Source organism: Pelodiscus sinensis, chromosome 1 (genome assembly GCF_052426305.1).
Source record: "Pelodiscus sinensis isolate ZL-2025 chromosome 1, ASM5242630v1, whole genome shotgun sequence".
Classification (NCBI taxonomy): Eukaryota; Metazoa; Chordata; order Testudines; family Trionychidae; genus Pelodiscus; species Pelodiscus sinensis.
The window spans coordinates 176,306,934-176,595,291 of record NC_143052.1 but is presented as its reverse complement, the minus strand read 5'-3'; the positions used below and the strand labels follow the sequence as shown (position 1 = coordinate 176,595,291).

Genomic DNA, 288,358 nt, shown 5'->3' with positions numbered 1-288,358 from the left:
AGTGAGTAGGTGGTAGGTAAATCTCTCCCAAAATGATGAAACTATTTCTGTGACAAAAGCAAATATAATTTGTCCCAGTCTGATTTGTGAGATGGGAAGCAATTCTTGGGTTAAAAATACATTTTTGAAAAAGAAAAAGAATTTCCTTTAATTTCCTTTCCTCTGTTGCTGATAACATCTTTGATTATTAAAAGATGATTTTAAAAAATCCTCTCTCCTTACTAGTTATGCTGCGTTTAATTTGTGCACTTTGCTCAACTTGCACAATGAAAACATGCTTGTCAGTTTCACTGACTATCAGCTCTCTGTTGATTAGGACACTCAGGCAAAAAAACTACCAGTTGCAAAAAGCGGTCCAGATCACCTCCATCATCTTTCTCCTTCTCCCCTCACATCACTAACAAGATCCGTACAGTGAGGGAAACTTCTGTATAAGACTCTCACTCAGACCCCCTTCCATCTGGTGAAGCTTCTGTGACACTATTTTCACAGACACATACACCAGACCTCACAAAGGCCTCTTCAAAGGTCCAGGGTCCTCATTGCATAAGCAAGTGGAAACAGTATGCTGGAGAACACAAATAGCTTCTCTTGTAATTAGGCCTAAAGAACACACCTTACTATTTTGTTGGTACTTCAGTCAGTTTTAACCTAAAACTAGGAATCCTAACTATTGCCCCAAATCTGGAAACTGTGAGTTCAATAGGATGACTCGTGTAAAGTTAAGCATATAACACCTCTACATAGACAACATCTCTTCACTTTATTGTTGTTTTCAAAGTTTAGTGATCCTAATATTGTTAGATTAGGCACCAAAAGAAAGCATTCCTTACTTCAGTTAAGCTTCCCCTCCACCAAAAGAAAGATGTGACTTAAGTTACTTTATGCTTACAGTACATTTGTGCTTAAAAATCAGCTCTTCTCTACAGCACCACATTTTTTTGCAGCATTTCCATTTAGACTTCTTACCCTCAGCTGTTTTACTTTTGCAGCAACAAAAGCATTTATAGGTATAACCAAAATGAGCACTGCAACACCTGCTAGCACTGATGGGCCCAGTTCTTGCCAGAGAAAGACAATTGCCATCAGGATCTGAAATGGTGCTGACCATAGAAGATTGAGGTTGACAGTCAGTTCCATAAGTTGTTGGGCATCTGCTGACATCAAGTTAACAATTTCACCTGTTGTATATTTTCTTCGTGAAGAATTAGCTAAGCTTAAAGCCTGCAACAACAGCAAACCAAAGTGTATGGTTACTAAGTGAAATATCTTTCTTGAATACGTGTTTATTTTGAAGGTTTTTCAAAGACCTGTTTTAGGCATAATAAAATAACAGCTAAACTGTACTCGGTGGATGAGATTCCCAGTACCATTCTGGTCCTTGAATATCAGCTAAAGGGGCCAGCGTGAGGTAAAGAGGTATTGCAAGCTCTACATGGGGCTAAAAGAGAATGCTCCCAGTGCAGGAATCCAGGAAGACAGATACAGGTTGCCTTGGGATGCAGCACCTAATCTTATGTAATGTTTGCCACTTCTCTGAGTCACCTGAAGGAGGAGATTGTCTTTTGGACAAATAAAATAAATACAATGAATTGTTTCAGCCCTTCCATCCTTCAGAGTGTGCACAGTAAGGCTATTTCTACACAGCTTCCCTCTTCCGTAAAAGCCTATGCAAATGAAATGCAGATTAGCATATTGCTGCGCTTCATTTGCATAATTAGGAGCCATTTTTGCGCAAGAGGTTTTTGCACAGAGGGCACCATGTCCACAGCGCCTTTTTGTGCAAACCCCCCCTCTTGTCCAAGAGCCATTCTTCCTCATTTTTTAAGGAAAACAGCTCTTGCACAAGAGGGGTTTTTTGCGTAAAAAGGCGCTGTATAGATGGCGCCTTTTGGCACAAAAACCTCTTGCACAAAGCAGCTCCTACTTAATTATGAAAATGAAGTGCAGCAAATCCATGCTTCATTTGCATAGGCTTTTGCAGAAGAGGGAAGCTGTGTAAACGTAGCCTAAATGTAAACTGAGCTGTATTACTCCTGGGGGAATGCTGAACCCTATGCCGGGTGCAGAATCCATACCTTCAGTGGCGGATATAGGGCAGGGTGAGCAGGGCGGCCGCCCCGGGCCCCGTGCTTCAAGAAGCCCCGCGCATGCATGAGCAGCCCCGCCCCCAGGCGCCCGGCAACCCCAAAAGGTTGGGAACTACTGCAGTACAGTATAGCAAATATCTTGTAGACCAGCATAGTTCTTGAGCATTGTTGTATCTAAGCTCCGTTGAGCTGAATGAGATAGGGCCCATTGCACATTTTATTAAATCTGGTATTAGCTGTGCACATACCTGCAGAATGTTTCACCTAAAACACCTGGTGAAAGTTATTAAAAAAAAAAACAACAACAAAAACACCACCACACAAAAGTTCCTAAACTTGTACATACTGCAATGCCCTGGCAGACCTTGTATCTCCATGAATTTTCTGCACTGATGCAGAACTTCCCCCATTAAGATGTACTTATAGGATGAAACCAATGAAATGGAAAAATGCAATTTTAACTATGGCTACTGATAGTTCTCCAGTGATTGTTCAGACATCTTGATTAGCATTTTCAATAACCTACAACATCTTTGTTTTTGGTAGGGATGTTAGCTATTGGATAATTGCATAGTTGTGTAACCGCATGAAATCTTAAACAGTTACACGACTATTGAATAGTTCTTGGGGGCGGGGCCAGCAGCCAGTGGTCTCCTTGCCCCACTCCCAAGGAGCTCTCCTGCCACCCTACGCTCTGTATCAGAGGCAGTAGTACAGTGTGGCAGAGAGAGCCAATCTGTTAGGGTATGTCTACACTACCCTCCTAGTTCGAACTAGGAGGGTAATGTATGCATACCGCACTTGCTAATGAAGCCCGGGATTTGAATTTCCCGGGCTTCATTAGCATAAGCGGGGAGCCGCCATTTTTAAATCCCCGCTGCTTCGAACCCCGTGTAGCGCGGCTACACGGGGCTCGAACCAGGTAGTTCGGACTAGGGTGCCTATTCCGAACTACCGGTACACCTCGTTTCACGAGGAGTAACGGTAGTTCGGAATAGGACCCTAGTCCGAACTACCTAGTTCGAGCCCCGTGTAGCCGCGCTACACGGGGTTCGAAGCAGCGGGGATTTAAAAATGGCGGCTCCCCGCTTATGCTAATGAAGCCCGGGAAATTCAAATCCCGGGCTTCATTAGCAAGTGCGGTATGCATACATTACCCCGCTAGTTCGAACTAGCGGGGTAGTGTAGACATACCCTTAGGGGAGCCAGTTTAAAAACTCAGACACGGGTAGCAGCACAGGGTGGGGGGGAGGTTGCAGCGTGGAGCTGGTGATGGGCGGAACCAGCTTTTAAGCCAGCTCTCCCCAGCACTGGCACCTGCTTCCCTCCCCCTTGCTGCCTCTGATACAAGGGGGACAAATGCATGTAGTTGACAAGATGAAGCAATAAGCCTAGGCTTATCAGTTAATCATATAGTCAACTATATGTTGACATTCCTAGTTTTTGTAGCATTTCTTATATTTTTTAAAACTAAGACATTTGCCATTTTGGAGCTGAAGGGGTAACTGAAGGGGTAACATCAGAAGAAGCAGTACCTTTTTGTATATCAGGGCAACAACAGCTGTCTTAATTTTGACAGAGGTGAGCATATTGAAACGTTGGTATAACTGATGGACAAGTGACTGCAAAACAACCACAACAAGAAGAGCAATGGCATAGCCGTACCGGTTCCAGTATAAATCAGAGCGATTTTCAAACAGAGTTATCATTTCCCTGAAAATGAAGGAATTCAAATATTTAAAATCTGTGTATTAATCAACAAAATGCATTTGGCAAAAGGGCTCAGTAAAACTGATACATTTATAATCTGTATTGTAATTACATCCACTTTGCATCAGCAAAAAACAAAAACAAAAAAAACCACACACGCAAGACAGTGAAGAACCAGGATATTCAAAGTGGTGGTGGGATGGAAGAGCATTCATCTGTGCTCTACTTTGTTGGCTTTGAAACAATTCTCGAATGGTATTCACGGAGGGTATGACTACACTGCATTCCTCTTTCGAGAGAGGAATGCAAATGCAGCTGAGCGAAACTGCAAATGAAGCACGGATTTGAATTTCCAGGACTTCATTTGCATAATCGCTTCCAGACGCTATTTCGAAATACCCTATTTCAAAAAAAGAAACGCTGTGTAGATGCGATTATTTCGGAAGAAAACCTTCTTTCAAAATTACCCTTGCTCCTTATAAAATGAGGTTTAAGGGTAATTTCGAAAGAAGAGTTTCCTTTCAAAATAACCGTGTCTAGACTGCATTTCTTTTTTCGAAATAGGGTATTTCGAAATAGCGCCTAGACGCAATTATGCAAATGAAGCGCGGGAAATTCGAATCCGTACTTCATTTGCAATTTTGCTCAGCTGCATTTGCATTCCTCTCTCAAAAAAGAAATGCAGTGAAACATACCCAGAGAGGGATGTTTCCGATGATTTCACTGGTAATGGAGCACAACTACAGGGTGTTTTTTAAAAAGTCTACCTTTTTTATTTGTTAGAAATATAGAACAAAAAGTCAGTACTTGCCAAATAGAAGAAAATAAAAAAACAAAAGTTAAAATTATATGTTTTATTTTCAGGATAGTAACAAGCTACTACTAATGACTAATACATGTAATACAAATGTAAAGTAGCCGACATCGTCATTCTAACATTTTTTTTTCAGACAACTGGAGATATGCATCTTAGCCAGGTTTACTTTTAGCAAAAACTTTTCAATAGCTTGGAGTGAGAGCAGCAACAGTCTAAAGGTTAACACTAATCATTTGTGTTAATAAATTCTCTGATTAATGCCTCATTCGCATGGTTGGCTTACACATTCCCATAAAAGATAAAATCACTTCCTCCTCTTTTTTGGTCAGCTGCTTCATCAAACAAGAAAAACCTACATCTAAGCAACAAAAAAATAGAAGTTCAGACTCATAAATCCAAATTTACACTAACACTTAATATGTACCCTTTGAGTTAGTCTGAATATTACCCTTCAATCAGCTTGGTCTCTCTTTTGTTTTAGCTCTTGATTCAATTTTAAGGTTGCCAGATAGTTTAACCAAAAATACCAATACCCCCCCGCCCCTTGCAAAAAAAAAATATCGGGAAAAAATTCTGTTGAGAAAAAAAAAGGGGGGGGGGAGACCAAAGTTGTTGAGAAGAGAGAGAGAGAGAAAAAAAGGACCGACAGCAATTAAGCAAAAATAAAATAAAATAAAATAAAATAAAATAAAATAAAATAAAATAAAATCAGCATGGCCCTTTTAAGAGGAGGCTTTTTTGCCGGCAGCCATCTTGTTTTTGTATTCCAGCCACAAGACAAGCCCCTGCGGAACCAGGTGGGGAGGTGGGGGAGGGAGCCTGGCAGGGGGACACAGGGTGGGGGGCGGTTTCTGGGTGTGTCCATAGGGTTGCCAGGTGTCCGGTATTTTCGCCTCCTGGAAGGGAAAAAAAAACAGAAAATACCGGACATTTTAGGCGTCTGGTATTTTCTGAATTTTTTTTTTTTACCGAACAGGAGGCAAAAATACTGGAGTGGATCAATACCGGACACCTGGCAACCAGTTTCTAAATTTTGAAATTCTTAAGTACACTGGTGGGCTGTTGGGCTTCCTTTACATTTGTCACAGCTTCTAGACTAACAAGACAAGACAAGACAAGCTCCCTTTCTTCTCCCCCATGCCACATCCCAGTTTCTTGGGAAACTAACTCCCTCTCAGGTCTGGAGACAGGTCCAAATCTTTCAGACTGCTCTTCATAGTCTCTCTCTGGCTAAGTCTACACTGGCACTTTACAGCGCTGTAACTTTCTGGCTTGCTCAGAGGTCTTAAATAAATATACGCTCCTCCCCACAAAGCAAGTTACAGGGCTGTGAAGCACCAGTGTGAATCGAGCTACAGTGCTAGGAACCATGTGGAGGTAGCTTCCATAGAGTAGCACTCATGCCATAGCCACACTTTCAGTTTAAAGCACTTTAAACTTTTAAGGATAGACAATGCCTCTGTTTCAACCTGTCTGTCCTTGGGAGCTCCTGGCAATTAATCTCTCATTTCTTCTCCAAATAAGTATTTTGTAACTAATTTGCAACTTCTTGGAAATAGAACACAGGATTCTTGAATGTAACAAATTGCCCATTGTCTTTCAAGTATGTGCCTGGATGTTTTAGTCTGGGCAGCCACTGTGTGGCCTTCATGCAGAGACCTAGTGGAATTTTAACATTACAGACACATTGTGAAGGGATCCTTTAATAGTAAAACCCAGTCCTGCAGACAGAGAGACACTCTTGCTCTAGCTGGGAAACAGGAAGGACCTGGCTGTCAGGGAGGCTGGAGGTTTCCTGAGACACAGCAGTGCTGGGAAGAGGCAGGCAGGACCGGGGAGCTCTGGCTTGGCCACACTACCTGGCTGCTGGACTGGAGGCAAGGCCTGAGTGTACTAGGGCTTCAGGAAGACATCCAGGCTAAAAAGAGGCAGCAGGTCCACACCCCCTTGCCAATGATGAGTGGCCATTTTCGACTGTAGTTTGCCCCTGTGGCAGGGGCTAGAAGAAGACTGGTAGTGGATCACTGAGGAAAAGTGGGTATAGGGGAATCGGAGATTCCTTGAGAGGGGAGATCCCCAAAGTGCAGAGACATAGGACTGCCGATAAACACTATTCCCCCACCCCCATAAGGGAGATGGGAGGCAACTGTAGTGGTCACTGCTGGAGGGCAGTGTCCTAAAGAGGACACGGTGGTCCAAGAGCAATGTTGGTCTGGAACGGAAGCACGGAGTGAGGACACAGGGAGATACCAGCCAGAGGGAAGCATCCAGCAGGCAGATAAGTGTTAATTTCCAGTGCTACTGGCAGGAGGCGCCATGGCGGTGAGTCTGCCCCATGACATCCTTAAACACTCCACCTCCTCCAATACAAGTTAAATCAATACTGACATTCAGAAATTCAAATAAATCCACCCTAGTTGCACAGTAACTGCCCAGGTTGCTTATAGTGTTCATAAAATTACTACATCTCAGTATTCTTAGATCACTCCTTATCAGTTCCATGACATCAACAGCATTTTCACTTCAAGCATTTTTTTTTACGTTACCAATGTCTTCACAGAATGACTGGGGGCATTACCCACATTATGAAATTTTAAAAATATATTCTTCTCTTGAGAAAATATGTTATTAGGAAGCACTTTAGGTAAATCATGCTACAGAATAAAGTATTGTCCATGGGTTAGTGGTTATCATGTAACTGCTTGTCGTATGGGGGCTGCTTATGCAGCCAACCTGAAATCTACTTCAGAGTGAAGATCTTTTGTGACACACTTTTTTCGGGAAAGGCTCATGAGCCTTCTTTTGATACATGACGTGTTAAGTTTCTACGTACAGTATGAACTTTCTTCCTCTTCCCACAGTAAGGAAGGGGATAATACGAACTCTTGTAACTCAAGCTTCCCCCCCCCCCACATACACACACACACAATTGTTAATATTTCATTGTTTTCTTTAATGCAGTAAAAACATCTGACAATTCAATATCAATAACAACATGGATCTGAGTGTCAACACATTCAGCTGTGTAACACCACAAAGAGAACTGCCATCACTAGCATTCATAATTAATCCACATATTTTCACCGTGTTAGTTTCTGTACTAGGATATTAACTTAATGCAAGGCAGGAAGGAAATCCCTAATTGGTGGTATTGATATAATACTATTTATTTAGTTCTACAGATGTAAAAAACAGACACATATTTAAGAAAATATGCATGAGGGAAATTATAAATTCAAGCCAGAACTGTCAAACTGGAACTGTCAATATTTGCATTTCTAGAACTGTGATAGGCAACCTAGGCTAGTGAATGGTTTGCCCTTCTTCATCTCGGTGGGCCACAAGACTGTTGAAACCAAGACAATATTCCAGAATAGGGAAGTTTTGCTAACTATACTTGAGAAGCTAGAATTTGCAGGGTGTGCTGATTGAACCGTATCAGCACACTGATTTGATACAGAGAGAGTGTGTGGCTCTCACAATTAATGTGTGAAATCAGCACACATCTCATATCATGTGCCCTTGCTTTATTCGAGTGTCACTTTAGTAATATCAGTAGGGGGAAAAAACTATGCAGACAGAAACCAGCAGAACCTGGCAACCACGGGCAATGGTAAAACAAAAGGTCTTGCAACCACACAAAGAATCCGAATGGACAAAATGTAGGCAGGGGACCTACAGACCTAACATCTCAGCCTATAAATATCAGAAGTATCTCTTGTTTTCGTTTGGTCACAAAATGGCATTAAACATCCTTAGAGGAAGTTTGTTTAATTCCTCAAAAATCTTTTAAAAATGTATAACATGTCGTATATCAGAGACCTTTGTTCTAATAGCAGTGTTAGCAGAACTAAATTTCAGCATATTGGGAATCATTTAGCTTTATTATTTTTGCAAACCCTGAACAAAAAGTGTAGGGCATTTAAAAAAAACTTACTTCATTATCTGTGGGCCAATGAAGGCTAGAATATCAGATGCAACTTTCAGAATGGCCACTTTAATCAATAAAAATCGAAATGTCTGCCATAAAGGATAAAGCAGAGATGGTTTCTGAAAACTTGCTTTCTCTGATATCACCCCTTTGTCATGAGGAGCCTGTCAATTTACACAAGAGAAATACACAATTAAGACAAATATTTTAACATAAAATGCAGAGCATCAACAAAGAGTATCAACTTGAAATAAAGGGCATACTTTTGATGCTGTGAAGCATATGTAATGGCCACAGGCAGAACAGAACTTGGAGCTCAGTGCATAATCTTCTAAAGCCAGAACTAAAATCCAACTGGCTCTCAAGCTAAGGCAATAGAGCACACTCACACTCTCAGTCTCCCCACTTACTACATGGAACAATACACCACACCCAGTAGGTGTGTGGACTGCACATACTTCTTCCAACTCAATAAGGAGGAAGGTGGAAATATCTCCATATAAAAGGAATTCAGACTATGTAGCAGGGATATTAAAATGCATTTGTTTAGGTGAACATGTAACTGCTGAAAATGTCAGTAGTCACACATTTACTCGTGGAAGCTAGCAGAGGGGGAGGGGAGAGATACTCTCCACAAATCAGTTGGACTTAGAAAGGCAGCTTTTAAAAATGAAATGGCCCTGTAAAGTCTGAAGTCTTATTCCTACAGTAAAAATAACAGCCATGCGTTTAAGCAGCATATAGTGACATCCTCATACTCCATCTAAATTGCACCAAACAGTTCAATATTTGGATGTTAAGAAGGCACTCCTGTCCTAGTAGTACTCACCATCACCAAATAAAGAAGCAGATCTTACGATGCTCACAGAAAATTTTGTTTGTTAAGGTGTTTCTTGCGAGACAGAAGGTTATCAATAATTGTGATTGTGAAATCTATACTTCTCTATTGTTTTGTGTTTATGATCCCACACTTCTCTATTGTTTATCTGTATCATGTCTAATTGTTTCTGCTTGTTGCATAACTAATTTCACAATATTTGGGATGGGGGGTTGACTGGTTAAATAATGATCTTGTAATAGGCTAGGATTGTTTAAATAATTGTTTCATAATGGATGAAAAGCAACTGATTTAGTACTTTAGTTCAGTGGTTCTCAAACTGTGTGTCAGGACCTCAATGTAGGTGGTGCCCCAACTTAATGGGTTACCAGGGCGGGTTCAGAATTGCTGGTTATCTAGTTTGAAGACCAAGTACCACTGTCGAGGGCCACTGAAGCGTAAGGAATTCAGCCCTAACCAGTAAGACTCAGATTACAGGCCCCCTGGTTAGGAATGAAACCCTTGAGCTTTGGCTTTGGTTCTGAACCCTTCCCAGCTGAAAGCAGTGGAGCTCAGGCATTGGGTTCCCCCACCTGGTGCAGTGGGAATTAGGTGGACTCAGCTTTAGTGCCCTCTTCTGGGGTTGTGTAGTGACTTTTGTTGTCAGAAGGGAATCACAGTGCACTGAAGTTTGATAACCTCTGCTTTAGTTTAAAATGATAGGTTAATATTATAGCAAAGTAGGACCCTAGTTTAAACTACATAAACTGGGGGTCCAACAGGAAATCCTTTCAAATCTAACTTTGGGGCAAAGCCAAGGTCACCGCTGCCAGATCTCAATACCCTGCAGAACATATCTTGCAGAAGCCAGAATTCCCAGATGATCTAACCTTGATTTGCCACCAAGAAAAAGTTTGTCTCCTTTATTGGGAGTGGTGAGCATTGTATACTTTGCATATGTATTCTGTTCATTAATTGTTAATAAATACAAAGTACGGATATTACTGTTTAAAGCTCTTGCACTGGAAAAAGGTCCTACGAACACACACAGCCCTGATTCCACAAGGAAGGAGTGTTAGCCCTGAGCCCATGGAAGGGTAAAGTTGGGGGCTAGTGTAGACATACTCTAAGGAACCTTAGTTCGAACTAGGGAGGCTAATGTAGGCATTTGTAGTTGCAAATCAAGCCCGGGATTTAAATATCCCGCGCTTAATTTGCATCTTCCCAGCCGGTCGCCATATTTGAAATTTACAAGTGGCAGGGACCCGGTATTTCGAATTAAAGCCCCTAAATTGAACTGTTAAACCTCCTTGCAGGAGGAATAACAGATAGTTCGATTTAGGGCTTTAATTCAAAAATACCAGGTCCTTGCTGCATGTAGACGCGGGCAGTTAGTCCGGACTTGTAAATTTCAAAAATGGCGACTGGCCAGGAAGATGCAAATCAAGCGCGGGGGCTAGTGTAGACATAGCCTTACTTCCTGAGTACCCAAAAGAGAGAGCAGGGGAGTAAGAGCTCGATATAAGGCAGGTAATAGCCCTTTCTGAGAAGTGCTTTGGTTTTGCTCTGACAAATTTATGATCGTCTAGACAACTGCTTAACTAAGAAAGGCCAATGCCATAGATATATTTATGGTTAAATTTACAGTTCAATAAAAAAAATTTCAATGACTGGTGCAACGGGTATACTACTTGAAATAAGAGCTAGCCTTATTCATAACGAGCAGTGCAGTTTTGCCTAAGACTTTCAGGGTAGAGACTCCTCATATAGACTTACTAAGGTTATAGCATTCCTACAGTGTCTAGCCAAAAAGATTAAAATAATCCATAATTTAAAATTTCAAAAATAAATTTAAAAATGCAAACAACCTACCATAAAACAACCTAGGAAATTTCATTAAAACATTATACTGAAGCCTTGATTACACTACTGAACCTAATGGTTGTAATACTAGGGATGTTATCATAGAATCATAGAATCATAGAATAATAGGACTGGAAGGGACCTCAAGAGGTCATCGAGTCCAGCCCCCCGCCCTCAAGGCAGGATCAAGCTCCGTCTACACCATCCCTGACAGATGTCTATCTAACCTGTTCTTAAATATCTCCAGACAGGGAGATTCCACCACCTCCCTTGGCAATTTATTCCAATATTTGACCACCCTGACAGTTAGGAATTTTTTCCTAATGTCCAATCTAAACTTCCCCTGCTGCACTTTAAGCCCATTACTCCTTGTCCTGTCCTCAGAAACCAAGAGGAACAAATTTTCGCCTTCCTCCTTGTGACACCCTTTTAGATATTTGAAAACCGCTATCATGTCCCCCCTTAATCTTCTTTTTTCCAAACTAAAAAGTTATATAGTGTGTAATTGAATAATCATGTAACCACATGGAATTTTAGTGGTTACATGACTATTCGATAGTCACAAGGATAGTGGGGAGTGTGTGTATTCAACAAGATTAACGGATAACCCCAGGCTTATCGTTTAATCATGTAGTCGTCTACATGTTGACATCCCTATAAAATACACTTTGCATCTCCAGACACCAGCACTTGCAATGGGTATTCAACCTGTTGTCCATACAGACTCCTACCATAGAAGTCTTAGATTGAAAACAATCCAACTATAAATGTTGCATATGCTCAGCATGGCATTTGACACAGCATGAGAGAAGGCGCTGAACTGTAGACATCTATAGTAATGACATCATTTCTGGGTTTTGATCTGTTAGTGAGGGAACTCACATATTTCTAATAGATCAGAAAAACCAAATGTTTTTCTGGGACCTGAAACTTTATTTTCAGAGTCATCTTTCTCAGATCTCCTGGGATCCACAGACCACATGTTGAAAATGCCTAGCTTAGAGCAAGACTCATTACCATTGCTAATGTAATGTAAACATATACAGTAAAGCATTTTTAGCATGTATGCTGAATTAGTACACCATTAAAGGATGAGCAGATTGTATGGAAATCTATGGTTGCTGAGAAGAAATCTGATTTAAATCATTACAAGAATGAAATTAACTTTTGACAAGAATGCCTAATGTAAATTTAGAGAAAGATGACGATTAGTGATGTTATTTATTGCTATCATCATTACCTTTAAACCTTTTCTTGCCTTTAAAAGTTCCTTCCTCCAATGCTTTTCAAAGTTGGGACATACAATATATGGAGAGTCACTTTCATTCAATTCAAAAAGGTCCTCTCTTTCCAATGGTTTCTTGTAGCCTAAAGTTATTATTCTGTAAGGAAACACTTTGACAAGTGAACTATTACAAGAAACACAAAGCAGTCAAATCAAACAGGAATCCTAACTGAGAAGCTTTATATACATACTACAATACTTATAAATAAACTCTACATTCACAATAACAAACAGCATGTATAATATATCATACAAATTTGTGGAATCCACTTATAGTCAATTTGACTATACTGAAATTATAGTTATGTAGATAAGGGCCCAAACCAAAATCCCCAGGTATGAACACCTTCAATGAAAACCTGCACTTTGGCATCCACATGTAGCTATGAAGTTAAGAAGAATAAATTCTAGTTATTTCAACAGCAAAGCTGGTTAGTAACTATCCACTTAATACATGGACCTGCAGGGGGGAAAAATGAGTTTTTCTTTATACAGTAAAACTCCGATAGTCCGGCATCCAACTGTTCGGCACTCCTGATATCAAAATGCTAAGCGCTCCTGACCAGCTGATTAAAAAGCCTACTGTAATAGGATTCCACTCTTCCGTGACTTATCCTTAAACCAGGGAACTGAGGAACAAGCATCAGAATCTGAGTTTTTGTATAAGTCAACTGCTCTACCATAGAACTTGATTTGTTTAAATTTTGGGCCATATTATCTCCTTTGCTGTTAGCCACAGAAGAGCTGAAACAGGTGTAAATAAATGATCAGAAGTCTCTGGTAATCACCCCAAACCCAGGAAAACACAATAACATTGAAAGGAATCTGTATGCTTTTGGGAGTATGACTAACTTGACAGGAGGCAGAGCAACCAAATGGGGAAAATCTGCAAAACTGAATGATGATGTCTAAGTCAATTAACTTTTTGAAAAATTTCCAAATGTTTTGAAACCAACAGATATGAAACAATCAGATGTCACTGCACAGGTCTACTGGGATACGTCAACAATGCAGGGTTTAACTCGAAATAAGCTGTGCAAATTGAGCTATGTCAATTGTGCAGCTTATTTAGAAATAGCTTTATTTCAAAATACGGAGCATCTATGTTGGGGTCACTGGGCATGATCCTAGGTAACTCGGGGGAGTGGAAGATCACAAGGATCGATGAAGCCCCCCCGCTCTAGGCCCAAGCACCCCCCTCTCCCCCTTCTGCCCCTTCCTCCCCCCCAGGCATAACTTTTCTCTAGCTCGCTAACAGCTGGGAACAGCAAGACAGACAGACCTTGAGGTTGCCTAGTTACTATCAGTGGTATAGAAGAAGAATTCAGATGTGTTTCTGTAGAGGGGGAGGAGGAGGAACATGTGCCAGCATGGGAACCTTGCTACAGTTCACTATGTTCCTGCAAGTAAACAACCTGGGTATATAAGGAGGGAAAACTGCTTACGTTGGTGTGCTTGATCTGAGATCTAGTCTCTTGGCACCTATTTGAGTGTTCAAATAAACTTTTTTTTGCTTCTCCACACCGGTGTGTTTATTGGAGCGCGCACACTGGGCAACGAACCCAGCTGTTGCCCCACTCGGGCACTGTGTGCCGGCAACAGTTCTTGGCGACCCAGATGGGACTCGAGGCTGAAATTTAGCCTTGCCCGGACCCCTCCCAGTGGTCAATGGATTGTGGCAACGACCGACGCCCAGCGCGCACCGGTGACTTTATCGGGGGCCTCGGCGAAGACACAGTTTGATCGACCCCGGAGGGCACAACGGTGCAACGTGCTCAAATAGTGGAGAAGCAGTTGCAGGCGACAGTGCGGAACCGGTCCCGTGGATAAGGTAGGAACAGTCAAGTGGGGTGGACTTTCGCCTGTTAAGACCTGGGGACGCCCAGTGTCTCCTGAGGTTATGGGGCAGGCAACAGGCATGGTTAGAATGCATTCTAGTGAACTGGAAAGTGTTTGGATCAGATCCCATGACTAAAAGTAAACTGAAAAGGTTCTGTACAGTAGACTGGCCTCAATATCAGCTAGAGGACCAGGAAAGGTGGCCACCAGAAGGATCAATCAATTATAACACGATCCTCCAATTACTCCTGTTTTGTCAGCGAATGGGTAAATGGCATGAACATTAATATGCGCAGTTGTTTATGGCTTTAAGAAATAGAATAGATATTTTGCAACAGGGTAATTTAACTCCATCGGGTGCAGTAGTAACTAATGTGAGCCCCCAGAGCTCTCCTACAGCTGTAATGGCAGATTCAGTTTCCCCTTCGGCTTCAGCACCCCTGGTTGCTGCCGGACCTATCCAGCAGAAGGGTTACACACCAGATTTCTGTTAGCAAGAGAAACAAGCTTTCAAGCCATACAGAGCACTTCTTTATGTCTGGCAAAGGAACTCCTAGCACCACAGCAAAAATGCAAATTGTAATGAATATAGATGTCCACTACCATGACTTCAACAACCACTATGAGCTGGGAGTCCTCCTCCTGTAGAGCCACAAGGGCAACTTGCAATAACTACAGCAGGAGGTCCGGCTCCATGGCTGGACTGCTGTGGTGTCCGCAAGGGTAACCAGAACAGGCAGTGGAATGGATTTGCTGTCCCTCAAGGAGGTAGGCAAAAGAGAGGGAGCCTGGACACAGCTGTACATTTAAGCTCGAGCCACAGCTAGTCTCAGTAAGCAGCTCCAGCAAATGAGTGCTCTCCTGATGCCCTGCCTGAAGCGCTTCTGGGTGACCTTAAATGCGATTCAGCATCCAATGAATGTGAATACTCTATTTTGAAATAGCTCAGTGCTACTTTGATGGGCATTTGCTATGTAGACGTTATTTCAAAATAAGCTATTTCGGCGTTCCGAAATAGCTTATTCTGAAATAAGCATGCAGTGTAGACATACAGTTAGAGTTTAAGTAATATTGATTGTGACAAGTTGTGCACTATTAATTTAATAGAAATCATAAGAAGCTTCCTCAAGGAGATGTGTGTGTGTACCCAGATCACATGGATAATCTTTTCCATCATTAATTTTTACAGAGACAGACAAAAAAAAATCAAAAACCTTAAACAAAATTTGGTCCTTTCTATTTTTGAAAGTGAATGTAATATTCATAAGTCAATCATGTCTATGATAAAAGTGATGAGTTCTACATTTTACATAAATTGTGCAATAACTGGAAACTTTAACTTGCAATATTAAAGACCATGGATTAAATTCTGGCTCCACTGAAATCAATGACACAACTCCCATTAATTTCAACTAAGTTAGATTTTCACTATATATATATATATATATTGTAAAACCTTGAAATTAGGCTAAGCAAAAAGAATCAGATACCAAAGTTTAAAAATACTATAAGAAAATAATGCAGAAGAAAGCAAAAAGTAATTGTTACTTATATACTGACTTTATTATTATTTCTCTCAGGCCGATAGGTTTACACTATACACTGGCATGGTTTACTGTTCATTTTGACTGACCACATTTCCAAACAAAGCACATGATGTAAAAGGAGTGCTAAGAATGAGTAATAATCAGGAGACAGAATATGTGAAGTTGCTTAAAATATCCTGCTGAACGTTAAATGACAGTAGGCAGCCCAATCTGAAGTAGCTGAGCTTTCAGATCATATGAAGGCACGCTATGTTTAAGAAAGAGAAGGATTTTTTAAATCACTTGTTTAGAATGACACATGCAGGAAAGGGGAGAACAAACAGAGAGTAATGCCTAGGAAATTAGTCATGTAACTGATTAACAGAGGTGCTTGGCTAACTCCCTGTAAGTCACACCAAAATATTTTACTGCCACACACACCAAAGAAACTACACGTCTATTTTCTAAAGAAGGGAATTGTGTGCATAGCTCCCACTGGCTTAGAACACTTTATAATTGTTAGTTGAAGTGCTAAACATCTGTTTATTATTAATAAGAAGGGGACAACCTTAAAACATTACTATGTGCTTAGAACTACAGGACCAGTAAATTAGGAAATAGTTGTTAAGAAGTGACCTGTAGTAACTGTCAACTCTGGCTTTAGAACACTATTTTAATAGCACTCTCATTCTGGAATACAATGCAAGACTACACAAAGGACTAGAATGTATGTATGACTTGTGCCTTCAATCAATTGATAATAAGCATTAACAAATAAATTCTCACCTGTTATACCAGGAATATGTTACCTTACTGAAGAAGGAAGCATTTTCTTCAGGACTGCATTTCTATTAAAAAAAATAAACCAAACACAATTTGTGTTATTTGAAGGCCAAACGAATATGAGCTTGTACTTCACATTTTTTCTTAGGAATTGAAGCATTAAGAGATCCATTCTCCCCTGGATCAATGTTAGTTTGAATTAAATGTATATATTTCAGAGAATAAACTCTGAGTCCAGTACACAAAGTAGTAATGAAAATTAATTTGTTTCATATTTAATATTCTAGTGACAACCTATATTTTCTAGGTAACAAAGAAAATCTGGACCTGAATGCTAGAATTTGTTACAATGATTATTTGTTCATAATGATCAAGTGCAGGGGCAGCCTGAGGCGGGCTTTGGCAGCTGGTGCCCCAGGCAGAACACACGATTGGCGCCCTGTGCCTACACGGCCATCAATGACATGACATCATCATGGGGTGCCCCGGGCGCCCCGTTGAAGGCGGCGCCCTAGGCGACGGCCGAGTCGGCCTATACTCACAGGCTGCCCTGATCAAGTGGCACATCTATTTCTTGTTCTCTCTTTAATACAGAAGACACGTGGAATGAGAGAGTAGTTTAAGGTTACCTGATTAAATGAACAAAACTCTCCTCCATAAGAAAGTTGATATAAAATAACACAACAGTATTTTTTGTCACTTCGCATTGATCTAAACATTTAGCAACAGTGAATCACACTCAGCATAAGAAAAGCTACCTCCACATTTTTTAAAATAAAAATTGTTACATAACTATTTAGCCAACTATCAGGGAAAATAAACTGCTCACACTTAAAGATGGATTTTAATTCAGGCCTGCCTTTAGTCATGAGGAATACAATATAATGTGTTTTATGGCTCAAATTTTCAAAGCTGCCTAAGAAATTTTGATGCCTTGTTCACTGATTTCTAATTAGAATTGCACTTCCAGATCTCTGATATGGCTTTCAAAAACCCATTTTGCATTGACATGATAATGCCAGTACTCTAAAGAACTATGTAGTCTCAAAAATCACTGTTCTTTCAAGCAAAACCAAAAGATTGATGTTACTCCAAGAATGAAGGTCACCTTTTTTAATATGAAAAAATATCTTCCTACATGTAACTATCAAATGAAGATGCCCTCCTTAAATTGATAAAATCTATAAAGGTAAATTAGTATTCCTGGACAGGGTTGCCTGGTGTTCACTTTTTGATCGTAACATCGGATTGAAAAGGGACCCAGGCGGTTCCAATCAGCACTGACTGGGCCGTTAAACCCAGTTGGCATGGGTCTGGTAGGTTCCCTACTAGGGATGTAAGATATCGGTTAATTGGATAGTTGATTAAGCTCATGAATTCTTATTGGTTACTCGACTATTCTATAAGTTCCTGGGATGGGGCTGGCAGCCAGTGCACTCTGGACCCACACCCAAGGAGCCCTCTGCCCCTCCACGCTACTGCCGCTGTATCAGAGGCAGCAATACGGGGTGCCAGGCAAGAGCTGATTTGTGAGCAGAGCCAGTTTTAAAACCAGCTCCCCTTGTGAACTGGCTGCCTCTGATATAAAGCAATGGTGCGCACTGGGAGCAGCCCCTGAGAGAGGTGAGGGGGCTGAGCTCCCAGACCTGGCATAAGCCGGAACTGAGCCAGGCTACCTGCCCGCTAGGCTCCTAATACACTTTAAATGCAGAGCCGCAACGGGGCTAGGTCCCAGACCCAGTGTGAATGAGGACTGAGCTGGGCAGCTGGCCAGCCTGCTAAAATATTTACTTGCAACCCATAGCTAATGGGAGCTGCAGGGGTGGTGTCTGCAACCAGAGGTAGTGTGCACTGCACAGAGCTGCCTGGCCATCCCTAGGATCTGATGTACATGTTGCTGCTTCTGGGGAGCCTCACGAGGTAAGTGCTGTCTGGAGCCTGCTCCCCCCATTCCAAACTCCTGCCCCAATATGAACCCCCCCCCCCCCCTTCTGCACCCAAACTCCCTCCTGGGCTCACCACTCACACTTCTTCCCATATCCCAATCACCTGTCCCAGCTTAGAACCCACTCCTACACCCACATTCCCTCTTAGTCTGCACCCCACGCCCCCTCCTCACCACCACTCCCAGATCCTGCACTCCGCACCCCCCTGCATGCCGCAACTCCTTCCTGCAACCTGCATCCCAAATTCTCTCCTGAGTCCCCCTCCCTACCAAATCCTTTCCCAGAGTCTGTATCCCTTCTCTGTCCAGGGTGCTGGGTTTTAAAGTGGCTCCGTTCATGAACCGGCTCCCGCCTGTCACCCCACGCTGCTACTTCTAATACAGAGGCAGCAGCACTGCGTGGTAGAGGGCTTCCTGGGAGCAGGGCCGAAAACACACTGGCTTCCAGCCCCACCGCCAGAGATTATCGAATATTCGTGTAACTGAAAAGATTTTATGTGGTTACACAACTATTCGATTACCTGAACTCGAACATCCGTAACATCTACCATTTATTTTGAAGAGTTAGGGGTTTTTTTGTGGATTTGTTTGTGCAAAATAAAGTCATACTTCGAGATTACCTACAGATACCAAATTTTGTATAAACAATCCTCCCACTTAAATTAGCTGAATGCACTACTTTTTACACTGGAATATGCTGGGTGAAAGGTTTCAATCAATGATTCTCAATGTGGCCTGTGGACCCACTCTGAGAAAACTGCTACTAGGCAACTCCAGTTTGTTTACTTACCGGATTCAGTAACAGAGCCTCAAGGCTTCCATAAGACGTGGTTCACTGTTTGCAACCAAGGGGTGCCATGGGATGCAGTATGACATGGGCCTCTGCTTCCTGCAACTCCCCTTGGCTGCAAATGGCGAATCGCAGCCAATAGGAGCCACGAGGCTCCATGGCCACGGAACTGGTAAGTAAACAAACCAGAGCAGCCTGGTATCAGCTTTCTCAGAGTGGTCCGCAGACCACTTTGAAAAACGCTGGATTAAATAATTATTTTTGTTTTTCCATCAGAAAAAAAAATCATAACTATTATGATTCAAGTTCATAAAAATATTTACTAACAAAATTAACATTGAATCCCCTATTCAACTGTTATTTTAGTGCAAAATTAAATTTTTACTATTACAAATCATAAAATAATTAAATTTAGTTACAGAAAGAGTAATGCAAGCTGTGACTCTGCATTTAAAGTGTAGTAGGAGCCGGGTGAGCTGGCAGCCCGGCTCAGTTCTGGCTTTCGCTGGGTTCAGGAGCGCAGACATGCCCCCAGATGGGTTGCTGCCATGCTATGACGCTGTCTCTTTATCAGAGGCAGCAGCACAGTGATAGGCAGCTGTTTTGTGAGGGGAGCCGGTTTTCAAACAGGCTCCTCTCACAGACCAGATCCTGCCTCGCATCCCAAGGCAGAGGGATCAGAGCAGACTGGCAGAGGGCTCTTTGAGAGTGAGGAGGGAGTGCAGTGGCTGTCGGCCCCGCCACTGGGGACTATAGAATAGTCAACTAACTGATAAGAAGTAATGAGATTATTCAACTATTCAATTAACCGATATTTAACATCCCTAATTTGTGTTATACTGGAAATTCAATTTTAAATCAGAAGTGCATAAAAACACCATTTTAAATGTTTCAGTCGTTAAATAAAACTACTTTAAATGTGCTGGATAAATAAGAAAAAAGTGAATCAAAGTTCATCAAAACTTGCTTTGCATTTAAAAGTAAATGATTTCTTAAACAATCCAAGTATCTGCAGTCAGTGAATTGAATTGACCATGTTCATCAAGATTTTAGAGCCAACAGATCTCAACCTCCTGCACCTAATTTTTATTCAAAGACTGGAAGAGGGAAAACAAGCCTTCTTGCATTTTCAGCTCTCAGTCACTTTCTTAACTTTTTTAATGAACTGTTATTGAATTTAACTAGATGGATAAAGTGAAATAAGGAAAATATAGTCTGTCGGTGAAGAAAAAGCTACTGCTGCCAAAAGCTGGTTTGCATTACAACAAACTCTGGTTGCAGGTGCATATCCAGTGATTTACATCATGTCAGTTGTTTGATTTTTTTTACAATCTGGCAGCCAACAAGTACTGTTTATTTTTTAAATTAAATGTAAATGATTGTAATGTATTATAATATACAGTATTTTAGGCATTAACATATGCATTAATTTCACACCACTTTCTTAATATGACCCAAACTACTACTTGCAAATCTTTTTACATGTGCACCATTCAGGCCGGGATACCATAATTCTAATCTAAAAGTGTACACTCTTTTTTTATATCCAAGTATCACCTCAGATCTCACTGAATTAGGCACTTTTCAAATATATGGCCATCTCTGCCCCAACAGTTTACACTTACACAGACAAAAAAGAAAGGATGAGAGGGGTTCAATGAGCATCCTCTTGTTGGTTTCTCTTACTCAGAAATCAGTTCACCTTTGGTTTCATGGAATTTTTTACCTTAATCCTATCTTGAGGGAGAGGGAAAAGAGGAGGTAGCAGAGGGGAAAGAAAATGCACAAGACAGGAAGAATCCTAAAAAGAAAAAGAAAAAAAACCAGCCAGAAGAATAGGAGAGAAATACCAGAGTGGAGGATGCAAAAGTGCAAGGTGCCCCATATAAAAATAACTTCCTAGCATGTATTTTAGGCCATGAGGGTATAAAGAGAGGAGACATGCTCTAAACCAGTAGTCCCCAACCCTTTGGGGCTGCCGGGCACCCGGGGGCGGGGCTGCTCACACGCCAGGTGTCCAGGGGCGGGACCACCCACAGGCCGCGCGCCCGGGGCAGTGGCCGCCCACGTGCCGCGCGCCCGGGGGCTAGGCCAGCCCAGATCATTCAGCGGGTGCACCTAAATGCCCCAGCGGGCGTCATGGCGCCTGCGGGCACCGTGGCGCCTGCGGGCACCGCATTGGGGACCACTGCTCTAAGACCTCCCCCAAAAAAGGTAAGTGGATTTAGCAGAATGAAAGGAGTAAGAAATACAAGGCACCCCTCGGATAAACAACTGCCAGAAAAAAAGAGGGGTATGCACTTGGCCCCAACACAGTCCTAATCCCTTTTTTCCAGATTTCCAATCCATCATATTTACCTGAGCCTCATTTGAAGGGACTCTTAGATCACACACACTCCCTCCATACACACCGCTCCTCCCCAGTTGTCTCTTATTACAACTAGGTTTCCATTTTTAAAAAACGGTCCATGAAATCCGGGATCCTGCCCCCCAGGATCGCATGCATCTCCTGCGAGGAAAGCTCATCGAACAAGCCCCACCAAGCCAACCATGAGGTGACTTTAGCAGGAGCCAGGGAGCGGGAGGGACGGGTCTTTGTACGTAACACCGCTGCCACCCTGCGGAGCGATCAGAGAAGGGACAGCCCAGGCAGCCCCCGCGCGGCTCTCCTTCCAGGGTGTGCGCAGGGCAGGGAGCGAGCGCTGCGTTTTAGCCTCAAGACTTCGCCCCTTTCCCCCCCATGTTGGCGTGTGCTGGGGCCCGGCCCCATCCCGCAGGGGCTCCCGCTGCGCGCCCCGCCACACTTGCAGCGCACCGCACGCAGGGGCCGGGTTACCTGCTGGCTGAGCGGAGGGAGGAGCTCGTAGGAGCCGCCGGCGGCCCCTCTCCCGCGCAGCCCGGCCAGCATGATCCGAGCGCGCCCTGCGGGTACCCCCGGGCTCGGGGCAAGGCAGCAGCAGCAGCAGCTAACGCGCTGTCGGCCAAAGAGCAGCCGCTGCCGGGGGAGCCTGGGAGAGGCTGGCCCGCAGGCACCTCCCACCTCCCGGCGCACGGGCGTCGCCGCTGTCTCTGTGCGCGGCTGAGGGAAGGCCTGGCTCACGGGAGAAAGAAACCCTGGCCTGTGCGTGTGTGCCCGGAGCTTAGAGACGAGCCAGCCCCCCAGGACCTCTGCCAGGGAAGGTCCGCCTAGCGCTGGGACTTCGCAGCGGGGAGCACCTGCCTAGAGCCAGGTGCGGCAGGCAGCACGGGGAACAGTAATAACTGCAGGCATAGGGCAGGTCACGGCGTGCACTGATCCCACTTGTTCCCACCGAAATTGTAGCTAAGTGCGGTGTTGCAACGGGCCTTATCCCCGCCTCTCTGGAAAGCCCTCCTTGCACCTCCACTTTCCCCCAGGCACAGTCGCCTATAAGCACACAGATAGGCTACGTCTAGACTAGCATGATTTTCCGCAAATACTTTTAACAGAAAAGTTTTCCGTTAAAAGCATTTGCGGAAAAGCGTGTCTAGATTGGCACGGACGCTTTTCCGCAAAAAAGCCCCGATCGCCATTTTCCCAATCGGGGCTTTTTTGCGCAAAATAAATCTGAGCTGTCTACACTGGCCCTTTTGCACAAAAGCTTTGCGCGAAAGCTTTTGCCCGAACGGGAGCAGCATAGTATTTCCACTAGAAGCACTGATTTCACACAGTAGTCAGTGTTCTTGCAGAAATTCAAGCGACCAGTGTAGACAGCTGGCAAGTTTTTCCGCAAAAGCAGCTACTTTTGCGGAAAAACTTACCAGTCTAGACACAGCCATAGGGTTTGCGGACGAACGTCCATCCCGCCTTGAAGGCTTTTAAAGGGAGCTGGCCTAGCTTGAAGAGTAGGGCTCTCCAGTAGTGTTAAAAAGAAGGGGTTTTTTTACTGGACATTGCCAGACACAGGTTAGGTTGTTCATTCAGATTTCCCTGGGCCCAGGTCCTCAATCTGCTCCCAACATTAGGGTTGCCAGATACTTTCACACAAAATCCCGAAAATGGCAAGGAAAAAAATTGGTCCAGTATTTTCTCTCTTTTTTTTTTTTTTTTTTTTTTTTTTTTTACCAGACAGGAGACGCAGTTACCAGACTGTTCAGGTGAAAACCAGACACCTGGCAACCCTACCCAACATCCTTTTTTTTTTTTTTTTTTGGTATCTTAGGGGATGTCTACACAGCAAAGTTATTTCGAAATAACAGCTGTTATTTCGAAATAACTTTCCTAGTATCTACACAGCCATTCTGTTATTTCAAAATTAATTCGAAATAGCAGAGGGCTTATTTTGAAATTGGTAAACCTCATTCCACGAGGAATAGTGCCAATTTCTAAACTGCTATTTTGAAATAAGCGCTGTGTAGACGCTTCTTTCAAAATAGGGGGCCTCCAGCCCTTCCCAGGGTGCCTTGCTGGCCGCCCTGGCCACAAGGCAACTTCTGACCTGATGCCCTGCCGGAACTGGTTCCAACCAGCCTTAAATGCGATTTAACGTCCACTCAGGATGGACATGCTATTTTGAAATAGAAAAACGTTATTTTGAAATGCATTTTGTTTGTAGACATGTTATTCGAAATAAGCTATTTTGAATTAACGATTTCAAAATAACTTATTTTGAAATAACGCTGTAGTGTAGACATACCCTATTCCCCAGTCTGACTGGGACTGCTTGCCTGCTAAGGGATGTACTACTCCACTTTAGGAAGGGTGCCAGACAGAAATACAAACTTGTAATGTCTTTCTAAAGCTTCCTTCAGCATGTACTTTGGAGGATCCTCCCCATTCTTCCGACACATCTTTTGAGGGCAGGGAGAGTTTCCACCAGGCTCTGTCCTTGCTCCCCTTCTCTTCTATACCTTATCTTTGGATAGTCTCATCAAAACAGACATGAATTCCACTACCATCTGTGTGCTGACAACTAGCAGATTTACTCCTCTACCCAGACTATCTTCTATCCAAACTAAATTCTCAGCCTGTCTCTCTCAGATCTCCCCACTGATGTTTAGTGTTCAGCTCAAGTTTAATATAGCTACTACAGTGCTCTTACCTTTTCTGTCAAGACTTCCCTGTTTTCTTTCTCGATTATTGTAAACACCACCATACTGTTTGTTACTCAGAAGAACTGTATCCTTGTTGTCCTTTTCAAATCTGATCTTTCGGATCCTTACACCCCTGCCACGTGTAAAACATCTCTATGATATTACCTTTTCTATTTATCCACACATCTCTCGTTCAATCTCTCATTCAAGCTTTCCTCATCTCATGTCTTGATCACTGGTGCATCCTTTTCACTGGCCTTGACAAATGCAACCTTGCCCTATTCATATACATTCAGATTGCTACTGCAAAGATCATTTTCCTAGCCAATCACTTTGATAGTGTCTCGCCTCTCTTTGAATCCCTCCCTGGCTCCCGCTTTTCTATCCCATCAAACATAAATTGCTTGTCTTCTCTTTTAAAACCTTCTTGGCCTGTCCTCACCCTACATCTCTCATTCAGTATCAAGATGACAATGTACACATCTAGTTGATCCCGGGTGCCAGCCTATGCTATTCACTTGTTCAGTTTTCAAACATCCCCCCTGAGTCATGATATTTGGCTAATACAACCCCTTCTGCTCCAAGACCTGCATATTCCCTCCAAACCCTCCACTGAGTGATATGACCCCACATCCAGCATCAGCAGATGTCTGGCCTTCCTGCACTCACTGGCTTGGGAAAAGAAGCAATGCACCTTCAGCTTGCTCTGCTCCCCTGGCCATGTCATTTCGCTTACTGCTGGTGAGTGTGGGGGCAGTTATGCCCCTCCCCCAGAGCAATGCGGCTGGAAGATAAGAGTAAGCTGGGACCACATTACTCCGCTTCCACTGCTGTCCGTGATCTTGGTCTTCACAAATGTAGACAACTACAATCTGACTTCAGTGGGCACAGAATTAGGTCAGTATGCTTTTGAAAATCCTGCCCTAATTATAGAATCATGGAACTGGAAAGGGGCCTTAAGAGGTCATTAAGTCCAGTCCTTTGCATTTACAGCAGGACCAAGCACCCCCTAGAGCAGGGCTACTGAACTTTGGAAGCCACAGGGGCCACAATGTACTCACAGCACATGCCAAGGACCGCAACTTAAGTATGGTTGCATATACATGCAAAAATATACGAAGATATATGCAAATAGCTTCTTTCACACAGACGGGCAAGACTACACATCACACAGGCCTGATTTAAGTCAGTTCTGCTATTAAAAAAATGCAATATTTACCCGATTTCCACCCATATGATAGCACTTTTAATGAGCAATGACAGTCCAGGGATATCAACAATGCATATCAACAGAAGAATATTATATTGACTACTTTTTTGTTTTGGCTCCCACTTGTGGGCCGTGTGTTGAGCCACGCGTAAACCCAAACTGCATTGCAGGCTGCAAACAAATGGGCTGTGGGCCGCAAACACACTTTTCACTTGTTTTCCCCATATCTTGATTCATGCAGCTCCTTGTTAATTGGTTAGTATTTGCATGAAAAGGAAGTTAGATTTAGTCACAAAATCAGGATTTCACTTATTGTGTTATTTCTTGTGATAGTAACATTTCCTGTAATATAATTTTGGCATAAGTTCATCATACCTTAGCATTACTCCGTGAAGGAGTATCAATATTGTATTTGTTACATCTCTTGTTTTAATTACTACTGTTTTGAGGTACTAGGTCTGGTTATCTTAGAATGTGAACTGCAGGGATAAATTGTTGCTGAGGGACTGATAGCTTTCGGGGCCCCGCACTGCTGAGTATTCACCATCTACTGGCCGGGCCCAGGCCCCCACTCACAGCATCCTGCCTTGGGCCCTGAAAACCCTTTGGCTGGGCCTGATAGCTGGTGATAAAAGCCAAATGTGTATACTGTAGAACCCAATTGAATCTAATTAAAGAAAATAAGTGTAATGTCAGACAACTTGATTTCAGAACTGAACTGTTTATTGCAAGATTTCTGAGAGTCAATGTGGCTTATGTATGTATGAAATAGTATGGCAAAGAAATAGCATAAAAGAGAAAAAATATTAGAGAAAAACAACAACATAATTGTATAAACAATATAGGAGGCCCTGTTTAATATTCACAGAGAATGAAAACTGACCAGTATAGACTCAGGCAAATGAACAAATATTTGTGTATCAAGACACTCTTTTTCCACTCAACATTTTCTTTTCGCTACAGGGTGCCAGTATGATACTGTATCATTGAGGGCTTCATTGGGCTAACACGAACAGAAGAGTTTTACTAATAACTAATGCCTCTTAATTCCAAGCTGCTTAAATCTCTTTTACGTTTTAATTTCTATATTGTATTGTCACAAGGTTTCCAATTGAGAAAGAATATTTCCATTGGTTTCTTCACATTTGTTTTTTTCACCCTCTTTTACACTGTTTGTAGTGCTCTAGTTTGGTGGTTTAGATTTCAGTCCATTATTTATTTTGCCTTACTATATGCACACCATTTTCTTTCACCTCAGGAAAGGTGAAACACCCCTACTCCATACCAGCCAACTATCCTGTCCCATTCTACTTTTAAAAGTTTGAAAATGTAAAGATGTATGCACCTGATTCTCAGTTCCCATCCTGACCATGCAGAAAATCCAAAGTGAATGTACGTTACATTTACACTCAGGTTAAGGCCCATTAATGTTCTCGGAACTGTGTAAACAGGTTTTAGTATAAATGAAAATCAGATGCCTATACCTGTAAGTATGCATAGATGGCTCATGTTTCCCTAACTAGTGATTCCCTAGACTTTTAGTACTTGTCTTGATGAAAAACATACTTGAGTAAACCTAACTGTAAAGCACAGCAATTTTAGGAATAGGCACTTTTCCTATTATGAATTATGACTTACAAAACAGAACTGTTCAGTCTTAAGTAATGGTCTCTCCGCTTAACCAAAATAAATACATTTATACTCTGTGTACAGTGTTTCATGCTGGGTAAAGTTGTTTTCCTTATATGTATATTAAATAAGATGTTATGGAAATATTGTGCTTTACAATACTTACAATTCATTGACTCAAACAATTCTCAAAATTCTTGCCCCTATTTCATTGATTCTAACAATCCTCCTGAATCCAGGTTTGCAGCACACACAGTTCAGGGACCGGAAAAGTTGTATTCATTTTTCATTGGGTCTAGCTTTCATGGCAGTAGTGTATCTTGTAGTTGTAGTTAAATGGACATTGTCAGATTACAGGTAGCAGCCTTAATAAATAAATGTACTTACCAGTGATATATGATAAAACAAATATTTACAAATCTGAATGTTCTCTTTTTCATCTATGCTCTTTTCACTTTCCATCTCATTCAATCTGGACACTAGAAATAAGTCAATCAATATTACTTCTGTTTCTAGTCTACTTGAATATGGTTTCTTTTCATTAATAAAAGGTAGCATTATTTGCCTTACAAACAATCCACAGTGTATCTAAACAAACTGAGTCAATTAAAAATAAAGATTATATTTCTATTACTATTAGTTTTTTAAGTATACATTGAGCCTAAACTTTTTGTAATAAAAATTTTTCAAAATGAAGTTATCCTTTGTACTCGTTAAATTATCTTTTGTACTCAGTAGTACTGGTTGGACCTCCCAAAACTGGGACTCTCTGGTCTGGAACATCGATGGTCTGGCAACGTCCATGCTCCTGGACCAGGGAGTCCTGGCTGGGAGGACTAATATTATTTATTAAACTATTAGTTACTAGCATTTAGTAATAATTAAGACTATATATACAGCTGAAAATATAACCTTGGGTAAGAAAATCAAAGGAGACTGTAACATTTTGTTATAGCTTTTGATACCTTAGTCCAAAACATAGCTATGGTATAATATCCTGAATCTTTAACACTACTAAGCTGTAACAATTCTTTTAAAGCCATCCTCGAGAGTTCTTATTCCAACTTATATCTGTAATACTACTAGATGACTAACCTTGAAAGCTTCGCATATTACTGGAAGAATGGCTGCCATTACTTAATGAAAAAATAAGGGAAACAAAACTGTTTCTGTTCTTTATTAGGAAAATGTTCAACTTTTACAACACTTTTCCTGTATCTTTTTTTGGAAGGATTTCTTCTTCTAAATATGTTAAGATTAAATGCAATATCAGGACACTTTATATATACAACCTATGACATTCCAAAAATAATAATAATGAATCTTATGAATCTATTTTTTGTAAAGTGCAAAAATGAGATATTCACTCTCAAATAAAAAGAACAAACTAAAGTGCAGTTCAAAAATTGTGAACGCAATCATACAATATTAATGCCTTTTTTTCTTTACTTTACACTTCCTGTATTTTGGGCTATGTTCTCTTTGTTTTTTTCTGTCATTTTCCATGCTACTGTCACTATCACTAGTTACCTGCTCTCTTTTTCTTTTACAGGTATTTTCATTAGCCAGATATGATTCATAGTTGCTCAGTTGTGGAGGAACCCACTGAAAAGAGCTTTGCCCAGCTTTAAAATCCTCAACAGGATTCATATAAGGTGGCATGGGCAAAACTGAAAATGGTGGTGGAGTCATTTGATAGTAAGGAATCTGCTGTTCCATTGGACTGTACACTGCGTATTGCTGTGTTAAAAAATGGTTCATCTGAAAAAACAAAGCAAAAATTCAGTTATGAATGCCATATTAGGACTGTCAAACAATAGAAAAATGACAATTGCAAGATTTAAAAAGTTGCAATTAATCAGTTTCAATCACACTGTTAAACAGAATACTAATTTCAAATTATTATACAGATGTTGGATATTTTTCTACATTTTCAAATATAGTGATTTCAACTAGAACATAGAATACAAAGTGTACAGTGTTCACATAATTATTATTTGATTGCAAATATTTGCACTGTAAAAAAAGTTTTAAAAGACTATGCTTTGACTTGTAGATTGCACTAATGGGCATAGTAATGTTTAGCATATCTGGCAAATAAATACCTTCAACAATGTCTACAAATAGTGCCATGTCTCACTTTTAAGTGACGTGTACATGAGAAACAGGTGGCGTGTCTCATAAATCACAGAACACTACAACTGGAAGGACTCTTGAGAGGTTATCAAGTCCAGTCCCTTGCACTCATGGAAGGACCAAGTACCATCTCTAGACTATCCCTGACATCTCTGACAAACTTGTTTCTTAGCATTTGGTTGAACAAGAAGTAGGACTGAGTGGTTTTTAAGGCTCTAAAGATTTTCACTACTTGGTTTTTGAGTTCAGTTATGTGAAAAAAAAATCTACACTTGTAAGTTGCACTTTCATGATAAAGAGATACCAGTATAGTACTTATATCAGGAATTGAAAACTACTATTTTTTTTGTTTCTTTTTACAGTGCAAATTTTCTAAACACATAGAATAATATAGAGTGAGCAATAATACACTTTGTATTGTGTTGAAACTGAAATCAATATTTCCATTAATATTTCCAGGTCTGGACTGGGGGGGGGGGAGGGGAAGGGGGTATGCAGGCCTCCTGCTGGCATGCTCTGGGCAGGCAAGAGATCAGATGGAAGGGGGGGGGGGGAAGACCTAGCACTTGGCAGGAGACAGCCCACTGTCTCAGGCCAGGGACATGGGGGAGCGGCCCAGGGTTTGGGGAGCCAGGCCAGTCAGTCAAGGCTAGAGGAGGGAGGCCAACCAGGAGTTGGGGGAAGGGGGCCGGCCCAGGGCCGAGAGATGAGGACCTTGATGGGGGCTGGAGGGGCTGGGACTGCACAAGCCTCCTCCAGGCTGGCACTCCCCAGGCCTGGCCAAGGGGGAAGAGGAAGAAAGGGGAGCCGCATAGGCCTTTCCCGCCAGTGCTCTTTAGGTGGAGGAACTGGTAGGTGCCACACAGGCCTCCCCCAGTGGCATTACCCAGAGCCGAGGGGCAGGGAAGAGGACATAGAGACTGCGCAGACCTCTTTCAGAATCACTCCCCAGTAGGGATGTAAGTGACTAGTCGCTTCCTGCCCCCATTGCTACCGCTATCAGAAAGAGATAGCAAAGGGAACGGGAGCAGGAGTCGGTGCTGAGGAAGCCGGCTTAAATGCCAGTTCTCCCCAGCACCATCTCTGCAGGGAACTGGGGAGGCAGAGGCGTAGTGTGGGGACTGGGCACAAGCTGGGAATCAGCTGATCAACTCACGCCTGGTCCCAGACTCTGCACCTCTTCTTGAAGGCACAGCTGCAGTGGGGTTCACTCCCCGGGGCTGGGAGTTAACCCTGTTGGCGGCTCTGGAGTTTCCCCCTTTATTGACCAATCCAGCAGTCAACGGAAATTCCATCGACTACTCGATTAGCTGATTAAATGCAATTTAATATCCCTACTACCCAGACCCAGTTGGGGGAGAGTCAAGGTGTCAGGGGGAGCTGTGCAAGCCTCCCCCAGTGGCATGGAATGGCCTGGACGGGCACAGGAGAAGAGCAGGCCATGCAGGCCTCCCCTGTGAGCTCTCCTCAGGCCCAGTCCTGGAGGGTAGGAGAAGAGGGAACCGCACAGGCGAGGTGTCCCAGCAGTGGGAGAGGGGAGACACTGCTAGGTTCTGTGGAGGGCAGCCAGGGCTGGGCTGACCAGCCCTGGTGGTGCTCTGGGGGGTGGCAGGGGAGCAGGGTTTTAGGTAGTGAGGTCACTTATCAATGGCAGGCAAGATAGCAGAGTCCCATCCACTGCTGGCCACTCCATCAATGGTGCAGCTGCCCCCAGTGGTCACTCTGCAGGATAGCTCTCTCCTGCACTTGCTGTCCTCAGTGGTGACTTAGGATCATGTCCCTTCTCTCTCTCTCCCCCTCCCTTTCCATGTTTTGGAAAACTATCAAATTCCAGGCAATTCCATTTTCCTGGCACACCCAAACCCTGACCTTATTTTAAGATAGGATGAAAGGAAGCTTCATACCAAATGTAGTGGTCTTAGCTCTTACTATTTAGGAGGAGTTCTTGAACAAATGGACTCAAAGACAGACACATAGTCAGAAACCTCATGTAAAAAAATGTCCAAATATATTTAAATTGGTATTCTATTATTTAATAGTACGATTAAAACTGCAATACATTGTAACTATTTTTAATCTAGTTAATTTATTTTGTTAAGTGCTTGATTTAGCTGACAAATTGATAGCTCTAAGTTCTAACAAGACAAAGCTTAATTTTGCATGCACCATTGCATCAATAATGAATGTTAGCACCATTTTAAAACTACAAATTGTTACCTTCTATAATGCTTTTCCATCATCAAAGAGCTACAACGTATTACATAAATATATCGTTGTAGGATACTTTAATATTGCCATTTTAAGGACAAGAAAATTGAGGCAAATATTAGACTGTATCAGAGGCAGCAGTGCAGGGTGCCAGGAGGGAGCTGGTCCACAAGGAGTGCCAGTTTAAAAACCAGCTCCCCTCATGAACCAGCTGCCTGTCGCTCCATGCTGCTGCCTCTGATACAGAGGTGGCAGCAGCCCCTGACTAAGAAGAGTCTGAGCTACCAGACTTGGCACGAGCTGGAACTGAGCTGAGCTGCCTGCCCGCCCGACTCCTAAAACACTTTAATTGCAAAGCCACCACAGGGGTAAGTCCCAGACCTGGCATGAGCCAGGACTGAGCTGGGCTGCTAGCCAGCCTGCTAAAAAATTTACTGGCAAGAGGGTGGGAAATGCATGTAGTCAATAGCATTAACCTATAAGCTTTGGCTTATTGGTTAATTGACTATACTATTATATCCCTAATTTAGCAAATCCGCTGTCTTTGATATTGACAGCATAACTGGACCACAGTGCAAGACAGAATCCAGCCCACAATGTTAGTTGCCAAAAGTTGGGCACTAATATTCATATTCAAGCACCAAAATAAGCAACATTATTTTCAAAAGAATGGGACTCCTTCAATTTGAGGACGCAAGTGTCAGAGCAGAATTAAAATTCTGAACGGGTAACCAGGTCCCAAAATGCTGACCGAGCTTCCATTTTAATGTGCCTACATAAGTACATCAGAAGACAAAATTCTTGATTTTATACTCTCTCGTACGCTAAGAATGTGAAACTACTACATAGACACATCTTTGTTATTTGGACACAGTGACTAAGAATTCAGAAAATGTACTCTTTAATGCATGAATTCTGTTTTCTTTCATTTCACATAACTCATTTTGTTTTGATGGAAAGAACAATTATTAACCAGATTTGTACAATTTAAGCAAACTTACCATCTTTTGAAAGACTGAATAATCCTGAGGTAAACAATTGTTCATTGGAAAAGGAGTAGTAGGAAAGGGAGGACTGCCATAAGGTTCTTGATTCCTGTGAAAATAAGCAGAAATATGTGAAAATTACTCATCAAAGATTCCTTTTTTTAAAAGTCAATTATTTGTATTTTTGGAATATCACATACAGCTGACTGGATGGTTGATATGTTAAAAGTGGAATATTTTCTTGATCTAAAAGCTGAAGCTTATAATATTTAAACAAACTGGAACAGAGGATTCAGCAAAAGCCTGCTTGTTATCAAAGTCAGCTGAAGTCCATGGACTTACATTGACTCTAAAAGACTTTGGATTAGGAAAGCCTCACCCTTACTAGGTTAACTGGTAGGCGCTGGAGGCCGCTCCAGCCAGGGTTGTGTACTTCCCTGTCCAAATGAGATGTGTGATAAACCTGTCAATTTGTAACTCTTGTATTCATAACTGAGATTCCACTATAGAAACATTTAGCATCTGGCACATAATCAAATTCAGATTTCCATGTACCATCAAACCCAGGCACACCAACATAATCTGTATGTGGGAGCCAAAAATAATACATCATGACCATAATTTTACAGGATACTAGGGGGCTCTGCCTCTTGCTCGCTATGCTCACCAACCTGCCTCTTGTGGGGGGTAAGCAACCCCGGCTCTCACACTGGCCATTTGGGAGAGCCAGGCTGTGCCACCTCGGGACCCTTTTCCCTCCCTCCACAACACACCAGCCTGGGCCCCTTCTCCTTTTCCCCCATCCCAGCCATGCCAGTGTGGGACCCTTCTCCCTCCCTGCCCTGCTCCTGGCCACACCAGCTTTGGCCCCTTCTCCCCACCCCATGCCAGCCTGGCCCCTTCTTCCAACCCGCCCCCTAGCCACACCAGCCCGGGTCCTCTCTCTCCCCCACCCACCCAGCCACAGCCTAACGCTAACCCCCCACCCCGGATGAGGCTGCACTAGGCCAGGTCTAGCCATGACCCTGGTGACTGGGGAAGTCCAGGCTGAAGAGCACCAAGCCAGGCCTTGTTCTTCCCCTGCAATACCCAGCAAGGCCGGGCCACTGGACAGAGCCGGGTTGGCAGTGGGTAGGGTTTGGCTCCAGGGATCTAGGGTGGGCCTGGGGGAGGAGATTTGCCCATGCATGCCTACTCCCTAGCCTGCGGACACTGGGACGTGTGACATCACTTTGCTGTCCCACAGGAAATTTTTTTATATAAATACGTAGAAGGAAAAGTTACTATATTGAGATTTGTTTCCTTAAAATGCTTGTGAAAACATCCTGGCTACATCTAGACTACATCCCTTTTTCGTAAAAGGGATGCAAATTAGACGTATCGCAATTGCTAATGAAGCGGGGATTGAAATCTCCCCCGCTTCATTAGCATAAAAATGGCTGCCGCTTTTTTTCGGCACGGAGCTTTGCCAGAAAAAAGCGCCAGTCTAGACGCTGATCTTGCAGAAAATTAAGCCTTTTTCAAAAGATCCCTTATCCCTTATTTCAACAGGGATACGGGATCTTTCGGAAAGGGCTTTATTTTCTGCAAGATCAGCGTCTAGACTGGCGCTTTTTTCCGGCAAAGCTCCGTGCCGAAAAAAAGCGGCAACCATTTTTATGCTAATGAAGCGGGGGAGATTTAAATCCCTTTTACGAAAAAGGGATGTAGTCTAGACGTAGCCCCTGGGTATTAAAGTGTCTCTTGCTTTTCTTCTATAAAGACCTAATGCTGTTTCCATGCACTATCGTGTGAGTACTACTTCAAAAATACATATGGGTTTTTTTTGGAGGGGGAGCTATTTCAACTCCTTCTTCTCAGCCTTTGATTGCCACTGCGCAGATTTAACTTAGATGTAAAATTAAATTTCAATTAAAATAATGCAATATCTTAAAAACTTTGCAATGATAATTTCATAAATGTTCTTCAATACCTATATGTTGGTGAATACATATCAACCCAGTTCTCAACACCTTGACTAGGGCTGTTTAACTCTGGTGAATGGGAACTCCCTGTAAAAAAAATAAAAATGGTAACATTTCTTTTTCATATGAAGACTATTACCTGAACTGGTTAAAAATAAAGAAAGTGTCGTAAATCAGTTGTGGAACAGACACAAAGTGAGTTATTTTAGAGTGAAGCACTTGTATCTGCAGGACATCATTCTACAGCAAATTAAAATTCCAGAATCTAACTGTGACTGCATAAAAACATGATTTAACAGCAGCATAACTAAAAGCAGAACTTGCCCCACTTTGTTGTAGAATGCATTTCCTTAATTTGTAGGTAAGTTTTTCAAAGATGCTAAGAGAATCAGGATCCTCAGTCCCTATTCAAAAGAGACTTAAGCACTTAGGCCAGGTCTGTACTTCACCTGGAAGGTCTTCTTAAGGTACACAACTACACTATGTAAATTACATCATAGCCAAGCTTGGTGCTGTCTCCACAGCAAGAGGTCAATGGGAGCTGACACTCCCAATGACTTCCCGTACTCCTCACAAATTGAGGGTACCATTGTTGACTAGTAGCATCCTCAGCATTCAATTTAACAGGTCCTTAGGGTTGCCAGGTGTCCGGTATTCTACCAGACAGTCCGGTATTCTACCAGACAGTCGGGTATTTGTCCTCTTTCTCCGGTTAAAAAAAACAACAGAGAATACTGGACAGGCAAGGTTGCGATCGCTGCTCTGGGCGCCCCAGGACGGGGGGACTTATTATCTTGCGTTCCTTTTTTTTTTTTTTTTGCTTGTCCAAAAAATACCACGTGTCCAGTATTTTTGGGAGACCATCTGGCAACCCTACTTACTAGACCCACTAAATTGAACACCAGAAGATCGATCTTTGGCACAGTAAGTATAGACATGGCCTTGGAAGCGTAAATCTCATTGGAAAGTCAATGGGACCTAAACTCCTAAAACATTCATGCACTTTTGGAAAATGCTACCCTATTCCAACAGAACTGTTCTGATTCAGTAACTCCTATTTTAAATGTAAATAATTTTATCCCATTAGTTTCATCAGACTAGAAATCCTGTATCTTTTATTTAGTACACAACATATATTACCATAGTATGTTTACATAATCCCTCGATGTTCAGATAACATTAAGGCTATGATTTAAAGGGACACACTTACAATAATTAAGATTCACTTTTTATTCTGTTCACTTTTTGTAAATAGTCTTAGTAGCCCAAGTTAGATTTCTCTTGCTAGTATTTCTCTTTTTGCCAAATATTTATTTTCTTTCCTATGCTCTTTCTGGGGCTAAATAAGTATTTTGTTTAATTTGCAGCCAATTTCACTACTTTTCTCAAAATAGTTTAACTGTAGTACAGTCCTAACGAGCCTGGACACTGTGCTTTTAAAGTGAACTGTGCTGGTTGTATCTTTTTGTTGACTCACTCCGAAGATGACTCAGTAACAGATTTTGAGTTTTCTAGAAAGAAACATAGCATACGAGGACATTACCTGAGAAATTATAATGGATTAATTTTGGAAATAAACGATTGTAAAGTGTTATTCTCATCTTTAAAAAGTAGAATCCGAAATACCATTTGTAATTCATGTTTGGGGTAGTTCTTTGATTGAAACTCAGGTCACATGCAGACCAAATCCTGATCTCATTTAAGTCAAAGGCAAACTTCGCTAGGATCAATCCAAATACACAAGCACCATGAAAACATACAAGGAAGAGGATAGGAAGAAGAAATCCTATCTAGTGCAGTACTTCAGCACACTTCTGTTGTTTAGTTTGGCATGCCTTTATCTACTATATATTTGAGAGAGTTTGTATGTGCGTGTGTCTGTTTGTTCAAGAACTCCTCCTAAATGGTAAGAGCTAGGACCACCAAATTTGGTATACATATTCTTATTATCATAACTTAAACCAAGGTAAAGGTTTGGCTGAGCCAGGAAAATGGATCATGCCTGGTATGGGATTGCTTCTCATAAAATCATTTAGAAAAGAGATACAATCACCAGGCAGGGGAAAGGAGCTGGCTGGTGGCATGTCCCCACCCTCGTCTGGGACTACCCCAGCCCCGAGCCTCCCACTCCCTTTAAGGCACCCTTTAGGAAAGGTAGGAGGGCTGAAGTTCCCCCCTCCCAATTTGTATTGGAACATTGCTGGATGTTTCCCTTTGTCATGGAGGGGAAAGTTCATAGTTTGCTGCATTCCTTAATCTGGCTGCGGGGAGGGGGCACAGGAGGCAGACGAACCAGGACCTGCCCCTTCTGGGGGACATGCACCTCTTCCCTGGCTGTGCCTGCTGGAGCTGCAGCAACCATGGAGATATGCTTCTCACTTGGCCTCAACCTGCTGTAATGAAAGCAGTTATATATGTATTTTACTGCATTCTCTCTTCAGATTATTAACATTGACAATCTGAATGCCAAGTTTCTTTTCTATCTTTTATGACAGACCGACTCTCCATTCACAGTGAATTGTATCTGATAACATTAAGTTACACATGACTTTACTGCATACAATATATTTATATTTTAGATTTTGTGTGATTAAATAGCTAGTAAAGACCTGCATCTACATTAGCAAACTTCACAGCTGTAACACACCAATGGTGGAGCTTCACCAATGGAAAGGAACAGTGTAGGCTGTAGTATGAACAGGATATCTAGGCTGAGAATAATGAAATGTTTGGGTTGTAAACACTGCAGGGAAATTATTTGTTTTGTAAATATTTTAACTGGATTTTTTCTCCACACATGTTCGTGGAATCATTTCTACTAGCCATAAGTTTTACAAAACTTTGGGTTTTAATTTCTTACTTAAAAATTAAATAAAAAATTTAACTCAATTTAACGGTGTCCTGTTAATCACAATATTTTCCATCTTAAATAAACTCCTTATTTGTGGCAGAAACAAGCATATGCTAGCAATCCACACATCCCTTTTTTGCCCCAGAAAAAGAACTTGGCATGCAAACATGATAAAATATTCTATTTGTAAACATTCTCAGCCAAGTTCTGTTTTCAATTATATGATGTAAATTCAGAGTGACTCTACTGTCTCCAGATTGATATTGGTGTGATCAGAATTTGTTGCCATCTTGTTGTCCTCTTGTTATTCTTTCTGATACTTTACAAGTTATGTTTTGAAGCTACCGGCCTACCTTTCTTATTAAACTTAAAAACATATATATCGCATCCTTTGTTATATGAATATGAACAAACTATTTCTTCGTAAGAGAACAGATTGAGCTTTGTTCAACTTGTTACTAGCTCTCAAAAAGATTACAGCAAATCAAAAATTTGCATGTCACACAGCTGGTAAATCCATTCTACAGTGTTAGAGCACACCTAGAATTTCACTTTAAAAAAAACTAAGTTGTTTTAACAGTTTTGGAAATACTAAACCTACCATATCGATACCGTACTTTAATTGGTCTTCCATATAAACGGATTCCATTCAGCAAAGCTATAGCATAAGGCACTGATTCTGTGTGCTTAAAGCAGACAAATCCAAAAGACTTGGGTTTTCCTTCTTTGTCCTTACATATGGTCACATTGGTTAATGGTCCAGCCTGCAAGAAACTTAAATTATTTTCTCATAAATCCTTAGTAGATAATAGGGTTTTTTTTCCTGTTTTGAATGTTTATTTCATTCATAAATATTTAGTGATAGCCAGACCTGTGCAAAATGCAAGTATGTGATATTTTAAGATTCCCTACATAATTTTGACTATGCACGTCATTCTATACTGACTGCATCCATTCAACTCCAGACCTGGGGCTCTTACAAGTAAAAGTCAGCTGTGCAAGTGTTTGAAGGTAACAAAACAGCTGTCTGGCGTGTGCTTATCCCCTCATGTTTTCTCTAACTTTTTAAATGATAAATTATTCGTGGCAGAAACTATCTTATGCCTGAAAATCAACTAGCACAATCCTGAAAGGGTGCTGCTAGTGCAATTCAAATAGTGAGTAATCCCAGCTACATACAACAAGGTCCCCATTTATTTTGCAGCTTGCATTAAGTTCAGGTAACAAGATGAATTATTGTTCAGTTTTGATCAGCTTCTTAAAAAAAAAACTTGTAGAAATGGCAAACTTGGGTAAGTGGCTCCACCGTTATCTTTAATTGAATCAATACAGAAAACAATCAGTTTTCACTCAAACTTTGCCTATCCGCCTTCACTAATACATAACAAATTAAAACAAGGGACATTAACAACAGTTAGGGATACAGTGTATCTTACATCAAACATTAGACTCACATGTCTCCATAGAGAAGGGATCCATCTATATACTATTTGTACCTTTTCAGTACTGGGAAAGTATTTTTAGAACCAATTTCAAAGTGATAATGCTTCAAAACATGCTGATTCCTGATTTTCAACAAGTAGTAGTTTTTATAAAATAGCAGGCAAGGCAGCCAGTCTTCAATACAAAAGAATTAACTAGTATTTTAGTCTCTAAATCATCAGTTTCTCCTCAGATATGATCCAGTACCAAAATGTTAATTTGGCAGAATGAGAGAAAGAGACAAGAAGAGCCCTCCAAACACCATCCAGGAATGCTTAAGAATGGTCATACTACTTAGCTCATTTATGGGGTGACACGTATGTTACCATGTTGTTGTCTTGGATTGGTCAAATTGATTTTCAGTTCACTACATAGGGTCATGTAGAACGAACTAATGTTATACAGACACTGGAATTTAGGTCTTAAATGAATGGTTTACTTGTGGGAAATACTGATGATAAACTATAATCTCAGTTGAGCGCCAAAAAACCTAAAAATCATGAACTGCTTTAGACCAGGTTGCGTGTTATGTGCCTGGCTTTTCAGCAATTGTAAACCTGCTGTTCCTGCACAAACTGGCAGAAGTTTATATTTTCAAGTATATGCACAAGCTAAATGGAGAACACTGAAGCACAAAATAAAATAAAATCAATCTTAAGTTTTCTGTATTTCTACTTAATAAAATACTCAGCATTTTAGATGATCAATGGCAATAATTTTTCTGTCTAGGGAACTGATCCTTTTGATTCTTGGTGCTAAACTGGAAGTCAATTTATCCACTCCTTCTTATCACATTGAAGACATGAAGGATCCTCATTAAGGACATTAGGAATTATGGATTAATGTATCTAATTGCAGTGCATTGTTGCCAGCTATTGATGAACTGGCACTAGACTAAATAAGATGACTGCACACACTTCTTTCTGAAAAATAAAAGGAATTTTTTAGAAGAAAATGAAAATACATAAGATGAAATAGGCCAAATATGAAGGGAAAAAAATAATGTACAATACCATTTTTTTCTAAATATATTGCTGCAGATATAGAATGATGAGATAGCCTGGGTGAATCAGACAGGTAATCTTGCATCTTCAAACATCTTGAAATATTTAGTTATAAAAGGAAGGTACATTTCAAAGTACAGGTTCAATCTCTCTGGTCTGGGACTCTCTGGTCCAGCAATATCTGTGGTCCAGTAGGAGACCTTGGGCAGTGGAGTCCAGGAACCCTAGGGCAGTCTCATGACCACAAAGTAAGTACACATGGCCCCGGAGCTGGCAGTGGCACTCCAGCAGCCACAGAAGAAGAGGCCCAGTGGCCCCGCGGCTGGCCATGAACTCCTGGTGGCCCTCGGTGGCCGACGAGCTGGGAGCCCAGTGGCAGGGAAGCCTGATGATTTGCTGACAGATGCCAAGAGACCCCGGAGTCTGTCAACAGAGGGGCCTCCCTCCACTGGACCAGCAAACTCCCTCTTCAAGACTCATCGGCTGTGTCTACATTGGCCCGTATTCCATAATAGGGATTCAAATGTAGCACTTTGGAATAGGCAAATCCGCGGGGGATTTAAATATCCCCCGCGGCATTTGCATTAACATGGTTGCCGCTTTTTTCCGGCTTGTAGATAAGCCGGAGAAAAGCGCCAGTCTGGACGCGATCCTCCGGAAAATAAGCTCTTTTCCGGAGGATTTCTTATTCCTACTTAAATCCCCCGCGGATCTGCCTATTCCAAAGTGCTACATTTGCATCCCTATTACGGAATAGAGGCCAATGTAGACACAGCCATCAAGTTCCGAGGTTGCCGTACCAGGGAGGTCCAACCTCTAATGGCAAATCAGCCACTGACTTTTTCAACCAGAGTGAGAACACGGATTTTTCTCCTCCCCCACACCAAGAATTATTTGAATCTTGAAACTATTTTCCTAATCTGCAAGTTTCCTAAAACTTACAGGTATCTTGTCTGTTGCTCAGGATTTGTCTAGTGCAGAAGATCTGGTTCTTCAAGAACTAGTCCTAACAAATCATGTGTTCTGATGATCAGTCTTTTATATGTAGATCTCCCTGTTTATAAATAAAAAATAATGGGATGCTGAATAAAGTTACATAAACAAATAGCTATAAAAATGAAAAGAGAATACATTTTAACTGTTTTTTTCTGTTTAGTGTGACAAAAGAAAACACCATGGTAACAGGAAAACAGGTTTAAGAACAAAAGCTGTAGGGCTATGTCTACACTGCCGGTTTTGCTGGCAGTGAGTATGCAAATGAGGCTCAGATTAGCAGGAAAGGGGGTTTCCTACCAATCTGGCGGGAAAAGGGTTTTTTGAGCAAAAAGAAAACATCCACACTATTCCCCCACCCCTGCAAAAATGGTTTGCATAAATTATGCAAACGAGGCATGGCAATATGCTAATCTGAGCCTCATTTGCATACTCACTGCCAGCAAAACCAGCAGTGTAGACATAGCCTAGGAGTGTTTTTGAAGTCAGAGGTGCTACTATACTGAATTCTAGTTTCCAGGAGACAGAGGAGGACAACACTGCAGGGGAACACATCCAACAACATTAAAAGTAAGAGTAAAGAAACACATAAAGGAGAAAAGAGAAGGAGAATAAGAAAGACAAAAACACCTCATTGTGCTCTCAAGGAGGCATATGATGGAAGCTAATGCTACTTGGTATATACAGTTAGCCAGGATCAAATGACTGGTAGCTCATGCACAAGATCCATTTTAGGGTGAAGGACTGCATGTTGGAAGTATAATCCCAATTTTGTTATACCTGGAGATCATGAAAAGTACAACATGGTTTAAATGTAGGAAGCAACACCAGAATGACTGGTAAGGGGAGATGAGATGGATGATTATTCTCACCTTTCTGGAGAAAGTTAATTCAAGGATTATGAAGTAGCAGAGGCAATATGGAAGGGTTGAACCTCCTAAAGTAAGAAAAAGTCTAGACTTTCTTCTATAATTGGCTTCTGTTTATTGTGAACGAGGGGAAGCCTTGTGCCAGTGAATTTCTAACATACACACGATACACATGCACATACTTTTACATGCACACATAGAACACAGAAACTGATCTTCACCTAAACATTAAAAGGTTACTGTCAGGGATTTAACCTGCATACACAAATACCAAAAACATATGAGGGAAAATATGAACAATATGCTTTTCACTGTGAATGAATCACGTCTTTCCTCCCTGTACCAATTTCCATTGCCTACTGACAGGTAGCTAAGAGTATCCAAGGACCCAGAAACAACTAAAGAACTATTGTCACCAGCTCTCACAAATTTAGAGTGTTTTGCAATTACAGTAAAACTCCAGGGCTACGTCTAGACTGGCATGATTTTCCGCAAATGCTTTTAAAGGAAAAGTTTTCTGTTAAAAGCATTTGCGGAAGAGGGTCTAGATTGGCACGGATGCTTTTCCGCAAAAGCACTTTTTGCGGAAAAGCGTCCGTGCCAATCTAGACGAGGTTTTGCGCAAGAAAGCCCCGATCGCCATTTTCGCAATCAGGGCTTTTTTGTGTAAAACAATACCGCATTGTCTACACTGACCCTCTTGCGCAAAAGCATTTGCGCAAGAGGGCTTTTGCCCGAACAGGAGCAGCATAGCATTTCTGCAAGAAGCACTGATTTCAGAAAGTAGGAAGTCCATGTTCTTGCGGAAATTCAAGCGGCCAGTGTAGACAGCTGGCAAGCTTTTCCGCAAAAGAAAAACTTGCCAGTCTAGACACAGCTCTGTGGTCCGGCATCCAATGGTCCGGCACCATCTGGAACCTGGAAGTGCTCTGGGCAGCCGGACAATTGGAGCTGCTCTGCCCCCAGCTTTCCCAAGTCAGCCGCTGCTGAAACTGATCAGCGGCTGACTCCGGGAAGCCCGGGGCAGAGCAGCTGAGGTGCTCTGCCCCGGGCTTCCCGGAGTCAGCCGCTGGTCAGTTTCAGCAGCAGCTGACTTGGGGAAGTCTGGGGCAGAGCAGCAGGGGTGCTGCCGGGTTGGTCCCGCAGCGCTGATGGGTGCATCCCCCCCCACTTCACCCCAGATCTCTCATAGCCCCCCCTTCTGACAGTCCAGCATATCTGATAATCCAGCACCCCCTGGGTCCTAAAGGTGCCAGATTATCGGAAGTTTACTGTACTAATTTTTCATAATGCTCTAGTTTCTGAAGTCAAGTGATTACATGAGAATCTCAACTTTCCCTTAACTTTGTGTTTTTGTATGTTTCTAACCTTTTATTTTGGTACACAGAAATGTGTGAAAATGTGACCCCACTTATTCAAAACACAGAAAACAAATTAAAAAAACAAAACAAACGATTTATTAAAGTATGACCATCCCAGGCCAGCTTTACAAGTTTTGAATATTGGACGCTAAAAAGCAGGATTAGACAACACAGTAGCGTGGCCACCATTCTTATGGGCATGGAGTGGAGAGCTAAGGGAGCCAGCACCCTCAGCACCAGCTAAAGGGAAGGAACAAGATACAGACCCTGTAAGCAGAAAGTGACATCTTCAACCTGCTGGGCTGGAGGAGGTGAGGGCCTGGCAATCCCCCACCAGCTCAGGGCGGCACTACTGGTGGCTGCACCCCCCTCCTTCCCCCCCCACTGAGACACCCCCAGCTGCCCCCTGCCAGGGCCCTTCCATTGCACCCAGGCCACGCCCACATCTGCCACCTGACTCAACCAGGCCCCGCCCTCACCCTCCGGCCCCGCTCCAACTAAGCCCCGCCCTGGCGTCCAGAGGAATGACTCCTCCCCCTTCCCAAGCCCCGCCCCCACCTGCCTACTCATTCCACTCGCCCGCCCTCCTGGCCAGGCCACGCCCCCGGCCGGCACCTGCAGGAAGAGCTCGTAGAGAATCTCCTCCCGCACGCAGCTCTCCAGGTTCCCCACGAACAGGGTGCGGTCCGGCTCCCCCGCCCGCCCCGGCGCGGACATGGCGGACCACGCGTCAGTCAGTCAGCGCCGCCAACGCTCAATCCGCGCCGGCAGGACAGAGCGGAGGGGGGAGGAGGGGTAGAGGGCGGAAACACGTACGACCGTCCGTAAAGCACCGCCACTCCGCCTCAGGAGCGCGACAGGCGAGCGCCGGGGAGGCAGAGGAGTCCTTTACGGGCTGGTTGCTAGGAGACGAGCTCCGCGCGTTTTCGGGCTCGGCGTCCCAGCAACGGCGCGCGAGGGGGCGGAGCTTCGCTGTTAGCGATCCAGAACGGGGGCGGGGCGAGAAGGGGGCTGGGAACCGCCTTGGTAGCTTCTCTCGTATCCCCCCCTCCCCCCCACCTCCTCGCGCAGATGCAGAAGTGTGGTGGGTGCAGAGCACTCACTGGCAGCCCCGCCCCCACCTCTGTCCCTCAGCGCCTCTCCCCGCCCCCAGCTCTGCTGCCCAGCTAGGGGTGCCAGCCTGTAGCCAGCTACAGGAGTAACTGATAACTCTGCGCTTCACTGCTAATCTTGCTAACTACACACACTCCCCTCCCCTCCCCCGCATGGTATTAGTTTGAGTCCTCTTGAAAGTCTTGAGCCAAAGCACTTTTCAAGCCAATGGGGGTCTGTGACAGAAAGCACTTCTGCACTGTGCTCACATCCTACACATTTTTTTAATCCTCTTTGTATAAAGCATGCCTGGAAAATTCGTAACTTTCTCATCTGTACAGTCACTGGCACCATTGTATATGAAGTTACAAGATTACCACTGGATGGTGTAACTAACTACTGTTCCAAACTGAAGTTGTTAGACAGGCCTGTCTCAGTCTTTGGTTTGTTTAGTGATAGAGATGTAGCCGTGTTAGTCTGGGGTAGCTGAAACAAAAAACAGGACTATGTAGCACATTAAAGACTAACAAGATGGTTTTATTAGGTGATGAGCATTCGTGAGTCAGACCCACTTCCTCAGATCAAACAGTGAAAGAAAATTGTCACAACCGTATACCAAAGGACACAATTAAAAAAAATGAACACATGAAAAGGACAAATCAAATTTCAGAACAGAATGGGGATGGGGGGGGAGGTAAATGTCTGTGAGCTAATGATATTAGAGGTGATAATTGGGGAAGCTCTCTTTGTAATGGGTAAGATAATGCTTAAATTCGACACTTTACACCTAATTTTAAACAAAGACATTAATTATCTTACCCATTACAAAGAGAGCTCACAGACATTTACCTTCACTCCCCCCCATCTCCCTTCTGTTCTGAAATTTTATTTGTCCTTTTCATATGTGTTCATTTTTTAAATTGTATCCTTTGGTATATATGGTTGTGACAATTTTCTTCCACTATTTGATCTGAGGAAGTGGGTCTGGCCCACGAAAGCTCATCACCTAATAAACCATCTTGTGAATCTTTAAAGTGCTACATAGTCCTGTTTTTTGTTTAGTTTGCATTTAAACAGTGATCAGAGTAACGATGCAGGAAGGAAAATAAAGGAAGTTCAAAAAGGGGAAGAAAAACAGCAATGATCATCCTTCAATATGGGCATATCTTCTAACTCTTAGCTGAAAATGTTTTTCAAGAAGGGAACTGAAACTATAAAAAGACACAAATGCACCAAAGCATTCCCCTCTCTCTGTGCCTATCAATTTACAGTACCTGAAGGGAGGAAGGGAAACATCTATTGGAGGGCTCCTAACGTAGGACATTAAGGCTATATCGACACTGCAATGCTATTTCGGGCTACTAGAATATCCCAAAATAGCTATCCCACGTCTTAACAGCAAGCCCGTTATTTCAGGCTCGCTATTCTGACATTCCTGTAAACCTCGAGGCGTAAGGGATGCTTTGGAATAGCAAGTTATTTTGAAATTTGGTGCTGTGTAGACAGTGCCAAATTACAAATAAACTATTTCAAATAAGATATGCAATTTTGAACTACGGTGCAGTGTAGACATAGCCTTAAAAAATAGGACTCCTGAAAACTTGTGGTGAGGAAACTTCGCTTTGCATTTGACATAGTTTATTAAGTTAGGCACAAGTATAATTTTCTTTCTTTTTCTTTTAACCATTTCTAACTTTTATGCCTCGTACTCATTTAATTTCTTTCTTTCTTATTTTGAAATAGGGAGCATCTACACAGCACTTATTTCGAAATAGAGCACTCTTCCTCTGACTTCCCTTATTCCTCATACAATGAGGGTTACAGGAATCAGAGTAAGAAGTCCTCCAGCTTGACTGTAGTTTGACACTATTTCAAAATAACTGCCTGCTGTGTAGACATGGATTAAGTTATTTCAGAATAGCACAAGTTATTTAGAAATAGCATTGCAGTGTAAATGTATCCTAATGATAGAAATGTAGCCGTGTTAGTCTGGGGTAGTTGAAGCAAAATGCAGGACAATGTAGCACTTTAAAGACTAACAAGATGGTTTATTAGATGATGAGCTTTCGTGGGCCAGACCCACTTCCTCAGATCAAATAGTGGAAGAAAGTAGTCACAACCATATATACCAAAGGATACAATTTAAAAAAATGAACAAATATGGATTCCATATTTGTTCATTTTTTTAAATTGTATCCTTTGGTATATATGGTTGTGACTACTTTCTTCCACTATTTGATCTGAGGAAGTGGGTCTGGCCCACGAAAGCTCATCATCTAATAAACCATCTTGTTAGTCTTTAAAGTGCTACATTGTCCTGCATTTTGCTTCAATGTATCCTAAGTCTTGCAAATATCATGCATGTCTCCTAAAGTGTTTAGCAAGGATTTTGAGCATATATTTCACCATTATTTATATGATTACAAAATATAAGAGGAATATAAGGGTATATCGATACTACAGAGTTTTGTTGGAAAAACAGCCATTTTTCTGACACAACTTGAGGAACGTTCACACTGCAATTGTGTTCTTTCAAAACTAAATTGAAAGAACAGAGGGGTTTTTCTGATGTTGGTAATTCTTTTGCTACGATTAAGAAGCCTTTTTTCAAAAGAGCTCTTTCAGAAAAAGGCGTGTGTGAACGGAAAGGAGGGTTTTTTTCTGAAAGAAGAGGCCTCCAGGAAATAGCACAGGTGCCCTGGTGACCACTTTATACAAAGTAATCACAACTCTATAGTTCCTGTCTCCTGTATCCTCTTAAAGTTGAAGGAACCCTGAACAAGCATTATGGCAGGAAGCCGACTTCAGAGCAGCACCTCACCACACGATTCTCCCTGCCACAGGCCTTACCAGCCATGGCTGAGCCTTAAGACCCCCGTAACCTCCCTGGCCCTCGCAGGGAGCAGCCCGAGAGGTTCCAGGACCCACCATGGGGGAGCAAGAGGTGCACACTATCATGGTTCGGGCCAGAGATCCTGTCCCTCCTCGAACTGAGGGGCAAGGAGGAGACCTTTCAGGCTCTCCAGTCCAAGCGCAGATATGCAGACATTTATGGCCAGATGGCTGAATCCCTGGCAGAGTGAATACACCCACCCTGAACCTTGGAACATATCAGAGTAAAGTAAAGGAGCTCCACCAAAGATATGTCCGGACCACAGAGTGCAGCTCGCGCTCAGGGGCAGGACACCACATCTGCCCCATTACAAGGAGCTGCACCAGATCCTGGGGGGTGGGGAAACATCTTCCGCACACATCTTGGTGGACTCCAGCCTGGAGATCCATGTCATCACCCAGCCGCAAGTCTTGGTGGAGGAAGAGCAGAAGAGCCAGGCCAGCCGAAGCAAAAGGAGGAGGAAGAGATGGGCACCGTCACCCTGTCCCTCGAGGTGGTGCCAGTGACCCAGGATGTGGTTTCACTTTGTCACACACACAGGGCAGGGGAGGCGGGTGCACAGGGGGCGGAGGGCAAGTGTTGAGGTCCCTGCATGTGCAACCAAGTGCAGCATCAGTGTATGGTATGCAGAAACAGCAGGCAGCCCCTGACCATGGGTGGGATACTGCTGCCAGGCTCAGGGGAGGCCACACACATCCTGCCACAGAGGGAGGGGTGGCCCAGGTCAAAGCAGGCTAGCCACAAGGGTGTAGGCACGACTCCACACAGAGTGAGGAGTGCTGCACACAGCACGTGGGCATGCCTGCATGTGCGAGACAGCAGTTGCTTCTGCAAACAGCACTGCCAGCCACACCTGTGTGTGCGGATTCCAGGGAGGCCCAGGCTTCTCCCAGCTCCTCTGCCACCCATGAAGGTATTCCACCGTGGCTGGACACTTCCCTTGCCTCCTTGTCCCTGGGCCAGGGGTGGAGGGTGGGAAGTGGGCAGCACGGTCCTATGCCTACATCGGGCCCCTGTGAGGCTGGGCCTGCTGTGAAGGCCACACGTGGCCTTGCTCCAGGGACATCCCCTCTTCTGGGCCACAGACTGTTGGTCGCTGCTCACAGAAGAGGTCATGGCCTCAAGGACAATGTCTGCAGGGATGACTGACTGCCTCTCCCTCTGTGTGTTCTCCACAGCCAGACCAGCAGAGACTGAGGGCCAAACAGCCACCCACCAGAGCCCAGAGAATCCAAACATGCACCAGGATCCAAGAAGACCTAATGCGCCAGCACATGAGTGTCCAGCGCAACATCCACCAGACCCTGGCTCACAAGGTCCGCGAGGACTTGGAGTGACAGAACCGTGCATGGCACCAGTTGATGCAGCAGTGTGACAAGATGTGTGCATCATATCATGCATGATGGCACACCCGCCTGATGCCACTGCTCTGGTTTCCACCCTCCTGCCCTCCCTGCTATGCCTCTGCCCCCTCTCCAGGTGATGCCTATGCCCCTCCCCTTCTCAACTCCCCCCTGCCCCCCTGCTGACCCTGCTCCAGCCCCCGCTCTTATACACCCCCCTGTGGTCCCCAGATCCACCCAACACTAACTAGGTCCCTGCACCTGAGGTGGCACATTGAGCCACCCCTCCCCATCCCAGTTATGAGCCCTCTCTCCCCCTGCCCACCTTTTCTGAATGTTTCATAAATACAGACTTCATTTTTATTGAGAGGTCAGTTAAAGGGAAGGGTTGTGGTGGGGAAAGGGATAGGGCTGCAAGCCAGAGGCCCCTGTGGAGGAAGCCCTGGGGAAGAGTTACTGGGGTCCTTGAGGGAACCTCTCCCTCAGGGCCTCCCAGATGCTTACCCCGTCCTAAGGCGTCTAGCAGATGGCAGCTGTCCTCAGCTACTCAAACACTTGCTTCTTGTGGCCAGCATCTGCCCCCCACCCCTGGAGGAAGGTCTCGCCTTTCCTCTTCACAATGTTGCGGAGGACACAATATGCCGCTACCACCTCAGGGAATGTTGTGCTCTCCCATGTCGAGGTAGGTGAGCAGGCACTGGAAATGTGCCATGAGGTGGCCAAAGGCACACTCCACCTGGATCCAGGCCTGGTTCAGGTGGGCATTAAATTGGTCCCTGTTGGGATCCAGATGGCTGGTGTATGGCTTCATAAGCCATGGCTTGAGGGAATAGACTGCATCCCCCATGATGCACAGTGGCATCTGCACATCCCCAATGGCAAGTTCATGGCGGGGGAAAAATGTGCTCACCTCCAGGTGCGCGGATTGGGATGTGGGTCCCATCAATGGCTCTGCTGCAATTTGGGAACCCCAGGGCAGCATATCTGGCCATAGTTGCGTCCAGGTCTCCCAGATGGACGACCCTCCACAGCATGATAGAGTTGATGGCCCTCACCACCTGCAGAAGGAGACAAAGAAACTTACAAAACAGAGAATGAGAGAGAGGGTGCCTGAGTCCTTAGGGGGTGCCTACACTGCTCTCCTCTCTTGGGGTACGTCTACACTACAGCGCTAGTTCGAACTAACTTAGTTCGAATTAGTTAATTCGAACTAAGCTAGTTCGAACTAGCGCATCTAGAACTAAAAACTAGTTCGAACTAGCGTTTTGCTAGTTCGAACTAGCGCGTCCACACTGATTGGACGCAGGGGGGCATTTAAGGGCAGCTGAAACCGGTTCTGGCAGGGCATCAGGTCAGCAGTTGCTTTGTGTGGCTGCTGTCTGAGGCTATCTGAGGCTCGTGCTTAAAGGGACCGCCCCTGGACAGCCGGTTCTCAGCTTTTCCTGCTTGCTTGCCAACCTCGCCGAGGGACAGCAAAGCGTCGGTCTCTGTGCCCGTCTGTGTCGGTGCTTCCCTTCGGGGGGGCCGCCGCAGGTGGCAACATGGAGCCACGGCTCGCCCTGCACCTTCTGGTGCACGTTCTGGACTTGCTGCTGCAAGCCTGCCAGCAATGGCTCGAGGCTGCCTGGCACCACCTGGGGAACGTCAGCCCCCTGCCTCTCCACCTGGCCGCCCTGGGGGCCGTGGAGGAGCCGCGGCGGCGCCCCGGCACCGGCGTGCCCCGCCGCATCTGGCGTCTGGACACCAGCAGCGACTGGTGGGACCGCATCGTCCTGGAGCACTGGGACGACCGACAGTGGACCCAGAACTTTAGGATGAGGAGGGACACCTTCCTGGAGCTCTGCGAGTGGCTCGCCCCTGCCCTGCAAAGAAGGGACACTCGCATGAGGCCCGCCATCCCCCTCCAGAAGCGGGTGGCCATCGCCCTCTGGAAGCTCTCCACGCCGGACAGCTACCGATCCGTCGGGAACCAGTTCGGCGTGGGGAGATCCACTGTCGGAGCAGTGCTCATGCAGGTACGGCGCTCGTCAGCCACCGAGCCGGAGGGGAGGGGGCTGCGAGGAGGGGATGGGCCGCCCCAGGGACAAGGGGGGGGGCGGGAGGAGGCGAAGGCGCCCCGCACCGGAGGGGTCGGGCTGTCCCGGCCGTACTACACGCCGCCAGGGGGTTTGCTTCCGGGAGTGGGGCGCGGGGCACTGCCAGGGCATGAATGCTCCCAGCCACCCGGGCGCCCCACTGATTGACGCTTTGCTGTGTCTCTCTCCGCAGGTGGTCAAGGCCATCAACCGGGTGCTGCTCCGCAGGGTGGTCCGCCTCGCCGACCCGGATGCCGTCATCCGGGGATTCGGCGCCCTCGGCTTCCCCAACTGCGGGGGGGCCATCGACGGGACGCACATCCCCATCCGTGCCCCGGAACACCAGGCGTCCCGGTACGTGAACCGCAAGGGGTACTTCTCCGTCATCCTGCAGGCCGTGTGTGACCACCGGGGACAGTTCACGGACATAAATGTGGGCTGGTCCGGCAAAGCACACGACGCCCGGGTGTACCGGAACTCCTCCGTGTGCCAGCGGCTGCAGGACGGGACCTTCTTCCCCGACCGCCACATCAGGGTCGGGGACGTGGACATGCCCGTCTGCCTGGTGGGGGATGCCGCCTACCCACTGCAGCCCTGGCTCATGAAGCCCTACACGGGGCACCTCAATCCCTCCCGCCAGGCCTTCAATAACAGGCTGAGCAGGGCCCGCATCGTGGTGGAGGGGGCCTTCGGGCGACTGAAAGCCCGCTTTCGATGCCTCCTCACCCGTCTGGACCTGGCCGAGCACAACATCCCTCCCATGGTGGCGGCATGTTGTGTGCTCCACAATTTGTGTGAGCGGAAGGGGGAGGCTTTCTTGCCAGCCTGGATGGCTGAGGCTGACCGCATGGCTGGACACTACGGTCAGCCCCGCACCGCCGCCGTCCGGGAAGCCCAGCGGGGGGCCATCCGGATCCGGGAAGCCCTGCGGGAGAGCTTCCAGGTGGAGGAGGAGGAGGACTGACCTCTCCCTGCATGCCCCACCGGGGCCTTCTTCCACCCTACCCCCCCCCTTCCCCTTTCCCCTCCCTATCTACTGTACAATAAAGACACCTGTTTTTCAAACAAAAACGTCTGTTTATTTCAGAGAACTGGGGTGGGGGAGGGAGGAATGAAGGTGGGAGAAGGGAGGGGGAAACCTGGGACGAGGGAGCTGGAAGGGGAGGGGAGGGAAGGGAGGAAGGGAAAGGAAAGCTCAGGGGTGGGAGTCTGGGTGCCTCTCCCGTCTCGCCACACTGCGGGTCCGGGGGCGTCGGTGGGGAATGGTTGTGGAGGGGGGGGCAGAGAGGACAGGGGGTGTGGAGGAAGCAGGAGCGGAAGCAGGAGCGGAAGCAGGAGGAGCAGGGGGAGCAGGGGGAGCAAGAGGGGGAGCAAGAGGGGGAGCAAGAGGGGGAGGAAATGGAAAGCGGTCCAGCAGGCTCTGGAGGTGGCCTCGCAGGGCACGGCCCTGCTCCTCCAGGGCCTCCAGACTCCTCTGGCGCAGCCTGAGGTCCTCCTGGACCCAGTGGTCCTGGAGACGGAGCTGTCGGTCCAGGAACCGGAGATGCCGCCTCTGGTAGTCCTCCTGGTTCCTGGCTGTCCTGCTTGCCCGGGCGCGGGCGGCTGCTGCAGGCGGTGTGGTGCGCCCTGCAGGCCCCGGTGCTGCAGCTGTGGTGCAAGAAGACCAGCGGTCAATTACCCCAGGGGCCCAGGTGTGTGAAACCCATCTCCCCTCTGCAAGGCCAGGGCCCCTGCAGGATCCCCAGCTGCTGCTCCGTGGTGGGCAAGGCCCAGGCGCACGGTCCCGGGGCTCCCTCTCGCCCCAGCCCCCCGTACACATAAGGGGAACACGAGGGTACTCACAGGTGGACGCCTCCCCGGCCTCTGATGATGCAGGCGAGCGGCTCTGTGGGGTGCCTCGGGGGTCCCGGGTCCTGGGAAGGCTGGCGGCAGGCTCCTGGCTCTCAGAGCCCTCTTCCTCCTCCTCGGTGTCCAGGAGCGGTCCCTCTGCCCCGGGGTCAATCACGTCCCGGGGGGCAGGGACGGCATGAGGCCCCAGGATGCGGTCCAGGGCATGGAAGTGGGGGCAGGCCTCCGGGTCAGCCCCTGGCAGGCAGGCCCGGGAGTAGGACTGCCGCAAGTCTTTAATCTTGCAGCGCACCTGCTCCCGGCTGCGCTGGTGGCCCCTGGCGGCCAGGCTGGCAGCCATGCATCCATAGACGGCCGCGTTCCGGTGGCTAGTGCGGAGATCGTGGACATTTGAGGCTTCCCCCCAAACCTCGATGAGGTCCACGATCTCCACACTTGACCAGGCGGGCGCCCGCCTTTTGCGCCCCCGGGCAGGCTCCCGGGAGCCGCCAGGCTGGTCGTGGGGAGCAGTGGAGGGCTGGGAGCCCTCGGATGGCTGGCTCATCCTGTGGCAGGTGCAGGCTGTGCAGGCACGGGTGCTTGCAGCCTTGCAACTGGCACAAAGTGAGTAGCCAGCCCGTGGCCCTTTAAGGGCTCCGGGGCCGGGAGGGGGGCAATAGAGTTTCCCTGGTGTTGGCCAGAGTGGCCACCAGGGAAACCTGGGAAGCCTTAGCCTCCCACTAGTTCGAACTAAAGGGCTACACAGCCCTTAGTTCGAACTAGCTAGTTCGAACTAGGCGTTAGTCCTCATAAAATGAGGTTTACCTAGTTCGAACTAAGCGCTCCGTTAGTTCGAATTAAGTTCGAACTAACGGAGCGCTAGTGTAGCGCATAGGAAAGTTAGTTCGAACTAACGTCCGTTAGTTCGAACTAACTTTCTAGTGTAGACATACCCTTGCTTCCCCCCAACACCTAAAGAGCCACCCCCTATGAGGTGCCCCCCCCAGCAGCAGGGCTGTGTGAGGGTGGGATGGCACAACCCCCCCGGGGACAGGGCTTCTCCCCTCCACTCCCACTCCACCCCCCACAGCTGCCACCCCCGCTTCCCAAGGGTCCCCCTTTTCCAGGACTTCCCCCACCCTGTGCAGGGACTGCAGCCCCAGAGCGCCTTACTTCCATGAGCAGGGCCCCCCACACTGAACTGGTTGACTAATGACTGGTAGCTGTCAGGGGTGGTGAGCTTCCAGAGGGTTATTGTGACCTGCTTCTCCAGGGGGATGGCGGGCCGCAGGTGAGTGTCGTGTCTCCGGAGGGCAGGGGCGAGCCAGGCACATACCTCCAAAAAGGTGGCCTTCTGCATGTGGAAGTTTTGGAGCCACTGCTGGTCGTCCCTCTGCTCCAGGACCAGCTGGTCCCACCAGTCCGAACTGGTGTTGAGCCTTCAAAAATGTGTCTCTACTGTAGGGTGCAGGTGCCAGAGTGTAGCATCTGCACCTAGGGAGAGAGTCCCCAAAATAAGCTTGGGGTCCAGCACGTGCAGGACCAGAAAGGCAGATGGAACAAAGTGCTGCAAAAACTGCAGCATGGGCGTGTGGGGCCATCACATGCCCAGGGGCAGCTCCAGCTCCATGTCTCAAAGGAAAAAGCTGTGATGTCCAAAAACAAAAGGGCAACCACAGCAGGCACTGTGAGAGCTTTGATGTCCCTTAAAGAGGTAGCAAGCATGCAGCAGAAGCAGAGAAACAGCTGTCCATGGGGGTCCCTTTAAGCACATGTCTCTGCAAGGCTCCGGCACCAGCACTTGGAAGCAACTAGTGACCTAAATCCCTAGCTGAAGTGGTTCTGGGTGGCCTTTGATGTGAGAGAGCATCCAATCAGTCTGGATGCTCTCTTTCGAAAAAGCGCATTGCTTTTTCAGTGAACTTTTGTGCATGGACACGCTTTTTCGGAAGAAGTTTTTTCAGAAGAGCTCTTCCGAAAAAAGACGTAGCCTAAGAGGATCAACTGGAATAAGTGAGGGAGAATATCAGTCTTCATAGATAGGATCTACAAAACTTGCAAATGCTTCAAAAGATTGAATGTGTAAATACATTATGTGGTTTAACAGAATTGCAATTATATTATCATTTTACGTGTCAGTAATTTGAAAATACTTAAAATAACTTGTTTGCACCAAACAAAGTTTAAAGATGGAAAAGGAATGGAAAAAAATAACAGTTGAGAAACATTAACAGAACATGCAGACCTGTGAGAGATAAAGGACTCTGATACAAAAGCTTGATAGTTACTGCATTAAGTTAGAAATCTGAGGTTATTTTCAAAACTTTCAGTATCATATCCATGGGCATAATCTAGAACATGAACATCCACAAGCATATGCAGATTGCATTGAACAAAATGTATATTTAAAAAAACTGGTGGCAATATGTGCACACATCAGCCTGACTTTTGGTGCCATGCAAAACTAGATGGAGAATGAGTGAAGCTACAAGAAGTACAGTAGTCAAAACATTTTCAACTATGAAACAACTTTTGTGGAAAGCTCCCTTTAGCCTTGTTCATATTTCAGATTAATGAAATAAAGTCAGATTCTGGAAAAGTTTCCTTATGTGAATAGTTTTTTTACTCCATTCCCCTCTGCACTTCACCACCAATGGAGCTCAAAGTAGAAATGTAATACAGCCTTAAAGGAGAAATGTGGACAGTACAACTCTGTTGGAGTCATCCTGCATAGAGTGAAGGGAGTCTTTGGTGAGGTATACAAACCCCAGAAAGGGTAAGGAGCAGCTCCGTTCCAGAAATCCCTACTCCCCAGCTCCTGCTGGGCATGTTCACAATGGAGAAGGAACTCAAAAGGGTGCAGGCCAGCTCAGGAGAGGTGTACTGAGCAGGAGAGGATTTGCATGATACAGGCTTCTGCCATGAAGCCAAAGCCCAAATGTGTGCCAAGTCACCACAGGCCCTTTGACCTCAGAGGAGTGCAATGATAAACCTTGACCAAGGGAGAAAAACCCTCCAGACCATACCCAGGGAGAATGCCAAGAGGAGCTCAGAGATGACCCCAGTGGCACCAGCAAAGGAACTGATGAAGGGGTTTGGAAATCAGGAGCCCGCCCCCAGGCTGCTTATTTTGATTTCATGTTTCATTGGGACCTGGGTTGGAACCTGGCTGAGGAGGGAGGGCCTGAGTTTCCCAACCCCAACTGTTGACTCTCACCATTAGGCAACATGGCTGCAAGTAATTACTGACCCTTGTGTTACTCTACAGTCCAGAGTATCTCCACCAGGTGGCATTGCTGGCCTGGAACTAAACACATTCCTGACAGTCCAAGAAGACAAAGCCAGCTCAGATACTATTGGCCTTTTGCTGGTTCATGAGGAATCAGCCCCATGTGCTGTTCTGGAAAGAACAGCATGAAAACACCTGTCCTACCCAATGCAACAACGGTGAATGAATCTTTGCAAGGAGAACATCACTCAGATTTACTCCACCTTTTTCTACTCCTGTGGCTTTTCTAGTAGGAAGGGGAAACTGGTTCATAATTAAATAAGAATCATAACACCACTTTAAAATATGTATTGTTCTATTTTACACATGGGGAAACTAGCACACATTGAAGTTAAGCGATATGACTGACTCACAATAACAGCAAATCAGTGACTGAATCAGAAATACAAATAAAGAAATCAGACTACAAATTCTGTCCTATAAAATAGTCCTACTCCCTCTGTGGGTTAAGAGCCTTAGGAAAATCACAAGGTCAAATCAATTCCCAGAAATGCAATGGTTTTCTTTCTAGTCTTTACAGAAAAACAAAGTTATGGACAAAATTGCATATTTTATTGCAAATTGCTTTGCCCATTTCAGCATCTTCTATTTCCACACCAGCTGTATAAAATACCATCAAACACAACCACCTTTTGTTTCCTTGGCATTTCATCTGAGCACAGCGAGCAAACAAAGTAATGTACAATTACTTCTACTCCTCCCTAAATTCCACATCTCCAGTAGAACCACCAGTAACAGACCACATCAACTGCTCAGAAGGAGTAAACCCATGTTAATCTAGTAGTCCCCAAAGACAGAAAAATAAGGACAACTGCTAAAAGAAAAAAAGCCCCAGCCTCTGAAGGAACAGAGTCTGCCTCACCAACTTAAGTAAACAGGAGGAGTCATGAATTGCAAAAGCCTGAACATTGGTTTTTGCCCTATGCAAAGTAACTTCCTTCTTCTTACTTCACCTGTTTTATCACTGACGTCTAACAATTAGCTAAAAGATAGTACTAACTGAAAGCTAGTACTTTGAAAGGAAATATTCAAATATCCATTTAGTTGTGTATGTTACTTCTTGCTTTTTACCATTTCCATATGTTGAAGCTACTTCTGTTCATCTGCTTGACGTGTTGGGTAAGATCAGGTAAGAGAGCCACTAAAAGTTTTTTTTGACTTTTTTCCAAGCAGAGGAAATTAACTTTTCTAACTGCAAAATGACATGAAGATTAAATCTTGGTTAATGTAACAAACAGTCAGGTGACCATGACTGATCAGAAATTAGGACAAAGATTTTCAGTGTAAGGTAAATAAAGAAAAAACATGATACCTTATCTCCTGCATTTTTGTACACAAACTAAAAGGCATGTGTGCTTTGAATTGTGGAAGTACATAAAATAGATTTTGCAAAATAGTTTTAAATATAATCTGAGATTATTCAGCATTCATTTACTAATTATGAAGACTTTCAAAGTATATTTTAAAAATTCATGGGTTAGTATTTTTTGTTATATAGAGTATAATTTACTTATTAAACTCCTGCCAACAAAATGTGTCTTTATGTATGGTTCTCTCTGCCCTCGTGTCAAAAACCTCTAAATGAAGATAAATATGAAAGAAATTTTACAAATTTAAGCAGAAAAGGGTGAAGTGATATATATTTACTGGAGTAAATACAATTGCCTAAGTGATATTTATAATTTTCTCATCTGCTAAAAGTGCATATTTGAGAAGTCTCATGATAGTGTATAAAAAAGCAATATTAATTATACAAACTAATAAATGTTGCCTCAAAAATGGGTGAAATAGAATTTGCAAAGCTTCTGGTCTGCTCTGTGATTTATTGCTGAACAGTTTCAAATTATATGTAAACATTTCAAATCCATTTGAGTTTGAGAATAATAACCCAATAATTGCACAATATAAAGTATGCAGAAGTGTCCAAAGCAGATACTTTGTCCTTTTTCCCGAATTTACTTTTCAGTGAACACCTTTTATTCTTATGTGATACCTGAAAGTAAGCATTTGATATATGGTTTCCTTTTATGTAACATGCTTTCCAGCTAATAGGTTTCACTTATCTTTGTTATTTCCTAAAGAATAGGCTTTTGTGTTTCCATTGATCTGAATCTGATCTTACATTGTTTTTTATTCTTATGTAATTCCATTGACTTGAATGGAATTATTCCTGATTTGCACTGATGTAAGTGAGAGGAAAATTGAGCTTCATAAATAGAAATCAAAATAGTCCCATTAATATCAAGGAACATTTCAATATTTAAGGTATCTCTGTGTAATTCACTACAGGAGTTTGAGAAATACACTGTAATAATAATTTTATCTAATTATAAGATAGATAAAATGTGGATTTTCTAGATGGGGAACAGCAGTTTCATTCTGAACTCAGAAAAAATGTACAGTTTATCTGTATCTGAATATTGAAAATGCAATTAGATTCACATTCTAAGTATTTTTTTTATCTGAAAAGTCTCCAAAATGTAGTTGTGGGTATGTGAGTGGCATGTGTGAGAATTTCTATTTTAGTTTTCTCACCTTACCTAACATTAAGTTATGATTTGAACACAGAAATTAAATTTCACAGATGATAACATTTCAGAATCTTCCCAGTGTAAGACATTTAATTGGACCTTTTGATGTTGTTAGAATGAAGATCAAAATAATTGCATCTCAAACAGAACTGTTCTTAGATTTCAGATTTCCTCACTTTACTAAGACTCACTATATACCAGTCTATTAGGGTATGTCTACACTTGCCCCCTAGTTCGAAGTAGGAAGGCAAATGAAACATACTGAAGTTGCTAATGAAGCACAGGATTTAAATACTCCTCATTGCACGAGGAGTAACAGTTAATTTGAGGGAAGGGTTTTGGATCGGACTACCGCGTCTACACGCGGCGAGTTAATTCGGGCTACCGGCATTTTAAAATGGCGACCGGCCGCGAATATGCTAATGAAGCGCGGGGTATTTAAATCCCGCGCTTCATTGACAACTTCAGTATGCTTCATTTGCCTCCCTAGTTTAAACTAGGGGGCAAATGTAGACATACCCTTAAAGATTACATCCAGACTTGTCAACTTTTATCAATATTATGATTTACTGAGTCATATTAGTCTAGCAGGATGGAACTCAAAAAATAACAACTTCAAATTACTTAAAAATAAAACATTAAACATTTTTATTCAGAGAAGACTGGTATTGAATTTAAAATGTCAGGAATACTATATTCTGATTATGTAATAATTAAAGTTAAGTACTCTCTAATGTGGTGACTGAATAAATGAGTCCAGAGAGGTTTTGTTTCATTCCAGATAATAAAGAGCAGGAAGACTCAGAACTTTTTGTAACACTGCTCTGTCACTTCAGTTTCGTTTTCATTAGCCCTGCATATACCCACTATTCTTTTGAATGTGAACTCCATTTCTTGCAGTAACCTTGCTTTGGTCATGTTATCAATTATTTCACAAATAATTTGGCCTCTAATTATTCCCTCTGTTAATTGCTCAAATTCACATGATTTATTTTGGTTATGTGGATTTCAAACATAACATTCAGTGATCTCACTTGTCAGCTTGTTTCTTGATTAAAACAGTATAAAGCACCTTTCCATTCTTATGTTGATCACAAGTATTCCTGAGGTTTTAAAAAAATAACCCTATCTTCATCAGTAAATTTGTAATCCTCTTCATGCTTCCACCTCAATGTATTGTGGATATTCAATTCTTCTAGATCTGCCATCTGTAGCTGTGTGGAGGTTTTAAGCACGTTCACTTTCTCTTCATTGCCCCTTGCTTCCAGAGAAATGTGAAAGCTTTTCTTCCAGTCTCTGCCAGATTCTTGTTTGTTTTTTGCCTATTTATAGAATCTTCAGTAAACTGAAAGTTTAGTTTAAATAACAAGCTTACATGAAAAACAACCATTTAGGAACAGAGTAGTTACTATTTCTCATCCGACTTTAACTTTCCAGAAGAAATGTATACAGGCAGTCCCCGGGTTACGTACAAGATAGGGACTGTAGGTTTGTTCTTAAGTTGAATTTGTATGTAAGTCAGAACTGGTTCATATTGTAGGGGAAACTCTAGCCAAACATTTCTCCAGAGCTCAGTTTTATTCTCCCACACCTCACTTCCCTCAGTCCTTTATTCTCAAGCTGAGGTGTCTGCTGAGAAAATCCGCTCTGCGTCCCCCTGGTCCACCCTTTGTAGACAACTAGAGAAAGACAGTGGTAAAAGAATAGTTTTTCCATAGTTTACCAGATCAAACAATTATCTAATATTTTTATATTTTTCAGATACGGAACAAAAATGTCAGGAGTTCACAGATCTTAGCATACAAAGTGCTATAACTGGGACAGATCTAATAGTGAAACTGCTGCTGTATACAAGGAAAAATCAAAACTGTTCCGAGAGTCTCAGTGAATATAATTCAACTGATTCTACACATCTGGATGTGACCAAGAAAACTGTCTTTATAATACATGGCTACAGACCAACAGGCTCTACACCAGTTTGGCTGAGTGAAATAAAAGAGCTTCTCCTGTCTGTAGAGGACCTTAACCTCATTATAGTAGATTGGAACAAGGGTGCTACAACTCTAAATTATTTTACTGCTGTCCAGAAAACTAAAACGGTTGCAGACATATTGAAGAAATGGATTGACCAGATGTTGGTAAGGTAGACTTTACCCTGTAGGTAAATTATTTAAAATATTATAACTTAGTGTGGCAAAAAAATATATTTTTGAAATATAGTGGTATCAAAAAGAATACAATAAATACTATATTTTGAAATGTCTGTACCAAAATGGTTACATTAGTGACTGCATGCAGTTACTACATCACATGCCTATCCTTGTTCTCACATCTGCTCCCATTGATGTAAAAAGCAGTTTGGACATTTTATTTTAATAGGATCGACATAGTGTTTGATTCCCTGTGCCAGTGAGGAGTTTCAGCTGCATTAAGCAAAAAACTGCTATCTCAGAGGAGAAAGTGAAGGATATGCCAAACTACACCATTACATTAAGTACTAAACGAGGCACAAAGAAAGCCCACTTATTAAGATTAGTTAGAAGCAGGGCTTGTGACAGACTTCATCAGGCCCTAGGCAATGTGTGCATTTGTGCGTGGGGGGGGGGGGGGAGTTTGGCTCTGGACACCCGGGAAGAGGGGTGTCCTTGAGTGGAAGGGGCAGAGCTATGGTAGCTAGCCTACAGCACTGCCTAGACCACAACATGTGAGACTCCAGCAGTGATTTAAAGGGCTTGGGGTTCCATTTGCCCTGCTATTGCAGTAGCAGCCATGAGGGCCCAGAGCCCAGGCCCTTTTAAATCTCTAGGCCCAGGACAATTGCCCTCCTTTCTCGCTTCCCTCCCCCCATGGATGGTCTTGCGTATAAGGAAGGTTTATCAGAAATAATTGATATAAGGCTGTTAAAAACAGTTTTCCATAGTACAAAAACTTTTTATATACTTCCTAGTGCTAAAAGGTGCAGCTAAAAAAATCATTAATGAATAAGAGGCTGAGCCAAAACTTACAAAGTCAGTGGAAAGGTACAACCATGGACTTCACTAGGTTTTGTATCAAGTCCTTAATGAAATGGACAAAAATAATTTAAAGACTATTTATTCAATTATCCATTCAATTATATGTTTGAAATTTTGTTCAATTATCCGTTTGAAATTCTTCCATCTCCATTACTTTCCATCTTGAGCTTTTTCAGAAAGTTTAAGTATCTGTGTCAAAATGTCTGCAAAGATTTTAACAGAGAAAGAAAGTGGGATTGGGGGCAGTTGGTAAGAAGAGTGGACAGAAAGTATGGCACACAGTAGCATGGCCTCTGGTGCCGATTGGGGTGTACTTGCTAATTTATAAAATATGGTGGAAAACTGACATTATTAGAATGTCCTGCAGTCCCATACTGGAGTAAACAGAACTACATAATGCATAGTCCCAGCACCCTTATGGGCTACTACTTGCCACTTACAGTGAGCAAGTAGGCTACCTACTGGAAGAGTGGCTGTACCACATGCATGGAGAGCAGATCTTGCTCTGCCCCTATGAGATATCTACTTGCTACATACCTCTAGGAGTGACTGAGAGACGTTCGCAATCCTGTGATCTTGAAGGCTCTAGATCTCCTCATAAGAATGGCTATACTGGGTTAGACCAATGGTTCATCTAGCCCAGTATCCTTTCTGCCGACAGTGGCCAATACCAGATGCCCCACAGGTAAGGAATACAACAGGTAATCCTCATGTGATCACTCTCCTATCACCCATTCCCAGACAAACAGAGGCTAGGGACACCATTCCTATGCATCTTGGCTAATAGCCATTGATGGACCTAACCTCCATGAATCTATCTAGCTCTTTTTTTAACCCTGTTAAAGTCCTACTCTTCATCACATCCTCTGGCAAGGAGTTCCACAGGTGGACTGTGTTGAGTGAAGAAAAACTTCCTTTTGTTTGTTTTAAACCTGATGCCTATTAATTTCATTTGGTGACCCCTAATTCTTATATTGTGGGAATAAATAAATAAATAACTTTTCCTTATTCACTTTTTCCACACCAGTCATGATTTTATAAACTTCTATCATATCCCCCCTTCGGCTGTGTCTAGACTACACCTTCCTTCAAAAGAGGGAATGCAAATGAAGCTGCAATTTGCAACTTCTTGCGCTTCATTTGCATACTCTCTTCCAATCCCTTTTTCTAAAGAGATTCTTTTGGAAAAAAAAAACTCCTCAGTCTAGACGTGGTTTAGACATGGTTCTTTAAAAAAAAACACCCTTTTTCGAAAGAACCCTGTTAACCTCGTTCTTTAAGGCAGAAGGGCTCTTTCAAAAAAGGGGGTCTGTTTCGAAAGAATTACATCTAGACTGCATTTTTTTAAAGCTCTTTCAAAAAAGGGATCGGAAAAGGGTATGCAAATCGCGGCTTCATTTGCATTCCCTCTTTTGAAAAAAGATGTAGTCTAGACGTACCCTTAGTCTCCTCCTTTCTAAGCTGAAAATACCATGTCTTTTTTTAATCTTCATATTGGACCTGTTTCAAACTCCTAATCATTTTTTGTTGCCCTTTTCTGAACCTTTTCAAATGCCAATATATCTTTTTGGAGATGAGGTGACAACATCTGTATGCAGTATTCAAGATGTGGGTATACCATGGTTTTATATAGAGGCAATATGACATTCTCTCTCTTACTGCCTATCCTTTTTTTTATATTGTCTTGGAGTCCTTTATTAGCTTACAAAAAGAGTCTCTTACTGCTTACTGCACATGGTAAGCATTGCCTCTTCTCAAGTGTTCCTACAGACATAGGCTTGATAGTCTTGCAAAACTGGCCATGTGATATCAAAGTATGATTTTGGTATATTTTTAAACTGTATTGGAGGGGTGAGATCAGGGTTGCTTTTAGTAGATGGTTTTGGAATTCACTTTTCTAGAATCTGATACAACTCTGTCTCTTCTTCTTAAAAAAAAAAAAAAAATCAATGACATAGCCTGGAAGAAATGTTACCAGTCTCCTTCATACATTTTTATTATTGTACAGTAAACTAACACAGAAAGTTTAATAAAAAGAAATGTAAAATCCATCATTTTTAATTAGAAATAAAACCTAAACTTTCAAGGAAAACTAAAGAGTAAAACTTAGTTTATTGAAGTCTATTCAACTAACCATATTGTAAACCATATGGTTAACATTTCTATAACCCATGATCAAGCTGCTTTTTTTTTTTTTTTTTACTGGCAGGCACATGGAGCCTCCCTTGACTCTATTTATATGATTGGAGTTAGCCTTGGGGCTCATATAGCTGGATTTGTTGGACAGATGTATAATGGTAAACTTGGCAGAATTACAGGTAAGACATTTAAACCTGCCACCCCCCTTTGAGTGTAACTTCCACCATTGTCTGAGTTAGCTGCATAACACACGATGCCAGTGTTGAAATATCAACAAATATGTCACAATTAAATTACTTAGCATGATTATGATAATGAATCAAATGCAACTTTGATATAAATCCAGAGATTAATTTGAGCTAATATAACATAAACAGTGTATTGCATTATTATTTTTTTAAGTTCACTACAAAAATTCTGCCTAGGATTTAAGTTACTCTGGAAAATATTATGGCCAAAATGTTCAAACCTACTTGACAACAGTTAAAATCCTAAATAGCAATGGCAAGTTCTTAACACGCTCCCTAATCAGGTCACCTGCTTTAGAGAAGCTTAAATATGGACTTACATTTTGAGGCCATGCTTCTCAGAAGTTCTGTTAATTTCAATGGGAGGTTTGGATACATGTTAAAACCAGTGGAATATGGGTGCATAAAAATACAGGATGAAGATCCTACATTTGAGAGATCTGTGGCAGAGATGAACAAAGATAAGTCATTTACTTCACCGAGCTTCAAGAAACCAGCTTCTTCCATTTTGGTCCTTGTGTGTTCACAGTTCATTCTCTGATTTTTTTTATACTCACAAATACTAAGTTTAAAATAAAAACCCAGTTGAAACCTGATCAGTTTCATCCAATTTTGCAATAAAACTATGCGTATCTACAAATTTCAGATAATTTCAACACAAACCTATAACTGGATAATTTGGAGCTAGGCAAATGTCATACCATGTCTTTTTGATTTCAGTCTGGCTGTTTTTTTCCTGAAATACCCCACTCACATAGCAGACATTGTTTTTTGTTGCAAAAGAATAAAGCAATTCTGCTAACTCAGCACCATGATGTAGGTGGCTTGTTACTCACCTAGATAAAAGGGAGGTGGGACTCATTCTTTGGTAGAGAGAATCTAGGGCTGTGTCTACACTGCAGGGATTAACTCAAAATAAGCTATGCAAATTGAGCTATGTCAATTGCATAGCTTATTTTGAAATAAATAGGGAGCATCTACACAGCACTTATTTCAAAATAGAGCACTCTTCCTCCGACTTACCTTGTTCCTCATACAATGAGGGTTACAGAAGTTGGAGTTAGAAGTCCTCCAGCTTGACAGTAGTTTGACACTATTTCAAAATAACTCCCTGCTGTGTAGACACAGATCAAGTTATTTCGGAATAGCGCTAGTTATTTTAAAATAGTGTGCAGTGTAGACATACCCTAGCATGTGGATCAATCAGTCTTGTAGTAGGAACCCTAAGAACAATTAAGTCTGGAGCAATGGCTTGAGCTGTATTGCTTTATCATAATGTTAATATATTAATATGGACAAACCCAGAAAGGGATGAGCCTTTAGGTATAAACTTTGTGTTACAGTAGATGATAAGGACATCTATTCAAACATGTCTGCTGCAGATATAAAAATTATTATTGAAATAGAACCCTTGAAAAATAATGCCCTCATGAGTCTTCTTTTCTTTCAGGTCTTGACCCAGCTGGCCCCTCATTCACTGGGAAGCCACCAAATGAGAGATTGGATCCTACAGACGCACTATTTGTTGATGTTATTCATAGTGATATAGATGGTAATGACATAGCTTGTTGAGTTTAGGGGGAAATGGACAAACTGGAATGCAGGAGTAGGAAAGAAAAAGGGAAGAAAGTCAATTAGGTGCATCTAAGTAATGTTGCTCTTGTACATACTGATAAACAGGAGCCGTTCTGAGTTGTTGTTATCTAGGGGACTGGTCCCATTTTATTCAATAGGAGTTTTGCCCACTGACTTCATTGGCATGAAATAACTCTCCATGGGCACGTCACTATGCGGCAGAGCAGTGCTTCTGCTGTTGAGCCTCTGGGGTTTGGTTAACTTTTTTGGAGAATGGATTTTAACTGAGGATGGATTTAGAGCCATTATGGAGAATCCTGAGCAGAACCTATTAGAGTAATAATGAAATCAAGATTTTTATAATGCAAAAATAAGAAAGTCAGTCAGGATTTCCACAGCACTGTAATTCTGCCAAATTAAAATTAGTTCCAATGATTTTTAAGAGCACAAAAAATCTCTCATCTATCTCCTTTGATCCTATGTATTACAATAGAGTCTCTTAGTAATAATAATATTAACTGTTAACATTCATTTACCGATTTACAGATGAAGGCATATAAAACAATCAATTTCCCAAGTCAAGGTGTTTTAAAGATACTAAATTCAGTAAAATGAATGGCTGTGTCTAGACTGCTTTTGCAGAAAAACTTGCCAGCTGTCTACACTATCTACACTGGCCGCTTGAATTTCCACAAGAACACTGACTTCCTACTGTCTGCAATCAGTGCTTCTTGTGGAAAAACTATGCTGCTCCCATTCGGGCAAAAGTCCTTTTGCGCAAAGCTTTTGCGAAATTGGCCACGGATGCTTTTGCGCAAAATTGCTTTTGCGGAAAAGCGTCCATGCCAATCTAGACGCTCTTTTCTGCAAATGCTTTTAACGGAAAACTTTTCTGTTGAAAGCATTTGCGGAAAATCATGCCAGTCTAGATGTAGCCAGTAAGTATATTAGAACCTCAGAATTATGAACAACTCAGGAATGAAGGTTATTTAAACTCTGAACTGTCCAGAACTTTGAACAAAACGTTATGGTTGTTCTTTCAAAAGTTTACAACTGACCTTTGACTTAATACAGCTTTGAACCTTTACTATACAGAAAAGTGCTGCTTTTAACCACCTTAATTTAAATGAAACAGGCAAAGAAACAGTTTCCTTACCATATCAAATCTTTTGTTTCAAATATTCCCTTTATATTTTTCGTAGTTTACTTTTAACACAGCACTGCACTGAATTGAGGTTTTTTTGGGGGGGTCTCAAAAAAAGACTGCATACTTTCACTTACAAATGAGGTGTGTGATTGATTGGTCGGTTCAGAATTCTGGTGTTCATAGCTCTGAGGTTTTATTGTACGTTTTTAATGTATATTAACCTAATCCAAAGCTCACTAAAATCAGTCAGAATTCTTTTCCATTCTACTATATTGTATTGTAGGCTCCTAGATTGCTTCAGACCTCAGTGTTTTGAGCATAGAAAGAAATACCCTAATTAAACTAACATGGATGCAGAATTTTGATTGCTGAGAAGACCCAAAACTCTGAATGTCCTGATGTTTATACAATTAAAATCCCAGCCACAAACAGTATATAAATGTAGGGCTCTATTCTTCTTTCATTGCAGTGCAAATATCTGGTTAGAATACAGTCCACTGATTGATTTTTGCATATATTTACTTTTGTTTTTAAAGAAAAAAACATGATTAAAAGAAAAAAAGTGCAACTAGGAAAAGAAAAACATATTCTATTTATCTGAATAGGTGCTATAAACAGAACATCAGAAAAAATTACTTCAGAAACTATTTACTGCTAAGACTTATTAAACATTCTTGTGTAATTATAGATTCTTCATTTGAAAATTTGCTTGATGTACTTTATTACCCCAAATGTTTTTACTTTAGCTCTAGGCTACAGGAAACCTCTAGGAAATATCGATTTCTATCCAAATGGAGGAACAGATCAGCCTGGCTGTCCACAAACAGTGTTTGGTGGTAAATAGAAACATGTTCATTTTAATTCAGAAAAGAGGAGGGCAGAAGATGTCTGTAGTTAATCAGCTAAGGTTTGGCTAGACAAAAGTGAACTCCATGAAGTTTGCATGTATAGAACTGTTGGGATGGCTGAGCCAAACATATTCTTGTTCTTTTCCACTCTGCTATTGCACAGATCAGAATTAGTCCTCACATACTGCTACCTAGATTTTGACTCCCCTCCCCCCTCCCCAAAAAAGCTCCCTCTGTTCAGATAGAAGAGGCATCTCACATCTCAGACCAAAACACCAGGAGTATCTTATTACTTACAGTATAGACAATAGGGTTACCATGTTAGGGTTACCATGTAACTTGAAAAATGAATAATCCTGTAGCACCTTAGATAGATTAGATTAGATTATTATAAAATTTTGTGGATGGGCCATTATAAAACGAGTCTTCCTTACATTTAACATGTCAGTGACATCTAAAGCTAATTATGGGGCACTTCCAGCCCACTCATTTAGCCTCATAAGCACCTGCACTACAATTGACAGGTCCATTTTTTTCTTTCTTCTCCCTTCTTTTTCTATTATTGCCGTTTCTATTATTGCTTTATTGCCTTTCTGAAGACAGCTTTTGCAGAGGGGATGTTCCTTAGGTAGCTGTGACCAGGGAGAGTTCCTAGTAGCAGAGTCCCATTGTTAAGGATATGTGGGACCACAGGGGACTGGAACTGCTATGAATGACCTGTATGGATGACCATGGATGCTTGAGAATCCCTTAGGATTCCCCGGTATCTGCAGTGTTATAGAAAGATCTTACAGACTAATTTGTGGGGAGAAGGGAACTTGACTTCCATAAGAACAGCATGAGGGGATTTGGATGAGATGTTCCCACAAGGTCTCTCTCCCTGAGCTCCCTTCCATGGGAAGGGCAATGTGACCCCTTTTAACTTGGGCCCATGTTTAATTCCAGTACATCTACATTTTGAAGGAGAGCTTAGTACAATACTTTTTCTATGTACACTGTCCCTTTATTTTGCAACTGTATACTCTACTAGCTCCTCATTAATTCCTCATCTTTTATTTGGATAGATATAAATCCACTCTCCATTGCTGAAAGCTGGTAGCCAAATGAGCCATAAGCCAACCTTCTTCTCCGTCTAATTTTTTTCAAAAAGGCAAAACCCTGAACAGTAGGGAATAATTTAGTCATTAGCAATGATTATTTTGTTATGTGGCTAATTTTTTTTTCTTTGGAAACAAAAAATTTGATGCATATTCCTTTCATATTTCATTTTTCTTTTTGAATTGAAAGGATTTCAGTATTTTAAATGTGACCATCAGAGATCTGTTTTCCTGTTCCTGTCTTCCTTGCAACAGAGTTGCAACATAACAACCTACCCTTGTGATTCATACTTTAATTACAAGAGTGGAAAATGTATCAACTGTGAAGCTTTTCAACCAATGTCCTGTCCAATACTGGGTAAGAGTTATTTGGTGGTATCTGTTTTGTAAGTTGGACGGACGAATAATGTATTTGTGAATTTTTCCCTGCAGTCTCTTCATTGAAAATAGCTGTTTCTTGAATCGCTTAGGCTTTGTCTCCATATTGTAGCTTGCTGTAAATGTTATAGGAGACACTGACAGGAACTGTGGAAGGGATTTGCTTGCAGAGATACCTAGCATCTAAAAATAACCTAATTTTTAATATTATGATTGCTTTTTTAGAGGCCTCTAGATTTATTGCAGGGGTTAAAACCATATAAATTTTCTAGTCTGAAATAGTATGGCAAACAAAAAATAATTAGAATCTTGTAGAAATATAAGGTTAGGGAGAGATGAAAAAGATTGGGACAGTTTCATTTAGAGAGGAGATGAATAAGAGAGTCATGATAGAAATATGCAAAATATGAATGGTGAAGACATTAAATCAGGCATACCCATGTACCCTCTTTCATAGCACAAGAATAAGGAGACAACCAATGAGACTGACTGGCAACAAATTAAAAAATGGGTAAAATAGAAACACTTTTTTACATTGAGTATAAGAGGATTAAACATTTATAAGTTAAAATATGTCTACAAATACATTACATGGGATAACTCCTCCCCACCCCACAACATTCTTAGGATGCATATTAACCCTCATAATTCAGTGATAAGCCAACCAATTTATGGAAAGAATAGGAAGAAACTTTACCTCTGGAACTTTTCCATTATTGTTCAGCATAAGGTTGCTTGTATTCTCTGAAGCGGTTGGTAATGGTCATTTTAGAAATAAGATACTAGATAGGATGGTCCCCTGCTCTAATCCAAAATGACAAATTTTATGACCTTAATATAGCAGGAAAAGTATGTTAAGTGGCCTACCAAAAACCAAAAGGATATATATTATCTATTGGATTGGTTGGATGATTTTTATATTTTCCAGATCAGTTTTCTTTTCCAAACTGCACAAATAAGTTAAATTGTATAACCTTCAGTAATTTGCTCCTTTGTATTTGTTGCTATTTTTCTTAGTAATTTCATGTTGGATTTATAAAATTTGGATTTTAGGTTATTATGCTGATAAGTGGAAAAACTATTTAATCCAAAAAGACCCTCCAGAAACGAAGGCTTATTTTGATACTTCAGCCGACAAACCATTTTGCAGTAAGTGACTGACCATTTATTACTTTTTTACACTTACCAAACTTGTCATTGATTATAAACTGATCCAGAAAACATGAAGTTCTTGATTACATGTTGAACACTGTTCCTATACTACAGTAAAAAGCATGTAAACTATCAGTTTAAGTGCCAGTGTATAGAATGGAGAAAGGAGCAGGATGATCTGGGCAGAATAGTAAGCAACGAGTGAGCTGAACTGGAAAGAGAAAGAAATGTGGCTGCTTTGGATAATGGGGAAACATGACTGTCAAGCTGTGATCCCTGTAGGCTGAGTGCTTGGACGGTCACCCAGGAGAAATTTAAATGCCACCAAGCTGATTAACAGATATCTAAAGCTCTCACAGCTGGCAGCATTTGATTCTAATATTGGTGCACATATGAAAATTTATTCTGCACATATATAGAAAAATTCGAGGGAACATTGGCTGTCAGGAGGGAAAGTGAAGTCAGAGAATTAGGCTGGTTAGTTACACAGGAGAGGCTGGGTGAGAGAACTTGCTTAGTTGGGAAAGGAAAGGTACATGGTTGTACTGTTCATATTATAAGCAAAACACACGTGGTGGAAAAAAGAAGCCCTGCCCAGCTTGGCACAGTAAAGTACTAATAAACTAGAACCAACAGAGAAATTATATCAATAAATGAGTCAGGAAAGTAATGACTGAGTGAAGCCTATGTTAATCCCTAGGAATTTGAAAAGGAAAAATATTACTGAGGAAACAAATAAAGGAAACTAAGAAATAAACAAGAGATGATCAAACTAAAAACACAAGACATACATAGGGAAAACAAACTTCAAACATTTATATAAAATGAGATTTGTTTTTTGAGCAAACAAAATATACAAAATAGTTGTAACTGACTTTAGTGCTGAAAAAAATATAACAGCCCAAAATAGTTTCTTTTCCTCTGATTATCCACACAACACGTACTGTATTGGCAGAAGCAATGCAGTCCAGTGTCCTCCAGCATTCTGACAATGGATCTCAACTATTTTCTGGAAATGGGCCTTCCAGAAGTGACTTGGTGGTTTTGCAACATTGTCAATCACTCTCTGTGGAGGCGGCCAGCAAAGAAGGCAGTTACAAAGTGACCCCGGTTCCTTTGTCAGGCAGAACTCCCACTGAAGTGAACAGAGTTTTGGTTGAGTAATGGAATGCAGGATCAGACTCTTCATACTAATAGTGATGTTTATTTTGTAATATGGGATGTAATGGGCTATACTAGCACTTTTGGCCTAGAGAAGGCCAAAAGACCCAATTGCAGTGTGAGTCTGTGAGGAAGTGCTTAGGAGTTGACCAGGCCAGTGACAGGACCTTTTTCTTCTAAGAACTGGTGAAAGCCATCAGCTTTCTTTACATAATTCCAAACCGCCAACATATGGAAACTACTTTTAATTAGTAGCCTCTTAGGGCATGTCTATACTAGGGAAATATATTCCCCTTATTTCAAAAAAACAAGCAAAGCATCCACACTACCAAGCCTTTTATTTCAAAATAAGGGGCTGGTTATTTTGAAATAATAACTCCTGCTTTTCTTGGGGAATAAGCTTATTTTGAAATAATTATTTTGGGAGTTATTATTTTGTTACAACTTATTTATAAACCATTTCCTAGTGTAAACATGCCCATAGCTCTGAAGGAATGAAGGAACCAGTATTCCGAAGAAATGGATAATGAGTCATCACCTTATCCAGTGAGTCATTTTAATAGGGAGAGAACAGGAATTATATTTATGACGATGAGTTCAACCTTTGAATCTTATTTTCTGTTTCTGTTTTGCAGTGTATAACTACTTTGTGGATTTTATTACATGGAACAAAAGCACTAGGAGAGGTTTCATTAAAATTAAAATAACAGATAATGCTGGAAACACAATAGAATCAAAAGTGAATAGGTAAGTCATGTTTTACTCAACAGGTTTTGTATTTTTTATTTATCTAAAGCTGTCTTAGCTTTCAGCAGAATCTACTGAGATAGATTAAAAAAAGGAAGAAAACCATTAAAAGTTCTGTTACTGTAAGTGCTGAGTTGGGTAAAATATAGGACAGTCTTGCATAGCAGAATATTATTTGAGATTTGTTCTGCTTTTGGGTAAAAATGAAAAGCCATACTGTATCCAGTAACTTATCATGTTCCCTTTCACTGGAAGATCTAAAATAAAAATGGATGCCACTAACATATAGGCTACATCTAGACTGCCCCCTCTTGCGCAAGAAAATATGAAAATGAGGCAAAGGGGTAAATATCACTGTGCCTCATTTGCATACTTAATGAGCCTAGACTTTATTTTCACTTTCGAAAGGGCGCTTGATCAGCACACCACCGGAATGTGAGTATGCAAATGAAGCCTGGGATATTTAAATCCCATGCTCATTTGCACTTTTGAAGTGCTTGATTTGCATCTCTCTGTCGGCAGAAGGGTTTAGTTTAGACACACCTGTAATGTGGTGTAAAGTTTCTGAATATACCAGGGAATATGGCTCCAGATCTTCTGATTCCCAGTTCTGAACCTAACCACAAGACAACTTAACCAAAAGTAATATTTTTAATAACAGTGGATTTGACACAGATAATAATGTATTATATTGTCTCTTTAGTGAGGCTGCTACATTTCAGCAGTACAGACAAGCCAGTGTCCTTGCTGGATTTTATGAGGATTTTGAAAAAATATCAAGAATTTCTTTGACTTTTTCTACAAGGACTCTAACAGGCCCAAAATATAAGCTCAGAATTCTCCGAATGAGGCTAAGATCTATTACATATCCTGAAAGGTAAGTGGCTATTTGGTAAAGGGGATACTTGAAAACTAGATTGATTGAGGCATTTCTGGAAAATTATATATTGGGCTGTTTGTGGAAATTTGGGTATAATGCATCTCTCTCTCTCTCTCTCTCTATATCTCTCTCTCTCTCTCTCTCTGTATATATGTATATTAGAGATTTGTGCTTCTGTCTATGTGTCTGTCTGCAAGTCCATTTGTTTAAAGACTCCTCCTAAATAATAAGAGCTAGGACCACCACATTCCTAACTTAAAGCAAAGTCAGGATTTGGTTGTGCCAGGAAAATGAGAGGCACCAGGAATGGGACTATTTTCCATAACATAGAAAAGGAGAAGCATTTTGGAGGGATACAACGCTAAGAGTGGCCACTGGAGGCAGCAAGCTCACAGGGGAGAGCTATCCTGCAGAGTGTCCACTGGGGGCAGCCATACCACCAAGGGAATGGCCAGCAGGGCTGAGGCTCTTGGCTGCAGCACCAGAGGGGAGAAGAGAAAAGGCTCCTAGGGGGTTGGCGTGTCTGGGGGGAGAAAAAAGGACCCTGGCTGCCCTGTGGAGACTGGGACGAGAGAAAAGGCCCCTGGCAGCTAGGAGGGTGACCAGGGGGGAGAGAAAAGGCCCCCTGTGAATGGGGAGGTGGCTGGGGAGCGAGAAAAGGCCCCCATCGTCCATAGAGAAACTGGGGAGAGAGAAAAGGCCCCTGGTGGCTGGTGGGAGGCTGGACGGGGGGCGGGGGGAAGGGGAAGGAGGGAGAAAAATAGCCTCTGGTATCAGGTGGGGACTGGACAGAGTGAAAAGGTATGGTATAGAGGGGAGAAACAAGAAGTGAGGTGTGCGCTGATTACACACAACTTTATGAGAATCAGGCTCCTCCTCTCCCTAGGGTTGCCAGGTGTCCAGTTTTGAACCGGACAGTCCAGTATTTGAGCTTTATGTTTGGGAAACAAATTGAGAAAATATAAATGTCTGGTATTTTCTAAATAAGATGTCATGTAGATTGTTATGTAATGTCAAGTATGTCCAGTATTTTTGTTGAAACCATCTGGCAACCCTATCTCTGCATCCTATCAAACTGCTGCTACAGGTCATTTGACATGCCCTGCAAATTCTAGGTGCACAAGCGCACTTAGTTAAACTACCCTATCCTGTTATGACAATCGTGCAGCCACTAAAATAAAGGAGGGTCATTCACTAGCTTAAGTTGCTCCCCACTGCTGTAGAATGTTACTGTGAAGCAAAATGGCACAACATAGATTGATATTTTTACTTACCACTCAGTAACGTAGGCACTTCTGAAAATGTTACTCGAACTCAAAAGTTCCTGATTCCCAGACAATTTTTTCAGTACCAGATTATAGAATATATATCTATCTCATAGAATTGGAAGGAACCTTGAGAGGTCATTAAGTCCAGCCCCCTATCCTCATGGCAGGACCAAGTACCATCTCTGACAGATTTGCTCCAGAACCCTAAATGGCCCCCTCAAGGACTGACCTCACAATCTTGAGTTTAGCAGGCCAATGATCAAACCACTGAGTTATCCCTCCCGCACAAATGCTGATTTATACAGCCAATTAGAACAATGGCTATCTCAAATACTGCAACTTTCTATTTCATCAGCAGCTTTGTGGAATAAAATATGTCAACAACATCTTGCACTGTATACAAAGAATAATAGGGATTGCAGATGAAAGTAATTTCCTGTGTGCAAATGGCAAGACAAAATGTAAATCATGCAAGCAAAGAAACAGGCTAGAAAAAAAAAGGGTTTTGAGGTGCTGGCTGTCCCATGAAATTCCCAATTAAGATTTCATTTGATGAGGTTTTCAGGAAGAGGAGAGGATGGAATGAGCAAGATAATTCTTATTTTCTTCATTATGGATTTCCTGTGGCTCTGTTTCTAAGGGTACATCTAGTCTGCAGTGCTATTTCAGGATACCTCTGGTATCCCAAAATAGCTATTCCATGTCTTTTGAACCAGCCTGTTATTTTGAAATAGATTTTGAAATAATCATAGAACACTAGAACTGGAAGGGACCTCAGGAGGTCATCGAGTCCAGTACCCTACCCTCATGGCAGGACCAAGAACCGTCCAGACCATCCCTGATGGGTGCCTGTCTAACCTGCTCTTACATATCTCCAGTGATGGAGATTCCACAACCTTCCTAGGCAATTTATTCCAGTGTTTAACCACTCTGACAGTTAGGAAGTTTTTCCTAATGTCCAACCTAAACCTTCCTTGCTGCAGTGTAAGCCCATTGCTTTTTGTCCCATCCTCAGAGGCCAAGAACAATTTTTCTCCCTCCTCCTAGTAACACCCTTTTAGATACTTGAAAAACTGCTATCATGTCCCTTCTCAGGCTTCTCTTTTCCAAATTAAACAAGCCCAGTTCTTACAGTCTTCCCTCATAGGTCATGTTCTCTAGACCTTTAATCATTCTTGTTGCTCTTCTCTGGACCTTCTCCAATTTCTCCACATCTTTCTTGAAATGTGGTGCCCAGAACTGGACACAATACTCCAGCTGAGGCCTAATCAGCACAGACTAGAGTGGAAGAATGACTACTTGTGTCTTGCTCACCTGTTAATGCATCCCAGAATCATGTTTGCTTTTTTTTTTTTTGCAATAGCGTCACACTGTTGACTCATATTTAGCTTGTGATCCACTATGACCCCTAGATTCCTTTCTGCAGGACTCCTTCCTAGACAGTCGCTTCCCATTCTGTGTGTGTGAGACTGATTGTTCCTTCCTAAGTGGAGCACTTTGCATTTGTCTTTATTAAACTTCATTAAACTTCATCCTATTTACCTCAGATTCTATTTCCAAGATTCATATAAAAAGGACATGAGGCAGATCAGATCTTTTTTACAAATCAAGAAAAAACAAGTGAACCGCCCTCATTGCCTATGCTCACCTGCATTTCTCCATAACTAGAGCCCCGCATCACAATATCTCTTGCATGATTGGGTCTTTACAGAAGCAAAGATGCAAATGTGATGTAAGGGCTTTTTGCAGCAACTCTCCACATTTCTGAATGAGTTTGGTCTGTTGCACACAACTGGGGTGCACTTTATTATCAAGCTTGATTTGAATCTCTCTTGCAATCTGTATGCTAAACAATCCACTTTCAAATAGATCTATACAGATCAGCAAAGGAGGTTCTAGAGATGGGAACATTCTGGGCATTTCAACAGGGTTTGCTCTTGCAAATCACCCCAACTATTTCTTTCACAGCCAACTTACTTGTAAAAGGCATCTCCGATGTCATCTGAGGGACCAACCTCAGGCAAAGAGCTTTACAGGCTGCTGTCAGCTAATATTGTAGCTATCCCAGGTGCTTTGTAAGTAGGGGCTAGAAAAATCTATGCAATACCATGGGATATTTTTGATAAATTAATTTTGGATCAGTGCAAGAACTATAGTGACTGAATGCTGTGTACGCATGGGAGGGAGTAGTGACCTAGCGGTGAACATGGGAGGGAGTAGTGACCTAGCGGTGAAAGATTACACCATACTGTTAGTTCCTGGACTGACCACCTGCCATCTCCAAGGATGTAAATCTCACTGCACCTGTCAATTACACTGAGTCCAGTTTTCAAAGCCTAAACATAGAGGCACGTGTTCAAGCTGGCGTATGCACACAGGCAGCTGCCTCCTGCCAATTCTGTGAAAATCTGGTCGTAGGCAGCTGCAATTCTTCTCTCTGCCGAAGGGCCCAAGCACGCAGGGGTGGGTGAAGTGCTTGCAGCGCCGGGCAATGGGGACTTGTGGGGTTACGTCCTAGCGATGTAAAATCCCACTGAATTGCCCAACTGTGGACACATTCCGTTCAGCCAATTAGAGGGGAACAGGAATTTGTTCCATGAGGGTTAAGGGATGTTTTGGAATAGCGATTTATTTTGAAATTAGATTGAAATAAGATTTACAATTTGCATAACTCAAATTGCATATTTAATTTGGCCCTTTGGGTGCAGTGTAGTTGCACCATAAATGACTGTCTGCAAAGCTTTTGTACCACTTTAACTATACTTACTTGAAACCAGCATAGCTAAAGGTGTACAGCTCCCTAAAGTGGATAGCATATTGATGGTAAGGTGCTTATTCAGGTACAGCCAACCCCATACATTTAGAGGATAAGCTATATTGGTATTAGGCACCTTTATAGCAGCATAACGAACTGTTCCTGCACATGGCTTGTACTGCTAGGACTCTTTTGGTAAAAAAAACCCAAAACCCATCTAATTGAAATAATTATATCAGCTCAAAAACTGTGTAGACCAGGCCTAATTAGTATCATGAAGGAAGCAGGTATTTTACTCTGAGAAGAGCTAGAATGATTTTACTTTAAAAGCATTTACAGTGAGAGAAACCATAAGACCTAAATTTATGTAAATAAAACAACCATAAAACAAGTTTTGTTAAATTATTGAGTAATCTGGTAGAATCGGCAGACCATAAACAGACTGTCCAATCTCAGTGTTACCTTGCACTCTTATTTGTGGATTGCCAGAAGCTGGACTGGAGAATAGAAGATGGATCATTGGACAAATTGCCTATTCCTTTCATTTCCATTCTGATCCCTGAACTGGCTACTGTCAGAAGACAGGAATACCAGCTCAATGGACAGCTGGTCTGATCCAATATGGCCATTCTAATGTTCTTGTTCATGCTTGGAACTCCCATTAATTTTCCTCTGAGTTTCACTTGTACCATTATTTTAATGTTAGGATCCAATACAATCCTGTTTTCAGTTGCATATAGCTGGACAGTGAGAGAATTATATCATCTCCTTCCCCACCCTCCAGAAATATTTTGTGTTTTAAGTGAAATGTGAACAACTGTGATAAAACACCAAAAAATGAAACCAAAAGCACACAGGAGTCAAAACAGGAGCCAGCAAACACAAGAGCTGAAATCAGGGGCATTTGAACAGAGCTCTGTTGAAGGAGAAGAGAGACAAGCCTCTGTTCTTTGGAGGGCAATGAGCTCTTGAGAGAGAGCTTGTAGCTTGCATGCTCATTTATTTTCTGTTTTCAGGATGCAGAGGTTGGTATGGGGCAGTGTTTTCAGGATGCAGGGGGCGGTAGGGGGCAGAGTAGGCCCACTGACTCGGGAGGGCAAAGGGGGACCTGGACTGCCACTACTATGGCTGCGGTGGCAGTTGGAGCACTGGGCCCTTTAAATCACTGCTGGAGCCATGTGCATCATGCTGCAGAGCGCTGGGTGGTGCTCTAAGGGTTTACACTGAGGGAAATGGGGCATGGTCCAGGCAGAACTGAAGACCAGATGTCCCCCTCCCTCAGCTGCTGCCTGGGACCCCACCCTTCCAGGAGTGCAAAGCCTCCCACCACCACCACCGTGCTCAGCTGTCTGATGAATCTGTTGGCTCACCTGGTTGTGAGAGAAGCAAAGTTTTAGATCACAGCAGAGCTGTGATTGGGGGGCTAGAAAGGCAGCCAAGCAGCCAGTGGCATAAAAACCAGCCGTCAAAGTTGGAAAAAGGGGAACTTGAGGGGAGAGCTGTTGGAAGGAAAGGTACACAAGTTCCTGTTCTTTAAAAGCAATGAGCGAGTTCTTGAGAGCTTCCTTGCTTTCTTCCTTGCTTTTTAGTTTGACCTCTGTTTGCAGAGACTCACAGGAGGCACTGTACTGTAAGAGAAGCAGAGCCTTTGCTCACAGTGGAGCCCTGATTAATGGACTTATCTCAACAGCCAGTCAGCAGTGCATAAGCTGCAACGCACAATAGCCAGAAACAGAGCTGAAAACAGGGGAGTTTGTGTGGAAGTTTGTAAGGGGAGTGTGTGATTGTTTTATGGAACAGAAAAGTATGCTGTCTGCCAGGCCTTAAGATACCACATGTGGGCCTGAGGCTGAAGAGGATCCTAATGAGAGCAGAAAAGAATCCACAATAATTCAAATGATTTTTAGTGGGGATCTGCCTGTTTCTAGAGGAGAAGAGCTAAGGTGGGGCAAGATTCTGATGATCAACAGTGGATACTGATGTTATAAAGAGGACTTTGGGATGTTCAACCACTGTGAGGTATTCACAGACTGAGTACTGTTCTCATGGAATGGATTCCTTTTGAGTAGGAAGGAAAATAGACTTCTGGGATTGGAAACTGATATAAACGATTAAAAGAATTTGGGGAAGATGGTTGGGAGATATTCATTTAATCACCATACCTGAATCTAATATTGAGCAGGAGGAAAGTCAAATAAGAGGACAGAGCAATGGATAAAAGAACAACAGATAGCAAGAGAAAGGAATCCAGAGGAAAGATAGTGTCATTGGTATTATTGGCAGTAGAATGATTGTACCTAATTAGACAAAGAACATAAGAATGACCGTACTGGCTTAGAGCAAAGGATGGGGGGAGGGATAGCTCAGTGTTTTGAGCATTGGCCTGCTAAACCCAGGGTTGTGAGTTCAATCCTTGAGGAATCTGGGGCAAATCTGTCAGGAATGGTACTTGGTCCTGTTGTGAGGGCAGGGGACTGGACTCAATGACCTCTCAAGGTCCCTTCTAGTCCTATGAGAGAGGTATAACTCCATATGTCTATCTAGCACAGTACCTTGTCTTCTGACAGTAGCCAATGATGGGTGCACACAGAGGGAATGAACGTAATAAGGAATCATCAAGTGATCCCACCCTTGTCATCCATTTCCAGCTTCTGACAAACAGAGGCTAGGGACACCATTCCTACCCATCCTGGCTAATAGCCATTGATGGACCTAATCTCCAGGAATCTTTTTTGAACCCTATTAAAGTCCTGGTCTTCACAACATCCTCTGGCAAGGAGTTCCACTGTTGACTGTTCATTGAATGAAGAAATACTTCCTTATGTTTATTTTAAACCTGCTACTTATTAATTTCATTTGGTGACCTCTGGGTATCTGGGTGACTCTAAGAAGAGACAACTAAAGTGTCTGTACATCAATGCGAAGTGACTGAGGGAGCATCTACACTGTACTATTTTTCCAGATTAACGGCCATTATTCCGGAAAAACAATACTACTGCAATAGAGTTATTTCAACAGAAAGTCGAAATAACGGACAGCTTTTTCCAATGGCAGTAAACCTCATTACATGAGGAATAAACCCTTTTCCAAAAAAGCTTTTTTGAAAGAGAGTGTGTGTAGATGCTCCACTGCTGCTATTCGAAATAGCTCCTCACCAAGGCCATTCTAAAGTTATTCTTCCCCAGTGCCTCCTGGGGCTCTAAGTCGAGGTAGCACATCCACATTAGGGAAGCCTGCCTTGGACTAATTTTGAGGCTTCTCTGTAGCGTGAACTCTCTATTTCGAAATAAGCTTTTCTGGAAGATATCTTCCAGAAAAACTTATTCCAAAAAATCTTGCTGTGTAGACATACTCTGAGTAACAAAATGAAGGAACTAGAAATAAGTGTAGGGGGTATATAAGTGTTATAGGGAAGCAGAATATTATAACAGAAACATGATGGAATTATAGTAATGATGGGAGTAATGATATTGAAGGGAATGTGCAGGTCAGGAAAGTCAGAAATGAAGATAAAGGTGGTGGAGTAACATTATCTATTGATGATGTGGTAGACTGTAAAGCAAGTAGTTAAATTGGAGAAGATGGGGATTAACAGTGCTTCCACCAGAACTGCCGAGCTCTAGGTAAAGTGTGTGTGGGTGTGACTCTGGGCCCCCACAAAAATAGAATCTGTGGGAATATGGGGCAGAACTAGGGCTATCCTACCCCAGCCAGCCCTTTTGTGATGGCTAGCCCACTCCGCCTGGGGCTCTGATGGTGATTTAAAGGACCTGCAGCTCTGGCTGAATTATAGTGGCAGGGAATGCATGCTGCCCATCTGCAATTGCTTATAGTAAATATCTCCAATGTGACATTGGATGGGGAGGGCTCTGAGCTAAGGATGTTATAGTCTAGTCGATTAACTGATATGCAAAAGCTTATTGGTTAATGCAATAGACTACAAACATCCCCGCCCCCCTGGAAGTAATTTTTTATCAGGCTGGCCAGCAGCCTGGCTCAATCCCAGCTTGCGCTGGGTCTGGGACCTATCCTCTCTGTGGCTCTGCATTTAAAGTGTATTAGGAGCTAGATAGGCAGGCAGCCCGGCTCAGTTCCGGCTCGTGCCAGGTCCAAGAGCTCAGACCGCACCCCGTGTTGCAGTGCAGGGTGACAGTCAGCTGGTCTGCAAAGGGGAGCTGGTTTTTAATCGATCTCCCCTCATGGACCAGCTCTCTCCTGGCACCCCGTGCTGCTGCCTCTGGTAAAAAGGCAGCAGCGTGGAGTGGCAGGGGGCTCCCCGAGAGCAGGGCTGGAATGCACTGGCTGCCAGCCCCACCACAGGGGACTAACCGATTCAACTAACTATTCAACTAACTGATATTTAACCTCCCTACTCTGAGCTACTATAGTGGCTTTTTTCCCAGGTGTCTGTCTGTTGTGTCAAACTGATTATTTCAAAATAATTTTAGTACAGATTTTATGATGCCTTTATATGCTATAATTACATAAGAGCTCATCGTAATTCCATAAATACATCTAATTAGTGTGACTACACATATTCACTTAATGTAGCTAGACATAATTACATAAATCTGCCATAACCAGCAAAAGTGATAATATTTAAAAGGTCTGAAATATTCATACAGCAAAAATTAGATTTAAAAAGGGCATAGGTGCAGGGGTGAAAAATCCATGGCACTATGCTAATAGGGGACAATTGGGGTGTGTCTACACTGCACCATAGTTCAAAATAAGATACACAATTTGAGCTACACAAATTGCATATCTTATTTTGATGTTATTTTGAAATAGCTTATTAAGTCTACAGAGCACTTATTTTGAAATAAATTGCTATTCTGAAATGCCCCTTACTCCTCATAGAATGAGATTTGCAGGGATGTCGTAATAGCGAGCCCATTATATTTTGAAATAATGGATACGCTCAAAAGATGTAGAATAGTGATTTCAGGATACCTCTGGTATTTCAGGATATCCTGAAATAGCGCTGCAGTGTAAACGTAGTCTTGTAGTTCTGGGTATATCATAGATGGGACAGTTCTCACCTGGATTGCCACATGATCCACATAGATGGTATGTAGATCTCAGTGTCCCTTTGGGTAAGACCCACTTTTCAGAACTCTTCACTTGCCTGATCTCTCTGATGAAGAGATCAAACTCTGAAGTGGAGCTTGCAGAATTAGCTGTGTAATGTTTTCTCTCCCTTGGATAAGAAATGTATCTTCACCAGGTAAAAATCCCATTTATGAATTGGCAGGTCATATTGGAAAAAGCATCTATAATCACACATTACTTTCTTAATCCAGCATTTGTTCCAGCATTGTACTTCTGTGTGCAGGTACATACTATCTGCAGGTACATTACAATTACAGCACTGTCTAATACAAGGTATACACAAAGTAAACCTTGATAAAGCTGTACATAATGATTTGTTCTTGCAGCTTCACCTGGAAGCTGTGCTGGGAGCTCTTTGAAGGTCTTTTGTGAGGCTCTCTAGATGATTAGATGCTGGAGGCTCCAAAAGAAATATGCAGGCATCGCTTCTCTCCTGTTCCACAGACAATTAAAGCATTATGAAAAAATATGCTTTAGCTCAACTGGAAGATATGGCTTTGATGCAGAAACGACTGGGTGAAATTCTGCAGAATACAGTTCAGAAGAGGTTAGATTCTAATAAAATCAGAGGGAACCACTCCATCTATAACATCTATTCATTTGTCTTCCCTCGGGATTATCAACTGAGGCCTAAATTCACTGTTCTGTATAATCATCCCTTCACTCACAAGTGGGTGGAAGTGTACTTGACTGGGGAAAAAAATGTTAAATAATGAAATAACCAAAGAAGCTGTACATTTTTTCCTCTTCTTAATATCATCCTCCAAAAAAAAATCCTATTATAAAAACTTATCCTATATGCAGAAATTGCCAAAAAGAACCAGGAGGAAAGAGGATGACTTAGTTTTGCATTGCTTCATTCACTTATAACAACCATAACTCTTCCTTAGGAGAATGGTAAGGAAGGATTACATCACACATGTCTCTTAACTAGCCTAGCCCCAGCTAGAAAGAGACCTTTATACTCTGTGGGCAGGGGAACAAAATATTCAACCCTGCTGGTTTCCTAAGAATTGTCTATCCTGTGCCAGAGCCAGTCCATTCAAGATGACAGTTTGAATAAAGACTAAATCCACCCCAGACTGAATGACAATGCCTATCTTTATTGGTCTAACTCATAGGACAGTCTCACTCCTTCCCACAACACCATGGAGCATATTACCCAAGGAACATGCAGTAAAGTGATACAGAAAGAGTTGTTCCCTCAGTTTTGAGCATATTTTCTTAAGGGCTTAATTATACAGTATTTTGAACATGAATTTAAAATAGGAAATCTTTTTATACTGAAAGTATATTCTCTCCTCTTGTCTATTCATGCAGGTGGAAGCTGTGCAGATATGATTTTGTGCTTCTGGAAAACATTGAAACAATCTTCAAACCTATTCCATGCCAAGAGAGGGACAAGTGAAAAGGGAGAGCCTCCACTAACTTGCTTCCTTTTATAGAAAATAGTGTGTTTCATTCTCTCTTAGGACCAAGACCTGAAGTGAGGAGGGAAATGAGGCAAAACAGGCTCAGTTTCTGAAGTCAGAATGATAATCTTTATTGCTTTCTTGGGCTATGGTAGAGTGAAATACAACCACCAATTTAGTCAAATTTTTAAAAACAAATGCATGATGGCAGAACACATACTATGGTCTATTAGCTATTGTTTGTAAGCAGTAAGAATTTTCTAGGAGCCCATTGAATTAAATGTAACTATCTGCTCTGATCATGGCAGATGGTTGTCATGTATTATACATTTATTTTTTATATCTTTCATATTAAGACATAATTATTTGTCTGTGAACTCAATATGCTGTACAGGTGATACAGAGAACAATTATGTGTAATTTTGGAGCCCTATTTTCACTGAAATAGTCATTTGAATTTATTTCATTATCTGCTATCTCTGTTTATGGAAACCAGAAAAATAGTTCATATTTGTACAAACATATATCATTTTGCTGTTTAAAGCAATTTTCTTTCATCTCCAGTGTCTTCACTAGGAAGTCTGCACTAGGAAACTATTTCAAAATTAGCAAATTTTGGCTTAATAACTCCCAATTTAACAAATTCTAACTAGCGTCTCCATACTACAGGAAAGCATAGAAATTAGACTGAGGCAGGCTCCATTAATGCGGATGTGCTACCTCAGACTTAGAGCCCCAGAAAGCACTGGGGAGCAATTATTTCAAAATAGTGGCACTGGAGCATCCACACTGCCGTTATTTTGAAATATCTATTTTGGAATTAGCATTACTCCTGATGAGAAGCAGGAGTACAGATTTCAATTTCCATGGCCCATTATTTCCAAATAACAGACTTGGTAGTGTGGATGCTCCGCTTATAAATTCAACCTAGAGGGCGCTATTTCAAAATAAAAGTCCTACTGTAGACCTGAGCTTAAAGTGTTTGTCTATTAATGGGAATAGATAAGCAATTGACATGCAGGTACGAAGAAATTGAGATGTCTGCTTATGGCCTGTGTTATACAGAAGGTCATACTAGATCACACAATCTTGGAATCTATGAAGCTTTGAATATGCTTATAAAGAAGAAACTGTGTGGCAATAGGAATGGTATCTACAGTAACTAGATTTTACTGCAGGGGGATATGAAATAAGTCTAGAACTCTGGATATACACGACTATCTGCCTACACATCTGTTGTACTCATGACAGTAACACTCAAGAATGCCTGTATATAACTGCTGCCTTTTCTATTATTTGTGTAGCTCCAGTTTTTCAGAGTGCTTGAAAGACATTAAATTCTGAAATATTGTAATGAAATATTTTACTCACTAAATCATAAAATATAACTTTTATTATTTTGCTTATAGTTGTGTTCTAACTGTAATGGAAGAGTCTCTAACCATTAGAAAACAGACATGTCCCAAGAGTGAACTTAGAATCTGTAATTAGCCAATATATTGCAGTAATGTCAAAGGGACCTAATTACCAGTTACTTGCAGTAATGCACTTAACATTCCGTTTTAGCCATATGTTAAGTGGTTTGGGAGGTTAAATGCAGTGTTTATGTTTAGCACTTACTATTTCACAGGAAAAGATAAATATGACAGTTTATTGCAATTCAATTTCTGATATCAATTAATTTCCATTAAATTAATCCAAACATAATCTGATTTTGCTGAATCCATGTTTTCTACTAGCTATAACTTTCAAAAAATACCATGTAGAAAATATAGGGAGAAACTCATTGAAAATTGGTTAGAAATGGAGTCAGTAATCAATTTTCAGTAAAGAAAGATTAACTATATCAATATTATTTAATAGTGTCTTGAAATGTGCTAGATTGAGAATAATTTACACACAGACATGTGAGTAACTTTGCACACGTGAACGGTCTCACTCATTGCCAGGCAGTGTGGTGAAAGCCAAAACAATATTTTTTAAAAAATAATTGATTAATTAAGTTCATGGAAGACGGGTCCATCAATGGCTGTTAGGCAAGACAGTCTGGGAGGCAACCCCATGTTTAACATGTCTCTAGTCTCCGATTGACAGAATATGGTAGTAGGTGACAGGGAGGGATTGATCACTTAAGAAATGCCTGTTCTGAAGAAATGCCTATTCTGTTCATTCTCTCTGAAGCACCTGATATTGGCCACTTTTGGAAAATGGGATACTGGACTTAATGGACCATTGGTCTGACCCAGTGTGACTCTTCTTTATGTTCTTATCAATGGAACTGCACACCTGAGTAAGGGTACATCTACACTGCATGCCTATTTCGAGATACCAGAAGAATCCCGAATCAGCTATCCCATGTCTACATAAGCCGCCCGTTATTTCAAAATATTTTTTGAAATAATGTGTGCACTATTTCGGCATCCCGGAAACCCTCATTCCATGAGGGTTATGGGATGTCTTGAAATAGCGCATTATTTCAAAATTTGGCGCTGTGTAGATGCGCCAAATTTCAAAATAAGCTATTTCAAAACAGATTCAAAATAAGATATGCAAATTGCGTATCTTATTTTGAGTTTAGGGTGATGTGTAAATGCACCCTAAAATGTGAGCATGTTTAATTATTTATCTCTTTTTATAAAAAGTCTTGAACATGTGCATAAGCAAAATATAGGATTTTAGTTGCTGGTTGTCTGTACATATACTGTCAATAAATTGGATAGAGAGGTTAAAAGAAAAAAGCCTGTGGTGATTTTAACAAAATTAATAGAGTTTTAAAAGAATTAAAACTGTTGTCAGAAGAGGGCAGCCTTTTCACATAAATTGTAAACAAAACAACAAGGAAAAACATGCCTTCAAATTATTTCTCTCATTGGGATTTCATGTGCCACTAACAAAGGAGTCTCACTATGAAAAGGAGACTACATTAAACAAAAAACAAGAGTAATTATTTATTGTGCTACCAGGTTTTCGGTGGATGGGATTGTTTGTTTTTTAACATTATTAATTTTTTCTGGTGTACATAGAAAATATTATAATTGTCTTTAAGGTGAGTCAGGAAGGGAAATACCTCAGTTCATCTGTTAGTTTCTTACCCTAAAAGACAAAGATGTTTTTCAGAATCTGGCAGTACATCTTAGTCTTAAGTGTAAAGTGTACCTGCTCTGTTTAAATGGTGATCATATCTATGGGAGATGTTCTCACAATAAGAGCTGCCATGAGACAATAGGTTAGTTTCAGCTGAGCTAAGAGAGAAAAAGCATTATCAGGGGAGTAAATGCATAGTTTTGTATTCCTTTACTCCTCTTCTATGTACAGAAGATTAATCTGTTTCCATATGTATTACATTCAAAATACGTAGTCATGAAAATTGTCATATTAAATTCACATTTCTACCATGATTTGTGAAGTATGAGTAATATAAATGGACCTTATACTGTATTGTGGTTACATGCATATCCATGCCATAATCTTTTCCAGTCTTATTGTAACCAATGTACTTCAAAGGGGGAAAGCACAAGAAAACTAAAATTAGGATGAACAACAAATTATACATGACTTTAATGAAGACAGCTGTAAAGGATTTTGTGTGTTGCTATTGCCTTTGGCTTGGAAAGACCTGCATATAATATATTTGTGGCTCCTCCACTTGTGAATAATGAGATCCTCAATAAGTCATGGCAATACGTTAGGGTATGTCTACACTATCCCGCTAGTTCGAACTAGCGGGGTAATGTAGGCATACCACACTTGCAAATGAAGCCCGGGATTTTAATTTCCCGGGCTTCATTTGCATAAGCCGGGCGCCGCCATTTTTAAATCCCGGCTGGTTCGAACCCCGTGCCGCGCGGCTACACGCGGCACGAACTAGGTAGTTCGAACTAGGCTTCCTAGTCCGAACTACCATTACTCCTCGTGGAATGAGGAGTAACGGTAGTTCGAATTAGGAAGCCTAGTCCGAACTACCTAGTTCGTGCTGCGTGTAGCCGCGCGGCACGGGGTTCGAACCAGTCAGGATTTAAAAATGGCGGCGCCCGGCTTATGCAAATGAAGCCCGGGAAATTAAAATCCCGGGCTTCATTTGCAAGTGTGGTATGCCTACATTACCCTCCTAGTTCGAATTAGGAGGGTAGTGTAGACATACCCTTAAATACTCTGGGTGCAATCCACGAAGCAGTCTAGCTACCTAAATCCCTGGGGCTACGTCTACACTGGCATGATTTTTCGAAAATGCTTTTAACGGAAAAGTTTTCCGTTAAAAGCATTTTCGGAAAAGCACGTCTAGATTGGCAGGATGCTTTTCCTCAAAAGCACTTTTTGCAGAAAAGCATCCGTGGCCAATCTAGATGCGGTTTTCCGCAAAAAAGCCCCGATCGCCATTTTCACAATTGGGACTTTTTTGCGGAAAACAGTACTCTGCTGTTTACACTGGCCCTCTTGCGCAAATGATTTGCGCAAGAGGGCTTTTGCCCGAATGGAAGCAGCACAGTTTTTCCGCAAGAACACTGATGATCTTACATGAGATTGTCAGTGTTCTTGTGGAAATTCAAACGGCCAGTGAAGACAGCTGGCAAGTTTTTCCGCAAAATCAAATGATTTTGCGGAAAAACTTGCCAGTCTAGACACAGCCTCTGGTGTGTAACCATTTCAAGATACTGCTGCTTGGCTGCTGCCTCACCTATGTACCTAAATTTGCTCAGTGCCTAATTTTCCATTGTTGAAGTTCCCTAGATGCCTTACTTTGAGATCCTGGTGCATGCATACTGCTGTCTCCTTCTAGGTGCCCGGGCACCCATCCTCTGCCTAAGAGATATGGCAGTTCACAAACCAGGATAGGTGTTCATCTACCTCATTTGTTTGTGGGCTGGATCTGGTAGATGGCCTTGGAGCGAACCTACTAGAACCAATTGAAACTGAAGAAAAAGGTGTTGGCGGTGCCTATGTTATAACTTCTAATCCAGCATTAGAGCACATTCCTGCAATATGGATATGCAGGTTCAATTCTGCCTTCTTTGTGAGAGGGTGCAAGGATCTGCACAGAGGACTCTGAGGTGTTCTGATGTAGAGCTCCTTCAGTCTCTCCTGTAAAAGTCATTTCATTGTGGATAATTAATGAATGAGTGGAACAGGGGAACCAAACCCATGATCTCCCAGCTAACCACTGGACTTCGGTCATTTCTTCTCTCTGTCCCACCTCTTCCCTCCTCGGATTATTTAAGTATTTATTCACAATGGAACAGTCACTGAGCCATAGAGAGAACATCTCCCACTGGCTAGGTAAGGTAGATGGCTGTCTGCCTAATGTATGGGCTTTGGTGGATTGTCTTTTTTTGCCTTTTGCCCCACCATACACAGGTGCCTAACTCAGGATTTGAGGATCACAGCGTTGTCCATATGATTTTTCAAAGCACCTAAAAGCTATGCACTGTGATGCTTAGCCTTGTAACACCTAAGACATTTTGTGGATAGCACCTCTTGCCTATCTAGGTTTTTATAAGGTCACCCATCACTGTGATGTTTAAGCATCTTCCATCAGAAGTAAACACTGGCACAATATTTATCCAAACTTGTATCAACAGCTGTCAGTATTAGGAAAGTATAAGCTCATTCTTATAATGTAAGAACTACACCTCACCCAAATCTTTTCCCAAAATTTGAGTTTAACTAAACTCAGAGGGCTCCTCAGCTGATATAAATTTGTGGAACTGATTTATACCAGGTGAGGAGCTGGCTCCACATATCTGGGGTTCTTAAATTATTTGAGAAGGAATCAACCCCATATTCTACTGTGAGGTCCAAATGTTCTGTAGTGTGATGTAATTTCTGAGTTTTGGATAAAGATTAATTTAGATCCAACTAGTATGGAAATGGAAGGGGGTGGAACTTCTTCCCAAAGCTGAGAGAACCAGAGTGTTGGACCAAAAGTTCCTGCCGGAAAAGATCCAGAAACAGATGGAAATAGCTTAAAGAAAACTTAAATTTAAGAAAGAAAACTTAAAGAAAAGCTGAAATGTATGTAATTGTATCATTCATTAAATTACCAGAAAAGCCAGATCCCAGGAAGGGTGTAAATAAGGGCCAGATACTCTCTATGTATTCTGTTTAGAACCAAAACTCTTGAGTAAATTAGATTCTATGGGATTTTAATACATAATGTTTGGACTACAAAGGAGTGTTATGAAATTGGAACTATGAGGATGAAAATATTTTCGATTGAATAGCTCTGGTTAAATTATCACAGTTATATTTTGGTGCTGTTAATGTGAATTCATTGAATTTAACTTCAGATTAATCCATTTTACATATTTTCATTGTACACAGAACAGTAATACAGCTGGACTGTGTGTCTTTTAATACTGTGTCCTAATTCACCTTGTACAATTACTGAATTTTTTGGAAAGCAAAAGCATTGTGTATAACTGTTCCTAATTTCTGCTCAATATGGCCTTAAGAGAACCTTTCAATAACTGAATTATTATGTTAAATGGGGTTGATTAATAGGGAAAGTATGTCTGAGTTATTGAGGGAATGTCCATCTTTGGCTGCCTATGCATCCCAATGGAAAAGAAAATCAGATATTCAGGCAATCAAAAGAAAGTTACCAGAGATATGTGTGAGCCAAAATATAGGAGCCTGAGTCTTCTTTCAGTAAAGTACATTACATTGTACTAATGTAAAACCACTGTAAGCAAAACAATTATGAGACATCAGATTAGGGCTTATCTACACTTAAAACACGGTGGGGCTTTAGTGAAGATACTACATATGCTGACAGGAGAACTCCTTCTGTTGGAATATGTTGTGATAGCCCCCCTCCATGCTTTATGAAGTTTCACTGATGAAGATGTTTTAAACAAAATACCTCATGTAACATATCCATTTTAATATTACAGTCTGCTAGATCTGTATATCTCATTTTGGTGCACACATCATTCTTGTATGTAAAGTTAGAAATAAGCTGTATGAGACTGTTCAAAGATTTAAATGTGCTAATGAGAGCCATTATTGGTGCCCTCCCTCACCCCAGAAGCCTTAACACCTTAGTGATCCGCTTAGTGACTTGTAAACAGCCTTATTTATCCTGTAAATCTAAACAGTGGTTGGGAAGACATTTGACCATATCACCTGGTACTGGGCTTCCATTTTTACCCTGGTATTTTTCCATGGAAGGGGGTATGTAGAACAAAAGTTTCCTGCTCTGGGGGAAAGACTGTTTAAGCAATGGGAAGCTATCTGTGCTTTGTCTTCAGCTGGTCTGGAAAACCCTGAAAGGATACAAAAGGGGTGGGGACCTAGGTCAGGGTAAAAGAGTCTCTGACCTGAAGATTATGCCTAGAGCAAGAACAGCTCATTCATGTAAGAATCTGTTTGCAACAACTTTTTAGTGAATTAGCAATGGCTATGGGTTTTCTTTTCATTTTAACTTAGTAACTTACTTTGGTCTGTCTGTTTTCACTTGCAGCCACTCAAATCCTACTGTTTGTACTTAAACACAGTTGTTTACTATCAGACCCAGTGTAAATAATTGCTGCCTGGGGGAGAGAGGGATGACCAATATACATCTCTCTCTTTCACTGATAAAGAGGGCAAACATCCTCATGAGCTTTCCTTGTGTAAAATTTACACAGAGAAAGACAGATTTATTTGGGGGTTGATCCCTTTTGAGGGTTAGTTTCGTGGGTGCTGGGCCCAAGAGCTGCATTATCCCAGGATTGAAGTGGTTCAGTGTTTGCATTGCTCTTCAGGGTGGAGAGGGAGGTGGATTAACCCCTATTCTGTGCCTTGGCTAGGCAAGACCAAAGGATCTGGCCCAGCAGGACAGAGTAGTGGGGAAGAGAGCAAGAAGGAAGGTGTCAGTGGCATGATCAGCAATCCCAAGGGATCTTCTGTGACTGCACCTCATCACATATGTAATCCGCCTTCCCAAGACATGGTACTGAGGTGTATGGGAGAAATCTTCTGCTAAGCTAGTGCAGCTCTACACTGGGGTTATATTTGGTATAGCTATGTCGCGTAGGGTATGTCTACACTACATGGCTATTTTGGGATACCAAAGGTATCCCGAAATAACTACTACATGGCTATACAAGCCACCTGTTATTTCAAAATATTTTTTGAAATAATGGGCATGCTATTTCACCATCCCAGTAAACAAGGAATAAGTAATGGCTCAAAATAGCATGTTATTTTGAAATTTAGCACTGTGTAGATGCGACAAATTTCAAAATAAGCTATTTCAAAATAGTTTTAAAATAAGATATGCAATTTGTGCTACGCAATTTGCGCTACGCACATTGCGTATCTTATTTCAAGTTTAGGGTGCTGCGGAGATGTACCCTTGGAGATGTAGCTATATTAAAGTAAATTCCTAGAGTGGAGTAGACCATAGATTCATACAGATCTTGATCTGAGGCTACAAATGTATCTCAGAATGGCTTGTATTGGAAAGCCTGTTTGGAGCAACCCAACCCCTCCTAAAGTTTGTCTCTTGATCTAAAGTACAGCTCTTAGGTTTGAGATTTTGGTTTTGATCACTAAGAAGATTCAAAAGTTGGATCCAGATTTCTGGTTTGATGATGCCCATCTCTTGTTACCTGGTCTTTTAGGTCCAGATGCAGGAAAACATTATTCTGAAATAATGCTGCTCTGTAGACATGCCCTCAGAGTGCTGGGCAGCCAGGTGGTGGGGCTACAGTGCCCTCCCAGCCATGAAGCTCCAGGCAGTTAGGCAACATGGTCTCAGTGCCAGGTGGGCAGTGCAGCCCCAGCCTGGGCCAGAGCAGAGTACAGGGGACTGCAGGAGGGGCATCTGGGAAAGGAGTGTGTGTGTGTAGTCATGCCAAGCTGTTTGGGAGAGGCACAGCCTCTCACAGTCTATGATACCTGCCACCCATGCATAAATCCAGCCCAAATTAGTGCAGCACAGCGCTCATGTTTGTTTGCTGAATTTGAACCTTAATGCTCAAAACCATCACATACATTAGGCTAGCTCTACACTACACCCCTCTGTCAGAAAAAAATGAGGAGTACAGGATCTGTTGAAAAATCACCCTGCTGTCGGCAGGTTTCAGTTTCAAAATGGCGCTTGTTCGAAACAGCGCCAGAACGTGATTATGCAAATGAAGTGTGGGATATTTAAATCCCCGCTTCATTTGCACTTTCGATGTGCTTTATTTACAGCCTTAGTGCCTCAGTCTTCAGCATAGTATACAAACCCCTGGTGTTGTTTCCAGATGAGAATCAAATAACCCAAATATACAGAAGAAGTGACACTGACATGGAGGCTTTGTCAGTCCTCCCTCCCAGAGGTTTGACTTTAGTCTGTAGAATCTTGCTGTTAGGTAACTCTTGGGTAAAGGCCGACAGCCCTCCTTACTATGTCATACTGCTGAGCCCTGCTCAGCCCTGTCTTTGGCTAGGACACAAAGGCAGACGCTTACCCTTATATCATAGAGGCCTCATGCTATATTTCATAAGCAGAACAGATGCGACTTCAGTGTCTAAGTTCTTATCTAAAATAATCTCTTGATAGAAAAAAAATCTTTACTATCCATATGATTTTCCTCAGAAGTGTAGAGAGCTGAGTGAATTGTGCCAAGACCTGCACTGGTGGCATTTTACATAAACATTGTAGTTAAGGGATATTATGGTTTGGATGTTTCTATGGGAATTAATTCCCAATGCTCCCATGGGTAGAAATATGTGAGATACTGGCATGTCTGTAAAACTGAAGAGACAGAGAGGAACTAATTTAGGTATTTTCCATAAATAATTTGGGTCTTCACAACTGAGATCTAGCTCCTTTTCCTTCCATGAACAGACATCTGAACCACGTTGTATCAGTGGCAGTAGATTCAGACCCAACATATTACCCAATAAAAGCTTCAGTCTCCTGTTGGGTACAGTTACCTACTGCAAAGGGTACTGGCGCTAGCCTTGATTCTTTATGCATACAAGTAAATAAAAACTATGCAGGAGATGAAAGGGCTTGCACCTCCCCGGTGGCTCCCATGGGCCAGATCAAAGTGCTAGGCAGGCTGGATCTGGCCCACTGACAGCATCTTGCCCAGCCCTGAGCTTCCATTGGCTGGAACTCAGGGGGAAGGAACCCCAAGCCAAGTTAAACTTTGGGTAGGCTAGCTCTCAACTCTGCCACTTCTGCCCAAGCCCCCCGCTTCTGGGGCAGCCTGCAACCACTTCTGAAATGTGTAAAGTGTCCCCCCTTCACAAATTATTGTTCACTCCTGCTCCTGCTGGTCATTCTGGGAATTAGCTTAATTTGTCAACAGGACACCCTCTTCAGGTGGTGCTTTGCCTTTCATCACTCTGCTCTCCTCTCTCCACCTTGTCCCAGTGGGCCTATGTAGCTCCCTGGATCTCAGTGTCCTCTTCAGGATACTGCCTTCCAGCAGTGCCCACTATTCCATCCTCCCTCCTTCCAGGGGTATCAACAAACTTCATCTTGGCGTCTGCCTCTATGACTGACTGCAGACAAGGTTTAGCCCCTCACCTCAGGAGCAAGCTATAGTCTACATAGACCATGCTCTAGTGTGACGAAGTGTGATGCAGGCTGGGGGGGGGGGGAGGGGGGAGAGGGAGAGGAATGCAGGCCCACCTACTACCCTGGATCATGGCCCTGGGACTCTGGAAACAGCCATCTCCTACCCTCCTTCTCTCCCCTTAACTGTTCCTATTCCCTGGGCCACTTCCCCATGATCTTTGCACATTCTCAACCTTTTAGATCAAGGCCCACAGCCTGGGCAGGAGCTTCTCTCTAGCCCACAGTCTGCCTAGATCTGCTCTGTGCAAGGTGCTGTCCCTTCACTGGGAACCAGTCCTTCATGTCAGGACCCAACTGCACTCTGCTAGCTTGAGCTGCTCCTTATACCATGGCTCCCCCAGCAAGCTGCCTTCTGATTGGTTTCCTATAAACCTATCCCTCATTGGCTGGGTTTGCACAGACTCCCTTTAGTCAACTTTTAACTCTTCTCTCTGACAATTTATGTCAGATGAGGATCTGGCCCAAATATTGTAACTAAAAATGTGCATTTTCAGTTAGAACCTGTATTTGAATTGTAATAAATGCAATAGATTGAAAGATAACAAGTGTGTCACTGAATCAAATATGTACTATGTTACTTATGGCTGAGAGATGTTGAGCATCATACAGCTGTTCGGTAGCCTATGATTTTTAATTGTCTTCATTACTTCAGATCTCAGAAGAAAGGTATACATTAAAAAGAATCCCAACAGATACTAAACTTATTGTCAGCCTTCAAAAGGCCAAGAATCGAATTGGAATGGAAACTAGAGCATTATGCCATTTACTAAAACACTTCTTCCAGGTCAGAACTGAAGGACTTTGGTAGTGTGGGGGGAGAGGAAGCTAATGCTGAGAATACCCATGCTGTACATGTTCGGTGGACAAACAGAGGATTTCAGTCTTTAGAGCTGCTATATGCAGTACCTTTCACAAGCACTAAGGGCTTTATTCAAAGCCTACTAAAGTCAATGTAAAGACTCACACTAACTTCAGGGGGCTTTGGATCATTACTACATTCACAGAATGAGAGATTATGTCAATATCAAATTCAAATCCAAAACCAATGAGGGAGAAAAAAAATCCATAAACACTTACAAATCCAGAGAGCAAAGTTAATGAAATTTTGAAAACTCAATCAATTACAAAAATAAATAAAAATAAAGCTCTTTTAGTAGTGTTTCTCATTATCTACAAGACCATAAACATTACATGTAATTTCTGGTTCATGAAAGATTTTCAGAAAGCAGTAGTGCTTTACAGCATACAAATTATTAGAAAAAGGATACAAGCTTGAAAAAGATAAGATTGGAGTGATTCTTTATATGAAGACAGTTTTTTGCCTACAGCATTAATGCATTATGCTTGGCATCTCTAAAATATAGCTGTGAAGAATCCTGTGAACCTGCTAATTAATATGACTCTTTTCCTCAGACATTTCATTAACCTAAACTTTTTTGGTTTCCTGTAGATTGACTGTATGGGTGCTTTTTTAACCTTTGTGTGATGGTTCCTAATGCTATAATTCATTTATTCCCAAAAGCAAGAGGACAATAATGACTTATATAGGTAATTCAAAGTGAGCTATGCATAATTTATACTGATTAATATTGTATAGTGTGGCATTTCCCTTTTTCTGTAACTACACTGAAGGTATTTTAATAGTAAAGAAATAATGATTTATGATATTAAATGTGCACCTCTTCAAGAAGTAGTTATAGATGCAAAGAAAAATTTCATGTATGCTGTTTTAAACAATACACAGTAAGATATTGATCACTCACCCATAACAGGTTGAATACTTTTATGAAAAGCATTTAATATATATTATTGATCTGTTTAGATCTCTCATTTGATTAAATTTTTATTATAATTTGTCTGCCCTTGTTATTTTCAGAAGGGAGAGAAGTCATATAGTCCTTTAAAACTATTGTATATTATGCTGATATAAATAAATGAGCATTTATGTTAGCACAAACACTTGGTACAAGTGCTGAAGGATTCGACCAGGGGCCGTGCACAGCTTGACATTCTGCTCACAAGCAGGGAGGAACTAATAGCAGAAGTAGAGGTGGGTGACAACCTTGGAAGCAGTGATAAAGAGATAGTAGATTTCAGGATCCTGACCAAAGGAAGAAAAGAGAGTAGTAAAATACACACCTTGGACTACAGAAAAGCAGATTTTGACTCCCTCAGAGACCTGATGGGCAGAATCCTCTGGGATGCTAACATGAAGGGAAAAGGAGTCCAGGACAGCTGGCAGTATTTTAAAGAAGCCTTATTGAAAGCACAGAAAGAAACCATCCCGATGCATAGCAAGAGAGGCAAACATGGTAGGAGACCGGATTGGCTTACAGGGGAAATCCTTGGTGAACTTAAGCACAAAAAGGAAGCTTACAAAAAGTGGAAACTTGGACAAATGACCAGGGAGAGGTTTAAATGTATAGCTCGAGAATGCCAGGGGGTTATCAGGAAGGCGAAAGCGCAGTTGGAATTGCAACTGGCAAAGGAAGTGAAGGATAACAAGAAAGGTTTCTACAGGCATGTTAACAAGAAGAAGGTGAGCAGAGAGGGTGTGGGGCCCCTACTGGATGAAGGAGGTAACCTAGTGACAGATGATGTGGGGAAAGCTGAAGCACTCAATGCTTTCTTTGCCTCTGTATTCACTGACAAGTTCGGCTCCCAGACTAATGCGCTAAGTGATGCAAGATGGGATGAAGATGGACAGTCCTTGGTGGTAAAGAACAGGTTAGGAAGTATTTATAAAAGCTAAACGTACACCAGTGGTCACCAACCAGTAGATCGGGATCTACTGGTAGATTTTGGAGCCTTTGATAGGTGATCCTGACTGGTTTGTCCGGGAGGCTATCAAATGCAAGCACTTCATCTGCCCCTCTAAGCACTGCCGTGCTGCTCCTGCCCTCTGCCTTGGAGGTGCCCCTCACCCCTTGAAGTCTCCTGTTTGCTGTGCAGGGCACAGGAAGAAGAGGAAGAAGGGTGCTGATGTTAGGGTGTCCCTCCCTACACCCTGTAGTACATCTCCACAGAGCAGAGGGGGGCAGGGATGGAGGGAGTTTGCTGGCTGCTTTTGGGAGTGGTGCAGGGCCAGAGTAGAGGTGAGCCTGCTTTACCCCCCTGCACCACCACCCAGAAGCCACCTGTGGTAAGTGGTGCCCAGCTGGAGCCCACATTCCAAACCCCATCCCCAGTCCTGAATCCCTCCTGCATTCCAAACCACTGCCCCCAGCCTACAAAAGTGAGTGAGGATTGGGGAGGGAGGATGGAGTGGGCAGGGGCAGAACCTTGGAGAAGGGTTGGGAAGGAGGCAGGGCAAGAGTGTTTGGGTTTCAGGTAGATCCTGGATTGCACTTAAATTCAAAAAGTGATCTCATGCTTAAAAAGGTTGGAGACCACTGACGTACACAAATCCATGGGTCTGGACTTAATGCATCCGAGGGTACTGAGGGAGTTGGAAAATGTCATTGAGGAGCCTTTGGCCATTATCTTTGAAAAGTCATGAAGATCGGGAGAGATCCTGGATGATTGGAAAAAGGCAAATGTAGTGCCCATCTTCAAAAAAGGGAAGAAGGACGATCCAGGGAACTATAGGCCGGTCAGTCTTACCTCGGTTCCTGGAAAAATCATGGAAGGGATCCGTAAGGAATCCATTTTGAGGCACTTGAAAGAGAGGAAAGTGAGCAGGAATAGTCAGCATGGATTCACAAAGGGCAAGTCGTGCCTGACCAATCTGATTAGCTTCTATGATGAGGTAACTGGCTCTGTGGACATGGGAAAGTCAGTGGATGTGATATACCTTGACTTTATCAGGCTTTGGATACGGTCTCCCACAATATTCTTGCCAGCAAGTTAAGGGAATGTGGATTGGATAAATGGACAGTAAGATGGATAAAAATCTGGCTAGAAGGCCGGGCCCAGCGGGTAGTGATCAATGGCTCGGTGTCTGGATGGCAGTCAGTTTCTAGCGAAGTGCCCCAAGGTTCTGTTCTAGGACCGGTTTTGTTCAATATCTTTATTAATGAGCTGGATGAGGGGATGGATTGCACCCTCAGCAAGTTTGCAAATGACACTAAGCTAGGGGGAGAGGTAGAAATGCTTGAGGGCAGAGATAAGGTTGAGTGACTTAGACAAATTGGAGGATTGGGCCACAAGAAATCTGACGAGGTTCAACAAGGACAAGTGCAGAGTCCTGCACTTGGGACGGAAGAATCCCAAGCATTGATACAGGCTGGGGACCAACCGGCTAAGTAGTAGTTCTACAGAAAAGGACCTGGGGGTTACCATGGATGAGAAGCTGGATATGAGTCAACATTGTGCACTTGTAGCCAAGAAGGCTACTGGCATATTAGGGTGCATTAGGAGGAGCATTGCCAGCAGATCCAGAGATGTGATTATTCCCCTTTATTCGGCTCTGGTGAGGCCACACCTGGAGTATTGTGTCCAGTTCTGGGCCCCCACTACAAAAAGGATGTGGATGCATTGGAGAGAGTCCAGCGGAGGGTGACCAAAATGATTAGGGGGCTGGAGCACATGACCTATGAGGAAAGACTGAGGGAGTTGGGTCTGTTTAGTCTGCAGAAGCGAAGAGTGAGGGGGGGATTTGATAGCAGCCTTCAACTTCCTGAAGGGAGCTTCCAAAGAGGATGGAGAAAGGCTGTTCTCAGTAGTGACAGATGGCAGAACAAGGAGCAATGGTCTCAAGTTGTGGAGGGAGAGGTCCAGGTTGGATATTAGGAAAAACTATTTCACTAGGAGTGTAGTGAAGCACTGGAATGGGTTACCTAGGGAAGTGGTGGAGTCTCCATCCCTAGCGGTGTTTAAGTCTCGGCTTGACAAAGCCCTTGCTGGGTTGATTTAGTTGGGATTGGTCCTGCCTAGAGCAGGGGGCTGGACCTGATGACGTTCTGAGGTCTCTTCCAGCTCTATGGTTCTATTATTCTATAAGCATTTAGGACATGATCCTCCAAGTTTCTGGATAGGTCTGATCACTGTTGACTCACATTATTAGTGTGAATGGGAGGTGAAGCACTTAACAGCACTACCCATAAGGTTCTCAGCATTATTCCGGACTGGTTCCCAGAAGTTCTCAGGACTGGGTTCTAAGCTCCCCTTTTATTTGGTATTCAAAAACAAGGAAGTTGGTGTTTGCCTTTGTCTTGTTTTCTTTCATCCTGTCAATATTGCTAATGCTGTCATTTTGTGGTTTAGTTATTTTGCATTCCGTCTACTGCTTAGCAAGCTAAATCTGCAAGAGGAAAAGTACTCTCTGGAGGGCCCTTAGGCTGTGATTGGATGACATTGTTGAAGTATCTTTCACTTAATAATCAGACATCCAAAACTGCACTTTTTTTTATGTGGCTTTTTAAAAGTCAGAATTCTGACTTCTGTGCAGCATCTAAAAACAGTCAGATCCAGGACAGAGTATTACACATTCTAGGGCGTGATGCTGCACAGTGAAAAACTATGGAAATTTTGCCACTTGATGTAGGGCATGTTGCGCTCAACTATCTAGATCAAAGCTAGAGTGAGCAACAGTAGCAGCAAAGCTGAGGCAGCATGGGTGAAGGCATGCACTAATATGTACCAGGGGTCTTGGACTAGTGAGGCTAGCCTAGGCTGCCATGGCTTCACTGCAATTGTGCTTCAATGAAATTCCCAATGGGAGTGTAGACATTACCAGTCACAGTTGCAGGGTAACTACACCTGTACTCCCTTCTCTGTGGTCCCTTGAGGACACCCACTTCAAGGTTTCTGGCTCCCAGCTGTCACCTCTTCTGAGCAGAGACTTGTGTTCAGCGGTGCCAAATTTCTAATTTGCTGTGGGATGTTCCCTGCCTTGGCTCTGTCCCAGGCCCTGCCCCCACACTCCCTCCTTGCCTCTTCCCACTCTGTTCTACCTGCACCACCCCCCCCACACAATTCCCCTTTTCCCTCAAAGCAACCTACATGCCATGAAACAGCTGATCTGTTATGGGTGAAGGGTGCTGGGAGGGAGGGAAAGCCATTGGTGACTAGGGTGGCAAGAGGGGAGCTGGCAGCTGGTGAGTGTTCAGCACCAACCATTTTGTTTCCTGTGGGTGGGTGATCCAGCCCATGGAGTCCATGCCTATTTCTGTGTCTCACTCTCTCCTGAATGGAGTTTTTAGACTACAGAGTGCCCTGATATACACCATGATATCCCCAAGAAACCAGTCTGCCTTAAAGGCCATCATTTATGCTTTTCTCTCTTTCTCTAAAGGCTCTGAACAGTGCATTACCAGCAGTTACAAATTACTGCACAGGCGTGTCTAAGCAAGCACATTTAATCTTATGGTAAAAGCATTACAGAGAAATCCTATAAAATCAATACAAAAACTTACACACATACAAAGAAGCTTATCAGAACTCACTTCCAACTCCATGATAGGGCTCTGCCATGTGTCTGTCCTTCAAACTCTGCAACTAGGTTTTCTCTGCAGGTCAAGTACATATCAGTTTTTACATCAGGAACCAGATCAAAGGCTATGAGTCATGGTAAGCCTGGGCTATTTATCCAACAGTTCTTTCTTTGTCTGTTGGTCTCTGGAGAATTCAATTTCAACCAATATATGCATGCCTTCCTACAAAGTACCCCTTTGGGGTCTTTTAACCTGAATAATTGATCTTAATCATCTCTTATTACTTTCATTTGCTGGAGGCACTGTGATAATCCTACCCTCCCCCCCTTTCTGTGGTCCCCTTGGTATATCAAACATTCACACCCTTACTACAATATAGTTTCTCAACTATATTGCAAGAAGTTGTCTTCTCTATCTCCATTACTGGGAGCAGGACTGAGGCCTTAACTTGGTAGGGATACTGCAGAGAAGAACTCCACATCTGTGGGAAAGAAAGGAAACATTTGTGAGACAGGTGACTTATTTTTTAATGTTGGCTTTTTGAATCAGAGATTTAAGTTATAATAAAATCGAGGAGAGATGGGTTAATGGATGGAAGTTAGGTTCATCAAAGGCTCATGATAAACATTTACCACATGTGTACATATGTTAGCAAACAGGCACGTCATGGGGAGCAAGACTCAACAAAATGTGTCTAAGGAAAATCTAAGCTGCAGAGCCCTCTCTTTGGCTTTTATGAAAATAACACTCCCTTTTGTTTCACTGACAAAAGCGCTAGTGCGGATAATGTGTTGGCAGGAGAGTGTGTCCCACTAACATATCTTAGTGCTGCTCATTGGGTGTGGTTTTATTATGACGATGGGAGAGCTCTCTCCTGTTGGCTTAGAGTGGCCTCATAGGAATCGTTACAGCAGTGCAGCTGTGGTGGGACAGCTGTGCCACTGTAAGTTCCACAGCATAGAAGTCACTTTGGACAGACACATCCTATTTAAAATGTTCATTAGACCAAGTCAGTGAGCTAAAGTAAACTTTTAATTTTAAACAATTGGGTATCTGTGCACATAGAATGGTCTTGCCCATATTTGCATGGCCAACCTTTTTTTATGGGGTCCTATGCAGTACTGTTAAACTGTAAAAACGGGTAGTTCTGTGGCGCCTTAGCCCTGGTCTAATCCCCTTATTTCAAACAACGCCCCTTATTTCAAAATAACAAGCAGAGTGTCCATACTACCAAGCCTGTTATTTCAAAGTAAGGGGCTAGTTATTTCAAAATAATAACTCCTGCTTTCCATGAGGAATAATGCTATTTTGAAATAGATATTTCAAAATAGCAGTAGTGTGGATGCTCCACTGCTGCTATTTTGAAATAACTACTCCCAAGAATCATTCAAAGTAATTACTCCCCAGTGCTTCCTGAGGCTGAGGTAGCGAATCCACATTAAGAGAGCCTGCCTTGGACTAATTTTGAGGCTTCCTTGCAGTGTGGACATGCTATTTTGAAATAGTTATTTTGGGAGTTATTTCAAAATAAGTTTTTTCAAAATCATTTCCTAATGTAGACAAGCCCTTGGAGACTAACAAATATATATATTTAGCATCATGAGCTTTCCTGGGCAAAACCTACTTCTTTGGATGAGATGATCTTAAGTGGAGAAAAAAAGGGGATGGAGGAAAGAAAAAAAACCCTGTCAATTGTAGTCTCAGTGATAATGAGGTTAATTGAGTGGGCTGGAAATGTCCCATACATAGCTTTTGATGTCAATAGGATGTCGAATGTAAGGCAAGCTGGTTTTATAATATGTTAGCTAGTTCAAGTCTTTGTTAAGGCCAAGGGAGATTGTGTCATCTTTGCATATAAAGGTCAATTCTGCACTTTCGCGTGGTAATTGGCTTGTGAAATTCCTTTGCAGAAGAGTGGCTACTTCTAAGTCCATTAATGAGTGCCCAGACAGGTTAAAATTTCCCCCTACAGGTTTCTGTGTGTTACTATTTTTGATTATCTGGTTTGTGTCCATTAATCCTTTGTCATAGAGACTGCAGAGTTTGGCCAATATACCTAGCAGAGGGGCCTTGCTGGCACTTGATGGCATATAGCACTACTCTTAAACTGTTGCATACTAACCCCTATGCCTAATTGTAGCAGCAGGGGAGAATTTTTTTAGAGATGTGATTTTGTAATCTACAGCAACACACTAATGAAATATTTTTTAAGTTAATTGTAAACTATGGTCTTGTACACTAACAAAGTAAATTCAGAAACTGATAGTATATACCTGGAGTTGGCAAATGACTGTTAAATGGCTTCATTAACACTTGAATGGCTCTTTCAGAGGTTCAGTGTTCTGCTAATCGGTCTGGCAGGCTTTTTCACTTTTAAGTTAACTTGATCCTACTCAGAAAAAGCAGAGCAACAGGACAGGGATAGGAAGAGGTAGGTGGGTGGACATTAAGACCCAGTGGTGCTCCAAATTTTTTGGGGCCACATATAACCATGTATTTTATGCATGGGTAAAGATATGTCTGCTCATTTATGCTAGATTTCCTTTGTGGCGTTTCCTGTTCACTATGAAATGTTTGCATGATGAATTTTTTCATAGAGGGATTTTGAGTTTTTTAAATCTGACATAAGTAATTTTTCAGGTATCTGTGAATATCACTCTTTGAATGCATGCTAATTTTCAGCATGCTGAAGGCTGAGTATTGATTTTGTTTCCCTGTTTTAATATTTATTTTGTCATTCCCTCTGAGAGTCTTCTGGCTTAATTAGGGTTTATTATTTAGCCCTCTACTAATTATATGCTTGCATAATTGTAAAGTCTATGTTCTTAATGCCTATTACAAGTCTATTCTACAGGTTTTTATTAATTTTACTAATATACTTTGACATTGTAATCACTCCAGAGAATATTGTCAAAAGTACTGTTAATATCTTTTGACTTGTTAAGGGTAACACTTAAATTTTGTTCTTTCTACAGCTTTTATACCATAGCTTTTTTCCCTAGCAGTTTTGGAAGATATGCAATTTAAAAAGTAGAGAAGCTAAAAAGTGTAAGCGAGGCAGTAATTATCTTACTATATGCTTATGTTGTGAAAGTATGTAAAGGTAATGCCTCATCTGTAGACTGTATTATGGCCACAGAAACTGGAGTGAACAAGTCATCTTGTGACTGTTTGAGTGTGCTCTGTTCAAGTCTTCAAAGTCTCATCTCTTTAGTTCACTGAGGAAAACTGAGTTTACTGTTTTCAGTATTTCAGAGCTAATTTGGATGTAGATGAGTAAACTGTGTTCTATTATGTGTCTGTTTTAGGCAGGAGTCAGTTTGCGGAGCGGGGGAAGATGGCAAGCTCTTCCCACAAGCTCTTCCAAGTCTGCCTGCAATATAAGCTCCAGTGAGCCAGAATGAATGTCACTCACAGGTCAAAATATTCAAAATAAGATGAAGTATGACACTTTGCTTTTTGAACTGTGGCAGTGAGTGCTGACCATGCTCATTGTTCCTGCTAAGCTGCTGGGACTTGCCTGTGCCATGCTGATCTCTCCCAAATGCCACGCAAGTGTGACACCAAAACAAGGTATCAGTTGCACAGACTGTGCAGCTCTGTCACCTTCCCTCTCTTTCCATACATGACACATGAATAAGTTAATAATGAACACACTGGGCAGCTGAATTAGTAACTAACTAAAGTAAATGGGGCACTTCATACCTCTCAGGTTCTCTGTGGACTCATTTCTGCATCAGTTATATTTGGTTCACTTGTTTGAGGTTTCATTTGCAACCATAACTGCAGCAAAGATTCTCAAACTATGATTTGTGGATCCTGAGTGTCCTAAGAGCTCTATTCAGGTGGTCCATAGACCTGGGGGGCCACACATAAGAGAATGAAGGGCTGCCCACCTAATTAGTGGCTTACTGGCATGGCTCCACTAATTAGATGCCTGGGCCCTGACAAGGTGAGATGGTGGCCTTAGGGTGAATAGGAGATATATAGAAGGCAGCAATGAGGTAAGAAGAGGTAATGGGAGGGAGGGAATTTGGGATATTCGGAGGTGTGGTGGCCAGAGAAAGAAGTGACTTTCCCAAGCTCCAGGGCTGCAACTGCCAGGTAGAGATGGCCTTCCTTCCCAGACTCAGCTCTGTGGCTGATGTGATGGGGGAAGAGACCCCTACTGATACTAAAATATGACTTGTGTGGTTTTCTTTGTGGAACAAAAAAGCATTAATTATTAAGGTCTTAAAAATATAGCGCTTTTATGCAAAGCACTTTGTAACAGTTAGCTAAAATCTGAGAATTATGCCATTCAGTTGGTCTTGCAGAGATTTGTGATTTGTTCAGTTTTCTAGCTATTTCACATCCTCTCTGCACAGGAGTTTAGACTTCTTTCAAACCAGGATCCTATGCTATTAGCACAGGCCACAGATGACATGCTTCCTGTCTCTGTTCCTTCTTCACAGCCAGCATCCTCTCAAAACAGCACAATCCCCCTTTGAACTGTCTGACTTGCAACTATCCTGTATTTTTGTATCTGGTGTATGCCAAAGATCTCAATATCTGAAACGCTCTGCCTCTGAGAAGTTCTATTAACATGAACTGAAGTTTTGTCTGCATAAAGAAGCATGAAAAAGGACCTTCACTGCTGTAGAATACAATTTAGTTTTAAAAAATGATGCAAAATATTCATTAACAATCATTCTTATCTTTCAACTTTCCTGAGCTGAATCTCTCCACAACAGATTTTTTTTTTGCTTTAAAATAAAACTCATTCTTCAGTTATCAGAGATACCTCAGAGGGATTTTAATGAGGGGTTGTGTGCAGAAGTGAAAAAAATATTTGAAAGGAGAGCCTTTTTTATCTTACTAACAGTGTGTGCCATGTAAAAAAACAAAAGGATTAGAAGATAAAACAAATTCCAACAGACTGATCATCATCATCAGGTTTCCAGAAGCTGAAGTGGTAAAATTATCAGTGGCGGTTAGCTCTGATTACAACCACTTACATTACGAATTCATAAGCAGCCCATTTTATGAACAAGAATAGTTTAACCAGGAAAATTAGAAGCAGCAATAATGCATTTGAATCTTTGAGTTTATGTGATCCTTTTATAGCTAGTAGAATCCACATATTTTAATCAAAGACTGTTTACGCTAAAGACCAGGGAAATGGATGAACAAGAAAGCTGCCTAGCTGATGAATGGTTCAGAATTGAGGAGCAAAGGAGGAGTTTTGTATCCATGTGTGATAGTATTGTGCATGGAAGCAGAAAGATGTGCTTTTAAAATCTCTGCAGACAGGTGCTAGGAAAGAGGAAAACTCAGCAAGCTTTTTTTTTGTGGAGTTTTCTCCTACTTATTTTCTTCTCCCAAAACAGCGGAAGAGTCAAGAGCAACTGTAGGAGACCAGGGTCATCCGTGAAGAGGCCCTTTAATTCTGCACATCTCTAAAGTGCTTACTCTCCCCTGGTGCCAACCAGAATTTCCTTTGGTGTTGGCTGCCCCTGAACCAAGAGATAGTTGGCTTCACAGCACAGAGAGAGGTCATATCTCTCATAATTCTTCCCAAGTTCTGCTTCTTTGCAACACATGATATCTGGGCCATCAAAGACTACTTCCAAGAGGGCAGGGACAATAGTGCTGCTGAGGAGGGACTCCCCTTAGCATAAGCTGCAGCTAGATATTTACTGTCCTAGATAGGTCCCAGTTGGTGAGGAGGGTGAGCTCAAGCCAAAACCATGCTGCAGAGGCGACACATATTCTTCACCATTGCTACTGTTCTCTGGATGGGGATCAGCCACAGAATAGAGGGTGGGAATGGTGGGGATGGACACCTCTGAAAATTCAGCTGCTTATGTGGACTACCACTAAGACTGATTCTGTCCCACATTACCCACTACATACAAAGGAGGTGGTCAGAGTGTAGCTAATAGCAGTCCTGTGTCTTATCCTAACCTGTCGGTTTATTCAATGTTTGTAGTTTTCCACATGACAATACATCAATGGGTCCAGTGGAAGAATGGATAGTCAGGTAAGTAGGTCACTGACCTAGTACTGAGGAGACCTGGACTCTAATCTCTCTTTTACCACAGATTTCCTGTGCGACCTTGGGCTAGCCATTTAATCTCTCTGGCCTAGACCCACAAAAGGACTTAAGTCTTGCAATGCTCAGAATCACAGAAACAACACTGTGCTCCATAAAGCTGAGTTAGTTGCTATGATGGATAGAAGGAGTGCTGGCCAGCACCAGATGACTAAAAGGTTAAACTGAGGTAGATAGGAGGGTTGGCAGAAAGCCAGTGGGAAAGACTGTTGAAATTTAAATTGATTACAGATACCTGGATGCTGTTCCTTTGTGTGAGTTCTAAGTTAGCAGCTGGAAGAAGCAAGATGAAGTAATCAAACAGAACTACCATGCCTATAAGAAAACTTGGGCATGGGAATGGACTGGGTCTTGAAGTATGGATCAATATGGATTGTGAGTAGATACAGAAATGTATAGAAATGTTGCAATCAGGGTCTTTTTCTTTATTTTGCTATTTGGTTAAACTTCTCTGTGTGAATTCCATGTGCCTCTCTCCCCCATTCACCATATCTAAGCTACAGTCCTGCTGTTCTTTTTTTAGTTGCTCTGCAACACCTAGCAACCAAGTATGCTTTATCAAGTATACACTTTTGTTTTGTTAATAAATTCACCTTTTTAAGGCGATGATTTGATTCTCGTGTCCAGGAAGATAACAGGAGGTATGTGTGTGTGCCTGCCTAGCCTGAGAGGTCAGTTATCAGAGACAGTTTATTTTCTATGGTTTTTGTTTCTTTTTTCAAGCTCTCTTGTGGTAAAAGAGCTTGGAATAGCCCTGGGGAAGAAGTTCAAGTGTTTCTTCCTGCTTTTTAGGGTTTGTCTTAATTCACTTGATGGTGGCAGCCTATCTATCTCCCAAGGCCAGGGAATCTATAACCTTGGGGACTTTTTTTAAGAAGATGCCTATAGAGGCAAGGTGTTTCAGGTCTCTTGCAGCCCCCATCTTGTACACTCAGAGTATTAGAGTCTGGAACAGCCCTGACAGTTGCTTAGGCTCCTATATGATGAATGAGAAGAGGTAGACACCATAGAATGTGATCCACACAAGACAGCACACTAATCAGGGAGCTGCCTAAGCTAGCCAATGAGAGATGTGTGCTGCACTAGGGACAGCCAAGTTGGAACAGATGGCTTGTGGTCACTGCTATGACAGATTAAAAAATCATAGAAATATAGGACTGGAAAGGACTTTGAGAAGTCAGCAAGTCTAACCCCCTGTATTTTGGCAGGACCAAGTCAAACCTAGACTATCCCTGACAAGTGTTTTTAAAATGTCAATTATGGGGACTCCACGACCTCCCTTGGAAGCCTATTTAATTGCTTAACTATTTTTGCCAATATCCAACTTAAATCTCCACTGCTCTAGATTAAACTTGTTAGATTTTATCCTACCTTCAGTGGACGCAGAGAACAATTGGTCACCATCCCTCCTGTAGCAACTTTAAGCATACTGGAAGACTATTATCAGGTTCCCCATCACTCTTCTTTTCTTGGGACTGAACATGCCTATTCTTTCTAACCTTTCCTCATAGACCAGGTTTTCTAAACATTTTCTTTTTGTTTCTCTTCTCTCTCCACTTTGTACTCATCTTTCTTAAAGAGTGGTGCCCAAAATTGGATGCAGTACTCTAGCTGTGACGAGCAGAGCAAGATAATTACCTCCTGGTCTGACATAAAACACTCTTAGGCTACGTCTACACTGCACAGATATTATGAAATAAGCTATCCCAGAATAATTATTCTGAAATAGCTTATTTTGATATAGTACATTTAGGCTGTCTACACTGGCATGAATTTCCGGAACTGCTTAAAACAGAATACTATTCTGTTTTCAGTTTTTCCGGAAAAGGAGCATCTCCATTGGCAGGCTGCTTTTCCGGAAAAGCCAATGTAGACGTGCTTTTCCGGAAAAGAGCCCCGATCGCCATTTTCGCGATCGGGGCTTTTTTTCCCGGAAAAGACTACTGGGCTGTCTACACTGGCCCTTTTCCGGAACAGTGTTCCGGAATAAGGACTTATGCCCGAGTGGGAGCAGAATAGTTTTTCCGGAATAGCGGCTGATTTTGTACAGTAGAGCGTCGTTGCTTTTCCGGAAATTCAAGGGCCAGTGTAGACAGCTCGCAGCTTATTCCGGAAAAGCGGCTGATTTTCCAGAATAAGTGGCCCAGTGTAGACACAGCCTTAGGGTATATCTACATAGCAAAGTTATTTCAAAATAACTGTACTAGTGAAATTAATTTGAAATAGCAGAGGGCTTATTTCGAACTTGGTAAACCTCATTCCATGAGGAATAGTGCCTATTTCGAAATTGCTATTTCAAATAAGCACTGTGTAGACATGGAATAGGGGCTATTTCGAAATAGGAGGCCTCCAGCCCTTCCCAGGGTGCCCAGCTGTTCACTCTGGCCCCAACCAGGAAAACTCCTCTCCTTCTCCCCTCCCTGGAGCCCTTAATGGAATAGAGTTTGGCCACAGTGTCTGTGCCAGCTCCAGGCCTGCCAGCCCAGAGCCCGTATTCGCTGCCCCGACCCAATGGCACCAGCATGAGCCAGGCATCCAGTGCCAGCCAGCCCTCCACCACTTCCTGGGCCCAGTTCCCCAGCTCCCAGGAGTCTGCTAGGGGCCGGAGAAGGCAAGCGCCTTCTTGGTCCAGTGCGGAGATCATGGACCTGACTGAGGTTTGGGGGGATGCCTCCAATGTCCATGATCTCCACACTAGATGGAGGATTGTGGCCATCTATGGCAGGATAGCTGCCAGCCTGGCCATCAAAGGCCACATCCGATCCCAGGAGCAGGTTCTGAAAATGAAGGAGCTGTGGCAGGCCTATGCCAGGGCCAAAGAGGGCAGCTCACAAACAGGGGCAGACCCAGAGAGATGCCCCTATTTTGACACCCTGGACCACATCCTGGGGGGCAAGATGATCTGTGCCCCCCAGGTGGTCATCGACCCTGGGGCAGAGGGCCCTGGCCAGGGCATGGAGGAGGAGGAGGAGGAGTGCCAGGACCTGCAGGAGCCTAGAGAGAGCATGCCACGCAGCCAGGATCCCCGAGCTATCCCAGCGGACCTGTCACTGGTGTCATCCAGGGAGGCAACAACATGTGAGTGTCATCACTGTCCCCTTATGGGGGAGGGAGGGAGACCAGGGACCATGCGTGTGGGCCTTGCTGACCACAGATGACACAGAAACCTGTGCATGTTTGAACACGTGCCATGCCACCCCTGGGCACATAGCCCCAACTGGCTGCCACACAGGGGCCTTGGCCTGTTAGCCACATGTGTGTGAAGAGAAACATGACATGCTCCTGACCCCGGGGTGGAACACAGCAGGACGCCCTCCCTCCACAAGCCTCCTCTACCCAGAGGCAGGGGACATCCCCCCCCCCACACACTATATACAGCCCAGGGGCATGGGTGCAGTCCTCGGGCAGCTCCCACTCCTGGAGATAGCAGGACATTCTGAACACGGTCTTTGAGCAAGTACATCGGCTCTGATGGTGCAGGGCATGGTAATCCTCACCTTGCAGAGGGAGCCTGGGCTTCACCACCTGTGTCTCCAGGGAGAACTGACCATTTCTCTTGTTTCTCCACAGCCGCACCAGCTGCGAGTGCAGGGCACAACACCCTGCCCGGGACATCCTCCCACACCTGAGGACTCCAGAGGCTCACCCGTGCTGTGGAGGGGTACCAGCAGGAGCACCTGGGGGCACTGCGAGCCCTGCACTGCACCCTCAACCACTGGGTGCAGGAAGACCTGCAGCTCCAGTGGGAGCAGCTTGCCCAGGGCCATGCCATCTGCGAGCACCTGCAGACCCTGGTGCAGAGCTTGTTGCCTTCTGCTGCTCCAGCCCCTGCTACCTCCTAGCTACTGCTGGGTTAGGGAGGGGTAAGTGAAAGGATGTGAGGGAGGAATGAAGCACAAGCCCCCAGTGTGGTATACCTGGGAGACTGTTACTGCCTGCAGAACATGCAGCCAGGCTGTTAGCAACACGTCCAGGAGATGTTCCCAGGGGCAGCTCCAGCTCCATGCTGCAGAGTGCCTTGGTGTCCTGAGTGAGGGCAACCAGCGCACACAAAGAAAAAAATGCTTTGCTGTCCCTCAGTGAGGTAGGCAAACAATCAGGGAACTGAGAACTGGCTGTCTGGGGGGGTTCCTTTAAGCACAGGTCTCAGATACCTTGTGTGGCTGCTGCCTGAGGCTAACTCCTGATCTGATGCCCTGCCAGAACCAGTTCTAGCCAGCCTTAAATGCGATTCAGGGTCCAATCAGTGTGGACACGCTATTTCAAAATAGCAGAATACTATTTCAAATTGCATTCTGTGTCGAAGCATTATTTCAAAATAAGATATTTTGAAATAATGCTGTAGTGTAGACATACCTGGTACTCTTACACTCAAAATTAGTCCAAGGCAAACTTCCCTAATTTAGACATGCTATTTCGATTTAGAGCCCCAGGAGGAATAATTTAGAATGATCTTGGTGAAGGGCTATTTCGAAATAGCAGAAGTGAAGGGTCTACACATGCCTTATTTTGAAATGGCTATTTCAGAATAGGCATTATTCTTTGTAGAAAGAAGTTTACAGAAGTTGGACTAACCCTTCCATTATTTTGAAATTATTTCAAAAGAATGGAATTGCTGTGTAGATGCTCGCATAGGTATTCCGAAATAACTTTGCTGTGTAACCACACCCTTACTGTCCATTTGTTAACAAACAGATCCCAGAGATGAGGCCCAGCAGAGCCTTCACTTCCAGCACAGGAATTATCTGCTAGGAATTTGTGGACATATAAGCAATTTGTTCATGCCACTTGAGTACAAAGGGGCTATAATACACAAAAGTTTGACTTTCAGAATGATTATGTGTAGGATACCTGACTATCTCTCAGTGAGAGGAAGCCTAATATACGGTGCTGAAAGTTTTGTGGTTGGGGGCGGGGAGCACATCTGAAAGGATGATGTAACACGGAATGGTCAGATATACAGACCGTCCTCTCTGGAAGGCCAAGATATGTTCACCAAAACGTGGACTTATAGTGAAACAACTTAAACAACCCCCTTCTCCAGAAACCAAAACCAAAGCTGGCCAGCCTTTCTGCTCACCTTGCTGGGCTTATCCGAGAAGAAGGAACTTGTGTGCCTGGTATAGCGCAGGGCAGAGGGTCCGAGTTAAACCCTCGATGCGTTACACTGCTGTGAAGCCAGCTGCTGTTCATACTGTGACTGGGGCTCTTCTGTGTCTAGTTCCAGCCATTGGGGTTAGATGTGAACTCTGAGCTTTTGCTTGCCAAGACAGGGCAGGTGGATCCCTGAGCCAACCTTGCAAAGAGAAGTCCCCTTGCTTCTGGCCTCATGACTGTGTACTGTTCTCCTGGGGGCTGGCTGCTCGGTCCTAGGGGGGGAGAAGGATCCTGCTGTTCTCAGAGAGTCAGGTGTGGGCCAGGAGCCATTAGCCCTCAGGGTCTGTGGCTCTGGGGGTCCCCTGGCTCAGGGTCCCTTCTTTTCCTAAATTTTCTAAATTTTGTTCCTCCAGTTTCCTAAGCAACGCCGGGTAAATCCTGCTAGTATGTGATAAATTTGTAATAATGAACTCACACAATTAATATGTAGTTATATTTTATGTACTGTACAGTGGAAATAATAACCCATGGCCTAGTTCTCTTTCACTGATATAACTCCATGGACTTCAGCAGAGTGATTTCTCATTTACACTAGTTTAAGTGGTAGGGAATCAGGCCCAGGGGTATTTCTACATCAGAAAATAAAGTGATATTAATTAATTCAGCAACACTGGATTAGAAGGATAGTTATTTACTGACTATCTCAGTTAGTTAAATGTTGTAATTGAAAGTAGAGTATCATTAAATGCTTATAAACAAAGGAACAATATGGGTTTAATAGCTAGCCAAATAAACTAAGTCAATAAGGTCACAGTGATGTAACAAGGATCACCACTCTCTCGCTACTTGTTACTGCACTATGAATGTTATTGCCTATTTTAGTGCAAATAGCCTTACTGGAAGTTTTGTCTGATAATTTCAGAAGTTTATGTTCAGCCACCCTCATCTTGCTAGGTATCTGGTGTATCACATAAATTCTCAAAGCTTTATTTTTTTCCTTTGTACTTCCAAGCAGAGAAAGATAGTAGCTATTCAAGTGATATACAGTTCTCTAAATTCATTGGATCTGTAGTCTGTGAGAAATATTTATCTACTAGCATAATGATTCAGCGTGTTAATGTCAAGGCTCGTATATCACAAGACTTAAATGCAGTATGTAGCAACAATCTGGCTTGGAGTTCTGACAAAGATTTAACTGCTGAGAGTCAAACAATCAAGTTCGCCTAAAATGGGATAGTTCTTTTATAGCATTTTAGCTTTCCAAATACTTGCATCAAGGAAAGATTTTTCTCTTTTCTCTGTTGAATATGTACCTGAAAAGAAAACACATTGTCTGTACTACGATTTCATACAATATTAGAGTTTCAGACAATCATTTATTTCATGTATTAAATGTTTGGTTCATGTTATTGTTGGCTTCTGTAGTGCAGTCCTGATGCAAGGAAGTTCTCAGTTAAGTCAATAGGAATGTTGTAGGACCCAGGACTGAAGGATTTTGTTTGAGTGATGTTTAAATCACTGCATGTAATAAGGTACAAATATATGGCAGGAAGGGCTTGTCTGTGGAGAGTTGTAGCTGAGCCATTGTGCCTGTTTTATAATTAGCTTATTTTGCTTAAGATTATTTAATGAATTATTTAATGTATAGCTTCTGGTAATAGGTGCTCAGTACAGAACAAATAAGTTTAGAAAACAAAAGCATGCTGAACTACCACACAAAATAATATCCTAATGAAACTTGACTCTTTCCACAAGAAAATATAAACCTGCCTTTCTTTGTTTTAAATTTAAATTCTTAGAAATCTCTCATTTTAACGAGCCTTTTAGACTTTAATGATAATAGTAGACTTTCACACAGTACATTACTAATGTGTGGTGAGTCTTTGAAGTGTAAATTGTACATTTCCCACCAAACAATTAGTGCAAAGGATAGGAAACATCAATTCACACTACAGATAAAATATGATTTCAGTTTGTCACAAGAAGAAAGGTTTTAAATTTGCAAGTTTTATCGACTAGATAAGGTGTTAATGAATTATATTTTATCCAGATGGATATGCAAATTTATTTTCAACTTGGTTACAGAACAACTACTAGAAAAAATAGCAAGGTTAGTCTCCTTGCTGTGATTTCATAAAGTTCTTTTTAAGATTCTGCTGCAGAAGACCTTCTCTAAAGCTTGCAGAAGTCTATGGAATAGTTTCCAGACTTTGGATCAGGCCCATCTGGCCCAATGCTGCTAGATAATGAGGACCAGATCCTCAAAGGCATTGAGGGCCGAATTCCCATTGATTCAGAATTGTGGGTGCTCAGCACTTCTCAGGATCCAGTCAATATGGTTTCCCTTAAGAAACATTAAGCAACATTTCATAAATTATACAGGTTGAATCTCTCTAGTCTGGCACACTCTGGTCTGACAACATCCGTGGTCCAGCATGATTTTAGTTAACTGGATGTCCACTTATCATAAGTGTGGCCAAGTTTCCCATAGTCCCATAAAGTTTGTTTAAAGCCACTAGTCCTGGGTGACAGTGTTCTGTTCTGTTATTTAGCTCTAATTTACCCCTAGAAGACTTCTAAGAACCCTGTGCGCATTGGAAGTGTTAGTAATGCTGCTAGACAACACTGACCTCCCATAGTTCACCAAATTCTCTATTTCAGCACTAGTCAAGTCCCAAGGGTGCTAGACTAGAGAGGTTCAACCAGTACAACACTCTACATTTCCATATGAGTGTGCTTTACTTTTGCTGTCATCAGGCCTGATCCTCTACCACTGGAATCAATATTAGTTTAGTTATTACCTCGTACAGGAGCAAAATCAGGACTATGACCAGCACAGATTCGATATTCTAAACTTTGAAGCCTGTTAGTAAACAATTATGAATCAAAAATATCACAGCCCATCAAAAGATCTTGTATATTAAGGACTCGGAATATTTATGTAACAACAGGGATGCTACTTTGTAATCAAGGACAGCCCAGTTTCTCCTATTAACATAGAAGAACTAACATTTATCTTCGCATAATAGTGCAACATTGCTTTTCTGTCCTTTCCAGTACCATGTGAAAGTTAAATATCCAAAGAGAAAAATGACAACAGTTCTCATTTGTATAGTGCCTTCCCATGTCAGAATATTTTATAAATATTTATGTTTATATCAGATTTTCTCTTTGCGGTATGGCAGATAAATATTATTCCCAAATAAAAACTGCATTAAAATGGGATTAAAATACAGAATATATATTGGTAACTGTAATTATCCTAGAATCAAGCATTATGAACTCAGAAATTTAGAGTTAAGGACATATTTAAATAGTATACAGACATGTTAAGGTGCACACATGTAAAACAACCTCTCCCCAAAAACTTAGTTTTGTCCTGTTCTGAAATATTATGTTTAGAGAGACAGGATGTGTGAGGTAATTGTGTTGGACTAAATTCTGTTGTAGAGACAAGCTTTCAAGGCATCTTAGTGGCTTTAACCTCAAATTATATTTATTTTTAACAACACATATGTTTTCATATTTGTCTCACTGGCCCTTAATTTGCAATTAAGTTATTGGTCTAGAAAGTTGTATTATAGATACTGCAACTATGTGAGGAGTAAAGGGAGCTCAGTGCCTGAGTTCCAATATCACTACACTCAGCTCCTGCCTTATTGTGAAGTGGGTCTGAGGCAACAATACCATTGGGAGCCTTGCAATCACTGATTCCCAAGCTGATTCCCAAGCTAGAATGTAGCTGTGATATCTTTAAAGAGCAGAGACAGTTGTACAAAATAACCAAAAAGTGAGAACTTTGGACACATGTCCATTCTCCTTCATACCACTGACTCATTACAATGAATGGAATTGTCACATGCAAATTAGTTGCAGAAGACTGATGGGCTATGTCTAGACTGCAAGCTTCTTTCAAAAGAGGCTCTTTCGAAAGATACTTTCGAAAGAGCCTCTTTCGAAAGAGAGCGTCTAGACTGCACGTTGAACTTTCGAAAAAGCGGCTTGCTTTTTCGAAAGAAAGCATTCAGTGAGTCTGGATGCTCTCTTTTGAAGAAGCCCTATTTACATTGAAGAACGCCTTCTTTCGAAAGAGGAACTTTCGAAAGAAGGCGTTCTTCCTCGTGAAATGAGGTTTACAGCCATCGAAAGAAAAGCCGCATTCTTTCGATTTAATTTCGAAAGAACGCGGCTTGAGTCTGGACACAGGGGAAGTTTTTTCGGAAAAAGGCTACTTTTCCCGAAAAAAACCCTGAGTCTGGACACAGCCATGGTGACTGCTGTCACAATAGATATATTTAGGACCACTGTGCTACCTGTAGCCTATATATGGATAACAATTAGAACATACTAGTCTTTAGTAATTTAGCTTAGTTACAACATAACTTCCTCAACGGTAGCCAACATTTTAATGAATTTTAACTATATAGGAAGTTTGAAGATTCTATTACTATGATCATTTGGGAGAAAGAGAGGACAGAGGCAGATGGTGAATTTCTTAATTGAACCATTTTAATGGTACTCAAAAAGTAATTAATGGATTTACTTGAAAAAAAAATCAGAAAATTTATTCTGTGCTTAATTATCTAGTATAATGTTTTTGGGGGAGGGGAAGGAGCTGTTCTGTATCTCTTTATACATTACAAAGAGGCTGGCTTCCTGGTTTGAGTGCAAAATGGAACTCGGCTCCACCTATGGATCCATGATCCATACTTTAATAATTACCTGGTAAGGGGCCAGATTGGTATCATATCTGAGCCAGACCAACCTTGAATAAATCTCCATGTGGTTGGCTGTTTCAGGCTGATCATCGATATGCCCAAACTGGCACCCCTCCAAACACTTGCAGAGATTGAATCTGGAGCCAAACTTCCAGGTTCAGATGTACATCTGATGAGCCTGAGCCATTTTACAAATGAGGAACTGGAGCACAGAGGTTGCCATTTCCCCAGTCTATGAAATGAGTCAGCGGAACAGTCACGGTGTATGCCCCGACGTGGGGTGAGTTCCCCTTCTAGGTCCCTTGTCTTGGTCCCGGCCCCTCTCTCAGGGCATATACCGTACTATAGTCCCCTACGAAGTCCAGGTCCCTCTCTCAAGGCATATACGGTACTAGAGGGCTAGGTCTGGGAAAAAACCTCTCCTTGCCGGGGTGATTCCCCAGGGTGGAAAGGGGTAGTAGGGGGACCTGGGCCCTCCCTCTCCACCAGGTCCCAGCCCAGGGCCCTGTAGGTGGGGACTCTTGGTCCTGCCTGCTTGGTGGGGAATCCAGCCGATACACACCAAGCTGCGTTATGAATCCCTTGCCCTGGGCTGCTTCCTACCCCCCTGGCACTCCTCTGGTCTGTCCCCCCGGCACTCCTCTGGTTGGATTCCATTAGGAGTCTACTTACAGGCTGCTGAGCTGACTTCACTTTGGGCCAGTGGTGCACTAGCACTGAGGTACCTCTACTATATGAGCTGAAATTGCTAAAGAGCTGAAATCTACTATGAACTGAAATCACTGAGTGCTGTGGGGAGCCTGAAGCTAAACTGCTGAGCTGCTAGCAGAGCAGTTTGCGGGAACGACCCAACGGAGCAGCTGGAAGGAACAACCGATGGGCGGCTGGTAGAAGCAGCAGCAGGTGGACTGCAGAGCGGCTGGTGGGAATGACCGGCAGGCGGCCGGTAGGAACCGTGGCAGGTGGCCAGCAGAGCATCTGTGGGAACAACCGGTGGGCAGCCAGTGGAGTGGAACGAGACAGAGAGGCAGAGCAGGGAAGTTCATGGGACAGCTGGAGCAGCTTGCGGGACAGCAGGTGGAATATGGTGGAGTGACTCGCATTAAAGGTGGCAGCGGAACCCTACAGAGAGACGGGGCCATCAGCGGACCACTTAAGGTATATCAACCCCCCGCCTCCCTCTGTTCCACCCATGTTGGGAGGTAAAAATCCTGCAGGTAAACTTTTGAACCCTGGGGCGGCACTGACCTGGGACAGAGACTTTTGGGGTGTCAGACTTTGGGTGATTTTTGGGCTGCTGGACTCAAGAGACTCTTGGGGTGTTGGACTCTTGGGGACTTTGGGTGATTCTTTGCTAAGGGTGGGTCTTTGCTCATGGTTTGGTCTATGAATCCTAGTTGTGGTGTTTTCCCAATTTAATGCTGATGTCAGTTACCTCATGTTGTTAATGATTTTCTGCTATACCGAGGCTCTGTGCTTGTGAGAGGGGAAGAATTGCTTCTTTGAGGTGCCCAGGGGTGCACGTAAGATTTCCCAGGTCACTGGGTGGGGGCTCGAGCCGGTGTTGCATTACGTTGTTGGGAGGGGACCCCTAGGTAGTGCACCCGGCCCTTGCTGCTTTTAACTCGGCCTAGCAGAAGGGTTACAACTAAATCTTAACCTTAATCAGTGTGCATCTTGCTCTAGTATAAAAATACTTTTTCTGAGACAATTATCACCAGTTATACCAAACATATTGCACTAATTTAACTAATAAATGTTGTACTGTTTTTGGGTTTCTGACTTTATTTGCTTGCAATTCATCAGATTTATAGAAATGACTACCTACCCTGCTTTATACAAAGCACGTAGAACATATGAATTCACAACAGTTACCCAGTAACCCACCAGGCCCAAAAACTGATGTACCTGCTTCTTGGTTGTAGGAGTGCGGTACTCTGGAAGGGCCTGGACTTTGCTCACAAGGGGTTTTAATTTCCCCCTTCCTACTGTGAAATCTAGGTATGTAACTTCCCGTTGCCCTATGTGGCACTTTTCCAGGTTAGCTGTTAAACCTGTCCCTTTCAACTCTTCTAAGACTTCCCGTAAGTGCTGGAGGTGTTTGGACCAGGTCTTGCTATATACGACAATGTTGTTGATATATTGTTGATGTTGATATTGTTGCATATAGCTGCATATTGTTGATGTTCCCGCAGTACCTGATCCATTAGTCTTTGGAACATTGCCGCTGCTCCATGCAGGCCAAATGGCATGGTGCTATACTTATATAACCCGAAGCGGGGAGGGGAGGGGAAAGGAAGGGGATGCAGTTTTTACCTTGGAGGCGGGCGTTAAGGGGATCCAGTACCCTTTCATTAAATCCAAGGTGGAAATATATTGGGCCTGGCCTAACCTTTATAAGAGTTCATCTATCCTTGGCATGGGGTAGGGATCAAATTGGGAAATCGCATTAACCTTCCTACAGTCTATACAGAACTGCATGGCGCCGTTTGATTTTGGGACTAGCACTATCGAACTATGCCAGTCACTATGCGATTCCTCGATTACTCCCAGATGCAACATATTCTGCACTTCTTCCCGGACCATTTCCCACATCTTCCAGGGGAGAGGATGCACCGGGTCATGTATCTTACAGCTGGGTGTAGTAGTGATGTGATGGCTTATGATTGTTGTATGTCTTGGGACCTGGGTTGTCGTGAGGTCTTCTCCCATTTCTGCTACACACTTTTCTCCCATATCTTCGGCCCAGGGTGCCAGGTCCACTGGTGGCAGTAGAGGGTCTATTAACAAGGCTTCCCAAGGGTTCCATTTCTTTAATAGGTTAACATGATATACCTGGGTGCCACATCATTTTCCCACTAAGCATACCTCATAGTCCACCAACCCTACCCTCCAAATAATCTCGAAGGGCACCTGCCATTTTGCCATTAGCTTAGATTTTCTAGTGGGTAACGAGAAGTACCCTATCTCTGGGCTTAAATTCCCTAAGTTTGGTTTCTCGGTTGTAATAACGAGCCTGCTTATCCTGGGCCTGTAATAGGTTAGCTTTAGCAAATTCCTCTAACCTCCTCAATTTCTCTCTTAAGTGCAGGACATAAGGCACCGTCCCCTGTACCGGAGACTCTTGCTCTTCCCACTCCTCCCTGACAAACCCAAGATGGCCCTTGGCTGTCATCTGTATAAAAGCTCAAATGGGGAAAACCCCGTTGAGGACTGGGGTAACTCCCACACTGCAAATAACAGCGCCGGCAGCAGTTTATCACAATCTTGGGGGTCCTCTTCCGTCCTCTTCCGTTAAGCATGTGATTGAACCACTCTACCAACCCGTCAGTTTGCGGATGTGAGACGGAGGTTCTCAAGGTCTTAATACATAACAGCTTACACAGTTCTACCAACAATATGGAAGACACGTTCGTCCCTTGGTCCATTGATATTTCTCATGGGATTCCCACCCTCGCAAAAATCTTTACCAACTTCGCCGCTAATGTAGGGGCTGTAATGTTTCTCAAGGGGACCGCTTTGGGATACTGGGTGGCATAATCCACCAATACTAAAATATACTGATGGCCCGCCCGCGATCTCTCCAGGGGGCCTACCAAATCCATAGCCACCCGGGCAAAGGGTACTCCAATCACGTGCAAGGGGACTAGAGAGGCCTTCGGCTCTCTCCAGGACTGCGTCAGCTGGCCCTCGGGGCAGGAACTACAATACTTCCGTACTTCCCTATGTACTCCTGGCCAAAAAAACCTTTGCGTGATCTGTTGTAATAATGAGCCTGCAGGGTTTTTTCCCTCCTCAGGTGCCCTGGGCAGGGGTTGGCATGCGCCAGTTCCAACACTCCCTTCCGAAAGTGCGTGGAATATTACTTGACAGGAAGAACGGCATTGCGCAAGAGGGGGCAGTGTAGACGCTCCTTCTTGCACAAGAGCCTCTTCTGAAAAAAATGGTGGCTCATTACATATGCAAATGAGGCTCGGCGATATTCCACACTTAGCCTAATTTGCATATTACTCACGCAAGAAGCCGCGAGTGTAGACATAGCCTATGGGTACATCTAGACTACACGGCTCCGTCGACGGAGCCATGTACTCTAGATGTACCCTATGAAGTAACTTTACTTAGAATACAGTGCTGTGGAAGGTGCCAGTATAACTATTCATGGAAGTTGCTTGATTCAAAGCACGTATTTTGCATTTTAGCAAAATGGCAAACTACTAGCTGAAGCAAGGAGATAGAAAAATGGATAACAGATATGAATAAGTTGGTGTCAGAGATTATAGCTAAGAATCTTAATATAGTAGAGGCATACTCCTTTGTATATGTACAAATCTCTGGTTATGCAGTACTTGTGGATAAATCTCATATACATAATTTGAAACCAATTGTCATTTAATATTTGGAAATTAATAGAATTGAAGGAATACATTTCTTTTGGAGTCCTGTTGGCTCCTATCCCTTGATAACTCTTGATCCATAATCTGGTCAACATAAAAGAATTAGTTTGATGTGATTAGGAAAAGAATTTTAAAATTAGACTCCTTTGTGTACAGTTTAGGCTCCTGTAGTTTTTAATATTTGTGTTTCCTTATCTTTTCCCTCTTCCACTAAACTTCAAACAAGAGAATCACTGGAACAGTATTTCAGAGGAAGCACATCTTATTTTTTTTCCAAGTGATTCTTTAAACCAGAGGTTGCCAAGTTGCCCATGGGCCATTTACCTTAAGTCCCCTTTACATTGCTCTTGCATTTACACACACTTAAAATCATTTTATTCTGCCCAAGCAACGTAAAAGGGGATTTAGTGCAAATAAGAATCTGAACCTTTGTTTTCATCTCCACTGATTTCCTACCAATAACTTGACACAGGTGGCTTTCAAAATATCATATTTGACTCCTGCATAATGTAAACCAATTACACAAGTGGTCCCTTTGATACATATATATTCAGAAAATAGATAAAACAGATTATCTAGTCAGACAAAATGTTCCTTTTTTTTGTTTTGAATGATCTGGCAGCTGCACCAATAGACCTAGTTTATGTATTTGTTTTGATACATTGTTGCCTGAGCAGTTAGAAAAAACTTAGAGAACCTATATTTGACCTGGTGTCAGATGTCAAAATGTCATGGTCAAAGGAAATAGTATTGAATAAAGTAGTACTAGTACGAGGTAGGAAAGTAACCAATTTAACAGCAGGGACAGCAGTGGCAAGAAAGGACAGAGAGGTTGTCATTAGGAATACAAGTGGCATAAGTTGTCCTTATAATGCCAGCAACTCCCAGATTCTTATTGTCAAGAAGAAACAGTATTTGCACGTAACAGCCAGTTTGGTTGTGTCAAGAATAGCAACAGGCTTACTTTTCTGCATGTTTGTTTTAAGGGATTGAAGGATGACTACTTTTAAATCCATTATTGAATGTTCAGGAAGATTAAAGTGTTCCCCTAGAGGTTATCCTTCATCAAGAGAATTTGGTCATCTAATTACAGACAATGAACTGGAGTTTGTTTACAAGTTTGGGCTTGAATAAAGATCTTAACTGGTTAATGCATTACAAAGGCAATTGCCCCCACCTTTGATATTTATATTGCCATATTAAATATGGAGACATATAGACCCTGACTTAATTAGCTTAATTAACACTGGTCTCACAATTGACAGGTAACTTATTTTTCTGTTATAGATACATCCTGAATTCTGCAACTTTCATACCAAATTATCTAATACTTTTTTTTCGTTTTACCTACAACAGCTCAAGACCTAATACATTTTAGTTTCTACTGTACCACAGGACTGATTGTTGTCTTTACTGTTACAGACTAACACAGCACCCCCCTCCTGAGACTTGCCTAATGCTAGTTCACTAAGGATTGGTGGTTGTTGAGTGTCACAGGGTGAACACACCGCCATAGCACCTCCCACTGGTCACCCCAGGAATTAGCACTCCTGCCTGAGAATAACCTCTGCTGGTCGGTGTCCCAGCCTCTGGTGCAGATCTTCTGCTGGGTCAGCTCTGTGTCCCTTTCTGGCCACAGTGTCCTTTCCTCCTCAGATTATCCTAGGTCAGTGCCCCTGCACTCTGGGGTCCTCCCAGCCCAGGGAACCCTCAATTCTCCTTTATCCACCTTGCCACAGTGACCTACTGCCAGTCTTCATCTAACCCTTTACCTTAAGGGCAAACTGCAGTCTGAAATAGCCACTCATCATTGGCAAGGGGGTGTGGCCCTGCTGCCTTTTCCTATCACTAAGTGTTTCCCACAGCTTTAGCACACTCAGGCCTTGCATCGGGTGCTCTGCAGCCTGGGAGTGAGGTCTGGCTAGAGTTCCCAAGCTCTGCCTGCCTTTCACCAGAACTGCTCTGACTCAGGAAAACTCCAGCTTTCCTGGCAGCCAGGTCCCTCCTGCTCCCAAGCAAGAGTGTGTGTTCTCATCCCTCCAGGAGCCCTTATTTATACAGCCCCATCTCCACTCTCTCAGCCCTCTCCCAGGGCTAGGTTTTACCCTTAAAGGGCCAGTGCAGGCAAGACGCCCTGTCATAATGAGTATGGTTTGTCAATCAGTGTAAAATCTGTGTTTCCCCACCCAGAAACTCCAGTGATAGTATGACCATAGGTAACAAACACACTTGGTATGGAATGAATAGTTCTTCCATTTATAATACTTCTTCATGCCAGTAATCTCCGTTGACTGCATCATTAACAGTGAATGTGAATGTAAGTGTCCAGAATATCCTCTCTTACTACGGCATAGACCCCCTCCCCGCCCCAGGGTAATTCTCCCTCTGTACATCCCTCCAGAAGGTGGTGCTGAATGTGTACCATTTTGCATATAAGAAGGCTTACATGTAGTATACAACATGCTCATGTTACCAAATATGTCATATTGGCTGTCTTTGCTGTGTTCTCGCAGTTTGTATTATGCTCATATTTAGCTTTTACTTATATTAAAAAGAGACTTGCACCCAAACTATTCAATCGTGGCATGATTGAATTTTTGTACCAGAATGAGAATCACATACATTCCAGAATATTTTTGGAGTCAACTATCAAACCCCCTGCAAAGGCTTTGATTTAGCTAAGAGAATCATGTGATCTTGTCTAATTTAATTTCAGAGTTCCAACTGCTCTAAGGTCAAGGAGATGGAGGTGAGAGAAGGAAAAAAGCAGCAGAAAGAATGAAGCCATTAACTAATTGGAGGAAAAAAGGTGTCCCTCCTGTGGTCAAGAGAGAAACCCTGATTAAAAGCAGTGAAGGAGATTGCTGAAAAGTTATTGGAGAAAGGAGAGAAGGCTACTTTGTCAAGTCCTTTGCTGTGAAAGAAAAAGTTAGAGAAACTGACAAGGCCTAAGGAACAGAGATTTTTTTCTTGAGAAAGGGGAATGAGAATGGCAGATTAAAGAGAGCTCTACGACGTGTCAGAGGAATGATGGTCTTGCCGGTGGTAATGGTGGAGGGAATTACGAATGATAGAAGAGGGAAGGAGGTTGGATAAGTACCTTACTTAACTGAGTGGCTGATCTCAGGATGAAGGATAAGAGAGATTGGGCAAAAAAGAACATATGAATGTGGAAGTGCTGGGGTGTATTTGACAGATATACAACTGTGAGGTGTCAGGGCTCATGCAGACTTGAAGAAAGCCCTTGTTCAGATTCTGCTACCAAAGGATGGGAAGGTTAGTATGATAGCTCTGCCTCACTGTATGTCTGAACCATTCCCAGTGCAAGCATGAGTCACCACAAGTGGCTCCATCCCTCTACAGTAAATCACTAAATGTACTTTCAAAAAGTGAGGCCATGATTTTATTAAGAACTACCATAAAAAGTCCCTATGTTAGCCTGTGGGAAGCACTATGTGCTAGATATACAGGTGCTCAAAATGGAGAGGGATAAGGGCTAGGGAATCTACTACTCTGTATTCCTATTTAAAAGAAACTGATATCTAAGGAAAGGAAGAAAATCTCTGGGCAACAAACAAACTTACACTAATCGGTGTTTTGCAGGAAATGTTTCTACTTTTTTCCTGGGAAAATATACTGAGTTTATGGTTGTATAGCACAGGCTTCAAACTGAAATGGCGGAAGAGGAGGAGGCTCTTATATGGAGCGCAGGAGTAGCCTCCTCCATGATGCTTGCTAGGGCAAGCCAATGGGTGGGGAGATGGAGAAGGGTACCCTCCTTCCTTTCATTTTCTGGCTGGAGTAGTTGGCTAGGTACAAGTGTGGTGAGGGCAGCAGGGGAGGAATGATGACTTTCTGAATCACAATTTGTTCTCTAGTTTGTTCCTTGGGTGGTGCAGTTAAGCTTTGCCTACTGCCCTGGGCAAAATATAAAGTCACAGTCTAGCCCTAAGGACACAGATCATCTGGACACAGGTGAGTGAGGTTGCCAAGCCAGTGAAAAGACAAGAACAGAGAGATGTTTTAATTGCAACACCTTCACCATGTTTGACCTTTTGCTGAGGCTTTCAATGAAGTAAAGTTTGCAAGACAACTTTAATAGACATATTATTATGTTTGGGGGTTCTCTGCTACATCAGAAATTGACTCAGCATAGGTGAGTGGGCCCCATGGTGGTTGTTGTACCTTTTTGTCACTTCCCTGGGGTTGTTTTATCCCTCAGTGTAAATAATAGCAGCCTCCAGATACTTTAAATTTTGCATCTAGAAATGACCCACTCTAGCCTGTTTCAGGTGGGGCAGCTTGGTCCTGGTATACTCTGTAATGGTCATTGTACACCAAAGCTAATTGGAGGAAATTAATTAGCTGTACAGATCCTCTGTGTTTCTGAAGGTGGGCAAAATAGGAACATCATGAGCCAAAATCTGGCATGGTGTGGTCTTGTTCATGCATATCCACTTTGTAAGTAATCTGACAATGATGAGCCAGTCCAAGGTGGGCCTATAACATTGCCATTCTTGTTTGGTGTTTAATAGGTTCTGACTCACCACTAAGGTACCTTCTGCTAGTCACACTGGGAATTAGCTCTGTCCTAAGTAGGGCTCTCCTTCCTGGCTAATGTCTCATCCGTCATTGCTCTACACTCTCTCCATGCTGTTTTGGACCTGCGTTCCTTCCTGGCTCATGGCATCTTTTTTGGGACACTACCCTCAGGACATTGCCCTCTGACTGTGCCCACCACACTAGTTTCTCACCTTCCTTCCAGGAGTACTAGCAGTCCTCTGTCTTGCACTGGCCACTATGGCCAGCTACAACCTCTGTCTAGCTCCTCCCCTCAGGGGCAAACCACAGTTTCTAAAGGCCACTCCTCAGTGTAGTAAGATGCAATGCAAGAAGAAAGAGAGGGACCCAGGCCCATCTATTACTCTGGATTCTGGCCCTGGAACTCTCTGTCAGCAGCTTTGTCCTGCCCTCTTTCTCCCCCCTTCTGCTGCCTCCTGTTCCCTGGACCACTTCCCCTTTGACTTCTGCATCTCCCTGACCCTTGCATCAAGGCCTGCAGCAGGTAGGTATCCAGCGTCTACACATAACTTATTTTGAAATAGAGCACTCTTTCTCCAGCTTCCCTCACTCCTTGTTCAATGAGGGTTACAGGAGTTGGAGTAAGAAGTCCTCCAGCTTAACATTATTTCAAAATAACTGCCTGCTGTGTAGACGCGGACTAAGTTATTTCAAAATAATGTTGCTGTGTAGACATACCCTTAGACTTTCTGGAGTATATATTCACCTTTACTATAATACTTTTTTCAAAACAGCCTAATGATGTATTCTTTCAGTCACATATGGAGTATACTGGTATGTGTGGCTCTCTTGAATCCTATTCCCTAACTTACTGTTGCAATTGTAATTTTTACTTTTGTGTTACATTTTCCAGGTTTAACCTTTTTGCAGTGTTTCTTTAGAGTCTACAATAAGGGAAGTTACAGAAATCATATACATTTGCAATAAAGGAAAAACTAATAATCTTATTGCTCTATTTCCAAGAATTATTCAATTTTCTAAAGTGTGCAGACAATATTATAGTGCATCTAATAAAATAAAAGTAGCTGAAACTTCTTTCAATGTATAGTTTAAGATTTTTTTGTTATTTTAGGAGAAAGATTGGTAAACCTTATAGAAACGTATCACTTTTTTGGTTTAGACATTTTTCTTCTATTTAATTACGGTGCCTTTCTCCTATTGAATATCCCTTACCACAGAGGGAGGCAATAAAACAGCTGTGGTTCACCAGGGTTAGCCCCTGGTAGGCTACTGCTACTATATTTACATGCTTGGGTGATTGCAGTGCCCATTGGCCAGGAATGACCGATCTGTGGCCAAGGCGAACTGTGATCCCCAGTGCCTATGGAGGCGTAGGTAAATACAGTGGTGAGGGGGCCCACCAGGAGTTAATCTTGGCAGACTGGATCTGGCTTGTGGGCTGGTATTTGCTCACCTCTGCTTTATCATGTTGAACTCATTTACTTTTTATACTACAGACAGGCCAAAGGTGGACAAAATACGAACTGAAATACCATATTTAATACAGTAGATGAGCTCGAACTATTGCAGATCTCTATAGGATGAAGTCAATTAAAGATATTTCCTGGTTCCCATGGTGTAGAAGCCCACACAAATGTTTCAGAGCCTCATAAAATTGGCTCTGTATCCAGCTACATATGCCAGTAACAAACTCATTATTTTTCTTCATTGAAGGCGAAACTGTGGAAAGATGTAGAGCAACTACATTGTTGGCTAAAACTCTATCAAAGATAATTATGCGCAGGACTTGGTCCAAAATTTTGTTCCCCCTAATAAGGTTAACCCTGACATAGTGAAATCACTCCCCAGCTTGAGAGGTAGGCAAATATCATTTCCATTTTTCTAATGGATTAACTGAGACATAGACTGGTAAAGTGACTTGCCCCATGTGGCATAGGAAGTTATCCAGGATGTAGGCTCTCCTGCCATTTGAGACATGGCTAGGAGGAAAATAGAAGATGGGTGCAAGATAAAGCTGTCAGTCAAGCTGCCCACCTAGTGGCCTTTATGGGCTGGAGCACCCACAAAAAGGACTTCATAGGCAACAGTGTTGCAGTTATGAGAGACTACACTGAGTAGATTGAAATGCCATATATGGTCATCAAGTATTCACAAGGCATTTTGTTAACCCTGCCATATCATTAGTTATGTCTGTGATAATACATTTAAATGTTAACTGTGACTGGTTAAATTTTCAATGTGACTGGTTAATATAGTTCCGTTATTAGTGAATATAACTGCAAGATGCTGTCTATGTGTTGGCGTTATCTGCTGTCCAGATTGCCCCATTATGACTCTGCTCTAGTGTCTCTGGTTGCCCTTCCAGAATTAAAACTATTATTTAAATAGTTACCAAAGATTCCAGAGTTGAGTTTCTCAAACCAGGAAAGTATCAGGAACAACCCAAAAGGAGCACTACTGTCCAAGAAGGGAAAAAATCTAAACCCCAGACAATCTGGGACCTGTCCAGCAATAATGCTCCAGTGAAAATCACCCTTCCTTTCTAACCTTTTCATGGGGAGGTCTGCTGTCAGCTTCTCATGTCTCTGCTCCACATAGTTCCAGTGCTGTTTGTGGGACCACCCTCCTTCGCATGAGGGGAAGGTAGATGGGAAGAGGTTGGTTTACAACCTTGGTCAGATTGGACAGATCAGATGCATTGCCACACATGGTGTCCAGTTTGAGAGAGCTGGCAGCCTAGGAAAAGGGGATTGTCTCCTTGCTGTATGAGACATAAGCAGTACCCACTCCTTTCCCTTGCTTCTTTAGGAGATTGTGATTAGGCGGAAAAATCACACCCTGGGGAATGCAGGGACAACTCTTGCCCTGGAAAGTTCTCCCCCAACAGGCCTGCTGGGCATATTTCAGTCGGAAGAAGGATTTAAAAGGAACTATCTGCTGCACAGCAGGGTGGCAGATGGAGAGAGGCAAACCTGTACTCACTGCTTCAAAGGAACTATGCCAAGAAGGGATTAATGCTGCCCTCCATACATTGTGGAGACTCATATACCTGGTTGCCAAGGGCAACTACGAGCCATAGTGTACCCCCAAGAGGTGGGGTAGAGAAGTAGAACAGGCTCATGAGAGAGTGCTAGTTAGACTGCAGGTGGTGGACTCCTGTATTATGGTGCTCAAGAGGGTCATCGGATCATAACCCAATAGAGTGAGAGGCTGTGGTTTCTCTACCCCAGCAATGCTAGGTGGGGCTCCTACCTAGACTACAGCCATATGAAGGGGTTGCTTCCATGGACTACAACAGCTGGGCAGAGAGAGGATCACTTCTCTCACAGAGATGTTTCCTTCTCATTCTCTTCTGGTTCTAGTTTATCAAGGCTCCAGACTCCCTGTTGAAAAAAAAGTTGAATTGGACACATGCCACCAGGAGGCACCAACAATTTGTTTGACAGCCTCTTCCTCTCTATCCTGCTGGATTCTTAGATGGAGAAGCATGTTTTTCTTTTACTGACCTTTTACTGGCCCCATCCGTAATATTTCAGGCCTTAAGAAGGGAGGCATTTGTAACAGAGTTGGGCCAGAACCCAAATCCGTGTGACAGAGACATGTCTTATCCATTGAAGCATCATGCAATTACAGGACCAAATCACAGTCTGGTGGAAATCAGCATGGCTCATCGACGTTAGTGGAACTAGGCTGATTTATGTCAGTGGAAGTCTATCTATTCCTAGTTGCTAAATATTAAAATTAAAGATTTTTTATGGAAAAAAGAAGGAATAACACTTTTCTAAAAGCCATTGTTCAAAGGCACAAAGCCATAAAAACATTCTTAATACATTCAAAAGAAAACTTGATTGTGCTGAGTCAGTTTTTTACTTTGTAACCAAAGCATTTGAAAGCAACAGAAAGAGGGGGAGACACTTTATTGTCTTCCTGGAAATAAGACTCCCATAACTATTAAAATGCTTTTATTGGAAAAAGTTGTTTTTGTGTGCATGCTCAGCCTCAACTTCAGGTTTATAAGATTTGCTTCTTGGAGTGAGAGCTCATTTTGCCCTAGGAGCCTGCTATGATTACAGGAATGCTGCTGTAGCAACTGCTGTCAGGCAAATGGCAGTTTTTGCTACTGCTGTCTCTTTCTAAGAGTTGAATTCAATGCACAGATTCAAAATATAAACAAAAATAATTTCAATAACATTTATTTTGAGAGATTATCTTAAGCTACAAAAAATGGGTAAGGATTTTGACTATTTTCCAAACCTCCCAAAATGATGATTGCTTTTGGGATCTAAGATTGCATCAAACAGACTACTCTATGAATAACATTATTTATTTTTGAATTTGTAATGCTTTGATATTGGCTCCAAGGGAATGACAAAAGGCACTTTTTACTTATATAATTGTATCCAAACTAGGGGTTATAAGAGTATATTTATTGTAGCAGAAATCACACTCTAAAAGCTGTGTATTGACCAGGCCTAATTTTGTGCCATTTTGGGCCATTCTACATACAGATGGGGGCAACCATAATTTTTTGAACTAGATCCATTTGCAAATAGTGGGGTAATTCAATTGCAACAGTTTGATTAAGAACTGACTCCAAAGCTGGTACTTTTAAATCTAATAAAGACAGATAAATTACTAACATTCCCACAGCAATGGAAACAATGTAGAATAGGATTGTTGGGGTTTTTTTTTTTAGTTCTTGCAGTTCATTTTGTTGTTTCCTTTTACATTTGTAATTAGAGCCAAAGTAAGATTATTTCTGCAATCTACAATCAACAGCTGCTAACAGCAATTCTCTTGGATACAAATACAAGTTTAAAAAAATCCAATGTCCATTTACTCTAAATGGTTCTCTGATGGATGTTTCGTCCATGACCCTCTGATTGCTTCCTGCCCCCCCATAACTCAAATGTATGAAGTCATGTATTGTTGTAATAATCGATGGTGATATAAAATCAATTGGTTTGGCACTATGAAATTGAGATGGGGGTCAGATTCTACTAATTTAAGAATTTAACCTTGTACACCAGAAGGGCTTTATGGGGTCTTTTTCACCTAATAGTGTAATTCTATTAGTAATTAGGCTATAGTATTACTAGTAGTCTTATTGTGTTTGACATGATTCAATTCAACTGCCCTATTTAAGTCTTTTCTGTTGACTAAATAGTTTGAAAACGACAAATGCCACATATAAACCCCTGGTTTATTATAATGAAAATACATTTTGTATAGATAGATTTGATAAATGTGAATCATTTCTCTAATGTATTTTATAAGGGGGCCAGTGTATCTTTCATGATCGCACTGTTCACTGGGCCAATACAATACCAGGTTTTGCATATTTTTATGTTGGTTGTTTAGTGTTATTTTAGATTTTAGAAGACAAGCATCTCAAAACTGTCATAACAGATTCAGCAATGATTTGTTAGTATTTTCTCAGAAGTTTGTTGATGGATATTGCTATGCTCATAGGCTTTCACGTAGACTATTTGCAACATCACACAGGACATGCATTCCAAAAATTATGGGGTAAAATTCTAGTCTTATTAAAGTCAATGGCAAAACTATATCTGATTTTAGTGGGGCCATACTTTCACATTTGGTAACTGCAAGGAGAAGAGGTGTAGGGAGGGCCACCCAGAGGAACATGGAAGGTGCATGAGGGAGCACCTTGTTTATCAATCAAAATGTTGGCAGAGATGCAGAAGGGCTGGGCACCTCCTGTGTACTATCATGAGTTGCCTATGCTTGGAGCCTAGATTATTTAGTGTTGACACAGATAGGCTTTTGCTGTTTTGTAGAATGAGAAGATGTTGCTGCTGAATTTGAGTTATCTTCTGACAGATTTTTGACCAGCTGAGTGGGTTTTCTGCTTCTTTTTACCTCTCAGTAGAAATAATTAGAGTATCCTGCAGAAACTGTCCAGCAAACTGCAATTTATAATAGATCCATATCAGTGCTTCAAGGGTGATTATTATAGCAACTTTCTTATAAAGGATTCTACAGATAAAATTAAAAGGAAATGATTTGTTTCATAATTTCTATGCAACAAAGAAGTATTTCCTCCCTGATTTGAATAATCAACTATTCTCCTTTATTATGCTCTGTGTTTCAAGCAGTTAAATTTTCTTGAGCCGTTTAGAATAGCCCTGAAAACTATAACAACCACCGATCCAGTCAGTGAGAAACAGACAGCCCACACAGTTGTGCCACAAGTGTAGGGCTAGGTTTTGTTCTCCTTTCCTTCTGATTCATGCATTTTCAATTTTGCCTTTCTTCTGAGGGGAAGTGGGTGTCTACATTTTGATTAATTGCATCTTTGCAGCTACATTATTGAAGTACTACTAAAAAGAATAGTGTGACATCTTATATCAACTAATGTTTTGAGTCTGTGGAGAGGAATGTGACCCAAAAATGTATAAAATATGGTATAATTTGTAGCATTTTTTCTATAATTCTATAATTCCAGCAGCTCTTTGAAGGATGAAGCAAACCAAATTGCTCCCTGCCCATGGAGCTGACAGCCTTCATGGGTCCCTGGGCAAGATCGGAGTGGAGAGGACAACTCCACACTCCCAGTAGTGGTAGAGTTGAGGGCGGAAGAGATGGGGGCTGAGGTCAGCCAGCCCTCAGCCCTGCCTGGAGTGTGGTACACCTCCTGTCCCCGCCAGTCCTTTGCTCTGCTCAGACTGTGCAGTGTGGCTCTCTGGAAGAGATTTAAAAGGCCCAGGGCTCTGGCCATTGCCACTGTTACTTTGGCAGCAGCAGCGGCTGGACCCCAGGCCCCTTTGAATTCCTGGGCCTCTCTAAGCCCAATAATTTTCCTTCAAATTTTCCTTCACATTGCTTATTTCATGGAGTGTTATTTGAGTACCATTCTGAGCATGGCCACCAGTTTGTCTAGCCATTTACCAAGTGTCTATCACAGTAGTCTCTCTATACATTGTATGTCTATTAGGAAGCATTAACTCTGTCACTGGAGGATAAGCTTGAACATACAAAAAGCTCTATAATGTATATAAGTTGCATCCTGTTGACATTACATCATGTGCTTTGTTATACTACAAAACCAATTAAGTGATCTGTATGTACAAATCACATCATTTACAAAAACAAGCACTTAAAAGTAAGAAAATTAATATTTAATAATAATATTTAAGAGTATCATGAAATTTACACTGCCCATACAATTAATACAGTATTCTTATAAAGTTAGGTTTTCTATTTATATTGTAAGCCTTTTGGAGCATGGAGCACTTTTTTTCTTTTTGTACAATGCTTAGCTGCAATGGGGCTGTTAGGCACAACTGCAATATAAAGAATAATGTAACAATGTTTATTTTATCACAACATTGTAATCCTAGTTCTGACCTAAAAACGACTCCAGTCATTTGCCAGTAATTTCAAACTACAAGTTTAAATTACAATGCTTTTGAACTGAATGACTTTTGATTAACAATTTTTTCCCTACTAGACCAAAGCTTGCAACAATTCAAGCTAGAAACTGCTCTGCCCCTACAAATTCAGAAAGCACAGCACAGAACAGAGTAATCTTACCTGCAGAGCAAAACAATAACTGTTCAAAGTAAAAAAAAAACCAAAAGACTATGCTATAGAATAGAGATTCCAAAGAGTTTCCCACTACCATAAATGGATCATCTAGTTGGGAATTTGTAAATGATATATGGAAGCAAAGAAACACTTCTTGCACAGTCACTGCTTGAGATTTCATACATTGTTGTAATCGGTCAACCCCAGTTCATGACTTTTGCCACCAGCACTCTAGCTATCCTCCTCCACACTTCATCTCTCATGCCATCTGTATACCAAGGTGACCTGTGAATATGAAGTCATGGCAGACATGATTTGGGAGTTACTGTATTGCTAACCATGGACTTGTACTGGACATGCTCAATGAAGCAAATCAATAGAGAAGTCTGTGACATCACCCACATATGATCAGAGTCTGCTATGCTTAAGATTTTTTGGGGACAACTTGCATGAAGGAGATAGCTAAATTTCATCAGTAAAACAGCTTACTAAAGAACATCCTGGGATTTTTAATTATCTCCTCAATTTTTACTCCATTCTACACATGCTACAAAATAAAAGCATTTTTCTAAATAAATGCATTATCTAGGACAAGAAAAGCATAATTAAAATGAATTTTAGACTTTGCAGAATACAGGAAAACTGTGAGGAGACCCTGAAAATAGTGGATATTTTTCCTTCTATTTGTTATCTCTTTGTACCTTATTAGTTCAAGCGTTTTGCTGTGTGTATGAATGTGTATAGATAAATTCCCAGTCATCTGTATGCAAATCAAAAAGTTCAGCTCTCAATAGCTTATTGCTTACTTTTTCTCTATTACACTCTCACAAAGCTATGTGATATTTTCTAATACCCTTTGACAGTGTGACACATATGTTTGATAAATGTAGCACATGGATTTACCTTTTTTAATTCACAAAGACCACACAATTTATTATATTATCACTATGACTTGTGTTTGTGTATGATATATGTGTGTATAGAACAACTAGGATAAATTCTGGAGCCATGTTATAAACTATATTTATTATTTACCTTGAGTCCACTATTCTTATTAATTTGTGTTCTCCAAACACTACTTTTAATGTTTCATACCAGTATACTTTTGTTTAGATTCATAGTTGCTAGAGAACAGTTGTTCTTTTTTCATCCAGAAATACAGAATGTTTCTTCCAAAGTTACTCAACTACATCAGAAAGTTGAAATATTGTTTGGTGGGGTTTGCAAATCTTATATGCCTTTCCAAACCCCAATTTTGGGACCCTAAAACATAGAGGCTAATCTCATCTTGCTTATTCTTAGAATGAAAATGTCTGGCCTTTTTAGTTGCAGAGATTTAAAACATAAATGGACTTTTAGGACTGAAAGTTTGCCATGGTGATTTTTCATGGTACTCATCTACCCCTTATACAGCCACCCCCTACTGTTAAGCTTTGTGGCCTATGAAAATTACAATAGGCCTCAAACCACACTACCTCAAACCATATTTCAGGTTTGGGTGACTGAGGACCTTTAAAGATGCCACAGTTGATGTTCAGGCTGCTTAAGACAGCTACTGATCCACTTTTCTGCTGTGCGGCCAATATGGTCCTTAAGCCCAAAAGAGAGAAGGCAGAAAATAGTCTGAGAAGGAAATTAGTCTATTATAGATTAAACCTATCAGACTAAGCATAGATCTAGATTCCCATGAGAGACGAGTTCAGTTTTCGTAACACCGCTGTTTCAGTTTCTCTTTGTGTAAAATAAGGTTAATAATACTTATCTGCCTCACAATGGTATTTAGATATCAATTAGGTAATGTTTGTGTATCACAACATAACTTTTGAATATGATTATTAGAAAACTTTTAGAGGTTCAACATGAACCCCTGATGGATCAAAGATTATAAGCTGATAATGGTTGGATGCTAAACCTAGACAGATTCAGACTAGAAATAAGGCTCATTTTTTACAGTATCAAGGGGTGTGGTGGAAGCTCTATTACTTGAAGACATTATATGCTCTCGCTCAGTGGGTGAAGAAATATTTTTTATTGGACTAACTTCTGTTTCTGAGAGAGACAAGCTTTTGAGCCACACAGAGCTCTTCTTCAGTCCTGGGAAAGGTACTGAGAATATCATAGCTAGCAGAAGATCAAACAGATAGTTTAGTTTAGGCAGTCAGCACACATTCTAAGAGGCCATTCAAGGTGACTACTGAGATCTCTGTAGTCATAGGAGAAAAAGAAAAAAAAAAGGTCCAGGTTAGTGGCTTATAGATTGTTATAAAAAACCACAAATCCACATACTTGTTATTGGTGGCATTTAGTGCACTCCATAACAGCTGAAACAATAAATAATTTAGTGCACTAACTGTGTGGGTGAATCACTGTGCTCTTGAATGAACTCATACAGGAAAATGATAAAAGACCACAACACCTGTAGATGAACACTTTTCACAAAACAAGTACTCTATATTCCATCTCTCAGTTTTCATCATCAAAGGAAAGCTGCACAACACTTTCAAAAGACAAACTGGGGAGCTTAAATGTATACTTTTGCTAGACATTAAAAATCATGTCCTCAGTACACTGGATTTAATATGGTTTATTATAACAATCTGTAATGCACTATCCCCTTCTTTTATCCTGTAACTGCTAGGGGATGTGTTAATGGACCACATCACCTGGAATAGACCCTTTCAATATGTGCTAAATGCCTCTGTTAAAGAGTTCAATCTTATATTTCGCTGTGACACTAGCAGTATCTCTCTCAGACCTCAAGAAGAGCTCTGTGTAGCTTTAAAATGGTCTCTCTCACTAACAGAAATTGGTCCAATAAAACATATTGCATCACCTGCATTATCTTTCTGATATCCTGGGACCCACAGGGCTAAAACAGCACTGCATGCTCTAGTTCAAACAAACGTTATAACTGAACCTGGTAGAGAAATTACAGAAGGAAATTCTGTGTTCTGTGTGAGGTCAGACCATATAATCATAAGGGTCCCTTCAGGCCTTAAAAATCAAGCAGAACATTTTTCTCATCGCAGCTGAGAAGTTGCTTTATTGCTTTAATATTTTGTCATTCCCAAGGGCTCTGCTTTTGGTGGGTTTTTACATTGTTGCTGTCCATGGTGCTAAAAGGTTGGGTTTTTTGTTTTGTTTTGTTTTTTTCCTCCTTTACCAAAGACTGTTTAATTGCTATTACTTTCAGTCTTGATTCTGAACACATCTATTACGGAAGTTTTCTTAAATGAAACCGTTAATTAAAATTAATCCTTCCCTTCAGTTGTATCAGTTGCCACGTCCGAAGCCCATACATATCCCATTTGTCCCCAAGTGGCTTAATATTAAACCTACACTAACGGTAACTAACTGTAATAAACTAAATATTGACTTAAAATGTACTCTGTGAGTTTAAGTACAATTGAATTTCAGTGGGAATCTGTCAGCTACCCCAGCTGGCAGCAGGCTGCATTAATAAACCATCCCATATAAACTTCAGCTGAAATAAATTACCGCTCATTTCCTCCTATCATTTCACAATATTCCCCGGCTCATCAGCTCCTCGGGTCTCCCACTGTGCAGTGTAGGGGCGGCCAGTTGTACAAGTAGCGCGGATCTCGCCCATTAACAGACTCCCAGCGCAAGGTGCTCCTTAGGCACCTTCCAAAGTTCTCCGGCCCGGCTGAGCAGTGGGGCTGTCTGACTGCACCGACTCTGCACGGACCTTTGCTGGACCGACTGCCTCGGCGGGCCGCAGGGCTGCTGCGCTAGAAGCGAGGGGGCTGCCCCGGTTTGGGATGCCAGGTATTTCCTTAACCCCCCCCCCCCTCCACACGCTGACCCCGCAGTCTGGGGGTGGGAGGCTCCCATTCGCTCCCCGAAAGGCAAAGCAAGCTCTGCCTCCCAAAAGGAGGGAGGGGCTTTCAAAGGCATCCCCGGCCTGGGAAGCTTCTTCCCAGCCAGCCAGGTGAGCGGTGGCGGGAGCCTCGCGGGCGGCGGGCTCTGGCTGGAGCGGGCTCTCGCTAGGCGAGGAAGCGCCCCCCCAGACCGCGCTGCCCCTCCCTTCTGGCGGCGGCAGCGCCCGCTTCTCATTCTCCCTCCGCCCCCACAAGCGCCGGGCTGGGGCTCTCGCCCTCTTGTCTTGGAGGGGCCGGCCCAGAGGGCGCAGGCGGGGGAGCCGGCTGAGGCGCCCTGCTGCGGGCGGGCGGGGCTGGGTGCGGGAGGGTGATGGAGCTGAAGCAACTTGAAGACCGCGTCTGGAAAGGTGAGAGGGGCGATGCCTTTGTTACCCTGCCCCTGGGTCGCTCAGCCCGCACGCAGGTTGGTGGGCAGGCGGGACCGAGGGGAGCCCGCCTCTTGCCGGACCTGCCCCTCCCGGGACAGGGCTCGTTGGGTCGCTTGGGGGGGGGGGGGGGGATCTTCCTTTTCGCATCATTATATTTCTGTTTCAGGCAACCGCTTGCTCAGCCTTGCAGGTTGTCGATTGCAAATTGCTCCAGACTCCCCCCGCTGCCTCAAGCAAGCGAGGAGGCGAGAGCGTTATCGGAGCCAGCCTCTGAAATGGGGCGAGCTCGTCTGGACGCTGTCGAGTACCCTTACTGTACTGCTACCTCCTCTCGGCAACTTGGCTGAACTTCCCCCTTGGGAGGAGAAGGCATTTCGGGTGATAGCAAGGCATTGGTGGTGGTTCTGGGGGTGGGGGGGATCTTAATTTTCTGGGTTTTGCTTTAATAGTGAAATAATTAAAGGTATCCAGCTCCTTTAAACCTAATTGCAGAATTCAGCGAGTGACCTGATGGAGCAGTCTCTGGAAGGGAATTATTTAAAAAGCAAAATGCGACCATGCACATTTTTATCCTCTTTGGTGTATTACTGCATTTTGTTTCCACTTCAGCTGAGCCAGTATTCCCCTTAATTTTTCAAACCAAAACTAGTGACAGAATTCATGAAGAAATGGCAGTTGGAAAATGTGCATTTCTTTTAGTTCAGGTACACTTTTAGTTGTGTTTAACTGGTATTGAGTTATGGGATTCCAATATGTAAAACACATTCTCACAAGGTATTATAACACACAACTTGGAAAAAACCAATCTAGTTTGCAAGCCAGGGCTAGCATAAAATGTTGATTTTTTTTTTTTAAATGTTGATGCTAATGGTAAAATTAGTAAAAACTCCATTGTTCTTATATTTAAGAAAAATGTACTAGTAAAGTGTCTCGCTAGTACTGTAAATGCATGTTTTAACAATACCTGTATATTTTGGTCCTGCTATTGATGACAATTAACACAGCAGCAGGCCTTCCATTTTCAATGTTCGTGATCTTGGCCAAAAATTTTCTTCTTGATCAGCTCTTTCAAATGACAAAAAGGGAAAAAGCTTTCACATATACAAACATATAGCTGAAGGAATGCAAGGGCAAGAAATGTTATTTGTACTCAAGATTTCACACAAGTATATAGCTTATTGCTGCTTTTTTGCTTTTTTTGAAAAAAGCAGGTAGTCAGGACCATAGCATTAGTCTTTGTTTTAAAATATTGAGTCAGATCCCTGCTGATTCTAAAGCAGGTGAGCAGCAGCAAAGTTGATAGAACTATGATAATATTCACCAGATGAGGATCTGCTCATTATTATAAGTAAAAACTGATTTTTTTTTAGTACTGAAGTAAGAAACTTCTTCCTGAGTGAAGAACGTGATATTGGACAATTACTGCAGATACGAATGTACAGCCCATGTGTTTGGTCCTGATATTAAGAAGTTGTTGGTGGCGTGGTCTGTACTTGGGTAGTTATAACATAATTGGGGAATAGGATGTTATGTAATTCACTTCACACACTATTAGAGACAGTGATGCTAAGAGTACAGGAGGCTATATTAAGAGGGTAGTTGCTGCACAAAGTATGCTTGGGAAATGAGAACCTTCATTTAAATGGAATTTAACATGGATTTAAATTCATCTTGTATTTAAATACGCATCTTATTTATACTACATATTTGGCTATAGAGAGCTCTTATCCAATAAGATTTAGCTCATATGCAATTTTGTTCTGGCACTGTTAAATGGAAAACAAGACAATGATCTCTTCTGATGAGAAATCTACAACCTTACATCTATATTAGCAATAAATGCTTCTTTCCTCTTCCCTCCCCCATTGACATTTGTCCTTGTGCACAGGAGTGACATATGGCCTATGCATCACTTAAGACTACAAAATAAGGTTTAAGTGCGACTTAAATGGTACACAGGTATGAATTTCAATATTACTTTGCAGGATTGGCATGTAGCTGCAATATTCAAATAACTTTTGGAAAATATTTGCTCTGTATCAGCATAAACCTAGAGTATTGAAGTCACGAGCTATTAATAGTGACACCTATTCAAGTCACTAGTCACTACAGTTTAACAACAGAATTTGCCCCTAAAAGTGTAAACACATTGAATAAATCAAGTTATTGGGAAAACTTAAGTCTATAGCAAGCTACATTGTATGACTGTTGAAGGGAAAAATTGGTTGCCAGTATAGATTTCTGTTATCCTATTTGGTCACAATCTTTGAGAAGTTTGTCTCATCACAATCAGGCAAGGTTGTAGATTTTTAATTTGTTAACTTTTTTTTTTTTAGGCTCAAGTCTTGGATGAGGTAATGCTCCTTACTCATGTCCTTCATTGACCTTAGTGAAGCTGCTCCTTACTCATGTCCTTCATTGACCTTAGTGAAGCTGACACTATCACATCTTCAAATGGGAGAGGTCAGGTTCTTCCATGACTGGCAACTGACATTCAACTAACCAACTGGAAGGCAAGGCTATTGTTTAGAGTATTTTAAACTGCTGTTCTTTCACAGTGAACTGAGCAGTAGAAAAAGGCTTTATTGGAGGTGAGTTCCCTTAGATTCAGATTGTTCTGTGAAATAACTGATCTGATCATCTTAGGGAACTGACATCAGACTAAATCTCTATCCATGGTTCAGCTCTGGGGCTTTCCCTTAGACTTTGAAGGTTGAATGCCTGCTACAGGGGCAGCTGGGGGAGGGAAGGGGGGAACCAAGGAGAGTGGAATGATCCCTTGTGAAGTACTATTGTAAGAGGTGGGAGATCGTCTATACCTGGGAAATGACAAGACCCCGCATACTTAGTGTTTTTGAGTGTGAACTGTTTGTCGTGAATCACTTTGATCTACTGCTGACGTGTATTTTGAAATCTTAGCTCAGTCTTGTAAACTCAAATTGCAAAGGAAAAAAGCAAGAACAAAAAATCCTTAGTGAATGTAATACCCTAGGCTTACGCTTCTGTTTTCTTTTTAAATAAACCTTTCTAAACAACAAACATCCCTTGTTTGGATGCTTCATAAAAGCTTAATTTTACTGGGCTCTGCTCTCCTTCACTGGAATGTAAACACATTCAGTGAGTTCTCTTGGGCTCCTATTTGGTAGGGCTCAAGTGCATTGCTGGACTTTGTGGATGACTTGACTAGGGATGGGGGTGCCAGAGAGCATGATTTGTGCAACAAAATGGTTGATAATATTGATTACTATTGGACATCTGAGATGAATGGGGAAATTCATAACTTGCAGAGTTATTCTTTTGGGCTCTCTGGAAACTCAGGCAGACATTACTAAATCAATTACATTTAATTCACCTTTTCAAAATTGTCTTTGCACCATAACTTCAGAGTAAACTTTATTTAAAAAAAGTGGAGACTTTCAAGAGAATGAAGACACAGTAGGAAAAAAATCTAGCATGCTGTACTACCACTTTTCAGTCCAATGAACGATCTGCTCAAAATAGTCAAATCCCATTTCTGTTAATTGTCAAAGTAAGAGGAGCAGTATTTGACCAGTTCTAAAATATTAATCTTTCCAGTAAGTAAAGAATAAAAAAGCAGCTGGTGTCATGCTAAAAGTACATATAGAACTACATAGTTTTAAAATACCTGAGCTAATGCAGAAGTGTATTAGTAATGAAAGAACATGGACCTAGATTTTTTTAAAAAAATCTATTAGACACTTCTGAATGCAGCAGTGCAATACCTAATTGACTTAGGAGCTTAAATCTAATTTTCATAGTGGATAAGTACTTAGGTGCCTACATGTCATCATTAGCCATTAGAAAGCTAGTTTTCCAAAGTGCCTAAATCCTCTTGAAAATGACATTTACACTCCTACCTCATAGGTTTTGACCCTCAGGGCAGCAAGGCACATATAGCTTTAAAAATCTGGGCCATCAACACATCCTAAAAGAGGTAGGTGTGCATTTGAGTACTTCTCTTGTAAACTACTCTGATGCCACGTCTAACATACCAAACCTTTGAAAAGCTTCAGGTAGCTACTATTTGTCTTGTTTGTTCTTTTGAAAAACTAGCCCCCACCAATGAACAAAATAAAACCCAAACAAATAGCAGAAAAATGAAGTAATGTGTGTTTCTCAAATGTATGAACGGTAGTATTTCTTGCCTTCAAGCCCAACTAGATGAATTCTGGTGTAGTCATTCTGTATAGAATAGTGATAGAAATGTAGTCGTGTTAGTCTGGTGTAGCTGAAACAAAAAACAGGACTATGTAGCAGACTAACACGGTGGTTTATCAAGACAGACCCAAGAGAACCAACAATAGAACACCACTTGTCATCACCTACAGCCCCCAACTTAAACCTGTCCAACACATTATCAATAAACTACAGCCTATACTGGAACAGGATACTAAACTCCGAGAGGCTCTGGGAGACAGACCCATAGTCTCCTAGGGTATGTCTAAATTACCCCCCTAGTTCGAACTAGGGGGGTAATGTATGCATACCAAACTTGCTAATGAAGCCTGGGATCTGAATTTCCCGGGCTTCATTAGCATAAAGCCGGCTCCGCCATTTTTAAAAGCCGGCTTGTTCGAACCCCGTGCTGCGCGGCTACACGCGGCATGGGCTAGATAGTTCGGAATAACTACATAGTTCGAACTATCTGTACGCCTCGTGGAACAAGGTGTACAGATAGATCGGAATGGCTACATAGTTCGAACTATCTAGCCCGTGCCGCGTGTAGCCGCGTGGCATGGGGTTCGAACAAGCCGGCTTTTAAAAATGGTGGAGCCGGCTTTATGCTAATGAAGCACGGGAAATTCAAATCCCGGGCTTCATTAGCAAGTTCGGTATGCATACATTACCCCCTAGTTTGAACTAGGGGGGTAGTGTAGACATACCCCTATAGACAACCACCTAACATCAAAATGATTCTTACCAACAACCACAGGACATACCACACTAATACCAACCCTGCTACCTTCCGTTGGAACAAACCCCGTTGCCATCTTTGTCCACATATTCACTCTGCTGATACCATTAGTGGACCCAATCAAGTGAGTTATAAGATCAAGAACACATTCCTGCACATCCAGAAATATAATTTGCTATCATGTGCCGAAAGTGTCTGTCTGCTATGTACATTGGACAAACGTCTCAGACACTTCGCCAAAGGATCAGTGCCTACAAAACAGATATTAGACAGGATCACAAAGAAAAAAGTTTCTTGCCATTTCAAGCAGAAAGGACATTGTCTCAACGGCTTGATTACCTGCATCCTGCTTCAAAGGCCTTTTAAGAATGCACTTGAAAGAATTATCTGAACTGTCATTCACGCTCAAATTCAAAGCTTTACACTTAAGTTACCTTCTCTCCCCCCCCCCCCCCATCCTCCTTCTGTTCTGAAATTTGGTGTGTCCTTTTCATATGTTCATTTTGTTTTAATTGTATCCTTTGGTGTATATATGGTTGTGACAATTTTATTCCACTATTTGATCTGAGGAAGTGGGTCTGGCCCATGAAAGCTCATCACCTAATAAGCCATCTTGTTAGTCTTTAAAGTGCTACATAGTCCTGTATTTTGATTCTGTATAGAAGTGGTCACCAACCAATCAGGATCTACTGGTAGATTTTGGAGCGTCTGACAGATGATCCTGACTGGTTTGGACAAGAGGCTATTAAGTGCCAGCGTTTCAGCAGCCACTACTGCACATCTCTTGCCCTTTGCCTTGAAGCTGTCCCTTCAGGAGCCTCCTGCTTGTTGTGCAGGGGAGGGAGAGGAGAGATGCTGATGTCAAGGTACCTCCTCTTCCACTTTGTATCCTATCGCCACAGAGCAGGGGGCTGGGGCACAACAGGACTTGAAAGGCAGTTTGCTGGCTGCTTTTGGGAGCAGTGTGGGCCAGGATAGGGGTGAGCCTGCCTTAGCCCTACTGCTCCACCACCCAGGAGCCACTTGAAGTAAACCATGCCCAACTGGAGCCCACATCCCGAAACCCTACCCCACTCATAAACCCCCTCCTACATCCCTAATCCCAAGCACCACTGACTGCATCCAAATGCCCTCCCAGAGCCCCCTCCAACACCCCAACTACCTGCAGCTCAGAGCCCCTCACGCTCCAGATTCCTTAATCCAAGTCCAGAGCCTGCACCCCAGCCTAGTGAAAGGGAGGAGGGATGAATGGGGGGAGGAGGGCTCAGAAGGGGCACAAAGGAGGGTGGAACAAGGGTATTTGAGTTGCAGGTAGATCTTGGATTGCACTTAAATTCAAAAAGTGATCTCACGCATAAAAAGGTTGGAGACCTGCTGTATAGAGAGATAAAGGTAGTTCTAATCAAATACTGAAATACAGAAGTAGTTTAGAGTAACACTTCATATGTCTTTTCTTAAAATATTTGACAAATGTTGGAAGTGGTTTAAAGTGGTGGTTTTTGTGTGGGTATGTGGTCGTTTTTTTTTTTTTTTTTTTTTAACTGGCACGTGGTCAAGTTGACTTTCCTATGCCTTATTTACTCGTAAGGTATTGGCGTGAATTTAGGATACCAAGTTGTTTGCGAATAGCCACGTCTGACATTCCCTTAATTCAGAGATACCTGTTTTGGTCTTTTTTTTTTTAATGCATACCTACCTGCATGTGTCAAAATTCCTTCCGGATAAATAACTGTGATACCAAGAAGAACAGTGCATGCATTTGGTTCCAGTGAGGTGAGTGGCTGACTGATCAGTAAGTTACTCTTGGTTCTTCTGCAGTCAGGAAGCAGAAGAAACTTCTAAAAAGTAAATACTCTACTGCACTGTTTGTTTTCAGTACTTTGTCATTTTTTTTTTTAAAAGTTAGCCTTGGTTAGTAAAGTAAGGCAACTTTCTGGGCTTTTCACTTAAATGTAGATGGTTAAAACAGCATTTATCTTCTGCCCATTACAGTTATAAAATTTAAGTCAATGATAATTTATAAACTCTTGAAAGAACAGCCATAAAATATATTCAGAGTTCGGAGTACTGCAGCATTATGAATAACCCCAATTCCCAGGGTGTTTAAGTCTGAGGTTCAAATAACTTTGTTTACAATGGTAATAAATGGAAACAGAATACAATAAAAATAGAACTGTATGATTAAGTTATTAATTAAAATATTTAATGAATGTATGATGCTCCATCAGAACATACTTAGTAAATCCACTTATAACTAAACTAGTTCTTGTATATGGACTCTTGACTATTATTGTGTATGATATACTTGTCACTCAAAGATGAGAAGTGAATTAAATGAATCATTTTAGCTGCTTTTTTTTTTTGCTTGCTTTTGTCTTTGACATTAAAAGAAACAGGCATGTGCCCTAGATAGCAAGATTAAGGGCCTAAACCAAGAGACACATGGGCCAATCTGAACTGATCAGACAAGAGGAATGGGGCCTTAGTTGTTAATTCAGTCAAACACTGTGGCAGTCTTAGTTATGCCTAAACATCATGTTGACCCAACTAAAAGCCCCTGCACTATGTGATTGTATTTGACTTGATCTATCCTAGTCAGGTCAGCAGATGGCAGTTCTGGACCCCAGGGCAGAACAGTCAATGGGCTCGCATGCACACACAAGCTGCACCTGCATGGACACAATCTGCCTGAAATCTGAGTGGTGCTGTGCCTGAGTTTGCTCTTGCTCAGTGAGGGGCCTACTCTGCTATTGTGTGCTTTTTGGCACAGCCAGAGATTCCACACCCCCACGCGGCAGGTTGCCAACTGTCTAATCACAAATCTCAGACATGTGCCCTGCCCCTGTTGTGCCCCTTTTTGGAAGCCCTGCCCACAACTAAGTCCACCCCTTCTTTCATTGCTTACTCTTCCCAACCCTCATTTTCACCAGTTCTTGGGCAGGGAATGCGAGTATGGGGTGCAGGCAGGACCATGTGAAGGAATATGGGTGCAGGAAGAGGTGGAGGTCAGGCTCTGGGATGATGGAGTGTGTAGGTTTTAGGAGGGTGTTGGAGTGTGGACTCAAAGCTGGGTCAGGGGATTGAGAGGCAGGCTCTGGAAGAGGGTTAGTGTGCAGACTCTAGGTTGGAGGGCAAAAGGGTCAGTGCCTACCTTGGGCAGCTCCTGAAAGTGACCAGGACAAGGCTTAGCCATTGGCTTTTAGGTGGGGGAGGCGGAGAGGGTCCTTTAGGCACTGCTCTTTGTAGGCATCGCCCGGGTCACGTTGGCCAAAGTTCTTGGGAAATGGAGTGCAGAGTTTGCATTGAGGATGTGGTAGTGAAAGAGACTCCTCTTCTCCCTTCCCACCACCCCTGGGGCTGCAGGGACTGTGCTGACCTTCTCTGAGAGCTGTGTGTGTGGTGGTGGGGGGGGTAGATGCCTTAGTCCTGTTTGACTGCTGTCAGTGATGCCTTTTAAATTTCCTGGACCCCTGGCAATTGCTTTTCTTCTCACCCCTGGCAGACCTACTTAGATTCCTTCTCTGTGCCCCTGTTTGATAGAGACCCTGTGGGCTGCGGCAAGTGCCTCACTGACTTCTTTAACTACCTTCCCAGATTTCAGAGTTGTGGTTTAGTTCCATCTCCTCACTTCGATGAATATATAGCAGATCATAAGAGGCTGCAAAGTCTCTCAAACTAGATTCAGTAAAGATTAAATGTTAAATTGTGTTTAGTGTTCTATCAACTTCTAAATCTCAAATTTGTAAGAATTAAATACACTTCAAAACTTTCATATCAGGTAGTCATGACCATTTTACGAATGGAGAAACTAAGACTCGGAGACTTTTTGTATGACGTGTATTATATCAGTGTCAGCCAAAAATAGAACTTCAAAGTTCCTGGTTCCTATACTTAGCTTAGATTGAATACCATTCTTATTTGGTTATAATGGGAACAATAACATTGCAGGATTTTAAAGGTTGCAGGATTTTAAAGGTAAGTTTACACAGAACATGTCATAGTTATGTTTTGTAGTGAAAGTTTCAAAATTAGACTGCCATTGAAAGAATACTACTAGCCCTTCTAAGTTTTGCAATAAGCTCTTTTTTCTTATGTTTCCCTATTTTTCAACCCTACTTTTCCTTTTCTTTGTAAATTGGAGGGCCATATATCTTAAGGAGTCCTTTTCTGTTATCAAACATTAACTATTTGGTGTGAAATGCCCAATTCTGATTAACTTACTGAAAATTAATTTTTGCTGCCCTATATGCTTTCCCTCTTCTTATTTTATAAAGTAATACAAAAAAAATGTGGTAGTGTGTGGAGAGCATTGTTCTTTTTTAGCTTTTTCATCTGTCAAAGAAACCATTGAAGTAAATTAACATTATCTGATCAGACAACTGAGACTAACCTTTTAATTAATAAATTATCAGGAAAATAGCTAACTGGTTCCTGCAACTGCTCATATTCGAGATGAAATGTAAAATGTATATATCTGCAATCAAAATAGGCCTGGGAAATGGGTTGAGAACAGCCCACTTTTTCACATCAAAGACATTTTTTAAAATTTACTCTTTGGACCCCTCCCCCCATTAGCCATGCCCCTGGCCCCCATTAGCCAGACCTCTGGAGGTAATGCTTTTGGGGCAAGATAGACACATGACCAGAAGTAAAAGGTGTCATGTGACTCCTGTAAGGAGTTTTCCCCACCATCCTCCTACAAATAGGGATTAGTTTGGCCCTCACCAAACCCCCTTCATGCAACTATCCTGCAATTGCTTTAACGCAATGTGTGTGACATTAACTCAGGGGTGGAGAGTCTGGGGGAAGTGTCCCCTCTAAGAGTTTCCTCCCATGAGCACAATACATCTTGTGTTGTATACCAGTACTGAGTTTGTGGTTTGTTTGGATGTGTCACTGTAGCACCCAAGTTATTAATAAATATCTTATAAACCTCTCCCTTTTCCCTGCTGCCTTGTTTCCTCCCCTGGCTCCCCTGGTGCTTGCTGCCACCCAACCCCTCACCCTTCTCTACTGTCCTGACTCGGACTCCTGCCCTTCCCATTGCCCTCAGCCCTCCTGAGACCTGCCTCCCTCCACCAGCCCTTCTTTCCACCCTGTGCCCACTCCTCCAGTAGCTCCACTCTGATCATGTAAGCTACCTCTTCTCATCCCCTCTCCTAACACTTCCCTCTACACACCTGCCCTGCCTCTCTCCTCTGGTGCTGTTCCCTCCCCTGCAGGTGTCTGCCCTTGTGCTTCACTCCCAGAATCCCCTTGCACCTGCACTTTCCCTTACCCCTGCACCCTCCTTGTGCCTCCCCCTTCCCTCACTGCCCCTGCCCCCTTTGCCCTTTTTTCCCTGATGCCCATCCCCTCACCACCTTCTGCCCCCATTCCCCTCATGCCCCTGTGCCCTCACACATGACTTGCTCCATCCTGGCCTTCTTCATGCCCACCCCTTTTTCCAAGCCTTCTCCTGGCACCTCCCCTTCCAGCCCCCAATGCCCTTACCCACTCTTCTTCCAGAATCACCCTGTTCCCCCTCCCACTGACACCTGCCCTCTTCCTCATGGTCTGCACTTGGCCCCCTGGCATTTGTGTCTTCTCCACCCTGTCTTTTTGGTGCCTTCCCCTTTCTTCTCCTGACCTCCTTCCCCTCAGCACAAGCCCCTTCCTCACCTGCCCCTTCCTTCTATTCTCCCCCCCCCCCACCTACTTTCTGCCTTCCAGTTTGCGGGGCTGGAGTCTGTGATTGGACCCCAACTGCTTCTGGGGCGCCAGGGCAATACCTATTTAGAATACTATAGGCCCAACTACATAAAGGCCTTAGTGTATCAACGTGAAGTGGACTTAGGCAGTAGACACAGCTGCTTGACAACGCAGAGAGCCTCCCAGCCCGTGTTAGGCTGGTGAAAGATCTCTGGAGCAATCCTGCTTCAATTCTCTAGTTATTCATAAATGCTAAGGCTGGAAGGGACCATTCTGAAGATGTACATCCTGTACGACTCAGATTTTAAAACTACCCCAAAACACAGAAAGAGAAGGGGAAAAGCAAAGTATCTATTTTTAAACTTTTTTTTTTTTTATATTTTGTAGTTGATTCTCCTTTCCCCGGTTGGGTTTAAGGTTTTTTCATTATTTTTGTGCTGTTTCTTTAGGGTGTGTACTGGGTAAATTTTAACTGAAACTCCCCCACTTTATTTTTAATTGTGTATTTACACATTTCTTGATTCCCTCCGTGTGTGTGTGTGTGTGTGTGTGTGTGTGTGTGTGTTCGTTCTAACCTATTATTTTCCATGTCACCGTTCCTTAGGAAGAGCAATGCGATTTATAAAGCAAACTATTAAGTGGTTAGGTTTAGAGTTTGTCTTCATGCCAAGTTTTGATGGATTCCTGTTTTCATGATTCATCACTGCCTAGGGGTTTATAACTTTGAACTCTTCAGAGCAGAGCATACAGCTCTTATGCAATCTACAGACTGAACCTCTGTAGTTTGGACTTCGCTTATCTGACAACATTCATGGTCTGGCATCTGTGGGTGCTCCAAGGCTGGAGTGTTCATGGGGGGGGGGAAAGCCAGTGGGCCCACACTCAAACTTCTTCATCCTCTCAGAGCTTCTGGAGCTCTAAACAGTTGATTTGTGGCATTCAAGCTATGGGTGATGTGCAGGTTGTGGGACCAGGACATACTTGGGGGAAGAGGTGGGGCAGCTGCAGAGCCAGAAGTGCAGCTTGGGTCAGGGCCGGACAGAGCCATTCCGGCACCCCAGGCAGACAGTTTAATTGTGCCCTGGGTTGGGGGAGGGCACATATGCGGCCTGGTGTGTGGGTGGGAGGGGCACATGGAGCTGGCAGCGGTAGGATGCATGTGCCCGGCCCGGCCCTGGCGCTGCGGGGGTTAATGTGGCCCCCGCCCTGGGCGTCCACTGCAGAGTGGCCACTGGGAGCTACTGCAGCTTGTGATCTGGGAGCCAGACACACTGCGCCTGATGGCAGCTATAAGGGGCACTGGGCACCCCTTACAGCTGCCATCAGGTGCCGCCCATAGGTTGGTGCCCCGGGCAGCTGCCCAGCTAGCCCATGCCTTAATCTGGCCCTGCTTGGAGGCTGGGAGTACAGCCTAGTGCTAACAGGTCTCCACCACTGGCCTCACAACTTGGCTTCTGCTCCTCTCCCTTTCCATCCCCCACCCCCTGTCATGGGTCTCTGCAGCTTCCCTACCTCTTTCCCTATCCCTGCTTGATCAATACTCGGCCACTTGCTGCTGCCAGAGCAGAGCCCCAGTACTGGCGGCAGCCGCTGCAGGGTCAGTATTGACCATCTCTGGTCCAGCAAATTTCCTGCTTCAGGACTGATCAACCTGTGAAGGTGCTGGACCAAGGAGGTTCAAACTGTACAAGTCTGACTGGAGAATTTCTTGCCATGTCTCGTCACAATCATGCTAAGTGAAAGAATGGGTTACAAATACATTTTCTTCATTGTGTTAGTCATAAGGCACTGTAAGGTAATCTTGACAAATGATGGACAGACTTTGTCCCTACAAGCAGTCAGGAGTGTGACTGTTGGGACAGCTGGGTGAAAAGAACCTCTCCAAATAGTAGCAGAGAAGAAAGGGCAAGCATAAGAAATAGCTGTGACAACATTATACAGGCAGTCCCCGACTTACGCGGATCCGACTTATGTCGGATCCGCACTTACCAACAGGGCTTTCTCGCCCCGGAGGTTGGGGCGAGAGAGCCCCGTTCGTAAGCTGCTCCGGTGCCCCTGGTCTGCTGGAGACCGTCTCCAGCAGACCAGGGGCACCGGGCGGGTTCCCGTGCTTCTGAGACTTTGCCAGAGCAAAGCCTCAGAGGCGCGGGGAACCGCCGCTGCTGCTGCTTCAGTCTGGGTGCCTGTGGTCTGCTGGGGACGGTCCCCAGCAGACCACAGGCACCCGGACTGAAGCCGCAGCCGCGGGGGGGTCCCTCGCCTCTGAGGCTTTGCCACAGCAAAGCCTCAGAGGCACGGCACCCCGCTGCTGCTGCAGCTCTGCTCCCCTGGTCTGCTGGAGGGGGGAGCGCAGCTAGTGTGCTCCCCCCCACCCAGCAGACCAGGCTTTTGTTTTGGACTCTGGGGCAGAGCAGCTGGGGCGCTGCCGATTGGTCCTGCAGCGCCCGCTTTGAGCACTACTGGACCAACCCGGCAGCACCCCAGCTGCTCTGCCCCAGGCATCCCCAAGTCAGCTTCTACTGAAACTGACCAGCGCTGACTACAGGAAGCCCCAGGCAGAGTTTCTCTGCCCCGGGCTTCCTGGAATCAGCTGCTGATCAGTTTCAGCAGCATCTGACTTGGGGACACCTGGGGTTCTTAAGTTGATTCTGTATGTAAGTCAGAACTGGCGGTCAGTTTCAGCAGTGTCTGAATCTGGACGCCAGTTCCGACTTACATACAGATTCAACTTAAGAACAAACCTACAGTCCCTATCTTGTACGTAACCCGGGGACTGCCTGTATTCATATATTTGTACTGTGATCTTCATCTTTGTTTTGAAACAATGGCATTGTCACAAAACTTGGGGTTAGATGTTTTCAGTTATTCTGAATAAAGTTTCAGAGAGCAACTACAGCTGAAAAATGTGGGAATTATTTTGCAAAGAAAACATGTCTTCATAAATCACTAGACCCGCTGTTAAATTGTACACCCAATTTATTTTTTGCATAAGCACTTTCTCATTTTCACATCTCCTGAGACTAATCCTAAAATATTTTGAAGCAGATGGATTTGTTCGTTCATTCCTAGGCTACACTTTTAGGCCCAGCCAGTTTTATGCTGTGTATGACCAAGCACATGTTTTGAAAAGAATCCAGGGGCCAAATTCTGATGTAGGCAAAAGTATTTTCAAGACTTCATGGCTAACTTTCAAATATTTTATCAAGTGTTTTGCAGAGGGATAGTTTTTGTATTGAATTACATTCATACAACTTTCTCTCTGTGGTGGCCTGGTTCAGATATGTTACCATGGCACACCTATTAATCATCATAAAGATAATACGTAACATCCAAAATAAGTACCTGAGCTCTCTGGTAATTGTGATTGATTCACAGCATATGGAACTATTATTATCACTCAGCAGTTTCAAGTTTTTTTATGCTCATATTTTCTCCCTTAAAGGCACTAATTACATGCTCAGTGACCAACAGTTCATGAAAAGTGAATTATTAAATTCACTCTTCAGTCTTCATACTGTATTGACAGTCAGTTGTCTAAGATTTCTTAATGTATCATAAGTTTCTCCTGTGATACCCAACTAAAACAAATGTTTTTCTTTTACATCAGGAGTTGATTATAGTGACTTTTTTTGATCTGTTAATGCAAAAATAGACTGTATGAAAGATTGCACTTGGGGAACTGAAGCTTACTGGTCACACTTGAGTTTACTCCTTGCGTTTGGTTTTGTTTTTACTTCTGTGTCAGTAACTGGCTTAGCGTGCTCCCTCTTCTCCCAAAAACAGAATCAGAGTAGTGCACAACTTGCAGAATGAAAGCTGTAAGCAGAGAAAACACCAAGTGATCTAAGTATAGCAAGACCTGAATCACTGTGCAAATCTAGCGAGGTTTGAAAACACTCAGAATGAAGTTGGAACAAGTTTTGAGTGAGTGGAAGGAAGCTCATGTTTTGGTTCAAGAAACTTTCAGTTCAAAACTATGAAACCTGGCTACTGTTTTTTTTAAATCTGAAAATCAGAACTAGAAACACATTTCCAAACCCAAATTTTACAAATGTGACCAATACATGGTGCTCTAGTTAATGGTTTTAGTAATTGAGTCTCATGATGGGTTTGCTGCTGAAAATCAACAATGCTTTATTTTCCTTCTTTACCCAAAATGAACATATCTGAACAGCTACATCTACACTGTAGGCTTTTTGCGCAAGGACTGTCTTGTGCAAGAGTTCTTGCGCAAGACTTTTTGCGCAAGAATGCGTCCACACTGCCATGTGCTTTTGCACAAGAGTGTCGATGCAAGAGTGTCCACACTGCCACAAGAAAGCTCTGATGGCCATTTTAGCCACAGGGATTTCTTGCACAAGAAACCCCTGTTGCCTATCCACATTGCCTTCTTGTACAAGGGCTCTTGCACAAGAGGGCTTATTCCTCGTGGTGAGAGAAATGCTTGCGCAAGAAGCACTCTTTTCTGACGCTTTACTGTAAACGTATTCACAGAAGAATGTGCGTTCAGTGTAGACGCTCCAAGTTTTTGCGCAAGAACAGCCATTCTTGCTCAAAAAGCCTGCAGTATAGACATAGCCAACATGTGTAGACAACTCCTGCTGCTATTGTGAGTCTTGAGATATTGTGGTGGTGGTGTTTTTTTTTTTTTTTTTTTTCTTAAACCCATAGCACCTAGATTAATGGGATACACAAGAATCTCAGCTGCCAAAGGTCAGTTTCTGGACTTCATAATTATTGAAGAAAAGCTTGAAAGCATGAATTTTCAAAATGATCAAAGCTGTATGCTCAGTTACAGGTTCCCAAATATATATTTGGATCTCTTTAGTATTAATGGGCTTCTTTATTTCATGTTAATTTTGATTTTTAACTGAGCTGTGGGTACATATAGTGTCTGTATCTTGTCCTATTTGGGTTTTAAAATACTGAAGAAATAATAAATATTTAGACCTCTATTTTGAAATGGGTTGACCTTTGAGCAGGTATCGCTAGTATACTAACCATTCTTCTTCATATAGCACATCTGCTGCTTCATTTGCAGATGTAAACAATCTGATGTTAAAGAGCAATTGTAATCTCAAAAATAAGGAAGTCTGGTAACTTTGCATTTGTGTCACATTTAATTTGGGGAATATAGAAGAATCAAGGACTGCTAGAATTCTGCAAAGTTCTTAGGACAGACTTTAGACACCAGTATATTACTGAAATAATCATTGAGCATATCGTAGAATAACCAATAATTACTAAATGATGTTCTTAATTGCAGCTAAATGTGGTTTTGAAAGTTTTTAATTACTATACTATACTTTTATGGCTGACCTAATTAACTCAGAGAGCCATTACAAAGTGTAAAGGGTTACTATAGTTTCTCTATAAACTTTGCTCCCTTTCATACGACTCTGGTTACAACTGTGCCCAGAATGAATAATGTTCCTTTTCTAAAGGGCTCTATATTTACATCATTCAGTTTGTCAAGTTCCATATGCTAAGTGGGATATTCAAAATGGTCTATGCGATTTCACTACAGAATTTCACTTGTATTAAGGATTTGCTTTGAGTCCATAACAACCCTCTTCCCCCACTACCAAAATTAAGGTGATGGGATGCTCTGGCTTGGACTCCTGATGAAATGACAATAAAGGCACAATGCAGTGCAAGAGGGATGGTGAAAGCCAAACTTGTGTGCATTTAAATTGGAAGAATCTTAGCATTATGATTGGAATGTATGATAGGTAAGATATGGACTCTTCAATGAGTTCTTCATGGATTTCAGAGTTCACTGAAGGATCAGGACAGCAAATTGCAATTCTTTTACTCATTTTGGTGCATGACCAGATGAAACAAAAAATGGGGGGGGGGGGGAGAATCAGTGATCTCTTTTGGCAGGCAATGTCAAAATCAACACCAAAGTAATATTTTTAGTTCAGACAATTTTTTTTAAAAGATGTAAAGATGGATTCTGCTCTTGGTTACCCTACTGTAAATAGGCAATCAGTTAACTTGGACTTAAGAGTGCAAACATAAAGATCTGCCCCCAGGGGTATATTTTCACCTTGCTTTCTTCCTTTTAGGAATTTGTATTCTGTGCTAGCAGAAGCCTTAGTCTAACATTGACATTCCCTCAGGCTTCAATGTTTTCTGATTATAACCTTCAAAATGTTTCTAAAGATGTAGTTTTTTTAACAGTACATTATTTTTGGATGACTTGGGTAAAGCTGCACAGCCCTGATGTAACAGAAAATTCTGTTTGTGAAAACTGTTTAGAGGAAGAGTCACTTGACTGGCAAATTGTGGAGGCTGCCATTTCCTGACAACTGCTGACCAATAGAACAGATTGCTGAGAGATTTAAAGGACAAAGGGTACAAGACATAAACAGTTCTGAATTTGACTTAGACATTCTTTCTTACCAGTTTAAGTGTGTTGATTATCGAAGCATGATATAAGCAAGATCATATGCCTTTCCTGCACTATCAGTAGATGCAAATATCCAGCATGAAGGGCTTAAAAGCTATATGTTAGGGAGATAAGTAATGCCCACAGGACCGAATGTTACCCAGCACAGATGAGGATTTTGCTGGTGTGATTTAATTCGTAAGAATTAATAACAATCTGCACCAGAAAATGTGAGCTTAGTTTTTAATTAGGATAGTAATATAGGGAATATGTTTGGCTTCCTAGAGGAAGGTTTACTGATGTTTAGGTTTTTGGACTGCCTAGGTGACAATCTGTCCACAAAGATTATCTCTTGATACTTAGTTATATCTTGCTTACCTTTAAATATTCAAATTTTCTCTTTTCAACCGCTTATTAATCAAAATTCACAAGAAAATGTCAGACACAATCCACAACTTGATTAACTTAGCTGTCCTACTCATTGCTATGCCCTTATCCTCTCTCTCAGACCAGGGTACATGCACCCTCACCTCCTACAAACCTGACAGGATCCAAGCCTTTTGTTTTGGTAGTCGGGAATTGATTGTCCTTTTGCTATAATCAAAACCAACTATAAACTTTTGGACTAAGTTAATGAAATGACCTTGGATGAAGGATTTTAATAATTAATAAAAATAAGGAAGGCTAGGAGTTGGTCATGGAGGTCACCAGTTCTGTGTTTGTGGTGTGGTTTTTCATTTTAGTTTTTGGTGATCTCTGTGACTTCAGCCCCAGAAAGTCTGGTTGCCAGGCCCCGGTATTAGTAAGATGGGGCTCCAGGCCATCTGCCTCCCACGGTGGCTGGGCTATGCCTTTTGCCTGAGCCCCAGGTGGTAGGAAATGAGGTGAGCACTCATTCCTCTTTTCTCTCCCCCCCCCCCCCCCCCCACCGAGTACCTGTGGTACTGGGTAAAAGATGTGTATGTATATGTAACTTCTCTTTTTACAGTACTATAGTTTGGCTATAATGAACCCAGTCCTGGAGCCTAAGGCTCTCCATAAGGGAGGGCATTATAGAGATTGTACTTAATTTGGCTAGTATGTGTTTGGTCTAGTACAGAGCTCCTGCAATATAATTCATTCAGGATAGATCTTCAACCTACTTAAGATTGGGATCATGTCTGAGTCCACTCACCCTCCCCACCATGAAGGGAACAGAAGGTACCTAGGGGGACCTAATTTTGGAAAGACTTCAGCTCCCCTCTTTTCCTGTAAGGGAAAGACCACTATGCCTGGGAGCTGCCCCTTTAGCTTTCACCTTTTACCAGATTTGGGTCACAAGTAACCATGAACTAACCAGGAACATTACCACCTAACATTAAAATTCCTGGTCTCATGCCTTTTAATCTGAATTTCCATAGTGCTGCAAGGAGACAAAAATCCTTCCTGATCTTCCAAATATGGCCCATTTTGGGGAGGAGGAGAAATCCTTCTCAATACTGAGAACAAGTGATTGGTCAGATCCACAGTATCCTGGAAACACAATTCTGTGTACCATGAACTAGATCAGAGTTTGTCAACAGCCAGTTCATGGATAGGCACCAGTCTGAGTTGGCTCAGATACAGTTTAGGAAGGCAGCAAAATGGTCCCTGGTGTCAAAAAGGTTAATCACTGAACTAGCTAGCTGGTCAAGGTCCCAGATATATAGAGAGAGGGCAAGTCAGCAATCTCAACATGGCTCCAGTTTTGTGGGAAGGTTTTAAATTGGAAGATGGGTTAAAAATTAATCAACCCCCTTCTTGCTCCCTGGATAGCCATTGAGAGCAATAGAAGCCCATTTGGCAGCTTACACTCATTTGCACTTGGAAGCAGGAGCATGTGTTCCTATGCCAGTCTGTCCAAACTTCTCTCTAGTCTCCACTGAGACAGGGAAGGGTATTGTCCTTCTGTGTGTATCAGTGGTGTATTACCTGGTAATGCAAAACCTGTGGCCTGGATTCACAACAGTGCTAAGCGAGTTCTGAAACTTTTAATATCGCTCCAGATGCAACAATAGTAGATTTCCCCAAGGACTTGAAATGCCTAATGATGCCTAGAAAATCATTAGGTTCCACGAATCCTGAGGGAGGTACCTAAGCTCCTTATATAAGGAATGTTGAGAGAGAGGCTTCTTAGAATGGGATCTACCAAAATGCAGCATGCTCTTTGGGGAACTGTCTAAGCTAGCTAGTGGGGGAGGGGGGGGGAATGCCTATGATCTGAGCTCTGCTTCTTTAGTTTAGCATCTAGGTCTGAGCTCATAAAGCATAAATTTGTTTAAGTAGAAATGGTATTTGTAAAGGAACATGACTAATATTTACTGATACTGGAAAATAAAATAAAAGGCATTCACTAAGGCTTATACAGTTTCTCTGGGAAATATTTAGGATCCATGCTGTAAAAACAGAAGTACTCCTGACTTGAAACTTTCACCTTGTGTGTATTGCTGACTCAGAGGGGTGGTTGTCTTTAGTCTTAAACAACAAATGGTCTAGTAGCACCTTTAAGAGTAAATGGTCACAAGAGGCTGATAAGAACCATTAGTTTGCCCTTGGAAAGGAAGATTACCAACACCAGATTATACACAGACATCAAGAACCATTAGCACTTTCGTTGGTTGGTTAAGACATTAAGACGTGGAAGATAATGTGCAAGCCATCCAATATCCCAGTTCATACCATTTGCATAAGAATTAAACTTGTGAATGAAGTTAAGTTTCAATCCTTTTCTGTGTGCTTGGCTTGTGGAATTGGTCTGAAACAAAATGGCAACTTGGAGATCCATTAATGAGTATCCAGGAATGTTAGTGTTCTCCAGCAGGTTTTTGTGTGTAGTTTTTTCAGATATCTGATTTGTCCATTAATTCTTTCCCATAAAGCCTGTCTAGTTTGGCCAATATACATGGCAGTTGGGTGTTGCTGGCATTTTATGGCATAGATCACATTAGTGGATGTGCAGTTAAAAGATCTTTGATTCAGTGGCTGACGTGTTTGGGTCCAGTGACGAAATCGCTTGTGTAGATTGCGGGCAGAGTTGGCACTAGGGCTGATTGCAGGGGTGGGTTCCTGGGTGACTGATGGAAGTATGTACAAAAACAACAAAAAAACACATGGTCTTCAAGCACCTTAGAGACCAACAAACCACAAAGAGTAGAAGCCCCAGAATAAATTAAAATGTGGCTCCAGGGTTTGTAGACAGATTGATGTTTCAAAGAGCTTACAAATAAGGTTTCATCCTAGAAAACAACTAGCATCACACCTAGTACTTGCCACTTCTGAGTCATGAGCCAGAACTCTACCACATAGCAAAGATCTGGCCTTAATGCTATACAGTATGCCATGTATTAATAACACAGGATTTAAAAATCGGATTACGTTTAGAGTGTTGGATATCTGCAACACTCCAAAAAAATAGTTACAATTTTTCTCTGTCTGTCTTTCCTCAAGCCATGAACACCTATGTAAACTGTTTGAAATGCCATCATGCATATGTCCTCTTGGCATCCCTCTCCACACCATGCATCCTGTTTGTCCTCCCCTGCCACACCCACTCCCTTCAACCAGACAGGGTACTGTAGCAAGCAAGTCAGGACATCACAAACTACTCCCTGCCTCCACCTCACTGCACAGATGCCAGCACCCACCCATCCTCTTCTTCCCCACCCCCCCATGCAGTCAGTTCCTTATCTTCCCCCTTCCCAGGAGGCTTGAGGGGAGTGTTTGTGTTTCTGCCTCCTTTCTCATCCCACAGACTGGACTCTCCAAATTCCCCTACTCTCTGGCTCCTCCCTCAGCCAATTACTCCCTCCCTCTTCCTCCTCCTCCTCCTTCTTGTCTCTTCCCCCACCCCAGCCACTTAATTTTCCCTTGTCACCCTTCTTTACCTGCTCTAGAAGCTCATCAGTTGAAGCACGCAGCCAGCTCTGTATAGCTGTTGCTTATGAGATGCTCCTTCTCCTCCCCCCCCCCCCACTGGTCACCTCCCCCACTGGTCACCTAACTCCCTGCCTGTGCAGGAGTTTTGAACCTCTGAGCAGAGCTCAGAAAACAGCTGCACAGCCTACAGGAAGCTTAAGAGACTGGTCTTCTATATCTTGGATGAATATGTGAAACACCAGGCCAAAGATGAGAGCTAGCCTCTCTTGGCTATTTTTGTGGCATTTAGATGTGCTCAGAGCATGCATACAGGAACACGTTCCATAAGCAAAATAGTCAGGCAAATGCTTATCTGCACCTGGCTTGAGGATTGTGCTGGTGCTGAGAAATGATATAGGCATAAGAGGCAGGAGTGCACCTGGCTAGAGGCAGAAACAAAACTTTTACAGCAGAAATCTAGGTAACCAGAATGTTCAGTGGCATCCTTGTAGGGACTTAGGTATCTAAGACCCGTTATTGATCTGAGCCCATTTTTTTTTGTGCTTTTCTGAGAAGGCTGTTACAACATAACTTGAGGATTGTTTTAAGAGATCTATCTTAGCTCTTCATATTCAATATAATTAAATTAAATAATAAAGATAGAGAAAACAGAATGGGAAAATAAAAATCTACAATACATGTGACAAAGTATGAGACACAGATATGAGTGCTGAATATTTACTTCATTGGCCAAGTGCCTAGGATAAATTTAAGATTTCTCAGACAAAATTAAAGTAAAATGTATTTTAAAAGAAAACAACATTTTAGCAAGAGAGTATGTAACCAGCATTTATAATTGCCTGCCAATCAAAATAATTCCAGACTGCAGGGGTCAAATTCAGTTCCCATCAACTTTAATGAGTTATACCAGTTACACAGGATTTCAGGTTATTAATTTGAAGAGAAGAAGGATCAAAAAGTTTTGTCTAACTTAGCCCCTTCAATAGAGTTTCTTCCTGAGGTGAATCTAAAATTTGTTGGTCTTTGACTGCTTGCATGTATGATTCTTTTTACGTAGGGTACATCTAGACTACCGCATTTTGTCGACAAAAGTTTTGTCGACAGTATCTGTTGACAAAAAACTTCTGTCGACAAAGCGCGTCCAGACTACGAAAGCTATAGACAAAACTATAGACAAAACTTTTTGCTCTCTCGACAGAGAGCGTCCAGACTGCAGGACGCTCTATCGACAGAAGAAAGTACCCGGAACTCCTTTGCCAGGTCACAGGGGCAGCATGTACTTCCTGGTGCAGCTGCCTGCACTTTGCAGAGAGGCATGCTAAAAGGGCCACCCCCCCCCCCCCCCCCGACTAGCCCTTGCTCTGCTGCTGCAGCTGCCTAGAGGGATAGCAAAGGTTCTGCAGTGCCTGTGTGGAGTGCCCTGCTTCCTGGCACAGCACAGCAGTGTGGATTTTTTGTTGGAAGGTTTTTCCTAACCTTCGTTTACCATGGAGCGAGAGCTTCCCCTGGCCAGGCGCTGGCCCCACTCCACGGTGCTTCAAATGCTGCTGCAACTGCATGAGATTATCATGCTGTTAATGCCTGGTCCGGAACCTGAGCTCAGACTGGAGCTGCTCCTTGAGGATGCAGCAGCACTGTTCCTGCCTCCGAACTTTTTCCCGGACAGGCGATGTTGGAGGAGGGAAACAAGTACGGACTGGTGGGACCGGCTCGTAATGGAGCAGTGGGATGATCAGGCTTGGCTCCAAAACTTTAGGATGCGGAAGTCCACCTTCCTGGAGCTTTGCAACTGGCTTGCCCCCACGCTGCAACGAGAGGACACTCACCTGCGCCCTGCCATCCTGCTGGAGAAGAGAGTAGCTATTGCCCTCTGGAAGCTGGACACTCCTGATAGCTACCGGTCAGTGGGACACCAGTTTGGTGTGGGGAGATCAACTGTTGGTGCTGTGTTGATGGAGGTAAGTCCCTTGGCGATGGGGGGAGGGCAGTCCGTAAGGGGACTGTAACCAAAAAAGGGTGGGTGGGGGGCAATGGAGGGGAGGAGGTGGAGGGCTTCTGTGCCTTACACCATCATACTACTAGGAGCAATCACTGGGGGGGGGGGTCGCCAAAGGACTTAGGCAACCCCTCTTACTTCATAATCTGTGTGTGTTTGTATGTGTCTATTTTTGCAGGTGGTGAGGGCCATCAACTCAGAGCTGCTGAATCGGATTGTCCGCCTCAGAGACCTAGACACAATCATGGCTGGTCTTGCAGGGCTGGGATTCCCAAACTGCGGAGGAGCGCTCGATGGAATGCACATTCCCATCCGTGTACCACCCCATCGAGCCGCCCGGTTTATCAACAGGAAAGGGTACTCTTCCATTGTGCTGCAGGCCCTGGTTGACCACCGTGGACAATTTACGGACCTATGTGTGGGGTGGTCGGGCCGGGCACATGATGCTCGGATCTTCCGCAATTCACACCTGTACAAAAGGCTGCAGACAGGAACGTTCTTCCCCCAGCGAACCTCTGCTATTGGGGACGTAGAGATGCCGGTCTGCATTGTGGCCGATGTGGCGTACCCCCTCATGCCCTGGCTTATGAAGCCATACACAGGGCATCTGACCCCGAGCAAGGAAGTGTTTAATGCACACCTGACACGCACCTGTTTACAGGTAGAATGCGCATTTGGCCGGTTGAAGGGAAGGTTTAGGTGTCTGCTAACTCGCCTTGACATGGGGGAACACAATATCCCAGAGGTGGTGGCAGCATGTTGCATCCTCCACAACCTGGTGGAGAGCAAAGGGGAGGCCTTCCTCCCAGGTTGGGGGCCAATGGCTGAAGTGGAGGGCAGGCAGTTTGCACAGCCTCAGACAGCTGCCGTTCGCCAAGCCCATCAGGTGGGGGTTCGCATCCGGGAGGCTCTGCGTGAGCGCTTCTCTGCTGGAGCCCTATGACTCCCCAAGGTATCCCCAATGGGGTCTGTGGGCCTTCCCCCCCATCACAAAACCTTCCCTCCCACAATTCATCCCTACATCAGCCTCTGAACAGTTAAGGCGCACACACCATGTTAAACTTCAAAAATATGTTTATAAAGGAGTAATGTAAAATTATATCTGTAATACAAAATAGAATTGTTCAACAATAAAGTTCTTTTTTTAACTAATAACATGTGTTTATAACTGAGGTAGTAGGGGGGATTTCAACCTGGAGGGAGGGAGGGAGGATGGATTTCCAACATGGAGGGAGGGAGGGCAGACACCTTAAGGGTAATGGCGGCCTTGCCTGGGCTGCAAGGCTTTGCCACCCCTGGTCCGTGGACCCAGCCGTCCTCAGGCTCGAGTGGGGGCTGATAATGACTTTTCCCTAGCAGTGGGGGGAGAGGGGCAGGGCTGGAGGGGTGGCAGGGGCGGAGGGAGAAGGGGGGGGCCAGAGGGGGCTGGGGGGGAGGATGGGGGGTCAGAGGGGGCTGGAGCTGGATGGGCAGGAGGAGTCCCCAGGGGGAGAGGACCTGGCACAGCCAGGGACTCCCGGACGGTGGCATACATACTCCTCCACTCTGGGAGGAAGTCCTGCAGCAGGCAAGTATGCCACCGAGCCTCCTCCCTTGCTCTTTCTGCCATGGTCTCGTACATGTTGGCCATGGTCCTTTCCATCTTCTCCATGGCCTCCACATGACGCTTTAGGAGGTCATTGTAGGTCCTCCAATGCCTGCGGGTGCTGTGGGACCGGGTGGGTGGTGGCACAGGGGTTGAGCGGCCGACAGCAGCAGCAGGTCTGGCTGTGGAGAAGAAGAGGGAGAACTGATCAGTGTTAGCAATTCACACACAAGTCCATACAACAAGGGATGGGAATGTTGTTACTGGTAGGCCACGTCTGGCCTTGCCAGCTGCCTCGGCTGCACAGGGGACCAGTTGTGGCTAGGACAATGTCCACCTCCACCCCCTAGATCCTCCCGCCCTCCACTGTGGCTGTCCAGGCCAGATAAGTGTGCAGCCACAGTAGGACAGGGGCCTGCTGCACCTTGGGTCTCCCATGCCCCCCACCCACATACCCACCACCCGCCCACCTGCTTGTACATGCACAGAGAGATGCAAGCAGTCCAGGAGGGAGGACCAAGATGTGAACACTGCTCTGCATCCTCTCTACTCCCACCTCCCCTGTTCTGTGTCTGCACTCACCTGATGTTCCTTCTTCAGAGTCAGACGGTACCTGCGAGGCTTCTTCTGAATCTGGGACAGGCTGCAGACTCAGGGTCAGGGTGTCCTCCGTCTGCTCCTGTGCCGCCGCCACCTCCTCCTCAACATCTTCCATGGGGACCACCTGCTGGCTATGCTGCACCGGTGTGTGCAAGCCGGTCTGCACAAGCACCAATGCAGACATTGGTTCCTGGCCTCCCAGGATGCGGTCCAGTTCTTGGTAGTAGGTGCAGTACACTGGGGCTGCACTGGAAGCTGAGCTCGGCTCTTGGGCCTTCATGTACCCCTGGCGCAGTTCTTTGACTTTTGCCCGGACTTGCTGGAGTGTCCTGGGATGGTGCCCTTTATCGGCCAGCCCCTGAGCCATGCGGCCATAGATACTTGCATTCCTGCGCCGGGTGTGCAAGGCCTGAACTGCTTCCTCCTCCCCCCACAGTTCTAACAATGTCAGGATCTCTGTCCCTGACCACGCTGGGGCTCTTTTTTTCATCAGAGGGCACCCGAGATGGCTCCCTCGAAAGTCCTTGGGGGCCTCGTGGCGCTGGAGCTGCACACATGGCCACGTGCAGGTTACGCTGGGAGAGCTCTGGGCTGACAGGATCTCTCTGTGGCCAGCTTCCTGTCACAATGCCTGCCAGGGATGTCTGTGCCTTTAAAACATGGCCACAGACAGGACCAAGAAGAGGTTTTTCCTAAAGAAGGACTCTCCAGCAGGGGGCTTCCCTGGAGGTCTCCTTCTGTCGACAAAAGGAACCCCTGCGTCCAGACTACCCTTTTTGTCGACAGAACACTGTTGACAAAGACGTTATGCCTCGTAAAATGAGGTTTACCAGCGTCGATAAAACTGCTGAGTTCTGTCGACGTTATGTCGACAGAACTCAGCGGTAGTGTGGACGCAGGTATAGTTTTGTCGACAAAAGTCCACTTTTGTCGACAAAACTAGGTAGTCTAGACACACCCGTAGAGAATACTTTAACATTTCTTTTCCGCTGCATAGAAGACGAAATGCTTAGAGGTTTGGGTAAACAGACAGTTAAATAGTTCATATGTGTATTGCAGTTTCTTTCCCAGCTCAATGTGTAAAAACTTCAGTGCTCAGAAAAATGCTAACTAAAATGCAATGCTTCCAGAGTGTTAGAGAGCAATCCCTTGATTTTAAGTGATTTCTTAATCAAAAGAGGATGACAAGATATTCAGTTCTCTGCACTACTATCTCTTGAAAGCTCTTCATCAGCTAACACAAATGGAGGAATAGAATATTTTTTAAACCAACTGACCTGATACACTATTTAAAAAGTCACTATTTTTGTTAAATTAACATAGTTGCTCTGGACAGCAGTTGTTAATCAAGCAGAAGTAGTGCATCCAGGATAATGGACCAGTAGATAGGAAATGCATAAAGTAGACACTGATAGCTTATGATCATAAATACAATTTGGTAAATTGATGGTGGTAATACTTTTTTTTAAGCCCTGAAAAATGGCACCCTTCTACGTAATAGGTCTGCTCATTGTCAGTAGTCAATCATATAGGCTGACTTCAGTGGCAAAATATGCCTTTCAAAACTCGATTTCTGTTAGTTACCATGTCCTGTTTTCCCTATACTTGTAAGTTCATTATATTGTACTGGAAGAGTTCATTGGTGGAATGACCATATGATCTTTTATGATCCATGACTCATAATGTTAGCTGTACACAGCTACAGATATTCTAGTACTCCAAAAGCCACCCAGTCCAGTTAAATAATCAAGCTGCAGTTGGCAAATCTATTCCCTTTTTAAAAATGGGCTTCCTTTGCTCTAGCTCTATATTTTGAACTTTAAATTTAACCCTCAGCTTTAGTTTGCATATGCGTTGTAAGAAATTTTGAAGGAAGTGACACAAACAGGAGACCTGGCCCCCTGCTAAGTTTCCCTCCTGAACTGTCTCTTTAACCACAAACTTTGTGGTTACTGTTTTTAACTTATGTCGCTAAGCAGAGCACTCTTAAAATTTTTACAAATGAGTAGAATAGAAAATGATTCAACCACAAAGTGGCTTATTATTTAAATTCATGTTGGTGACTCTATGCTGAACAATTGTCATACATGGATATGAATGAAAATATAGCAGGCTTTTGGATCTAGAGTGACAATCTTCATGACACCATGGCCATGTTATCATTACTGGGCAGTGTGTACAGAGTGGTGCATGAAGGAATAGTCTATGTGAAAGTATATGTCAAGTCTCATTCCAGGACTTTCAGGCTATGTCTACATTGCAGAGCTTTTCCAGGATACTGAAGATATACCAGAAAAGCTCTGCTGTATCCAAGGAACGCATACACTTTTTTGGAACAGTTTCTGAAAAAGCGGATGCATTCTTTTGCCATCCCTGTATTTCTCACTGTATGAGGAATAAGGGATGTTCCGAAAGAGCAAGTTTTTTCCAAAATTCAGCCCTGTGTAAACAGGCCAAATTTTGGAAAAGCCTCTTCCAAAAAACCCAGAAAAAGTTATGCAAATGCATATCTTTTTCTGACTTTTCTTTGCAGTCTAAACATAGCCTCACTGTGCTATAGCAGGATCCTCAGAGGATATTACTGTGAGGCAAAACTTCGTGCTGTAGGATCACATCCTAGGTTGCATTGCAGTAATTTGCCATGTAAACAAGTTCTATTTGTATGCTACTCTGGTTTTCCCATAGGCCCCTGATCTTTTATACCAATCTCTAGCCCAAATTACATCTTCACTTGTTGAATACAGCAGAAAAAAGTGTCAGTTACATGTCAAAACCTTTGACAGGATTTGACTTGTTTGATTCCTTTTTATATTGTGTACTATAAAGATGTGGTCCTATTAGCTTTCCTCTTACTATTTTCTCCTATGAACTAATGCTTTCAGTTTGCTTATACCACTTCATTAATGTCCACATGGGAAACATATGTTTTTAAAAAAATATTATATTTAATCTAGACATTGATTCCTATGCTGTTTCCATAAGTAACTTTAATGATTTCTGGGTTTTGATATTTATAGTAAAATTGGATGTAGATAACTTGAAAATTTGGCATTTATAAAATACCAGCTTTCTGTAGATAAAGGAAAATGGAAAATTATCTGTACTTCTATTCATTAAAATCCCAAAGTAGGTAAATAACTAATTAAACACCATCTGTTTGCTTATACTGCACTAATAAAAATGTCTGTTTATTCAGTTTCATGAATCTATCCTATCTCTAAAACTAATTCTCTGCCAATTTTTTTTTTTAGCAGAACACTCCTTCTGTGACTTTGTATGAATAAACTATACCTTGGGCATTATCAGAGCTTTGTGCCTTTGGAAGATGATTTTCAATAGTCTGTTCTCACCCCCTGTCCCAATCCCTTTCTCCTTCTACTTGCAGCATTTCTGTGTTTGTTATCCATCAGCAAGGAAGCAAATGAACTAAGGTGTAGGGAGCAGCTGCCAGGTGATAGCCAGAGAAGGCACTATTTTTCTCAGGACCAACAATGCTACTTGAGGATCAGTTTCTCAGGGAGTTCAGGACTGAGTCACCTTGTTACCTTAGAGAGAGGGACTTGCTTGGACCTAGAGTGTGTATTAGTATATGGACACTACAGTTTCTTAGCCTTTCAAATCTCCGCAAAAGCTCTTGAGTTTTTTATTTTGTCTGGAAGGTTAAGCTTGTGTGTACTTCTTAAAAAGCATTCCTCAACAGTACTCAGTCTCTGTCACTGGACGCTCAGGGTATGTCTAGACAGCGGCGCTCTTTTGGGATACTTCGAGTATCCTTAAATCTTTTGAACAAGCCCTCTATTTCAAATATCTTTTGACATAACAGGCACACTATTCTGATGTCCCCGTAAACCGTGTTCCTCAAGGATTAAGGAATGTTTCAGAATAGTGGTTTATTTTGAAATGAACTCAAAATAAACTATGCAAATTACGTAGCTTGTTTCAGGATAAGGGTGCAGTGTAGATGCACACTATCAGAAATTACCAAGGTCACTGTCTTCAAAAAATCTGTAGTCACACCTGCCTCCTGAACCTGTTAAGGATTCACACCTTAATATATTATACATAGGTGAACTTATAGTAAAACTATGAATTAGTTTATTTAAAAAGGAATAGACTTAAGTGATACAAATCAAAGGTAATAGATGCAGAAAATGGTTACAAATAAAACACAGGTCTCATTTTCTAGTGACTAAGACTTAATATAGCAGTGTGCAATCCTTATCTCTGGCAATTTGGTACCTAAAGCCATGCTTCAGTAGCATTGGCCCCATGGCTGGAGATCCACTGTTCATGAACACAGAAAAAGCTGACCTTTTAGCTCTCTTGGTCAGGGTTAACCACAATATGTCTACCCCTCCACACACACTTCTTTTCAGAGGTTTCTTGGACTATAAGTATCCTTGTTGGTGGTTCCTCAGACTGCTGACTCCGCGTCCCCTTTTTTCATCATCTTGTTAATTTGCTTATCATAAGAATGGCCATACTGGGTCAGACCAAAGGTCCATCTAGACCAGTAGCCTGTCGGTCGATAGTGACCAGCAGCAGGTGCCCCGGAAGTGGTGGACCAATGACAAGGATCAAGAGATTTGTATTGTGCCATCCTTCTCTAGCCTCTGACAAACAGAGGCCAGGGACGTCATTTTTATCCCCTGGCTAATAGCCTTTTATGGACCTCACCTCCATGAAATTTATCTAGCTTCTCTTTAAACTCTGTTATAATCCTGGCCTTCGCAGCCTCCTCTGGCAAGGTTATCCTGTTGACTTGATATGTAAACACATTTCCAGTGTCTTTGGCCTATCTTGGTTTATTTACATGCAAATCCTATGCAAACAGGCACATCAACATTCCTTTGTGTGGGATCAAAATTGTTGACCAACCTTGCCTAGTTTGAGGATATTTTTTTTGTACCCAGACCTACAACTTCTTTTGTTTCCAGTACTTGCATTGTACAATGATGACTAATAAAATGGAAATGTTTGTGACATTCTTTATAGAAAAATACCATGACAGCAATGTGTTGGAGATGGTGAGTTTTTTAGGTATGATAGAAGTTGCTGTTGCATGACTGTGAAACATTTGCCTGTAGTCACATGGTGTAAGGTGGCAAGATGACAAAACTAGTCAGACAGGGTTATGTCTTCCTCTTGGGACCTCTGATCACCATAACTAACTGCAGAACAAATCAAATTTTAACCCTGAAAGAGCTACCTGTGTTTCATGAAGGAGCACTCCTGACTCTGGGCCAACTTTTGGGTCACTGATACATAAGAATCATGACTAAATGGTAACTTTGTGTGTGTTTTCAGAAGATATTCTGTTTTGGTTGGTAGCACAGGTGTTGGTTGGAGCTTACTGACTAGATCATCCTTTCTGAAGATGTCAGCTGAAATCTTGGTTCACGTTTTAACGGGATCCTTTAAACACAACCAGTCACTCAGTGTTTTCCTCGTGACAAGTTGCAAACTTCTCCAGGTGCTGTTACCTCTGTCAGCCATATTCAGGGACATATGTGGCTGGTGGGTATCATAGGCAGGGGAAGGCAAAGCATTCCCAAATTGGTGGAGCATAGGAAGGACTAAGAGGAAGAGTGCTCCAGGCTCCCCTCTGCAGCCTGCAGTGACAGGGGTTGGGGCAGGCAGTCTGGGGGCTGCACTGTGATGCCTGCCTGTCCTTCCAGCACTGGGACAGGTGGCTAGGCTAGAAAGGAGTCTGGCAGGGATGGTATGAGGACGCTGGGGCTGTGCTTCCTGGTTCTTGTCAAGGGTGCTCCAGAGCCCAGGGAGGCTGGGACCACACTGCCTACTAGAACATGGGGACTGGGGCAGGCTGTAGCCGTGCTGCCTGCTGGCTCTTCAGAACTCTGGGGCTGTGACATTGCAGGCTGGGAGAATTACCCTGCAGCAGGGGGCAAGGTGAAGTTGCCCTGTTATGTGGGAGGGGCTTACCAGAGGCCAGGAGTGGCCACAATTTGGGGGGTGGGCCTCAGGCAAAGGTGGTACCCGTGGGGTCACCCTCCATCCGTGGACACTCGGCTAAATTACATGAATGATCTCTAAGCCACTTTTGAACAATATGCAGGGAAAGATTAGAAAATCCCCCAGCCTTGCACCCCAGAAATGTAGACATTTTTTTATACATTGTACAAGCTATCATTAACTTTGACTTAACTCTCCTCACCTCAAAGTAGGAATTATTTTAGAAATAGGTGTCAGATCAGAACAATAGCTGATCTGTGGAGAAACTTTATGGTTTATGCAAAAGCAGCGAGGAATCTGCAAAAGCGGCAAGGAGTCCTGTGGCACCTATAGACTAACCGAAGTGTTGGAGCATAAGCTTTTGTGGGCCAAGACCCACTTTGTCAGATGCATCTGATGAAGTGGGTCTTTTCCCACGAAAGCTTATGCTCCAACACTTCGGTTAGTCTATAGGTGCCACAGGACTTCTCGCTGCTTTTGCAGATTCAGACTAACACGGCTACTCCTATGGTTTATGGCTTTTAGTCCTGGCTCTAGAAAATGCTATTAGTCTCTGGAAAAAAAATTATTGTAAGTTCGTAATATAAAAAGCACTAATTTACCTTTTTGTGCTGACATGTATTACAATTTACACAGAACCACAAAACAAGTGTATATAAAAAAGGCTTATTTTTATTTTTATATTTACTTATCCTGTGAAGAACTTCAAAGGATCTCACAAAAGTAGGTGATTGGGCAACAAAATGAATTTTAATGTTGATTAACACAAAGTAATGCATGTCCAAAAAAAAAAAAAAAAAATCCCAACTATACATACAGAAGGGATTAATTTAGCTATAACCATTTGAACCACTTGAGAGAGATCTTGGGGTCATTGTGGATAGTTTTCTGAAAAAATCCACTCAATGTGCAGCAGCAGTCCAAAAAGCATGTTAGGAATCATTAGAAAATAAGACAGAATACCTTATTGCCTAAATATAAATCCACGGTATGCTAACCCCTTGAATACTGTGAATAAATGTGGTCACCTCATCTAAAAAAAATATTGGCATTGGAAAAGGTTCAGAAAAGGGCAACAATCAGAGGTTTGGACTGGGTGTAAATGGAGAGAAATTAAAAAGACTGGGACTTTTCAGCTTAGAAAAGAGGAGACTAAGGGGGGATATAACAGAGGTCTATACAATCATGACTGGTATGGAGAAAATGAATAAGGAAAAGTTATTTACTTGTTTCTATAACACAGGAACTAGGGGTTAACAAATGAAATTAATAGGTAGCAGGTTTAAAACAAAAAAAAGGAAGCTTTTCTTCACGCAGCACACAATCCATGGAACTCCTTGCCTGAGGATGTTGTGAAGACCAGGACTTTAACAAGGTTCAAGAAAGAACTAGATAAATTCATGGAGGCTAGGTCAATCAATACATATTAGCCAGGATGGGTAGAAATGGTGTCCCTAGCTTCTTTTGTCGGGGGCTGGAAATGGATGATAGCTGAGGCATCACTTCATGATTAGCTGTTTCTGTTCACTCCCTCTGAGGCATCTGGCATTGGCCAGTTTTGGAAGATAGGACCCTGGGCTAGACTGATCTTTGGCCTGACCCAGTATGGCCACTCTTAGATTTTGTCTTTGTTTCGAGGGATGGAACTGGGTGGAAGAGAAAGGGCTTTTACAAAATGTAGCTTGCTTCCTGTGCCTTGACAATAGGAGAAGCATTTAACCCTTTTATTATACAAGATTTACCTAGCATGGTTTGAGTCCTTACCCAATTTTTTTTTAAATAAAATGAAAATGTACATGCTTCATTCGTTCATTGCTCTGGGGTGGGACTGGGGAAGAAGGGTTCAGTATGCAGACTGGCCTGGGGAGAGAGGGCTACTCAAGTCCCCTCTTACCACAGCAGCATGGGGCAGGTGAGAAGAACCTCTCCACAGCCACTGCAGCTCCAGCGGGTACAGCTGAGGGAGGGATGCATGTCCCTCAGCTGGGGTAGGTTCAGGTTTGTCTGCCCCTGGCATTCCCGTGCCAGAGTGAGGAATGGAACCAATAGAAGACAAATTTTATTGTCTAATGAAGGGGATTAGACAGCAATGTCCCCCTACAACTCACAAGGGGCACTTCAGCACCTTGCCCTTCCTAAAGTGCACTGGGAGGGGTTGGGAGGCTTGAACTGGGGCTGTTTTGGACAGTGTGGGGAGGGACACCCATACAGCCCCTTTTACCTGCCTGGTGATTCTGATTTTTCTGTTTGGTTTTATGAGAAGGAATCCCATTCCTGGCAAATCCCATTTTTCTGGCACAACCAAACTTTTTCCTTCCTTTGTTATAAGAGGAAGCTGTATATCAAATTTGGTGGTCCTAGCTCTTGTAGTTTAGGAGGAGTTCTTGAACATACAGCCAGCCACACTCACACTCCAACATATAGCAGATGTATGAAACTAATCTTCTTTTGGTATAATTCTATTCTTTCATCTAATTAGATTGTAGAAAGGGGGAAACATTTGTAAACTGTGCAATGAAGATACATTTAAATAGGACACATTGTAAAAGGTTTTATTATTAAACACGAACTTAAGGCACTTAACAGATGAGGCTGAACCTAAACCACAGATTTGAACTTTCCCAGATGAGGGAAATTCACACTCATCCTGTTCCAAGGCATCTTACTTCAGGCCAATCTCTTTAAATTTATATATAGAACTTCTTTAGAAAGTGTTCTGTATTTTTGGATGGAGACAGAAAATTTGTCTCAATTCCCTTTTCAGGAATGTGTAAAATTTTTGAGGAAATAGGACATTTGTTAACTTCCTATTTTGAGACTCATAATCAGACTCCTACTGAATAGATTGTACAGTAATCTCAGACTATCAGTTCTCAAGGTATATAATTGTATTATGTTCAATAAACTATATTCAGTAGTGCCAGATGTTTTTGAACTCAAACTTTAGGTACACAATACGCATCAGTAAGATGTTATGCTGTCCTTTATATTGAAGTGCTACTGGTTCATCTATTGATGTTGTCCTAATAATCTCCAGAACTGGCGACTGGCCTTTTGCCTTTTTAGAACAGAATTACCATTGCATTTTTAAAATAACACGCTTCATACAAACTATCACAGAATATTTTCTATTGGCTTTTGTATAAAGAAGTTTGGAGGTGTGGTGGGGACAAATAATTCATTTCTAATATGTTTCTGTGTGTTACACCACGAATGAATTGGGGCTCAGATTTGTTTCTGAGCAGCTATTGCATATGTATAAAATGAAAATGAGATTCAGTGATTTGTTTTGAGCTGAAAGTCACAATTTGAAAGACCCACATCCAAGTTATATGAATATCTTTGCAATGAAGGGAGAGCACGAGGACACAGTCATGGGAGAGGAGAAATGTGAGCAGATTGCTGCCAAAGTAGACAAGTTCTTTATGCACCCTGTAGCATGTCAGAGCTGAGTCTTACCACACAGTTGTATGACAAAGCTACACTCGGTAATGTGGGGAAAAGGGTATTGTACGAAATGCAATGCTTTTGTTGTAATTAGTTACTTTGTAAGCAAAAATTCAGATGTCTTTTGTTACTATCATCATAAACTATGTTAAGCACGTGAGAGGTATTTTCAAAGAGTGCTATAATTAAACAAACATAATCATCTCTCTTTCATAGTGTCCAATAATGCAATGACAGGAGGACAAGAGAGCACCAGAATAGTTGGGTGGACACGGTGGATTTTAATGCTAATTCTGATCATATGGAGTCAGCAGGCCAGTGGACAGGGGCAAGGTAAGTGTTTTGTTTTGTCTTTTTAATATTTTCTGATAATCAACTGTTGAGGTGGGGGCAGTACATCTGATTATTTGAAGTTTGCCATTGTTTAGCACTGTGCATAACCTGATAGCTATTAATTTGAGCTGACTGGAAAAATGTCAGGCAAGCGGTCGTTTCTATGGAAAACATGAACTTTTTTGATGGAAAAATCAAAATCATGGCACAGTTTGAGTTGGAAAAGCTTCCCACAGTGATGCCTCAAGCTCCCATTTTCCTCTAGCTCAGGCTCCCTGCATGAACTGAGTAGTGCATGATGTACCACAGCCTCACCACTTGGGGAGGAGAGGTGGGTATATCATGGGACTTGCGTGGTCCTGGTGATTAACTGCAGACAAAATACTGTTGGGGAGCTTGGTTCATAGTGGAGAATAGGAATCTGAGGTAACTAAACAAATCCTTGCCTAGGCATTACAGCACATATCCAAACAAGTTATTTTATGTTTTTGACCAACGTAATTGTTTTGTTGTTTTGGTTTTTGACCAACAATTACAATATTCCTTGGAAACCAGATGCTTTTAGTGATGATTTCTGTTTATGCAAGAAAAAGGAAACCATTTTGATGAAGATAATTTGATCAGCAGGTTGCTAATTGTCATAAAAGAAACTGAAAACAGACTAGCTTAAAAATTTCCAAATGTTTTTCCTCCATTTGAATCTTTAGTCATGTATAAGTCTGGAAAACACTTCAAATTGTTTCAGCTTTGAAACTATTGGACACTATGTTGTTTGAAAAAAGGCAAAAACGGTACTTCTGGTTTTTACATATTAAAAAGCATGTGTTGCATTTTCAGTGTGAAACCTGGATATGAAATTGAATATTAAGTTTTCTGTGGCTTTGTTTTTATCAATGATCTTTTAAACAATGTGGAAGGTAATTTTCCAGGTATCTAAAGAGCATCAACCTTGCTTTCAGATGTCACTTTGCATTTGTGTTGGGTTTATTTTCTGCAATGTGGATGTTTTTTTTGAAGAATAATCTGTGGTAATTTTGTGATGGTGAAGAACAGATTACTCAAAAAGGAAGGGAGAAAAGCTTGTATTGTGTGTGACACTGAGTATTTTCACACCCTGGGAGCAAGTGATAATTTATGAGGCATTGAAGTGAAGAGGATAAGTGAATAGAAATTCTTTTGTGAGATACTAAGCTTGCTTTGGTAAACTAGTAGTTTTACAAAGGAGCCTCAAGGTTATCATGTCCTCAATTTACTCACCTAGAGATTTACTGTGCACTATTGTAACTAATAGTAAAGAATGCTGTTGGCTAAAATGTGTACCTTTGGTATCTGCTCTGATAACTGTTGTGTAGTGATTTTTGGAGTGAGGCTTGATTTGATTTTGGGCTGTTGGAATGGTCTTTATATTTAATGCATTATTTGATATCACCTGAGTTTGAAAACAGTTGGTTGGAATCTGAGTATAAATAAAACTTCTGTTGCATTTTCACAAGTAGTTACCTGATCCTGCAGATGCTTAAGTGTGCAAAGATGTTTAGCACCTGTGGGACAGTTTGAAAGATTGGGGGCCAACAGCTTAATCCAAAACAGTGGTGGTGGTGGTGGTAGTAGTAGTAGTAATCTGCCACTTACTTTAATAGGTTTTTGGGTCAGGTCCAATATAAAGAGGCTACAGCAGATCTCTAGGTGTGATTTCTATATTGAAGTATTTTGATGCAAACTGTTTCTGTAAATAGGTGACTTTATTTTTTAGATTTTAAAAATAAATTTGTCAAAAGTAAGTTTAATTAATACATTGTTACTTCTATTTTGGCTGCAACTTGTGGTTTGGAAAATATTTTTTTTTATATGGTCTGAAGATTATGCTGATTATGCATTATATTCAGTAATGATCTGTAACAAGTATGGTAAAATATTTTTATCTTATGCAGTGACTTAGACTTGTATCATCATATTTTTTATACTATTTATGAAGGAAAAGTACAAAAAGTTGTTGTAAGAGGGACTCGTGTCCAAAGGGGAGAAAAGACGTTGTTGTTGTTGTTGTTGTTCTCTTGAAATTTTCTTTCTAATCTTTTTTCTACATTTATCTAAAACTAACTAAACAGGACCATATGAAAAATTGTATGTTGAAGTTACAAGTACTCAGCAAATCATTTAAACATATGCTTATCCTTAAGTACATAAGTAGTTCCTTTGACGTTATTGGGAATATATCTATGGTTAAATAATTGCTGTAGTGTATTGCAGGACTGGGGCCATCATACCAAATTTTTGATATTCTATGCTGAAGTCATAATTATCTAGAACTTGTGGTGGTTTCTAAAATGTCTAAACATTTATTAAAAATACAAGGGCCACTTGTTTGACCATGTATAAAATGTTACTTATCTATAAGTTGTCTCTTTCTCTTGATAGAAAAAGGCCATATGTTTTGTAAATGACATAAAAAAATACAGTCCAATACTCTAATCAATTACTTTCACAAATTCTGTAGATTTTCAAGGTGGTTACATGATTTGTGGTCATTCAGAAGTATGGTTAAATTATGCATAATATAGTTAAGTGGAATGTATTTCAGTTTTGACAGAATAGATAAGCTCTTTGAGGCTTACAGTATGCTTTTATTGCAGGTACTTTCTAGTATGTGTTAACACTTGTCTCAGCTACAATTGGCACTATGAAATTTAAAGTGTCTAAGAAGTTTGTTTTTAATTCACTGATAATGTTAGAGGTACATTTAAAACCTAGGTGCAAAAATCCAGTGGCCTTTTATGGATGATTCAAATACTGTGTCTGAATGGAAGTCTTTTAACTGCTTAATGTACAGTAACTAGATTTAGTATGCTCTTTCCATCACATAATGTTCTCACGTTAAAGATAATTTGAATAAATGATTATGATTGGAATAAAACATAAAATGGAGTCTAATAATAGACATGAACTATTGACAAGACTCATTATCACATGTTTTTTATATCCATTAATTATGGCCAAAAGTGAATTTCATCAGGAACAATAAGTAGTAATAAAAATCTCAAACTCTGAGGAAAAAGGTCTGTAAATAGTTACCTCTAAAGTAGTCTATATGTGCTATGTCTATATTTTGAGACACATGCCTCTTAAGTACTACTAATGAATATAGATTCTAATTTAGCCTGTGGATATATGCATGTAATTTCCATTGACTTTGGGTGGCAGTATAAGTGTGCCAGAAAGGTAAATGTAACCCTTTGTCCTTCCATAATGGTGCATATGTGGAAAACTCCCAACTTGCTAGTAAAACATGGTCTAATAAGGTCATCTGAACAGACATTTATTAGTAAAATTTGAGTTTAACTCTGAAGACTTGTATTTACCCTACTTGCAGATAGTAAATGGAATATATTTTCATGAGCAAACTATTTGGCTCTTTGCCACCCTTTTCTAGTCAGAACCGTATTAGTCCAGATTAATTGGTATGGCGTAAATAAAGCAACAATATAAGGAAGTATAAAAGTAAAATCTCTAGAGGCGAGCACAGTATTTCACTTTTGTGGTATGTTGCATCAGCGCTGCCTGTCAAAGTGGCAACTGCCCCTTCAAACAGACTTCTAGAAATGCATTGGTGCAATATGCAGAAAATAAAAACACCTTTCTTAAAGCTCAACATAATGGTTTCTGTTTAGTACACTATAATTTACACTAAACTTTTCAACTCAATTAGGTCATGTGAATATAATGTCTAACTAGGAATAGAACACTTGAAAATAAACTGAGTACTTAGAGCTTTATTTTTTATTATTTTAAAATAAGGAATTGTCAACACCATGTAGCGATGCACAATATACACTAACATGTTACATGCTTTCTGGCCCACATAGACCCTGCTGTCTCATATTATATTTGGTAGAGGGTATTAAAGCAACCCAGTCTTCAGTTGACATTTGGTAGCATGTCTCAGTCTTTAGTTGTGGATCAGCACCCTCCCCTCCCTGGGGGAATTGTAAGGTTTCACTGTCACACTAATTCCATCCAATATTTCCTCAATGTCCTTTTATATGGCTTTTTTTAACTGCCAGCATTCATGTTTAATCTGGGTTATGACAGTCAAGGTAGGTTTATTGCCTTTTAAAAGCAATTCTTGTTACCAGATTTGCCCAGTATTCTAGGGTATGCTCATTTATTAGGGTTATTCTTATGGGACTAGGGGGAGGTTAACAATTCTATCAGTGTGCTGCTTGTGTGTGCTTGTGCTATCATATGGAGCTGAATTCTCCCTGCTGCCAATTTCCCTTCCCACTGGAACTCTCCTGCAAGAACTAGGTTCCTCAGGACGGGGTTCTTCCCCTCCCCTTAGCAACACACACAGACACTCACACCCAGACAGAGCACCTGAGAGGACTGGGTAATCAGCAATCCCAAGCTGACCCCACTCAAATGTGTCTGGACTCAGCAGGCTGGGTTTAACAGCAATGACACACTGCACCCTCATGTGCCTTTGGACTCAGTGGGCTGGATTAAACAGCACTTTAAGATGCCATCCTCATAAGCCCCCAGGTTCAGCACTTCCCTATCCCCACTTTCACACTACAATCATTCGCGGGTAAACTACACAATGAGCAAACCCCACAGGATTTTGGGCACTACAGGGATCTTTAACTTGGGTACAAGAAGTGTTGTTGCAGAGCGAATGGGGAAGCCAAAACCACACCCTTTGAGGAAGAGTGAGAAAAAGAGAGAAGCAATTAGCTTAATGAAAGTTATTTATTTCTGGGTAGTGAAAATATATATTCAGGAAGCCAAACACACAAAACAGTTACAATATTGGATCTAACAGTTACAATATTAAATCTAAACTGTTATATGGTTAGCTAGCCCTAACATTTGTAATCAGTTCCAGTTTACATAGGGCAGAGTCAGGAGGCTGTGCTTGCGGGGAGAGGGAGAGGAACCTCCCCACTCCATGGAGCTTGCACTGATTGGGGTTCCCAGATGGTGATGGGAGCTGGGAGTCCTAAAGGCAGGAAATGAGCAGAATAGAGCCCCAGCACGATCAGACAGGAGATAATGAAGTCTCAATGGAACTGATGCCATTTAAATCCAGGTATCAGAACACTTTTTCTTGGGCAAGGATAGGAGTTTTTATAGGGATAGGACAATAGTTTGAAGAGAACACTGGATTGTTTATGGGTAAACAGAAGCAAGACAATAGACACTGATCACACCTGTTTATGGGTGATGTTTATTGAAGGAGCTCACGATGCAACTAGGCTGTTTCAGTATTTTGGATGTCAGTAGGATCCATTACTAGAATTGGTCTGATAATGACTAACTTGGGTGTAAGCAGGCCTGGGTTGATTAGCATCTGGAGCAGAGATTTCCCATCAGGCAATGCTTCTTCGCTTTCGGTATCCTGTAGTTCAGTGCTGTTCTTCTTTGGAAGAGCTGGTCTACATTCTGTATGCTAATGGAGATGTCTTTCTGTGCTTACCCCAGCCTCATCTGCATGGAAGGTATTTCCTTAATTGTATCATGCTCGTCTGAAGCAGTTTAGGTGCCTCTTTCCTGGTCTTTCCATTGCTTTGTCTTTGATTCTAGCAGAGTCCTGGGAGAGGGGGTTGGTTTTCCATGAGTGTCACTCCCTAGCTCCCCAAGAGCACAGGACTGGTAGGTAACATTTTGCAGGCACAAACACAACAAAGCCAACCTCCTTCCCACACAGAACCACCCCAGACTAGATAAGTGTTAAATTCATACCTAATTTGTTACTTTTTAAAGCCCTATTGCCAGTATTTCTTAAGCTATTTTCACCACTTACACCAACTGGGAAGACACTGGGCACTCTTGACTTAAGGGAACCTAGAAATATAAAGGAAACTCTCCACTTTCATTTAACAAATTTTGAGTTGAAATTTTAACACTTTTTCATTTCAGCTCTATACTCTACACCTGAACATAAAAAGAACTTTCTCGTTATTCCAGATTCAGGCATATTGCCAGAGAGAGATGTAGCCATATGTCTTAATATATAAAGAGAATGGCTTCTGAATTACAAAATGTTCACTGCCAGAACAGCCTACTCACCAGAAAAAAAATTGATTTAGTATTTGAAAAACGAACACCAAACTCAAAGGAAATCTGCTAATCTTTAAACTACCTTGTTGAGTCCATTCCCACATATTGTCCTGAATTATGCTCTAAAGCAACTATTCTGAAGTCAATTGAAAGAGAACTTGCTTGCAGTGTCGGTTAAATCTGTCAACTGTTAGAATCTTGCTAATGAATACGATATGTGCATCAACTGTAACAAAAATATGGATGAAAGTGCTATATATTATGTTAGCCAGAACTGACAGAAAACAGACGCGTACAGGCACTGTAAACCTTGTAATTAACATTGGACTAATGTTGTAAAGTGGGGACTAAGTTTTTCCATGGGCAACAAAAGAGATGAACTGAAGTTTTAGATGACCACAGTGTGCAGTTAAATATAAAGTGGGCTCGTTTCAAAAGAAATTCTTTCCAGCTCCTCTCTGAAACATTAACTGCTTCTCTGATATGAAAATAGGTTGTCTAGCTGTTAGCCTTCTAGTGCCTATTAATTGGCCTAGTATTATAACGAAGGGAACTATTTTATATATTTAAGATATTAAAAAGTCATTAGTGATACTGGGTGTCCCAAATTTTAGGTCCCTAACTTGAGATGTCTTAAAGGGGGCTGATCTTTTATTTTCCAGAGTGGTGATGCACTAGTTTTTATGCACTTTAATTCCTCTTTTATAAACATAATAAAAGATGTTTACTTGTGTTTCTAATCTCGGTAGCCAAAAGGCATGGAAGGAACCATGATGCAATGTCATTTTAATAGACTTTTATGCTTCTGTTTCAAAAATTGCTACTTAAAGTTAAATCTAAGGCATAATTCCTCTGCTGACAAGTGAAATTCCAAATTAATGTTTTATAATCATTGAAAGATGGCATACTAAGCTTCTTCTAGATGTCCTAAGGCACTGGTTTTTTTAGCTTAAACTGTTCTCAAAATAGTGGTGATAAAATTTGTATTGAAATAAAAATGGTAACAAATGTTCTATATTTATTAGAATGATGTAATTTCAGTAGTACCTCTTGTGATTTGAAGTTATTAAACTTGAAAATGGTTACTGATCCTCAGCCCAACTCAATCTCTTCACTACTCCAGAAGTGAACATGGCAGACTCCATGCTTTTTCAAATCTCTAGGTTTCACAAATTCATATTGTTTGGACATAAGCCAGTTCTGACCTTTTATGGAGAATAAATGTATATTCAGGCACTTTTATTTGCCTGATTTCAAATCTATGCAAATATCAGATGTTTGGAAGTTTAATCCAAATGTTTGGATTAATTTATAAATATATACTAGTTATGAAACCGCAGGTTCTCATACATTTTTAGTTCAAAAGTTAACTTCATACAGTCCATATATACTTTTTTTTTAAGCATTTGCTCTTTCAATTTGGAATTTTGTATGTATGGCATCTGTGCAGTGATGTTTAGTTGGGACAAATATGGCTACTCAGCAAAAAAATCATAGCAGCTAAAACTTGTGTTCTTGAGGAGGATATCTTCATCAACCTCTGCAGATGTGAATACCCATGGATATAAAGCACATATTTGCAGGGCTTGATACACATACAAAATGATGAGCGCTCAATTAGCTATGCCACCTGGAGAGATCTGGGAGTCATTGTGGATAGTTCTCTGAAAACATCCGTTCAATGTGCAGTGAAAGGCAAAAGTGAACAGAACATGGGGAATCAATAAGAAAGGGATAGGTAATATAAGAAAATATATTGCTTCTATATAAATCCACAGAACACCCACGTATTGAGTACTGCATGCAAATGTGGTTGCCCCATCTCAAAAAAGATATATTGGAATTTGAAAATGTTCAGAAAAGGGCAATAGAAATTATTAGGGTATGGAATGACTGCCAAATGACATGAGATGAAGACTGGGACTCAGCAGCTTGGAAAAGGGATGACTAAGGATGGGTATGATATAGGTATATAAAATCATGACTGGTGTAGAGAAAGTAGATAAGTGCTATTTAGTCTGTCTTCTAACACGAGTTAGAGGTCACCAAATGAAATTAATAGGTTTAAAACTAACAAAATGAAGTTTCCTATCAAACAGACTTTTTTTATTATGCCCAGGAGGCTGCCAAATGGAATGAATTAGAGGGTGAGCTAATCTTACACTAGCATTTCCTGGTATGAAGGATTCTTGTGACAGTTTCTTTGAAAAGCTTCCACATCTGTTGTTTGTAGCAGACCTTAGATATTCCACAAGAGGAGTCCCCTCAGGCTATAGAAGAGCCTTTTTCTCTGCTCTCTGAAATTCCATTCCAACTGAGATGTGTAGTTGGGATTGTTTTCCAACGTGCATTACTTTGCAACTAAATAAAGAATCGAATATTGCTGCTTCTCTTTTCCTTTGTTTTCCTCAATGAGATCTTGGCAGCCTGACAATCACTTAAGATTCCAAGCTGAGCTCATAGTGTTGCTGCAGCAGCACCAGATACTGTAACAAGAACATGAGTGAGTTGTCCAAGAAGCTGTAGCAAAAGGAGGTAGACGGTGTTCGGTTGCCCCTTAACCTGGCACATAGGTGTCAGTAACTCATTCCTAATAGGATGTACAACACTCAAGAGGAGCTTTCACAACTACTTTGGAGCAAGAGTGACAAAGAGTTAGTTGATCTTTTCTTACTGCTGTCTGAGCTCCAAAGGGGATGGGGAGAGGCTGTTCTCAATGGTTGCAAATGACTGAATGAGAAGCAATGGTCTCGAGTTGGAGTGGGAGATGTCTAAATCGGATATTAGAGAAAACTATTTCACTGAGAGGGTGATGAAGCACTGGAATGGGTTACCTAAGGAGGTATCTCCGTCTCTAGAGAATATTAAATCCTTGCTTGACAAAGCTTTGGCTGGGGTGATTTAGATGGGAATTGACACACACAAATCTGTACTGGGGGGGAGGGGGGAAGCTATGCTTGACAAGTCAGGCACTTTGCTTTGATCATTTACTGTTTTTCCCCATAAAGTCTGCATTATTTCAGTCACAAACCTGCTTCACAAGAAGGCCAAATGAAGGTTGCGGGCGCACTTCTAAACCAGCTCCTCCCAGCACCAGCTCGTGCTTCCCCCACTTGCTGCCTCTGACACAGAGGTGGTGGGGAAGAGGGAGTGTGTAGCTGACTTGACTACCCGATAAGCATATGCTTATCGAGTAGTCAGTTGCCTATTCCCTTACATCCCTAGAACAAGTACATAACTTTGAAATAGGAAGTATTACAATCTAAATATGTTCTGACAAAGGATGGTGGAGAGAGCCACACAATAGGTAAATAACTGAAAGCTGGGACCCTGACTCCCAGTCCAGCACCATACCTAATAGATCATTCTGCTTCTCAAAAGGCAAGCTGGCTTCACTCATTATATGGTGTGGTTTCTGACCATTTCCTTATAAGGCCTTAGTGATTGAATATCAGCACATGAATCTGTGGCTTGTGTTCTGAAGCAATAGAACATAATATTGTATTTAACCTTTGACTCTCTTTTTACATTATACAGTCTTATTAATGAATGACAACAGTAATTTGCAAAGAGTAGAATTTTTAAAGTATTGACCTTAAGCACTTAAAGCTAGCAAGCATTTCATTGTATTTGATAAAGACGAATAGTAAATCCTGTCCCTTTGTGTTGATGCCACAGCTCTCTTAACTACATCATTTCCACTAACATTAGACAAAAAAACCTAAGTAAATTAAGTTTCTCATTAGGCTGTTTTGTTCATATGTAAACATACATCTCTCTTTATCTCTCTCCATGGGGGATTGGATATGGAAAAGGTAAGTACCCTGGCTGTATTGCATTTGGCAAAGGACACCTGTGAGATGCAGCTGCTCATAACTTGTTGTCTACATGAGAATGGAACTATAGGCACTGGAATTTCTTGTTTTCAATCTAGCACATTTCTATTTTTCATATGCTTCATGAATGCCTGGACATTGTGCAAGTTAATACCACTTATTTCGTTGGTAATACTGTGTGCTAAACTGATAACTTAAGACAATGATGTCCAACCTTTTTAAGCACAAGATCGCTTTTTCTATTTAAGTGCAATCCAGGATCTACCTCACACCTAAATATCCTTGCCTCACCTCCGCTGTGCCCCTTCTCTGAGGCCCCACCCCTGCTCACTCCATCTTCCCCCATACTGCCTTGCTTTCACCACGCAGGAGCAGAGGATTGGGGCAGAGATGCTGGTCTTGGGCTAAGGGATTTGGAGTGGTAGCAGGGCGCTCAGCTGAGCTTTGGCTAGGGGTTGGGGTGCAGGAGGGAGTTGAGGACACAGGCTTTGTAAGAGAATTTGGGTCTAGGGGGCTCAGGGCTAGGGCAGGGACTTGGGGTGCAGGAGTGGCTTCATGATGGGCAGGGGTTAGTAGCTGGCTCCAGCTGGGCCCTGCTTACCTCAGATGGCTCCTGGGTGGTGGTACAGTGGGGCTAAGGCAGGCCTTGCCCTGGCCCTGCACCACTCTCAAACGCAGCCAGCAAACTCGCTCCACCCCAAGCCCTCCTTGTGCTCCCTCCTCCGTTCTGTGGAGTTAGAATACTGGGTGGGAGAGGAGGTATCCTGACATCTGTGCACCTCCTCTCCCTTCCCTTCTCTGCACAGCAAGTTGAAGGCTCCTGGGGAGGGGAGGCAAGCTCTAAGGCAAAGGGCAAGAGATGCAGAGCAGAGTGGGGAGGGGCAGTTGAAGTGCTGGCAGTTGATAGACTCTAGGCCAAACCAGTCAGGATCACCTGTTACGGGCTCCAAAATCTACCAGTAAATCCCAAGCTATTGGTTGACCACTGATTTTAAGATTTTTCTTATGAACATTCAGAATACAATTCAGATGGTTGCTTAAGTCTTTCACAAAAAGTAAATGGCACATAAGAAAAAGGGAAAAAGCTTTTGCCCCATTTTAATTTTTTTTTTAAACTACAGTATAAGTAGACATCATCCAGAGATGTCTTTCCTTCCACTTGAAAAAACACTATGGCTTTCTTGGTTCCAAGAAAATGTATGAGCCTCAGATGTGTTCTTGGCAGTTGCTGTGGCGTTACTCAGGAAAGCTTCTTAGAAATAAGAAAAATTGGCACTAAAGAGAATGATACAATTTATTCAGTATAAAACATTTTAATCCTGAAGTCTGTACAAGTTCTAAGCATACTAATATAAATTTATTGAAATATAGCATGACATTTTATTTATATCCCATTTTAAATGACTGCAGTCAGTTAGCTTTTATAAATAATAATAAACTGATACCATACTGATCTTGGTGAGTGGAATGGACTGAAGAGGATACTCTTGCATCAAGTGCATATAGTAGAGTTTGAACAAATTTTCCAGATGCATTACCTAAAATGAACATTTTATGAATGTTGTTTTTTTTACTTCACTGCATAATACATACAAAAAAGCAAAGAAATGTAGGTTCTTTATCTTGATAAATTAAACGAAGTGAAACTGATCTTACTGGTTTTCATAGTTATTTTCAGGTATGTATACACATCTATTTCTAACGTTAACAGATTTTTAATGAATTTGGCCATATTAAAAAAGAAACATGACCTATTTTTTTCCCTTACTTTAACAGAGCTATGGTTTCCTTAAAATTTTGGAAACATGGAACTCCTAAGGACGTATGTCTCGATCTATATGGCTTCTAAATGTAATGCACTACATATCAATGTCTGTGGAAACGCAAAAAACCATAGTTGCACATGATACTCACTCAGAGGTTGGGCTCTTAACAGAAAGGAAATAACCAGAGAATTTGAGGCTTTTTAAACATTGAATATGTCACCTTCCCTCCACTTATGACCAGAGAGCACACGGTGAGGTAACTATTTGATTAGGCAGAATAGCAATGTTAGTTACATATGTGAAAACTGAAATGTTGGCCCACTAGCAATTAAATAGATAAGACAGCAGTTGTTCCTTTATAAAACATTAATCTTCCTTATCGGAATAAAAACCCAAATCCTTAGAATGGTGAAAGCTACCAAAGAGGTTTGGCTACTGACAGGACCTCTGTAATCAGGACTTCCATTATTTGGCAATATCTGTTGTTTGGCATCCTCGTGGGTGCTCCTGGACTGGAGCACACGGAGGTGGGTGGGGGGAGGTGGATGAGGGGGAGGGGAGAACTGGGCCACAGGCTCACAACTTCTCTCCTGCCCTGCCTGAACTTCCAGAGCACAGCAAATAGCTCATTTGCAGTAATCAAGCTCAGGGAGTGAGAATACTTGGGGCATGTCTAAACTACATCCCTCTTTCGAAACAGTGATGTAAATTAGACAGATCAAAATTGCAAATGAAGCCGGAATTTGAAATTCCAGTCCTTCATTTGCATAATGGCAGCCATGCGTTTTAGAAGAACAGCTTTTTGAAAGTGAAACTGTCATCTAGACATCTTTTTTGAAAGATCCTGTACTTTCACCCTGTAGTCTAGGGTGAACATGTGCCAATTTAAAATCTTACAAAGCATCCTGTATACTTGTTCAAATGTGGCTTACTGGACAATGTGTGCTGGAGGTGGTATTAGGATGAAAATTTGGCATCTCTTATTTAGGAACTTCCTAATGTGACACATTCTACATGATTTTTTTCCAGTTAATAGGATTAAAAAAATGAATACATGTATTGGGTCTTGGTTACGCACTGAGATTTTTCTAACACAAGGATCAAGCTCTTGTGTATGGCTTTTCCAAGATGAAGCTGTTTTACCATGCAAACAAATTAATGTCAACATTTTATTCCTGAAAAGTTGAAAAAATTCCTGTTTATATGAGTAAGAATTTATAGAAATGGCTCATAATTAGAAGAAAGAAGCTTGCTAAGCAGGGACTTGACTTGCAGAGTGCTCTGGGTGCGTTACCACAGCAAGGCTTAACTTGAAATAAGCTACCCAAATTGAGCTAAGTCAATTGCGTAGCTTATTTCAAAATAGCTTATTTTGAAATTGGGACCGTCTACACAGCACTTATTTCAAAATAGAGCACTCTTCCTCTGACTTTCCTTACCCCTTGTACAGGAGTAGGAGTAAGAAGTCCTCCATCTTGAAAGTATTTTGACATTGTTAAATCAACTGCCTGATGTGTAGACATGCACTAAGTTATTTCAAAATAATACCAGTTATTTCAAAATAATTTTGCTGTGTAGAAGTACTCTGAGAGCAAGAGGAGGTATTCTGATCAGGAGGCTAAATACCCTCCCCTGCCCGGACTGGTTAGGCCTGTTTCCCCCACTGTTCAAAGAACAGAGCTAAGTAGACATCATTTGGAACCTTTTTCTTATTTCAGTTGTGTTGGACTTGTGTTTCTTCTTCTTTGCTGGCTATGAGATGAAATCACTGGGAGCTGAAATCACTTGAGACAGAGTAGAACTCACAGCCAAGAAATGAATGGCAGTAGACAGTGACTCTCATCTAGCAGGGTGATGGCAGAGTGGCATGATAAGTTAACAAGAAGGTGATCAGAGAGGGTGTGGGGCCCCTACCAGATGAAGGAGGTAACCTAGTGACAGATGATGTGGGGAAAGCTGAAGTACTAAATGCTTTCTTTGCCTCTGTATTCACTGACAAGGTCAGCTCCCAGACTAATGCGCTAAGTGATGCAAGATGGGATGAAGATGGATAGCCCTTGGTGGGTAAAGAACAGGTTAGGAACTATTTAGAAAAGCTAAACGTACACAAATCCATGGGTCCGGACTTAATGCATTGAGGGAGTTGTCAAATGTCATTGAGGAGCCTTTGGCCATGACCTTTGAAAAATCGTGGCGATCAGGAGAGATCCCGGATGACTGGAAAAAGGCAACTGTAGTACCCATCTTCAAAAAAGGGAAGGAGGACAATCCAGGGAACTATAGGCCGGTCAGTCTTACTTCGGTTCCTGAAGAAACCATGAATGGGATCCGTAAGGAATCCATTTTGAGGCACTTGGAAAAGAGGAAAGTGAGCAGAAATAGTCTGCATGGATTCACAAAGGGCAAGTCGTGCCTGACCAATCTGATTATCTTCTATGATGAGGTAACTGGCTCTGTGGACATGGGAAAGTCAGTGGATGTGAGATACCTTGACTCTAGCAGGCTTTTGATACGGTCGCCCACAATAGTCTTGCCAGCAAGTTAAGGGAATATGGATTGGACAAATGGATGGTAAGATGGATAGAAAGCTGGCTAGAAGTCTGGGACTAACGGTTAGTGATCAACGGCTCGGTGTCAGGATGGCGGTCGGTTTCTAGAGAAGTGCCCCAAGATTCCATTCTAGGACTTGTTTTGTTCAATATTTTTATTAATGACCTGGATGAGGGGATGGATTGCATCCTCAGCAAGTTGCAGATGACACTAAGCTAAGGGGAGAGGTAAATATGCTTGAGGGCAGAGTTAGGGTCCAGAGTGACTTAGACAAATTGGAGGATTGGGCCACAAGAAATCTGATGAGGTTCAACAAGGACAAGTGCAGAGTCCTGCACTTGGGACGGAAGAATCCCAAGCATTGTTACAGGCTGGGGACCCACCGGCTAAGTAGTAGTTCTGCAGAAAAGGACCTGGGGGTTACAGTGGATGAGAAGCTGGATATGAGTCAACAGTGTGCCCTTGTAGCCAAGAAGGCTAATGACATTAGGGTGCATTAAGAGGAGCTTTGCCAGCAGATCCAGAGATGTCATTATTCCCCTTCATTCGGCTCTGGTGAGGCCACACCTGGAGTATTGTGTCCAGTTCTGGGCCCCCACTTCAATGCATCCACATCCTTTTTGTGAAGGGTCCAGCAGAGGGTGACCAAAATGATTAGGGGGATGGAGCACATGACCTATGAGGAGAGGCTGAGGGAGTTGGGTCTGTTTAGTCTGCAGAAGCGAAGAGTGAGGGGGGATTTGATAGCAGCCTTCAACTTCCTGAAGGAAGGTTCCAAAGAGGATGGAGAAAGGCTGTTCTCAGTAGTGACAGATGGCAGAACAAGGAGCAATGGTCTCAAGTTGTGGAGGGAGAGGTCCAGGTTGGATATTAGGAAAAACTATTTCACTAGGAGAGTGGTGAAGCACTGGAATGGGTTACCTTAGGGAAGTAGTGGAGTCTCCATCCCTAGTGGTGTTTAAGTCTCCACTTGATAAAGCCCTTGCTGGATTGATTTAGTTGGGATTGGTCCTACCTAGAGCAGGGGGCTGGACTTGATGACCTTCTGAGGTCTCTTCCAGCTCTGATTCTTTGTGGCCAGCGGAATGGCGAGTGACCAGTGGAGTAAGTTTCCTCTACTTGGTCTTCCAGATGATTTCCATTAAGCAATATGGAATCCTTACAGAATGGTACTCCACTTTGACCACCTGGGAGGGTGTCACCTCTAAGTTATGAAGCTGAATATGCAAGAGGAAGATTTTAATTTCTTCTTTCAAGTTCTAAATGCCTTAATGCATAGAATTTATTTTTTGCTTTATTAAAAGTCATACTTTTCCCATGGTTATACATTGTTTGACAGTATATTTTATCAGTCTTAATTAAATTAATGCTTTTTTTAAAACGTAGTCGCTTCATTTTATTTTTTCCAAAGGAGGTGAACATTTGCTCCTGCTGTGTGTCTGGGGCTTTCTTCACTCCCCCACCATCTGGCTTCTGCTGGGAGTCGGGAGCAGCCCCCGCTCCGACAGCTCCTATTGGGAGCTGAAGCTTCCCTCCCAGGCTGTGTTCTCCTCCACACTGCAGCTTACTGGAAATTGAAGGATTCTCGGGTGCCAGAGCAGAGCTGCAGAGACTGGAGGCTCCTTTCTTCTCCCCAGAGTGGCAGCAGGGAGCCCTTACTAACTGGTTCTGATGGCTGTGAGCATGTGAGGGAAGGTGCAGGGAGAAGCCCAGCAGAAGCTGTGTGCATACAAACACACATTGCTGCATAGGGTCACCTGAAAATTTGGTCACTAAGGACGGTCCTGCATATGACTGAACAACTGAGTGATCTAGCTTTATATGAGCACGCTATTCTATGGCCTCTTCCATGGTCATAAATACCATTCTTCTTGCTAAGAATCTGTTGTACAGGTATCCTTACAAAGCAGAGCAGACCTTACATTATGTTTCTGAAGTTCTGTCATACTCAAAAGAGGATGCTGAGCACCTCAGCACTTGCTAGCTCTAAGGATTAACAAATCAAGTATTGAATTGCAGTCTCTTGTAATTCGGGGAGGATTGTTAATGCTGAGCTGCCTTAGAACATCTCCTCAACTTAGGATATATTTATCAATTATATCTGTATTTCTGTTACCAAGATGGACAAGGACATTGTGAGCAAGCTCCTGAGATGCAGTTTTTGCTATTTTGCTGTTAGAACAAATAATTCTAGCAGATGGTACATTAATAAGTAACTCACTGTAATTAGACTCTATGGTGAAATCTAGGAAAGGTTTGTAATGGTAACAAGTCATCATGGCACTTCAAAGGCACCAGTCTTCTCACATTGTGAAAGCATTAAAACAAATCAAGCTAATTCATTCTGCTGCTTCGTTTATGTTGTGGAAACACTGACTAAAAATACACTTTTATTTCACAGCGCTTGGTTTTGGGAATCGAACTATAAAGTAACAATAACCCTGATCTGAAGACCAGCACAGAAATTACTCATAGCAGTAAAAAATGCAAGTGTTCTGTGTAGCAAATTGAAATTCAACATTAAACACGTTTTGAAATAAAAGTAACAATATATGAAATGCATCAAATACCTAAGAATTATGCTATTATAAATACATGCCTAATAGATGGATTTTTTTAAAATAACACAGAAGTGAGGCTGACAAGTTTAAGGCTTCTGAAGGGGCTGTTTAAGGAAGATAATCAGGGTCCATATCCCTTCCATCCCATTTAACTTTGTTTTGGCTGACCTCTGGATCAAATCTCTGACTGTTTTGGGGGGCTTAGGAGTGGCTAGTAGGGTATTTATTAAATTAGTGTAATTCCTACAAAGCCACTCATGTCAGAGTGAAAAATGATTTAATCTGCAGTGTGAACTATATGAAATTGTGGTTCCCTCTAGAATTATTTACTAATGATTTTCAGATGTTGTCCCCCCCCCCCCCGCCCTGTTTCATGGGGAAGCTGATACTTTAGTTGGGTATGCTACCTCCATAAAGACTGAAATGTTGAGTATTAGCAAGAAAATGAAATTCTAATAGGCCCTTTTTGTCTAATGCCTGACAATAGGTCATCTCAAGACTCCATCTCAATGTACCATTTTCTTTGGAAGGATGCTGGTAGTCGGGAGGAGAAATTGGAGTGTTTGGAGGTGGGGAATTATTATGTTTAGGATTTATAAGTTAACCATAACACTTTAGTTCCCCAGATCCCATTTCCACACTCCCAGAAAAGCCCCTCTCCTTTAGCACTCTATCTTTTTGGGTATATAATTTCTTTACTGGGGTTTATGTTGAGGTATATTTCTTGTTGTCGTAGGCTCTAATGTCTCTGCATCTTGTAGGATTTTTCATTTTGTTAAGGGACAATGCCCCTTTCATCTTAAGCACAGTGATCGGTCACCTTTGGTGGAGGAACAAAGCATTGACCCAACTCACACAAGGAGAGGGGAGAAGCCACTCGAAGCAAGCATGAAGGGGAGGCTTGAACCACATCTTGGGAAGAAGGGCTACTGTCAAAGCTGACCAAGCAGACACACTTGTTCCCTTCTTATGGGTCCCTGCATAGACTGTTGTTCCTTAGAGTGGACCAGTAAAGGAAACAAAATTATTGGCTCTATATTGCAGTCTTGATGGCTCTCAGGGTTTGTCTAGACTACAGGCTTTTGTCGACAGATACTGTCGACAAAGCTTCTGTCGACAAAGAGCGCCTAGACTACATCCAGTTCTGTCAAAGCAAGCTGCTTTGTCGACATGATAGTTTAGATGCAATAACACCTTCTGTTGACAGAATTCTGACACAAGGCATTATTCCTTGTAGAATGAGGTTTACTGCGGTCAACAAAACTGCTGAGTTCTGTCGATGTTATGTCAACAGTACTCAGTGGCAGTGTAGACGCAGGTGTAGTTTTGTCAACAAAAGTCCACTTTTGTTGACAAAACCCTGTAGTCTAGACACACCCTCAGTGATGTTGCTTCAACTTAACAAGGAGCAGCTGTCAGGGTTTGCTCAGACAAGCCCAGTCTTGTGCTCAAGATACAAAACAAAATTAATACTTTGATATAGATCACCATTACATCACATCTGAAAAGTTTTGTGTTTTGGTTTTTGATATTCCCAATCTGATTGTTCATGTGCTCTTCCTTCATGCTGCTCTAGTTAAAAAGTTTCTTAACTCCACTTTTAGTACAGGTTGGATGTCCCTGGTTCAGCATCCTCAGGACCTGAGGGCTCCCAAACCAGGGGAGGTCTATGCTCCCCTGCTGGCTTCCCTGCTCCCAGGCTCTTCTCCCTGGAGTTTGCAAGGGGCTCCCATTTTGCCACTTACATGCTGCTAACAAAGTTCCCTGGGATTCTAACTGGGGACACCTGGCTGCTGCTGGTCCCGCTGCCACTGGGGGTTCCTTGGGCCCCCCAGCCATGTGTCTCCTACTACCACCAGGCCCTGTTCCTGCTGGAGGATCCCTTGCCAGGGCCATCCTGCCACCCCAGCCCTGCTTCTAGTGGAGATTCCTCATATTCCCTGGCTGAGGCTCCTGGCCATACTGCTGTTGGGAGTTTCCTGGTCTGGGGCCACCTGGTTGCTTCTGGCCACACTGTCAAGGATAATCCTGCTCTCATCAGGGATTCCCTGGCCAGGCTGCCACTTGACCCTTCTGCTGCAAGGGGTTCCCTAGCCTGGCCTGGGTTCCGCTGTGTGGCCCAGTTGCTGATGTGTTCCCGTGGCTGGATCCTGTTCCTGGCCTCCCAAGCTCCTTGGTCCTGACCGGCCATGGATAATGCTGGACCTGAGAATCCTGGGATTTGGGAGGATGATCCTATATTCTTGCCACCATTTTCTATTGCATTTCTATTATTTCAGTTCTCAGACTTATTTCAGTCTGTAAGTAGCAGTTCTGCTGAAATCAGCCTGAATTTGAGCATGAATGCTCCCTCTGTCCCACTGCTGTTGCTTTACCATGATATGCAATTCCTAGAGGAAAGCATGTTGGACTCCTGCTTGCGTATTTTTGGAGAGGAAATGAGGTGCTTCAGTGACCAGGAAGACTCTTGGATTGAATGAAGTGTACTGTTTTATCTTTCTGTGCTATATATGATAGTATAATCTCTGTTCAGTTCATTGAGGTGAAATGGATCTTTATCCTTCATCACATCAAGAAAAAAAATCTTTAAAAACTGAGTTAGTTTTTAATTCCTAATGTACGATTTGCATTTAGAAGAAAGCAGCTGCTTCGTACTTGGAACTGGAGAAACTACTATATCAATTTATATACTTAAGTTAGGCAAAGACTCAACTTCAAGTGTTTTGGGCATATGGCCAACTGAGCATTACTGTCACATTTGATTCTTTATTAGGCACCGTAAGAATTCCAGAGAAAACAAGACTTGGCAAAAATACAAGATTAATTTGTATATGTTAAATGAGTTTACACCAAGTTTTGATTTGTTTGCCTTCAATTAGATGCTGTATAATACAAAATAACTTATATTTTCTATCAAAATGAGAGGCTGTGCACTAACCAATGAAAATATTAGTAATTTTATTGGTAATTTGAGTTAATTTGAGCTAATTCAGAAGTTTGATGGCAGTGATTGTCATCCAGTTGATGTAACTCTGCTTTTACTCATGTTCAGCTCTGCTTTGCTGTCATTTGGCAGTCAGTCACACACATTGCTTGCCTTTCAACTTGCTAAGTTCTCTTTCTTTCTATTTCAAGGTTCCCAAAAACATTTCCTGTCTTCTAGAATTCTAATTAAATCTATGGGCACATCAACAAGAATGCAAGAGGTATTTTGTCTAATAGTTTTCCTCCAGAGCAAAGTGGTTGTGGTGTGTGTTTGGTTTTTTTTTTTTTTTGGTTTGTTTTTGTTTTTGGTAGATAATAAAATCCAGGGGCTCTAACTCCCAATCTTATATTCCAACCACTAGATCAAGCTCCTTTTTAATCATTCTTCTATAAGATTTCCTATGATCACAGGAAACAAATGCTGTTCAGAAATTTGAAGGAGGGTGTATGGAGCTAAAATGAGAAGTGACTAATTTTGGCTCAGTTGTTGCTGTATGTTCAAGCTCTGATGGGCAGAGTGGAATAGGAGACAGTATCAGATCTTGTACCATGAAAGAGGTAGCTCAACCAATCTGAAAAGGATTTAAACATCATTAGGAAATGTAGTATGTACTAAGTGACTAAGCATGCAACTTCTTTTTAAATAGAGGATTTTTCATTAACTCTCCTCACCACTAGCCCTCTCTCTCTCATAAAGAAGGACTGTGCTTTTAAGGGGAAAACCAATTTTTTTTCATCTCTCTCTACCTGAAGAATGCATCCACATAAAATTTGTCCACCATTGATATACAATGTAAGTTTAACATAGAGGGTTTTTGCTTATTAATCAATTTTTGAAAGGATCATAAAATATTTTGATTATTGTTGTTTTTGTAAGTCACTAATATGACTTACAGCTTTAGATTTAGTTTCTCTGAGATGCTTTTCAGTTGTGTGGCCTATAAATGGGAAGGTTTTATTTCAAGTAAACTTGATTTACTAATTGCTGTAGCAAATAACACTCTCATGAGGTTTGGCATGTTGTCACTAGCAAAGGAAATTAACCAGTATGGCAAATTGTTTGCCAGATGCAACATTTTTAAAGGTAATCCTTAATTTTAATGAGTAAGTAAGTGTTTTTTATTTTTTTTCCCCCAGAAACATTCAATGAAATATGACAGGTTAATGGCATAATTGTCATAAATTACATGAAAGGTGTGATTGATAGCATAACAAAATAATAGTGCAGAAGTAAAAAATAGCAGATTTTAGATGCTTTTATGGTATCTGTTAGCAAAAGAGCATTTTTAATATTACAATGGAAGTTAAAGAAATTCAAAAAATATCTGATGTATTCTGAGTAGTGCAAAACACACGTACAAATATGCGATATACAGTATAGTTAGTGTGTTTGTGTGTGAGTCTATTTGTTATATATATCTACAAGACCTGATTGCATAGTATAAATATTTAACAATGTGAATATGGGAAAAGTGTATTACTTACCAACTAGTGAAGCCTCAGGTTATTTATGCATGTCTTGGCTGGCTTTTAGGCTTTATTACCTTTAATTTCTGGGGGCTTATTTTAACAGTTTTTGAAATTACATAAATTACAATGATCGGAGGCTTCAGGGACTCTATTTTTGTATATACAGTTTGGATCTCTCTAATCCAGCATGCTCAGGATCTGACCAGTCCTAAACCAGAGAGTTTGTCGAATCACAGGAGGTCAATATTGTCTAGCAGCATTACCAAAACTTCCACTGCTTACTGGGGCTATAAGAAGTCATTTAGGGGTAAACTAGAGCTAAATAATAGCACAGAACATTGAGAGCCAGGATTAGTGGCTCTAAACAGATTTTTATGGGACTGTGGGAAGTTATGATAAATGGACATCCGGCTAACTAAATCATGCCAGACCACAGATGTTGATGGACCAAAGAGTGCCAAACTAGAGAATTCAACCTGTACTGAATTGAATGATCTCTTTATGTTCTCTAGTGTACTTCAATGTAGTACAGTTTTACACATCACTACATTCAAACATAGTAAGGAACCTTTAGGCCGTGTCTAAACTACACTCTTCAGAGTAATTGGCAGAGAGATGTAAATTAGATGTTTTGAAAGTGAAAATGAAGTGGGGATTTAAATATACTGCGCTTCATTTGCATAATGGCAGCCTCTGCTTTTTTAAAAGGGGGCTTCTCGGAAAAAAACCTGATAGTTTAGATGGGGCACTTTCAACAGAAATGCCCCATTTCAAAAGATCCTGTACTCCTCAAAAATGATTTTAGATTTTAACCAGCCAACAGATTTTAGGAGGAGTACAGGATCTTTGAAACAGGGCATTTCTGTCAAAAATGCCCCGTCTAAACTGCTGGTGTCTTTCAAAAAGCCCCGTTTCAGAAAAAAGCGGTGGCCGTCGTTATGTAAATGAAGTGCAGGATATTTAAATCTCTGCTTCACTTGCACTTTCAAAATGTCTAATTTACATCCCTCTCCCGACAGAGGTGTGTAGATTAGATGTAGACTTAGTGTGCACTAGCAGGGTAGACATGCGCTAATGACAATGCATCACCTTAGTGTGCTTTAGAAATTATGTTCTATAGACCACATTACTGTTCAGACATCCCCTTAGCTACTTTTCTGATGTTTATTGGAAAAACATCTCTTTTAACCTGCTTAATCTGTTGGCTGGTTAAAATCAGAAGCCCTGATTATGCAGGAAAAGGACTTGGCTTTGTTTGGTTGGCATTACACTGACCATATTTCTCAAAGTGGTCCCCCCGCCCCAAAGTACTTTGAGATCAGCTAACTAGCTGTTCCAGTGTATTTATTTACTGGCTCCACTGCCATGGAGTCTTGTGGCTCCCATTTGGCTCCAGTTCATGGTTGGTAGCCAAGGGGAGCCGTGGGAGGTGGCAGCCCGGCCCATACCTCTTCCTCCCTGCTCTCCTTGGCTGCAAACAGAGATCTGGAGCCAATGAGAGACGTGAGGGTCCATTGCCACAGAGCTGGTATAAAAACATGCTGGAGCAGCCAGTTTCTCAGGGTGGTTACGGGGACCACTTTGAGAAACTTGGCACTGGGAGAAGCTTTAAGAGCTGTCCTAGGTAGGCTTTCCTAGGCATGTCTAAACTGCAAGCCTGCTGCTCCATTGCTCAACTGACTGAAATTGCATTGATGGAAAAGTGAAAGGTAAAATCCAAATTAGGTTCAGAACAATTTCCTCAGTTAAAAATGACAAAAATGTAATGTTTTGCATACAAGTTATGGACATGAGCTAACAAATGCAACACCTATTACTACAGATATTCACTGTCAAAGATAACTTTTTATATTAATTTCAAGTAAAGGGCCACACATAGGTATGTTGATAGAAATTACAGTTATGTCTGTGTACATTACATAAAATAAGTTGGTCTAATAGAAATGGAACTTTGAATATTAACTGGAATTCTCCGAAAGGAAACTGCCACAAGAACATTAACCTTGCAAGTTAAGGAAATGTTGTGAAGCATATTTGCTCCATCACTTTTAATGAATAATTCAGAAATCAAAATTGCAATTTTCAGACTTTTCTAGAACACACTTAGCCATTTGTTCACCTTTCATCCCTTTCAAAAATCCAATCAGGTTAAGAGCATTTTAATGCACCTCTAATACGTACATTACCCAGAAATCTGGATTAAAGGAGAAAAGAGGTTCTTGTGACCGTCATAAGTGATGTTCAAGGGTTACTATGGGAATGATAGAATTAGTTTCATTTAGTGTGCTCTTCGATTGAAATACTTTCTAATTTAAAAACAGATGCTCCACAGAGCACGTTGGATGCTAGAAAGGTTACATGCAGTACATTTCTAACCCACTATCAAGACAGTTAAGTCACACTGAATCACTTTTCCATTAGTATTCATGAAGATAGACTCATCCTTTAATACAAAATCTTGGGGTTATAATAATTTAGCCAATGAACAGGGTTGAGTGACTCCTGTAGTGTTGAGTTAATATTAATTATTGTTGCTATTGCTTTTAAGGTGTTCAGATACGGCAATGATGGGCAACAGTATAGAACCTTAAAATAGATGGAGTAATGAATGTAACTTGGCAGGGCTTGGGTCACAGTGAACTCCCCCATACTAGTTTATATCCGCCCTCTTGACCCTAATACCTGAAATCAGCACACTTTTGACCTACAGTTGTTATATGGACTCCCTATTCACGATTAAGGATCTAGGAGTTGAAAGAGTCTCTTTTGATGATATCCATGTAAAATAAATATTATGGGGCACTAGCTTCCCCTGCAGTTGGGTGGAGGATCTTCACATATAGGAGGAAGGATTTTACCTTTTTTGCTTACTATGGAGGGATGTGTCTGGTGGAAGCCTGCAAGTATACAAAACAGAATGGTCAGTGGATATCCTAAAACAGACTGGAGAATAAAAAGTGATTAAAAGTCAAAGGAGATGATAGATTCTATCTTATTGTATTTAGATATTAAATTGGAGATGAAGTGCAACATTAAATGACAGTAGTTTTATACCAAAAGGTCTATCTCCACTAACTGGCCTCTGACATTTATTTTCATTTTCCTGTTTGTCCTTTCCTCAATGAAATATTGTGACTGCTGCCCAGATAAAGAAATCCCAGGATGAACTGTTCTTTAACTTGTCTGTACCTAGAAGTTTTATTCATCCCAGATAGAGTAAAATAAATTCAAAAAATTATAATGAAAATACCCCTGTTCTGAGTTTAGAAACAGGTCTCTTTTAAATGCTATATTTTCCAAGGTGTATTCTATAACACTCATAGGAGAATACTAATCAAAAATATAAAATAAATCACAAAAAGTGATATGCATTTCACAAAACCTTGTCTTCTATTTCAAAATCTGTACATATTGGCTTGTTTTTAACCTTCAGGCATTATTGGCTATCTTTGTTTTTATATCTATGTAGAAGTAGAACCAGTTGAAAAGTGGATCTAAGCTCTCTCAAAAACTTTATTCCTTTTCTCTTGTTCAATCTTTTTGAACTATTATGTCCAGCTCTGACTAGTGGTAATTATTAAAATATTGTTGAATCACTTTTTGCTGCAAATTGGGTTATTTGTAATCTATTTGTCTTAAAACATGGTTCTTTTTAGCTCACTTATTAGTGAAGAAAGTCTAAATTTGAGGAATATTTTAGTAATACACTTTCATGAAGCAAACTAGCTATAGAGGCTGAGAGACCTGGGATCTATAGAAACCCCTCTAGTGCCTTTACTGGGCTCTTGATCAGACATGAAATACATTTAAGCTTGCTTAAGTCATAGTTGGCTTACTACATTTGATGGAGGAATTAAGGTGTGACATTGAAAGAGAGAAAGGAATCAGTTAATTGCACTTTTATTGATTTATTAAAAAGAAGCAAACCAATATGAAACTGCAAAGTATTTCTCAGAATATAAATAATTTACTTCCACTATGCTAGTACTAATGAAATATTATGCATTTAAATGGTCAACTCAAGGTTTCAATTGACATTGAATCAATGGTTCAATTTATCTGGCTTGTCAGTTAGCAGAATAAGTAATGAATGTATAAGGTTTAACAAGTATTACTTGACCACTTCTATAGGAAAGACTTAACTTTATTTTAATCCAATCATTTGGGTTGAGAGTCAGCTAAACACAGAAGTTGACTCCTACCATTGTTTCAGTCTCTAAGAATGTTTTGTTTATAATTTCCCAGTTCGATGTTCCATCTTATCATTTCCCTAAACATATATCCAATGTTAGACTCAGTTTACTTTTATTAGTGTGGGAAGGGGAATATTTGCTGATGTGAAAGTTATTCTTAAATCAGGCATTTAGAAGGTTTGAAATAACATACTTCTAATGCAAGCTAATAAAATAACATTTGGAGATTTTTAGCCAGGAGAAATGGGTTCGTGACACACATGTTACTGGAATGTTGGAGAACTCGGACTTCTCTGAATTCTGTCATATTTTTTTTTTGTAGTCTCTGCCTCGTGGTTGGTCTTAGTGGAGCATTAGTTCTGATTATAGAAATAAGGAACTTGTTTTGCATGTGGGAAGGTAGTCTTTTCTCTATTTGCAACTTTAGATTTGGCTTCACTTTCACTTCTCTGGGGCTATGACTACACAGTTATTTTGGAATAAGCTAATCTGGAAGGGTATGTCTACGCTTGTTCCCTATCTTGAGATACTGTGTGAGGAGTAACAGTTATTTCGAGAGAACAGTTTTCTCTCAAAATAATGCTGTTACACAGGGCGTTTTATTTCACAATAATGCAACTTCAAAATGGTGGCTGCATGCGATTATGCTACTTAAGTGCGGGATACTTAATTCCCGTGCTTCATTAGCAATTTTGGTACACTACATTTGAATCCCAGCCTCGAGATAGGGAGCAAGTATAGACCTACCCAAAGAGATATTCCGGAATAGCTTATGTTGAAATAGCGCATCTACACACACAATGTGTTTTGAAATAGTGAGACCACACTGATTGGATGCTGAATCGCATTTAAGGCCACCTGGAACCAGTTCAGGCAGGGCATCAGGTCAGTGGCTGATGCTTGAGGCGATCTGAGGCTTGTGCTTGAAAGGACCCCCGGACAGCCATTTCTTAGGTTTCCCTGCTTGCTTGCCTACCTTGCTGAGGGATAGCAAAGCATTTTCTTTTCTTCTGGCTTCCCTGCTTCAGGACACCACAGCACTCTCTGCTATGGAGCAGGAGCTGCTTCCGGGCAGTGTTCAGCTCTTGAAGCTTTTGCTGCAAGTCATGCAGAACTTTCTGGAGGCTGCCTCCCAGCCATTGCAGAAACCCAACCCCAAGGATTTCTGGGAGATGGTCCTCAAGTATGTGGGGGAGCAGCTACAGGAGCTGGACACTGCCCGCTATGGTCCGGATGCCATGTCCTGCCACATCTGGCCACCAGTGCAGAGTGGTGGAACCTCATCGTTCTGGAGCACTGGGGAGACCAACAATGGCTTCAGAATAAAGAACAACACCTTCCTCATGCTCTGTGAGTGGCTTGCCCCTGCCCTGAGGTGATGGGGCATGCACATGAGGCCAGCCATTCCCCTCCAGAAGAGTGTTGCCATTGCCCTCTGGAAACTCTCCATGACAGACAGCTACTGATCTGTGGGGAGATCAACCATTGGGGCCCTGCTAGTGCAGGTATGGCATTGCTGGGCTATTGTCTCAGGATGGGGGAGGGCGGGGAAGGACGCAATGAGCTTCCGGAAAAGGGGGTGAGAGTAGTGCAAGCCACCTCCCCGGGAGGGTTTGTTGTGTCCTGCCCTCAATAAGCCCTGTCTGGGATGGGTGTGATTGTAGGGGGTTGCTCCTGCTGAGTGTGGGGAAACACCATCGAAAGGTTTGGCACCCTGAGCTTCCCCAACTGACGGGGGGGATGAAGAGGTAGGGCTATTGAAGGGACACACATCCCTATTCATACCCCAGGCCACTGGGCATCAAGCTACAGCAACTGCAAGGGATACTTTTCGGTGGTCCTACAAGCTCTGACTGACCACTGGGGCCAGTTTACAGACACACATGTTGGGCGATCAGGAAAAGCACACGTGTTTTCAGGAACTGTAGCATCTACCAGAAGCTGCACGCTGGGACTTTATTCCCTGACCTCCACATCAGGGTCGGGGACGTGAATATGCCTGGTGGGTATATTTCCTGCAGCCGTTGCTCATGAAGCCATACACTGGCCACCTCAACCCCTCATGGCAGGCACTTAATGCCAGGCTGAGCAGGGCCTGCGTGGCAGTGAAGGGTGCATTTGGCTGCCTGAAGGTGCATTTTAGATGCCGCTTCCACCTGCCTGGACCTCAGGGAGCACAATATCCCACGTGTGGTGGCTGCCTGTTGTCCTGCACGATGTGTGTGAAAAAGGGGGAGGCTTTCCTTCCAGGGTGGAGTGCAGAGGCAGATGGCTTAAGCAGGGCTTATGAGCAGCTGTGCATGGCTGCAATCTGGCAGGCCCATCAGGGGCCTGTGTGCATCTGGGAGGCACTGAGGGAAAGCTTCTCTCCAGGGGAGCACTGACACTGTCCCCTGGGCCATCCCACTGGGGACTTCTGCTTCATCTTTCACTGCCATCCCTCCACTTACCCTTCCCTTCCCTCCCCTCCCCTCCCCTCCCCCCCTTTTCTGATGACAAAATAAAGACACTTATATTTTGAACAACTGAACTATCTGTATTTTCCATAATTGGAGGGGGTCAGCGAAACTGGGGAGAGAGTTGAAAGAACCTGTGAGGGGAGAAGAGAGGGTGGGAGAAGGATGGTGAGAACCTTGGAGGAGGAAGCTGAAAGGGGGAGGAGAATCTCAGGGCTTGGGCTGGGAGTGGTGCTGGCTTCTGCCCATTGGACAGCTGCAGGATGGCTTAGGGCTGTCAGGTCTGCTGCGAGCCACAGACTCTGTCTGTAGAGTCTGCTGCTTTAAGGGCTCCTGGGGAGGAAAAGGTGGGGAGGGAGGGATATTTTTCTGTGTGTGGACAGAGCAGCCAACAGGGCACTCTGGGAAGGGCTGGAGGGCCCCTTATTTCGAAATAGCCCATATTCCCTGTCTACACAGGTATTTTGGAATAGGCACTATTCTTCATAGAATGAGGCTTACAGAATTTGAAATAAGCCATCCACTATTTAAAAAAAAAACAGTTTGGCTGTGGTAGATACTCGCAAAGTTATTTCGGAATAGTGGTGGTTATCCTGAAAACTTTCTGTGTAGACATACCTCGGATGGCTGCTTCAGAAGAACAGATCAAGATACAAACCCAGATGGAGTTAGTGCAAAAGAGTTCCCAGCATTTCCTCCCTATTGTCTGCATTTACATACTTTGTTAAAACAAATAAAAAGAAATCTCTTAAATAAAATCAACAATGGCTAACCCCAAGACAAATAAGAGATTCATACAGATAGATGAATTGACATGGTGTCTCTAGCATATGCCAATCTCTAAAAGATTCTTAATTTGTTAGAGTTGTGGCCTCTCATATGCGGAAAATAAAATGAACTAATTCATGACATGATGGCCTAGATAATATAGTGTCTACCACATTGAATCAGAACAATGGTCTGTGTAGTCCAGGATCCTGTGTAGTCCAGGATCCAACTGACCTGCCCAATGCTATGTTTTATAGAAAGGTTAAAACAAACCTATAATGGGCAATTTTGGAATTAATGCTCATTTATGACACATGCGTAGGAAATGTCTAGTAACCAGATGTGAACTAAATTTAAGGGGCTATAAAAGTAGCAGGTGCAAGACTCCTATTGCAAATAAATAAGTGTTTCTAGAGCAAATTTGAGTTGCTGCTCCTGACAGTTGTCCTGTTTCTGATCCCTCTAGAAGAATTCTGCACTCCCCTTGTACCTACCTGACCACAGTTACTGTTTCAAGCACTCCAACTCTTTCTTGCCCAGAGAGAACTGCATGGAAGGACAATCTAGGGCACTAGACATTACTTGTCTAGTGAAGAAAATACGGTTTTCTTCAGCCACACACATGCCTCATAAATATCCTCTATAAATATGAATTTGAATTAAATTTAGGGAAGTAGCCAAAGCTGCAAAAAGGAACAAGGGAGTATACACATAGTCCACCATCATTCTGAATTACCCAGATGATTTAGAATATTTGCCATTTGTGTTGGATTGAAGTCCCATAGATTGTCTTGTGAATAACAGTTAGGCTGCTAGTATCATAAATATATAGTTCCCATCATTACTATAAGTAGCATCTTTGGAGCAGGCTTGTGAGAGAGATTCCTTGTCTTTGTATGTGGAAATTAATCCTTAGATGCAATCTGCATAGATTAAGAAAAATGTATGCCAGATTAATTTTTTATTTGTCTTTAATTGTATAAAACATCTGAGGCTCTACTAGCAATAAGAGAGAAGCCCACTTTTATATTATGTAAAAGAAACTTCGCAGGGAAAGAAAGCAAAGAGACTTCATAGCCTGCTCTTTGTAATGTATATTTCAGATAATAAATTTGCATGTCTAAGTTTTTGGTTATAGATTCCAATTAGTTTTATAGAGCATCTAGATGAATTAATCCCTTTTGAATTTCAGAAAGCATCTGAGCTGGTAACAGAAGATGCAAGGGATTAATATTTCGCTGCAAAACAACAGTTTGAGCAGGTGGTACTCAATGCTATTACACATATAGGTCACTTGGGAGAGTACTTAGTCACTGAATTGAATATTAATTAGGACAGCTTTCTTAGCCAATTATTTAAAATGTGAAACATTTCTTACAAAAAGATTATCAAACCCTGAAAGATATTATCTTAAATTGCAACTACTCTTCTTCAATTATTAGAAAGGGAACTTGCTACATTCACACTAATTTTTAAGGATGGGCTTTTGGGAAATAAATTCTGACCTAACCATTAAATGAAATTCTTAGTTGATCCTTGACTTCTGACTGAAAAAGTACAGATAAATTGATCTCCGCCCCTTTCTCTTTCCAACAAGTCAGCTACCTTTCTTAAACTTCTCTAGATTTTGTAAGATGTCTTGCTGGTATCTGTGCCAGCAGGTTGCTTGCTGTATTCCAATCTCATGCTCCAGAGATTCTCTTTGGGTAGGGAAAGGCATGCATACCTTTGGTGTCTGTGGTCTAGAAAGCCTTGAGAGAAATATTTGATTACTGCAGTAATTGAGAATACAAGACTGTCTGCTCAGCAGCACCTCCTACCTTAAACACATCTCTGGTTTTCCTCTCCTGCATTGACTTTGTATTGATTGATCTATCAGGATGTCTGTTGTACTATTGAAAGACTTTCCTAGGATAGACTCAGGTTACCCAAAAAAGGTGTCTGCAATAGTAACCTCTTTAAAATGACTATACTTGAGTGGGGAAAATGAGCATTCAAATAAGTGGCTATTGAATGCAGGAAATAGGATTTTCATAGAAACTAGGTCTAGAGCAGTGCTACTTAACATGCAGCCTGTGAGCCGCATGCGGCCCGTGGCCTGTTTATTTGTGGCCTGCAGTGTGGTTGGGATTTACGTAGGGCTCAACGTGTGGCCCCATAGGTAGGATTCTTTGAATATAGCTTCCACTAGGAATACGTTCCACAATGGTGAGGTGTCTCCCAGGTGGCGTGAGCATTGAAAGATGCAAGTGGATCGGCTGGCTGGAACAGATGGGTACAGAGTGTTGGCATTTCTAGCCTCCAGGGAGGAGGTGCTGGGAGTGCCAGGGCATTGAGAAGTGCTGGCTGCTTCGCCTTGTGGACAGAGCCTGAGTTGCTGACTGGCTACGTGTGGGTTCAGTGCCACACCTTAAGGCTTAATCTTTGTATTCATGCCTGCGAGTGTGAAAAGCTATTTGCATATATATTTGCATGTATATGCAACCAAATTTAAGTTGTGGCCCTCGGCAGGTGCTGTGAGTATCATTGTGGCCCCTGGGGCTTCCAAAGTTGAGTAGCCCTGATCTAGAGTTTGGAAGTAACTACTAAAGGGAGATGAGATTGCTAACCTCAGCATGTTGGGTTCTAAATACAAAACTCACCTCTGATGTACCTTTCCCATAAACGATTCTACATACAGACACACACTAATCCATAAACTATTCAAAATTTTACTTTTATAGCTAGGTTTGAGGAGTACTGATACTATGGTATTTGTGACATTAATATTATTACATGGATATTGACAGCAATCCCAGGAAAATATATTAAATCCTTCCAAATTCTGAAATCTAGCAAAGCAACCCACAACCTTTCCCCACCTGAGGGACTATTAATGCATCTTCTTGAACCTTTCATTAGATTGTTTGAATATGGCACAATATTTCAACTTTGCTTCTCTCTCTTCCAACAATGAAATTGCATCCTGATTTTATACTGAAGTTTAAATTAACTCTTACTTGAAATCTTTCAAGAAAGTCCAATGTTTAATTGAAAAATTCAATTAAAACCAAAAGATTTATTTATTCTACATTTGCATATGGCTATTCCTGTGTAGCTGTGGAATCTTTTTGATGCCTTGTTTAGCAGCAGATGATGACATATTGTAGAAATACTGAAGTGTTGACCTTTTTCCAATTGGGAATCTGTCCAAAACTTCCCATTACATTATCACTACTACTATATGAATAAGCATGCAAATATATAATGCAGAAGACCACAGTAAATCTCTGCAGTTGTTCTCAAGCTTTTCAGAGGTTGAATAATAGTCGATGATAAAAAGCTATTGATGAAATTGAGGACATGAAGAATCACATATGCAGGGCTGGAAGTGACGGTAGCCTTTTATTTAGAAAGGATTTAGTGATATCTTATAATCATGGTTAGTATAGTTTCAAACTCAGTAAAAGTCACCTCAGCTGTTGCTTCTGATTTAGATTCTAGGACACCACAGGGCAATAATTTTTGATGGAGGGTGGGTCACTCCAAGAATTTAGAAAGTGGTGAAGGGCTGCACTCTTCTATATTAATGGAGGAGGTGTGAGACCTGGGAAGGAGGTTGGGTGCAGAAGGGATCTTGCAATAAGGGATTGGGGTGCAGGAAAGGGGATGGGGCTTAGGAAGGGGTTTGGATGAAGGAGGCAGTTGTGACCTGGATTAGGGAACTTGTTTGCAGGGGTTTGGGTTGTGACCTGTGGCAGAGGATATGGGTGCAGAATCTGGGAGGGAATGTGGGTGCAGGAGGGGGCAGAGAGTTTGAGTTGTGGGGTAGGGAGGCAAAGGATTGGGTTGTCAGAGGCAGGCTCTGGCTGGAAGATTTACCTGTGTGGTTCCTTGTCAGCAGCCCCCTCAAGCAGACTCCCTTCCTCCTCTGCTCCTGCACTGGCTGCAGGGACTGTGGCTTTTAAACCGCTATGAGCCTGGGGGGGAAGGGGTGGTTCTTCGCAAGCTGCCTGTTGACAAGAGGCAGTTCCCATTGGCTGGAAACCTGACAATGGGATTATGCTGCGGGTGGGGGTAATGCATGAAACCTCTCCTCACTCCCTCAGGCTCACAACTGTTAAAACAGAGCCCTGCAATGGCTGCATTTCTCAGCAGCATGTGAGGGGCAAGCAGGGAGTCTGCTTGTGTCTGTGGGTTGAATCTGGGATTATGTAGGCTGGATTTGGCCCACCGAAAGTATTTTGCCCAGGCCTGCTCTAGGAGCACGTGAAGACCAAAGAGTGACCATACAGACAAATACAAAGAGAAAATCTAATCTGTGCTAAGTGTTGTTAGAACAAGTAAGATAACGATTAACCAAGCATATACAAATTGCTTTGAATACCCATGTACAAATTATAAATATAATCATACTCCTATTCAGAGAGAGTCTAATGGATTTCTCACCAACTGATCATTGTCTGTCTAACCGAGTAGGGGTATAGGTACTGCTATGGTTCTTTCCATCGTTATTCCCATTTTTACAGAGTCAGGGACCCCTCCTTTATATTGTAATCCTCACTACAACTAACACTTTGCCTTTCTTGATCCATACTCCCATACCCTGGTTTTCCAAAGTTTGTTTACATTTCCTCTTGTTCTTATTAGCATTTATTCATAAAATATACGCTGCTGTCAGGACAAACATTTGAAAGATGTTACAATATGGTATCTCTTGGTCTTCAAAAATACACTTCAGACGATTTGCTACATCACCACCTATTGACCCATTTTTATAATACTTATGATTTTTACTGACTGTTGTTCTTTGGGCACCTACTTAGGACAATCATTTTTAAGTATGGCCTAGTATGTCTAAGCTGAAATTTTACAGGCTTCAGCCAGTAGTCCTAGTGTGTTAAATGTGTTTACTTATATACCTGAGCATTTAGGAGTTATGACTAGTCTTATACTGCTATAATCCTACATCTTAAATCCATTTAGCATATATTAATTATATGACATAGCATGTAAATTGACCATAATATCACATAGCACACTAATAAATGAATGATAAAATGAATTAATTGGCTACAAAACCTTGAGAAATCATCAAGTCTAGGCCTCTACATCGAGGCAGGATCAAGTAAACTTGGACTCTTTGTGACAGGTGTTTGTCTAACTCAGGGTGGGCAATAAGCAGCCTGAAGACTGAATGTGGTTTGTCAGGATGAGTCCCTGACAGGTTGCCAGATGCTTTATTTACCTGACATCCATAGGTATGGCTGCTTGCAGCTCCCCTTGGCTGCGGTTTGCCATTCCCGGCCAGTGGGAGCTGTGGGAGGTGGCACTGGACAGGTGGCTGTAGGGAGATGTTGCTAACACAGTTCCTTGTAAGAGACCAGTGATAGTTGAGTCTACTCCCACAAACAAGACAGGGGGACTCAGCTTTTTTTGGAATGGTGAACTATTTCTAGAAAAATTGCTCTATCAAGCTATCTAAACCATGAACTTGGAGAGTGGCATGTTGTTAAAGTTATCTGACACGCCCCATTAGACGACCCAATTTTTGGTCACTTTGAAATGTCCTAAGTTATAACCTTTTGGGCTGAAATTTCCCATGCTTCCAGTTGTCTGCCTCAGCCTGACTGCGTGTGCGTGTGTGTTTGTGCGCGTGTGTGTGTGCATGTGCGCGATTTAACCATTTCTTAAAATGAGGATGGAAGGAATTGTTTCAGCTATGATTTAAAAAAAAATCTGGTTTTAAGAAGCTTGAGCATGCGTATGCTTTTGTGCAGGGACATGAAACTTGTCTCAGAGGCAGCTTTGTGTTAGGGATGTATATGCCTTTGTCATTTGCCATTACTGTAAAAATCTGCCTAACTGATAAAACTTTGAAAAGTCAGTTTGCACATGTTCATTAGAGATTTAGTAGAGTATTGCAACTAAAATCTCCAAAGAGTCTATCCACACTGAGCATGTTCCAGGGGGCTGAACAGCAGTTCCCTGTAATTGAAATACTCAGCTACTCTGGGATGTTATAGATCTGGAACAGGTGGGACAGTTTGTTCTGTGTTTTTCAATGCCCATCTTCTGATCCCCAGACAATATGGAGGAGGAAGGCACCTGAATCAAATGCAGATGAGAACTTGAGCCAGGAGAATAGGAATGAAGGCTGGCACAGGTCGGGAGAAGAGGAGGACAGGGACAAATTGTTTGTACCAGGGAGTCAAGAAAGGTAACAAGGAATGTGGGCTTATGGGTGATTGGAGACAGATGTGTGGCAAGAGCAGAGAAAGACAAGTCAGATGAGAAGGTGGGGGATGGAAGAGTGGCACGAGGAGGCTGTAGGGAGAAACTAGGATTCAGAGGGTAAAAGAAATGGGGTCTAGGATGAGAAGCCTGCGGATGTGAACTGCAACTGGCAAGATGGGGAGAATGGATATGGGGGAAAGTATGGGAAATGCTATGCGTTTTCCTATAAATATGGACTCTTAGGCTGACTTATAATGCCTCTTACTGCTTTACAATGAAAATTCTGAACCAGAAATCATAAAAATGTATTCTCCTCCCTGGCTCGGGTCTAGCTTTTGTCTCGGGAAGAGCAAGTGCTAGCCACTTAAATAAACAGATAATTAGTTTAGGATGATTGCCAGACTTAATACTTCTAAAATATGCAGAGCTTTATGGGTAATAAATTTTTTCATAATTCTAAGCATTGACATGCATGTTTCATGAATCAGAACTAGCATCATATTGATTAAAGCCACTACATCTTACAATCATCAGGGTCAAAAAATAAATTTGAGGAAAACAGCTTTTCTAAAGATTGGGATTTTTTAACATATAGATTTATGGAATAATATATTAAAGATACATGTTGGGGAAACAAACATGTAAAGGAAATGAATTGTTGTTTGTAAAGACTAGCTTCAATAAACAATACAAGTTAATATCTCTAACAGATTTTGCTAAACAATTGTCAAAGTTAAATGTGCTTCATTCTGTAACCAGTGATTCAATCATCTTTAAGTTGTACTACCCAATCAAATAAATTATTAAAAACGTAGGTAGTACAAGTGACTGCATAAAAATTAGAAGGGCATGTAAAAATGATTACAAAAGACATTCCCAACCCTGTGATTTATTGAGAGCCTCTTGTGAATTTGACAACTTCTGGCAGTTTCACTGCAGTTAATGAGAGTAAGTCCTATGTCATGTAGAATACAAATACAATTTTTGTGTAAAATGAACATAACTCTGTACAGAATGCTTATAAAGTTGTCCAGATGAATGCTATACAAGAGAGCTGTTGCTCAGAGTTCACTATTGCTGCCCAATTACAAGTTCTTGATGCTGCTGTTGCCACTGAATAATGAAAAATGGCGTATGAGGGGTTTAAACTAATGTCTGATGTTATGGAAAGGTACTAATTGCACCTCCCTGCAGCAGAAGGGCCACTATACCTTTGCAATGGTTCCAGCACTGAGAAGTCCTGAGTTCAATTCTCTGCTCCAGTCTGACTTCTTGCGTGACCTTGAGCAAGTTACTTAGCTTTTCTATTTCTGAATTCTCAGTCTGTTAAATGGATTTTTCCTTATCAGAGGAGTGGTGTGAGAATAAATACTGTGGTGTTTGTGAGGCACACAGGCACTACTATGCTGAGGACCATACAAGTACCTTCAATAGGAAATGCACACTTGAGGAGGGCTTGCAGTATTTGTGCCATTGCAGTAATGGGAGGAGATGCTTGGGACTCTGCAAGCAGTTTTGCAGGTTGAGTGTATTCCAGGATGAACTGAATTGGAACATTGTGCTCATGTTTCTATTGTGGGTCCCTGTGGCTGGATTTTCTGTTGCCAGAGAAAATCTACGGACCAAATGAAAAAATCCTTCTGTAACTTGATATTCAAAAATTGGTTGGACATCACTTCTCCAGCATCCTCAGGACCGGAGTGGTCCTGAACAATGGAGTTTGCAAGATGAGGGGAGGTCATGGCTCCCTTCCTGGCTGGGGCTGTGCTCCTTGCTGCTCCCTCCAGCCTCACGCTGTGCCAGGATTGGCCGGGACTGCGTCCCCCACCACATGAGCATGGACAGAGGCCAGCCCCACTGCCTCTTGCCCTCGGTAGGACTGAGCTCCTGCACTGCACCAGCCCTGGCCAAGACTGCATTTCCCACTGCCCCAGCCCCAGCCGGGACTGGGCTCCTGTCCCCCCCCCCCCCAACCCTGGTGCCTCCCAGACCTGACTGGGGCTGCACTCCTTGCCACCAGCCCTGGCCAGAACTGTGCTCTCCTCCACACTGGCCTTGTTGGGGCTGGGCTCCTCACTGCCAGCCGAGCCTGGGCTGTGCTTTCAAACCTGGACAGATGGGGCTCTCCAGTCCAACAGTATTACATGGTCTGGCAGGACTATGATGTTGCTGGACCATAGTGTCCCGGATTTTAGAGGTTCAGCCTGTACTTAAATGTCAACACAATAAGAAGCAAAATGCAGGACTATGTAGCACTTTAAAGACTAACAAGATGGTTTATTAGATGATGAGCTTTCGTGGGCCAGACCCACTTTGTCTTCCACTATTTGATCTGAGGAAGTGGGTCTGGCCCACGAAAGCTCATCATCTAATAAACCATCTTGTTAGTCTTTAAAGTGCTACATTGTCCTGCATTTTGCTTCAGCTACCCCAGACTAACACGGCTACATTTCTATCACTATAACACAATAGGAGGTATTTATTGTTTCTGGTATGTGGTAGTGAGTGTTCTCTCGCTCTCTGTTTGTTTGGTCCAAGTGTCTCTTGTCAAGTGTCTCTTTCTGCAGTATGGAACAACATACAATCTTCTATCAGTGTGATGGGCTGTGAAGCAGTTTCTGTGCAAGCTTGGCTTTGAACTATATCAAAGAGTGACCCTGCCTGGAGGGCTTCCTGTAGCAAGCCAGGGCACAACTGGTGCACCTGCCTCTGATTCCCTTGCAGGTAACGTAAGGCTTTCTTGCCTTTGATATGGGCTAGTTTATTACAAAACATTATGCAAGTAGTTCAAAGCACAAGTCCCAAACAGTTCATTTGTCACTCCACTGTATAGTCCTTAATATTCCTTGACACAAGTCTCCACATACCAGGCACTAACATTTTGTGCCACACTTACGATCCTTATTGTTCCTTTTTGTCAGGACAGGTGGTGTGCAAACCAGTGGCATAGCTAGGACCGGAAAAGTGGGTGGGCCCAGCTTTTAGGTGGTCAGGTAAATATTGGGGCGGGGAGTGATGGAGAGCTCTGGGGGCACAAGAAGGACTGGATGTGTATGAGGGATTCAGTGCCATGAGGAGAGGGGCAGGAAGGAGCGATCTGGTACTCTGAGGGGGCAGAAGGGGAGAGGATGCAAGAGGGATGCGGGGCCCTGGCAACAGTTGGCAGGAGGATTGGGGGACTTGCATCTCCCTGTCCTTCTCTTACCACTGAGCATTCGCCTGGGACTGAGGGGGCTTTGCCAGAGCTTGAACTCTCCCCATTCCTCCCAACCCCAGCTCTGTCTACCAGCCCAGCCACATCCCTCTCCTGCCAGCACCATAATCTACTGCCCCAGGTTCCAGCCCTGCCAAGATCTTCCCTCATAAGTCTCACCACCTAGGGAGCTAGTGCTGGGACCAAAGATAGGGACAGTAACATGCAGCTCATGTAGGAAAGCCATGTGGCCAGGCTGATGGACACCCAGCCAGAGTCAGGAATCCCAGCCTTTGGATTTAGGGGCTCTGGCCCTGATTTGGGTGGGCCTAGGTGTTAACCACATGCGCTATGGCCCATGCAGGCCCACCCATAGCTACACTCATGGTGCAAACCTGCTTTTCCCAGCAAGAATGCTCACAACTCTTCAGTAGCAGATGATTCTTGTAATGGGAGCATTCTTCACTCCCCCTGACTGTGACTGTTCTCCAGAGACCCACCGTCTCGTGTGGAGAGGTCAGTGAATGAATGTCTTGGCACCAGCTATCTGGCTTAGAATTAGCAACTCCTACCTTCAGAAGTTCTTCCCTGGCTCTTGTGTTTAAGGCATCAGCTAAGGATCCCTTTTGCTGCTCTTCTTCCTCCAGGCAACTCTAAACTCCTGCCAATTCCCTTCTCTTAGCAATCCTGTCTCACCAGCTCAATTTTTGATCTGTCTGGTGTGCTTGGTCTCACTCCCTGATCTTTTATAGTCCCAAGTGCTGTGGTACCCTGTCTTGGTCAAATGGAAGCCACTGTTCTGGCAGAGAGGCTCAGGAACATCTTGATTTAAAGGAACCAGCCACCTTGTGATAGGTCATTAGTTTTAGTTCCATTGTCCCCTGTGCCATCTATCTTCCTGATACACGAGCTGTTCCTACACTGCAATATTCCTAGGCTGTGTCTACATTGGCACAGATCCCGGAAAAGGGATGCTAATGTAGACTTCAGAATTGCAAATTCTGCGGGGGAATAAGAAATCCTCTGGAAAAGGGCTTATTTTCCAGAGAATCACGTCTAGACTGGCGCTTTTCTCTGGCTTATCCCCAATCCGGAAAAAAGCGGCAGCCATGTAAATGCAAATGCCATGGGGGATATTTAAATCCCCCGCAGAATTTGCAATTCCGAAGTCTACATTAGCATCCCTTTTCCGGAAAGGGGTGCCAATGTAGACACAGCCCTAGTGACTGAAATTGATAGTCTCCTTCTCAGTCTATAAAGTTGCTCTGAGCTTCCTTCTGAGACTGGGTGCCTTTGAAGTTATTCCCAGTTGGAAGTAAGAACTTGGAGTACCTTGGACATAGCCCTGGGTGATGGTATGCTATAGTACCTCCTGAGCGAATTCCTCAAGTTCATAGTTTTAGCTTTTGTTAACCAGACAGTCTAGTTTTGCTGTTCAGAAGACTGAATTGCTGATCTACAAGGTAGCTCACTCCAGTGTGGCATTTGGCAAGTTTCTCTGCCCACTGTGTCTGTGAGTTAGGCATTAATATTGTTAGTAGAATTACTTATGGGCAGAATGGCACATGACTTCTTTCATGTTTTATTATACTCAGGTTTTCAGTACAATCACTCAGAAGAGCTTGAACAATGGGGCAAGGAAAGGAAAGTAGCAGGATATGAATTACTAGAATTAGGGATGAACACTTGAGCGGCAAAAAGGGGTGGGTGGGAACTATATGCCTGTTGAATAACAAAGAACATATAGAATAGTGATAGAAATGTAGCCGTGTTAGTCTGGTGTAGCTGAAACAAAATACAGGACTATGTAGCACTTTAACGACTAACAAGATGGTTTATTAGGTGATGAGTAGTGGGCTTAAAGTGCAGCAGGGGAGGTCAGGGTGGTCAAATATTGGAATAAATTGCCAAGGGAGGTGGTGGAATCTCCCTCTCTGGAGATATTTAAGAACAGGTTAGATAGACATCTGTCAGGGATGGTGCAGACAGAGCTTGGTCCTGCCTTGAGGGCGGCGGGTTGGACTCGATGACCTCTCGAGGTCCCTTCCAGTCCTATGGTTCTATGAGCTTTCATCTAATAAACCATCTTGTTAGTCTTTAAAGTGCTACATAGTCCTGTATTTTGTTTCAAAGAACATATATCCACTAGGACAAAAGGAATAGGAAAATGCTTCAAATTCTGCTTTCTCTCTATGTAATGGTGTCGAATGTCTTGATTTAACAGGGTCATAATGTGTGATGATCCTCATGTCCCATTAATCTGACTGACCTTAAGGACAAGGGCAGATAGGAACTGTTGCTGTCACAGGTTATTCAGAAACACTGAACTCCTTTTTGGCTATCTAGTATAGTTATTAAATTGTTGATACTATGTACAAATGTGGAATACATTACTTGTCCCATTAGAATGTGGTGCAGTTCATTGTAGATGTGAATTTCAGGTTCCCAAGCAAGTCAGAAACATTCACATGTAAGTATTAATATTCTTGTGAGTAGCTCCATCTAAAACATATTGGTGCCCTCTTTGTTTAGCTCTGCAATTGCCTACTTGATTTCAGGATCTCTTCTGTTAGGATTGGGCTCTTATTTTGTTAACTCCACATTTAACCACTAGATGGAACCATTTCATTTTGCTTAGTGCAGTCTGGCAAACTAGATTGCAGCACCTGAATGAAATAATCAGTCACCAAAAAAAGCTTTTTTAAAATATACTATTACTAGTATATACTTTAAAATCTGAAATTAAAGGAGAAAGATTATAGGAGAAAAATATTGGCATGCTTACACATTGCTTACATTAGTAAACAAAGGAAAGTGTTTTTTCAAAACCTGTTAGTCCCATTATTTTATTTAAATACCTTGATTTTTTTTAAATTAAATATATAAAAAATACCAGATTGCATTTCGGTTATACGCAGAAATATTATGCACTGTAGATGAGCATCAGTAATCATTTCTCTGTAGTCTGACAGTTGTTTTCTTGAGTTAATGCTTGTGTGGCCCCTAGCACAAAGTTTTTATAGGAGATAAAAGGGGTAGAAATTCTTAAATTCATGCTTTAACACTCCATCAAGCAGAAATATCTGAAATCTCTGTGTGTGATTTGAAGGGTCATTTCTTGTTTTCAGAAGCTCATCTAACCAGAGATAGTGGACTTGATTCTACATTACCTTGGACCTTGCATCACTGTGACAACCATCTTTGTGGCCAAAACAGGACTAATCTGGGGAATGCTGGAGTTTCAAGGCACAAATCTTTCTGTTGCTTGAGCTAAAGAACTAACCTCTGTAAGGTGGTGGGGGAAGGAAAAGAAGGAGGCATAACAATTCTAGTATAGAAGTATGAGATAAGGAGTGCAAATGCAAAAAGTGTTTGAATTCAATGCAAGTCAGTTTAATTTAAGTTTCATTTACTGTGGCTCAATTATAACATTTCCAGATGAGTAAATATCAACTGACTGCTGCCTATACTGCAGAGCTAACTAACTTGAGAAATTACATCAACCTTGTATAAAATGTTTAAGGCCCCTTTTCAATAAAGTAATTCTAGTAATTCACCTTGCATTGTCAGTGGTTTGTTGGAAGAATTCCAGTTTCTGCAAGGAAGTGTAGAAAATGCCTAATCTTCAAATAGTGAACTAGGGGATTCTAGTATCGAATTTTTAAAGTGTATAGATATTTTTGTTCTAGTCACAAAGATGCTTCACTCAAAGCTCATGATTGGTCAGAGCGCAGATCTGGAAAATCTATGTTATAGCCATGTTGTCATAATATACACGTTACATTTCTTACTCCCAAAAAGCAAATAGCATGTTTTGTATGGCTTAGTTCTGGCAATTAAATTTAAAGCCAGTTTTGAACACTTGATGAAAAAATTATTTAATCTTACATGTAGCGTCTGTGGCAAAGTAGATTGATTTAGGAAAAAACCCATTATCAGTAATGTTAAATGTTTTAAAGATTCCTAACCAAATTTTTGCTTCTGCTTTTGAGAACCTTCACAGTAGGAATTTAAAAGTGTAACACAAAGGTTATTAGATCTGATAGAGGTAGATATGTTAGTCTGTAACTTTAAAAACAAGTGGTCCTATAGCACCTTAGAGACTAACCAAAATGTCATCATGAGCTTTCATGGGCATATTCCGCCTAATCAGATGAACTGGAGTGGAAATAACAGAAACCAAGATTATATATACATATTAGAAGATGCACCTGTCAATTGTAGGACCCATGTTAATTAGGATAATTAAGTGAACTGGATGTGCACCACACATAGCTTTTGATGTGGAAATGCAGATGTTAACGGCAGGAGATATTGACTTTGCAATGCACCAACAAGTTAATGTCTTTGTTTAGGCCAAGGGTAAGGGTGTCAAATCTGTAAATAAATTCTAGTTCTGCAGACTTTCTGTAATTGGCTTCTTTATAGAAGAATGGCTACTTTAAGTCCATGACTGAGTGACCTATGACTGAGTGACCAGAGAGGTTAACGTGTTCCCCTACAGGTTTATGTGTGTTACTATTTCTGATGTCTGATACTTTAAGATAAACTTAAGGAATGAGTACAACCAAACTTAACTACAAAAAATCCATGGACTTTAACTGACAAAAATACTAAGAAGTTTGATGTAAGTAGTTAATTTATCTATAGGAATTGGGGGACCTTTACATAAGTGAGGAGTGGCAATTAAGATAAGCAAAAAGGGTTAAACCCTCATAAATATGTATAATGTAAAGTTTGCATCAGCATTGCATGCTATAAAATGTGTTGTGTGGCCTGTGTACAGGTTGAAACTCCCTTGATTGGGATTTTGTGGTCCAGCAGCATCTGTGGTCCGGCACAGATGTTGCAAGACCAGAGAGTCGTGGTAGAGTCCTGGAAAGGATCTCTGCGGGATGGGCAAGGCAGTAGGCTGCCCAAAATGGGTTGACAGCAGAGCTGTTCAGCACACAGCAGCAGGTCTGTCCAGCAGGGCTGGGAGCCATGGTATCTCAGTGGGGCAGGGATCCACAGTGCGAGGCTGCCCAGTGGGTCATGGAACCCCAGCACAGCACATGTGTCTTCCCAGTAGGTCCCAGAGCCATGGAAGCAATAGCTGCTCAGCGAGGTTGGCAGGGCAGCAAGGCCTGCAGGAGGTGAGGTGCCAGCTGGGAGGCCAGAGGGCCAGGAGGGGAGGAGGTAGCCAGCAGTAGGGGGTCCAGAAATGACCTCCCGTGATCTGGCAAAATCCCTCATCCAGCACCAGTCAGGTCCTAAGAGTGCTGGACCAGGGAGGTCCAACCTGTACTATGAAACATGCTAGAATGACAACCACTGGGGATGACGACAGTGAGAATGAAAAGGAGAATGGCTACTCAGATTTCTCCATTAGGGATGAGGCAAATTATGGAAGGATATTTTGGTGTTGGCGGTTTTTTTTGTGCTATATCACAGAGTGAATCCATTTGGCTTGTTAAATACATTTGCTAATAGGAGTAACTGGATTGGATTGTTTCTCATGTATTCCTTGAATTTCTTAGTCAAATGACAAACTTCCTTCTGCAGCTGGTCTGGGAGTTCAAGCCTCTCAGAACGTTGTATGCTAAAGTAAAGTGAATGTCCACATTACAGATTTGATTGTGTAGGAAATCCTTGATTGATAGGGAATGTTGAAAAAACTTGGAAAACGTTTCACTCCACATCAGAGAATGGGGCTTAGTGGAAACTGAAATTTCCACAGGAAAGATACACTGAAGTGGAAAATTTATGTTGATCTGGAACAAAATATTTCCTGTATTACCATGTCTGCCTGAGCTACTACATACTTCATGGGGGTTTTAGTTCCAGTTCCTTCATGTCCCCATTCTTCACCATAGAAGGGTGTCCTTAGCTTCTATTTGCCAGAAGCTAGGAATGAGCAACAGGGGATGGAACTTAATGATTATCTGTTGTTCACTTCCTCTGGGGCACCTGGCATTAGCGACTGTCAGAAGACCGAATACAAGGCTAGAAGGGCCTTTGCTCTGACCCACTATGGCTGCTGTTATGGTCCTTGCTCCCTGTAACCAAGATTCCAGGGTCAGGTTCTCCCCCACCCCCCAAAACCACATAACTGCAATTCTTCATGGGAAAAGTAGTACAACTGGGGAGCAAGGCCTTTGGGGGGATGTGACGGACCAGACCGGTCTGGGCACAGCTGAGGGTGTCTGCTCAGGGCGAATTGCTCAAATCCGGGGCTCCTTACAGCCCCCAGACTGGTGACCTTCCCAAACATGCCACAAACCAGTCCCACAGAGCTTCAGCTGCCTACCTGAAGCCTCACGAGCAAAACCCCTCTGACACCCCAGCAATATCCATGCCCCAGATGGCCCTGGGCCTCATGCACAGGTGGGGGGTCTTAGAACCCAATTGCACCTACCTTGAACAAGTTCTGTCTGGTTCCAAGTGTGGAAGAAAACATTGTCCTCACTCTGAGTTTGTAAGCAACAAGTAGCCAGAAGCAGTTTTATTACAAGCTGCAGCAAGGGAAAAACTAGTTCGGATGGGGGGGAGCCCACCAGGCAGATCTTCGAATACAAGCAATTCTGAAGCCGTTTATATACTGTCTATTAAATATAATAACAATAACAATTAGTCTCCTTCCCATTAAACACCAATGGCTAACAGTTATTTAGTTCCACCCAGATGCTCCTTATCTCAAGGTCCCTGCCAGAGTCAGCATTCCTTCCTTATCTCCGTATGGAGGCGAGAGGCAAAGGCAGCGTCTAATTACAGATCTCGCGTTGTCAGGCCACAGACTTAGCCTGACTCTTGCTCTTTTGTTAAGACCAATATGGCTGCACACAAATTCCCTTATTCCCTTTTCCTGCCTCCACACAAGAAACCAGCCACAGATCCCTGGTCAATTTACCCTCTGGACCTTTCGCACAAATCACGCTGCGCCAATCCTTTAGCATCTAACAACTAAAGGTTTATTATTACAATAAAGAAAAGCATGAGAGCAAGGCTGTTAAAGAATAGTACATTACATGCATCAAATCTCCCAGTTCTCGATGCAGGCTGTAGCAGAGATGTTACAGCTGCTGGCTTAAGAGTCCTTGTTGCACATCCTAGGATCAGGATGGGTTCACAGGTCTTTCTGGCTCTTCGATACCTGCATTGCTGCCTCTGGGATGAAGTGCTGAGCTGAGAACCAAGATGGAGACCACCATATGGCCTATTTATCCCTCCTTCCTGGTCTCTTCTTGGCTATAGCAGGTCACCTGGTCCACCTTATTCCTGTGTTGCCTGCTGGTAGCCCTTAGGTATGAGTCACCACTCAATCTTTAGGTGTGTCCTTGGCCCATTGAGTGCCATTGTCCCACAGGGCCTTGCTGATTAGCATGTCCATAGGCCGGGCCCTGCCCAATGCTCAACCACATGCAGGGAAATATCCAGTATCCATACAAGTACATGCTTATAATTGCACACACAGACATTATACAAACACATGAACAGCGTACATAGGATTAGCAGACAGTAAGCTTCTATTCAACACCTCACACGGCCCCTTTCATACCATTTTTTAGGCCAACCCCCCCCCCCCAGGGGTGCAGCAGTGATCTGACTGCTCCCTTCAAAGTCCAGTAACGTGACAGGGGAAATTGGGCAAAAGGACCCAGATCTGTAACTCCCGTGAAACACCATCACCGTTCAGGCAGCCACAGAGATTAATGTCAACCTGACCTGCATCTCAACAATCTGGAACTTGTACTTCTGGGAATAGTTCCAATGTTTCTATTTTTCATCAACAGCTGTGCTATGGATTAAAGAAGACAGTGGTGGGCCGCGCAACATTTTGTTGATGTTGTTAGCAGGCTCCGTCCCCCATATCTCTGTGGCCACACTTTTCTGTTCCAAACCAATGAGAGCTGTGGGGTGGTGCCAGTAGGTGAAAGAATAGTTAAAGACCTTCTTACCATTGGCTGGGAACATAGAACCATGGCTGCTGGAAGCTGTGGGGGAAGGAGGGCGGTGCCTGCAGATAATCAAGATCAGCCAAATGTTTCTCAGCCTACAATCACATAATACTGATGGGCCATGGGCAACCCTGCAGGTTACCCATCACTGGGATAGAAAGTGGTTTTCAATCAGTTCAACTGTTTCTCCACCTACTAGATATGGAAAAATTAAATTATATCTAAGCATGTATAAAGAAATGTAACTCCCAGAAATATTTTCTTAAATGTGCAGATCTCTTCTTTAGATAAATTTACACTTCTGAAATTAGAGCAGCTACATTACCATGCAAGTACTTGATTTAATTGGGTTACCACAAATTTGGTGACCCATATGATACACAGGGAATAAAAAAATGAATATACTGTACTCCAGTTCTCTGTCCATTTAAGGTTTCCTTCGGTTTTTTCCCCTCTTTCTATTGTCTCATTTACTTTTGGTCCTGTGATAGTTTTCATTGTCTCATTACATTTTTTTTTCACTTCTTCTGTTTTTCTTCTTTGGTCAGCATGATTATTTTTAAGGATCATACTATCCTAATCAGTTTCATTCTGCTGTTTCCTTGTATCAAAACAACTTGGTACTTGAACAAAGCACTACTCCCTCTGTGCTGCAAATGACACTACATAGTAGCATGCTGCTCCTTGACTTCTCACTCTCTTTTCCCTCCTCCCACTATACATGGGGTTCAATAATCACAGTAGTGCACTTAGTGAGCATAGTGGAACCATCGCTCATCACTTCAATAGCACTTTGTATCTAAGCAATAGCGATGTTCTATTTTGGTCCGTTAGGAATGTAGAGAAAACTAAAGGGGAAACATAAAGGCAAGGAATTTCAGCAGAGAGAATATTGCCAGAATGTGTGAAGTGTTGGGTGAAATCGAATGGAATAAAGCAATAATAGAAGAAAAACACAGAGGGGAAATAGAAAGTGTTCAAAGATAGATTAAAGTCTGCCCGCAGGTTATGCATGTCATATAGCAATAAATACAGTATGAGTGGAAAGAAAAAAGGCCAAGGTGGATGAACAAGTACATACAAAATGCAATCATGGATAAGAAAAGGAATGCGGGAGGTATAAAACATCAGGTACAGGGGACAGCTGGGAAGAATACAGAATGAAATTGAGAGAGTATAAAAATTGATGATAAAAGTAAAGGTGGAAGATGTCTTAACCTCTGGAGCAATCTTCTTTTCAAGTGCAAAGGGAGCAGCATGCAGTCAGTGAAAAATCTCTGAAATGGCAAGAGTAATTTATTGGTAGGAGATTTAGACATTACTAAACTACTTTAATTGTTTGCCTTCATATTCAAACAGGAGAATGGAGAGGACAGATGCCAGAAACAGCCATGAATGTGTCAGGGGGAAAGAAATAGTAAAAAGATATAGGATCATACCAGAGCACGTGATGGAGAAATGAAAATGGATGAAGACTGACACAGCTTCAGGACCATAAGGGACCCGTTTGCGAATTCAAAAGGAAATTGAAAAAGGATTACAGGAACCATTAGCAGATATTTAATCACTTCAGAAACTGGGGAAACTCCAAAGGAGCCTCAGAAGAGTTTATATAAGGGCTGCCATTAGCCTTTATTTAAGAAGGGATGTAGGGAAATAGTAAAAAGGAGACATGGAAACTTGTGTAGAAGAGCAAGACAGGAGTGAGAGGAAAACTCAGAAAATTATAACTTAAATAAGAGGAATTATAAATAATCTTTAATGTGGGATATCATACCTAACAAATCTGCCAGGCTGTAAATGACTTCTATACTTTTAATACAGAAAAACATGCAGTACCTATAACTATGATTTCTGGGTTAGGTCTGTGAATTGTTATATGTTCACTCAGAACAACAGAACCCCAAATTGGTTGAGGCCTGTAGTCCATCACACAATGTTCATGATAAATTATCCAAATGCCTGGTGCTTGTCATTCCTCAGGCTTGGTCTTCACTTCCAAGTTAGACTGACATAGCTAGGCGGTACAGAGCTGTGAAACATTTCAGGTTGGGTAGCAGTGTAGAAATTTCTGCTGTGAAAGCTGGAGAAGGGAAGGTCTTGGACCCTGGGCTCCAGCCCTGTAGACCCAGTCTAGTGAGCTCATGTCAATTGATCTGTCTCTGAGACTTGATGCCATAGGCCATTCTTTGCAGTGTAGATGTACCTATAGACTCTCAAAGGTAAAAGTGAGTGCCTTCATGGCCTGATGGTAGCCATAGATGGGTACTAATTTTTTGTACACATGGTCATACGGATGTAAAAGGACAGACTTACACATGATTGTAGAGAACCTTTTTATTTCTGGGGATCAGTGTTAAAATAGCTGTTTTGTACATATTTTTAAAACCATGTTGTAGCATGGACAATGCTGGTAACTGTTATCTTCAGCCCAGGAATGGTACAGTCAATGTTACCTGTAAACTGACCGCTTGGGAAGCAACTCATGAGAGATTCAAAGGGTGGTCAGCTGATTTAAGAGCTCCCACAGCTGTTAGAATGTGTTTTTCCTGGTGGTGCATGTCTGCATAGGCCTTGTTGCACATAACCTTTAATTCACACATGGATGGGAAGAAAAAGAACATTGGATACAGTGCTCTAATAGTCTTGGCTGCTCAGCTTGAGTATGTGAGCCACTCAACAACAGGAAAAAGCCTCCTCTTCCCATGCCAGTCTGATAATTTATTTAAATGGATGTGTACATTAAACTAATAATGAAAACTGGAATACAAATTAAGTACATTAGTGTGTATTGTATTTTGATGTAGCACAATGCATATCTATTGCATATTATATAGGATTAAATTTTCTTCAAATGAAAACTGTTTAATTGGAAAATGGCCTTTTGGTTTTTCACAGAGCCATTGAATATCTTCTAGAAGGTGTTTGGTGATTTGTTTAAAAATATATATATATTTATTTTTATCCATGGATAATTGCTCTTATTAAGCAAAAATAATTGATAACATTTATAGATTCTCCCCCCCAACAGTATTGGGACGACATACACAAACCCTCTACCAAACAAGCACAAGTTGAACAAAAATAGAAACATGTTTTTTCAACCGGTTCTACTGTACAAATTATCCAAATGCCTCTACAAAAACTACTTGAAATATGGCATAGAGTTCGCAAGTGAAGCACTAAAATTTAGAAATGATGATTATACAGACTATATTTTCTTTTTTTGGTATGTACATTAACTTTTGGGTATGTATGTTAGTCTAAAAAACCCACTGACTGATCACAAGTTTTTCTAAAAACAGTATTGCCAAAGTTCAAAGAGAAAAGACACTGAATTTAGCCTTATGAAGTGGAAAAAAATAACAGTGGTCTCCAACCTTTTTAACCACAAGATCACTTTTTCAATTTAAGTGCAATGTAAGGTCTAACCTCAAATCCAAATACTCTTTGAGGCCCTGCTCCACCCATTCTCAGAGACTTCACCCAGCTCACTCCATCCCTCTTTCTTCCTAAACCTCCTTTGCTTTCACCAGGCTCGGGTAGGAGGTTGGGGTGCAGGCTCTGGTCTGGACCATGGAGTTTGGTATGTGGGAGAGGATTCAGATTTAGCCCAGGATTAAGGATAGGGGTCTAGGAGGGCTTTCAGGGTGCAAGCTCTTGGAAGGAGTTTGGTTGCAGGGGCTCACATCTGGGGCAGGAGGTTGGGGTAGGAGGAGGTTCAGGGCTGGGACAGAGGTTCAGCAAGCAGGCTCTGGCTGTGCACCATTTTACTGAGAGCTTCCAGGTGGTGGAGCAGTGAAGTTAAGTCAGGCTTACTCCTGCCCTGGCCCTGCACCAGTCCTGAAAGCAGCTGGCATATAAAGCAATGGCTCCATGGCACATGTTCTGCACCTTATATACAGGCACTGAGCCCACAGCTTCTAGTGGCCATGGTTCCCTGTTGTTGAACAACGGGATCTGCAGGCATGGTGTCTGCAGACAAAGACAGCATGTGGAGACCCCCTGCTTAGCCTTTCTCAGGGGCTGCAGGTACATACCAGTCACTTCCAGGAGCAGCAATTACCACAGGGATAATGACGCCAGCCATGACAGGTTAGGCATTTTAGAACTCGCTACTCAAATAACGAAATTTAGGCATAAGAGAAAAATGCACAGACCAGTCAAAACCCCAAAATAACCTACTTTGCAAGCTGTAACAGTAACAACAACCCACACACGTGATGGCCACATGTGAAGACCAGTGTGTGTTTGTGAGACTGACAGACACACACTGTGTGTGTGTGTGTGTGTGTGTGTGTGTGTGTGTGTGTGTGTGTGTGTGTGTGTGTGTGTGTGTGTGTGACAAATTTGCATTGCCAAGCTCCCTCCATCCCCTTTTCTCTCTGAAGATTGGGTACAGAAGTGAGGGGAGTGACACCCTGACATCAGCACCTCCTTCTTTTCCCTCCCACACCCTGCTCAGCAAGCAGGAGGCTCCCAAGGAGGCAGCTCCAAGGCAGAGGGCAGGAGCAGCATGACAGTGCATGGAGGGGCAACTGAAGTGCCAGCACTTCATGGCTTCCTGACCAAACCAATCAGGACCACCTGTCAGAGGCTCCAAGATCTACTGCTTGGTGACCACTGGATTAATAGAACCACTTCTGAACATACCATGAATAATTAGGGTTTATTTTAATACTCTTCTGGCCATCTATTTTTTTGCTTCACCTCTGACCTCCTCCTAGATATCTCCTGTTTCCCCTTGTAGGAATATCTCTCTGTCTTACTCCCTGTCCTCCTTTGCTCTCCTCCAATTAACGTAATCACAACATGGGAGACGAATTGAATCAGTCCCAGGTCCATTTTGCACCTCACTGTCTGATCTTTGCAGGAGCTTCTCTGCTGCCTCTTTCCTTGCTCTCCCTAACCCAGTGGTTCCCAATGTTTTCTATACTGTGGACTGGCAAACCCATTCACAAACTTTTGGTGGACAGGTAGCACATTATTTGCATATTCAACATTCAAATAATGAATATGCAAAGAAAAGTTACCAGTCTGCCAAGGGGCCGCTGCAAACATCTGACTTCAGCTGTGGCAGCTGCCCGCCCTGTGGCAACTGCCGGAACTGAAGCCAACTGCTTTGTCGCAGCTCGGGGGGACGAAGTATACCTTAGCCCCAGCCTCCAGAACCGTTTTGAACAGACAGCTGCTGTGGCCCGGCAGCTAGTGGGTCACAGCCCGTCACTGGTCCATGGGTTGGTGGTTGGGAACTGCCGCTTGAACCTACTGCCTTTTCATTAGTGTATCCAAACTCCATTCAAACAAATGCCTCCCAGGGTAGTGCAAGCATACTTAATCCTGCCTCAGCACATATAGATGCTCTCACTAGTTGACCTGTTGAGAGCCTTTCGTGCCCTATGGTTCTACCATTCTATGATTCTACTCAGCAGGCACAGGGAGTTAGGTACAAAAGGAAAGTGACTTTCTAGGAGCAATATGAAGGAGAGCGGAGGTGGACATGGATTATTTCATACCGGTTTTGCCCCAAACTCTTCTGCCTCAGTGAGGCTGCGCACCCCTTCTCCGAGTACCTACTTTTCTTAGACTCTGTCCTCTAGTGCCATCCCAGCAGATGCAAAGCGAAGTCTGAGAGCCTACCAGATTCCTTAGATTTCTGGTTGGTTGGTTATGCAGCCAGGCTGCCTTGGTGTCCATCTCTCTTCCTGGCAGGCTGGTTGCCTTTGGGCTCCCCAACTTCCCTGGTTAGCTGGTGGGCTGCCTGGCTCCTTGGACACTAACTACAGCTTGGAGCCAAGTACCCAAGCAAGCCCTCATTCAGGGTAATATTTCAATACAAGGGTCCAGGGGAAGTAGGACTGGAAAGCTGGGAAAGACTGTGACTGGGTCCAAGGCAGAGGGAGGCTCCTTTGTCTTCCTTATAGCTGGTCAAAATATTTCCTGGCGAGCTGTGCAGGCTCCCCAACTTCCTGCTTGATAAATTGCTACACTGTTGGGCAGCAAGGCAGCCCAACAAGTGGGGAGGCAGACAGTGCAAGACTTGGGAAACATTTCTCTTAGTTCTAGGATATGTCTAGGCTGTGGGTTTTTTAGGATACTGGAGGTTCGCTCTTTCCTCGTTTCACAAGGAAGAAAGGATCTTTTGAAAAGTTTTTTTTTCTGAAATTTGGCCCAGTGTAGACAGGCCAAATTTAGGAAAAGCCTCTTCTGGGGGGGGGGGGAAAAGCAGAAAAAGGTGCGCAAATTGTGGAGTGAATTTTGCATACCTTTTTCCTGGAAAAAAAAAAGTTTTAGGCTAGACATAGCCCTACTGTGTGCCAAAAGGAAGCTGTTTCATCCATTCACCTGCAGAAACATGTCACTACTCCTGTACTTTCTTCCTCTTTTTGTCTGTAAGGTATATTGTGGATGTTTAGAATTTAATGCCGATACCTACACAGAGTGCTTTAGTCCATGGAACCATCAGAAACTTTGGGTAACACTGACCTAGGTCCTATGTCACTGAACATACAAAAATTCCATCTTTAATATATTTGCAAAAAAACCCAGTCAACATTTCCAAAAAGTGTCGAAAAGCACTTTCTTGACTTTCTGTGACTATCTGCTGCCAAATTTAATCTTTTTTAATGCTTTCCGCATAAGCATTTAATCTTTCCAAAATGATTGAAAGATTTTTCTTTTAATAGGGAACCATTTTTCAATCAATCCATTTTCAAAAATGGCTAACGCTTTTTGTCCCAAACCTTCAAAGACAGTCAGTTCCATAAGGACAGGAATTATGCCAAATTTTAGCAGAAATGTTGGCATATTGACAAAGATATAGCTTTCAAAAATGATGCTGGCAATAGAAGGGATTAGCTTTCCTTAACAGCCATCACTCTAGATCTCAGTGGGAAACTGCTTTTCCATCCAGGTAGTGAGATTTAAAACAGTCTCATTTCTTACTGGGACAAAGGAGGAACCTTCTCTCCCTCCCCCCAAATCAGCTAGAGAGAGATTTGGGAAATTCAGATTTATGATCTCAGTCATTAATCTGATCCTCTAACTTACTCACACATGCACTCAGGTCCATTTCTGGACAGTGAAACCTTTCTCCATGAAAGTTTAATCACAAATAATACCATTCATCAAAAAGCTTTGTTTCAACAAGAGGCCATTTTCCAATAACCACTAAAAGCTGTGTTGGAGTATGTCTACACTTGATTCCTCCTTCGAGGGAGGAATGCAAATGAAGACATCAGAAATTGCAAATGAAGCGGGGATGTAACTATCCTGTGCTTCATTTGCATAATGGCGGACTGCTGGTTTTCTGCAATAGCGCTATTTCGGGACAGCAAACTCTGTCCCCGCGGGATTATTTCAAGAGAAAACCCTTCCCTCAAAATAACCCTTAAACCTCATTTTTTTTTTAACGCTCCTGTTCACATCTCTTCAGGCTTCTGCCTCCTTCCTATTAGGGTTTCTGACTAGTCCCCTTCCACTGTTTCAGGGATTCATTCTTTAGAACAGGCTTTGTAGGCATATGATACTCCTCATATATATATATATATAGTAGCCCAGTGTCTGAGTCTCTGTAATGCCGAAATGCCTGGATGTTCCCTCTGGGGGGCGCTGTTGCCTGAAATGCTGGCTGTTCCCTCTGGGCGGCCCGTGCTGCATGGGGAATGCGGGGCCCAAATGGCAGCTTGTGCCACTTACTCCCCCGCGGCGACCCGGCGCAGAAGTCAGCTGAGCGCCACGGCGGGAGGTGAAGGGGGGCGGGGCGGTGATGTGCGGTGTGACAGTGGTTTCAGGTCCCACTCCCTGGCCGTGAACATCACCGCCTCGCCCCCCTTCACCTCCCACCGTGGCACTCGGCTGACTTCTGTGCCGCTCAGCCGGGCCGCCGCGGGGGAGGAAGCGGCACAAGCGGTTGTTTGGGCTCTGTGTACCCCCTATTCAGCACAGGGAGTGCGGAGCCCAAACAGCCGTTTGGGCTCCGCAGTTGAGAGAGCTGAAAATCCCGTCTTATGACAGGCTAATCGGCTAGTTACGGTAGAGACATACAGCCTCTGATGGTAAGTCTCCCTGTTGAGAGACTAGCAAGTGCTCTTTCTCTGTTATTTCCAACTTTTTTTCTAGATTGAAAAGTGGCTTGTCTTTTTTTCCCCACTTCATCCTTTCACAGAAGGTCTTTTATTCTACCTTGTAAATGTAATGGAATCTGCACAGCAGCTACTAGAATTGATCTCAGAGGAAACTCAGCTTGAGGTCAGTTCTGAGTCTTCAGATCTCTTGAAGTCCCCACTCACTTTATGACCTGGTTAGATTCTTACCATCCTTTCTCGCATACTGAGTAGTACCTTACTGTGCAAGTAGTCTCATTTAAACCAGTGGAACAACTTAGAGACAGGTAAGCAGAGGAGAATCTCACCTGATTGTACTAAACAAACTGTTTGTGTTGATCAAAAAAGTCAAGAATCCTAGTTGGTGGGGGAAAGAATGAAAGAAAAATGCATACATAGCAAAAATTATGGGATTTACCCATGCTGTACATAAAGAACAGTTTAATTCTTAAATATTTGAAAAACTGATCTACCAGAAGTGTTTTGTGTGTGTTTCATGTGTCACCTCATCAGTCACCTATCACTTTTTAGTATGCTTTTTAAAAAGGGTCCATTGATGGGTTTTTCTAAATATTTTTACTTCTTTTTTATAGAATTTAGTACTTTTTTTTTGTGGTAGTCTGACCACAGAACTTTAAATCCCTAGGTAAATGGTTGCCAGGGATTGATGAACACAGACATTTCAGTAACAGTCTTATGTTAAATTGACAAGTTAAAGGCATTCTGTGTGTTTTCTGTCACCTAATGATCCTAGGACAATTGAGAGGTTCCAACTGGAGTCAAAGATGACCTGATCCAAATGAAACACTATATATGGTCTATTTTGTACACATCAGAGACAGAGGCTTCTTAGAAATTCACATAAGTCAAATTAAAAACTGTCTGTAGAACATACCAGATTAGTTGAGTATTTGCCTTATGGATGAAAAGACTGTTAAAAAATGATACACTGAAAGGACTTGATGATCATCTCTCATGTTCTGATGTGTAACCTGAAAAATATAGAAAATTTGCTTCTCTTACTGATGTTTCAAAGTATATAATGTGTCTGCCTCTCTGAACTGATCCTAAAAAGTAGAAAACCAATTAAAGGAATTTTCAAAGGAGCCCCGGGGAAATTAATTTAGAGGGATATAGCACCTAGCTCCTTTGAAAATACCAGTCAGCAAGTTGGGAAGAAGCCAGACATTAGAAATTGTTAAGGTGTAGTCATTATTACTGTTTTCTGCTACATCGGAAAATAGGAGCTGGTATGTCAAATCATCCATCTATTCCAGTATTTTGTTTCTGTAGGGAAGCCTGGACAGCCCTGCCTCGACAATGATGTCTGCCTCGACTACAGTGAAGACCCCTGAAAAGCAAACCCCAGGCCTGATTCAAGTCTGGTGCACCCAAAGCACGCAGGCAAGACTTGGGTTAATAGGGGAGCTGTGAGAGTCAGGAATTGTTTTGAATAACAATACAGATTAAGCCTGGTACAGCAAGACCACATCAAAAGCACAGAGGACAAGCAGCCTTGTACTGGTACTTTTGTTCTGATAAGCAAATATTACAGAGTACAGCCATGAAACTGTTAATTATGCATATAGTTTTAGCAATATCATGCATGGCAGAATATACTCCAAATATGAGCATAATAGGTGCCTTCTACAATACGTGATTATCGATACATAATCAAATGGTAGAAATGATTAGAACAACCAAGTCAAGTATAAATATAGCTATAGAACACACAATCGGTGTGGAAGGGATGGTATTAAGGGGTCCCCACTATCTTACTCACTGCAGTTAAGAAGTTGGTACCTGTTCGGCAAATGCATTGTGAATGTTTCTGTGTGGGGAAAGAAAGGGCACATCTAGACTGCCCACGGCTTTTGAACGAATTTGCATATCTTCTTCCGACCCTGTTTTCAGAAGAGTTTTTTGGGAAAAAAAATAGTCTAGATGCAATTCTTTTGGGGGGAAAACCCCTTTTTCGAAAGAACCCTGTACATCTCATCTTTTTAGGAAGAAGGGTTCTTTCAAAAAAGGTGTGGTTTTTTTTTTTTTTTTTTTTTTTTTTTTTTTTTAAATAACCATGCCTAGACTGCTTTTCTTTTCGGGGAAAAAAACTTTTCCATAAATGGGATCAGAAGAAGATATGCAAATTTGTGCTGAATTTGCATATCTTCTTTTGAAAACTGTGGGCAGTCTAGGCATGCGCAAAGAGGCCACAGCCTTCCATCTCACAATTGCAAGTTGCTCACGGTGAAACTGTGTGAGATTTATAGCCATATGTACATGTATGCTTTTATCTATAAAGTTAAATATCTTGTATACTGTCCTAGGTGTAGGTGTTATATTGTCTGTGCTACCTAATCCATTCATTGGAGTGGATTTATGTACCTCTGCATTTCTTTCCTTTACCTTTCTGTGTGCAATAAAGTTAGAGATCTAGTTTATCTTGGGAGTTTACTTGTTCCCCTCATATCTAATATCCCGAACAGACAACAGTTTCCAATAACATTCTATCCGGCTGCTTCAGGAGGCATATTGAACCTGGGGGGATAACTTGCCAAAAGGAGTAAGATTTCATTTTCATGTCATATAAATTAGAATTTGGCTTTTATTCTGAAACATGAGCAATTATATCCCATCCAAAATGCGTGGTACTGTGGTGTTTTATTTTTTCATTTGTACAACTGTAACTCTGGATGCTTACTTGGTGTCCCATTTTTAGTTTGGAGAAATATGGATGGGCTAACTACCTCTTAAAATTAGAAGTTTTCCAAGTATCTGATCTAAACCCCCTAGCTTCTAATTAAGCCCGTTTACTACTTGTCCTATTTTTGATAGACTTGGAGAACAGTCATAACAGTCCCTATTGTATTAGAAGACTGTTAACAGGTGTCTCAACATTTACTCAGGACATAGCAGTGGAAAAAATTGTAAAAGTTGGGTTGATGGAAATGCCTATGTGCATCGACCAAACACTAGTTTAACAAATTGAATTAGGCCAGAAATTTGGAATATTAATTTCTTCCAATCATGTTTCTAAATTCAAAGCAAGTAGTTTTCTTTGAATTATGAACATAACAAATGTGCTGAAGCTGTTGTCATCACTTGCTAAAATACAGACCTTCAGCAAAGGCCTTCACCATTTGAGTTGCGGGAGAATCACTGTTGGGAGTAATAGTTGTTCTCATATTTAAGCCCTAGAAGAGTTTGGCAACATGTAGGGGGTGAAACAAGGGGATGCACAAAGGATATAGTGTTACTTGTCTAAATTACTGATAAGTATGAATGCTTTTAAGGGTGTGATAAGACTGCAAATCATAGAATCCTAGGGCTGGAAGAGACCTCAGGAGGTCATTGAGTCCAGCCCCCTGCCTGAAGCAGGACCAACTCTAACTAAATCATCCCAGCCAGGGCTTTGTCAAGCTGGGACTTAAAAACCTCTAGGGATGGAGATTCTACCACCTCTCTAGGAAACCCCCTCCAGTACTTCACCACTGTCCTAGTGAAATAGTTTTCCTAATATCCAACGTAGACCTCCCTCACTGTAACTTGAGACCATTGCTCCTTGTTCTGCCATCCATCACTGCTGAAAACAGCCTCTTTCTGTCTTTTCTGGAACCTCCTTTTAGGAAGTTGAAGGCTGCTATCACATTGCCCCTCACTCTACTCTACTTCAGACTAAATAAGCCCAAATCCCTCAGTTGCTCCTCGTAGCTCACGTGCTCCAGCCCCTTAATCATTTTGGTTGCCCTCCACTGGACCCTCTCCAATGTGTCCAAATCCTTTCTATAGTGGGGGCCCCAGAACTGGATGCAGTACTCCAGATGTGGCCTCGTCAGTGCTGAATAAAGGGGAATAACTTCACTAGATCTACTGAAAATGCTCCTCTTAATGCACCCCAATATGCCATTTGCCGCCTTGGCTACAAGGGCACACTGTTGACTAAATGTGCAAAATATCTAGGTTTATATAGTATGCAACAACATAATACCATGCCTCAGTACATGAGCCACAGACTTTGGCTATGAAAGAAGCTGTTTTACACTTGAATCTGTAGCAGACAATGTTAAATATATTTTCTTTTTACTAAGAGTAACGAAAAAGTAAAAAAGATTACTGTGTATGTCCACTCTCCTACACAATGGCTCTAAGGATATTTAAGCCCTAACTTTTGTAGGTGAGAGAGAGAGAGAGAGAGAGAGAGAGAAGCTTTTGAGCTTATACTTTGCAGACCTGAAGAAAAGCTCTGTAATAAGCTCAAAAGCTTGTCTCTCACCAACAGAACTTGGTGCAATAAAATATACCACTTCACCTACTGTGTCTCCAAAATAGTAAATTAAGAGGTGCATAGTCAGATCACGTTATTTAAAAGTACATTTTCATTATTCAGCTATGATTCATCAGTGCACAGATTCAACATTGTGGCACCACCTGCTGGACACAAAGGAAATTAGCTCAGTCCATAGCATACACCACCTTCTGGTCAGTGTATGTCCGCTGTCCACCCTATTGTCTCCAACCTCTGATTCTGGACCTGCCTTGTTCCTTTGGCATGCAGCATACACTTCAGGACTCTGCGTTTTGGCAGTGCTCACTGTTCTGTTTCCCTTTCTGGGGGTACCAGCAGTCCTCAGTCCATGCACCTGCTGTCATGGCCAGCTGCAGCCTCAAAGTCTAGCCCCTTTTCTCAGGGAAAGCTGCAGCCTATATACAGCCACACTCCTCCATGTACAAGTGTGGTGCAAGGAGGAGGGGTGGGGGCCCAGGCCCACCCACTACTTTGGAAGCAGCCATGTCCTAGACCTTCTCCTTTCCCCCCTACTGCTTGTAGTCCTTGGGCCACTTCCCCATGATACTTCTATCCACTCATCAGTTACCTCAAGCTTGCAGTCTGGCAGTGGTTAACCAGAGGTCTCCATGCCCTGCTACCCTGCACAGCACTCCTTTGTCGCAGGTGCAGGCCTCCTTCTCTGAGAGACTGTCCATCCTCTTTCCTGGCAAGGGCAAGAATGAGCACCTCTCACCTCTGCAGTTTCTCATAGGGCCAAGCCTGGCTCTGAGTAGCTGACTTCTCCTTTCTTCTGACTGGCCAGGTTTGCACAGGCCCCTGAATTTAACCCTTTCCCTGCCGCCCAATTATACATGATAGAGACAGCAGAGAGGAATGACACATGTATACTTCAGCATTTAGGCGGATTCTGTGTGAAAACAGCTCATAATGAAAGTATTATTTCTCAAATAGGGGTCATAAAGGCAGTTATAGAATGCTATAAAAGAGCAATTTATTTTACACTTGATAATGTAAGATACACTAGGGTAATACTAAATAAAATGTAATGCACTGAATTTGGCAGTGTACTTACTGAATGCTTAGACGATTGGATTCATTAACCTCTTACAAATACTATCTCCAGTTTGTGGGCTACCTTTTATTACAATAGTAAGTGATAAGGGCCACTAGTAGCATCACAAAATGAATAGTGGTCCACTGTCATTTTCTCTTCCAAGCTATAATTTAGTGGACTGAGAATGATATTGATCTTGATCCAGATGGCTAGCATAGGGTTTATGAACTGCTTAAGTCCCACTTTAGCCATATGTTGAGGTTTTATTTAATAAGATACTTTTAAATTATGATCAGTTGGCAGTAGTGTAAAAAGGCCCTGTTTTACTGAATTTACTTACATGTCTATAAGCCACAACATTTATAAATAATACTATAGAAAATTCTTTTTATAGAAAATAAATTTACATGAATAAGCAATAAGAAGGCTGAAATTGCCAAAGCTAAGGCTGTGTACTTTCCCACCTTGTCCATCCATGCATCAAGATACATTCTTTATTATGTGGTCACACAGTTACTTTTCTAATAATAAAAGGTCAAATTATTGCAACCTACTTGTATATTTGTAGTATCTTGAAGACATGATGGTTGGATGCATTGCACTTTCATGTCTAGTAAATCCTGCCAGAATTTAGGTCTCTCCTCAGCTTCCCTGCAGAGAAGTTTTGTTCCATCAGTTGTTGGACCTTCCTGTTGTCTCTCTGGATCTTCTGACTTGGGTCGCTTTCAGCCAGTGATTTAATGATTTTGTTTATTCCACCCACACAGTGAGGTTATAAACACATTCATCCACTCACTTCCCTACCTAGGGCTACTATGCTGTTCCAGAAGAGGGGTTAAGCCTTTTGCCATCACTGGGTAGCAATACAAAATACAGAGAGAAACTGAGACATACATAGCATTCAGAAAATAAATTACAGAAAATTTCTGCTTCTCTGCATGCATGCTGTAATGAAGAGTTAAAAGAGAAACTGATTAAAACATTTTTATAAAAGCTTGATTTTTATAAAGGGTTATGGTTTACATTTCCCCGTTTATTTCAGAGATGATATGAATTGTGAAGGTGTTTGAACATATAACCTTCATTTCATGTAATTGTTAATTTCCTGAATTTTTAAATGCATTTTTTTTTTCATTTACATTGCTTGGTATCACTGCATCTGAAATATATGGATATAAAATTCCATTGAATCAGTTAACCAGTTAAATGTTATACTGGTTAATTGCTTAAATGGGGTGGGCGGGAGTGGCCTGGTCAGGCAGGAGTAACTTCCCATTATGGACAGGGGCTACTCTGGGCTGGAATGCCCCCTGCCCCTGGTGTAGTGGGGGCCTGGTTGGGCTGGATCAACCCCCTGCCCACATGTGGTGGGGATGTGCTCAAGCCTGGCTGGGCTATCAATCAACTGGTTAACCAATCATATCCCTACTTTTGTGTACAGCCCTCCCCCCTTTTAATTCAGCCAAGATTAAGTCATCACAATCTAAGCCTTTCTGGAAAAAAGGAAAAGCTGACACTTCCTTAACTCCTATAAAATATATGTATATTTGTGTTCCTACACAGATGCTTGGACACAATCATGTAATTTATGTGCTTCAGACTCTGATGAAGGTCCAGTTAATTTGCTAGTTTAAAATACTGAAATACACAATGCAGAAGAATCAGTGCATGGGCAGAACTAAAAACACATAATGTAGTTCACAATGTCAGCTAATTAATTTATTCATGTATTCTATTTTAATAGGTTTTTTTTTTTGCAGTTTCCTAATGCAGCTTTAATAGTAAAGGTAAATCAAAATCCAAATACCAATGCATAATTTATTATTAGAAATACATTTTAGGAAAACTTTGTGTTGGCCAATCCTAAACTCAGTCGTAGGTCACATGAGACTATTGTGACATTCAACATAGTGAGCTTTCAGGGTGACATTTCGATGGAACTTTTTAGAAATATATCACAATCTCAGGAAAGTACTGCAGAGCAGAGCAGATTTATGGAGCTGGGAGCCTATTATGCAGAACTGTAGATCACTGCTGTCTACCAATGAGACTAGTTTTTTGCTAATATTTCCCAAGTGTCCTTTGTCTTCTCCTTTCCTTGTTAAAGTAACAATTCAATTTGATAGGTTTTTTTATATATATTTTGCTGGAAACACTGAAGCTCTATCTTTACTTTAATCACCTTCTCAATCTACTGACTATTTTTATCTTTAACTATTGCTTCTATTTAGCGGTAAGTGGTGTTTGCCTGTGAAATCAACACAGTGCAAATATAATAAAATAGTTAAGAGCAGCTAATACATTTCAATATTCATGTTCCATATGCCTGAATACTGTATTTATTCTAAAATAAATTAATGAAAAGTAACTTGAGGAGTGTGAGATTACCCTGTGGAATGCACTATTACATTGAGAAAAATGTGCTATTCAGAAAATGGAAAACTATAAATGTATCAAATGCCTGTAGTTAGTTGTCTGTCAAGCTTTTTGTAATGACTGTTATAAAACATTTACATAATGCTTAACATTTACATGGCATTATATACAACATAGATAATAACCCTTCCTAGATTTTTAGAAGTGTACAGTTCCAGATAAATGTCCATTTTATTGAAACAAGTTTGTGCTGTTCTAGGACTTCTTGGTTATCATTAAGCTGCATTCTGCATATAATGAGAGAAGCAAAAGAGTTCAGGTTTGCCAGTTCTGGGGGCTTGAGCACCTGAAATGTGAACTTTCAGAGAATCTCTAGATCAGATGCCCCACCCCCCACTTAATCCATGCATGGATTCTCTGATTCCTGGATGGAAGGGAGATTTAGCTGCCTATGTAGCGTCACCTCTGATCTTTCCTAAATCTGGGAAAGTCATCTCTCCGTAGGTGCTAGAACTAGGAGTCCTGGGGGTGCTACCGCATCCCCTAGGTAGAAGTTTATAGTTTAGTTTGATGGCTCTCTGCACCCCCACTATAAAAATGTTTCAAAATCCCTGCCTTTCCCTGTAGTCTGGGATCTGTTCAGGAGATGGATGCAAGGATTGGCTGAGATGGATGTCATCTCACAGGGCCATGGCCAAACAGGATTATGGATTCACTTCAAGACAGCGTCAGTTCGAGAGAGTGGCTTTTATTAATCTCACTACGTCACTGCTATTACAGGCTTAACACTGCCAGATGGTTACACAGCTACTGCAAAGTAATATGTCAATAAGCTTAGGCAGAGCAATGCATAAAAGAGAGCAACAGGCACTTGGAAATGCTTACGTCCCTTCACGCTGTGGGGCATCCCGTTCCTGTCATCTCACACCAGGCTGCAGTGGACGTGGCTCCAGCTGAGGGAATCCAGGGCACCCTCTGAGGTCTGGGTCCCTGGTGAGACTCAGCAGGCATGGGACTCCCTACATTAGTTGTACTACAGTTGTTTACCGGGTGTGGGCATACCTGGCTCAACACCATTCTTATCACTCTGAGACTGAGGTCAAACATGTTTACTGCTTATAGTTTCCCAGCTCAAGGCATGGGTTAAAGTTGATAAAGCCCAGCTGCTGTTTGTGCTTGCGGGGTCCCAGGCTATGCTAAGCTGGGTACAGCAGGAATGGAAACTTCCTGAGCTGTAGGCCCCACATATGACTTTTTATGTGACAAAGGGCCTAACTTGTTATGCCTTTTCAGCAGGATTGTGAACTGTTAATAACTACTTTCTGAGAACAGTTATCCAGCCAGTTATGCACCCACCTTATAGTAGCCCAATCTAAGTTGATAGAGGAGGTATCTGAGCTTTAAGCTATCATCATCTTCTTGAGTATTCTAGGATGCATTTATTCAGGCCCTGGTGACTTGCAGACATCTAACTTTTCTAAGTAGATTATAATTTTTTTTTAATTTTAACTTCTAAACCTATTCCATTTTTACTAGCATTCACTATGTTAGGCATCCCATCACTATCAGTCTTCTCAATGAAAACTGAAACAAAGACATTGTTAAGCACTGCTGCCATTTCCAAGTTTCCTGTTACTTTTTCTCCCTCTTCACTGAGCAATGGACCTATCCTGACCTTGGTCTTCCTCTTGCTTCTAATGTATTTGTAAATATCTTCTTGATACCTTTTATGTCTCTAGCTAGATTGAGCTCATTCTGTGCCTTTTGCCTTTCTAATTTTGCCCTTGCATACTTGCATTATTTGCTTATATTCATCCTTTGTAATTTGTCATAGTTTCCACTTTTTATGAGACTCCTTTTTGATTTTTAGATCATGCAAGATTAAGCCTGATTAAGCCAAGGCAGACTTTTGTTATAATTTCTATCTATCCTTTCTGTCTAGCTTCCTTTGTGTCACTCCCAGAAGTGATCAGCATGTCCCTGTTGCCCCTAAGAGGGGGAAGCAGGGATTCTATGCATGCTGCCTGTACCCCAAATGCTGACTCCATAGCTCCCATTATCTGGGCACTGCAACCAGTGGCTGCTGTGGAGATGGTCCTTGCCCCTTAGTCCGGTGAAAGTGACGGTGGGAGAGAGCAAGTGATAAAGGGGTGTGTGTGTGTGTGTGTGTGTGTGTGTGTGGAGTGAGCAGAGGGTCTAGCCTCAGGAAAGGGGCAGGATGGGGGCAGGGTAAGGCTCTTTGGGTTTGTATATTTAGACAGTTGGTAACCCTACCAGGAGGGCATGTGGAATCCCTGGTGATATTGGAAGAACACACCCAGCAGCATAGCCAGCAAATGGCTGGGTATTAGCTAGCATAGGTGCAGCACCACCCAAATGTCATGCAGAGCACATCCATGGCTTATGTGTGCATGGAGCCCATTGACTATTTTGCCCAGGGTGCTAGAATTGCTGGCAATGGGCCTGACATGATATCAGAGGAAAATTGCCATTGAACTCACACCTATTCATACATTTTCTACTACTGTCATCATTCTAGATTATTCTATAGGATTAAAAAAACTTTCTTGGACACCCATTTCAAAATAATCAACAAACATGGTAGCAATGATCTTGCACCAGAATCTTTTCTGTGTACATTTTTATTACCTATTCCTATACAGATTCCATTTACTAAAAATTCTCCTTTATCTCTGAAGTAGCTACACGTACATAACCAATAGATATTGTTGGTTTAAAAAAGATCTCCTTTCAATATAATGGGGAATGCTGATAGAACACGTCGAAGGTTTCAAACCATTATAACATTGTGTGATCATATATTAACTAATGTCATAGGCTGAGTTAAAATTTTAAATTGCAGGATTCTGTTTGTTTTTTACTACACAAAAATAAAAAAATGCAATAGAAATTTTAAAACAGGTTTAGTAATCTGCAGGGTTAGACAATATTTTCCAGTTAATTAATTCATAATTAGAATCCTGTTTACTGTGCTTACACTGCATCACTTAGTTTTTATGCCCTGATTTTTATTGTTTCTATCCTCTGCACGCTGGAGAAGTATATTTACCTTAGTCTAATTAAGTTTCTCAAAGAATACAATAATTTGAGCTACATCTTTGTAAAGCTGTGAGGGTCAATGTACCTTCTCTCTGACTGGGGGATTTAAAAGCTTTAAGCTGATAAAAACGCATGGCAGGGTATCCAGCCATTAACCTGATTTCAGCTAAAAGAAATCTGCTAATGCTTGCACATTTCTAAAGTATACTCGTGAGTTTGAAAAGCTCATCACATTCTCCTTTCCATGCAAATTTCTTAAAATTATGTGAAATCCTGATGTTGTAGAGCGATGACGAGAATATGTAATGCTTGGCTGGATTAGATATGGAGATGACACCTGATACATTTGTTTTAATGAAGAAATTGAAGTATCTTTCAACACTTCATTATTTTATTAATGATCTACATCATCAGCAAAAGCTTTACAAATGTAATCTGGGAGAATTTTATGTGCTAAGCTACACAGACATGCTGCAGAAGGGAATTTATGTAGTGTATTCAAGGGTTGTCATACTCTTGTTAACTTTTTCCCATTTCTACTGTATTCTGAATTTTATATACCTCTGCTTTAGCAAACTAAGATGACCAAAACGGTTCTGGAAAAGGCCATCACAGTAGCTTTTTGAAAAACATTGACCATTAAAAAGACTCCAGTAAAACAAGTAAACAAAATGAGATGTATGGAACCTGCATTGATTCATCAGCCATCTTTTTACCAGTGACATTGGGTCTGGGACCTTTTATTTTAGTCACATGCATGTTGAGCATTGTGAAGATTAAAAAAAAAAAAAAAAACCCTGGGAATTTATATTCCAAACTCCTGAAATTCATTTAGAATGTTGATATTGTTGTCCTTTCTGAGATTAGTGTCTTGCTGCTGACACCAGCATTGTCCCTCTGCTCAATAGTAATAATATTCTAGGAACTTGAGATAAGCCTCTCAATGGAGAAGCCAGTGTCATGAGTCAGGGGTGTACGTGTGTGTTTCTATATGTAATTTGTTCTGTTTATATATGTGAATGTGTGCGCACACAGGATGGTCTGAGGAAAAAAGGAGATCACAAACAGCATGCACGAAGCTTCTTCTTTCAGAACACTCAGCCTAACACTATGGTGATTTTCAGGAAATCTATCAGAACAACTTAAGAATTGAGGTTGATGTTAGGAAAATTGCTGTACCATTGAATACCCCTATATAAATATGGAATTCACCATGGACTGATGAGCTTATGTCCCATCATAGGCGGCTGGTATGCTAGGCAGGGGAAGGCATTGCCTTCCCAATCCGTCAGCCTGGCCACACCCACACACTGCCTTAGATTCCCTACTGTAGGCATACCAGGGGAAGAATGTTGCTGATCCTAAGTGCCCTCTTTCCCTGGGCTCTGGGGCCAGTGAGGGTGGGGCCACAAGCTGTCCTCCTTATGCTCTGGGGCCAGGGAGGCTGGGGCTTGGCCTCCCACCTCCCTCCTTTGTGGTGCTACAGAGGGAGCAGCTTGGCTCCTGTGGGAGGCCAGTCAGGAAGCTTTGGGCAGGCATGTTTTCCTAGCAGGTTCACACTGTTTTAGATGCAGGATTAATTAAAATCAAAGCAAATTGACCTGGAGAGAGAGGTTCCATGATTGAGAAGACAATTCATGTGCTGCAGTAGGAGAACAACCCTCTGTGATTTCAGAGAACACTGATCCCAGCTCAAATAATGGAATGGGATGGTGGAAAAAAATGAGGCAAGGAATTGTGTAGGTTTTTAAAATGGTATTGATTTATATATTTTCATTTGAATAAATAAAGAGCAGTGGTGGCTTAGATCCTATGCAAAGTGTCAGTCCGTCTTATGTTACATCACATGCCCTGGAAGAGGCTAATTTGTGGAACCAGACAACTCACATATCAGGAGTTCTGGGAGAAAGTGAACTTAACCTGTGGGGAAGTCAGCACTTGTAAAAGGGTGAGGCAGTTCACAATGGGGTCCAAGGAAAGGGTATAAGGTAGAAGATCTGTATTCTGGGACTAGGTGCAGTCCCTACACTCTAGTGTTGATGACTTAGTGGTCCATTCTGCATTTAAATTCTATGATTCGGTTCAAACTCAAGAGGTTTAAAGTATCCTGCCATAACTAAATGAAACTTTACTGGACAATATACGTGGAACTAGTTAAATACAAATGTTCATTCCCTAGTTTTGCTATTCCTAACAAAATAACAACTGGCAATAACAGCTTTTCACTTTACATTTTCACCCCATAGAATGCCTCATTTTTATTTTCCTTTTTTGTTCTATATTTACAAACACATTTTAACAAGAACAACACGCGTGTGATATTCAGTCAGAATACGTTTTCAGTACTTGCAGATGGTCCAGGAGAGGAAGAAGAATATGTACTAGCCAGAAATAGTGGGAGAAGTCACAGGACATAAAAATGGATTGATAATGGCCAAAAAAAGGGATCATGATACTTTTTACATCCTTCAAGGAATGGGTTTGTGTGTGAGTGTGGGGGGGAGGGGGAGGGGAGAATACATGAGGGGAGGGTGACTGGTGTTGGTGAGGAAATGAAGTAATTGTTGTGGCTGAAGCAACATATGGGGAGGAGTTATTGTGGTGCAGGGAGTAGCCACCAGTGTAAACAAGAGAGCCAAAGATAATTAAATTCTCACTCCATTGAAGTCCTTTGACCCTTGAAGTGGGTCAAAGATTTCATCCAGGCAGTAATCTATTATGGTAGTAGATTTCTGGCATTCTAGCCGTTTGTCATTCATCTGTACTAAGAATAATCTCTTTAGTTTTATGAAAGTCTTACAGAATTCTAGAGAAGTTTATCCCTGACTTTTAGAATACTGTATCCTTACCTACAATGCAAACCTGTAGGATGGTTCCTAAATAAAACCAACCAACCAAACAAAATTATATGACCATTTTCTACTAACTTCTTAGAGTTTTTTAGAATAAGTTCTGTAGAATCAAAATACAGGACTATGTAGCACTTTAAAGACTAACACGGCTACATTTCTATCACTATTCGGTAGAATCCTTTTTGTTTAATCTGTTAAATTTTTCAGAATTCTTTGAGAATGAATTTGCATTTACTGTAAGTAACCACAGGGTGGCACCATAAATTGTCATGCCACAATTTTACTGTTGAGAGGCAGAGCAACAAGTTATGTCAAGTGCTAATTGTACTTTTTGGTGAAAGGGAGGAAGTACAGTTATTTATGGGAACATGAGACAATTATGTTTTTGGTATTAAATTGTATTCATGTTAACAGCTTACATTAATAAATCCTTATTCCTTTTTCTGGATAGGATCTAGGGATGCAAGCAGAACAACCAGCATCAAGTAAACACAAGACCTTAGCAATAAAGAGATTTTCCATTTTATTTAGTCTGTGGTATTAAGCACTACCAGGCCCCATTCTCAAGAAGTCTTTAAGTGGAAAAATCTTTCTTCTGGGACGTTTACAAGGATGAACCAGAAACAGCATGGTGGGAAGCCCCGGAAATAAACAGAAACAATGCAATAACATTAGCAGTTAAGGCGGAGTGGGACAAAATTGGGAAATTGATAGTTTAAATATGTTCCTTTAATATGCATAGCACTTTTTAGGATTCTAATTACCTATAATTTATATATGCAGAGAACAAGTTGTTTTAGAAATGTCTTAAGTGTATTAACATACGTGCTTTTCATTTCAACCTCTCAATTAATTGCTAATCCAGTCAAATAGTTTGCTGCAAACAATTTATTAATTGGATTTGGCATCTTTTCTGTTCATGAACTGACATACTTTTTGATTAGTCATATATGGTTTTAAAATATTATAGGGGATTGGTTGATTACATAAATTACATGATGTGGTTTCAGTTCCTTTACTGGATGACAATCTTTAATAAACAGGAATAGTTCCCGAATAAATCAGTAGAATGCTGAAATAATCGTGGGATGATGAAAAGCCATTTATGGCAAGAGTCTTAGCAGATAAATAGGTGTTGGAATTTTAAGATGATATATCTTCTTTATAAGATGTCTGTGGAAATTAGAACTAAAAAGAAACTGCTGAGACCTTGTTTAGAAAGAAGAAAGGCATCACAGATATATTTGCTATAGAATAGAATTTAGTGTTTAAAAAAATATTCACATAAAGTAAGTGTTTGAGTGAGTGTTAGGTTAACCAGGTAGCAAGTCTGAAAAAATCAGAATGAAGGTGGGCAGCAAAAGGTGCCTATATAAGACAAAGCCCTGAATATCAGAAGTATCCTTTAGTAATCATACGAAATATATATGAAAATAATCTTTTAAACTGGTATATGAATTAAATTTGTTGCTTGGTATTACTGGAAAAATGAACAAAAACAGTTATATGGACATGGTTGGATCAAATTGATGATCTGATTTAGTGAAAGTGTTTGGGAATAATTTCTCCACTATTTGCTCAGTCTAATTGTTTTATTCTTTATTTTACTCCATCATAAAAAGTTATGATCACTTAGGCTATGTCTAGACCATGGAGTTTTTCCGGGATACCTCTGGCATCCCGGAAAAACTCTGCCACATCCAGGGAAAGTGTCTGCTCTTCTGACATTTTTTTGTGGAAGAGCAGACATGCTTTTTTGGAAGCCCCTGTATTCCTCGTTTCACGAGGAATAAGGGCTCTTCCATAAGAGGAGGTTTTTCCGAAATTTGGCCCAGTGTAGACAGGTCAAATTTTGGAAAAGCCTCTTCCAAAAAAAAAAAAACCTTTCAGAAAAAGGTACACTAATTGCAAGGAACAATTTGCATACCTTTTCCCGATAAGTATCAGAGGGGTAGCTGTGTTAGTCTGAATCTGCAAAAGCTGCGAGGAGTCTGACGAAGTGGATCTTTGCCCACGAAAGCTTATGCTCCTACACTTCAGTTAGTCTATAAGGTGCTACAGGACTCCTTGCCGCTTTTCCCGATAAAACTCTGTAGTCTAGATGTAGCCCAATACTGCACTATGTAGCCTCCTTAGATGGGATTGCAGAATAGCTAAGAAACAGAGGTCCTACAAAATAATGAGTTTCAAGGAAAAAAGGTTAAAATCAACCTGAGATTTTTCACCATCTTTTCCCTAAAATATTGGTAAACATAGGATAAGCCTATACTTAATCAACGTACTAGTTTTCAGGTCACTTCTGAATTTCTCCCCTACACAGCAGGAAAAAATATATTTGTACTATAAGAGACCCAATCCACAACTAAGTTTCTTCCTAACATTTTCATTATAAGACTTATTTATTCTTTGACCTAATCTTTTAAATGTAGATTTGAATTTTTGCTTTGCATTTTAAAACATCTAAGAGATGAACATGTAGGCATCCCCTTTAAGGTTATGACAGCCAGTGCAGAAGTACCAATTTATTACTTGGCTTTTACACAAATATGACATGATCTCATTAAATTTCTGCCATGGGATTTTATCACTTTAATAATTTGTTGCAATATTTATAGAATACTATGATGAATTGTATTGGATTTATCATATAATCTAATAAATAATATGACAAAATAATAAATCAATCAAAATCAAAAAGTATTAAAATTATGCGGTGCAACATTTCAGATCGAAAAGTATGAGTGCTGCATTGAAAACAAAGGAGGGAAATATTTCATAATAAACTGTTGTGCTTCTCTCTTAATGAAATTGCAGTAGGTGTGGTGTTAAAGTTCACATTTTGGCTTTGTTACTGGAGATGGCTTACACATTGTTTATTTTTCCCCATTCCATAATAACTTTTTAGGAAGAAAACAATAGTGAGGATGCAAAAACTAGTATTTGAGTATCTTTTCTGCAAATGTTAATCTTACCCCTTCATTTTGGTTAGGGATAATAATTGCTATTGTAGAAATATGGATAGGTTTCTATATGTAAGTATGGTGTCTGAATAACCTTGAAAAGGGATCAGAGTATTACTTGATTTTCAAAAATAGGTATACCTACAGGGAACTGAGACGAGGTAGTGATAATGGGAAATATAGATATTCCAATGCACTTATAATTATGCAACTATAACTGAAAGTAATAAGAGGGTTTGTATCACAGTTGAAAACTAAGGTGACATGAAAGGTTTAAATGAATGATAAAAGCAGTCATAGGTTAACTTTTAATGCCATAGGCTATTAATTTAGTTACTGAAAGCATGCTCTGTATATCTTTTAGTTAGATAGTAAGCTTCTCAAGGCAGGACCTATGACTACTCCTGATTATGAAGTACCTTGCAAAATGGAGCATTAGTTGAATTTGGTGCTTCTGGGCTTTACTGTAACAAAAAGAAACAAAATACACAAACAAATTCAGACTGAAATTGACACAATTTTTAAGTGAGCCTATTTAATACAGCAGAATGAAAATTGGAATTTCAGTATCTAATTAGGTGAAAATCCCTCACCCTTCCTCAATGTTTGGCTAAAACAAAACATTCTGGAACATCACGAGACTGAAACATTTCATTTCAGTTTGTTAAACTGGACTGACATTTTCTTTCAAGTCAGTTTAGCATTGCACTGTATTTGCCTTTGGTGATACTCTGCCTGGTTTGTGCATGACATGATTGCCCTGAATATCATGGGATGGACCTGATGACCCAAGAGGTCCCTTCCAGACCTATGCATTTTTCCTTGGGCTGTGTCCAGACTCAGGGGTTTTTTCGAAAAAAGTAGCCTTTTTTCGAAAAAACTTCACCTGTGTCTAGACTACAGCCGCGTTCTTTCGAAATTAAATCGAAAGAATGCGGCTTTTCTTTCGACGGCGCTAAACCTCATTGCACGAGGAAGAACGCCTTTTTTGACGGAGATCCGTCGAAAATAAGTGAGTGTGGACGTGGGGAGGCCATTTTTTCGAAAATACTGGCCTCCAGGAAGAAGCCCTGGTGGACAATCTGGGGCATGGGTTGCATGTCTCTGGTTCCTGTCTGCAGCCATTTCTTAAAGGGACAGGCACCCTCACAGCCACTTGTTGCAGCAAAGGAGCCAGAGCACACGGCTACTTAGGTGCAGCATGTCCCAGCCCCAAGACCCTCCTGGCCCTTCCAGAGAGCCTCCTGGGACCCAGCCAGGGGCTCCAAACGCCGGGCACCATCATGGTCTGGGCCAGAGCTCAAGACCCTTCTGGAGCTCTGGGGAGAGGAGGAGGCCTTACAAGCCCTCAAAAGCAGGCGGCGAAATGCGGACATTTATGGCCGCATGGCAGAGGCCCTGGCCCAGAAGGGACACTACCCCCGCACCCAGGACCAGGTGCGCTCCAAAGTTAAAGAGCTGCACCAAGGATATGTCAAGGCCAGGGAGGAGAGCTCCCATTCTGGTGCAGCCCCCTACTACTTCCCTTACTACAGTGAGCTGGACCAGATCCTGGGTGGTGGTGGTGAAGCACACACACCACGGCGTTTCGTCCAGTCAGGCTTGGCAGACCCTGTGGTGGACGCGCCAGAGCAGGACCCAGAGCACTCAGGAGACGGGGACATGGTGCCAGAGGAGGACAGTGAGGAGACGGCGACCCTCACCCTGGAGCCAGTCACCCAGACCCCAGAGGCCTCCCAGGTGTCGTCTGGCGCAGGAGATGAAGCAGCAGGTGAGTGCAGTGAGGTTGTGTAACACCGAGGGGGGGGGGGGAGGTAGGTGGGTGCACAGTGGGTGATGCACAAGGGAAACCTGTCATGCTCAGGCTGATGCCCAGGTCACACACAGTGTTACCTTCAGAATGTCTGATTCCCCTGTCTCAAGGAGAGGGCATGCCCTTTTGGACAGCTGTTGCACACATGACTGATTGTGATAGAAATGTAGCCGTATTACTCTGATCTGAAGAAGTGGGTCTGGCCCACGAAAGCTCATCCCCTAATAAACCATCCTGTTAGTATTTTAAGTGCTACAGAGTCCAGTTTTTTAGGACTGATTGTGTCTTCTTCTTTTCCTCCACAGCCGGACCAGCCGTGCAAGAGGGCCGCAGCACCCCAGCCCCACCTCCACCTCCATCTCGGGGACATGGGAGCCGCAGACACAGGCGTGCAACAGTTATACTATTTTTTGAGTGATATTTAAAAAAATAAAACAGAACTTATTATTTTGAGACAAACCCTGGTGTTAATGATTTCTCCAAACAGTGTCAGGAGATGGGTTGTGGAGGGAAGCTTCTTTTGGGCCAGGGTCCAGTCCCCAGGCAGAAGCCCCTCAGTAGAGTCAGTGGCCTACCGTAGGGCCTCCCGTATGCCAACAGCAGACCGGTGAGCCTGGCGGATGGCAGCTGTCTGGGGCTGGGCAAAGTGCCTCTCCTGGCCATCAGCACCTGTACCCCACACTGGTAGGAAGGCCTCCCCTTCCCTCTCCACCAGGTTATGGAGAACGCAACACGCAGCCACCACCTCAGGGATGTTGCTCTCCCCCATGTCTAGGCGTGTGAGCAAGCACCGGAATCTGCCTTTTAAACGTCTGAACGCACATTCCACCTGGTTGCGAGCCCGGTTAAGGTGAGCATTAAACTGCTCCTTGCTCGCATCCAGGTGGCCAGTGTAGGGCTTCATCAGCCACGGCATCAGGGGGTAGGCCGCATCAGCCACTATGCACACCGGCATGTGCACATCCCCAACTGCAAAGTTGTGATGCGGGAAAAATGTTCCTGCCTGAAGCCTCCGGTAGAGGTACGAGTTCCTGAAGATGCGGGCATCGTGTGCCCGCCCTGACCACCCAACACAAATGTCAGAAAACTGGCCACGATGGTCGACCAGGGCCTGGAGGACCATAGAAAAGTAGCCCTTTCTGTTAATGAATTGGGCTGCTCGATGGGGCGGTGCACGGATTGGAATGTGTGTCCCATCGAGTGCCCCTCCACAATTCGGGAAGCCAAGGGCAACAAAGCCGGCCATGATGCTGTCCAGATCTGGTAGACAGATGAGCCTATTGAGCAGCTCCGAATTGATGGCCCTCACCACCTGCAGAACGAGACAGACAACAAAATGTTAGAAGGGGTGCCTTATCTCTTAGGAGGAGAACCCACCACCCACCTTCCCTCTCAAACACCCCGGGAATCCTCAGAACCCCCCCCCCCCCAACAATTCAGGGTGAGTGGAGGAGCTCCCTCCCATTCCCACTCCCACTCCACTTTGCCCTTCCTGACAGTCTCCCTTCCCCCCCACCCCAAACTGTGACTGTCCCCAGACAATGACTTACCTCCATCAGGATGGATCCAACAGTAGACCTGCCCACTCCAAATTGGTGTCCCACGGAGCCGTAGCTGTCGGGGGTTGCCAGCTTCCAGAGGGCAATGGCGACCCTCTTTTCCAGGGGGATAGCAGGCCGCAGGTGGGTGTCTTGCCGTTGCAGAGCAGGGGCGAGCCAGGTACACAGCTCCTGGAAAGTGGTCTTTCGCATCCGGAAGTTGCGTAGCCACTCTTGGTCATCCCAGAGCTCCATCACGAGCCGGTCCCACCAGTCAGAGCTGGTGTCAAGCCTCCAAACACGCTTGTCCACAAAGAAGTTTGGAGGCAAGGGCAGTGTGGCTGCTTGACGGACGATCCCTTCGTACCTCTGGTCTGGGTCCAGCTGGGGAAGGAGCCTCATGACTGTGTCATGCAGATGCAGCAAAACTTGCAGTATGATGGCGTGGGGCCATCGCCTGCCCAGGGGCAGCTCTGGCTCCATGCCAAAAAAATGGGTCTAAAACAGAAAAACCTCCTAACAAAAAACCTGTTGGGGTGTCCCAGGAAGCTGAGAACTCCAAACCAGCACTGCAATGCCTTGCTTACCTCCTAGAGGGACAGCAAAGTCAGCTGCAGAAGCAGAGCAACGGGTGTTCAGGAGTGTCCCTTTAACCACGCCGCGTCTCTGCAAAGGGCAGGCAGGCAGCAGCACCCGGAAGGAAATGCTGCCCCCATACCCTGGCAGAAGCGGTTCCGGGTGGCTTTTAATTTCGAAAGAGCGTCCAGCAGTCAGGACGCTCTTTTTCGAAAAAGTGGATCGATTTTCCGATCCGCGTATCGTAGTCTAGATGCGCTCTTTCGAAAGAGCCTCTTTCGAAAGAGGCTTGCAGTCTAGACATAGCCTTGGTGTGGGGAGGGGCTCTATCAGACTTCACCTCCATGATGTACTTGCATTCAGTTGATGTACCACATGGGTCTGTCCGAAGGGAAAGATCATTCAGCCAAGGAGCACCACACTAAAGGAGAGAATGAGGATACTAAACAAGCAAACAACTACTCCTATGAGGCACCATAAGCACAGGAAGTTACATATCAAACTGACTTGAAACAAAACACGTTGGTTTAGTAAAACATACATTCATAGAAGATAAGTCAGTGGCTATTAGCCAAAATGTTGAGGGGGACATCCCTATGCTGTTGGTATCCCTAAAGATCTTCATGTCTCTAGAAGCTGGGACTGGATGACGGGGGATGGATCACTTGATAAATTACCCTGTTTTTCTCCCTCACCCTGAAGCACCTGGCATTGCCCCCCCTATTGGATGACATGATACTGGGCTACAATTGGTCTGACCCAGCATGGGCATGTTTATGTTCTTGTCTTAGGCAGAAATAGTTTAGGTTTCCACTTGCTCTGTGTTGACATGGTTGCCTATTTATGCTCTTTCACGGTATGTTGGGACTGGAGTATATTTGAAGGGAAGCCACCTATGACTGATGGGGAAACATTAAATTATACTAAATTGGATTAACACTATACATTTTGGATATCTGTTGTATCTAAAACCTTCCAACACTTCCTCTAACATTTCCATCAAGTCACGTAGACTTCTTGTTTTCATAGACACCCAGTCCTCTACAGCATGAATCAAGCCATGTAGCTGAGTTAAGTCAGTATCCTTACATGACACAATCTCTCCATTCGGTCTACCCAGAATATTATCATTTGTTTTGGAGAACATATTCAATTAGATGAGGACATCAGTGCTAGATCCTCATCTGAGATACATGTGTTCATCACTTCCAGGTTAGACAGTTGTATATCTTTTGTATCCAGGACTGAAGGTAAAGACATAATAAAAACAGTTTATAAACTTCCGCTGGCACCGAAGTAGAGGGAGTGCTTATTAGCTCTAGATAGAGCTAGGAAGGTCACCATGATAGTAGGTTTAAAAATGTGTTATGTTATTGAATAAAAACACCTGTCAGGATATTAGCTTAGAGGGCTCCACTCTTCCTTAAAATTGAGCAGATTTGGGTGGGAAATTGTAGATAATTTATCTATCTCTATACCTTTGCAAATGTAATTTAATTTTTTTCAAAGTACATTGTAGTCTATTAACTAAATAACTTACATGAAGTTTCTATGTTACTTCATTTCCAGGTTCCCAATGGTTCTTTTTTGTAGATTTAAAGAAAACTAGGGGGCTGCACCTTTTGATTGTTACCCTTGCCTAACTCCTGCCTCTGGCTGCTTTTGCTTTGCTAGAGAGCCTGTTGACACTGACATGATGATGTCATTTTGTTGCCCAGCAGGAAGAATCTTGAGAAAAAGAGGGAGAAAAAGAACTAACTACACATTTTAAAACAGGAGAGACAAAAATTGCCTAAAATAGCATTTCAGTTATGCTCAATTGATTTACAAGCACATACTGAGTAGGATTTTCAGAAGTTCTTGAGTGACTTAGGAACTCACATGCCATTGATTTAATGAAAATTTGTATTCCTAGGTCATTGAGGCCAAGTCTATGCTATGCAGAAGATAGACACTGCTGTAGTCAAACTTCTGGGGTTTGAATTAGCAGGTCAGGTGAACATCTGCTAATTTGAACTGAGAGGGCACTGGTAGTTGGTTGGGATTAAAGGCACACTGATGAGGACTTATCCAAGGACACAGTTACACTTTTATTACTGTTGTTATGGAAGGTTGCACTAGACGGTGCTGTCACACACAAGCTTCCAAATTCTCTTTCTTAGCATGCAAGCACATTTTTGTTCTTGAGATGATAGGATGTGGCATCATTAATTTGAGAGTATTTGTAGTTTTGTGTTGTGGAGAGTGAGCTATGCATGCAGCAGAATTTCCTTTGTGCCCTTGCCTCTACTTAGAGTACATTCTTGAGCTAGAGTTGATCCCTGGTGTCTGAGCATTGGTATTGGCTTGAGATTCCTAGTCCAAGAACTTGTTCAGCAAGGTGTTGGACCATCCCAACTCAGCACCATATACTGTACTTATGTAAATAAATGAAGTTGCACCAAGAATATATCCAAATTCCACATCACTGAATTTTTCTTGTCTGTGAAGTCAGCCAGCAAGGTCTTGAACATCTGCTACCACTCAGCAGAGGGCTGACAGCAATTTTAGAACAAGTCAGAAGAAAGGGCAACACTATACATGATGTTTTTAATTGCCAATAATGCCAGAATCCATAAAGGGATATATAATGTGGACAGTTCAGTTGTATTCTGGGTAAAGAATCTGTTTACTATGTTAACTTGGCTATTGTATGTCTATAGTTGCATCTCTACATTTATAGTTTCTAGATACAATGTATAGGAATTCAGTTTGTAATATAAAGGTTAAATGTGTAATAATTTGATGCATGGGGAAAAAGTTCACTTAATAGGAGAGAAGGTATTCTAAACGGGTTGGAAGAAAGCTGAAATAATATTATTCTACTTGTGTTTCCCATTTACAGGGGAGAAGGGCAACTTTTTATTTCCAACAAGGAATTTTGTGACTTGATGTATCATAAAGGATTATTTAACCAGTGTGTTTTACAGAAAATGACAGGAAATTAATAGGGGTTGTGGCAGAGAATACTAGAGCCAAAAGGTTGACTTGAGATGTGTTTTTAAAAAAAGGAAGGAAAAAAGGGAAATTGATCACATGTATAGAAGACCATGAAAAATGAACCTGAACTTTGTTTAAATTTAATTCAACAGATAACTTTTTATAGAGAGAAGTTGTACCCAGATTATTAAAATGTCTAAAATATATCTTTCCCTTTAGGTCTTACACCCGTGAAATTTCAATTGATAAGTAAATTACTCTGGGCAAGAGACCAGAATGAAGTGGCCAAGTGACAGCCATATGACAAGAGAATAAGAATTTATTGTAACCAAAAGGATGCAGATCCAAATTGGAAATTTTTTTTTCAATGAGTAACAGTCTTGTTAGTTTGCCCTTGTTAGAAGTGAACCAATTTTTGAAACACCTGTTGAGGTTAACAATTTAAATTAATCTTCTAGGGATGGTTTTTTTCAGTGATGAATAATACATCTTAATACATCTGTGTAGATTACTAGAATGAAGTTTTATTAATCTATTACTTGAGGTTAAAGTAAATTGATTTCAGAACTCTTTCCAAAAACACGTGTAGTTGAGTTTCATTGAATCTTAATGATTAAGAGCAACAGAAAAGTGGGAGAGAAGTTCCAGAAATAATGAGAAAAATATATAAGATCTAAAACTGGAGATAGAAGTACAAATATGAGGAAAGACAACTAATACCTGCACTGGATTTGACAAAAACGAGTACAGAATTTGAGTGACCTTAGTTCAATAGATAAAGGTGGATATTTTTATTAAATACCACAGGATCTTATAATTACCTCTTTGCTTCCAATATGCAAGTATATGAGCAGGTAAAAATGCACAGAGTGTTTAAAAGAAAAAGTGATGTAAAGGTTAACTGATAAAAGAAAATGAGCTGTTAGAGACCTAATAAATCTTGTGGCCAATCCCAGGATTGTTCTCTAGGCTATATATTCTTGTGCTGCTTAGGTCTGTTTATATATTCTGAGCAAAAGGCGATTCCATTACTGCTCTTGGAAGGCTTTGTTCATTTAATGTATCTGACTGACACATTTCTCTATATATTCTACTCTGTCAGTCACAGGATATTAGAGAGACCATGTGGGTGAGGTAATTTTATTGGACAAACTTCTGTTAGGAGTGACACAAGCTTTCAGGCTTAAGCAGAGCTTTTAATTTTTAAGCACAAAAGCTTCTGTTTCTCACCATAGAAGTTGGTGCAATAAAAGGCATTACCTCACCCACCTTGTTACTCTTTAAAATAGCAGTCTACTCTCTTTATTCACAACCTGTGACAATTATATAATTGGTAATAACAATAAGATGGTGTAGTACTCATTCAGCTTGGTGAAATAACATTTCTAGACAGATCTCTCAAATTGAAATGGACTTGTTTCTTGTTTAAGGGTTGTATATTTTTCTTAGCTGAACAATAAGGGTGACTCCAATACAAAGCAAGCTTACTCCAGAAACTTTTCAATATTAAAACATTGTTATAAAATAACATTTATAATAGAATAATTAAATAAGCCTGAGGGCATACTAGGAAAATATTTCAAACTCCTTTTCTTAGTGAAAACAATTATCCTGCTTCCTACACAAGATGAAATGTTTTAACATCTCCTGACTTTATAAAATGGCTAGCATATTAGAAGGTTTTTAATTCCATCCAGTTCCAAAATATGGAAACATTACCTGACTCGCATAATCTTATTTGACTGATAAGTGGATTGAAGTGTATATATATATATATGCAGTTGTAGGGACAAATCTCACAACTACAATGTGTAGACAGACAAATTTCACAACTACACTAGAATGTGTAGACAGTGAGTTAAATGATAAAATGATCACTGATGAATGAACAGCTCATCACTAATGCTCCATACATTGCGCCTTGATTTGTTCTTGGCTGAGGATATTAAAATGAAAACTTATAGAAGCCCCTCGTGTCTTCCTCCTGGAGTCTATTTCTTTTTTTCTCGTACATGTTCAACGTTCTATATGGCTGTAAACATGGCTTTTAAATCATGTTCTTCATCCATGGGGGTGGACGTGTGGTCTGTTCCCATGTGAATATTGATGATTATTAAGTAGGAAGCATTCATGAAGTTAAAAACTAATTAGCCTCTCACCAGCACCCAAATGTGTGACTTATATAATGTTCCACTGGTCCAATGAATGAGAAACCTGAAACCACTCTTAGACATTCTACTAAAGAATGGTGTAGTATGTGGTCTTTTCTCTGTAGATTCCAGCACTGGCGATGACTTACTATACGCTGAATAACATACGGAAGGCAAACCATAAAGTACCATAAAGACTTTTCACTGTGTGTGCATCCTTTTTATAGATGCATCCAATTTATACATTCAGACAGACAAAATTTAGGTAGTAATTATAAGTGCTTAACCCACATAAAGTTTTTTATGAAGGCTATACAATTTTATTACAGAAATTGCATTATGCTTAACGACTGATGACCTTATCTTACTGCACTAATGTTTTTTTCATTAAAATTAAACATCCTGTTATATAGGCAATAGCTAGAAAGAATGGCAAAAATGTAGAAAAGTTCACAATATACCATGTGCAGCAGCTGTCTTTAATGGGGGCCAGAGGGAAGCTAGTAATGTGCCATTTTTCAATTTATTACTGTCAGACTGGAAAATTTAAACTGTAATTAAATGGATGGGAACTATTGATACATTGTCATTTTACAGCATGGATGGCTTCAAGTGCTACTTTGGTAACTTACAGCTGTTGCTTGGTCTGTATGAAAGCTTTTACATGTGGGATGTATTTCAGTAATCTGCCTTCAGGTTTAATATATTTTCAGACATCAGAACAGCCAGTATTTCCCTTCTCATGTCCAGTCTGGTCCTGTTTACAACAATGTTATCTCTGTTGTTAGATATCTTGTTAAATACTGATTATTAAGAAGTTTACATTTTATTGGGAAACCTTTTTGTTTCAATTTTAAAAATTGTGATTTGTGGTGTACAAATGTGGAGGAAAAGATGGTGGTGCTGCAAGGAAGTTTTAATCCAATTTCTCTGCAGTCTGGTTGCTGGGTCTAGTAAGTATTCAGCATCTCCAGCATCTGTTCCAAATTCTTTGGCCATCTGAGTTTTCATTTGCTGGCCACATTGAATGTTGTGCAGTGGTGGCATGCTGCTTCTGAAGAAATTCAGTTGGGGAGAGTTCATTCATTGCCCATGAGGTAAATACCTTTCTGAATCAGCCTAGGATCTTAGTTACTATGATATCTAGTGGACTTGTTATGCTTTGGATAGGTTTTTCTTTTCTTTTTTTTGGGGGGGGGGGTACGATTCAGTGTAGTGAGATTAGATATTAAGCTTTTGTCATGAACCAACCACTACCTTCCTTGTCTTTGGACTTGACATTTTGAGGTAAAGAGCCTATTTTAGCACTCAACCCTCAAAGACTAATGCAGTAGTATGTTTCTGTAGTCTGTTGGGGCTCACTGAGGGGCTCTCCACCCTCTGGGTCAATGGGCAGCCACTCCGCCTAAGTCCAGAAAGTGATCAGGCCAGATCAAGGTGCGCCCACCAGTTCTGCAATGAAAGGCTTGAGGATGCCAGCAAACAAACCATCACAGAGTCCGGTGGCCTGGTCCAGGTTCAGGGTGAGCAGCAAACAAGCCGATGCACAGTTCTGTGGCCCAGGCCTGGGTTCAGGGTAGGGCGGCAAACGAACACAGGTTTGGGACTCCTTGTTTGTATGGAGATTCAGGGTAACTAGGCAGCTCACCAAAATGGTGAAGCGGGGATGGCCCACCCATTCCACTGCATCCCAGCCCAGGGCCCTAATGGCAGCAGAGCAGTCTGCTGCTGGTTCAGCGGGGATCCAGACTGCAACATGCTGACCTCTGCTGTGGCCCAGCTAAACTGTGGCAAGCTATGCCTGGGCTTCTTCCATTCCTTCCTCTGTGAGTACCTGGGTCTCCAGCAGGTCCACTGAATTGCTGGGGCTTGCCAGCTCTGGCAGGTCTGCTGATCAAGGCCAGTCCTTAGCCTCCGTCGGGCATGGGGGGCCAGGCCAATCATCGGCTTCAGTCCGGCATGGGGGGCCAGGCTAGTCCTCAGCCTCCCAGTCTGGGAACACAGGCCAGGCATCTGCCTCCTCTGCTGGCTGGGCTCCTACTGAGCTCCTGGTTGGCTTTTTTTTAGTCCTGACCAGGCTTCCTGACATCTGGCCAGGGCTCAGGCTCTTCCCAAAAGGGCTCATGGAGGGGCTCTCCCCCCTCTGGGTCAGTGGGCAGCCACTCTGTCTCACTACAGTTTCCAAAAGACACTGAAGAATCTGTCCAACTGGTCACTTTATTGATGGCTTGTTGTAACTTCACAATCTCTTGTACTCCACTGTTGTTAGTATTTTTTACCATTGCTTCTGTCAAGTTGTGGTATTCTTGCTTTGAGGAATCTTTTGTTACTTTTGAGATGATTTTCTTGACTCTGAACAGAGCTGTCTGCCTGAATTTTGATAGGGGTAAAATCTACGTTTTTCTCCAGATGAATTTTGATTTGTTTCACTTCCTTGAAATTCTGGAGGTTTTGATGAAGCAACAGCTAACATCAAACCATCTGAATATCAGCATGGGGAGCAATAACTGAGGGGAAAGTGGAAAGCGTTGTGTTTTGTGTGCAAGAGGTAATAGGTTCAAATTCTACTTAATCTGTTGTGAAGGTGGTAAATAAGAGAAGTACTGGGATTGGGGCCATCCTTAGGATTGATGGGTCTGATGCAATATTATTGAACTAGTGTCGGTATGCCTGATGGCAGCTAGGGAGGATGATATGTTTTAGAGATGTGATTTTATAATCTTCAGCAACATGCTAATGAAATACTTTTAAAACAAATTTTAAACTAAGGTCCTATAGACTAATATGGTAAATAAAGAAATTGACAGTATGTACCTGGGATTTGTAAATGCCTGTTAAATGGCTTCATTACCACTTGAATGGCTCTTTCACAGGTTCTGTTAATAGATCTGACAGGCTTTTTCACTTTTAAGATCTTCTCTGGAGGAACTAGGGCCACAGAAGAGGCATCTGGGCTGAAATTAAGACCCAGTGGTGCCCCAAATCTTCTGGTAACCTACGCAAATGTGTATTCTGTGTATGGATAAGGACAGCTCTGATTGGGATTGCTTCTGTTGAAGATTCAGTCCTTGGTTTAATGAGGGTAGTGTGACAGTTATCAACCTATTTCCATCCTTTCTATTGAATTTTTTTATTGGAAATATGGTTGAAAAGTCCCTAGTAGCTAGCCATTCTCTCTCAGAATTTTCTAAGCCTCTGTCAGTGTGACTTCAAGTTTTCAGTCTTGGGCATGATAAAAATATGTTGTAGTTGTGTGTGTTGATGTTGTAGGTATTGATGAGGATAAAGTGTGCGTGTCACTTCTTTTAGAGCTTATTCTTTTAGGTTGGTAGGGTATTGGTCATATTTCCACATCCCCATCGGGGTGGACAGTCCTTTTGGAGTGGCTCTATTTTTCCCCTCCTTCAGCATCCATCCCCCCAACCCCGAGACTCTTAAGATGTTGGGTGGCCATATTGTGGAGCCTCTGTAAGTCCAAAGAAGGACCAGATCTTACTGTTGGGGGAGTAGCAGAGACTGGTCCTTCTTTGAATCCTCAAGCCCATACTTGACTCCCAAGAGGGTGAGGTGGTAAGGGGGAGGAAGAAGACAAACCCTCCTACCCTCCATTTGCACTAGCTAATAAAGTAAGCCAGGCTACCGATTTCTCCTTTAGGGTATGTCTACACTTGCAGCCTAATTTGAACTAGGGCTGCAAATGTAGGCATTCGGAATTGCAAATCAAGCCTGGGATTTAAATATCCCACGCTTGATTTGCATCTTCCCAGCCGGGCGCCATTTTTGAAATTTACAAGCCTGAAGTAACTGCCTGCATCTACACATGGCAGTGAAACGGGCGATCAAAATGAAGCCCTAGTTTGAACTACGTGTTATTCCTCCTGCAATAAGGTTTAACAGGTAGTTTGAAATAGGGCTTTATTTCGAACACCTGTTTCACTACCGCATGTAGATGGGGGCAGTTACTTCGGGCATGTAAATTTCAAAAATGGCACCCAGCTGGGAAGATGCAAATCAAGCGTGGGATATTTAAATCCCGGGCTTGATTTGCAATTACGAATGCCTACATTTGCAGCCTTAGTGAACACTATGTACACAAGTAAATGCAGGTTCAAGAGCTTACTATATTTGTTGTTTTCCACTCCCTGAGACCAAGCGAGAGACATTGCAGCCTTAAGAAATTTTTAGTTAGCTGAAAAAAGTGGTGTATAATGGCATTCTAATCTCCATGTTAACGATATACTGACTCCAAATTTGATTCTGTATGCAAATTTCTGCACAGGAATTTTTGGTGTGGATACTCTTCAGGGAATACAGCGGGATATTATGTTGAGGAATAATGAAGATAGATGAAAATCTGCTTGCTTCATGCAAGTGCCAATTCAAGCAGACTCAAAAGTTTAACCATACCAAAAGTGTTTCGGAACTAGAATAATTCTAAGACAAATAAACTGATGTTAGTTTTGTATAACCAGCTGGAGCAAATGGAGAACAGTGGATGGATGTAATCCAAGCATGTATGAATTATATAAATGATAGAGAAATAGAGTAAAGTAGGCATTCACTGGTGAAAACAAAACTGTGAGTACAAGTGTAAGTAGTGAAACCATTTCAGTTCCCCCCCTTTTTTTTTAAAAGAGGTATCAACAAAAACGTACTGCGCTGGTCAGAGGACTGGGATATTGTGATGGTAGAAGGCCTCTCTGATTGTAGTCTGATGTTATTGCAGGAGGGGAGAGGTCAGGTCCTAAATTGTTGAAACATTGTTGAGCTCCCCAGTTTGCAGGAGAGGGAATGTGTCTCCTTCTCTTCTCCCCCACTGCAGTTACAAGATTTTGTTTGGAACTGGGGGATTGTCAACTCTGTAGGTCATATCCCCCTTCTCATCTCCTAGACTTTTGGTGCTTCAATCCATTTTGAAGCCATTAGACATGGAAAGTATTTTGGCTCTAGCAAGTGGCACCCCCAAACTGCTGAAGACAGAACATTTCCAGTGCTTCATTGGTTATTAAAGCACCCTGATGTTGACTACTGTGATATCAGGGACAGCATTTTTTCTAAACAGGGTGGTTTATAGGCCCTTTTGACTGTTTCCTTCCACTCCTTTGCTTCACATTTAATTATGAAATAGCTGAACTGTTTAAAATAAAACCCCATCAATCACTACCAGACTATACATAAGTGCTGGAGGAACTTTGACGTCTTTGTGAATACTGTATGCAAGGGCATTGATTTTGATCACTTGGGAGTCAGTGGGTTGATTTTCAGCATCTAAACATATTGGTGGCAGGACCAGGAGTATCTCTTTTCCCAAGGTATTATATCATTACGAAAATCCATAAAGAAAGTAATTTACCTTTGCAATACAGTTCAGGCAAAGGTTTTGCTGATGTTTAATATAATTTTCATAGTTCAGTAGGTCCAGTGCTCTTTTAAGTGTGAACAATTCAGAGGCTGCCCCTTTGAAGGTGTTTTTCAAAGAATGCATTTGTATAATGGTATGCAGGTTGGTAATCGTGTCCACATTCTTGTTTACCTTTTGGTTCAGTGAATAGTATTTTGTAAAAAGATTTGTAGAAATCTTTGCTAAAGGCAGGATTGAAAACTGCATAGTGCAATACATTCTTGAAGAACTGAGCCATTTCATCAGTTCACTTTCAGTTGTCCTTTTAGATAGCCTTAGTAGATTGCATTTTTCCAGAGACTCATTAGGCTACAAAAATGAGTGTTAAAGAAAAATCATTCACATTTTTTCACTTACGAAGATGACAATGATGATTATATTAAGGTACTAATTATTCTTTCACCCTTCCCATGGGTGGCATGTTTCAGTTTATAAATTCTGCCAGGTGAAAGAATAACACTAGGCTTGGGAATCCAACCTGGCAGTGTAATGCCTGGTACTGAGCTTTGAATTGTTTTATAAATTTTATTAAGGTATTCAAAAGTTGCCCTCAGGTAAGAGAGAGTAAACATGAGAATTTCTCAAAGTGCTGTGAATCATAAGGAACAGAATCTTCAGAAATGGTAACCCACTGGTCTTCCCTTTATGAGCTCCTGAAGATCCTGCTATTGAATCTTCACTCTTTCTAGCTCCCTATGTGTAGGCTTCCAAAATCCTTTTCTTTTTGAAGGATTTTGGAAGCTTCCTATGTGTAGGCTTCTCTCTCTCTCTCTTCCTATTTAGGCAGCAAGTCCTTAAGCTAGCAGTAGCTGAAGCAGATCCTAGTCCCTTCTTGTTACCACTAATGCACATCTTTGAAAAGAGGCAATGAAATGCATGTGATGACACTAAAACTTCAAGAAAAAACAGGAAGCAGAGACCAGAATAATATGGTAAGAATTCTTCTTGATGCCCAAGCCAAAAAGCTAATTTGACTCCTTATATTCTCAGGGCACAAAAGTAGATTGACTGTTGTTTCCCTGGCCAGGTATTTTAGTTTATGCCTTTTCTGTCCCTTCCTGATTGCCAAGGAGATGAGGAAAACAAGCCATTACTGAGCAGGAAAAAACGAGTACCCAATTACCCCAGAGAAAATGATTATTGGCCAAAACCTCCATAGTTTACTTCAGATGTTCAGTGGCAAGTCCTGAATTCTGCTAACATCTCAAAATCTCATCTTCAGTGTCTGAGACTTAGCTCCGAGAACTTGAGTGGTTATATCCCTTACACCAGGGCCTAGTGAATTTCTCTCTCAAATGCAAAATGATTTAAATTTATCACAACTAGAAGAAGAACTGGAGAATGTGGGCTTCTTGGGTGTGTATTAAGGTGGTAATTCATTTACATGCCTCTGTCAGAGATAACTGGGAACTTCACCCACGCAACTTGTATGTGGGCCTGAATCCAAAGTTTTTATAAGTGCCATTCCTGGCCCTGGGAACAAAATGGCTTATCCCTTCAAATTCTAAACTTCTACTTCACCTGAACATTCCCTGTTTTTAACAGCTTCCCTTCATAGACCTTTATTCAGAAAGTACATCAAGCAGCAAAGCCTGAGCTTGGTTCTTGTAGTCCTAACAAACTTCTCTTTGAGCCAAAGGGAAGCATCCCTTTTTTTTTCTCATACTCAAGATGGCCTTCCTCTTAACTACCACTTTAGCAAAAAGGGGTGCTAGCTGTGAAACCCATATTTCCTGATCAATTAAATCCCTTAGGCTGTGTGTCTCATTCATTTTGAGGATCTATTAAATGATGCAAAGCTCCCAAATCCAGTGTTCCAAGTAGATAGTCATGTATTTTTTCAGGCCAACAAATTGTTGCATAAAGAACTTCTTGAAGTACTTAAGGCTTATTTGATCAGGTTTGTTAGTGTCATGGACAAAGCAACATGGGACATTTCCCAATAATATCTGCTATGCAGTTATTTGGTCTCCAGTACAATCTTTCAGTAAGGTCTATACTATAAGCATTTTGGTGATGTTTCATGTGCTTTTTAGGAAGAAGGATCTTCCAAAGGTCCTTTCCTTAGTCTCCTGCAGTAAAAATAAATAAATAAATTTATTTTCCCCATTTTACCTTTGCTGCAGGATGTTTGTTAGTATATGGCAATTTTTATTAGTTTTGAACAAATGAACAAGTGGATGTCCACATGAGAGAGAGAGAATTTAGTTTCCTTACCTGTAATTACCTATCCAAAGGCATACTTTATACTTAGCTAGAAGCCATGCTGAATTTATGTAAAGGGTGTTTAAAGTTTCAAAGATTTGAAGAAGTATGAGAACACATACTACTTTTGGTTAGGTCTGATGGGATCTGGGGAGTGAGAGAGAGAATATTTGTTTTTGTATTTTTTTAAGCATTTCAATAGTTAATTTTTTAAGTGTTATTTGGGGAAGTATATATGAAAATGCTTTTCCATCATGTTGCTTCACCTATGGCAGTATTTGTGGAATCTGAAGTACCTCAAGTTAGTTTGCCGTCAAGGGAAATAGGCACTCATTTTGGAGGGTGAATACAGAGGTTTCTTCTGATGCATGTGATAAGGTGGCAAGTTAGATACAGTAAAACTCCGATGGTCCGGCATCTGATGGTCCGGTACTCCTGATGGTCCGGCACTGTCAGGAACCCGGAAGTGCTCTGGGCAGCCGGACCATTGGAGCAGCTATGCCCTCAGCTTCCCCGATTTAGCTGCTGCTAAAACTGACCAGTGGCTGAATTGGTGAAGCCGGGGGCAGAGCAGCTGGGGTGCTGCCGGGTAGGTCCAGTAGCACTGAGGAGCGGCACTGTGGGACCAACCCGGCAGCACTCCAGCTGCTCTACTGAAACTGACCAGCAGCGGCTGAATCAGGGATGCCTGGGAAAGAGCTGGACTATCGGAAGGGTGGGCTATGAGGGGTCTGGGTGGCATCCCCCCACTCTACCTCAGGCCCCTCAAAGCCCCCCCTTCCGATAGTCCGGCATATCTGATAATCCGGCACCCCTGGGTCCTAAAGGTGCCGGATTATCGGAAGTTTACTGTAGATAGTATTGACATCCACTTGTGGAAGATCAAATTACAACTAAGGGAGCTGGTATTACCTTTTCTGATTTGTAGCTGCAAGGTTTAAAAAAAAAAGTTGTAGGATGTTTTATCCTGAATAGGCCTTGCTGTGATGAGTTCAAAACAATAGTGAAAAAATACTATAGCGAACATCTTAAAATGATTGTAACTTCTGATTGTTACCATATACAGGAATATTCATGGGAAAAAAATAGGGCCACTCATCTGAATACAAAACAAATGCTGACTGAAGTTACTATAGCAGAAATGAAACATAAATTTGGTGAATCACGTTTTGTTGCTCTATATTTAGCATCTTAAACATCTTCTTACAAGTTTATTACTTTTGAAAAACAACTGACCATACCAGAAAGCTATGGGTAATAAGAAAAAACAAAGAATGACAGCAGAAGAAATAGATTATGCAGATAATGCAGTATTGATAAGGTCTTTTATTATGGAAACAAAAAAACTGTGTATCAGTCACAAGACTTAGAATTGAGGCACTGTTTGATTCTAGATTATTACTATAGGGGGAGCCTGTACTCCATGTGTGGAAACATGCCCTATTGTGCATTGAACATGGAAGAAATATGTGTACTTCTATTGGCTTGACACTCTGACCTGCCTGGGTGACATCCAAACTTATGTAGTTGCAAGGATTAGATGACATTAATCATTCAACCACAAATTGAGTTCCAAACTTTAGTATTTGTCTATCTTTCTGCAAATACAGCATTCTTGAATACATAATCATTTCAAAGGTTTGCTGGGCTTTGAGAGAAAAGGGGAGCACAGTGAAGAAGGATTAATATATTGCAAACAAAAAACTTCTTGCCCAATTTGAGCTTTTTTATATTAACTGTTTTATTTTTTATTCTATCTATAAATACTTTTATTTCCGTGGGGGATTCTGATTAACTCCATTAGTGGTGTTCACAATTTCCAGCATAGAAACCACAGTAAATTTGCATAAAAAGAAAAAGGCATTGAAAAGAATATTGAGATGGTCTTTCTGCTATTTAATGACTAAGAAGAAGCCTACACAATAAAATCAGCTATATGCATTAAGAGAAGGGGGCATATTTACTGCATATCTATAACTCCTTAGTGATTATCTGGAGAATGGTTTTTCATTTTTTTAAGAATATACTTTTCATATAAACACAGTAGCCAGATATCAGGCCTGTTTGATAAAATGTTAAATAACGAGCATTTACTACTATACTTTGTGAATTTGTTAAACTTTGTATTGTAGCTTAGACAAATAAGTATAATGTCACTTAGAGGTAAAGAATAGACAGCGGATACCACAAATTAAACATGGGTCAAATCTCTGTATTATACACATAAATAATTACCAAACTTAACAGTAATTCTTGCTAAAAAAGGAAATACCTTTTTATTTATGGCACAGAGGGTTAAATGATGAACTAAATTAGGGGAAAACAGTAAAGCTTGTCGTCTTAAGGCTCATGGAAGTTCTCCTAATGCTTTTAGCTGGAACCTCTCTAGTCTGGCACCCTCTTGTTTGACAACATCCGTGGTCCAGAATGACTTGAATTAGCCAGATATCCATGTATCATGACTGTAGCCAAATTTCTCGCAGTCCCCTGAATTTTTTTACAGCCACAAGTCTTGGCTCTCAGTGTTCTGTGCTGTTCCTTAACTCCAATATATCCCTAAATGTCTTCTCAGAGCCCAGTACCAGTAAGCAGTAAAAATATTGGTAATGCTGCTAGACATTATTGACTTTGCATGGTTTGGCAAGTTATCTGGTTCAGCATTGGTCAGGTCCCAAGGGTGCCAGACTAGAGAGATTGAATCTGTAGAAATTGAAAAGGAAGGGGGGAGAAAAGCATTCCAGTGCAGATTATTCTGTTAATTGGTTCGCAGTTCAGTGGTGGCAGAGAGCTTGGCAAACAGGAGAGTTAGGATCCAAAATGTCTGTTGAGTATGAGGATATCATATTAGTCATACACTGTGTGAGTGTTTTCCAAGAGAGTAAAGAGAGAAGATCTACCTAGAGAGAACAATATTGAAACAGAGACATTTTATGTGTGTCATTTTAAGGCCTTTTTATGTTTAGTTGAAATAAATCTCTATGAAATACCATCATTTTAAGGAATACATAATCTGTGGAAGCTGACTGATATTTAGTTTGATACGGATTGTCCCTCTTCTCTTACTCCCCATCCCAACGAGATTCTTGATGTAAGCTGCAATGACTACAAAATGCTGTTTTAAAAGCTAAGTCTGTAGCTTCATTTATTGTGCAGTTGTGAAATCTATTTACCTTAAGCATATACCTCTTGGTCTAGAGGCAAAGTGAACACCTCATATTTCTCTAAGGCACTGTATAAAAGCATTAATTTCAGTCTGCTGTCTTGATGGAACTCCAGTGCTGTGGGGCAAGTTAATACAAAATGATGACGTTTTCACTCATCATCAATATAGCTGTGTGACACTAGGCATCTATTTTTCCTTCCAAAATTCGGTAAAGCAGAATGATGTGTGGATTTTCTTCAAAGGATCCTTTAAAAAAATCAGAGATGGAAATAACGACCTTAGCTAGTGACTGAGGTACTTCATTATTACTATAGTTCCCTGATAGCATTGACTGATCTGAATGTGCTGGGTTTTTTTTTTCTCCTTTTTGTCCAAAAGGGATAATTTGAATACATGTCATTTTATTTAGCTTAGACCTGAGGTTTTTTTAATTTTAGTTCTTGTAGTCCTTCTATTAGTTCTTTGCTTTTAAATGCCCTGGCTGCTTTAAAAAAAATCTACTGGATCAGTCAGATGTTAATACTGGATGTTCATTTACAGGTTGAATCTCTCTAGTCCAGCACCCTCTGGACCTGACCAGTGCCAAACCAGAGAATTTATCAAACTACAGGAGGTCAGTATTGTCTAGCAGCATTACCAATACTTCTGCTGCTGACTGGGCTCTGAGAAGATGTTTAGGGGGTAAATTTCAATAAAGAACAGCACAGAAAACTGAGATCCAGGACTGGCTGTAAACAAACTTCATGGGACCATGGGAAACATGGCCACACCCATGGTAAGTTGACGTCCGGCTAACTAAAATCGTGCTGGCCCATGGATGTTGCTGGTCCAGAGTGCCGGAATAAAGAGGTTCAACTTGTATTTGGAAGAGCGCATTTTCCTTTCTTTGTCATGAAGATGTAAGTGAGAGAGAGAGAAGTGATAAAGATAAAAAGATACAGATAAATACAGATAAAGACAAGTGGTTAAGACCACTGCTCACATTCTATTAGTTTAAACTTTTATAATAACTAAGATTTGAAATTGTAATGGTCACATAGTAATGTATAAATACTGAAAAGAAGGAAAACCAATGGCAAGCAAGTTTTATGAGGATTCCTGCCATGCCTATCACAAAATAGAGAAACTAATGCAAATATCCCCAGGCAATCGCAGCAATTTCTTTGAACTAAATTTCTACAGGAAAAACTTCTAATGATTGGCATGCATCCTGTTCCAGCAGTCCTTTCATGTTTCTTCTGTACAATTTATTCATGGTTCTTACTCTGTTTTGACTTAGCATCTGCACAGTATTTTGGATAACTTCATTAAATCCATGAATAGATGTGCAGGTCCAGAGCTTTGCAGAGATAGCGGAGGAAGCGGTAAGAACTCACAACTTATAGGTATACTTTTAACTAAAAATATTTTGAAACCATCCAAGTATAGGACAGAATAGCTATAAAACTTTCCAAAGCAGAATTAGCTGGTAGTATATGGCAACAAAAGGCATGGACTTTTTTTAAAAAACAGTTTCTGCCTATAATTCCATTCTTTGAGAAAAGTGAAGGCTCTGTCTCATTATTGGAATGACATGTGGAGATGTTAATTTTTTTTAATTTCCTAATCCAAACATGTGCTATTGAATCAATAGGAGAGAATTCAGTGGCAATGTCTTATCAGGAAACAAAAATATCGGCTTGTGATATGGATGTATTTTCTCCACTTTCCATTATGCCCATAAGTTCACGTGTACTTGCCTGCTGATAGAGATTGCTTATGTGACAGAATATCACATAGAGAGAACACTTTATGTAACTGACAGTCAAGAAAGCTGGTAAGAAATGAAATCTGCTCTATCATTGTCTTCCTATGTGATGTTGGCTAAGTTAATTAGTCTCTCTGTGCCTTGGTACCCCATATTTAAGCCTAAAAACTAAAATATTTCTGCCAAAAAGCAAAATTCTCATTCTGATTGATTATGTTGTACCAAATAAAAGCAAGCAGGATTTTATGAGGGGGATAAGGCAAAAAGCCACATTTATTGTAAAGATAATAATAAAAATAAAGAAAAGATAGAAGCAAACAACGTTGTTTAACTACTTATTCCTATTACTACTTAACCCTTATACACTTGTGTGTATATATATATATATATATATATATATATATATAACCATTCATTTATACATCCATTCATTCAAGTTCTGTGTATAGTTACCAGCCTGGAAGTTGCTTGTGACAGGATACTGGCCAGGTACTCTGTACACAAGTGATGGTAGTGGGGAGCGAAGTCCTGATCAGATGTGCATCTGAAGCTCCTGGTGGGCTGGCAGCAGAACCTTGGACTCTGATTCCATAGTTTTTTAGTCCAGTTCTTATAGGAATTTTTTCCTATGCCAGTCTATGGAAATTGCTGCATCATGCTGATGTCTCCAGGGTGGCTGCCAGGTGCTCATCAGTGATCTCATCGGGTGGACCTCCAGTTTCTCCACTTGACACCTTTTGGTTGCACTGGCACCTGACGCCTTTTTCAGCCCTTTGTTGCTGTATTCTCAGGCTGGCACCTCTTAGAACCATTCACTCATCATCCAAGCACTCTCTCTCTCTTACATACATTCCTTAATGTTTCCCATACAAAGTTTCTGGTAATAATAACTTTACATATATTAGAGTTGTAGTTACAAAAAGTTTCTGGGTGGTATTGCTTAAAACATTCTCTGAGCGCTGAGTAAAGTTACAATGTTTTAAAGAGAACAGGCGTCAATTAAGTAACAATGCCCTTAGTTAATTACAGGGCTTGGCTCCCATAGCAGAGTTAGTGGCTTGACAATGCATTGTTACAATGTATCTCTGCAATGTCAATTTCAAGCAGCCCCTTGCACAAGCTTGAGCATGCCCTGGAGCACGGGGAGGGGGGGGGGGGCGGCTGTTTCTGGCTACATAGGATTATATTCTTAACAGTTCTAAGTTACATGACCTAACACATTATATTCTAAAGGGACAATAATAATAATAAATCTAAACATTTAACAATCTTAACAAATAATAATAATAAGAAGAAGAATCCTAATAAATCTAAACACTTTAAGTTGTGGGGAACAAATTATGGGGAGTCACTTCCATTTGGGGGAATCACATTTTTAATACATTAATATGTTATCCCTACAATTAGGACCTGTTTTGTTATTGCTTTTATGTTTCTCTGGCCAATTTTATGTTTAGCTAAAAACACGTTTCAGATTTTTTGTCTTTATGAAGAAATATGGTGAATCACTTTACAAATATTGAACCACTCCCAGATTGTAAAATCTGAAAAATACAGATGTATAGGTTTTGAAACAGTCTTCATACATTTATTCTCTTTTTTTATAGGAGGAAAGCAATATTGTCTTAAATACAGTTAATTGCCAACATTAGACCATTCATTATTTGAACATTCTAGAAAATCTGAATAATAAAACTGAGTTTAGAAATGCTGAGAGCTGTTTCGTAAAACTGATTTTACGTAGCATTTTCTTCTTTATTGTCATGTAAATGGAGTTGTATCTGCTAATCTGCTCAGTGTAACCAATTACCAGTAATAGAGGAATAAATATTTGCATAATATCTGTTTTCAGTATTGTCTTTCATGACACACACACAAAATCATTTTCACTTTTAAAAGGTACTTTACAGAAGAATAATCAGGTTATTTGAATGAGTGCTAAATTTGTAACTGAACAACTTTTAATAATTAGTTATCAATTGAAAATATTTTATTTAAAATGTTTCCGTAATACAGAACTACTCGCTAACCCTGGGATCATTTAAACATTAGATTTTGCCTTAAAATAATTACAAATATAAATTAAAATCCCTTGCAGTATTTGAGATATTATCTTACTGTGTTAACCCTGTCAGACCTTGTTTAAGAATGGAAAACTGAGTTATAGATATTGACCATCTGAAATGTTAGAAGTGAATAAACTAAGGCAAGGAAATAATTCAGAAAGTTAGTAATGATATATAAGAGTTTATAACCACTAAGTAATCAACTGAAATGTATAGTACAGGCTATTAGTGATAACACATTGTAATCATGTGATGGCTATTGGATCTCAGTCCCACACAGTAGTTGGCAGGAGCAAACCAGCTAGTACCCTTAACTCATCAGAGAGGCTAAGTATTGTGGACTTTCAGAGGCTAAATATCTCTTACCCATGCCAGTTATTCTTCCACATCAGGGTGGCAAGAAGAGCTCCTGGTATGTTTTACAATATTCCCCAAACGTAGCCAGGTTTATGTTCATGTGGGTGGGAGCTTTCAGTAGGCTCCTATGAAAAATGCGTGGGTCCCAGTTCCCTTTGGGAGAATTAGCTGAGGTCCTCCAGGAATACAATTGAGCTGACAGGCTTGGGAAGATAGTGACAGGTACTCACTGATTCTTGGCACCCTGGGGGCTTTGCATATAGTAACTAGAAACTTGAATTTCAATTGGAAGCTGAACAGTGTCCGGTACAGAGTGCAAAGCACAGGTATAGCATGCTTTTGTTTGTGTACATTGGTTAGAACAGGAATATCCCATGTTTTGCACCAAAAGGCTTTCAAGGATAATCCCAAGTAATGCATGTTGCTGTGTATTATTTTAGATCTTACACAGACACTGTTGACTCTATTGAGACCTCATCTGAAAGAATCCTATTTTGGCCAGACAAAGGGGACAAAGGGATTTTTGTTGACTGTGGCTTTCTGGCATTGCAGGAACTGAGATGGATCTGTCTGACACAGAGCTATTCATTCCTTTCACAATAGACAATCGGATGCATTCACCTGAGGAGGTTGTCATACACTCCGCTAGTTCTCAGAAATTTCCCTCCCAGTCAGCATGACCTTCATGTTGTTGTGGCTTAAATTTCAGCCAATTGTCTCAAATCCAGGTCCCTCAGTCAGACATCAGAGAGGGATGAAATGTCACCTTCTGGGTCCAGTGAAAAGGAGATATTTTTAGGGCATTATTGTCAGAATATTGATGATTCCGTAGCCCGGATTGCCTCATGATCTTCCATTGCTTGCTTCATGTAATTGTTAGAGGAGAGAATAGATATTAGCCAAATCAGATTTGACAACTAAGACCTATCTGAGAGGAAGAGTGCTGCCCTCAGTACAGTTTCATAGCAATGAAGGGAATAATTATTTTACTCCACTGGGTGCCACAGTTGTCTATGATATTTAAATGTCACTGAAAGCTTTAGTAATCTTAGCAGATGTGCTTGACTTCTGAGGGAATGTCTACACTGTAGTTAGATACCTTCAGCTGGACTTGATTCATGGAGGTTGGCTAAAGGGCTGCTTAATTGTGGTTTAGACATTCAGGCTTAGGCAGGAGACCAGCAGCTAGGACCCTGCAAGGTGATAGGGTCCCAGAGCTCCTCCTGCAGCCTGAGCCGAAACATGTACCCTGTAGTTAAAAATCTCCTTAGCCCAAGCCCTGGAATTCCAAAGCTGCTGGCACAGGTCAGACATGGGTTTTTTATTGCAGTGTGGATGTACCCTGGCTTGTATCCTGGGAAGGTAGCCAGCTATCAATTTGCCATTTACTAAGCCTTTTAAACCTATTAGTCGCTGCCATTTTTATTCAGCATCCAAGTTTGAAACATGAATGGTTGGTGACTAAAAATTTGAAGGATGTATAGGATGCTCGTAGGCTACGTCTAGACTACAAGCCTCTTTTGAAAGCGAGCATCTAGACTACAGGCAGATTTTTCAAAAAAGCAAGCTGCTTTTTCGTAAGAGTCTAAACGCTCTTTCGAAAAAGCACAGGTTGCATTCAATAGCGGCTTTTTTCGAAAGAGTACTTCCAAAAAAAGGTGTTATTCCTAATAAAATGAGATTTACAGTGATCAGAAAAACTGCCGCATTCTTTCAATTTACTTTCGAAAGAATGTGGCTGCGGTCTAGATGCAGGTGAAGTTTTTTTTTGAAAAAGGCTACTTTTTTTTTAAAAAAAAATCCTGTAGTCTAGACACACCCTTAGTGCTGAATATTCACCCTCTTCTCAATCATCTTTTTTTCTACAAGGGAAGGGAAAGCCAGTGGGTGTCATTGTGAGAAGTGCTGTTTTGTATCCTGGACTAAAGGCTGATATGCTACATATTTGAGTTGCTGGCAGCTTTTGCATCCTTTGGGAGACCAGTAATGATCCCTACCAAGGCATTTTCCCATTGGTTTTTATTGGCCATAAGGAGCAAGAATATGACTGTCAGTATGTGAAATCCTTCAGTTTATCAATAACCTGTGACTTGGGTACTGCATTAAAGTCAGGGAATTTGGTATAATTATTTACTTCTGTCTAAACACTTACAAGCATTATTCCAAACAGACAATCCTAGATCTGATCTGTCTAAACCATGGAGTAGTTTTTGAATTTTCTTATGAAGAAACTGTTAACTCTGAAGCTGGCAGAAGGCAGCCTAGGTAGATCAGGTAGCCAGAATGGGTAGGAATGGTGTTCATAACCTTTGTTTGTCAGGAAATGGATGATGGGGAAGGGATCACTTAATGATTCCCTGTTCTGTTCTGTTCACTCCCTCTGGGGTGTCTGGCATGGGCCACTTTTGGCAGACAGGATACTGGGCTAGATGGACCTTTTGTCCGACTCAGTATGGCCGTTCTTATATTCTTTTGAGTGTGCATACCACCTATGGCATTTCTAGTCATTTGCATCTTGTGTAAGATTCCAATTATCCGCTTATCTCTAGGGGAAAGAATCTGGTGGATTCTAGGACAGCACGTGCTACAGTGACCTGCCCAGTTAGATGGGGGTTCCTAGTCCATGGCACATAGATGGTCAGTTGGGAGAATCTCCATATGTGGTACATATGAGGGGTTTGGTTGATACAGACATTGAGACAAGGCAGTGGGTTGTTTTTGCACTAAATTGTGATCTGCTACAGTCTATCTATTGTTTTGGGCTCAAAATCTGCTGACGTTGGAGATTTCAGAGGGTAAGGTGATTTCAGAGTGTCCCAGGTATTGTTGAACAGTGGGTTTTTTGTTTGTGCCAATATTTTGTTGTATTTATTTTTTCCACAATGAAATCGAGGTTAATGGTTGAAATGTTGTTATCTTGATATTTTTTTAAAGAAACCCATCAACTTTTTTTTAGCTCAATATGTGTTGTTAGGGTTTATTTTATTAGAATTCATTATGTTGGTTCACCATTCATACTGGTAAGCGGAATTGTGAAAAGCAAGACAAATTTTCTACCTATTGAGACAAATATAGTAATTCATATATTAGGCTATATTTGTACTGCTGATGTATTATCAGAAACTGGGGGAGAAGACACCTATCTCTTAATTTCTCTCTGTCATATCATAGGAATATAAAAACTATATGTTGTAAATAATTAGATTTATTTTCTGATCTTTGTCAGCTGTCTTTTAGCACCTTCTACAATTATTTAATCTGTCAAATGTTGTTGGAAAACCATTGCAGTCAGGGAAAGCAACATAGCCTAGATTTAGCTACTATAAGGTGGGAGCATAACTGGTTAGAAAGTCAGAGAGTAGTTATAGTGGACTCCAGCCAAACTAGAAGGAATATTTAATAGGGTCCTACCGGGATTGATCCTGAATCTGGTTCTGTTCCATATCTGCATAAATGATTTAGATAATGGCATAAAAAGAGTACATGTAAAGTTTTGGATAATACCAAGCTGGAAGTGGTTGCTAAGACTTTGGAGGATAAGATTAAAATTCAAAATGATCGGAACAAACTGGAAGAAGTAAACTGGATGAAATTCAGTAAGAACAAATGTGAAGTACAGGCAGTCCCCGACTTACGCGGATCCGACTTATGTCGGATCTGCAGATACAAACGGGGCTGCCCCAGAGTACACGGACTGCGGGACCTCGTGGTCCTGCCGCCCGTGTACTCTGGGGCTTTCTCTGCGTCTCCCTGGTCTGCAGACCAGGAAGACGCAGAGCAAAGCCGCGGAGGGGCTCGGGCAGCCCAGGGGCGCCTGGGCTGCCCGAGCCCCCCCACCCCCCCCCTCAGCTTTGCAAAGTCGCGGGGAAGCCGGCAGCAGAGCAGTCCAGGCGCACCTGGGCTGCCTCGCTGCCCGAGCCCCCCCTGCGGCTTTGCAAAGCCGGGGGGTGGGGGAGTTCGGGCAGCGGGGCACCCCAGGCGCGCCTGGGCTGCTCCGCTGCCGGCTTCCCCGAGGCTTTGCAAAGCCGCGGGGGAAGCTGGCAGTGGGACAGCCCAGGCGCCCCGTGGCTGTCCTGCTGCCGGCGTCCTCAGAGGCTTTGCTCCCCGTCTCCCTGGTCTGCTGGTCTCCAGCAGACCAGGGAGACTGGGAGCAAAGCCGCGGAGGACCCAGGCGGCGGGATCCCAGTGCGTCTCGGTCCGCCGCCCGTGTCTTCCTGGTCTGCTGGGGTGGGGGGGGCGCAGCTAGTATGCCTCCCCCAGCAGACTAGGCTTTTCTCCGGACGCCTGTGGCAGAGCAACTGGGGTGCTGCCGGTTGGTCCTGCAGCGCTGCTCTGGGCGCTACTGGTCCAACCCAGGAGCACCCCAGCTGCTCTGGTCCTGATTCAGCCGCTGCTGGTCAGTTTCAGCAGCGGCTGAATCAGGACGCCTGGGGCAGAGCAGATGGGGTGCTGCTGGGTTGGTCCAGTAGTGCTGAGGCGGCGCTACTGGAGCAACCCAGCAGCACCCCAGCTGCTCTGCCCCAGGCGTCCTGATTTAGCCGCTGCTGAAACTGACCAGCGCTGACTACAGGAAGCCCGAGGCAGAGTTGCTCTGCCCCAGGCTTCCTGGAATCAGCTGCTGATCAGTTTAAGCAGCAGCTGACTTGGGGACGCTTGGGGTTCTTAAGTTGATTCTGTATGTAAGTCAGAACTGGTGGTCAGTTTCAGCAGCGGCTGAATCTGGACGCCAGTTCCGACTTACATACAGATTCAACTTAAGAACAAACCTACAGTCCCTATCTTGTACATAACCCGGGGACTACCTGTACTTCTCTTAGGAACTGCATAAATACAAGATGGGAAATGACTGCCTAGGAAGGCACACTGTGGAAAGGATTCTGGGGGTTATAGTGGATCAAAGGCTAAATGTGAGCTAAGAGTGTAACATAATTGCAAAAATAAATACATAAATCAAACCTCATTCTGGAATTTATGAGCAGGAGTGTTCTAAGAAAGACAGGAGAAGTAAATCTTCTGCTCTACTTTGCGATGTTAAAGCCTCAGGTGGATTACTGTGCCCCGTTCTGGGCACCAGATTTCAGGACAGTTGTGGACAATGAAGAGAAACCCCCTTCACAAAGACTGAAGGTCTATAAAATATGTCCTGTGAGGGAAAAGTGGGGGGAAAAAGTTTAGTCTGGAAAAGAGGAGACTGCAAAGGGGACATGGTAACATTTTTTTTTCAGATACATAAAAGGTTGTTACAAGAGGATGAAAAATTGTTCTTGTAACTGCTGAGTATAGGAGAAGACACAATGGCCTCAAATTGCAGCAAGGGAATATTAGCATAGTTAAGCACTGGAACAAATTGCTTAGGGAGGTTGTGGAATCTCCATTGTTGGAAGATTTTAAGAACGGGTCAGACAAACTTCTGTCAAAAATGGTCTAGTTACTACATATACAATAGTATTGCTTTGAGGGCAGGGGATTGGGCTAGATGACCTACTGAGGTCCCTTCCAGTTCTGCACTTCTATGATTCTATGTGGCAAGAGTGGACAGCTGATCTCCAGAGTATGGGTACGTCTAGACGACAGGCTTTTGTCGACAGAAGTTTTGTCGACAGATACTGTCGACAAAGCTTCTGTTGACAAGAGCGTCTAGACTACATTCAGTTCTGTCGACAAAGCAAGCTGCTTTGTCGAATGGCAGTGTAAACGCAAAGGACAGTTTAGATGCAATAATTCCTTCTGTCGACAGAACTCTGTCGACAAAAGGCGTTATTCCTTGTAAAATGAGGTTTACCAGCGTCGACAAAACTGCTGAGTTCTGTCGACGTTATGTCGACAGAACTCAGCGGTAGTGTAGACGCAGGTATAGTTTTGTCGACAAAAGTCCACTTTTGTCCACAAAACTCTGTAGTCTAGACACACCCTTAGTGTGGTTGTTGTTAGAATACTCAATCACCATCGGGCTTATCACCCTCCTGCTTGTAGGCACATTGGCTTAATTTCACATAGAGCTTTCCAATCCAACAGTAGCCCAAGACAGATCATCAAGCAGGATATCTGTCAGTTGTAAGAGAAGAAAAGCTAGTTAAGATCCTGATCCATTTTTGTACACTTATTCAAATGTGCTCAGGTCTTTGCACCTGTCTCTGCTTATCTGATTCTCATTATCACTATTGCTATCAAACACCTCTAGGGAAAGAAAGAGTAAATTGAGGGGAAAGGATAATTTCATTATCAGAATAATAAAAAATATTGACACATGAGATTGCTTGTGCAATATGTTTTAATAAACCTATTTAACTGAGAATAAAACCATGTGATTGGGAAATAGCTAATGTACCTATATTTTTTTTGGGGGGGGGGGGGGGGAGTGAACCAGGCAACTACAGACCTATTTATCTGACTTTGGTAGCATGAAAGACTTAAAGAATTGTGAAGAAAAAAATAATTCAATTCATGAAGGCAAATGGAAAAAGGAATGTAATGAACATGGGTTTACCAAAGATGAGTCGTTCCAGTCTCACCTGATTTTTATTTGAAAATGTTACAGGGCTTTTAGATTAGGAAATGCAGTTTATCTTATTCACCTGGAATTCAGTAAATGGTTTGGCAGGGTTCCATATAGGACATTATTAGTTAAAATGGAGAAAATGGGGATTGGTACAAGAATTGCAAAGTTAGATAAGGAACTGGCTAAAGGGAGTCGGGCTGTGCTGAATGGGAGGTTACTATTGGAGTTCATGAAGACTGGTCTAGAGACAAACACCAGTCAGTGATAGTCTAGAGATGATATTTCATCCTACCATCAATACAAGGGACTGCACTTGATGACATCTTGAAGTCCCTTCTAGTCTTATGATTCTGATTAGTGACCTTGCTTGGAACAAAAAGAAGATGCATACTAATGAAATATAATGATGATACAAAGTTGGGATGTATTGTCAATGGAGAAGAGGCTCAGAATATTATACGTGAAGATCTGGATCACCTTGAAGATTGGAGTGACAGAAATAAAAAGAGATTAAATATTACTAGGTGTAAGATCAGACACTTCTTCTCTAGAAGGTGAGGGCTAATCAGAAGTGACAAAGGAGGAGAGAGACCTTGGTGAGTGGGTTAATCACAAGATGACTGAGTTACCAATGTGATGCAGCTGTGAAAAAGGCAAAAAGAATTATTGGATGTATCTGCCAAACTGTTTCCAGTATTAATAAAGAAGTGTTAGTGCTATTGTATAACTGTCATTCATGTTAAAATTCGACACTTTCCAAAAAGGACTCAACAAACACTTGAACTATCTCACCCATTACCAAGATAGTTTCCCCAATTATCACCTGTAATACCATTAACTCACAAACATCCCACTCTCCCTACCTTTAATATCAGCAGTTCACAGACACTTTCCTTCCTTCCTCCCCCTTCCCACCCCCTCCCCCCCCCTTCCCACCCCCCCCCCTTCTGTTCTGCAATGTGATTTGTCCTTTCCATATTTGTTCATTTTTTAAATTGTATCCTTTGGTATATATGGTTGTGACTACTTTCTTCCACTATTTGATCTGAGGAAGTGGGTCTGGCCCACGAAAGCTCATCATCTAATAAACCATCTTGTTAGTCTTTAAAGTGCTACATTGTCCTGCATTTTGCTTCTGCTATTGTATAAGACACTGGTAAGTTCTTCTCTGGGATACCATGAACAATTCTGGTTAAGCAGTTTAAAAAAATGATTAATTAAAATTGGAACATATGAAGAGAAAAACTAACAGGATGATCAGAGGAATGAAGGGTTTATCTTAGAGCAGGAGTGGGGAAACTTTTTTTTGAATTAGGGATTGCTGGCCCACAGAAAAATCAGTCGGGGGCTACAGTACAGTATTTTGTATAGAAAAAATTCCCCTTAGAAGGATTTTAAGCCCTACCCCTTCCTTATTTTTGTAATGCATCCATGTTTGTGTATTAACCATGATCACAAATAGCTGTATTGGATTTATGAGAGATTCAGGATTTTGGAGAATATGGAGGTTCTTTCTCAATTCCCCTCCTTTTTACTTTCTGACCCCAACCTCTCTCCAAAACATTAGAAATTAGTTTTCCCTCACTTTCTTGAGTAACTAAGATCCTTGTTCCTGGAATGCTTACAATATCTGTATCCTTGTCTTTTGGATGCTTTAATAGTAAAAAAAAAAAAAAAAAAAAAAAAAGGACTTATAAAACTAATCTTTCACTAGTAACAGCTATTTCTCCTTTTCTGTAATTTACAGGATATAAATCTGTAAATAAGGGAATAAATAATTGATTTCTGATTTACAGAGCATGTGCCATGAAAATATATCACTTTTAATTATATTCTCAATGTGACCTCACAGCAAATGATGGTAATGTAAGTAAAATAGAAATAAATATATAATACTTTACCTAATGAAGAAATTATGTTTTAAGAGCAACTGCAAGATTTACAGTTTTACTCCTTCCAATTACATCTGTCCCATATTTGTTTTGAATCTAATAGTCATTTCAGTCTTGTAAATAAATCCAATGGGTATTGCTGTCATCTGGTGGCCACGTTTTGGAATTACACTGTTGCTTTAAAACTAAAGTTCCCTTGAGATACAACCATGTAGGCCAGAGTTTTGAAACCGTCAACCACTTAGTTTGGGGCCAGATTTCCAGGGGAGCGTAGCTTCCAGTAGGGCACCTAAATAAAGTCCAGATTTTCAAAAGTGCTCAGCTCCCAATAGCTCTGAATGTGTCACAGCTGATTTTCAAAAGAGTTGACAGGCACTTATTTTAGTGCTTTCATTTTTAATGATAGGGTGCAGTAGTAATCTTAAGGTATAATATATGAAAATACATGCTTAAGAAGTGGTATATTGGATCACATCCCTTGGCACAGCAATTCTTAAATTATTTATCTTTTCACAATGACCTAATTGCTCCATTGTAGAACCTTTATTTCTGAATGTACTTTTGAACTATGGGAAACCTCTCCTAGAAGATTGTTGCTTGAAAACCACCCTTGTTTAGTTGCAAAGATTGCATTTTAAGTTGGCAGGACCGAGAGTATCTTTATTAAAACGGATATGTTATGTGAACAGTTCACAGGCAATTCTGACAAATAATACTAATAAAAATTGGTTTGGATTGAATCAAATCCAAAAAAGTTTACAAAATGAGCAAATGGAAAATGCATTTTGGATAGAGTAAAATATGCTTAGTTTGGTTGATTGAAAAAGATTTTTTTTTCAGAATGAGTCATAGAGCCACGAAAGGAGAAGTAAGAATAACTCTTATGGCACTCATCAGAATATGGAAGACTCAAGTGCTCCAAGGAGTTTTTCATTCCTTATAAAAACTAGAACAGCTTCAACAGGAGATGTTGAGCAAGATCATTTCCAGGCTGCCCAAGGTGGCTAGGGTACTCACCTACAATGTAGGAACCCAAGTTCAGATTTTAATTCTACATCAAGTAAGAGTACATCTATAATCATTAACCTCTTAGGTTTGTAAGAAAGGCCTCTTTCACTGTTATCTGAATGTCATCTGAATCCTGGGGAAAAAATTAGTCAAAACTATTTGCCAAATTCATCTAAAATTGTGAATAGTTTTAGGTCAATCAAAAATGCATTTTTTCAGCGAATAAACTATTTGACTGAAAAAATGTACCCAGTTCTACTTATCTCTTTGCCCTCTGTTCATTTTTTTTTAGATCAGTTGGTGTTCTGCCTTCTTCTCAAAGTTAATTCCAAAGATGAACATGGACTTTTATATTAATGAAAGCAAGGTTGAACGGACTTTGTGTCTAGAGCCTCTTACTGCAAAGGGGAAAGTTTTGTACTGTAGCCATTAAGTGAGTGTTTAAGCGTTATAGCATTATCCAACTCAAATCCTAATGTTTTTTTTTCTTAAATGCACACTCCGGTTTTTGTCCCAATAGTATATTCAGAGTTGCAAAAATCACATTGCTGTTGTACTCTACAGTTCTCTCATTTTGGTAGTAACATTTAATTTTCTAGTTTTCACAAATAAAAGCATAAAAAGGAATTCACTCAACTGGTAATTTAAAAGAAAAAATGTTTAGGATCAGATTCAGGAGTATTGAAAATATAGATAATACTTTGCCTTGGATTTCCAGCTTGTTTGTTTGTTTCCACCCCTGTAGACACAGATGCTCCCTTGCATTACCACTTTATAAATGAGCATTGTGTCATTTTGCAGCTAGTCAGTGGCTGGTGTTGGAACGAAATTAGAAATTGACAACAGTTTTCACTGAGGCTGCTTAAAAAAAGATGTGGTGAGGGTGCAATGTGTGAGAGAAGTGAAATATCTGTTACATTACATAGTCTTTGCTAAAGGTATTATATCAAAGGCAACTTGATTTCAGCAGTTTTAATGAGTATGTCTTGTACATATGTAAAAGCTAAATTGGATAACTTATAACTTCATTACTTCATTTTCTCACATGTTTAGCAAGATAGTTAATGCAATAAGAACTAGAAAAGTTAGAGGAAACTTAGGGAAGGAAAGAGGATGAAAAAAGAGAGAAAAAAGACAGTGGAGCTGTCCAGTAAGTAATCCACATGAAACAAGGAAGTTGACCCCAAACAGACATTATGAAAAAAGGATCATGATAGCAATCAAACTATTCACTTTGATCTTCTTTAGATTTTGCCTATCCTATTCCAAGTCATTTTCACTGACTGCTGTTAATTGCCTTGGATGATAGCTTTAGGGATTGCTACTGTTCACCTACATGGTCCCAAACCACAGAGCTTGCCAGACCAGGGGAGATAAAGGCTCCCAACCGGGCTGTAGGCTCTGTTCCCATCTGGGGCTGTGCTCCCTGCTGCCTGTCGTACTGTCTCCAGACCCTGGACTGGGCTACACTAGATGGGGCTGCCTCCCCCGGCCCTACCAGCACCGGCCCAGCTATGCACCCAGCTGCTAGTCCTGCTGATTCCAGCTGTGGCCAGGGTTGTGCTCCCTGCTTCCAGCCCTGATTAGGGCTGTGTTCCCCACCATCAGCCCAGCCCGGGTTGTGCTTCTGAACCTGGCCAGCCAGGACTTTCTGGACCAGCAATAACAGTGATGCTGCCAGACCACAGATATTGCCAGACCAGAAAGTCCTGGATTTTAGAGGCTCAATCGGTAATATGAAATTGATGTGGAAAGTCTGACTTAAACATGGAAGATGAAAGTATAGATTTGGAACTGTATGAAGTGAGGCACTGATGTGTTAAACAGACAAGTAAATGGTGTTTGCCTAGTAGAATGTGATTGGTGCTTTACAGTCATACTTGTTGAAATGGTGCTGGAACTGCAAAGAATCAGAATCTACTTCTGCATGTTCCTGTAAGATTAGGTCCTTTTTGGAAAACAGTTGGTTCATTTATCAAGATGATAATGAAAAACAATATTCTATATTGTGTAAAGATGATTTAAAGGGGAGCAAGGAGAACTGGAGTCTGGGAAACTATTTGGGATGGAGAGATCCCTTTAGTATTCTGACTAACTTCACTGAATAAATTTTGGTTTTGCTTAATTTAAAATGAGAGAATTTGTAACTAAAGACAGAGTGTAGTGAGAGTTTTTACAAATATGGAACAATATTTCTGCAGAGATGTTAAAGATTACAGACATAGTGTATACATGTAAAGCAGTTGTTACAGTGATGGGTGATAATGAAACTAATGGAAACAAAAATATTAAAAATCATCATCTCTTTTAAATTATATCTTGTCTTTCTGAATCAGTAATAAGATAATTACCTCAGCCCTAGTGATAAGTTCAGAGCTGTTGAAAATTGTCTGATGAAAGATGGAACTGAGCTCTTGACCACTTACAGATATTAATGATTCTATGACATTTTTGTGAGAGTAGGCATGATGTTACTGGTGTGGTGGCCAAATTAAAACAAGGGTGATTATGTGCTGATTAGCTATTCCAGTCTTTCTTCACTTCCTGTCCCTCACCCTCCCCTGTCCCTCATCCTCCGTACAATGTTATGCACTGCTAAAGAGTTGCCCAGTTTCACCACAAAAATGGCTGCATTCCATTAAAAAATGAAGCTATACTTGTATACAGTTTTCCTTGGAAAGCATTTAAAGTAATTTGGGATGAAATATGTAATTTGGGATGAAATATGCTACATAAATGTGAAGAACAGTTGTCACTCTTACAAACTTTACATTCTGCTTTCTGTGGTTAGATGATGTTAATGTAGTATCACATACATTAATATAGGGAATACCTTATGAATACTGCTGTAGCATTTAGTTACAAAAGCAATTAGAAAATTTGATTAAGTATGACATCTACACTGTCACAAATTGTAATCTCCTTTGTGACTGGGAAGAGATAAGACTCAGATGTAGAAGATTCTGTAGTGACAATACTGGATATATCCTAACTCTGCATACCCTTGGCTCTCTCTATTCCACAGGTACTGACCCACCACCCATTGAAATCAATGGAAGTCATTCCATTGATGGTAATGGGGTTTGGATTATGCTATTGAGGAAAACAACTAGTTGCCCTGAACAGGCAGAGCTTGTATGAGGAAATGTCCTGGCCTGCATTCAAACAATCCTAGAATGAACTGCTGAATATATTTAACCAACAATAAAAAATGTTACATGGAGCGGCTGAAGTACCTCTTCTATGGGAACTTTCATGTTTGAATTTCCTACCTTGTACCCTCTCAAATTTAATGTTGCATTAACATCTTTCTATTTAATTTTCTTTAGATAAAGTTTTAATGATATGTATATCTAAACATGAATGCTTACTTCCACTGCATCTCTCTAATAATTCACCCTATGAAGTTAAAAGAATACGTTTCTCCAGAGAATCCTTACTTCACGGAAGTGAACACTGAATTAAGGAGGCTGGGGTAGGGAGGAATCACATGAGGGGATCACATGACTCTCCCTTCCTTGTATTGCTGCTCAAGACTACACATGCCCAATTTTTTCAACATTTCCTTCTAGGCCAGGTTTTCTAACCTTTTACCATTTTTGTTGTTCTCCTTTTGACTCTCCGATTTGTCCACAACCTTCCTAATGTATGGTGCCCAAAACTGTACACAACACTCCTGCTGAGGTCCAATGAGCACCAAGCAGAGTGGTACAAGAATCTCCAATGTATGATAGGCAACACTTCTATTGATATACACCAGAATGGTATTAGCCCTTTTTGCAACTGCATCACATTTTTGGCCCATATTTAATTTGTGGTACATTAAGATCCTCATCTTTTTCATGATACTCAGTATCTTGTGTGGACTATGTTCATTGGATGGACTATATTTCTCAGAGTGCATCACCACCACATTAGATGAACTGCAACAGTGCAACACAGGACTCCAGTTACTACCATGCATCATAGGAGATGCAGTCCAGCTGGAAAGCCTGACACAGAGGACAACAGGGGTTGGGGAGGTTAGAAGGGCATGAGGCCCCTGAACTATATATATGAGGCACTGCACACAGCTCAGGCAGACCCAGCTCAATATCAAACCACACCGAAATTAAATGTTTCAATTCAGTTTGAGAAACTAAAACTTTTAAAATGTAAAATTTTCAGAAAATTTCAACATTTTCAGAACTTATTTTGTGGCAAATTTTGCTATTGTGATTATTCTTCCTGACACAGTCACATTGTTTTCATGCCATATTGAAACTATCTGCAAGACAAATGGAGTTCTACATATATTCAAGAACATACCTCACAAAACTGTGATTATTGTATCGTCCCCGTCACCCAACCAAGGCTGTGTCCATTAGCAGAATGCAAACTGTATAAACAGACTAAGAAAAAATTAAAATACAGGAACACATAATAAATGTGGTTAATGTAAACATGACCAAACAGACAAGTTCACTTCTCAGAACATGAAAACCTACATAACTACAGAAGGTATCCGTAACCTGTAATTTAAAGAGCTGCTAATATTTAGTAGTTTGCAATTTATAAAATCATATACAATTAAAAGCATACACTTTTCTGCAAATGTAATAAATTGAAATTCTATAAAAAAGATTTTCCTTATTCTTTAAAAGATATTTTTCCAATAATACGATCTATGTTGAACGCCAGCCACAAACTGGTTTAAAAGTAAAGTTGCTTATGGAACATTCTTGGACCTTTAATTTTTATTGTGGTAGGATTTTCTTACGTCAGTCTTTTTAATGCCATTTTTCAGCTTATGGGGGAAAGACATCTGTGTTTTCTCCCTTTTTTGTTGATTAAGCCATTTTGAAGATTTCATTTAATTTTAATATATGAATTTTTAGCTGATTTGTTTATTGAATAAAGAGATACACATGGAAATTACCTTTGATTTCAAGAAATCAGTAAAAACTTCCTGTCTCTTTTGCATAATTTGATCTGGAATACTTTACAGTTTTAAATTAGTTAATCATAGTGGCAGATTACAGGCATCATTAGTCAATTATGCACAGGATAGGGTAAATGAAATAGCAAATGCAAGAGTGCAATCAGACAAGATGTCTGCAATGGTTATTGAGAAGAGCTTACATAGTTCAAAATGGAAGACTCCATGAGCTCAGTTTAGACCTAGTGCATACATGTGAAATTCCATTAAATTCAGAAGGTAGGCACTCAGTTACATCAGGTCTGAATTGGCCACTTATGTCTACACTTTTTAATCATTCCAGTTATAAATCGGATCTACTGCTAATATGCAAACACATTCGTTTATGTCCCACAACATTGTTTGGGGATTTGGGGCAATGAGAGGTACATTTGTCTGAGCACTCTTCCCTTCCTCTTTCTAGGGCATGTTACCTAGAGGAGTGAGGCTGGGAGTGCTACAGCAGCTGCAGGAGCTGCTGGCAGTTCATCTACTTTACCCACTGCCCTTCCCAGTGGGGAAAGGAGCAGATGCCTCAACCCTGCTCTCTGCCCCTCCATTAAGCTGCATCTTCTCGGGCTCCATGTGTAGAGCAGCAGCCCAGCCGCAGGACAGGGTTAGTGTGGGGGGGGACATGGCTGAGGTTTCTGCTCCTTTCCCCACTGATAGGAGCAGGCAGCAAGGAAAGGAGAACAATGCCGGGATCTCCTCCAGCTGCCGTACTGCTTCCAGCCCTGCTCTCCCCTCCCCACAGCCCAGTTTTCATGGGTGGCTGTTGCTCTACATACTGAGCTGGTGGAGAGGTGAGGGGCAGGGGGGGTCATACAGAATCTTTCCAACATGCTGTAGGAGCTATGAGTAGCTGGTACAGCATATCAGACCCTGCTGGCCACTTTTTTGCCAGTATGATGTATCGCGCTGTACCAGCTTACTTTCACCTCTGAGTCTGAGAAAAGAAGATTGAGAAGGGGAGCAAATCAGTTCTAATATCAGAAGGACTGCTAAAAAGAGGATATTGCTAAGTTATTCCCCATGTCTATTGAAGGTAGTACAAGAGGTAATGGGCTTAATCTGCAGCAAAGGAGATACAGGTGAGGTGTTAATTATTCTTGCATTTAGAACATTTTTCTTCAGTACTGGAATAGGCTTCCAAGAATCCCATGGAATCAGTGTTGACTGGTGATAGGGAACGTAGGAGAAGCACTGATCACTTCTGTCCAGACCCTGCCTTTTCTCACCCCTTGCTCTGCCCCATGCTTGCTCCATTTCCAGGGGAGTAATTTAGTATATTCAAGTTAAATATTAAAGCACAATTCAAATGTAAGAGATCTCTACTGAGCTTTTAATAAGAAGCAGCATTCCTCTATTGTAGCTTATAGCAGGATCAAGTAATATTGTCCAAAAGCATAAAATGGAGAATTTATAGTATATTGTCTGAACTATTTCAAAGCTAATGATGTTTGCCATAAAACCTTCAGGATAACTCCATGTCCTATCTAACACAGTAAATGAATGACACTATTAGGCACTAGAACAACACTGTGACATAAGAAAAATTACAGCACTAATTGGCACTATACTTACAGGTCTTCAAATTGGTACTTTAAGTTCTCATTGTTCCTTTAGCCATTATGTTACAAGTCTTTTGATGAGAAGTATTTCTATTCAGAATTGACAGATAAAGCTTGGTTTAATTTAATGGCAGTATAATGCACTTTAGGTTAACTCCAGTATAAAAGGGTCAGCTCAACAATAACCCTAATAGAAAACAAATAAAAAAAGACTCTCATATGGAAATAGTTTGATTAAATATTCATATCTGTGTGCTTACAGATATGAAAAGTACATGAAAATTGTGTGCCAAAAATTAAAAATATTTAACAGATTATATAAGCAATTATTAATGAACTGTATGTATTCTCAAGACAATTGAAATGCATTTTACAAAAATGTACAGGATAGTTGACCAGCTGTTCAAAACTTGCCCTTCTGAACTTGTCTGTTTTAACCCCTATGATTGGGTTCTCCTCGAGTGCCCTATAAAAAGCTCTCCCAGTCTCCCTACAGCCAGCAACTCCCACCCATCTCCACATCCAGATACTCAATCCCCTCTGAGCCAACCCCACAACCAGAAACCCATTATCCTTAGATAAGGATTTAACAAATGTCAGTCATTAGAGGTTTATGGAGAAAAGATCTTGATATATTTTTATAAGATAAAGGTAACAGTGTTGATAAAATATGCTTAGCTATCTGTAAGGCAATTGACTCTATACTGAACAATATTTTGATTTAAAAACTAGAATGATACAAAATTAACATCACACATTAAATGGATTGAAAACTGGCTACTTGAAAGGTCTCACAATGTAATTATAAATGGGGAATTATCAAGTGAATGTTTTTGCAGTGTGTTCTGCGGGAATCAGTTCTTGGTCCAGTGCTATTTAATATTTTTATCAAAGTATTGGAAGAAAATGTAAAATAATCACTGATAAGTTTTCAGAGGATACATTTTGGGGGTGTAGTGAACAATGATTCAGAGAGATCATGAATCCCATTTTTCTTCCTAATGTGGCATTTAATAGATAATTTGTTGTTTCACATGGATAGGATGCTGCACCACACTGGCTAGTGTAGTGTCTGCTTAGAGTGAGGTATGCCAGATATGTAAAACTCAGTCATGAATTAAACCTTTTTTTTATTTTGTGTAACAACCCCTCATGTTTGCTAGCCCAGTGTGAGGTTATTCAGCATAGGGGAAGGCTGGTGGAAGGCTAGGCCTGAGGCTGCAGAGGTGGGTGGGTGGGTGGGGGGGGGGGGGGTGTGCGCGCACCTCAGCCCAGACCCATGCAGATAAACCACCAGGAACCGGTTTTATTCTGAAAAAAACATAAAACAGGATCACAGTTCAGCAGCCCCTTCTCTCAGCATGCAGCCTGTGTGCTGCATCTAGCACAGTCCCTGCTGAGATCCTGCTGGGGGCAGAGGGCACATCCTGGAAGGAACCAGGAAGTTCTCCCAACATGCTGTGGCTTGTAGTCCACAACTTGTAGTTCCCAGGGCTGCTGCTGAAATGTACTGGACCTTGGGCTACACCTGGTTGCAATAATAATAATAATAGTAATAAATAAAAGGCTCTGATACACCCACCCTTTCATATTCTCTGTCTTTGCTAGCGGCAATTATTAAAACAAAATTTCTGCTAAACAGACCAAACTGAGGGTATGTCTATACTACATGGCTCCGTTGATGGAGCCATGTAGATGAGCTTTCTAGACATAGGGAAATGAAGCGGCGATTTAAATAATTGCCACTTCATTTACATCAAAATGGCTGCTGTGCTGTGCCGATCAACTGTTTGGCAGCACAGCGCGGTAGTCTGGACGCGCCGCGGTTGACAAGGGAAGCCGTTCCATGAGACATACCGGGGCGGTCGACAAGGGTTTCCCTTGTCGACCACGACGCGTCCAGACTCCTGTGCTGTGCCACCAAACCGCTGATCGGCACAGTGCGGCGGCCATATTGATGTAAATGAAGTGGCCATATTGATGTAAATGAAGTGATTTAAATCACTGCTTCACTTCCCAATGTCTAGAAAGCTCATCTACATGGCTCCGTCGATGGAGCCATGTAGTTTAGACCTATCCTGAGGGTATATTTGAGAATGGGTTGGACAGTGTTCTAGCAAGCCAATGACATCTAGCTGGTCATAATTAGCATCCTGCATATTCTGCACTACAGTGGGACCAAATTCTTCAGCCACAACCTCTACATTTCACAGCAGTCATTGGGAGGAAAGGGTGAGAGTGAATGTGGAGGATTTCTGACCAGATTACCAGCCCTAAGAGGAACACACGTAAAATATTATGGTGCTTTTGAAATTCCTGTAGTTTTAAAGCCTAAAAATGGTTTTTATGGTGCAAGGAAGAGAGGTTTATAGGACTGTATATTTCTGCTGCTACTTTAGATGAAAGTATGAAAATCCTGATTTTTATTAAAAGACTTTGTAAAAAAGATTTTGGTGTATTATTACAATTTGTCAGAAATATTTCCATGGATAAATGCTATAATTATTCTTTAAAAGATTGTACAACTGTATTTGTAGACAGATATTGACAAAAGAATTACTGTCAAAGATTTTGAAGATAGTGCTTTATTAATTCTTCCAAGCAATTTATATGTAAGCTAAAAATGCCGAGGATGACTTAATTTTAAAGGCTGCTTTTTGTGTAGCTATAGCTTTTAAAAGCACTTAATTCATGATTGAAGTGCACCAGTTTTAACAACTGAATTTAAAAAGACAAGACACAAAATGAAATCTGAGAAATTTAAAGTTTCACTGCTTAAGAGCTTCCAGAAACCTCAGAAGCCTGCCATTCAAATTGTATAGCCTTCAAAGTTATTCTAATCAAGACAACTTGATTATAAGAATGGCATTTTTTTTTGCATTCTCCATTGCACCTTCTCCAAAGACATCTACTCTGCCTAGAATAATATCCGAGGAAGCAGTAGGTAAAATCATATTCAATGAGAATTTTGCCATTGAGTTCAGATATTATCTAATGTTCTTAAAAAAGGTGTAAAAACTCTGAAAAAGAAACTGTATGTGGAACTGAACCATTTCATGTCTGACACTATGATTTTCATATAACAGTGATTCACTGTAGAGACAAACAAGTTTTCAATTCTAACTGCAAGCACAGCAAATTCATCATAGGATCTGAAAATCCAACTCATTTTTGTCTTGTGCATTGTCTCCAGTGTTGAATAATTCTGCAAGCCAAATTCTATACTTGCTTACATTTCTGCAAGCTAGTTTGTGAAGAGCTTGAAAAGGATCTCACAGAACTAAGAGACTGGGCAACAAAATGGCAAATGAATGTTAACGTTGATAAATGTAGCACATTGAAAAAAATAATCAAAATGATGGGGACTAATTTAGCTATAACCACTCGAGAGAGATCTTGGAGTTATTGTGGATAATTCTCTGAAAACATCCATTCAATGTGCAGCAGCACTCAAAAAAGCAAACAGAATGTTAGCGATAATTAAAAAAGGCATAGAGAATAAGACAGGGAATATCTTATTGCCTCTATATAAATCCATGGTACGCCCACATCTTGAATACTCTGTACAGGTGTGGTCACTTCATCTCAAAAAAGATATTGGCATTGGAAAAGGTTCAGAAAAGAAAAACAAAAATGAGTTTTGGAACAGGTTTCATATGAAGACAGATTAAAGAGACTGGGACTTTGCATCTTAGAAAAGAGTAAGGGAGGATATGATAGAGGTCTATAAAATCATGACAGGCATGGAAAAAGTGAATCAGAAAAACTTATTTACTTTTCCCCATAACATAAGAACTAGAGATCACCAAATGAAACTAAGAGGTAGCAGGTTTAAAATAACAAAAGGAAGTTTTTGTTTTTTTTCACGCAGCACATGGTCAGCTTGTGGAACTCCTTGCCAGAGGATGTTGTGAGGACCAGGAATTTAACAGGGTTCCAAAAAGAACTAGATAAATTCATGGAGGGTAGACCCATCAATGCTTATTAGCCAGGATGGGTAGGAATGGTGTCCCTACCCTATGCTTGGCAGAGGCTAGAAATGGATGACAGAAGAGGGATCACTGATGATTGCCTGTTCTCTTCACTCCCTCTGAGGCATCTGGTATTGGCTACTGTTGGAAGATAGGATACTGATCTAGATAGACCTTTGGTCTGACCCAGTATTGCCATTCTTATGTTATGTATTTTGTGTTTTGTTGGGGCCAAGTAGGTGTGAAGGCAGAATTTTGCTTTGGAAGTGGAATTAAATGTAGTAATTCTGATGATGCCCTAGACAGAGTAGAAAATCCAGCTCCTCTTACAGCCGTGTTTGTTACCATTACCTGTTGACTAAGATAGAAGCAAGAGAATAAAACAATATACGCATCACTAAAATACACAGGTTTTATTCTAAGTACAAAACACAATCTGTTGAATAAGAAAATGCCATTCTTACATGTCCTTTATAGGGAAAGAGGTGTATAGAGAGCATTGGACTGGGAATTGGTAGAACTGGATTCTGTTTCCTGTTCTGCCACTGACCTGCAGTCCGATCTTTGGCAAGTCACTTCACCTACCCATGCCTCAGTTTCCCAATCTGTAAATGAGGATTCTGATAATGGGGCCTTCCACTGTAAAGCATTTTGAGACCTGCAAATGAAAAAGTTATTTAAAAAAGTAAAGTAGTATTTTAATATAATACCACTTTTCAGAGTACTGCTACTATTTCATAAAAAGCAAGACATGAACTCCTGATTCCCTTGAGAAGTCTAGGCATCCCATTTTAATTTAATTTACACTTAAAAAAGCTAACATAAATAAAATATACAAGAACTCTAAAGCTCTAGTTTCTTAATTACTTGGACAATATTATGTCTATGAAGATTTTTTTGTCATGTGAGGTCCATGACTTTCTTTCTTGATTTGTGCCTTTGCTACTAATGAGTAGTACAGACATACAAAGTGTCCAGGAGTGAAAGTACTCTTGACCGCACAGTGCAGTAACACTTACACATTTCCAGAGAAAGAAGTCTTTGCCAACCTGGAGTTAAGGTTGAGAGTCTGAAACAAAACGGTTTGAAAAAATTACAGGAATGTTGTAATTGTCTCTATTATAATATTAAACATTTTAAACCCTGGAAATTAGGGATTGAAGTTCAACTAAAAATAAATCCAAATGCATTTAAAATATGGAAATGCACCCAAACAATCTTAATGTTGCCCTGTACAGAGAATATGAAATGACTATATAGTGTAACATTTGTAGTCACAGATTTTTTGAGACACAATCCAGTTTACTATTTTTTCCCCTCATAGCACGTCTTTCTATGGAATGTACAGTTCCAAGCACATCAGCATTCAGATTCTTGATTGGTGCCTTGGGGCACAGAAAATGTACAAATAATTAATAACTGTAATAATTAATTTAACACTGCTGAATTATTAGTAGGCATAGTAAGTTCTGTGCAAACTGTGGTTGTAAAGTTTTTAATAGTTATTATGACATACTGATCATATGAACAGAAATATGTAGTAACATTATTTTTTGATAAAGGTAAAATATGGGTTTCTGAATTGCTCAGTTTGTTCATACTAAGAAACTAGAATTCGAATTAGAAAAAACAAGCAGAGGAGAATAGCAAAATAAGCAAATTCATGAGCTTGGAAGTAGTAGCCTTTGAGATTCCAGATGAAAAAGTACCAGAGATTTTGAGGATATTTGGTCACTATTTTTTTATTTGTATGAGGCTCTTAGACCATTGCTGCAAATGATAATTATAGCTAACACACTAGGGAATAGGTTAAGTATATTTTGTTTGTGTTTTCTAAATAATTTAGGTCAAGCCAAACTTTTATAAGTAACTTGCTTTGAACTATAAAATTTTATAAGGCATAAGTATAAAAACATATAATATCACAAGAGTGAAATTCCGAAGTACCTCAATAAAACTAAAACAGTGTTCACACAGAAACTAAAATCTGCCTTGAATGTTCTCGCTTTGGCCTCCTAGTTACAGACAGGAGAGCTGCTTCCACTAACAATCATTTATTTATTTGCCTTTCTGTATGTTTCATTTAATGTCATTAACATATGGCACACCTCAAATATAGGAACACCAATATTTCAGTTTAAAACCAACTCACCGTTGCAGTTCCCTCTGTTTGACCCACAGTCTGAGCTTCAAAACAAAGAACTGATC

The 288,358-nt window shown here is 41.8% G+C and overlaps 3 protein-coding genes and 2 long non-coding RNA genes across 10 annotated transcripts in view; 2 read left to right on the top strand and 3 right to left on the bottom strand.

Annotated features, from left to right (window-relative positions):
• The window catches only part of LOC102462398 (multidrug resistance-associated protein 1-like), a 73,407-nt gene extending 50,696 nt beyond the window's left edge, over positions 1-22,711 (bottom strand). Inside the window, exons 1-6 of the mRNA XM_075909834.2 lie at positions 22,233-22,711; positions 16,665-16,726; positions 12,469-12,610; positions 8,555-8,712; positions 3,626-3,803; positions 970-1,224 (exon numbers count right to left, since the gene is read on the bottom strand). Of these exons, the coding sequence (XP_075765949.2) occupies positions 970-1,224; positions 3,626-3,803; positions 8,555-8,712; positions 12,469-12,610; positions 16,665-16,726; positions 22,233-22,304 (867 nt within the window). The 5' untranslated portion in view covers positions 22,305-22,711. The remainder of the gene's footprint in view (positions 1-969; positions 1,225-3,625; positions 3,804-8,554; positions 8,713-12,468; positions 12,611-16,664; positions 16,727-22,232) is intronic.
• Positions 22,712-22,995: 284 nt separating this feature from the next.
• On the bottom strand, positions 22,996-44,184 carry RBM11 (RNA binding motif protein 11). The gene is made up of 5 exons (XM_075909835.2): positions 43,757-44,184; positions 38,034-38,196; positions 34,590-34,668; positions 32,633-32,726; positions 22,996-29,048 (listed from the first exon to the last, which is right to left on the bottom strand). Exons 1-5 carry the CDS (start codon positions 43,856-43,858, stop codon positions 28,716-28,718), a joined length of 771 nt encoding a protein of 256 aa, XP_075765950.1. The 5' UTR covers positions 43,859-44,184; the 3' UTR covers positions 22,996-28,715.
• Positions 44,185-56,560: 12,376 nt separating this feature from the next.
• On the top strand, positions 56,561-84,530 carry LIPI (lipase I). 3 transcript variants are annotated; one of them, XR_012897806.2, is made up of 11 exons: positions 56,561-56,789; positions 59,953-60,329; positions 63,415-63,523; positions 65,043-65,144; positions 67,061-67,150; positions 68,450-68,617; positions 69,691-69,786; positions 71,586-71,697; positions 72,401-72,574; positions 82,039-82,259; positions 83,033-84,530. XR_012897806.2 is itself a non-coding variant. In XM_006136930.5 (10 exons), exons 1-10 carry the CDS (start codon positions 56,711-56,713, stop codon positions 83,118-83,120), a joined length of 1,395 nt encoding a protein of 464 aa, XP_006136992.3. In that variant the 5' UTR covers positions 56,567-56,710; the 3' UTR covers positions 83,121-84,530. The 3 variants fall into 3 exon arrangements, 2 of the variants coding, with proteins under 2 accessions (XP_075765948.2, XP_006136992.3); XM_006136930.5 differs by lacking the exon at positions 82,039-82,259 and having other exon boundaries at positions 56,567-56,789; XM_075909833.2 differs by lacking the exons at positions 67,061-67,150; positions 82,039-82,259 and having other exon boundaries at positions 56,564-56,789.
• A 51,466-nt stretch (positions 84,531-135,996) lies between these two features.
• Positions 135,997-278,923, top strand: LOC142826921 (uncharacterized). 4 transcript variants are annotated; one of them, XR_012901188.2, is made up of 3 exons: positions 135,997-136,241; positions 171,458-171,574; positions 278,677-278,923. It is a non-coding gene; the product is annotated as an uncharacterized LOC142826921 (long non-coding RNA). The 4 variants fall into 4 exon arrangements; XR_012901192.2 differs by lacking the exon at positions 278,677-278,923 and adding an exon at positions 275,944-276,073; XR_012901191.2 differs by lacking the exon at positions 278,677-278,923 and adding an exon at positions 239,749-240,332.
• LOC142826920 (uncharacterized) lies at positions 191,324-198,232 on the bottom strand. The gene is made up of 3 exons (XR_012901186.1): positions 197,969-198,232; positions 195,658-195,696; positions 191,324-191,901 (listed from the first exon to the last, which is right to left on the bottom strand). It is a non-coding gene; the product is annotated as an uncharacterized LOC142826920 (long non-coding RNA).
• Positions 278,924-288,358: the final 9,435 nt, after the last annotated feature.

Excerpts from the sequence above, each read along its gene's own strand:
- RBM11 (XM_075909835.2), bottom strand. The coding sequence starts at position 43,858 with ATGTCCGCGCCGGGGCGGGCGGGGGAGCCGGACCGCACCCTGTTCGTG. Across the intron at positions 34,669-38,033 it reads TAAAGTACGGTATCGATATG|GGAGTTCCCATTCACCAGAG; the intron begins GTAGGTTTAGTA and ends TTTTTTTTACAG. Across the intron at positions 32,727-34,589 it reads ATGTATTCACCAACATATAG|GAATCAAGAACCTTATGGCA; the intron begins GTATTGAAGAAC and ends TTATTTTCACAG.
- LIPI (XM_006136930.5), top strand. The coding sequence starts at position 56,711 with ATGTTACTTCTTGCTTTTTACCATTTCCATATGTTGAAGCTACTTCTG. Across the intron at positions 69,787-71,585 it reads AGCCGACAAACCATTTTGCA|TGTATAACTACTTTGTGGAT; the intron begins GTAAGTGACTGA and ends TCTGTTTTGCAG. Across the intron at positions 72,575-83,032 it reads TCTATTACATATCCTGAAAG|GTGGAAGCTGTGCAGATATG; the intron begins GTAAGTGGCTAT and ends CTATTCATGCAG.